The 288,358-nt window shown below is 42.1% G+C and overlaps 3 protein-coding genes across 25 annotated transcripts; 1 reads left to right on the top strand and 2 right to left on the bottom strand.

Annotated features, from left to right (window-relative positions):
* Positions 1–5,041: 5,041 nt before the first annotated feature.
* On the top strand, positions 5,042–222,706 carry EPB41 (erythrocyte membrane protein band 4.1). 18 transcript variants are annotated; one of them, XM_060205680.1, is made up of 21 exons: positions 5,042–5,188; positions 89,323–89,797; positions 94,191–94,403; positions 100,084–100,188; positions 106,528–106,570; positions 112,874–112,949; positions 117,061–117,279; positions 122,940–123,027; positions 130,004–130,156; positions 134,971–135,068; positions 144,837–145,009; positions 154,729–154,937; positions 161,110–161,151; positions 162,459–162,521; positions 166,224–166,400; positions 204,172–204,621; positions 206,460–206,588; positions 208,580–208,681; positions 210,259–210,339; positions 220,572–220,676; positions 221,361–222,706. In XM_060205680.1, the coding sequence occupies exons 2-20, from the start codon at positions 89,330–89,332 to the stop codon at positions 220,668–220,670; spliced, it is 2,988 nt and encodes a 995-aa protein (XP_060061663.1). In that variant the 5' UTR covers positions 5,042–5,188; positions 89,323–89,329; the 3' UTR covers positions 220,671–220,676; positions 221,361–222,706. The 18 variants fall into 18 exon arrangements, with proteins under 18 accessions (XP_060061663.1, XP_060061675.1, XP_060061669.1 ...); XM_060205676.1 differs by lacking the exon at positions 5,042–5,188 and adding an exon at positions 38,371–38,635; XM_060205681.1 differs by lacking the exons at positions 5,042–5,188; positions 204,172–204,621 and adding exons at positions 38,373–38,635; positions 169,785–169,835.
* A 1,227-nt stretch (positions 222,707–223,933) lies between these two features.
* On the bottom strand, positions 223,934–228,204 carry TMEM200B (transmembrane protein 200B). Of its 3 annotated transcripts, none has more exons than XM_016187839.2 (2): positions 228,067–228,204; positions 223,934–226,238 (listed from the first exon to the last, which is right to left on the bottom strand). In XM_016187839.2, the coding sequence occupies exon 2, from the start codon at positions 226,216–226,218 to the stop codon at positions 225,298–225,300; it is 921 nt and encodes a 306-aa protein (XP_016043325.1). In that variant the 5' UTR covers positions 226,219–226,238; positions 228,067–228,204; the 3' UTR covers positions 223,934–225,297. The 3 variants fall into 3 exon arrangements, with proteins under 3 accessions (XP_016043325.1, XP_060061693.1, XP_060061694.1); XM_060205710.1 differs by lacking the exon at positions 228,067–228,204 and adding an exon at positions 226,746–227,072; XM_060205711.1 differs by lacking the exon at positions 228,067–228,204 and adding an exon at positions 226,746–226,837 and having other exon boundaries at positions 223,934–226,648.
* A 29,651-nt stretch (positions 228,205–257,855) lies between these two features.
* SRSF4 (serine and arginine rich splicing factor 4) lies at positions 257,856–283,008 on the bottom strand. 4 transcript variants are annotated; one of them, XM_060205674.1, is made up of 8 exons: positions 282,673–283,008; positions 270,493–270,630; positions 269,668–269,843; positions 264,861–265,003; positions 263,862–263,974; positions 260,992–261,200; positions 259,541–259,630; positions 257,856–259,317 (listed from the first exon to the last, which is right to left on the bottom strand). In XM_060205674.1, exons 3-8 carry the CDS (start codon positions 269,781–269,783, stop codon positions 258,519–258,521), a joined length of 1,470 nt encoding a protein of 489 aa, XP_060061657.1. In that variant the 5' UTR covers positions 269,784–269,843; positions 270,493–270,630; positions 282,673–283,008; the 3' UTR covers positions 257,856–258,518. The 4 variants fall into 4 exon arrangements, with proteins under 4 accessions (XP_060061657.1, XP_016043341.1, XP_060061658.1 ...); XM_016187855.2 differs by having other exon boundaries at positions 270,493–270,676; XM_060205675.1 differs by lacking the exon at positions 270,493–270,630.
* Between the last annotated feature and the right edge of the window lie 5,350 nt (positions 283,009–288,358).

Raw genomic sequence — 288,358 nt, forward strand, 5'->3', positions numbered from 1 at the left:
TGCTGGAGTTAAGTTCAACACCATCCATCAATCTCCAGCTACAGTCCTTCTGGGGGCCTGCTTTTACAGTGTTTAGTGAACATTTCAGGTAACAAATTGCTCCCCTAAGTCTGGAGAGAGGTGGAGGCTGCAAAGGCAGTGAGGCAGGAGGCCTGAGGTCCAGGCAGTGATCCCCTCTACCTCCCCCCTACACACATACACACAGTGACCCAACAAGGCCACATGCATCTGCACAAGTGCACAAACCACCTGACGAAGACACATGCCCAGGCTGCCTGCCTGCGCCTGCAGGGGCCCAGGGTCACCCACAACCTGTTTGTACCACACAGAGACGATCACACACTCTGCAAACTCACCAGCCGGGGCACACCTCTCCCCCCTCTCCACCCTCCCCACAGAGATGGGAGACACACAGGAGCACGTTCACAAACACACTCTCACATGGCCTCCTGGAACAGACTCAGAACCCTCCCGGGCCACCCGCAGCCCAAACATGCCGGCAAACACAAGCACTTATCAGAGCTGGACAGACGTAGGCACTGCTGAGTCACTGCAGGGGACTGAGCCAAGCCAGGTGCCCACCCCCATGGGGGCTGGGTCTGTCGCACTCGTTCCAACAGCCAGGTCTGGGCTGCCTCCTGGGGATACTCCTCCCCCCAGCCCTTCAGTTGTGGATGAGAGGAAGGTCAGGAATCGGGGTGGGTATTGGGGGGAGAGTGAGGAGAGAAACCCTGGTTAGCAGAGACTAAATCAAGGCTTTCACTGCCTGTATCCTCCTGGGTGTGTGGAATACACGTGGGAGCATTTAAAAAACAATATCAGACCTATTATTGGGTATTTGCATATGTATTTTCACGTAATTTCATTTAATTTTTAAAATTCTCTATAACGTTGAGACTATTGTTTTACTCCAGAGGGAAAAGTGACTTGCCCAAAGGTAGAAAGCTTGCAAAAGGCAGATCCGGGACTTCACTGCCTCCAAATTCCAAGCTATTAACTAACACTGGACAGTGCCTCCAGGTGGGCAGGTGAATATGTGCATAAGTGAAAGGTATGAAATTATGCTTGGGACCCTGGGTGTATACATCAGGTTTCCCTGTGGGGTCTGTAGGACTAGGGACTGAAAGGATCTGAAGTGTCCCAACTTTTAGAGATATTAAAGTTCTGGGGTGGATCTGGCCTGCCTACCTATACATACTCCTTGTGGCAAGGAAGATAGCATAATGATTATGCAAAAGGTTTCTGTGCCTATGATAATGAGGCCCCAAATTCAATGCCCAACAATATGGTAGTCCACAGCTGAACAGTGCTTTGATGAAAGAAAGCATAGGCCTGGAGGGTGGGGGGGTGGGGGGGCATGACACTTGGTTTCTCTCTCTGCTTTTATTATTGTATAGAGACATTATTATTGTATTGAGAAAGGAGGGGGAGATAGAGGGAAAGAGATAAGCACCTGCAACCCTACTTTACCACTCATGAAACTTTCCCCCTGTAGGTGGGGACTAGGGGCCTGAATCTGGGTCTTTGCACACTGTCACGTATGCACTTAACCAGTGCGCCACTGTCTGGCCCCTCTCCCTCTTTCCTTTACCAAAGCACTGCTGAGCTCTGGCTTATGGTGGTGCTGCTGGGGATTGAACCTGGAGCCTCTGGGGCCTCTGGCATAAAAGCCTTTTTGCATATCTATTATGCTATCTCTTCTGCCCTTCTCCCTCTTCTTCTCTACCTCTTTCTAGTGTGAATAAATAAATAAGTAAATACCTGTGGGTGGCTTGCCCAGTAGAGCACATATGCAGATGACAGGTTTTAAGTGTCTTGCCACCAAGCAGGAGTGCCTGCAGTGGGGAAAGTTCACAGGCAGCAGAGTGGTTTTGTGATGTCTCCTTCGATGTCTCTCCCTCTCTCTGTCACTCACCCTCTATCTAGAGAGGAAAAAGGAAAACAAACAACATAGGCCACCGGAAGCAGTGGAGTCATGCAGGCACTGAACCCTGGTGATAACCCTGATGGAAATAATAAACAAACAAAATGTTTTTAAAAATGGCCACCGGGGAAATGTCTTAACTGGCTGAGGATTGAACTTTTGTGCCTGCGTTTTCCACTTTAATCCCTAGCACCACTTATACTGGGGTAGTGTTCTGGTTTCTCTTTTTCTCCTTCTCCCCGACTTATGTGAAAATCTCGCCCATATGTAATAAATAAAAATAAATATTTCAAAGAACTACAAAAAAAAAAAAAAAACAGACATTTCCCCCTCCTCCAGATCCAGGGACTCAGGCCCTTCTTAGTTACACTGAACTTCTAGGCTATATCTAGACCTTGAGCCCTAACACAGGACTTGACATGAATTCAGGGGTATATGTGTATTTATTTATTTAGAAGTGGAAGCTCACCCACAAGCGATTTCATTGTTCCAGGCCATTAATTAATTAATTATTCTTTTATTGCTCTTGGTTTATTGTTGTAGTTATTATTGTTGTTGTCGTCGTTGTTGGATAGGACAGAGAGAAATGGAGAGAGGAGGGGAAGACAGAGCAGGAGAGAACAAGACACCTGCAGACCTGCTTCACTGCCTGTGAAGCGACTCCCTTGCAGGTGGGGAGCCAGACGTTTAACAGGGATCCTTACTCCCGGTCCTTGAGCTTTGGGCCATGTGCGCTTAACCTTGCTGTAATTAACAGCTTTTCTATGATTATTAAGAGCATTAATTATAGTAAATACTAATATATTGAATCATTATCTTGAGACTACTTTTTCCTTTTTTTTTTTTTTGCCTCCAGGGTTATCACTGGGGCTCAGTGCCTGCAGCACCACGAATCCACTGCTCCTGGAGGCTTCCCCCCACTTTGTTACCCTTATTGTTTTATCATTGTTGTGGTTATTATTATTGTTGTTATTGATGTCATTGTTGTTGGATAGGACAGAGAGAAATGGAGAAAGGAGGGGAAGACAGAGAGGGAGAGAGAAAAATAGACACCTGCAGACCTGCTTCACCGCTTGTGAAGCAACCCCCCTGCAGGTGAGAAGCCGGGGGCTCAAACCGGGATCCTTCTGCCGGTCCTTGAGCTTTGCGCCATGTGTGCTTAACCCACTGCACTACCACCCAACCTCCCTTTTTCTTTCTTCTTCTTCTTCTTTTTTTTTTTAATTAGAGAGGACAGAGTGAAATTGAGAGAGTTGGAGAAGAGGAAGAGGAAGAGAAAGAGGGACACCTACAGGCTTGCTTCATTGCTAGCAAAGTTTCTCTCCTGTAAGTGGGGATGAAGGCTCAAACCCTGGGCCCTTATAAAAACAGGATAACTTGTACATTCATCTGAGTTGCACCACCACCTGGCCCTTGCACTATTCTTAATACCATACCTGGGTTATTTCATTAGTTTCTCACAATAACCCTGAGGAAAATTATTTTTATTAGCTTCATTTTACAGAAGAGGAAATTGGGTTGGAGGGGAGTAGTAGTTTTCCTAAAGGGAGACATAGCTGGTAAGTGGCAGTGTTGGGAATTGAGACGCAGGCATTCTGACTTCAGAATCTACTTAACTCTGAGCTCTCCATGGTTCTCCAACCTGAAATGTCCTGTGATCCTATGTTACATGGCAGTGGAAGAAGGATTCTAGTGGGAAAATTTGAGCTTAATCCCTAGGAATAACTTTTGAAGTCTTTTTTTTTTTTTTTAGAACTTTTGAAGTCTTAAGACAGTTTTTTTTTTTAATGTACTTATTTGCTTATTTATTTTAGAGAGAGTGGCTAGCAGAACATTGCTAGTCTGGTATATACAGGATTGAACATTCCACATGCAAGGAATCCGTTGTACCTCAGAATACACTATCACCCGATCATCCAGGACAAGCTTTTTAGTTTTTTTGTTTGTTTGTTTTGTCTTTTGCCTCAAGGGTTAATGCTGGGGGCTCAGTGCATGCACTACGAATCCACTACTCTTGGAGGCTATTTTTCCCATTTTGTTGCCCTTGTTGCGCTTATTGTATTGTTGTCATAGCTGTTGTTGGATAGGACAGAGAAATCGAGAGAGAAAGGGAAGACACAGAGGAGAGAGGGATAGACACCCGCTGACTTGCTTTACCGCTTGTGAAGCGACTCCCTGCAGGTGGGGAGCCTGGGGCTCTAACTGGGATCCTTATGCAGGTCCTTGCACTTGCGCTTTGCACCATGTGCGCTTAACCCGCTGCGCTACTGCCCAGCCCCCGCTTTTTAGTTTTAGTTTTTTTTGTTTTTTTTTTCCTAGAGCACTGTTCAACTCTGACTAATGGTGGTGATGGTGGTGGAGGGATTGAACCTAGGACTTCAGATTCTCAGGCATGAGAGTTCCTTTGCATAACCATTATGCTATCTACCCACCGCCCCTGCATATGCTTTTTAAATGACAAAAGCCAGCCTTTGAGGTGGTGAGCTTACAGTTACTGAAGGTATGTAATAAAATGATAGAATGTCTAAAATGAAATAAGGGACTAATAAGGATTGGGACCAGTGATCAGATAAGCCCTGTCCAGCGCTAATGAGATGGACCACCAAGAGGGGAAGTTACTGAGTGTGGAAAGAGATGAGAAGAACTAGAATCTATATTCACTGAATGTCGCCTAAGGTGTGCTGGATTTATACTTGGCACTTTACAAACATCATAAATTTTCAAGAAAACATTTTTTGGTTGGTAATTGAAACTCAAGACTCAGAGAAGTAACTTGCTCTTGAATGTGGACTGGGTCACTTCCCTGTTTCCTAAAATCAACTCCTTTCCTTATTCCCTTCAAGCCCCTGGGGGCAGCGCCGCGTGACATATTGCATCACACTTTTACCATATGACGTCAGAGGCCACACCAGCCAATACAGGAACTCCATACCCAACACTCCCCTGGCCCCCTAGGGTCATCCCGGGGGGGGGGGGGGTGCTGCCCAGAGCTAGCGGGGTCCCAGCAGACAGCACCTGCAGCCCCCGCCCCTTCCCGGTGCGACACTCTCACTCCTCCGCCCTGTCCTCCCGCCGCCCCGCTGATTGGCAGGTGCTTGCACCAATCAGAAGAGCTCCCGGTCAGGGGCGGGGCCTCACGCCAGAGTTGCCCTGTCAGTGCAGGTGGAGGCCCCCGGCGGGGCAAAGTGGCAGGAACCTCTTAAAGGGCGAGGGCGAGGGCAGTGAGGACGCAGCCAGGCCGGCCCCCCGCCCCGTCCAGCCCAGGTGAGCTTGGACCTCTCGGGGGGCGACTCCGGGCACCCGGGAAGGACGGGGCGAGGGACAGATGGCTTTACTCCCAAGGGCGCGGGCGGTCCCGGGAGGAGCGAGGACAGGCTCCAAGGGTCTGGGGAGAGGACTGCGGGACCAAGACTCCAAGGTCCAAACTAGGGATCCAGAGGGACCCAGGCGTCTCCAAGTTTGGGGTGCAGGAAGGGCATGGGCGGCAGGAGAGCGGGTCCAGAGTCCCGGTCCCGAGCTGGGCGCTGGCAGCTGTCGGTCCCATCCGGTATCGGGCCTGCAGGGCCAGTGGTCCCCGGTAGGTTCCGCGGGCGGGCGGGTCTGTGCGGAGGGTGCAGCCCGCGGGCCCGGCCCCGCCCTGACCCGCAGGCTCCGCCGCAGCGCAGCGCACCGCGGGCCGGAGGGCGCAGCGGGAGGGGGCGCCCGGGACCGGAGCCCCGCGCCCCGCTCGGGCCTTACGTAACTGACTTTGAGTTTCTGCACCCCGGGACCTGCGAGATGGGGGCGGCTCTGCCCTCGTCGCCGCCCTGTCCCCACACTCGCTCCAGGCACGGGGTAGGGGACTTCCCTGTCTGTGGTCTCCCGGATCTCTGTCGGGCTCAGGTTCCTGTGCCTGTCCTCCTACCAGTGTTTCATCCCTGGCCCCCGTGTTCTAGTCTCTCCCGGCCTCTGTCCTCTCTTTCCCCGAGAGTTTTCTCACCTTCACCCCCAGTTTCCGGAAGACCCCACCACCTCTTGGGGGTGGGTGGGCCGTAGGTGGACTTGCTTATACCCTCTAGCAAATTGGGGGTGGGAATTTTTCCAGACAGACCCTCGCCTAAACTGCCAAGGTGGCCCCAATGACCCCAAGGGCTTGGGGAAACTGATCCATAACCTTGGTCCACAGTTTTCAGTGGGGAGGAGTGGCCGAATGTGCCCCCCCCAAGTTCCCTGGACTAGGGTGGAAGGTGGCCCCTGCTCTATTTCTGGAGCTGGTTTCTCCTGGTGCTTAAGGTGGTTGGGAGTGTCTGACAAGTGCCTGGTGTCACATCAGGGTCACATCTGCCACAGAGAGAGTCCCAGAGTATTGGCACAGAGCCCCGAGCTTTCAGCAAACTCCCCACCTTCACCCCACTAACAGGCATGGAATCTGATCTTCCCAGGAAGGGAGGTGGGTGAGGAGATTACCCAGAAGAGGCCAGAGGATTTTTGCAAGGGGGAACGTGGAGGCAGCAGTAACAGTCAGGGCTAAGGAACATTTACTTACTGGGGTCACCTCCTGCCTCCAAGGCCATTTTGCATGTCAGAGAGACAGGCCCTCAGAAGTTAACTCCTGTGCTGTGCTGCTGCTGGTGGTGGGATGTGTGTGTGTGGTGGAGGAGGGGCTGTAAACAAGGTGTTAGAGCAGCCTGGAGGTGGGAATTGTTAATTATAAGAATGGGGGAAGAGAGGCTTGAGTAGAAGGAGCAGAAGGGATCCAGATCTAACAGGGAGCAGAGGAGAGAGAAGGGGACTTTTTGACTCCCTGTCGTGTTTGTCTGCAGAACTGGGTTTGAATCCTGGCCCTGCCACTTCCTTACTGTGTGACCTTGGATGAGTCAGTCACTTCATCTTCTGAGACCCAGGTTCCTCCTTAGTCAATAACCCAGGCCTGACAGGCATTAGCAGAAGTAAAGGAGGCAAATGGGTTCTTAGTGGCAGAATGGTAGCTGGTCTAGGAGCAGATCAATGGAGTGTCAGGGTGGGGAGTAGGGGTTGTTTTAAGACAGGAATGGAGTGGGGGAAGGCCTGCGGGTTTTCTCTATATACTGGAGCGGCAGGCAGGGCCTGTCAGGTCCTACCAGTGTGGGAGCGGGTGGAGTGCTTTGGGTGTGTGGATGATACTCAGAGGCAGAGGCCCCACACCCTGGCCTTCTTGTGATTAGCCCATTTCTGCACTGCCTAGACCAGGCTGGCTTTGCTTCTGTTGCCCCACATGCCAACAGGAGCTCCCAGGTTACCCCACCCCTGTTGTTAGTCGGGGCTAGGGCCCCTGGCAGGGCTGGGCTGCCTCCCCCTCTGCAGAGTGGACCCTGGCCAGGAGCCTGGCTGACAGTGCTGGGCAGGAATATCCCAGCCTGGCGTGGGAGATGCTGACACTGTTCAGGCTTCTGGAGGCCCATGTCTCTACTGGCTGGAGTTAGCCCCGTTGAGGGGACTTGGTGGAAGTTTGGAAAAGAACATGCAGAGACCCCTGGGAAGGAAGCCTGAGCAAAGGAACTTTATGTATTTATTCCCTGAACCTTCCACAAGCACCTACTATGCACCATGTTCAGGTTTTCCAGCCACAGAAGCTCTATAGCCATAAAAGGCTGACTCCAGAGATCAGGGTGGCTTAAGGGATTTGCAGAGTGGTTCTTTATGATATAGTATGGGAGTGGTGGTGGTGGTGGTGTACATTTAGGATTTCCCCAGGCCCAAAATTCTACTGTTAACTAAGGGGAGCAGGATTTCACTCACTTATAGGGGAGGTGAGCCTAGAGTCTGTAAGGGCCTTCCAACACCTGTTTTTTTGTTTAATTTAAATTTTTAAAATATATTTATTTATTATTTTCCCTTTTGTTGCCCTTGTTTTTTATTGTTGTTATAGTTATTATTGTTGTTATTGATTTTGTTGTTGTTGGATAGGACAGAGAGAAATGGAGAGAGGAGGGGAAGACAGAGGGAGAGAGAAAGACAGACACCTGCAGACCTGCTTCACTGCCTGTGAAGTGACTCCCCTGCAGGTGGGCTGGGGGCTCAAACTAAAATCCTTACGCCGGTCCTTGCGCTTTGTGTCAAGTGCGCTTCTTCTTCTTCTAGCGTTTGCCCTTCTTCCATAGCCAGTCAACAGCGTCAGGTTGAAAGCTGTCAGGAGCTGCTTGTTGCTAGCTTTGAAAGTGACTGGGATCCATGTGGATTCAGTAGGCTAGGAAGGATCGTCAGTTTCCCCAATGAATGGGTACTCACGGGATGCACCACGAGAAGGTCGATCCAATGCGCTTAACCCGCTACACTACCTCTGGACTCCCCCAACACCTGTTTTTTGTTGTTGTTGTTGTTGTTAAAGAACTAGAACAGTATTTATTTATTTATTTATTTATATTTGTGATTAATAGTGGGTTACCAGATTGTAAGATATTAGGATATAGTTCCACACTGCACCCACCACTAAAGTCCCAACATTTCTTACTATAGTCTCTAGGACCTGGTGTGGGATTTAGTCCACAGGGGGAGGAGAGGATAAAGTAAGGACAAGGCTGAGTGTGATGGGCTCCCAAGTCCTACTGAACTTATGTTCTTGGCTATTTGGCCTATATTCTCTTTCTCTCTTTTTAAAAATATTTTATTTTTTAAAATAAGTTTATTATCAGATAGAGATAGAAATTGAGAGGGGAGGGGGAAGTAAAGAGGGAAGAGAAACAGAGAGATACCTGTAGCCCTGCTTTACCACGCGTGAAGCTTTCTTTTTTTAAAAAAATTTTTATTTATTCCTTTTTGTTGCCCTTGTTGTTCAGTTGTTGTAATTATTGTTGTTGTTGATATTGTCATTGTTAGATAGGACAGAGAGAAATGGAGAGAGGAGAGGAAGACAGAGGGGGAGAGAAAGATAGTCACCTGCAGACCTGCTTCACAACTTGTGAAGCGACTCCCCTGCAGGTGGGAGCTGGCGGCTCAAACCGGTATCCTTACGCCACCCGTCCTCGCACTTTTGCCACCTGCGCTTAACCTGCTGTTCTACCGCCCGACTCCCACTCGTGAAGCTTTCTCCCTGCAGGTGGGGACTAGGGACTTGAACCCAGGTCCTTGCACATTGTAATTTGAGCACTTAACTAGATGTGCCACCGCCTGGACCTATTTATTTATTTATTCATGGAGAATGATAAGTGGAGGGTGGGGGTAGATAGCATAATGATTATGTGAAGAGACTCTCATCATCCCTGAGGTTCCACAGCCCCAAGTTCAATCCCCCACACTACCATAAGCCAGTACTGATCAGTGCTCTGGTATATATACATTAAAAAAAGAAATGATAGGTAGAGAGAGAGAAAGAACTAGACATCACTCTGGTACTTGTGCTGTTGGGGATTGAACTTGGAACCTCATGCTTGAGAGTTCAATACTTTATTCACTGTACCACCTCCTGGACCATGGCCTATATTCTCTAAAATTATTAGAGTTACCGCTTTATGATATAGCACTCTGTGCTAAGTTTTGAGTTTTTGTTTGTTGTTGGTTTTGTTTTTTAATCACGTTACTGCTTAACTCTGGTTTAAGGTAGTGCCTGGGAGTGAACCTGGAACCTTAGAGCCTCAGGCATGGAAATCCTTTTCATAACCATTATCCTATCTCCCTACTCTATGCTAATTCTTCCTTTTCTTTTCCTATTGTCCTGGGGTTTTACTGCTCTGGGCTGGTTTTGGCTCCCCCTTCCCCCCCAGTGAGAAAGACACACAAAGAAAGAGAGTATCATCACAGCTCTGAACCTTCCCCTTGTACACTGGGAGTTGGGCTTGAGCCTAGGTCTTGAATGGGACAAAGTAGACACCCTCCCTGATGAGTTACCTTTTTTGACATTTATTTATTTATTTATTTATTTATTTATTTATCTATCATCTGTGAGGCTTCATCTCTCCAGCTGACTTTATTTAGACAAAGAGCACAAGGAACAACACACGGTACCAAAACTGCTTTGGTACATTAGTATTTCCATGTAGGGCACCTGGGGCTTGAACCTGGGTTACAGGTGAGCTATTGTGTTGAGGCTTTAATATGTAGTGTGAACTAATATAATCATAGCAGCCTTATGAGGGAGAATGTATATCTTTGTTCCAAGGTCACACAGCTAGGAAATGGCAGGGCTGTGGTTAAAACCTAGACTTGCCCCACCAGTGTGTCCTGGAGCCCTGCTCCCCAGAGCCCCGCCCACTAGGGAAAGAGACAGGCTGGGATCCACCAGTCAACGCCCATGTTCAGCAGGGAAGCAATTACAGAAGCCAGACCTTCCACCCTCTGCAGCCCATAATGACCCTGGGTCCATGCTCCCAGAGGAATAAAGAATAGGAAAGCTATCAGGGGAGGGGATGGGATAGGGAGTCTGATGGTGGGAATTGTGTGGAGTTGTACCCCTCTTATCCTATGTTTTTGGTCACTGTTTCCTTTTTTTTTTTTAATATTTATTTATTTATTCCCTTTCGTTGCCCTTGTTGTTTTAGTGTTCCCTTTTTATAAATAATATTTAAAAAACAAACAAAAAAAACCTAGGTTTGACTTCCTAGTGCTGAGTGAAGAAGTGCCTCTGCCCCACTGCTGAGGCCCCCACACTGCCTGTTTCTTACCTATAAAGTCTGCCTGACTCATGCCGGGCAAGTGTGGAGTCCAGTCTTTTCTGGCTGGAGCCAGGGCATACTGGTGTCCATTGGGCTCAGTGTGGAGGAAAGTTGCAAAGGGAAAGGAACAACCGTCCCCACCCCCCAGGAGCAGCTACTCCATTTGAATCCAGGGCAGGTGCAAGAACTGGGTATTGAAACAATAGTGTGGGACAGGGGCAGATAACATAATGGTTATGCAAACAGACTCTCATGTCTGAGGCTACAAGATCCCAGGTTTTCTCTCTCTCTTAATATTTTTATTTATTTATTATTGGATAGAGACAGAGAAATTGAGATGGGAGGGGGAAATAGAGAGACACCTGCAGCCCTGCTTCACCACTCATGAGACTTTCCACCTGTAGGTGGGGACCAGGGGCTTGAACCTAGAACCTTGCTCACTGTAATATGCATGCTTAACCAGTTGTGTCACCACCTGGCCCCCAAGGCCCCAGGTTCAATCCCCTGCATGACCATAAGCCAGAGCTGAGCAGTGCTCTGGTAAAATAAAAAAGTAATTAAAAAAAAAAAAGGAAAGAAAAAAGCACTTTGAGTATGTGGCCAACTTGGGACCTCAATTTCTCTAATTATAAAACATGGATTTTGGTAGCTGAGTGGGTTAGTGGCTGAGGTCAATGATGGGGTGAAGGGTGTATGGAGAGCAGTGGGTGAGCCTAAGGATGAAGAATTGGAGTTGGAACAGCTTGAATCCTAGGTTGACTGACAGTTATTTCAGATGAAAGAGCTGAGGCTGAAGAGTTGCAAAGACTTGTCGAGAATATAAAGTTAGTATTGCAGAGATAGAGGGAGAAAGGTCAGGGAAGGACCAGGAGATAGCACAGCCGATAAATCCCACACTTTGCCATGCTCAAGGACCTGGGTTCAAGCTCCTGGCACCTTGTGTGAGCATCATGCATGGCACCAGGGTGAGCTCCATGAATGGTAGAATAGTGCTGTCTCTTTCCCTTTCTGCCTCTTCTCAGTCTCTCTTCATTTAGATAAAATAAAATAAAATAAATAAAAGGAGGGGGAGATCTAGAGAACAAAATCTAGGCAGACAATTGGAATCTTAACTAGACTTGGAGATGTAAAGAATACACAGGCAGAAGTCCCTTCAGTTCACTGTCCCCGTGCCTAGAATGGGAGTAATACTGATTCACCTTTGCCTACTTCCTGAGTTAGTATGAAGGTCAAAGAAGGCAAGGCATTTGTAAAATCAGGTGATAGTATGTTTGCCGATTATTTGTTTATTTATTTCAGTCTAAAGCTGCTATTCTGGGTGTATATTCAGAGAGGACCCTGAAGATTTTCTGTTGAGATGCTTCACTCTGGGTACATGCTGGAGATTAGTCCTAAAAATACAACCACACTTTATTGTATTCTTTTTATTTAGTTATTTATTTTATTTATTTATTAATGAGAAAGAAGGAGAGAGGGAAAGAACCAGACATCACTCTGGTACATGTGCTGCCAGGGACTGAACTCAGGACCTCATGCTTGAGAATCCAGTGTTTTATCCACTGCGCCACCTCCTGGACCACTGTATTTTTTTTTTTTTAACTTTATTCATTTTTTCCCCTTTTGTTGCCCTTGTTGTTTATCGTCACTGTTGTTATTGCTGTTGTTGTTGGATAGGACGGAGAGAAATTGAGAGAGGAGGGGAAGACAGAGAGAGGGAGGGAAAGATAGACACCTGCAGACCTGCTTCACCGCCTGTGAAATGACTCCCCTGCAAGTGGGGAGCCAGGGACTTGAACCGGGATCCTGATGCTGGTCCTTGCACTTTGCGCCATGTGCGCTTAACCCACCTTATTGTATTCTTGCCTTGCATCAGGCACTAGCCTCTGGTGATCTTATTTAATGCCTACATTGTCAGGTAGCTGCTGATGACTTAGACCACACTAGGTGGCTCTGCAACCCATGTTGATAGCTCCCTGTAATAAAAGTAACTAGCAACAGTTGCTGCATCTCTAGGAACAGTTCACTGCATGCCAAGCATTATTCAGTATGTTTTACATAGACTCACTGACTCAGTCTTCACAACAATTCTGGAGGTGGGTAGGAAAAAGACAAATTAAGAAACGGGCCCAGTATCGTAAAGCTAGCAATGTTAGAACCAGGGTTTGAATATGATTGCTAACAACACTGAAGACCTCACTGGGACAAGGATCAGTCGGTCTTCTTGACATTGTATTCCCCATACTTGGCACAATGTAGATGCCCAGTTAATGATGGTACTCAGGGATCCTGTTGCCTCCAGTGGGTCCTGTGGATCCTGTGGGCCCTGTGAGTCCTTACATGCACAGGGTGAATGATTTATCAGACTGCTGATTAATAGAGCGTTTGCCCCAAAGAGCCCTGGAAACAGAAGGAGGGCAGGGTTTCTTGCCTGGCTCAGACCTAGGCAGTGGAGAAGCCCTAATGAGTTGTGTGCCACAGTTTAGTTTATAAAATGTTTAACTCAAAGGGGCCATGTGGTGGTACACCTAGTTAAGTGCTCATATTACAGTGTGCAAAGACCCAGGTTCAAGCCCTTGGTCCCCACTTGCAGGTGGAAAGCTTCACGAGTGGTGAAGCAGGGCTACAGGCGACTCTGTCTTTCTTCCTTGCTATCTCCCCCTACCCTCTCAGTTTCTCTCTGTCTCTATCCAATAAATAAATAAATAAAAATATTTTTAAAATGTTTAAATTCATTCATAAATAGTTTTTTTTTTTTTTAAACACCAGAGCACTGCTCAGCTCTGGTTTATGGTAGTGCAGGGGATTGAGTCTGGGAACTCAGGAACATCAGGTATGAGAGTGTGTCTGCACAACTGTTATGCTGCCTCCCTTCTATAAATAAAAAAATATATATGTATTTTTAAAAAGAGTTGTTTGTTGGCTGTGTCTGTGTCTCACTGCTGTCTTTTGCTTCCATGTACTATGATGATGATGGCTCCATGACTTCTCCCTGACTGGCTGTGACCATGATACTACTTCTGGTGAGTACACTCGTTGGGCTAATGAGTGTCACAAGTCTTCAGGCTCAAGTCCAGTGCCTGTTCTGTGACTCTCAGGCCATTGGGAGGTGTAAAGGGAGGTTATGGAGTAGGGTGGGGTGCTTCTTGCAGCTGGGTGGCTCTTTGCTTCTCAGTTTCATATCTGAAAATGAAAATAATACCTACCTGATGTGAGTATGTTTGTTCTTTTACTCATGTACGCCTCATGAGGGCAGGGGGTTGTGCTCATCTTTTCACTACTGTATACCTAGCACCTAGAAGACAATGACATATATGTAGGTGCTTAATGGATTTTTCCAAGTGAATGAATATATTTACTCATTCAGCATCACTATTCACCCACCAGTGTGCTTTGTATTGGATCAAATGCTAAAAGATGGAACTTAAGAAGAAAGAACAGTAAGAGAGAACATTAGGTGGAACTTGGACTGAGTGTGGCATTTTGCATCAAGGCAAAGGACTCTGGGGAAGGAGGGAAAAAGGCAGGATGAAGAGACATTGAGATCCTGTTATATCTCATAGACACCAATCAAGGGGAGATGAGAGGTTGATCCTATATGTCAAAGACTACTGTAAAGGGCAACAAAAGAGAATAAGTAAATAAATAAATAAATAAAATGCTAAAGACTATACTGTAGGGGTCAGGCAATAGCACAGCGGGTTAAACACACATGGCACAAAGCGCAAAGACCAGCGCAAGGATCCCGGTGGGGGCTTTCAAGTCTAGTACATGATGGTGTACAGAAGAGGACCTGGCCTGGGGGTGATTGTGTTTTCTAGAAAACTGAGAAATTTTACATATATACCCATAATTATATTTACTGTAAGCCATCAACTTCCCCTATAATAATAATATAATCTATACTATAAACCATTAACCCCCTCCCCAATAAAATTTAAAAATAAATAAATGCTGGAGTCAGAGAGGTGGCACAGTGGATAAAGCATTGGACTCTCAGGCATGAGGTCCAATCCCCAGAAGCACATGTACCAGAGTGATGTCTGGTTCTTTCTCCTCCTATTCTTCTCATTAATAAATAAAATATTTAAAATAAATGAATAAATGCTAAAAGATACAAATTGTGGGGCTGGGTGGGTGGCACATCTGGTTGAGTACACACGTTACAGTGTGCAAGGACCAGGTTTGAACTCCCAGCCCCCACCTGCAGGAGGAAGCTTTGTGAGTGGTGAAGCAGTGCTGCAGGTGTCTCTCTCTCTCTCTCTCTCTCTCTCACACTTTTCCCTTTCAATTTCTGGCTGTCTCTATCCCATAAATAAATAAAGACAATTTTAAAAAGGTATAAATTGCCCAAGCATCACAGGGACTCAGTGGAAACGAAGCCCCTCTTTGCTCACAGGTAGTAAGATCCTTGGAGCAAGGCACTGTACGATGAGCTCTGGACCCTCTGAACTGCATGTGGGCTGGGTGACAACTGTGCATCAACCCGATGAGAGGGAGCTAGACAGTTAGACTCAGGGCCTCTGCTTACACCTCGGGAGGGAGGTGCAGAGCCTCTAGGTATCCTCAGAAGGTTGGGGCAGCCAGGGAAGGCTGAGGAACTCTACTCCCCAACTGTATGACCTTCTCTGAGTTCTGGAGGCCTCATCTGTGACATGCATACATGGTACTACTTTCCCCCACAAACATGCAGAGGATAAGAGGTCTCCAGCACAGGACCCTGCATGGTAACTGTCAGTCTCTTCCCAGCCCTGGGCTTGTTCTGGGAAGGAGTTATGTACAATGTTCCTTTTTTCTTTTTCCCATTCTGCGACCTCTTGTTTGCTCCCAGTGAGCAGTTATTCCCCCTTTTCACTTTAGAGAGACACAGAGTGGGAGAGAGACAGAGAGAAGAAAAGAGACGCCACAGTGCCACTTCTCCATTCATGGAACTTCCCCCGGTGCCTTGTGTGGTGCTCCTCTGTGGTGACAGGGATTCAAACCCAGGTCCTCACACATAGCAAAGTGTGTACACTACTGAGTAGGCGATCTCCCTGGTGGGTGTCCATCTTTTTTGACTCCTACTTTTCACTTCCTGCCTCGCTGGGACTAAAATCTTATTGACCTAGAGTCTCCAGCAGGCTGGCAAGGACTCTGTGATTAGGCCTGTGTGGATGTAGTTGAGTGAAGGTCTCAGCTCAGCTATTCTTTTAATGTGTGGCTTGGTTCAGTGACCTACCTTCTCTGGGTCTTTTTTGGTTACTTCCCCTGTAAAGCAGGGATAATAAAGGCTACATCCCTTGAAGAATATTCAGTATGTAAACGAGTGCATTGGTCATTCTCATCACTGTTATTCTTTGGCTCTAGGGGGAGCCCTGGAAAATTATATCTGATTTTGGTCTGAGGATCTTGAGAGAATCTATATGTGTCATATACATATTTCTGGAATTTATTGTATTTTTCTTATATGCTGTGTGGGTTGTTGTATGCTATTTTATTTACCTATTTAAAAATTATTAGTATTTTATTTATTATTTTTATTACCAGAGTATTGCCCAGCTCTGGCTTATGGTGATGTGGAGAATTGAACATAAGTCCTATGCTCTACTTACTGAGCCACCTCCCTGATAATGCATATGCTATTTTATTTATTGATTTTTTAGGAGAGACAGAGATGGACACTAGAGCACTGCCAGTTCTGGCTTACAGTGGTAGTGGTGATTGAGCAGGGCATGCAAGATGTCTGCTTTTGTGTTGAGCTAGCTCTCCAGCCCTGAATATGCTATTTTAGACACATTATCTTATCTAGTACTCCCTGTGACCTTCTGAGGTAGGCATTATGACCCCTGCTTTCTGGATGAGTGGTGCTGAGCTAGTTAAGTGTGTTAGTTGCTCAAAGTTGCATAGCAGTTTAGGGGTGGTGCTGGGGCACAACCCCTGGTCTGCTCATTGCAAGGCCCAGGTTGGTATGAGACTCTCTTCAGCTCTCCTGGGGAAGCAAAGACTACCTGAGTCTTCTCTGTCCATCTCTAATGCCCAACACAAGGCTGATATGAGCTAGCGAACTATTTGTTGAATGAGTGAGTTCACACACAAAGAGAGAAAGAGAGGGCTATGCTCCTAGGCCTGGTGCTACAAGAATTTTGAAGAGGAGGTGACAGAATGTAGAGAAAGACTAGACAGCATCATCACTGACAGCAGAGAAACCTGGCTTTGAATCCTATACTTTTCACTTATTACTTGTGTGATTTCAGGCGAGATACTTAACCTCTTGAAGCCTTAGTTTCTTTATATATAAAATGGAGATAATAGGGGCCAGGCGGTGGCACTGCTGGTTGAACACTCATGTTACAGTGCGCAAAGACGCAGGTTCAAGCCCCTGGTCCCCCACCTGCAGGGGGAAAGCTTCACAAATGGTGAATGCTGCAGATGTCTCTCTGTCTAGCTGTCTCTACATCTCCCCCTCCTCTTCTCTATTTTTCTCTATCTCTATCCAATAAAAAAATTTTAAAAAAGGAGATAATAAAAGAAACTACCTATCCGCTAGAGTTCTTATGAGGGTTAGATAATACATGAGGCACATGGTAAGTACTCCATGGCAGTAACAATAATAGTTTATTTATTCTTTATAATTTATAATTATTTATTATTATTGTTATTGTTGTAGTATAATTATTAATATAATTTTGGAATTACAAAGGCATCCTTGGGACAGTGGAGACCAGGTCTGGGAGGGCTCTGCTGGGCACCCGGTACCAGGCTAATCTGACAGGTCCTGAAAGGGTCAAGAGGGGGAGTATACCTCTTGGAAGTAAGAATGCACGTTCCTTCCATAGTCATCTGCTTTTACTCACACCTACTCTATACCAGGCCCTGTACTGGGCATGGGGTTCAGAGATGAATCTGTGTGGTCTCAGTGGCCTCAGTCCTACCCCCTGGGAACTACAGTATGCTTGGGGGAGGGCACAGGAACCACCAGCCCTACCTCTGACTGATGCCCTGCAGTGTGAAAACCAGAAGAAAGGCCATTCTTAGGGGAAGGAACTGCATGTGACAAGGCATACAGTGCTGATCTTCACTTGATACAATATGGTTGGAGACAGGCTCAGGACAGCTCAGGAGGACTTGGCCCACAGGCAACAGGGAGTCATCCTCTATGAAACGGGGAAAGCAGGGGAATAACACGGTCAGGCTTATGAATCGGGAGGATCACTTGGCGTGTTGGATGAACAGAGAGAAGGGGTTGGGGCAGGGACAACTTCAGGTGAGAGATGTTCTGATGTGGGGCCTGGGATGGAGCTACAGGATAGGGAGCAAAAGGTGGAGGTGAGGCCTGTTTGGGAGACAGAGTCAGAGGATGTGGCAGTGGACTGCAGTGGGCAGGCCAGAGAGAAAGAGCTCAAAAGGAAGTCTTAGGGACTGAGGGTGAGAGTGTGGCTGGCATCAATGGCTAAGAATCATATCAGGGGGCAGAGGGTAGATAGCAAGATAGCATAATGGTTTTGCAAACGGACTCTCATGATTGAGGCTACAAAGTCCTAGGTTCAATCCCCCACACCACCATAAGCCAGAGCTGAACAGTGCTCTAGTTAAAAAAAAAAAAAATCATATTAGGAAAAGAAGAGCTAAAACTGCCATTTTTCTGCTTCTGCCACTTTCTGCCTCAGCTTCCCCAGGTGGCAGCTATGTTTGATCTGGACACTGAAGCAAGACTTCAGGCTACCGTGGTTCATGCCATCACTCCTGCTTTGGTGCGTCCTTGTGGGGACCCTGGCTGGACTGGCAAGGATGAGAGCTCTTTGGGGAGGGTGCCAGGCAGGGCTGTGTAGTACAGACAAGCCCTGGGTTTTAAACCTACCAGGGTCACTGAATGTCAGTGTAATCTTTGGGAGTCACCCCCTATTCTTTAAAGATTTTATTTTCCTGGAGAGAGAGGGGGACCAGAGCACTGCTTAGCTCTGGTTTATGATGGTGATTGCCTCAGCTAGTCTGGTGCACTACCTCTGTGCATCACCCTGACTCCCATCCCCTCTCTCTCTTGCTCTTCTTTTCCTCTCCTTGAGAGAAAAGATTAAGAACATCTGTTTTGCCTTCCTTAAAGATTCAGTGATATACGGTGAAGACAACAAACATTGATTGTGTATTAGATTCAAGAGAGGGCATAAAGATCATGCACATTGGGGCGGTGGTGGTGCACTTGGTTGAGCACACGGTACAATGTGCAAGGACTTGGGTTTGAGTCGCCGGCCCCCACCTACAAGGGGAAAGCTTCACAAGTGATGAAACAGTGCTGTCAGTGTCTCTCTTTCTCTGTCTTCCCCCACCTCTTGACTTCTGGCTGTGTCTATCCAATAAATAAAGATAATAATAATAACAACAACAAAAGATGATTCACATTTGGGGTTCCTGTCCTCCAGGAAACATGGAGCACTTCAGGGTGAGCCTAGCCCAATGGGTAGCTAAACTGGGATTTGAAGAATGCATAAGGGCTCTGGAGGTGGGCAATAGGGGAACAACTTTCTAGGAACAGGGAAGCATGTGTGAGGGCTTGAACATACATGATGTGCCTAGTATGTATAAGAACTGTGGTTTGGTGGTCCAGGAGGTGGCTCAGTGGATAAAGCATTGGATCCTCAACCATGAGTTCGATCCCCGGAAGCACATGTACCAGAGTGATGTCATGATGTCTGGTTCTTTCTCTCCTCCTATCTTTCTCATGAATAAATAAATTCTTAAAAGAAAGAAAGAACTGTAGTTTGGTGTAGCTGGAGTGTAAGGGAGAGAGGTAGGTGGTGATGGGAGATGAGGCTAGACACGGAAGCAGGGCCCAGATCATGTAGGGCTTTAGCGATGGTTACTTTGGTGTCAAATGCAGCCCTCCCTTTCCTGCACCATTATAGCTAACTGCCCGTTCTCCTCACCAAGACTACGAGGTCCTTTTCCACCTTGCCCCACTCCTCTCCCATTCTCTTTACCCTGTCGCTGACTTTCTTGGAAGTCATCCTAGTCATTCTTTGCCAGCTCTACTACTTACAGGCTCTGTGGCTTTTAGTCACTTTCTTGACCTCTCTCTACCTTAGTTTCTACCTCAGTGGAATGGAGACAGCAGGCCTTCTCCACAGGGAAGAGTTACAATGGACTTGCATAGTACCTACAAGAAGTGAGAACCCATTACAAAGGAGCTTCAATTAAATCATTTATTTTGACTCCTCAGTCTCCTTGGTCCCACCCCCTGCATCCCCTGCCTCTCCTGGCAGCCCACTGTGGCTAACAAAGGAAGGAAAAGATTAGGGAACAAGGCCAAATCTCCAGAGGGGTCCTGGATCATGGCCAAGCTCCACCCCTCCTGCCCCTTGCCCCCCTTGGCCTCAAGCCCAAGGACACTTATTCTTGAAGTTCCAGTTCTGTAAAGGCCCCTACTTAGCTGGAGGCCAAAGCCAGCAGCAGTGGTCAAACTGGGACACATATTTTGAAAATATTTAGCTTTACTCTTCTCATGTGGAAGTAGGTAATCAAGCCTTTTTCTGGATGACTAGAGAGTAGTGTGAAGTCCTGTGTGTGTGTTGGTGGTGGTGGTGGTGGTGTGGTGATGGGGGGATGGTCTGGGCAGAGCTAGATCCCTGGATTTCACTGATAGAGGCTAGTGGCCAAGTCCATTTTGGTACAGATGTGGGAGACTCAAATCAGGGCAGGCCACAAAGTAGAAGCCCAGGTCTCCTACCCTTTCTGCATTATCCCACAATGGAATGCCATGAAGTGACCTTGGCTGTCACTGTACCTTTCTGAGCCTGGGTTTCCACTGTTGTAGAATAGGGCTGAGAAAGATAGACACCTGCAGACCTGCTTCACCACCTGTGAGACCACCCCTGCAGGTGAGCTGGTCTCACAGGTGGACAGGGGCTCAAACCAGGATCCTTATAGCTGTCCTTGTGCTTTGCGCCATGTGCGCTTAGCCCACTGAGCTATCGCCCGGCCTCCATGACTTGTTTTCTTATCTCCTTTCTGGTTGTTGTTAAATGTCACCTTCTCAGCAAGGTGACATTTCTTGGCAATCCTATTTAAAATTGGAGCACCCTGTTCCTTATCCTCCCTCTCAGCATATTTTTCACTGTAGCACTTTTTACTTTTTGACATACTATTATTATTCTTTTTAAAATTATATTTATTTATTTACTTATTGGATTGAGACAGCCAGAAATGGAGAGAGAGAGAGAAGGGGGAGGTAGAGAGGGAAACACAGAGATATCTGCAGCACTGCTTCATCACTTGTGAAGCTTTCTCCTGCAGATGGGGACCAGGGGCTTGAACCTGGGTGGGTCCTAGTACATTGTAACATGTGCACTTAATCAGTTGCAACACCATCCAGTCCCACTATCATTATTCTTATTGCTGCTAGTATTTGTCTCACTAGGGATTCACTGCTCTGGGTCAACTTTTTCAGTGACAGAAAGAAACTATAACACTGAAGCTTCCTTTGTGAAATATTTATTTATTAATGATAGGGAGAGAGAGGAGAGAGAGCCAGAGCATTATTCTGGCAGTGTGATACTAGGGGCTGAATTTAGGACCTCATGTTTGAGAGTCCAGTACTTTATCCACTACACCACCTCCTGAGCTACATTTTTTAAAAACTTTTTTAGATACAGTGACAGAGGTGTGAGATAGAGACAGAGAGACCACAATACCAAAGTACTCTCCTCTCTCTCTCTTTTTTTAAAAAATATTTTATTTATTTATTGATGAGAAAGATAGGAGGAGAGAAAGAACCAGACATCACTCTGGTACATGTACTGTGGGGGCTTGAATTCAGGACCTCACACTTGAGAGTCCAGCGCTTTATCCACTGCACCACCTCCCGGACCACTCCCTCTCTCTCTCTTTTTTAATATTTATTTATTTCCTTTTGTTGCCCTTGTTCTTTTATTGTTGTAGTTATTGATGTCGTCGTTGTTGAATAGGACAGAGAGAAATGGAGAGAGGAGGGGAAGACAGAGGGGGAGAGAAAGAGAGACGCCTGCAACCTGCTACAGGTGGGGAGCTGGGGGCTTGAACCGGGATCCTTATGCTGGTCCTTGCGCTTTGCGCTAACCTGCGTTTAACCCACTGCACTACAACCCGACTCTCTCTCTCTCTCTCTCTCTCTCACTCTCTCTCTTTTTAACCAGAGCATTGCTCAGCTCTGGTTTATGGGCTTGAACCTGAGACTTTGGCCCCTCAGGCATGAATGTCTCTTGCATAGCCATTATGCTATTTATCCCTGCCCCCGAAGCTCACTCTTTCTTTTTATTTTTTTAAGTTTTTTATTATTATTTATATTTATTCCCTTTAGTTGCCCTTTTTTTTTATTGTTGTAGTCATTGTTGTTGTTATTGATATCATCATTGTTGGATAGGACAGAGAAATGGAGAGAGGAGGGGAAGACAGGGGAGAGAAAGACAGACACCTACAGACCTGCTTTACCACCTGTGAAGTGACTCCCCTGCAGGTGGGGAGCCAGGGGCTTGAACCCGGGTCCTCACACCGGTCCTTGCGCTTAGCGCCACATGCGCTTAACCTGCTGCGCTACCGCCGGACTCCCTTTTTATTTATTAATGAGAAAGGAGGAGAGAAAGAACCAGACATCACTCTAGTATATGTGCTGCTAGGGATTGAATTCATGACCTCACATGCTTTATCCATTGTACCACCTCCTGGACCACCCAAAGCTCCTTGTAATGTGTACATGGTAAAGCAATGTACTATTCAAGTGAGCCATCAGTATTTCAGTATAATATATGATTAATGTATTTATTAATGAGATAGGAAGAGGAGAGAAAGAAAACCAGAGCATCACTCTGGCATATGTAGTGCTGGGGCTTGAACTTAGGACCCCATACTTGAGAGTCAAATGCTTTATCCACTGCACTACCTCCTAGGTCATGACATACTATATTTTATTGTTTCTTTGACATTTATTGAAATCTAAGTTTAGTGATTCTTGTCTGTCTTTTTCAGTGTTCTGCCCCTTGTATCTAGACTAGAACAGTGTGAGACTGAACACTGAGTAGTAAATTTTTATGCATACTAGGTAGTAAATTTATTTATTTAATTTTAGACAGAGACATAGAATGCAGAGAAGCAGAGGGAAAGTGAAAGAGGCCACAGCACCAAAGTTTTCTTTCTTTTCTTTTTTTTTTATGATCTTTATTTATTGGATAGAGACAGAAATTGAGAGGGAAGGGGTTGGTAGAGAGGGAGATAGAGAAACACCTGTAGCCCTGCTTCACCACTTGTGAAGCCCTCGCCCTGCAGGTGGGGAGCAGGACAACCTGGTTGCTTGCACACTGTAACAATTCCCCCTGCACCAAAATTTTCTTCAATACAGTGGGGGCTGGGTTTGAACCTGGGATTGCATATATAGCAAAGCAGCTATATATGCAAAGCACTACCCAAGTGAGCTATTTCACTGGCGCCTCAACATGTCTCTAGGTCTGTGCCGAGCACATTGTAGATTCTCAATAAATAATTGTTTGAGTGGTCATCATCTTTTCCACTTACCAGATAAACACTTTGGCTTTGTCAACCCTGAAGCCCTTTTGCCTCTGCCATTTTCTGCCAGGGAACTGGTTTCAGTTGGAGTGCCCAAATCTTTTGTTTCTGAGCCTGAGCTATGCAGAATTTCTAGTTGGGGCTGTTTGACTGTTGGGCCCACAATGGTTATTATATCATTATTGATAATTAGCACGTAGGTCCAGAGGTTTTTGTTTTTCAGCAGAAATCACAGCACAGAGTTGTGCTAGCCTGCAGGGACCCACGCCTGGAACAGCTTCCTCCATGTCCCCATTTCTAGCTACAGAACCACTAATTAGGGAGACCAATATGGAGATGTCCAACCGAGGACCCAGCTTAACTACTGTGGCCCCCCAGGCAGTGCCTTACAAAGTTTTGCCCCCATACTTTGGCTCTCCATGCTTGGTCTGGTATAGAGGGGGTGCTCCAGAGGAAGTTAAGTATAAGCTGTCCCAGTGTCCAGCAGACAAGGGTATTTTCTGATGTTCAGAATTCAGGTATGGGTGGATGAAGACCCCGGGTTTGACTCATGAGCCCATTTTCAACTGCCTGTACTTTATGTACATTCCTCGGTTTCTTTTCTCATCTATTCAACAGATAAAGGATGCCTGCTTTACCTCACAGGATAGTACAGCTGGCAAGGGAGAGGGTTCTGGCTTGAGAAAACACCTGGCCTCCCAATTATCACCTTCCTTGCTATGTGACACACAGCTAATCACTTCACTTCTCTGACTTACTTTCCCAAAGCTGTATAACGCAGGGTTAAAATAGTGTCCACTTCATGGGGTTGTGGCCTTAACCAAATGAGAGAATGCAGGTAAAGTACCTAGGTACACAGACAGTGCTCTATACATATTTTCTGGCACTATCATGATCATCATGGACGTGCAGGCAGTCTGTAAACTAAGAGTATTAGCAAGAAAGAAAGGCAGATGATGGCTTGAATTCTAACTGAACTTTGACTAGCTGGGTGATCTTGGATGTTTTCACTTTTTAACAGACTACTTCATTTGTACACATGGGAATTATATTCATGCCTTCTTTAAGGGCTTCATGTAAAGGTTCAACGGTATGTTACATATAAAGTAGTTGCTACAGTACCTATACTACCCCCATTTCTTAAAAGATTTACTTATTTATTTGTTTGTTTATTTACTGTGTGTGAGAGAAAGAACCAGAGTGTCAGTCTGGCACATACAGTGCTGGGGATTGACCGAATGCTGGAGAGAACCTACCACTTTATTCACTGCACCACCTCCCAGGCTGTTCACTATCTTCACTTCTACATAGGGAACAGAGAAATGACTTGCCTGGGCTCACATATCAACTCAGTTGTGGAGATTTGATTTGAATGCAGATGCACCTGCCTTAAAAGTATACTTTTTTAAAAAAAATATTTTTAAATTTTATTTATTTATTCCCTTTTGTTGCCCTTGTTGTTTTATTGTTGTAGTTATTATTGTTGTTGTCATCATTGTTGGATAGGACAGAGAGAAATGGAGAGAGGAGGGGAAGACAGAGAGGAGGAGAGAAAGACAGACACCTGCAGACCTGCTTCACCGCCTGTGAAGCGACTCCCCTGCAGGTGGGGAGCCGGGGTTCGAACCGGGATCCTTATGCCGGTCCCTGTGCTTTGCGCCACCTGCGCTTAACCCGCTGCGCTACAGCCCGACTCCCAAAAGTATACTTTTAAAAAAATTATTTATTTATTTATGAGAGAGATAGGAGGAGAGAAAGAACCAGACATCACTCTGGCACATGTGCTGCTAGGGATAGAACTCGAGACCTCATGGTTGAGAATCCAGTGTTTTATCCACTGCACTGCCTCCCGGACCACTAAAAGTATATATTGTCTTTTCTTTTTTGTGAATAAAGCTTTATATGAGAGAGACAGAGAGACAAACAGAGACTATAGCACAAAAGCTTGCTTCAGCGTGGTGGAGGCTGGTTGATGCACATGGCAAAGCCCAGATGTCCATGTTCTCTTATCTCTCCTTGCTATCACCCATGTGTGGGATGGTGATGCTGCTGCTGCTAACTGTCCTTAGTGCTTCTGAACTCATTCATTTGTTGACCCACACAAAGGAAATGCCCAGAAACTGTCTATTAAGTGAAGAGAAGGACCAGTGTGCCTGTGTCCTCACTTCTAGAGAGGTGTTTCCTTTAGGTTTGAGGTATTTATTTATTTTCTGCCTTTTTTTAAAAGAAGAATTTATTTATTTATTTATTTATTAATGAGAAAGATAGGAGAGAGAAAGAACCAGATATCACTCTGGTACATGTGCTGCTGGGGACTGAACTCGGGACATCAGGCTTGAGAATCCAATGCTTTACCACTGCGCCACCTCCCGGACCACTTTTTTGCTTTCTTGATAACAGTAAAAAGTGTAGACCTAGGCTTTGTAATCTGCAAAGCGTTTTTTCACCCTGCCCCCAGTATAATTGATCTTTTTGGCTACCTTGTAAAACACCTTGGAAAGGGTACTGCCACGTCCATTTGACTGGTGAAAAAACACAGAAGAGATAGCTTACCTTTTAGGGTGCCTGCCCTGCAACTGAACCCTACCACTGCATGGGAAGGGATACAGCATAGGAGGAAGCTCAGTGCTGTGGTATCTATCTGTTTCTCTGGATCAAAATGTATCCCCGAGCAGTGAAATCACATCTGTTTATGACCAGATCCACCAAGTGTATACTTACTTTCCTTCTTTCTTTCTTTCTTTCTTTCTTTCTTTCTTTCTTTCTTTCTTTCTTTCTCTCTCTCTCTCTCTCTTCTTTCTTTCTTTCTTCTCTTTTGTTGCCCTTGGTTTTTATTGTAGTAGTTATTATTATTGTTGTTGTCATCATTGTTGGATAGGACAGAGAGAAATGGAGAGAGGAGGGGAAGACAGAGAGGGGGAGAGAAAGACAGACACCTGCAGACCTGCTTCACCGCCTGTGAAGAGACTCCCCTGCAGGTGGGGAGCCAGGGCTCGAACCGGATGCTTACGCCGGTCCTTGCACTTAGCGCCACCTGCGCTTAACCCGCTGTACTACAGCCCAACTCCCTCTCTTTTAACTTAAGCAAAAAAGTCTTTATTGGTTTATGTAACTAAAAAGTCCAGGGGATATATTAGCTTCAGGCATGGTTGGCTCCAGGGGCACAGATTTTTCTCATCTAGAGTGAAATATCTCATTCATTTGGCTCTACTGTCCTCTGTCCATGGCAGGCTTAGTTGGTTTGAGATTTTCATTCTACAAATTTTAGCAATCTTGTGTGTGTGTGTGTGTGTGTGTGTGTGTGTGTGTGTAGGGGAAACCCTGTGCTTCACCTTGCCCAGTTTAGTAAAAATTTTTGGGCTGAGTATCACAGGATTATCTTGAATCACACAACTATTCCTGAACCAAGAATTACTATCAAGGAGATAGACTATGCTGAATCACATGTCCACCCAAGGAGAGGGAATGTTAGGAGCTGACTGTTTTATGTCCCCCCACTTATACATATGGTAACCTTAATCTACAACGTGGCAGTTATTTGGTGATGAAACCTTTGGGAGGCAATCAAGGTTAGATGAGCTCATGAGGGAGGGGCACTCGTGATGGGATTAACACCTTTATAAGAGGAGACACCAGAGAGCTCAGGATCTGTCTGCCAACTGAGATGCATCAAGAAGGTAGCTGACTGTTTTTTAAGCCAGGAAGAGTCCTCACCCTCGCAGGTTGTTGGGTACCCTGACTTTAGACTTCTAATCTGCAGAACAGTGAGAAAATAAATTTCTGTTATTTAGGTCATCAAGCATGTGGTGCTTTGTTATGGCAGCCTGGACTAAGGAGATAAGTGACATGCTCAGATTCTTTTTTTAAAAAATTTTATTATCTTTATTTACTGGATAGAGACAGCCAGAAATCAAGAGAGAAGGGGTAATAGAGAGGGAGAAGGGGCTGGATGGTGGAGCATCTGGTTGAGTGCACATGTGACAGTACTCAAGGACCCAGGTTCGAGCCCCCAGTCCCCACCTGCAGGGGGAATGCTTTGCAAGTGGTGAAGTAGTGTTGCAGGTGTCTCTCTGTCTCTCTCTCTCCATCACCCCCTTCCCTCTTGATTTCTGACTGTCTCTATCCCATAAATAAAATAAAGATATTAAAAAATTTTTTAAAAAGAGGGAGAGAGACAGAGAGACACCTGCAGCCCTGCTTCACCACTCATAAAGCTTTTCCCCTGCAGGTGGGGAGCGGGGCCCCGAACCCAGGTCCTTGAGCACTGTAATACATGCGCTTAATCAGGTGCGCCACCACCCGCCCCCATGCTCAGATTCTTATGTTGAATTTATTGAATTTATGGCAGAGCTAAAGGGGAGTTTATTTGTAGTCTTCCTCCCCCCCCCCCTTTCTTCTTCTACTAGACAGGCAGCTCGAGAATTGTCCTGCCACAACAGCTCTGGAGGATTTGGGGGCAAATCCAACATGGCTATTTTGGGGTGCTCTATATCCCATGCTTCCTTTAGGTAAGCCTCTGCCATCTCCCAGGTGGGATTTGGGCACTGCTGAATTAACAGTTTTAGAAGGGTTCAGCTATGTGCTGGCTGAGCCTGTCCCTGTGTTTCTTGGGAAATCCTCTAGGCCCAGGGAGTTCCCTACTTGAGGGAGAGAGAATTAGTGGGTTAAGCTTGAGTGGATCAGGGTCATTAGGCTCACTCCAGCTGGCAGGTGATGGGGGTGGAGAGGTCACTGGAGGCCAAGCCCTTGGGTGCCTCCTTAAATGTCCTAGGGATATAATCAGAAACAGTCACAATAGCCTTTTTCTGGGGTCTTGGGACAGATGTGCCTGCTTCTCATTCATATAATTTCCAAATGAAAGTACTGTGAAGTAAAGAACAGTGGCACAGACCTAGTTTGAGCTGTATGTATGTCATTGGACAGATCATCTAACATCTCTTTATTTTTTACATTTATTTATTTTATTATTTGTTATTATTAATATTTATTTATTTTAAAAGATTGTATTTATTTATTAATGAGAAAGATAGGAGGAGAGAGAAAAAAACAGATGTCACTCCGGTACATGTGCTGCCGGGGATTTAACGCAGGACCTCATGTTAATACAATGCTTTATCCACTGTACCACCTCCCAGGCCACCCCCTTTTTTTAAATTGTTGCTGTAGTTATTCTTGTTGTTGTTATTGATGTCGTCATTGTTAGATAGGAAAGAGAGAAATGGAGAGAGGAGGGGAAGACAGAGAGGGGGAAAGAAAGACACCTCCAGATCTGCTTTACCACCTGTGTCCACCATTGTCCCTGCAGGTGGATAGCCAGGGCTTGAAATGGGATCCTTTTTTAAAAAAAATATATTTATTTATTCCCTTTTGTTACTCTTTTTTTATTGTTGTAGTTATTGATGTCATTGCTGTTGGACAGGACAGAGAGAAATAGAGAGAGGAGGGAAAGACAAAGAAGGGGAGAGAAAGATAGACACCTGCAGACCTGCTTCACCGCCTGTGAAGCGACTCCCCTGCAGGTGGGGAGCCAGGGGCTCAAACCAGGATCCTTATGCCGGTCCTTGCGCTTTGTGCTACGTGGGCTTAACCCACTGCACTACTGCCTGACTCCCGAAATGGGATCCTTATGCTGGTCCTTGCACTTTGCACCATGTGCACTGATTTATTTTTCATCTAACATTTTTCAGACTATATAGTTTCTTCAACTGTCATTGAAGGCAATAATACTTTGCAAGAATAAAGGCTAAATGTAATAATGCATATTATGTTCTTAGTATCTGCTTGGCAAATAACAATACTTGCTAAATGTAGTTGTCATAAAAAAAACTTATTTGTTCTTTGAGAGGGGAAGTATCAGTGGTCTGGGAAGTGGCACAGTGGATAGAGCATAGGACTTTAAAGCATGAGGTCCTGAGTTCAATCCCTGGCATCACATGTACCAGAGTAATGTCTGATTCTTTCTCTTTCTCCTCCTATCTTTCTCATTAATAAATAAATAAAATATTAAAAGAGAGAGAGTATCAGAGCTTCACTCTGGTATATGCAATACCAGGGATTGAATCTGGGACTTCATGCATCTTTTTGTTACCTCTTAGGCTGAAGTTGTCATTATTTTTAATAAATTCTCTCTAAAGTTCCTTGTAATTCCTAGGTTTTATGGATGTAAAATATACTTTGACTTTTAGCTTTGGGAGAAAAATGTAGCTAGGCTTAGAAAGTGGCAGTGAGGGAGCTAGGCAATGGCGCTGCGGGTTAAGTGCACATGTCGCAAAGTGCAAGAACTGGTTTAAGGATGGGGTTTAAGCCCTCGGCTCTCCACATGCAGGGGGTTCGCTTCACGAGCGGTGAAGCAGGTCTGCAGGTCTTTCCCCCTCTGTCTTCCCCATCTCTCTCAATTTCTTTTTTCTTTCTTTTTTTTTTTAATATTTATTCCCTTTTGTTGCCCTTTTTTTCTATTGTAGTTCTTCTTGTTGTTATTGGTGTCATCGTTGTTAGATAGGACAGAGAGAAATGGAGAGAGGAGGGGAAGACAGAGAGGGGAAGAGAAATACACCTGCAGACCTGCTTCACCACTTGTGAAGCATCTACAGGCTCCCCTGTAGATGGGGAGCCGGGGGCTCGAAGCGGGATCCTTAAGCCGGTCCTTGCGCTTTGCACCACCCTGCGCTTAACCCGCTGTGCTACCGCCTGACTCCCCCCTCTTTTTAAAGATTTTGTTTATTTATTTATTTATTTGTTTATTTATTTATTTATGAGAAAGCTAGGAGGAGAGAGAGAAAGAACCAGAAATCTGAACCAGACTCTGGTACATGTGCTGGTGGGGATTGAACTCAGGACCTCATGCTTGCGAGTCTAATGCTTTATCCACTGCGCCACCTCCCGGACCACATCTCTCTCAATTTCTCTGTCCTAGCCAACAACAACGACAGCAATAACAATAACAACGACAATAAACAACAAGGGCAATAAAAGAGAAACTTTTTTTTTTTAAATAATAAAATTAGGAAGTCGGGCGGTAGCACAGTGGGTTAAGCGCATGTGGCACGAAGTCCAAGGACCCGCGTAAGAATCTCGGTTCAAGCCCCTGGCTCTCCACTTGCAGGGGAGTCGCTTAACAGGCGGTGAAGCAGGTCTGCAGGTGTCTTTCTCTCCCCCTCTCTGTCTTCCCCTCCTCTCTCCATTTCTCTTTGTCCTATCCAACAACGGCGACATCAATAACAACAATAATAACCACAACAATAAAACAAGGGCAACAAGAGGGAATAAATAAATATTTTAAAAGTGAATAAAAATAAAATTAAAAAAAAAAAGGAAAGTGGTAGTGAATGGAATCCAATAGTGAGAATTCCATTGGTACACCCCTCTGCCGAGTGACCTTTGGCAAGTCACTTCCAGTTTCTGAACCTATTTCCAGAAAGTTTTTTTTTTTTTTTTTGCCTCCAGGGTTATCACTGGGGTTCGGTGCCTACACTACGAATCCACTGCTTCTGGAGGCTATTTCTTCCCTTTTTGTTGCCTTGTTTACCATCGTTGTTGTTATTATTATTGTTCTTATTGCTGTCATTATTCTTGGATAGGACAAACAGAAATTGGGAGAGGAAGGGAAGACAGAGAGGGGGAGAGAAAGACACCTGCAGACCTGCAGCTTGGATTTGATAATCTTTAAGATCCTATCCAGTTCTAAGTAGATGTGAATCTAGAGGCCTACAGGTGTGATTAGCAATCTCCACCAGGTCCCTTAATAATTCAACCTCTTTTCTTCTGTCCTTTGTTTCCTGAAGTGTCTCTAAAGCAGAATGGATATAACCTGCTAATTTTGGTGTATGGACTTTAACCATATTTATTTTTTCTACCTTTACCACAAAAATCACTAGTACTTGCATACTGTAATTAAAAAATGTTATAGTGGGAGGTTATAAAAATGTTATAGCGCAGCAGGTTAAGTGTGTGTGGAGCAAAGCGCAAGGACCGGCATAAGGATCCCAGTTCGAGCCCCCAGCTCCCCACCTGCAGGGGAGTCGATCACAAGCGGTGAAGCAGGTCTGCAGATGTCTCTCTTTCTCTCCCCCTCTCTGTCTTCCCCTCCTTTCTCTATTTCTCTCTGTCCTATCTAACAATGAGGACATCAACAACAACAATAGTAACTACAACAACAATAAAAAACAAGGGCAACAAAAGGGAAAATAAATAAATATTTTTAAAAAATGTTAGTGCATCCTAAAAAATAATGGATATGTTCTAGATAAAAGGGTGTCACATATCAAATGAGAAAAAAATAGTGAATAACCAACAAGTTAAACATTTAGGTTTAAAGTATGGTCTATTCACCTGAGAGCATAGGCAAGAAAGTATTTATTTATTTATTTTTTTCTGATGCAAAAGTTACAATGCACTGTTAGGTAAAAAAAGAAAGCTGGTTCCAAATATGATCTAAATTTTTAAAAAAGCACTATATAGAACCATGTGAAATTGCTGACATTTGACCATTTGAAACCTGTAAAATCTTGCTGATATTTGACCATTTTAAACCTATAAAATCAGCAATTTTGTATAAGTGAGTGTGAGTATGTGGTGTGTGTGTGTGTGTATGTGTAGTATGAGAAAAGGTTCTCACCCCCATACCTATGGACATCTAATCTTTGACAAAGGGGCCCAGACTATTAAATGGGGAAAGCAGAGTCTCTTCAACAAATGGTGTTGGAAACAATGGGTTGAAACATGCAGAAGAATGAAACTGAACCACTGTATTTCACCAAATACAAAAGTAAATTCCAAGTAGATCAAGGACTTGGATGTTAGACTACAAACTATCAGATACTTAGAGGAAAATATTGGCAGAACTCTTTTCCACATAAATTTTAAAGACATCTTCAATGAAACGAATCCAATTACAAAGAAGACTAAGGCAAGTATAAACCTATGGGACTACATCAAATTAAAAAGCTTCTTCACAGAAAAGAAACCACTACCCAAACCAAGAGGCCCCTCACAGAATGGAAGAAGATCTTTACATGCCATATATCAGACAAGAGTTTAATAACCAACATATATAAAGAGCTTGCCAAACTCAACAACAAGACAACAAATAACCCCATCCAAAAATAGGGAGAGGACATGGACAGAATATTCACCACAAAAATGGGAAAGCTATCAGGGGAGGGGGTGGGATATGGAGATTGGGTGGTGGGAATTGTGTGGAGCTGTACCCCTCCTACCCTATGGTTTTGTTAATTAATCCTTTCTTAAAAAAAAAAAAAAGAATATTCACCACAGAAGAGACCCAAAAGGCCAAGAAACACATGAAAAAATGCTCCAAGTCTCTGATTGTCAGAGAAATGCAAATAAAGACAACAATGAGATACCACTCAACTCCTGTGAGAATGTCATACATCAGAAAAGGTAACAGCAGCAAATGCTGGAGAGGGTGTGGGGTCAAAGGAGCTCTCCTGCACTGCTGGTGGGAATGTCAATTGGTCCAACCTCTGTGGAGAACAGTCTGGAGAACTCTCAGAAGGCTAGAAATGGACCTACCCTATGATCCTGCAATTCCTCTCCTGGGGATATATCCTAAGGAACCCAACACATCCATCCAAAAAGATCTCTGTACATATATGTTCTTGGTAGCACAATTTGTAATAGCTGAAACCCGGAAGCAACCCAGGTGTCCAACAACAGATGAGTGGCTTAACAAGTTGTGGTATATATACACAATGGAATACTACTTAGCTGTGAAAAATGGTAACTTCACCATTTTTTAGCCGATCTTGGATGGACCTTGAAAAATTCATGTTAAGTGAAATAATTGAGAAGCAGAAGGATTAATATGGGATGATCTCACTCTCAGGCTGAAGTTGAAAAACAAGATCAGAAAAAAAAAACCACACAAGTAGAACCTGAACTGGAATTGGCGTATCACACCAAAGTAAAAGACTCTGGGGTAGGTGGGTGGGGAGAATACAGGTCCAAGAAGGATGACAGAGGACCTAGTGGGGTTGTATTGTCATATGGGAAACTGGGGAATGTTATGCATGTACAAACTATTGTACTTACTGTGGAATATGAAACATTAATTCCCCAATAAAGAAATTAAAAAAAAAAAAAGAAAAGGTGCTCAAAGGGAAGTCTCCCACCAGGTTATTGATAGTGGTTATTTTTGTGATTAATAGCTTTATGGTGATTTAAAATTTTCTTCTTATTTAACTGTATATCTGTGAACAATTCATGTACTACTACTAAAAAATAATCCCCTTGGAAGACATACCACTGTATAAATAGTAATTTTCCTGCCCCATTACAGTGCATTTGCTTTTCTTTAAAAGGTCTAAAATGACTGCAATTTTATTGCTATGAACAGGATGGAAAACTACTCTTTATATACTTTTGGTACCAGGATTGCTTTTTATTCAACAGAAACTCTTCAGAATATTTTTCTGGGAGGCCCACCTTTTCTCTTCTTTTTAATTTTTTAAAAAATTACTTACTTAATAAAGACTACTGATTAAACATTGATTTATACTACCATAAGGTTTTATGAATGTAGTTTCATTTATATAAGATTTTAGGAGTAACAGCCCTGGAGGTGGTACAGTGGATTAAGTGTTGGATTCTCAAACATAAAGTTCCAAATTCAATCCCTGGAATTGCATGTGCCAGAGTGATGCTCTAGTTCTCTCTCTCTAATAAATATTTCTTTAAAAATATTTTAGGAATAGGATATAGAGTTCTGGTGGCAGGAATTGTACCCTTCTTATCCTATGGTCTTGTCAGTGTTTCAATTTTATAAATAAAAACTAAAAAAAAAAAAAAATTGGAGTGTATTTATACAGCTCACTGCATCCACCACCAAAGTTTCTATGTCATTACACCAAAATGGTCCAGCTTTTTGAAGGCTTCTTCATTTCTTGTCACCCCACCCCATAGGCAAATGTTTCCTGTGAGCCTTATCATTGGGCTTCAGGCCAGCTGAGTCCTTCCCTAATCCTACCATGCCCCAGATTTGGGAGTGGTTTAGACTCCAACTGTTCTCCCACCATGTCCACACTTTGTTCCTATCTCATCTCTTCCAGGTCATTAGAAGCCCCCTCTATGTTCCTGGCCTTCCCTACTGGTCACCAATTCCACTGTCTAATTTCACCCTCTCTCATGCAGCTGGTGTTTGCTTTTGCTGGAGCTCAGTTTGTAATGGGGAAGGATTAGGACTCTTTCATGCTGCTTTTTCCCCTTTTTATGTGGTGACAAACCCCCTCCCCCCCCACGCCCTTGACCGCTTAGAGGCTGACAGGCAGCTAGACGGCCTGTATTCCCTAGGAAGAAACAGGGGGTGGAGAGGGTGAAGATACTGGTGGGCTCAGCTGGCAGGCGGGGTAGAGATGGTCCCTAGAGACCCCATCCTGGGGCTTGCAACAGCTCAGCCGCCACCCAGATGTGAACTTTGAGCAGCAGGGCAGGGGCTGGGTTTCTGCCTAGGAAATTAGCCTTAGAGATTGTGATTAAGGCCTTTACCACTGCTACCCAATGGCAGACTTTGCAGAAATTGGATGTTTGGTTTGGGAGGCCTCTTCTGAAAAGGGCAGATGGACACATGATGGAGGGGAGTTTCTCTTCCTTCAGATGGTACTACATGGTAGTCCCAGTTCCACTCAAGGATTGGGCACTTAGCCAAACAGGTGACAGTGTATAAATGAGTTAATAATGGTAACTCCTTAAGTGGAGTTTATAGAATCCTTTCATCCTTAGGCTAAGACTTGAAAATCGGGATAAGAGTTCAGGTCTTTCAGATTCTAAAGTGTATAACCAACAGTTTTTGTATGGCATTCTGAATTTAAGAGTGGTTTATACCTGCTTTGTATCTAGCATGACATTGTCTACTAGCCTGAGAGGCCTACTTTTTTCAGGGTGATCATAGTTAAATAGTACATGCTCCTGTATTCAGTCAACCCTCTTTAAATATGTACCATTGGCTAGCATTCCACAGCATAGAGAATATTATTAGTTTTTGTGAATTTGACTTTGCTGGATAACAAGGCTGTGATAGTGGTGAGCTCTATAGTGACTGATTTGAGGGATTTATCCTTCATAATACCAGATTTGTAGATCTAATAGGCCAAGGACTTCTCTGAAACGCTAAGGAGCACATACCTTGCATATATGTGACTCTAGGTTCAATTCCTAGCACTGTGTTAAAAAAAAAAGACAGAAACCAAAGGGAACATTGTAATTAACTGAGCAACAATCAGGTATCTCATAAAAACAAAACAAACAACAAAAACAGCTGAATCCGAGGAGCAGGGACAGTAGAATCTCTAAGAATAGCCAAGTTACCTGATTTGTCTAATGTTCAGTTTCTTTTCTTTTCTTTCTTCTTCCTCTTCTTCTTCTCCTTCTTCTTTTGGATAGGGCAGAGAGAAATTGAGAAGGGAGGGGAGGACTGAAAGGGAGAGTGAAAAGACACATGCAGACCTGCTTCACCACTTGTGAAGTGACCCACCCCTTCCAGGTGGGGAGAGCTGAGGGCTCGAACCTGGATCCTTGCACAGGTCCTTGTGCTTTGTATTATGTGCGTTTAACATTGTGTGCCACTGCCCAGCCCTCTCTTCTTTCATTTTTTTCTTTTCTTTTTTAAAAAATATTTATTTTTCTCTTTTGTTGCCCTTGTTGTAGTTATTATTGTTGTAGTTGATGTCATCGTTGTTGGATAGGACAGAGAGAAATGGAGAGAGGAGGGGAAGACAGAGGAGGGAGAGAAAAACAGACACCTGCAGACCTGCGTCACCACTTGTGAAGCGATGCCCCTGCAGGTGGGGAACTGGATGCTCTAACTGGGGGCTTGAACCAGGATCCTTATGCAGGTCCTTGCTTTGAACCACGTGCGCTTAACCCGCTGCGCTACCGCCTGACTCCCTTCTTTTATTTATTTATTTTTTAAATTTTATTTATTAACAAGAAGGATAGGAAGAGAGAGAAAGAACCAGACATCACTCTGGTATATGTACTACTGGGAATTGAACTCCTGCTTGAGAGTTCAATGCTTAACCCACGCACCACCTCCCAGACCACTTTTTTTTCTCTTTCTTTCTGTTTTGTTTTGTTTTTTATCAGAGCATGACTCAGCTCTGGCTTATGGTGGTGTGGGGTGTCTGGGATTTTTGAGCCTCAGGGATGAGTCTCTTTGCATAACCACTATGCTATCTACCCTAGCTCCTAGCCCCCAGTTTCCTTATATAAAATGGGGACACTTTGACCACTCATTGAACACATCTTTATTGTGTGAACTGTTCTGGGTGATGAATATGAGGCACAGAGTCCTTGCCCTCCTGGAGCTTGAGTCCAGTGTATGTTTGAGAGTGACAACAAATACATATTATAGCAAAAAGTCTGTAGAACATATAAATGCCATGAAGTAAAATAAAGTGTGCAACAGAGGCTGTTTCTTGATAGGGTAGTAATAACTATCATTTTTTAAAAGATTTTATTTATTTATTCATTAATGAGAAAGATAGGAGAGAGAGAGAGAGAAAGAACCAGACATCACTCTGGTACATGTGCTGTCGAGGATTGAACTCAGTTCCTCATGCTTGAGAGTCCAGTGCCTTACCACTGCACCACCTCCCGGACCACAGTAATAATTATCTTACTATGAGGGAATCGGGCGGTAGAGCAGCTGTTGAAGCGCAGGTGGCGCAAAGCGCAAGGACCGGCAGAAGGATGCCAGTTCAAGTTCCCGGCTCCCCACTTGCAGGGGAGTCGCTTCAAAGGTGGTGAAGCAGGTCTGCAGGTGTCTGTCTTTCTCTCCCCCTCTCTGTCTTCCCCTCCTCTCTCCATTTCTCTCTGTCCTATCCAACAACAACGGCATCAATAATAACTACAACAATAAAAAACAAGGGCAACAAAAGAGAATAAATAAATATTAAAAAATTATCTTACTATGAGCTAAGCACTTTTCTTTTTAAAATTTTTTTTTAATATTTATTTATTTTCCCTTTTGTTGCCCTTGTTATTTAACATTGTTGTAGTTATTGATGTCGTTGTTGTTGGATAGGACAGAGAGAAATGGAGAGAGGAGGGGAAGACAGAGAGGGGGAGAGAAAGAGAGACACCTGCAGACCTGCTTCACTGCCTGTGAAGCGACTCCCCTGCAGGTGGGGAGCCGGAGGCTCAAACCCGGATCCTTATGCCAGTCCTTGCGTTTTGCACCATGTGCGCTTAACCCGCTGCGCCACCGCCGGACTCCTGAGCTAAGCACTTTTCTAAGTTCTTTATTTTTATTTTACTTATTTATTTTTCCCTCCAGGGCTATTGCTGGGGCTCGGTGCTGGCACTATGAATCCATTGTTCCTAGTGGCCATTTCCCCCCCTTTTCTCTATATTTTATTAGATAGGACATAGAGAAATTGAGAGGGGAAGGGGAGATAGAGAGAGGGGAAAAAAGACACCTGCAGACATACTTCACTTCTTGTGAGGTGGACCTCTTCAGGTGGGGAGCAAGGTCTCAAACCCAGGTCCTTGCGCTTGGCTTAACCTGGTGCGCCACCGCTCCCCCCTGTCCTTTGTACATCTTAACTCATTTTTATAGTTCCAGTGCAGGAATTATGTATTATTATGCACCTTTATAGAATCTGAAACAAGCACAGAGTTAAGCAAATGGTGAGGGGAGGCTGGAGACTGAGCTGAGAAGTATGCTTGCTGGCTGTGATTAGGTGCCATAAGACAGTTTAGGTGGCTGACTCTGATATCAGATTACGATTTTCCAGGGTGTAATTAGGCGGTCCTTAGTGAAGTCTTGGCATAGCTGTTTCACTCAGCTTCCATTTCAGGCCTTGCACAGCTGCTAGGAAAGGTAAAGCCCCATCCAATGTTAAAGTTGCCAGGGTCCCTAGAGATGGTCAGGTTGGTAGGTGAAGAAAATAAAAGTCCAGAAAAGATAAATGACTTACCCACGGTCACTGCATGTGTGAGGAGGCAGTCAACCTCAGCTTTCTTTGAAGCTCCGAAATCGCGGTCTCTAATGTGGTCCTCTTTCCTAAGGAAAGAGCCTCACCTGGGCCCAGTAGTCCAGGGTACTGCTACTGCAGCCCCCACGTGGAAGCAGGGCTGAAACGCCGGGCTTGGAGACCCGGTTCGCTTTGCGCGTGCGTACACGGGGCCTACCCCTAGCCCCTTCCTCTTTTTCCTCCTCCTCCCCTCTCCTTAGCCCTAGGGGCGGAGGGAAAGCTGAAGAGCCAGAACTTGGCCCCAGCCAATGGGTTAGCGGGTCGCGGGCCCGGCCCCCTCCTTCCCTCCAGCAGCGTCCAATAGGAATTTACTACAATGTTGTGGCGAAGGCGAGGGGAGGGGCGCGCACGGGCGGGCTGACTGCGGGCCGGGCTGGCCTCTCCTCGCGGAGGGAAGGCGGGAGGGCGCGCGCTGAGCCGCCCGCTCGCTCCTTTGCTCGCTCGCTCCCTCCCTCCCTCCCTCCCTCCCTCCCTCCTCCTGTGGGCTAGTCAGTCCGCCGGCAGCCGGCGGGCCCGCGAGCCGCAGAGGACCCGCGCCTCGGACACCGCCAACCCTCCTGCCATTGTTCATCGGGTGGCTGCAGCGGCGGGCTCTGGAGCCCGGGCCCCGGGTGAGGCGAGACGGCGTCGCGGGAGCCGGCTGGGGTGGGGGCGCGGGGCTGTCCCCGAGGGGACGGTCCTGGCGGCCGCGGCGCGCCGCAGCCTCTTTGTCTGCAACCCCCCGCGGGCCCCGGGGCGCGGGCTCCGGCCTCCGCACGGCCGCCGGGGTGCGGAGGGGCCGGGCCCGGGACGCAGCCCGCCTGAAGAGGAAGAGGCTGGGGGTTGCGTGGGGGTGGGGAGCATTTAAAAGTTAGGCTCGGGGGATGCCTTTGACGAGGAGAGATCGGTACCGTCTGGGCTGCCGATCACTGCGCCGCGGACCGAGCCCTAGGAGGAAGCCCAAGCGGGGGGAGCGCCAGGTTTGGAGTGGTGAAGGTGTGGGTGCTGCGGCAGAGATTTCTCCGTGACGAGGTAGCAGGGTGGCCTGGAGAAGTCAGGCTCTTGGTGAGAGGTGGAGGGCGCCCTGGAAGGTCTTGAAGGCCTTCCCGCCATAGACCTTGCCGTCATTCAAAAAAAAAAAAAACAACGTATGTATGTATTTATGTGTCTCTATATATAATGTCAGCCTCCGGGGCTCCGATGCTCTACCTCCTTGATCTCCCCAGTTCCAAGTGACCAAAGGGTTAAATCTATTCTCTCAGCTTCGTGACCTCCTTTTTCAGTTCTCACATCTGTCGGCTTGGAAAGATTTGCTCCTGCCGGCTGGGCTGCTTTTACCTGTGGCGAGCCTGGATCTATCTGGCTAAGGCGCTTCACCTGGCTAGTATCCCTGGCGGTGGGCGGGCGGGCGATTTGCCAAAGCAAGTCTGTTCTTCCCAGGTACAGGCATTTTCTGGAGAAAGTAATTTCCCGTGAAATACAGTGCTGGCGGATTGGTTTCTAACCACATGATAGTGACTGTCATTCTGTTGTTTCTTTAACTACCCTACCATAAATGACTACTAGTCTGTGTTGACTTGTGTTTTTTTTTTTCTTTCTTTTTTGGAATACATGCATTGCTGATTAGGAGATAGTTTTCCTTTTTTCTTTTCTTTTCTTTCTTTCTTTTTTTTTCTTTTAGAATTTATTTATTCATGAGAAAGATAGGCGAGAGAAAGAACCAGACATCACTCTGGTACATGTGCTGCCGGGGATTGAACTTAGGACCTCATGGTTGAGAATCCAATGCTTTATCCCCTGTGCCACCTCCCGGACCACAGGAGATAGTCTTTCTTTCTTCCTTCCTTCCTTCCTTTTTTTTTTTTTTTTTAAGAGATGTTGAGCTGTTTTTAGTAGTCTGGGTGATTTTACAGCTGCTATTTTGTTCTTTCTGTTTTTAGGGAAATAGCAAGAAATGGTCATGTCTTGTGTCTTGGATATTATAGTGGCATTCTATGCTCTTGAGGAGCTTCTGTACTCAATGCTATTACTCATTACCATTTTCTGTATTCTCAGTACTGGCAAAAATTTCAATTGACTTAACTTTAATTTTTATTCTTATTAGTGTGCCATTGATCATCATTATTATTAATACTATGATCATTACTTTAGATGGAAATTTGATGTATGTTTACTTTTCTGTAAATTGGGGACATAATACATTCTATTTGTCAACTGTAGAATTTTTGGTTTTATAAAATTGTTTCCTGGGAGCAGTGGATTCATAGTGCAGGCACCGAGCCCCAGCAATAACCCTGGAGGCAAAAACAAAATAGTTCATAGGTTTTTTTAAATTTATTTTTATTAGCTACCAGGGTCATTGCTGAGGCTGGTGCCTGCAAAATTGATCCTCCATTTTTTCCTTCCCTTATTTGATAGGATAGAGAGAAATTGAGATGAAAGGGGCATAGAGAGGGACAGAGAGAAACACAGACAGACACACAGATACACTGATAGTACTTGCTTCACATCTTGTGAAGTTTCCCCCTGCAGACGGGGGAGCAGAGGCTGGACCATGGGTCCTTGCACATGGTAACTGGTGCTCCTTGCACATGGAAATGTGTGTTGTCTAACCAGGTGGTTCTCTGGCAACCAGGAGCATGTGAGGTCCTTGTAACTGAGTAAACCTTAGTGCTGTCCAAAATTATGTGGTTTCTGTATATGCTCTTGAAATTATCTGTTGGTAGTTTGGCTAAATGGGTGACTAAGAAATGTTTAATGACCATTTGTAATCTAATTTAGCCAAGTATATTTAAATCCTAAAGTCCTTTGCTATATACAGAAGTTATTATTTACTCTCATGTTTTTACCAATATATTTCATGTTCAGAGAAATTAGTGGAAGACTTGGACTCTAGGCTACAAGGTTATCATAAGACCAAGCTAGGTAAGAATTTTCAGTGTTCATAGAGAAGCTAGATTCATTAGATGGGCCAAAATGAACTAATAAAGCTGGTCCTAATTTTTATTCATTTCTTTGAATTGTTAAATATTTGCTTTATGTTTAAAATTTAATTAAAATGTAATTTTAATTCATGATCCTCATAAGAAATGCAGCAAAAATATACTTGAAAGACCAGAAGATACTCAGGATAACTTGAGAAAGTAGCTTTTACTTCAGAAAGAAACAAATACCCTTTTTTCAAGGATGTGTGTGCATATAGTCTTCTAATGTTGAACATGCTGGTATCTTGAACAACAAAGGAAATTGGTCAGATTCAGAAAAAGATAATTCTTGTTTAAAATAACGTGTTCATAACTCAACGTGTGTCTAACTCTATACGTGATACCTTTGGGGTTATTTTCTGTTTGAATGAAAGATACCCACAATAGTTGTGTTTGTATAGCTTACGCTTAAAAACAATGGAGTAATCAAATAATTTTTTAAAAAAATTGTTTCCTGGGGGTGCTTTTAATATAGTCCATGTAAATGCATAGAATATCTGACACACTGTCAGTACTCAGTAAATGACATTAAAAAGACTATGGTTATCAGATTGCCTTAGAATCAAGGTACTGATAATTTAGAGTACTTTCTCCAAAAAGGTTATAGTTAAGATGAAGATAAGCATTATTCATATCCCCATGGAAGTGAACGTAAGATATGTCTCACAGGTAGGCCCACATTCAGTGTGCTAACCGTCTGATTCCTCTTTCTTCTACTAAATTCTTTTAAAAAATATCTTTATTTTTTAAAGAAAACATTTTATTAATTTAATGAAAGACTTACAGAGAGGAAGACCAGAGCACTGTTCAGCTTTGGTTTATGGTGGTGGTGCTGGAGATTGAACCCGGGATCTTTGGGGCCTCAGCCATGAAAGTCATTTTGCATAACCATTATGTTGTCCCCCAGCCCTCAATATCTTTAATTTTTATTTTATTTTATTTTATTTATTAATAAATTAATGAGAGGAATAAGAAGAGATAAAAAGAACCAGATATCACTCTGGTACATGTGCTGCCAGGAATTGAACTTGAGACCTCATGCTTGAGAGTCCAGCACCTTATCTACTGTGCCACCTCCCAGACTACCTTTTTAAAAAAAAAAAAAATTAAGAAAAAATTTATTGGGCAACTAGAAATTGAGAGAGACAGAGAGAGAGAGGGAGGGAGAGAGGAAGGTAATAGAGAGGGAGAGAGAGAGATAACTGCAGTGCTTCACCAGTTGCAAAGCTTTCCTCCTGCAGGTGGGAACCTGGGACTCGAACCTGAGTCCTTGCCCATAGTAAGATGTGTGCTCAAGCAGGTGTGCACCACCCGGCCCCCATAGCGTTCTTTCTTTCTTTAATTTATTATTGGATAGAGGCAGAAAAAAATTGAGAGGGACAGGGGGAGATAGGGAGGGAGGGAGACAGGAGAGACACCTACAGCCCTGCTTCACCACTCATGAAGCTTTCTCCCTACAGTTGAGGACCAGAGGCTTGAACCTGTATCATTGCAGACTGTAAAGTGTGTGCTTAACCAGGTGCATCATCACCTGGCCCCTCTATAGTTACATTCTTATATAATTAAATTCAAGCTTAGAAAAAAAATTTTATATTTTAGAATTTTTTTTAAAGAAGTAAATGTTTTAAATCTATACAGCCTCACCAAAATTCTCCGAGTATTTTCACCTGTCTTCTTATTAGTTATAGTTTCCAACCCAAAATAACTTATCCTCCTCTCCCCACACCCCCATCTATACCTTACAGTACTAGCCAAGTTTGTCATATATTGTCAATAATTCCCTCTGATTGCTTTCAGTTCTCATGACTTAAATGTGTTACATATATTAGTAATTTGAAGTGTGTGTTTGTGGCGGGGGAGGAGCCCATTTGATAGAATTTTGAGTTTGATCTGTATGGCCAACTGAATGGTTTCGTTAGTTGGTGTTAAAATGATTTAGGTCCTACATGTCCCATCAATCACTTGATAGATTATGGCCAAATGATAGAATAAGAAAGCCTTTCATTCTATTTGGAGCTAGGAACAGCACAATTTGACAAGTTCAGTGCTTGGAACTGGCTATCAGCATATAGGCCAAGTTAATAGAGGAAAGCTTTATTTATTTATTTATTTCCTCCAGGGTTATTGCTGGGCTCGGTGCCTGCACCATGAATCCACCGCTCCTGGAGGCCATTTCCCCCCCTTTTGTTGCCCTTGTTGTTGTAGCCTCGTTGTGGTTATTATTATTGCCATTGTTGATGTTGTTCATTGTTGGATAGGACAGAGAGAAATGGAGAGAGGAGGGGAAGACAGAGAGGGGGAGAGAAAGATAGACACCTGCAGACCTGCTTCACTGCCTGTGAAGCGACTCCCCTGCAGGTGGGGAGCCAGGGTCTCGAACCAGGATCCTTACACCAGTCCTTGTGCTTTGTGCCACATGTGCTGTGCTACTGCCCGACTCCCCATCTGTACTTTTTAAAAAAAAAAATTAAATTATCTTTATTTATTTATTGGATAAAGACGGTCAGAAATTGAGAGGAAAGGGGGTGATAGAGAAGAGGGAGAGACAGAGAGACACCTGCACCACAGGGCTGAACTGGGAACCTCAGGTTTTGAGTCCTGTGCTCTACCAGTTGAGCTATCTCCCCAGCTCCAAAGGTGACTTTTTCAGATAGATACCACAGCACTGAAGCTAACTTCGGTGTTGTGGGTGCCAGGCTGGAACTTGGGTGGTGCACGTGACAGAGCAAGTGTACTTGCAGGCCACGTGATGTGATATTATTACTTTATAATTACTATCAGTGGTCATCGCAGACTGAACTTTGTTTTGAAATCAATAGAAGCTTATATCTGGACCATAGTTTGTTTTTAAGATTTTATTTATTTATTTATTTATTTATTTATTTATTTATATTTTTTTATTTAAGAAAGGATTAATTAACAAAACCATATGGTAGGAGGGGTACAACTCCACACAATTCCCACCACCCAATCTCCATATCCCACCCCCTCCCCCGATAGCTTTCCCATTCTCTAGCCCTCTGGGAGCATGGACCCAGGGTCATTGAGGGTTGCAGAGGGTGGAAGGTCTGGCTTCTGTAATTGCTTCCCCGCTGAACATGGGCGTTGACAGGTCGGTCCATACTCCCAGTCTGCCTCTCTCTTTCCCTAGTAGGGTGGGTCTCTGGGGAAGCTGAGCTGCAGGACACATTGGTGGGGTGATTTTATTTATTTATTAATGAGAAAGATAAGAGAAGGAACCAGACATCACTCTGGTACATGTGCTGCTGGGGATTGAATTTGGCATCTCATGCTTGAGAGTCCAATGCCTTATTTACTGCACCATCTCTTGGACCACACCATAAGTTGTTTTTTTAATTTCTTTATTGAGGGATTGTTTTACAGTGACAGTAAATACAATAGTTTGCACATGCATAACATTTCTCAGTTTTTCACATAACAATACAACCCCACTAGGTCCTCTCATCCTTTTCCAGGACCTGTACTCTCCCCCCCACCGGGACAGAGTCTTTTACTTTGGTGCAATACACCAACTCCAGTTCACATAAGTTTGTTTTTATGTCATGTAAGAAGCAGGTCAGTTCAAGTACTGCCAGTGTGTTTTCCCGAGTCTCATCAGAAACAGCGATCGATCACGTTCATTCAGATGCAGGTTCATCACTGCTTGTAAAGGACTTATTTTTTACACTACTACTGGAGCACGGGGCCACCTTCATTTGTTTATGAATTAAGCAACAATAATTCCAGCAATTTTCTTGTGAGCAACTTGGCTTTCCTCTCTGAAGTCTTCGAAGATGAAATTAAAAAAAAAAACAAAAAACTTCTGTTGTCAGATCACTTTGTTATGGAAATGTTGATTTACAAAACTTTTATTACAGGTGTAAAAACTTAAAAAAAAAAGTTCCTGGGGTATGATAGCATAATGGCTATGCAGAGACTCTCATGCTTGATGCTATTAAGTCCCAGGTTCAATTCTAGCACAGTGCTCTGGTAAAAAAAAAAAAAAGTTCCTGAATTGGCCAGTTACGTGCCTTACTACTTATGTAGACAGAATTATTGGGAGGTAATCAATTAGTTGCATCTATACAATAATATAATAGTTTTTACCTAGAGGAGAGCCAGATTCCAAATGTACATGTTAGTTTTTGTTGCTCATTTAAGCTTGGTGTATCGTTGGTGACTTATTCAGCTTTTTTTTTAAAAAAATTATTTATTCATTCCCTTTTTGGTGTCCTTGTTGTTTCATTGTTGTAGTTATTATTGCTGTTGTTATTGATGTCATTGTTGGATAGCATAGAGAGAAATGGAGAGAGGAGGGGAAGACAGAGAGGGGGAGAGAAAGATAGACACCTGCAGACCTGCTTCACTGTGAACTGGGATTCTTATGCTGGTCCTTGCACTTTGCGCCACGTGTGTTTAACCTGCTACGCTGCCGCCAGACCTCCCCACCCCCCCTTTCTGTGAGTGGGTTCATGGTGAGTTCAGTAGAATACAGTGTAGTTAATAGTTTGGTGTACACACTGGGTTAGATTAGTAGTTTCGTTTGCTCTGCTGCTATTTAATAAATACACAGCGAGGAGGATAAAGGAAAAGCTGTAGCAATGAACACTAGTCAGAAATGAAGGCGTTAGGCAAAGGAGAACTTTGGTAGTTTTTTTTTTTTTTTTGCCTCCAGGGTTATTGCTGGGGCTCGGTGCCTGCACTGTGAGTCCACTGCTCCTGGAGACCATTTTCTCCTTTTTTTTTTGTTTTGTTATTGTTGCTATATTGCTGTTGTGTGTTGTTGGATAGGACAGAGAGAAATGGAGAGAGGAGGGGAAGACAGAGAGGAGGAGAGAAAAATACCCGCAGACCTGCTTCACCGCCTGGGAAGAGACCTCCTTGCAGGTGAGGAGCTGGGAGCTCGAACCGGGATCCTTACTCTGGTTCTTGGGCTTCACACCATGTGCTCTTAACCCTGTGCGCTACTGCCGGGCCCCCTGGTAGTCTGTTTTAAGTGCTGGTCTTATTTAGGATGAACTTCTTCACTGAAACTACTTCAACTGTTGTTCTTAACCGCTTTATTGAAGAAATGTTTATTTATATGGTTATTGTCACAGCAACACAGCTTTCCATCTCCCCACGATGTTACCACACCTCAGCCTTTACCCACCCATCATCCTCCACTACTGGACACCAGATCCCTAACCCCTCGTAGGTCCCATTCCTGCCACTACCATCTGATACCATGTCTTTTTGAATTTTTAATTATTATTTTTTTTCCTTTGGGACTTGGTGGAGGTACACCCATAAAGCTCACGTTACATGCATGAGTGCATGGGCTCAGTCCCCACTTGCAGGGGGAAGCTTCACAAAGCAGGGAAGCAGTATTACAGGTATCTCTCCCTATGTCTCTTTGTCTTTATCAGAAAAAAGAAAGTAAAAGGGGAAAAACTGGTTGCTGGGAGTGGTGAAGTTGTCCTGCAGGCACTGAGCCCCAGCAGTAGCACAGATGGCAAAAAGAAAAAAGAAATAAACATGTAAAATAAATTTCCTTCCTTCCTTCCTTACCAAGGTTATTGTTGGGGCTTGGTGTCTGCCTAACTGTACCATTCCTGGTGGCTTTTTTTTTTTTTTTTTAAGAGAATGAGAGACAGAAATAATAGGGAGAGAGGAAAGGAGAGACACTACAGACGTTCCACTACTGTGGAGTTTCCCCACCTTCAGATGCTCTCATGTGGTTCAAGAACTTGGGACCCTGTGCATAGTAATGTGTTTGGTTTACTGCACTAGCCACCTCGTGGCCCTCTATTTTTTTTTCTTAAATGCTTAACTCACCATTGCATTGTTGGTTTTAGGGCAGTTTAGTGAGAGTATCTGATAGTGCTCAAAGTCATGTGTTTTTGCCAGTTGTTTTTATCTCACTGGTGTTGTACTCAGCTTGAAGTATTTGGAAATAAATTAGACTTTGAAGCAAAAGCATGATGTGGTCAGTACAACTCAAGGAGTGAGTTGAAGAGACCCCCTAATTTTCATCTCCTCCCCCACCTCCTTAATAATACTATTCCTAAAATCTTTTTTTTTTCACTTTTTTTAATCTTTATTTATTTATTTGGATAGAGACAGCCAGGAATTGAGAGGAAGGGAGTGATAGAGAGGGAGAGAGACAGAGAGACACCTGCAGCCCTGCTTCACCACTTGTGAAGCTTTCCCCCTGCAGGTGGGGGCCAGGGGTTTGAGCCCAGGTCCTTGCACACTATAACGTGCGCCACCAGGTGCACCACTCCAGTCCCCCTTTTTTATTATGTTTATTTATTTATTGGATTGAGACAGCCAGAAATCAAGAGGGAAGGGGGAGAGGGAGAGAGAGAGAGAGAGAGAGACAAAGACACCTGCAACACTGCTTTACTACTTGCAAAGCTTTCCTATTGTAGGTGGGGCTTAGGGGCTGGAAACCAGGTCCTTGGACACTGTAACATGTACGCTTAACCAGATGTGCCACTACCCCGCCCCTGTTCCTAAAATCTTTATATAGACATTCCAGAGCCATTCTGCCATCATGTTTATTAAGACCCACTCACATTTTACTGTTCTTTCTCTCTCTAAAGATATTTAACTATTTACTTTATGGGAAAAAATTGAGACCAGAGCACAGTTCTACCATATGTGGTTACAGAGATCAAACCCCAGACCTCATAAGTGCAAGTCCTGAGTTCTTCCCACTTCACCTTAGGAGCTAGGCTGCTTGCATTATTTCTTGATTATCTTCAAGATAAATCTGGTGATTGTTTATTGAGTTGTTATTCTCTTCCTTCCATGACTGAGGGCACTTTGAGTCCTTGCATGGGGTAGGCACATTTCTGACATTCTCTCCATACAGTCTCTCCATCTTTTCTGCCTGTTTGTAGATTTTCTTCATCCCTCCTCCACCTCCCCCTCCTCCTCCTTTTTTTTTTTTTTTCTCTTCTATGGGTTTGTCTGGGGATTAGCACCTGCAGGATTCCATTACTTCTGCTGGATTCTTTTTGTTTGTTTTTCCTAGATATAGAGGATGAGATAGAGGAGAGACACCACTTGTGGGGCTTCCCCTTTATGGGTGCTCCCTTGTGGTATCTGGAGACTCAAATCCAGATTCTTATTTTACAGGTGAGTTATCTCCTGGCTCCTATTTTTGCAGAGATTAAGGTGGTTTTAGAACTTGGGCAGTGTTAAAGTAGTCTTGGCAGAGTGGGTAGCAAGAGGCAAAAACTCATGGAATGGATAAGAGCCACGCCTAACTATATGTTGATAAATAAGATGGGAAGAAGCAGTAGCTGTTTCATTCATATTATCTAGTTATATTCTGTATCTAGTCAGCATATAAGTAAAACTATTCTATTATCTATTATCTTCACTATTCTGTATGTTTGCTACAGGGATTCTTCTTTTGAAAATAGGTGGAAATAGAGCAGGGAGACAGCAGAATGTTTATGCTGAAGACTTTCATGGTTGAGGCTCCAAGGTAGGTCACAGGTTCAGTGACTAACTAGTATGGAGAAACTATACTGTCCTAAGTGCATTTGGACATACAGTGAATATAGTGGAAATGTCTGCTTTATTGGCAATTTGTGAATATGTAGTGCTATGCCAAGCTTTAATGGTGGTTACTATTCAGATATTTCTTAATATTTACATAAATTAAGTAACACTATTAGAATCACTGTAATGCAAATGAAATCTTAGCAGTATCTTATATAAAGGAATGCTATTTTGGGCCCAGGAGGGGCAGTGGCTAGAGTGTTGGGCTTGGTAGCATGAATTCCTAAATTCAGTCCCTGGTATCTCATATGCCAGAATGATTTTCTGGTTCTCCTCTCTCATGTAAATAAATAAATATTTGGGGAAAAAAAAGAAGAAATGCTATTTCAGTTTATATGTCAAGCGCAGTTTTAATCTATCCATTTGAAGTTCCACATATATTCAAGTGAAAAGTATTTCACCTTGACAGAGCACTTAATACAGATTGTTGAAGTTCACCCCCCCAACCCCCCACAAACACACATTTGGACCATATGGACACAGCCAGAACTGTCAAGAGCTCCAAGGATTTAAGCCCTTAATTTTTACCTGCCAACCATTCCAGCATGTAGCAGGGACACATGGAAGGCAGCTGAAAGTAAAAGCAGTTTTTTCTTTCTACCACCCACTACTTGCTGTTCCTTGCCCTTTTATCCATTTTTAATGATCCAGAGACTCAACACTGTTGCTAACTCACTACTTGCAGAGCCCTGTTAACTTGATGGTGTTATGTAAGAACATAAACCTTTTTCATGGTGTCATATGATGTTGTATATATGTCCTCCCACACATGTGTCTTTGGAGTAATTTCTTCCCATCTGGTGTTGGAAATGAGCTTTCTGTGAAGTTATTTTTAAATCTTTAAGCTTTCTGGCATTCTTAGCACTTGAAATAACACAATTGCTTTGGAAGGGAAGAAAATCTACATAGTATATTTAGTGATTTTTCCAGTTAAAATGTAAATAGTATTTTATTTTTAAAATCATACTGTGTTCCAAAGAGAGAGAGAGAAAAAAAAAATCTCTTTTATGTTTAGTAGTCTCCAAACAGTTTTGTTAGGTAGGAGATAATCTCTCAGTTGTTGCCAGCCAGATAAAGCAAAGGAGAAGTTCAGAAGTAAAAGGAGGACAAGACTATGAAATCTGTTAGAGGAAAGAGGTTGCAAAGATAGCATATTCTCTGAAGGCTTATTGATGAACTCTTGCAACATTTATTTGTTCCACACTAGCTTTATCATGTCTTGCTTTCTACCACATATGAAACTGGCATTCACTACTGAGGTTCTGGAGGGCAGAGGGTCAGTCTCAGGTCTTCTGTTGTCCTCTCCACCCCCCCCCCCCCAAACAGACAAGCCAGGTATTAATGAATACAGTAGTTTGATATAGAACACAGGGGACACATTAGATATACAGAGATGCAGAGAGAATGTGAATCCAGGATAATTAAGATTTAGGGTTATCACAAGGGAGATGAGAGTCTAAACCATTACAGTCTTCCACTCCCCAGTAAAGTGAGTGTGTGTGTGTGGGGGGACGCTTGTGTTATAATTCAGAGCCTGCCTCTTACTGCCTCCCTCCATGTGCATATCATGTTTACTTGGAAAATAAATCACAAGAGACCATAACATTCCTAAAACACTTTAGGTTCAAGCCCCTGGTCCCTGCCTGCAGGGGGAAAGCTTCGCAAGTGAAGTAGGGCTGCAGGTGTCTGTCTCCTTCTCCCTCTCTAGCTCCCCAACTCGTCTCAATTTCTCTCTGTCTCTATCCAATAATAAATAAATAAATAAATAAATAAATAAATAAATAAATATTAAAAACAAACAAAAAAAGAAATCTTACAAAAAACCCACTTTAGATGCATCTCCTAAAAATGAAGATATAGTTCTATAGAACTGCAATATGTAACTTTTACCATATGTAATCACATTAATAATATTTTCATAATATTAATATCCAATCCATATTTTTAAAAAGATAGGTGCTCTCTACTTAGTAAGATTCATCAAATAATTCTTGTATCTTCATATGTTATTTCTGTTGGCTTTACCTTTCGCTAAGCTTTATTATGTCTAATGTGAATGTTAATGGACATTGGCTAACAAGAAGTGGCTGATCAGATTGAGAAGACTAGTGCTGGCATGAATGATTGCATATATGTTTTTTGGGGGGTATGGTAGTGGTGCCGGGGACTTGTACATTTGTAATTCACCTCTGCCAGGCTTATTTTTTTTTCTTTTTTTTTTCATTTCAGATATGTGGACAGGTAGGCAGGCAGGGGAGAAGAGAGGCAGAGAAGGAGGGAGAGCTACATCAACTCTGCTCCATCTATGAGTCCCATGTGTCATGATAGTCCTTTGTGGTATTCAGACTCAGAACCATAACTTTGAGAGTTGTAGGACCCATGCCCTACGGAATGAGCCATCTCCTGGTTTCTGACTGTAAATATTTAAATAAATACACTGAAAAATAGACGGTCATTATCATATCTTCTTTTTCTTCTCTTCCTCTTTTTTTCCTTCTTTCTTTTCTCTTCTTTATTTTTTGATACAGAAATTGAGAAGGGAGAGGGAGGTAGAGAGGGAGCTGGGGTGATAGCATAATGGTTATGCAAAAAAATGTTCATGCCTGAGGCTCCTAGGTCCTAAATTCAGTCCCCACCAGAAGCCAGAGCTAAGCAGTGCTCTGGTCTTTTTATCTGTGTCTTTCTCTCTGTATCTCTGTATTTCTGCATCTTTCTCATTAAAATAAATGAAAAGAGATACAGACTTCTGTTACACTGTTTCACTCTCATAAAGCTTCCTACTGTAGTTGGGAACTTGTGCATTGTAACCTGTGCTCAACCAGGTGAGCCCCACCCTGCCCTACTAAAGAATATGGTCAAGTCACATGGGCAAAGGACAAGATTCCCCCCCTTTTAGATTTTTATTGTCTGTTGTGATCTATAAGATGCTCCCTCCAGTGACCCCTGCCTGCTAATGTGGATGCCCTTTGTGTAAACCCCTCTCACTGAGTGTGACTTATTTCTTTAAACATAAAAAGATTTAATCTCTTGACCTATAGTGAGGATGCTTCACAAGCAGTGAATCAGATCTGCAGGTATCTCTCTTTCTTTCTCCCTATCTGTCTCTCCTCCCTTCCCCTCTCAATTTTTCTCTGTCCTATTGAATAAAAAATGGTAGGAAAAAAAAAAAGGTGACGGTGAAAATGGCCACCAGAAGCAGTGGATTCGTAGTGTTGGTACCAAATGATAACCCTGGGGGGAAAAAAAGATTTAATGTCACATAAACACACAGAGATGCTAGAGCTCCTGCATGTGTGATGCTATAGATTGAACCTGGGGCCTCATTCTGTGCTCTCTCTGCTGAGACAGCTCCTTGGCTGCAGGTGACTTCCTTCTAGTGAGCAGAATACAGCACAAGTGGTAGGATGTTATAAAAGATATTGGCTTCTGTCTTGATCATTCTTTTTTCCTCACTTTCTTATTCTGTCCCTGTCATTTCAACCACCAACTACCATAATCTTAAGAATTTTCAGGCAGCCTTTGCAGAAGCCCATGTAGCAAGAAACCAAAGCCTGTCAGTATTCACGTAAGTGAGCTTGAAAACAAATCTGAGGCCTGACAGCAACCATGTGAGTGAACTTGGTAGCAGGTTCTCCAGGACAGCTAAGTCTTGAGATGAAAGCAAACCTGGTTGATGGATTAACTACAATTTCACTAAAAGACCCTGAACCAGAGGAACACGGCTGAGCTAATGAGTACAGTCCTAATCCACAGACACTGAGATAAGAAGTGTTTACTGTTTAAGCACCAAGTTTTGGGGAGCATTTTGTTGTATAGATAATTAGCTACTATTAATTTATTATTTTAATAAATAAGTATTTATTTATTTATTTTAAAGGTTTTATTTATTTATAAGAAAGATAGGAGAGAGAAAGAACCAGACATCACTCTGGCACATGTGCTGCCAGGGATCGAACTCGGGACCTCATGCTTGAGAGTCCAAAGCTTTATCACTGCGCCACCTCCTGGACCACTTTAATAAATATTTATTATCTGCTCTTACTGGACAGTATCCTAAGAGCATTGGAGTATACAGTGACTAAAATAGAAGTGTTTGTTCTTGTGGAGATTTTATTTTTATAATTGTTAATCTAATTTTATTTATTTATTTATTTATTTTGCCTTCAGAGTTATCACTGGGGCTCGGTGCCTGCACTATGAACCCACTGCTCTTAGCGGCCATTTTTTTCCCTTTTTGTTGCCGTTGTTGTATCTTTTATTATTGTTGTTGTTGGATAGGACAGAGAGAAATGGAGAGAGGAGGGGAAGACAGGGAGAGAAAGACAGACACCTGCAGACTTGTGAAGTGACTCCCCTGCAGGTGGGGAGCTGGGGGCTCGAACTGGGATCCTTGAGCTGGTCCTTGTGCTTCACTCCATGTGTGCTTAACCCACTATGCTACCACCCAGCCCCCTAATTTTATTATTATTTTTTATGCAGCATCTTGGAATAAACTCGGAACCGTATGCATGTCCAATACCATGGAGTGGCCTCCAGAGCCCTTTTTTCTTTTCTTCAGTTTTTATTTAAAGACAGAGATAGGAAAGGGATAGAGAGGAGAGAGAATATAGCACTACTCTACCATTTGTGAAGTTCTTCTAGAGCCATCTGTGGTGCTCCTGTGTGGTATTGGGGCTTGAACTAGGGTTTTGAGCTTGACAAGGTGGTCCCTGTACTATTGGGTGAGTTATCTCTGGGCGCTGGGGCTTATATTTTAGAGAGGACAAATACAAAACAATATATGATCAGAGATAAAATAAAATATTTTAGTGAAGACCAGATAAGTAGAGATAGAGGAACCAATATTGAGAGAGGTTGCGGGGAGTAGGGGGATATTTAAGTTTAGTTATTGTTATTGGGTCTTTACTGGTCTGGGTTGACTTTTTTAGACCGCGAGAGAAATATAGAAAGACACTACGTACAGCACTGCCATGGTGTATGCCAGGCTTCAACCTTTTTAGGTGAGCTATTTTGTTGGCCTGCGGGTGGATATTTTAGACAGAGTAGTCAGAGACGGCCTCTCTGTTAAGATGACTTTGGACAGACTTCTAAATGGTATCTGGAATAGAGTATTCCAGGTAGAAGGACAGCATGCACAAAGGTTAAGCGTATTTGGTGTGTTTGAGAAATATCAGACAGATGGCAGGCTCAAAATGATCTAGGGGAAAGTGGCAGGAGTTACATTCAGAGAGGTTTTAAGAATGAGAAAGAGCATGTGAAAAACTGCACTTTATTCTGAGTTGGGGACTCTTGGAAGGAATTTGAACACAGGAGTGGCATGGTCATGTCACTTAATGCATATTAATTGTTTATCCACAATGAATAGGACCCTGTTGAGTATTTGTGATCAGGAAAATGAAGTAGAGGGGGCTGGGCTGTGGTGCATCCAATTAAATGCACATAGTACTGTGTGCAAGGGTCTGGGTTGAAGCCCCTGCTCCCCACCTGCAGTGGGGATACTTCATGAACAGTGAAGCAGGTCTGCAGGTATTTATCTTTCTTTCTCCCTCTCAATCTCCCTCTCCCCTTTCAATTTCTGTCTGTCCTATCGAATAAAATAGATGATAAAAACAAAGGGGGAGAACAAGCACAGCCCTGCCAGCAACCCCTGAGGACCTGAGCCTGCTGACTGTGAGCAATCCCTTGGCCAACTACAGGTGTTTGAAGCATGAATCGTTCACTTTTCCTGGATGCCCGTTGCTTGGGGATAACTTCAGCTGCTCCAAGATTCAATCACAGCTTAGACTCACAGTGGTTTCAATGGATAGCCAAATATAAGAAAGTATATGGCGAGAATGAAATGGCTCGGAGGAGAGAAGTGTGGGAGAGCAACATGAGAATGATTGAACAGCACAATCAGGAGTATCAACAAGGGAAACTCAGCTTCACATTGGGAATGAATTCCTTTGGTGACATGACTAAGGAAGAATTCAAGGAGGCAGTGATGGGCTTACTGAGCCAGAAGCGCAGCCAGACCAAGCCACCAGGTTCCAGATGTCATCAGGATGCCGGCCAGGCTTCCCTGGACTGAAGACCCTATCATTGCGTCCTGGAGCTCTGCTTCCCCAGAGACCCACCCTACTAGGGAAAGAGAGAGGCAGACTGGGAGTATGGACCGACCAGTCAACGCCCATGTTCAGCGGGGAAGCAATTACAGAAGCCAGACCTTCCACCTTCTGCAACCCACAACAACCCTGGGTCCATGCTCCCAGAGGGGTAGAGAATGGGAAAGCTATTAGGGAGGGGATGGGATATGGAGATTGGGTGGCGGGAATTGTGTGGAGTTGTACCCCCCATCCTATGATTTTGTTAATGTCTTTTTTCTTAAATAAATAAAATTTTTTTTAAGAAAGGGGGGGAAATGACCACTGCAGTGGTGGATTCATAGTGCCGTCACTGAGCCCCAGTGATAACCCTGGAGGCAAAAAAAAATGTAGATGTGACAAGAAGTTTACTAATATGGTATTAGTATAAATGACTGGACATGCACAAAAGCTTGGGAATAGAAGCATTGGGAAGACATGTAGTTATGAAGAAAGCACAGTGTAAAACCTGAGTTAAAGTTCTGACTCTTCTATATGGTCTAACATTTCAGCCACTATTAACTGGGTGCTTATTATATACTGATAAAATAATAATAGCATGGGGCCGAGTGATGGCGCACCTTGTTGAGCATACATGTTACAGTGCTCAAGGATCCGGGTTCAAGCCCCCGGTCCCCACCTGCAAGGGGAATGCTTTGCGAATGGTGAAGCAGGGCTGCAGGTGTCTCTGTCTCTCTGCCTTCCTATCACCCCCTTCCCTCTCAATTTCTGGCTGTCTCTTTCCAGTAAATAAATAAATATTAAAAAAATTTAAAAAATAATAATAGTATTTATTGATGACTCTTGAGTCAACATCTGTTTGTGTGCCTTATATATGTGACATAGGTGTGGGCCTCAAAACCTTTTATTTATTTAAAAATATTTATTTATCTATTTTGGGGCAGGATGGAACCATAGTGTCACTCTGCCATATGCAATGCTTAGGATTGAACTTAGGACCTGATGTTTCAGAGTCCAATACTTTATTCACTGTACCACCTGGTGCCTGATTTTAAATTATGCTTGTGTCATTCTTTAACTGGCAGCTTTCTGTATCTCAGTTTAGTCACCATATAATGCAAGGATGATAAAAATACTTATAGGCCTATTATGATGATTAAAGGAATCAATGAATGTGAAGTAAATATAATGGTGTCTGGCAACACATTAGACATTTTTGGTTAGGTATGTTTTTTTTTTTTTTTTTACTATTTTATCTAAACCTCAACACAATCCTATGGAGAATGTATGATTAATACCATTTTACATTTAAGTAACAGATTAAGAGTTAAGTAACTTGTTGAAAGTTACACAACTGACAATTGGAAACTGGCTTCAGAGTCACATTCTTGACTGCTGCATCTTTACTTATTGTGTCCATGACTAAGTAGGGAAGGGGGTAATTTACATGTAGGCCTTCTGACAAAGCTAATGATTCCTTAATGACCATAATCTTGTGGACATGCTCTTTGTGTCTCTGTTTACTGTTTTGTAAAATGAGGACAGTACTATCAAAATAATGCACAATTCAGAGTAGTCAGAAATAAAAATTTTCCTTTCACTGTGTGTCTCATATATACATACTCAATAAATGCCAATTTTCTTTTCCCTTAGATAAAATTTGACTTCATTGAGATGGAGGAGTAGTCCGGGAGGTGGCACAGTGGATAAAACACTGGATTCTCAACCATGAGGTCCTGAGTTCAGTCTCTGGCTACATATGTACCAGAGTGATGACTGGTTCTCTCTCTCTTCCTATCTTTCTCATTAATAAATAAAAATAAAATCTTTAAAAAGAAAGAAGAGAGATGGAGGAGGATAGCTTTTGATTCAGAAGAATAATTTTTAAAGACTTGTTTTATAAGAAAGAGACTAATTAGTGCACCACTTATTGTGTCCTATATGATACTGGCAATCAGACCTCAGACATTCCTGCTCTCTACCCCCTAGGTCACCTCCCCAGCCACAAAAAGTATAAATTTGCATCTTGATCCATATTGTTTTCTACTTAAATAGTATGTTTGAGTCTCTATCATTATAACTCTGCACACACACACACACACACACACACATACACACACACATACACACACTGTTCATACTTAAAATACTGTGACATTTGAAACCCTGTATGTGAGTATTTTAAAAACCCATTTCACAGTAACTCTGGCTTCATTTCCTGGTTTGTTGAGCATGGTCACATGGTTGATGTCCCCATTGTTGCTTTTATCTTTCATAGCAGATGTGAAAGTAAACACATAAGGTTGAAAAACAGGAAGAGGTTTGGCTGATGTTCGTTGTGAGGGTGTTTTTGCAGGGGAGTTGTACACAAAGCACCTGAAACCTGCAGGTGACTTGAATCGTTGTGACTTAGCAGATACAGAAAGATATCATACCTTACTGTAAAGCAAATAAAAACATAAGATTCTGCAACTTAACTCACAAGTTTGCATCTATTTTTGCATTTAGACATTTTGGAAAAGTGAGATAGTGTGTTCCTCATTTTGTTTGCAACAGAGAGAACTATGTACATAACATTATAGTCACACCAATTCTGGGTTCTTTTTACAGATAAAACCGGAGAAATGTGGAGTTTTCATTTTTGTTGCTGTATACTTGTTCTAAGATAATCATACTTGAACTTCTTCAAGACCCAAAACTTAACAGCACTTTTTTTTTTTTTGCTACCAGGGTTATTGCTACAGCTGGGTGTCTGCACTGCAAACCCACCTCTCCCAGCAGTCACTTTTTCCTTTTTTTTTTTTTCCCCCTCTTTTCTCGCCCTTTCTATTTTTGTCTGACAGGACAGAGAGAAATTGGGAGGGGCATGGGAGGTAGAGAAGGAGAGAGAAAGACACCTACAGCTCTGCGGCACTGCTCATGAAGTGTTCCCCTTACAGGTGGGGAGCAGGGACTCCAGTCTTGTGCGTGGTGATATCTGTGCTTAACTGGGTAGCCACCGCCCAGCTGGCTCCCCAGTACATGTTTTGTTTTTACTTGCCTGTACTGAGGCCTCATCACTTTAGATAGAAAGAAGAAAGAGAGAGACAGGAGAGAGTGAGAGAGACCACAGCACCTAGGTTTCCCCCAGTGTGGTGGGGGACAGGCTCTAACTGGGTCATGTACATGACAAAGCAGGCATCTCCCAGGCGAGCTCTTTCTGGCCTCTTGTCTTTATTCTTTTTGTTTCTTTGTTTCCTTCCAGTTTATGGCGGCTGGTGGGGGGGTGTTAGTGTGGTTTGCAGTACAGTTGTTGAAACATAAGTATAACCTCTCATCTCCCTATGATAGATGTCTGCCTGACTCTCCCAAGCTGGGTCCTTTTCTACCATCATACACCAGGGCCCCAGAGCCCCTCCATCTCATCCCTTTCCTTCTTTCCATAGAGTCCTTTACTTTGGTGCAGTATACCATCTTGTCTTTATCTATTGGATAGAGACAGTCAGAAATCGAGAGGAAGAGACAGAGAGGGAAAGAGACAGAGAGACACCTGCGACCTTGCTTCACCACTCGCAAAGCTTTCCCCCTGCAGGTGGGGACCGGGGGCTTGAACCTGGGTCCTTGAGAATTGCAACGTGTGTGCTCAACCAGGTGCACCACCACCTGGCCCCTTGTCTTTATTCTTAAGGTAGGGGATTAGCACATAAAATGCTAATTCTGTATCAGGTACTACCCATCTATGCTAATGGCACATATTAAATTTACATATTTCCACCTTTGACATTTGATCCACAATGTGATTTAATTGCTTTGGTGAAATACCTCCCTCTCTCCTTTCTACCTCCTTCCTTTTTCCTCATTTCCCTCCTCTTTCTCCACTTGAGTAATTCTCTCCCAAATTTTGCTCAGTAGTTTTCTATTAATAGTTTTTCTGAGGAAGTGTGATGTTGCAGTTGCTAAGGGTATGAATTTCAGAATGAGCTAGACACCTGGGTTTACAGTTAGGTTCTGGTTTTGATAGGGAGAAAGCTGCTTTCTGTCTTGATAAATAAAAGCCCAACTCCTCCATAGTTCACTTTAGAAGGAGATTCTGCACATGGAGTAGAATAACTGGAGCTCACAGCAAGCACTTTGTTCCCAAAGATGCATCTTTCCCTGGGGAATCCTTTGCTGACCTCAGGGACTGTTGCTTTCTCTTTAATTTTCTATCCTAGAGGTGAGTCTTCTCTTAATACTCCTGAAGCATACAGCTGAGACCTGGCTGGAACATATAGTACTTTACTAAAGGCTTGGGGATACAAAAGGGAAATAAGCACAGATCCTAGTATATTCGTATATAATCTCACCCACAAGATAAGCCTACTCTTTAATTGAGGTATTTGATTTGGAAGCCTTATTTATTTATTTATTTATTTATTTATTTATTTATTTAATTTTAGATGAGGTAGGTGCCAAGGAGTAAATTCTGAGTCTTGTGCCTGTGTGATACTGCTGAATTGCCTCTCTGGTCCACTTTTTACTTCTATATCTGGGGGTAAGGTAGGATAGAGGAGAGGATATCAAAGCTCTGTTTTGCTATCAGTTGAGTTTCTTTGGACCCATTCTTGCTCCCATGGTGGTGCGAGGGTCAAACCCAGGGCCTTACACACATAAGACTGAGGTTTTACCGACTGGACTATGGGAAACCTTTTTTTTTTTTTAATTTATTTACTATATCATATATATCTGTTCTGCCTTCCAGTACCAGAAGCCTGCTCTAACTCTTCTAGTAGGGAGTATCTCAGACATATCCACACTGCTTTAAACCCTTGCCTCCCCCCCAAAATGGAATTCTTTATCTTGCTTTTTGTGGTTATTGTCTGAGGGAGGGAGGACTCACTTGTTTTTGATCTGTACCATGTCTATACAACTATTAGGGGAGACCAGAGTTAGCCAGAGTATCTAATTGCCTTTCATAGAAGAGAAATACAAACAGCAGAGGAGCTTTGGGATAGAGGTTTATGTGTGTCTGTGTGTCTGTCTGCCTTTCAGCCATTCACCCAGACACTATCTGTGATCATAGTTTTAGTAAATTGCGCAAAATAACTCTCAGTAAATAGCCTTTTCACATTCTTTGATTGTTAACACTATTTGATAGCTAAGGAGATGCCCTTTTACTTGTAATTTTATCTGAATTTTACTTTAGGGGATTCTTAGTCCTTAAAAATCCAAAATTTGACTGAGAACAAAGTTATCTTTGTGTGGTCAAGACCTGACTTTACACACACACACATACACACACACACACACACTCAAGACCTGGCTTTACACACACACCCTGACCTTTACACACACACACACACACACACACACACACACACACACACACTGACCTTGGACTCTGTCCCAGCAGGCTGAGTTTAAATATTAATAGAGGTGTTCTTTCTGTAATTTTCCAAGGGGGGTATAGAATTAGGCTATGATACAAGGTTTCTGGGCTTGTGGGAAAAGTGTAATAGGGACCTTTGGATTTATAGACCTGGTATAGATTTCTTGCATTTGGGCAAATTCCTTATTCTCCTGTTTCTCACTTTCATCTGCTAAATATATGGAACATTTGGGTTGGAAGACAGCTTATCCAGTAGAACACACACTTTACCATGCTTTAGAACCTGGGTTCAAGTCTCTAGCTCTACAAGGCAATACCTGCATGACATGAGTTGTTGTGTTCCTCCTTATTGCTAGCCTTCAAAAAGAATCTGCCAGCAATAGCAAAATCATGTGAGTGTGAGGCCCTGAGAAGGAAGGAAATTAATTTTATGTAGTGCTTAACAACATACACTTAGCTTTTAGAGCTGTTGAGAAGATTAGAAATGACATGTAACATACTTAACATGTTCCTAGCCATGATGGAGTTTTTGATGAGTGGGAAGTGATTAAGCCTGGGACTTTGGAACCTCAGGCATGAGAGTTTCTTTGCATAACCATTATGCTATCTTCCTCTTCCATGACATTTACTTTAAAAGTCTAGCTTATATTACACACACACACACTTTTAATATAGTGACAGGGCTTCTTTTTTCTTTATATTTTAAAAAATTTTATTTATTTTCTCTTTTGTTGCCCTTGTTTTATTATTGTTGTTGTTATTGATGTCATCATTGTTGGATAAGACAAAGAGAAATGGAGGGAGGAGGAGAAGACAGAGAGGGGGAGAGAAAGATAGATACCTGCAGACCTGCTTCACCATTTGTGAAGCAACTGCCCTGTATATGGGGAGCTGGGGATCCTTCCGTGTTCCTTGTGCTTTGCGACACCTACAATTAACCCACTGCGCTAATGCCCGACTCCCTTGATCTTGACTTTAAAAAAAACTAATATTGTAGAGACAGACAGAAATGGAGAAAGAAAGGAAATAGACAGATCTACAGCACATCACTTCTTGAGAAGTTCCTTTCCCTGCAGGTAGGGACTAGGGGCTTAAACCCAGGTCCTTGTGTGTGGTAATTTGTCCACTTAACCTGGTGTGCCATCTCCTGGCCCTTGAACTTGACTTTTTAGCTGGTCTATTAAAATATATTTAACATACCATGCAATTTACCCATTTAAAGTGTATTTTCTGGTGCTGGGTGGTGGTTTACCTGGTTGAGTGCATATGTTACAGTGCACAAGGACTCAGGCCTGAGCCCCTGGTTCTCACCTGCAGGGGGAAAACTTTGCGAATGGTGAAACAGTGCTGCAGGTTTCTCTCTCTCTTCCGCCCCTCCCTTCCCCTTGATGTCTGACTGTCTCTATCCAACAAATAAATGAAGATAATTGAAAAAATTATAAAGGGAGCCAGGCAGTGGTATACCTGGTTAAGCACACACATCACAGTGTGCAAGGATCCAGGTTCAAGTCCCAGATCCCCACCTGCAGAGGGAAAGCTTCAAAAGTGGTAAAGTAGGGCTGCAGGTATCTCTCTGTCTCTCTCTCCCTCTCTATCTCCCCCTTCCCTCTCAATTTCTCTCTGTCTCTATTCAATAATAAATAAATAAATAATTAGAACCATAAAGTATTTTCTTTTTTTTTCATTTTTTTAAAATATTGATTTTATTTATTTATTCCCTTTTGTTGCCCTTGTTGTTTTATTGTAGTTATTGTTGTTGTTGTTGGATAGGACAGAGAGAAATAGAGAGAGGAGGGGAAGACAGAGAGGAGGAGAGAAAGATAGACATCTGCAGACCTGCTTCACCGCCTGTGAAGTGACTCCCCTGCAGGTGGGGAGCCGGGGTTCGAACCGGGATCCTTATGCCGGTCCTTGTGCTTTGCACCACTTGCGCTTAACCCGCTGCGCTACAGCCCGACTCCCCATAAAGTATTTTCTAATTCTCATAGTATTATGAATATCTTTTCTCAGTCTAAATTCAGCATGTGTTTGTCCCTCCAAGAAGAAAATTCATACCTATTATTAATCTATCTTTGCTTTCTACCCTGCAACTCCAACTCAGTTGACTTACCTATTCTGGACATAAATGAAATCGTATGGTACGTGGCCTTTGTGATTGGTTTTTCTATACTTAGTAGAGCATTTTCAGGCTTCCTTTATGTGGTGGATGTAACTGTGGTTGCAACAGCTCATTCCTTTTGCTGATGAATGAATGTTATACCACATTTTGTTTATTCTTTCATCCGCTGATGGGTATTTGGATGGCTTCCACTTTCTACTTTGAATCATGCTGTTGTGAACATTCATGCACACGTTTTTGTGTGAACATATGTTTTCATTTCTCCTGAGGTTTTACCTAAGAGTGGAATCTATGGCTCATATGATCATTTTGTTCAGATGTTTTGAGGAACCATTTTTTAAACCTTTTTTTTTTTTTTTTTTAAACCATTTTTACTTTTTGACTGCCTGGTCTCCTGTTAGTCATCATCATGTTGGTTATTAGTAACTTGTTAAACTTTTAAAATTAATGCTCTGTCTTTTAGCTATATCTTATCTTGATTCAGAAGGTAATGCTATTGTAGATAGATCTGTTTTTCTGTAGATGTACCACCTATCTATAAGATGTTCTTTTCATTTCATTACTCCCCCCCGTTATTTCTGACTGAATGTAGTTATTTTAATTTAATTTATTTATTTTGGATTGAGACAGAAATTGAGAGGGGGAAGGGAGGGATGAAAGAAGGACAGAGGGAGATAGAGGGGGAGAGACAGAGAGGGAAAGAGAGAGACCTGCAGCACTGCTTCACCGCTTGTGAAGCTTCCTCCCTTTTTCTGTCTTAAGTGTCTTTCACAGAGCAGAAAAACTTAATTCTAATAAAGATCAGCTTATTGGTTCTTTCATGAGATAGACTATATGTATTATTTGTGTGTGTGTGTGTTTTGTTATGAGAGCTTTGATGAGACTTTATATTTGCATGATTCCACCACTTGCAGTGGACTTCCCCCCTCCCCCCCATAGAGGGTGAAAGACAGGAGAGTGGAGGGAGAGAAGGAAAGACACCATTGCGTTGCTTTACTGCCCATGAAGCTTGACTTTTGTGTGATGCTCCTATGTGCTGTGTGGGGCTCAATCCTGGGTCTATATTCATGGCAAGGTGTGCATTCTACCAGGTGAGCTATAACATAGCCCCCCACTGTAAGTGCTTCTAAAATCAATTTTTTCCTATGTTTTAAATCAAAGCACCCTCACATCAGTTGTTATAGTTCTATTACCTCAAAACCTAGTAACTTAAACTAATAAGTATTTTATTCCTGATTCTGTATATTAGGATTTGGGGTAAGGCCGTGTGATGAAGCTTCTGCTTCATGTCCTATGGGCTAGGACAGCCTGTCTTCATGGGGGCTATGTTACAGGGCCCAGGCTGGAACTGCAGGCTATAAAGTAGCTTTACTTTCATGTCTGGTAGCTCAGCTGGCGCAGTTTGACCATCTGGGGCCTCACTAGGAAGACTGAGACTGGTTTTGTGGGTCAAATACTTGACTGGAAGAGTTACTGTACTACTTTTGTAGCTAAATTACCATTGCCCTTAGATGTAAAATTGACTGGGAAGCTTAGGTATTGAATTTAAATTGCTCTTTCCCGGTTTTGGGCATTTTCAGAATAATTATTGAACATAGTCTAATGAAAATTAGGAAGCTAGCGTTAAAATGCACCACCTAGAATTAGATAATAAATATTTTGAGGAACTATCAGAATAACCGGTTTTCATGTTATGTTTTATTGCCTCAAAAGTTATAATTTAAGACAAAATCAATCTTATGGAAATCATTATAGTTTTGCTGCAATTATGTTTAGTTTTGAGATGTGTTATCCTAGCCCTAAGAGTGGAAATAAAAATATCCAGAGATTGACTGTATGTTACATAATCAAAAGAAAATGTTTATAACTGTCTGGCTTATTATATGACAAGAAATATATATTGGATATTCACTGTGTTGCTTGGTAATAAATGAAATCATGACATTTACTTTACATACTGGGAACTTTTCATTTCTGAAGTTCTAAATTAATTAATTAACCTGAGGCATGGAAAGCACACAGAAAATCACTTAATCAAAGAATCCTGTCAAAAACTCTTAGAAATTATTAATCAGGTGGCAAGCTACAGAATTAATATACAAAAATCTGAGGTATTCCTCTAGGCAAGTAGTAAACTAGAAGAAGAAATGAAAAAGGCAATACTATTTATGGTAGCATCAAAAAGAATCAGATATCTAGGTATACATTTAATGAAAGAGACAAAAAACTTGTCCATGGAAAGCCATGAATCACTATGAAAGGAAATAAAAGAAGATAGAAGGAAACGGAAAACTATCCCATACTCAAGGGCTGGAAGAATGAACATCTACACAAAAGATTCATATTGAATCAATCTATTGATTGATTGATTCATTGTCTGTCAGGGCCTTGAGGCTGTGGATTCCACAGCTCCCAATAGACTTTTATTTTCCCTTTTAAAATTAAGATAGGGTGGTCCAGGAGATGGCCTAGTGGATAAAACATTGGACTCTCAAACATGAGGTCCTGAGTTCAATCCCTGGCAGCACATGTACCAGAGTGATGTCTGGTTCTTTCTCTCTCTCCTATCTTTCTCATGAATAAATAAAAAAAAATCTTAAAAAAAAATTAAGATAGAAAGATGGAAGGAGACAAAGAGAGGAGGAGAAACACCACAGCACTGCCTCAGCACCAGGTTTCCCCTGATGCTCTGTATGATTTCCCCATGTAGGTGCTAGGGCTTGAATTTGGCTTCTTACACAGGACAAAGTGTTTTTTGTTTTTGCCTCCAGGGTTATTATTGGGACTCCTTGCCTGCACTACTAATCTACTGCTCCTGTGGCCATTTTTCCAATATTTTTTGGATAGGACACAGAGAAGTTGAGAGGGGAGGGGAAGATAGAGGGATAGATACCTGCAGACCTGCTTCAATGCTTGTGAAGCGATCCACATGCAGGTGGGGAGCCAGGGTTTAAACCGGGATCCTTGCGCTTTGTACTATACGCACTTAACCTGATGCACCACTGCTGGGCCCCCACAAAGTGTTTTTTTTTTTTTTTTTTACCAGTTTAGCCATCTCTTGCCCCCTCCCCACTATTTTAAAAAGAATAAGTGTGAGGTTTAGAAATTTGGACAATGAAGGAATGTATAAGGAAAAAACTAAAATTATCAATAATCATATTAATCAACAGAAAGATTATAAACACTTTTATGGTGTTAACTGAAAAATAGACATCATATACTTAGATTTTTAGATGTGCTTTTTAAAGAATCAAACTGAGGGGTAGGGATAGATATCCTAATGGTTATGCAGAGAGACCCTCATGCTTTAGGCTCTAAGGTCCCAGGTTTAGTCCCCCACATCACCATGATCCAGAGCTGGGCTGTGCTCTGGTAAAACTAAAATAAAATCTCCAGGGACTCCAGTCACCGGATGGTCTGCAAATTATATATATATATTCAAATTGAGGACACAAGTTCAGGAGGGACTCAAATAAAATAATTTTTCTCATATTGCTTTGAGAGAACTAAAGATTAGGTTTTGGTGTAGAGATTTTATATACTTAGTGTACATGAAAGAAATTTATAATTAATGTCTGGAATTCTGTGACATAGTGCAGTTAGCATTATTCGTGACTGTTATCCCTGTGTTAACAAGCAAGGACTTGTTTTATTTTTTTCTTTCTACCCTATTAACCTGCCCTTCTGGGAACTGGGGGTTAGGCATCATGAAATGGCTGCTCTGTGTATTCTTGATGACTAATAAAGATTGTGTCTCAGTTCACTGTGACCCTGCTCTGTCACTGAGTAAAGAAGTTTGGGGTGTTGACAAAGTTGTTGGAAAAAAAAAGTTTGGGGTGTGGCCTCATCACAGAATCAGGCCAGCTGAATTCTGACTTCTGGCTCACATATCTGTCCAAGAAAGATGGTGGTAGTTTCAGGCTGATTTCTTTGCAAATTCAGTTTCTTTAACAGTGGTACTTATTTTTGACTCTTACTCACTTTATTAACTAATAGAGATGTGTGGATTTTTTTCACCTTAATCCACCCCTCTGATACCACTGTGAAATCTTGTTATGTTCTTTTATTTCTAATAAGAGCCAGGTTCAAGCCTCCAGTGCTACATGAGAACACCATGCATGGCTAGATGTGTTGTCCCTTCTCTGTGTATGTCTCTCTATATCCCTTTCTGTCTCTATCATAAATTAGAAGGAGGAAAAAAAAAAGCAGGGAGGGGCGCAATGGGAGCTTTGTTGAGCACATACATCATAGTGGATTTAGATTCCAGCCCCAGATCCCCACCTGCAAAGGTGAAGCTTCATGAGCAGTGAAGCAGTGCTGCAGATGTGTCTCTTTCTCTATCTCCCCCTTCCCTCTCAATATCTCTCTCATAGGAATAGGAATGTCAGCTTTGATTATTGGAGGGGGAAAAAGAGAGAGAGAGAAAAGTTCCTTCCCTCTTTACTTACTGAGAGGATAGGTTTTTGCAACCTGGGAAGTGGTCCTGCATTACACATTACGTGTGCCAGAGTGATGCTCTGCCCTCTCCCTCCTCCTTTTTTCTTATTAATACACACACACACACACACACACACACACACACACACACACACACACACACACACACACACACACTTTAAAAAGTATAGGTTAGACAAGTGAAATAGCTCACTTGGATAGGCTATTGCTTTGCCATATGCGCTACCCATATCCTAAGATCAAGCCCAGCCCCCACCATATTGAAGGGAGCTTCAGTGCTGGCCTCTTTCTCTCTGCCTCTCTCACTCTTGTCCTTATCTAAAAGAAAAAAAAAATCAAAACCGAGAAATTTCCTCATCTCACCTATCTCAAAACAATGGGATTGGAATTTGGCAAAATATGGACAATTTTATGATAATTTGACAATGTGGAAATTATGTACATTTGATATTTTTTGTTGATTGCTATCTATTGTTGAAATTTTGATATTTGTGCAATATGTAAATCATTGTAGCTTAAATAATGTGTAATTAGACTTTAAATTGCAATAGTAACCCTATTTTTCTTTTTTTTTTAAAAATATTCCCTTTTGTTGCCCTTGTTTTATTATTGTTGTTAATTGATGTTGTTGTTGTTGGATAGGACAGAGAGAAATGGAGATGGGAGGGGAAGACAGAGAGGGGGAGAGAAAGACAGACACCTGCAGACCTGCTTTACCACTTGTGAAGTGACTCTCCTGCAGGTGGGGAGCCAGGGGCTCAAACCGACATCCTTATGCTGGTCCTTAAGGGCGCTTTGGGCCGCCTGCACTTAACCCCCTGCGCTACCGCCTGACTCCCATAACCCTATTTTTCATGTCATTAAGGTAGCAACTGCAGGGGCCAGGTAGTGGGATCCTTGGTAGAGTACATGTTACTATGCACAAGGACCTGGTTTTAAGCCCCCAGCCCCAACCTGCAGTGGGGAAGCTTCATGAGTGGTGGAGCAAGTCTTAGTGTCTCTAACGACTTACTGTGGATTTCCTGCTTGTGAAACTCTAGGTGTATTTATTATTTTATTTTATTTTATATTTGATAGAAGAGAGAGATATTGAGAGGGAAGGGGGAGATAGAGAAAGAGACACATCTGCAGCACTGCTTCACTGCTCATGAAGCTTCACCTTTGCAGGTGGGGACCTGGGGCTGGAATCTAAGTCCACTATGATGTATGTGCTCAACAAAGCTCCCATTGTGCCCCTCCCTGCTTTTTTTTTTCCTCCTTCTAATTTATGATAGAGACAGAAAGGGATATAGAGAGACATACACAGAGAAGGGACAACACATCTAGCCATGCATGGTGTTCTCATGTAGCACTGGAGGCTTGAACCTGGCTCTTTGAGCATGGTAAAGTATGTGTTCTACTAAGTGGGACATTGCACTACCCAATATGTTACTTTGACCAGTAAAAATTTAGTAATGAAAATGGCTTGCTGGTTTAAATCTCAAAGCATTGTCCTAGGGCTCACAGGCCTAGTTCTTTTTGATTTACTGAAGACATTTATAAGGGCAGACTGCTAGTAAATATTTAAGACATTTTTTACTTTGGAATGAGGTGAGCCCATACAAAAGGAAAAAAAAATGGAGAAGTCTCCATCATGACAGAAAGGGAGGGTCCTATGCATGGAGAGTTTCTAGAGTGTGGTGGGAAAACAAAAAGTGAGACAAGGGAGGGTGTGTAATAATTCAAGAGTGAGAATGGAGCAGCTGTGAGCATGTACAAATGGGAAAGCCAAATTAATGGATAAGTGTAACTTTACATTCTTTGCTTAATTATGAATCTTAAATAGACCTCTTAATCCCTCAAGGATGAATGGCTTTCTCTTTGTTAGATGTAACTAGGGACTCTTCTATAGTTTGGAGACCATTAAAAATATGGTTAGTTTAGATATTCTGCAGACTAGGTTAGAATTTTAATGTTTAATTCTTGTTAACTAGCTAAGTGGTTTGTTATTTCAGTTCAGTGAGTACAGTACATTTTAATTTGAAACAGATCAGTTATTTAATGTTTCTACTTTAAGGATGTGTGTGTATATTAAGGAGGTATATAAACACAATTAATATATACATACATACTTATTTAATAATTTATTTAAAAATATACCATTTAGAAGACTGGAAGATAGTTCACCTGGTACAGACAGCATGCACCTTAGTTAGCGTGCTTTGAGGCCCTAGGTTTGAGCCCTGCATGCCAGCATATTGCACCAATGAAGCTCCATGGATGGCAGAGTTGTGCTGTGGTCTTTTCCTTTCCTTTCTGTCTGTCTGCTTGTCTCTCTTATCTCTTTCTTTTACTGAAATAAAAATAATGGAAAGGTTGGCCTGGGAGCAGTGGTATGTGTGTGAGGCCCCAGTGATGTAAAATAATTGTGTGTGTATACTGTTTATTACTTGCTTTTGAACTTTATATAAATGGTATATTTTGAATTCCATTTCATATTATTTCTAAGAAATTCATTTATATCCCTTCACTAGTTGTAGTTAATTCACTTTTTTTCTGGTATAATACTCCATTGTGTAACTATTTCATACTTACTTGCTTGTTTTCCCGGTGATAGACATTGCAATGCAGCAGTGAACGTTCATGTACATGTCTACTCATGTGTGTGTGATGGCTTTTTGTATGCATGTTTGCACTGGGTATGTAGATGTATCATAAGCACAGCTCAATTTCTCTAGGGTACATACTTAGAAGTAGAATTGCTGGATCACAAAGTATGTAATTTCACCCTTATAAGACAATACTATACATGGTACTAAGAATGAGCATTGGATAATCAGAACAATCCACAACAACATTTTAACTGTGACGTAAGAGATGTTATATGTTCATGAAGCCGTATAAATAGCAAGTAGCTGAGCAGATTCAGGCTCATGTTTGTCAGACTTTATTGTCATTTTAGTCATTCAGATTATTTTATTAAGAGAGAGAAAGAGAATCAGAGCACTGCTCTGTCATCTTATGTGGTGCTGGGGATTAAACCCAGGGCCTCACTTGTGGAAGTCTAGTGCTCTACCACTGCATCACCTTCCTGGCTTATATATATCTGACTTTAAAAGCCACACTCTTTATTAGTAAATAGTTTTTGCCTTTCTGTGGTAAGTGTATGTAACTAGAATTTAGATATCATGCAGCTGAGATACTTTTTAGTGTGAATGTTTAAGTCATAGATCTATTTGGTAGTGAAATCATTGTGAATATTAGACAAAAAAAAAAAGCTTTCTTGGTCCCATGAAAGTCTTGGTCCCAACTGGGGACCTAGTCTCCTAAATTTATGCTCTGCCGACTTTTAACAGACCTTCTGTTCTGAAGGTCATAAGATGGCTGCTCACACCCCATCAGCCATCTGTGTTTTAGATGAGAAGCAATAAGGGGAAGGGAAGAAGACCAGAGGTCAGTGACTTTCATTTACAACCTTCTATCTGAAGGGATTCCTGGGAAGTACAGCTTTTTAGTTAGGCATATTTTGCTCTCAACTACTGAAGGATTTTTAAAAAATAAAACAAAAAGGTACCTTGAATACAGTCAATTATCACTTTGTACATATACAGCACATGAATATCTAGGCCAAGTAAAAAAATACAACCATCTTCGAAGAATGGTTATAGTTGTTGGCTTTTAACTACTGAGAAAATGTGTTTACAAAAACCTACTTCTTTTTTTTTTTTTCCTGCAAAAACCTACTTCTCTATGAAATTAATGGTAAGATTTAATCTGGTAGCGGGTTGAACATTAGGTTGAAACATCTGTAATTTTAATTTGTTTTCAGTTTATCCTAGGGTATTAGTGCTTAGAAGCAGGGCAGGGATTGAACAAAAAGGATACTTATAGATGAAGTAATTTGATATGTTGTAGGAGTTGAAGCAAGAGAATGAGAAAAATATGAGCACATAGCTGGAGAAATGAGCACATAGCTGGAGAATTTACCCTTGGCTGAGAGAATTGTCTAGCAAAAAAGATACTACTTTATGTTGTACTTTAAATCAAGAGATTGAGAGGGTATTATACTTAAGTGACTAGAAACTAGAAAGTGTATTAGTAAAAAAAAAAAAAAAAAGAAAGTGTATTAGTGTTATCTACTCTTTTGAAGTGAATCAATGAAAGAAACATAGCTTTGTCTCATTTGTGGGAACTGAGAAAAAAAGTTTCATATTGGGAATGTGAGCAAAAATAGGTGTAGAAGAAAAACAAATTGAATTGTGCCGTGATTTATAATTTATTATGATAAAATAAAATTTTCTTTTGTCCCTGGAGTGAAGAGATACTCTGCACCCCTACTCCTCCCCCCTTATTAAATTATTACATGCTTATTATAAAAAGAAGGGAAAACATCACTTCAGAAGATCACCCCTGTTATCTTTGGTATACTTTTAAAAAATTTTTCTTTATTGGGGAATTAATGTTTTACATTCAACAGTAAATACAATAGTTTGTACATGCATAACATTTCCCAGTTTTCCATGTAACAATACAACCCCCACTAGGTCCTCTGTCATTCGGTATACTTTTTTAATAATATATTTTAAAATGTTTTCCCTGCATTGATGGTGTTTGATACTCAATTATGTTTATTACTACATTTTGGAAGATAAATATTTCCAGGTAAGGACTTCTGTTTAGATTTCCTCTTCTTTTGCACTGTCTTCTTTCTTATAGATTTCTTGTGTAAATTCTGTCGAAGATATGGATTTAATTTGTCTTTTTTGGTAACAATGGAATAAATTTCACTCAGGACCTCAGCTGTAGCTTCTCCATCATTCCATTTAGGAAGAGAAGTTGATAGAGTGGCTCAAGGGAAGAGTGAGCATATGTATACACACTAGAATCATTTAATGGTGCTTTGCACAGCTGAGGTCATCAACATAATTATCTGTATGACTGTAGACACCAGGGTGGTAAACTGCTGTCATATAGGTTTTTTGGTTTTTTTTTGCTTGTTTTTTTTTTTAAATTTTTTTATTGGGGAATTCATGTTTTACATTTAACAGTAAGTACAATAATATGTACATGCATAACATTCCCCAGTTTCCCATATAACAATACAACCCCCACTAGGTCCTCTGAATCCTTCTTGGACCTGGATTCTCCCCACCCACCCCCACCCCAGAGTCTTTTACTTGGGTGCGATATTTGGTGCCAATTCCATTTCAGGTTCTACTTCTGTTTTTTTTTTTTTTTTTTCTTTTACAGAATTAAGACTTAGGAGAGCTGAGCAGTTCTCAAAAATGTACTTTATCCATCTCTTTTGTTTAAGTTGTGTAGTGTTTAAATTGAAAGCTCTAAAAATTCTTAAAAGATTTTGAATCTCTTCTCAATTTCAGTGTTTCTGGGAATCATGGAGCAAAGATTATGACAGCTTTGCCAAGCTTCAATAACTAGCTAATTAAAAAAATGGAATCATAAAAAAATTGAATCGTTCAAAATAAGGACTAATTGACAATATACTGTAATGAACCACAGGTACACATCACCCAGTTTCAACAGTTATTAACTCTTTGCTGACTTTGTTTCACCTCTGTCATTTATCTATTATTCTTTTGTGTCATTTTAAAGCAAATGTAAGACACCAATTTGCATATAATAGCTTGCCATTTGTTCAAAGATTAGGTTATAAAATAACCTTAATGTCATTATTACATATAAGAAATTATCAGTAATTACCTAGTGTCAAATACCATCTAGTGTTCAAATTTTCAATTCTCTAAAATATACTTTTATAATTTATTTGAGGTAGAATCTATCGCAGTTTATTGATATTTCTCTAAGTTTTTTTCAATCTGTAGTTACTTTTCATTTCCTATTTTCTCATAATGTGTGCCTTTTAAGAAACAGTATTGGGGCCAGGCAGTGGCACACCTGGTAGGGTACACACATTGTAATGCACAAGGACCCAGGTTCAAGCCCCTGGTCCCCACCTGCAGGGGTTAAAGCTTCACGAGTGGTGGAACAGTGCTGCAGTTTTCTCTATCTCACCCTTCCCTTTCAACTTCTATCTCTATCCAAAGTAAATAGAAGTATAAAAAATAACACAAATAGTTATTTATTCTGTAGACTTTTTATTTTTTATTTAAGAAAGGATTAATTAACAAAACCATAGGGTAGGAGGGGTACAATTCCCACCACCCAATCTCCATATCCCATCCCCTCCCCTGATAGCTTTCCCATTCTCTAGCCCTCTGAGAGCATGGACCCAGGGTCATTGAGGGTTGCAGAAGGTAGAAGGTCTGGCTTCTGTAATTGCTTCCCCGCTGAACATGGGCGTTGACTGGTCGGTCCATACTCCCAGTCTGCCTCTCTCTTTCCCTAGTAGGGTGGGTCTCTGGGGAAGCGGAGCTCCAGGACACATTGGTGGGGTCTTCAGTCCAGGGAAGTCTGGCCAGCATCCTGATGACATCTGGAACCTGGTGACTGAAAAGAGAGTTAACATACGAAGCCAAACAAATGGTTGAGCAATCATGGACCCAAAGCTTGGAATAGTGGAGAGGAAGTGTTAGGGGGGATACTCACTGCAAACTCTAGTGTACTTCTGCTTTCAGGTATATATTTTGCAGTAGTTTACGGATATGTGTGAACATATGCTCTCTCTCACAGAAATTGGTGTATATCTAGGTTTTGGGACTTTGTTAGAAAGTGAACCACCTGAGATGGAATTAGAGTATACTAGGAAAGGAAAGGTCTCACCTGAGTGATGAAGCTGAAGGGTTGTCATTCCACACGTGAAGTCTCTGGACACAGTCTGAAGTGAAGCATGTTGAGGTGGCAATCGTTGTGCTGGTTCTGTAGACTTTCTACTCAGTCTAGATTTTTGCAAACCTTATTTTTCTGGCAGGGTTTAACAAGTTTCTTTATTCTTTATCTTCCCTATACTTGATAGTTGAATCTAGACACTTACTCTTTCTTCCTTCCTTCCTCTCTTTCCCTTTCTTTCTTTCTTTTCCTTTCCTTTCCCTTTCTTTCTTTCTTTCTTTCTTTCTTTCTTTCTTTCTTTCTTTCGTTTTTAAAAGATTTTATTTATTTATTCATGAGAAAGATAGGGGAGAGAGAGAAAGAACCAGACATCACTCTGGTACATGTGCTGCCAGGGATTGAACTCAGGACCTCATGCTTGAGAGTCCAGTGCCTTAGTCACTGCACCACCTCCTGGACCACTCCCTTTCTTTTTCTTTCTTTCTTTCTTTCTTTCTTTCTTTCTTTCTTTCTTTCTTTCTTTCTTTCTTTCTTTCTTTCTTTCTTTCCTTTTCTTTCTTTCTTTCCTTTCGAGATAGGAGGAGAGAGAGAAAGAACCTGATATCACTTTGGAACATGTACTGCCAGGGATGAAACTCAGGATCTCTTGAGGGGCCCATCCACAGCGCCACCTCCTGGACCACTAGACATTTATTCTTAAAATCAAGCAGTGAACAGGAGAGAGAGAACTGTAGCTGGGGGCCAGGTGGTGGCACACCTGGTTGAGCGCTCACATTACAGTGCGCAAGGGCCTGCACTGGAGCCCCAGATCCCCACCTGCAGGAGGAAAGCCTTGTGAGAGGTGAAAGAGGACTGCAGGTGTCTCCCTGCCTCTCTCCTGTTTCTCCCTTCCTCTTGACTTCTGGCTGACTGTATTCAATGTATAAAGATAATGAAAAATTTTAAAAAAGAGATTCACAGCTGTCATTTATTTATTTATTTTTAAATATTTTTATTTTTCACTACTTATGAAGCTTTCCCCCTACAGGTGGGGACCAGGAGCTTGAACCTGGGTCCTTGTACGCTATAATGTGTATATTTAACCAGGTGTGCCACTGTCTGGCCCCCCCCGCTGTAATTTTTTTTAGCTTTTTAAATTTTTTAATGTTTTATTTATTTATTATTGTATATAGACAGAGAGAAATTGAGAGGGGAGGATAGAGAGGGAGAGAGACAGAGAGACACCTGCAGTCCTGCTTCACCACTCGTGAAACTTTCCCCCTACAGGTGGGGACCAGGGGCTTGAACCTGGATCCTTGTGCACTGTAATGTGCACACTTAACTAAGTGCGCCACTGCCTGGCCCCTAATTGTTTATAATACATTTATGTGTGTGTGTGTGTGTGTGTGTGTGTGTGTGTGTGTGTGTATATATATATATATATTAACCAGGCACTGCTTAGCTTTGGTTTATGATGGTGCAGGGGATTGAACCTGGGACTTTGGAACCACCCCTGCCCCATTCATATTTTCTAAGAAACATTCATTTTCTAGCTTTCAAAGATTTATTTTATCTTTTTGCAAGTGTGAAAGAGTTCCTTACATGAGACAGAGACAAGTCAGAGTACCACCCCAGTACATGTGGTGCCAAGGACTGAACTGGGAATTTCTGGCATGTGTGATTCTCTATCAGTTGGGCTACTTCCTCAGTCTCCATTTCTGTTTTGAAATGGTGCAGACTCTTGATACTGTTACAAATGAGGTAAATGGTTAGGGAGAACTAATTGTTTTACACTGTACTATTTATTTATCAGTGTTGTGGAAGTCCAAGTAAAAAAGAAAGAAAGGTACTAAATAATAGTACCATTGACACTTGTTCTCAATAAATCAACACACTTGTACTTGCTACATGTCACAACTGCTATTTTACATTCTTTTTTTCTCTCTCTTCATGAGTGGTGAAGCAGGTCTGCAGGTACCTCACTCCCTCCCCCCTGCAGATGGATATATATCCATCTTAGTTTCTCTCTGTCCTGTCAAATAAAATAAAAATGGGAAAAATAGCCACCTGCAGCAGTAGATTTGTAGTGCTGGTACCAAGCCCCCTAGATATCCCTGGTTAAAATTTTAAAAAGAAAGAATCGGGTAGGGGTAGATAGCGGAATGGTTATGCAAACAGACTCTCATGCCTGAGGCTCTGTCAAGTCCCAGGTTCAATCCCCCACACCACCATAAGCCAGAACTGAGCATGCTCTGGTTTAAAAAAAAAAAACAAAAAACAGCTGGGCTATGAAGGCAATATAGAACAGGATTCTGAACCTGCATCTATATGCTGTTCACTTTTCCAGTGATCTAACTACCAGCTAATCTGACTGAAAACAATGACTTTACATAAAAATCACAGTAGACTGTTATGTAACAAACACCAGTTTGTAGACATTTGAGAAAAAATAATTCTTGGCAAATATGGTTGCCTTTAGGACCTGTATCCACAGTTCTACTTAGTATCAGCTAGATTATTTTCTTCTAGCAATTAAGGTTGTATACACAGTAAGAGAAGTGGATGACTTAATCTGTATTCAGTGTTGCCAGTCAGTTGCAGCTGCCATGTAAAGTGCTCTCATTCAGCTGTTGAAGGCTTGCATGTGTGAAATATTCCTAATTCGTTAAGAACATACATGGCTCTCTGTGTGTATACATGCCATTATGCTGTAGGCTGTTCTTTATTAGAAAAGTATAGATCCCTGTGGGGTACTAATTACAGCTTTGGCTAGCAAGCTGATGAGAAGTAAATAACAAAGGCAAGGGGAAATGTAAAGCAGAGAGCTCTGGGCTCTGTTATTTTACACCTCTAGCGTAAATTAGACATGGTGTGAGTAAACACAGCTGTATGCAAAAAATTAGTTTTTAAGAATTGAAAGTAAGTAACTGCAGGCTTATTCAGCAGATCTATAGTATAAGTCTCTAGGAATACTAACTCTTAAATTAGAGAATTATCAGATATTGAATTACTTGGGAATATATATGTAAAGTTTCTTGTGACGGGTTAATCTTGGTGTCGTCACCATCAATATTACTATTTTTCTTTATTCAATATATTTTTATAAACTAGGAATTCCATGATTATAGGCAATTATGTGTAACAGTCTAATATTGACTGTAAGATAGTTAGCAGTAGGAATCATCTAAGAGTGCTTATCGTGTACCTATTATGCAGTTTCTTTGAAAAGTACTGTGAGAAATATAGACATTTAAGATATAAACTTTGCCTTTGGTGAGTTTGCAGTCTAGTAAGAGAACAAAGTACAAGATAATACCAGAAATAAGAGAAATAACTATTTTTGAATGCTATTAACTTTAAAAAATTTTGGTTTTATTTATGCTACTGCTGGGGCTCAACGCTGGCACTAGGAATCCACTGCTCCTCATAGCCTTTTCCTTCCTTCCTTTCTCTCTCTCTCTCTCTTTCTCCTCCTCCTCCTCCTTTATCTCCTCCTACTTCTTCTTTCTCCTTTTTCCTATCAGAGCACTGCTCAGCTCTGACTTATGGTAATGCAGGGTACTGAACCTGGGACTTTGGAGCCTCAGACATGAGAGTCTGTTTGCATAACCTATCTATTTGCTATCTATTCTGCCTGCCTTTTTCTTCTTTCTGTTTTATGTGAAAGGACAGAGAGAAATTGGATGGAGTGGGATGGGTAGATTGGGAGAAAGATAGATATCTGCAGACCTGCTTCACTGTTCCTGAAGCGTCCGCCCACAAGTGGAGAGTGGGACTTGAACCCAAATCCTTGCACATGGTAATGTGTACACTCAGCCAGGTGTGCCACTCTTGTGCCCCCTCCATTTACTTCTATTTAACTTTCTCTCTATTAATAACACCAAAGTACTTTAAAACTGAACTTTTTATTTGACTTAATTGGTCAGTGAAAGGCAGATGGTATTTTGTATTCTCATTGAAAGAAAAGACTAATATTATGTAGCTGATAAATAATAAATTATATAACTAATCCTGAAAAATTAAGCCATACTGTCCTACTGGCCTGTCATCATTAAACTCCAAATATAAATAGTATACTATGTTTGTTAGCAACTAGAATTAATACTTTAAGCCCTACATTTTTAAAATTCTGGTATTAAATTGTTTTATTTTTCTCTCTACTTAATCTCTTAATGCTGGTCTATATTAAGTTGCATTGAATTATGAAGCAGTGTACTATATTCAATATTTAAAAAAAATTTATTTTATTTTATTTATTCCCTTTTGTTGTCCTTGTTGTTTTTGTAGTTATTATTGTTGTTGATGTTGTCGTTGGATAGGACAGAGAGAAATGGAGAGAGGAGGGAAAGACAGAGAGAGGGAGAGAAATAGACACCTGCAGACCTGCTTCACTGCCTGTGAAGCAATTCCCCTTCAGGTGGGGAGCCGGGGGCTCTAACTGGGATCCTTAGACCAGTCCTTGCGCTTTGCACCACATGTGCTTAACCCACTGCACTACCACCCAACTCCCTCTATATTCAATATTTAAAAATAATTTTTGAGGACCTAGTGGGGGTTGTACTGTTATGTGGAAAACTGAGAAATGTTATGCATACACAAACTATTGTATTTACTGTTGAATGTAAAACATTAATCTCCCAATAAAGAAATAAAAATAAAAAATAAACATTTTTATTTTAATGAGAGAGAAAAGAGAGAAAGATATATACACAGACCAGAGCACCGCTCAGCTCTGACTTATGGTGATGTGGGGGATTGAACTTGTGACTTCAGTGCCTCAGACATGAAATTCTTTTTTTTTTTTTAATTTATATTTATTGGATAGAGATAGCCAGAAATTGAGAGGAATGGGGAGATAGGGAGAGAGACAAAGAGACACCTGCAGCCCTGCTTCACCACTCATGAAGCTTTCCCTCTGCAGGTGGGGACTGGGGACTTAAACCCAGGACCTTGCACCTGTAATGTGTGCACTCAAGCAAGTGCGCCACCACCTGGCCCCAGGCATGAAATTCTTTTGCATAAACATTATGCTCTCTCCCTAGCCTTTTTTTAAAATCTTTATTTATTATTGGATAGAGACAGAGAGAAATTGAGAGAGAAGGGAGAGACTGAGTAGGAGAGAGACAGAGAGACACCTGCAGCCTTGCTTCACCATTCATGAAGCTTTCTCCCTGCAGGTGGAGACCAGGGGCTTGAGCCCAGGTCCTTGTGCACTGTAGTGTGTGTGCTTAACCAGGTGTGCCATAACCTGGCCCCTCCCTAGCCTTTTATTTGTTTGTTTTTAAAAATCTTATAAATCCTAAATAACCGAGGGAAACTTTTTATAATAACTCTGAAAGATTTTGTTATTTTTAAAAATATTTATTTATTCTCTTTTGTTGCCCTTGTTTTATTGTTGTAGTTATTACTGTTGTCATCGTTGTTGGATAGGACAGAGAGAAATAGAGAGAGGAGGGGAAGACAGAGGGAGAGAGAAAGAGAGACACCTGCAGACCTGCTTCACCACCTGTGAAGCGACTCCCCTGCAGGTAGGGAGTCAGGGGCTGGAACCAGGATCCTTACTCCGGTCCTTGCGCTTTGTGTCATCTGCACTTAACCCGCTGCACTACTGCCTGACTCCCTGAAAGAATTTTTAAAAGTTATTCCCTGAAAAAAAAAAAAAAAAGTTATTCCCTGATAGAGATAGTTCTAGGGCAGTATTACATGAGAGAATGGTTGTCAGTGTGGGGACAGTATGTCTTTTTGAAAGATAAATGAATCAGATGTAGATATAGAATGAGCTAATAGTTTTCTGGGTATCTGGTTTAGCTCATGTTCCTTTCAGCAGCTTGAAAACACAACCACTTTTTCAGAACACGGATGAATGAAGAATGACCTAGAGATTTGGTCAGAATGACTGGGGTTGCTTCTTTCTGAACTGGACTCCAGGGAACTGTCCTAGAACTGATATCCTTAGGGAATCTGAGGGCACTGATGTCCATCGCAGTCTATTTGAATGTTACCTTTGTTATAGACCATCGGAACTACGCAATAAAATATTTTAAGTAAATGAGAGCATTGTCAGTTTTTAAAAAATGTTATTAGTGATTTAATATCGATTTACAAAATTATGAGATAACAGGGGTATTCTACATCTGTCTATATTCATATATATATATGTATATATATATATATATATATATATTTGTTCATTTTTTCCTATGGTCCTGCCCTCTGTTCCTTTCTAAGTCACACCTACACCTATTACTATTTGCAAATATCCTTTGCTTTTTCCTCTTCTCTCTCTAGGTCCTGACAGAATTGGGATTTCAAAGCCTTCTCATCATCTTGCCTAACATTTCTCTGCCTCTGGGAGTATGGAGCAAATTTTAATTTATTTATTATATTTATTTATTTATTGTATAGAGACAGAGATTGAGAGGGAAGTGGTAGAGAGGAAGAGAGACAAAGAGACACCTGCAGCCCTACTTCAGCACTCGCAAGCTTTCCCCCTGCAGATGGGGACCAGGGGCTTGAACCTGGGTCTTTGTGCTTTGTAACATGTACACTCTGCCAGGTACACCACTACCCAGCCCCTGGAGCTAAATTCTTTATGGGGTACACAAGGTGGGAGGTCTGGCTTCTATAATTTCTTCCTTGCTGGACATGGTCGTTGGCGGGTGGATCCATAACTGCAGCCCATTTCTGTCTTTCCTTAGTGGGGTAGGGCTCTGGAGAGGTGAGATTCTACACACTGGTGAGGTCTTCTGTCCATGGAAGTCAGGATAGAATCATAGTAGCATTTGCAACTTAGTGTCTGAAAGGCAGTAAGTAAGCAACTTAGTGTCTGAAAGGACAAAATGTATAGGAGCATTTTCAAGGACTTGATTTACTAATTTCCTTTTGCTGCTAAGCAACTCAGTAATTTAGCCGACTGCTTTGTGCTTGAGTACCAAAGCATTTTTTTTTCTGTGGGTTGATGCTAAGTTAAAAACAAACAAACAACTTTAGAAGTGTTTGTATTTGGGAGTTGGGCGGTAGTGCAGCGGGCAGGTTAAGCGCAGGTGGCGCAAAGCGCAAAGACCCTCAGAAGGATCCTGGGTGGAGTCCCCAGTTCTCCACCTGCAGGGGAGTCGCTTCACAGGCGGTGAAGCAGGTCTGCAGGTGTCTGTCTTTCTCTCCCCCTCTGTCTTCCCCTCCTCTTTTCATTTCTCTCTGTCCTATCCAACAATGATGACATCAGTAACAATAATAATAACTACAACAACAATGAAAAACAAGGGCAACAAAAGAAAATAAATAAATATAAAATTTTTTTAAAAAGAAGTGTTTGTATTGACTACTATCCATTGTCAATTTATTTAAAAAGGAGTTAGAGTTTCATATCTGAAGTATCTGAATGCTTTGGCTATGTAAACAAGCCGTATTCTTCTTGAGGGGCTCTTGTACATCTTTTAAAAAATATTTATTTTCCCCTTTGTTGCCCTTGTTGTTTTATTGTTGTAGTTATTATTGTTGTTGTTATTGACGTCATTGTTGTTGGATAGGACAGAGACAAATGGAAAGAGTAGGGGAAGACAGAGAGGGGGAGAGAAAGATAGACACCTGCAGACTTCTGTCATCGCTTGTGAAGCGACTCCTCTACAGGTGGGGAGCCGGGGGCTTGAACCAGAATCCTTACGCCGGTCCTTGCTATTTGAGTTACTTGCGCTTAACCCACTGCGCTACTGCCCGCCCCCTTCTTGTACATCTTTTATCATAAGGAAAGTGGTTTTTAACTTGTAATGGTGTCAGGATCACTTTTTTGTCATATTAATTTATCCTTTTGACTGATGTTTGTAGCATTCTGTGTCGTAGGTGCAGCAGAAGGCAAATCATGTTCAGCTTTATGGAGTTGACAAGACAACAAACTAAGTAAAAACTACATGAGTTGTCATGAAAGAGTAATATGTGCTACAGAGAAAAATAAAGCAGAAAACAAAAAGAAAAATGTTTGTGTGTGTGTGTGTGTGTGTGTGTGTGTGTGTGTTGGGGGGTGTGACCATGGAGATTGTTCCACTGGCATACACAGGAGTTAATGTCTGAGGCACCCAGTTCGATTCTCCATTGTTGCATGTCCCATAGTGGTGCTCTGGCATCTCTCTCTCTCCACATATAAAATGAAATATTTTTTATTTTTAAAAGATATTTATTTTCTTTCTTTTTCTATGATAGAGGATGAGAGCAAGAAAGACACCCACAGTACTGTTTCAGCATTTGTGAAGTGTCTCTCTTGCTGGTGGGGACTGGGTCTTTGTAATGCTGAGGCTCATACCTGGGCTGCATGCATACCCAGTGAGTGATCTGTTTGATCCGAGAAAGAGATATTTAAGTGATGACTCAAGTGGAGCAAGCCTTATAACTACCTGGTAAATAGCTTTCTAGGGAACAACAGGTACAAAGATCAGATTCACAGTATACCTAACATAATTAGGAAACTCTGAGAATATAAACTGTTGTGACTGGAGCAGGGAAGGTGGTGGAAGACTTTGACTTTTATACTGAATAATATGAAATGTTGCTGGAGTATTTAAGGGGCAGTAAAATGATCCGACTTAAGGTTTTCGCAAAACATTAATAACAATTGATCGTTCAGGGGACTGGGAAATGGCTCACCCTGTAGAACGTTCACTTTACCATGCATAAGGACACAAGTTCTAGTCTGTCCCCACCTCTTTCAGCCACCACACGAGAGCACCTACACAGGAGAAGCTTTCCCAGCGCTGGAGCACTACTCTAGTGTCTCTTTTTCTCTCTGTCTCTCACCCTCTATTGATGGTTCAATTCTCAGTTCAGAATCAAGATTATAAAACTGGAGCTATGTCAGAACTTTTCTAATTTCAATCATGTAGGGAAAAGTGTTTGGTTCTATGTACTACACTGAAAGAAAGATACTGATGGGGACTGGGCAGTGCTGCATCTGGTTGAGTGCATGTGTTATGATGCACAAGGATCCAGGTTGTAGCCTCCAGTCCCCACATGCGATAAGGGGACTTCCCTAGTGGTGAAACTATGCTGTGAGTGTCTCCCTCTCTCCCTCTCCTTCCCATCTCAATTTCTCTCTTTATTAAAAAAAAACAGCTTAGAGAAAGGAATAAACTGATAGTTAGAGAATGACTAGGATAGGGAGGAATGAGCAGACCAAGAGGAACATTTGAAGGATTGGGAATATTTAGCTTTAGAAAGAGAAGACCAAAGAAGAGGAGGTACAGTATAAGGAGTGAAAAACACTACTAAATTGAACCATATGGAATGGCTCCCCCCCCCCCCATCTCTGGGGATTTACTGCTCTGGCTGACTTTTTCAGATAGAGAGACACAAGTGCAGGGGCCAGGTGGTGGTGCACCTGGTTAAGTGTGCATGTTACAGTGCACAAGAACCCAGGTTTGAGTCCCCGGTCCCCACCTGCAGAGGGAAAGCTTCACAAGTGGTGAAGCAGGGCTGCAGGTGTTTCTCTGTCTCTCTCCCTTTCTATCTCCCTCTTCCCTCTCAATTTCTGGCTGTCTCTATCCAATAAAAAAAATAAAGACAATAAAAAATTTAAAAAAGAAAAGGTTTCTTTAAAAAAGAGAGTCTTAAAAAGAGAGAGAGAAGTGCACGGAAACTTGGTCAGTGCTGTAGGGGTCAGACTTGAACCTGGGTTGTGTACATGGCAAAGCTGATGTGCTCCCAGGGGAGCTATTTTGCCCACTGTGAAATGGCTGTTTCTGTTTTTAGTCTTTTTATTTATTTATTTATTGGATAAATAAAGCCAGAAGTCAAGAGGGAAGCGGGTTATAGAGGAGAGAGAGAGACAGATACCTGCAACCCTACTTCACCACTTGCAAAGCTTTCCCCCTGCATGTGGGGTCTGGGGGCTCGAACCTGGGTCCTTGTGCACTGTAATGCGTGCACTTAACCAGGTGCGCCACCACCCAGCCCTGTTTCTAGTCTTTTAAGGTAAAGAATGGTTAAGTGCCAACAGTTTCATCTGGCTTAAACTAATACTACCTTCAAAGATTTAAAAAGCTTTTTTTAATCTTGCCTCCAGGGTTATTGCTGAGGCCCAGTGCCTGTACTACAAAATCTCTACTCCTGGTGGTCATTTTTTTCCATTATTGTTGTTGGATAGTTCAGAGAGAAATCGAGAAAGGACGGGAAGACAGAGGAGGAGAGAAAGATAGACACCTGCAGACCTGCTTCACTGCTTTTGAAGCGACCCTGCTGCAGGTGTAGGGGCTGGAGGCTGGGGGCTGGAACTGGGATCCTTGCACCAATCCTTGCACTTTGCATCACGTGCGCTTAGCCCTGTGCGCTAAGACCAGCCCCCAAAAGCTATTTTTATATCTTTATTTATGATTGGGTAGAGCCAGAGAAAAATTGAGGGAGGGATGTAGGGTGGGAGGGAGGGAAGGAGGCAGAAAGAGAAAGAGGGAGAGAGAGCCATATGCAGCCCTGCTTCATCACTCATGAAACTTTCCGCCCTGCTGGTAAAGGGGCTTGAACCTGCGTCCTTGTGCACTGCAGTGTGTGCACCACTAACTGGCCCCCAAAGCTATTTTTATAGGTGTAATAGTAGATTTATTTTTAATTCTAGGGGTTTGGATTCTAGAACGAGTGTGTGTAAATTAAAGAAAAGCAAAGTGGGCTCAGAGTGACGGATGACCTTTCTACAATGAGTTACCTAACAATGGGATGGTCTATTATTGTAAGGCTCTGTGCCATCAAAAGTGTTTAAATGGGGTAGATCATCCTCTGGCTAATAGTATGTCATAAACAATTTCTGCATTGAGTGAATAAACATGTTATCTACTAGTTATGAAAAAGATTGATATATATTAAAATCAAAGAAATTCTTATTTCCTCTTGAATAATGGAATCCTTTAGAGTAGTACCTCTTCTCCTTATGCCTCAGGTTACTATAAATCGAAGGTGTGATGAATATTTGACATAAAAGTTATTTAGCAGATGAGAAATTGTACCCATGTGTCAACAACTGTACTATAAAATAAACCGTTAAGCCCCAGTAAAGTGATTTTAAAGAAAAAATTAGTTGGGGGTTGGGCAGTAGCGTAGCAGGTTAAGTGCATGTGGCGCAAAGCGCAAGGACCGCTGTAAGGATCCGGGTTCGAGCCCCCTGCTCCCCACCTGCAGGGGAGTCACTTCACAGGCAGTGAAGCAGATCTATAGGTGTCTGTCTTTCTCTCCCCCTCTCTGTCTTCCCTTCCTCTCTCCATTTTTCTCTGTCCTATCCAACAATGAACAACATCAACAACAATGATAACCACAACAAGGCTACAACAACAAGGGCAACAAAAGGGGGGGGGGAAATTAGCTATTTTGTTAAAACTCCTTAAAGTGCTGTTCAGAGCTGTGCTTGTTAGGAAAAATTTTTACTTTAAGAATACAAATGATTTAGTTTCTATTTATAAACTCAAAAATGATTTAAACCTCATTTTTCTAGTATGTGATCTTCAGCTACATACTGAGCTTTTTCATGTGGTTAAGTTCCATTTATAGAGACGTTTACACTCTTTATTTTCAAGTATCTTTTTTCATGCCACATCATCCATTCTTTCCCACTAGTGTTATTTCTAAATTTGAAAACTGTTTTCTCACATTTTTAATAAAAATAGCTTTACAAATTATATTCACTTCTAATGTTGACTGTTTGCACTGGAATTTCATGTGGTGCCTAGAAAATAGTCTCTGAAGGAAGAATTATATGAGGATAGAGAGAAAAAAAGAATAAAACAATGTTTTTGCCCTCCTCTAAAAGAAACCATGTATTTTTAGACATGCTGAAGTGTAGTGGTCATATTTTATTTTCTTGCTATACTTCAGTGTGGAATTCAAGTTGACAGATCAACACTCTTAGAAATAAGCTTAGGTGACAGGTGGTGGCGCACCTGGTGAGCGCATATGTTATAGTGCGCAGGGACCTGGGTTGGAGTCCCCAGTCCTCACCTGCAGGGGGAAAGCTTTGTGAGTGGTGAAGTAGTGTTGAAGGTCTCTCTCTCTCCCTTTATATATTACTCCCTTCCCTCTTACTTGCTGACTGTCTCTATCCAAGAAATCAAGATAATAAAAAAAAAAATTAAAAGAAAGAAGCTTATCCAACAACAATGACAACAATAATAACTACAGTAATAAAACAAGGGCAACAAAAGGGAATAAATAAATTAAAAAGAAGAAAGAAGCTTAATAATTTTATCCTTTTGTAGGGACTCTGCCAGTCTACTCTCACTAGAAAATAAACAATTAGAAAATCATTATAGGGCTAGGGAGATAGTGTAATGCAAAAAGACTTTAATACCTGAGGCTCCAAGGCCCCAGATTCAGTCCCCAGCACCACCTTAAGCCAGAGCTGAACAATGCCTTGCTAATGGGGAGAAAAAAAAAAAAGAAAATTATAATTTTAGTATCTGTACTGCCAAAGCAAGCACAAACTTAATAATTTCATGTTTTTAAAATATTCCCATTTGTTGCCTTTGTTGTTTTATTGTTGTAGTTATTGTTGTTATTGATGTCATCGTCATTGGATAGGACAGAGAGAAATAGAGAGAAGGGGAAGACAGGAAGAGAAAGATAGACACCTGCAGACCTGCTTCACTGCTTGTGAAGTGACTCCCCTGCAGGTGGGGAGCCAGGGGCTCGAACCAGGATCCTTACACAGGTCCTTGCACTTTGCGCCACCTGCACTTAACCCACTGTGCAACTCCCAATAATGTCATTTTCACTCATATTCTATGACCTGCAAAACATAAATTTGTTATATATTTGTAGAACAAGAATTAAGTCATCTCTTCTTATTTGTGTGAATGAAATAGAAGAGTTCAGAGTGAGAAAATGTAATATAATGAATATAATATAATGAATACACTAGGGATAGAAGTGGAGACTATAACCATGTCAAATAAAACCCCTGCCGTGGGGGGTTTACGTCAAGTAATTGGAGTAGTTTTTTTTTTAAATTATTTATCTTTATTTACATTTTTATTTATTGATGTTTAGATAGAGACAGAAAAATTGAGAGGGAAGAGAGAGGTAGAGAGGGGAGAGACACCTGTAGCATTATTTCATCACTTGCTTATCTTCTCCGAACCTTAGTGACTTCGTACTTAAATAAACTAGACAGATTGTAATGAAGATATTTTTTTCAGTTGTACATTGATATGATTTTATTTTATTTTACTTAAAAAATTAAAAAAAAAAATTATTTATTTTCCTTTTTGTTGCCCTTGTTCTTTTTCATTGTTGTTGTTATTGATGTTGTCGTTGTTGTATAGGACAGGGAGAAATGTAGAGATAACACTGTTTTTGTAGAAAAATTGAAGCAAAGGGGACCAGATGGTGATGCACCAGGTTAAGCGCACATAGTACAAAGGCAAGGACTGGCTCAAAGATCCAGGTTCAAGTCCCCAGTTCTCCACGTGCCGGGGTGGGGGGCTGGCCACTTCACAAGCAGTGAAACAGGTCAGTAGGTCTCGATATCTCTCCTCTATCTCCCCCTACCCTCTCAGTTTCTATCATAGCCAATAAAATGGATAAAATGGCCATCAGGAACAGTGGATTCATAGTGCTGGCACTGAGCCCCAGTGATAACTCTGGAGACAAAATAAATTAATTAAATTTAAAAAATAATAAAGGGGGCCAAACAGTATTACAATGGGTTAAGCATACATGGTGTGAAGTACAAGGACCAGCAAAAGGATCCTGGTTCAAGCCCCCCAGCTCCCCACCTACAGGGTGGTTACTTCACAAGTGGTGAAGCAGGTCTACAGGTATCTTTCTCCCCCCCCCCTGTCTTCCCCTCCTCTCTTGATGTCTCTCTGTCCTATCCAACAACAACAACAGCAATGGCAACAATAACAACAACAACAAGGGCAACAAAATGGGAAAAATGGCCTCCAGGAGTAGTGGATTCATAGTGCAGGAACCAAGCCCCAGCGATAACCTTGGAGGTAAAAAATATATATATATAATATTATGTATAATATTATATGTAATAATAAAGAAAAATTGAAGCGAACAATTAAAATATGATGTGAAAAATATGAAAATACATGAACTACAGGAGGGATACATTATAAAAATGTCCTCAGTCCCAAACATAAACCTGCCTGGGTTAATGAGAAGCATGTTAATAAGGGCAAGTTACTAAAAAAGGGTAACTGTAGTTCTGAAACCTTGGATCCAAGACTTTTCAAGTTCCTCTGTCTAGTATTATTTTCAGCTTCTATAGGGAAGCTAAAAATTTTAAATATTCTATTTATTTATTAATGGGGGGGAACCAGACATCACACTGGTACATGTGCTGCGGGGGATAGAATTTAGGGCCTCATGCCTGAAAGTCCAGTGCTTTATCCACTGCATCACCTCCCAGACCACTCCTTCAGGGTTTATATTGTGCATTTATTCACTGATAACCTGAACCTACCCAAATCATTTTTAGAGTTTTTCTCTGAAGCTAACCTCCCCTCCTCTGCTGCCGTCTACTTTGTTTACCTACTTTCCTGTGTAGAAATATTCAGTGGTGGGGGCCGGGCCTTAGCGCAGCATGTTAAGCGCAATTCAGCAAAGCGGACGGGTATAAGGATCCCGGTTTATGCTCCTTGTTCCCCACCTGCAGGGTGGGAGGGTCGCCTCACTAGCGGTGAAGCAGGTATGCAAGTGTCTTTCTCTCCTCCTCTGTCTTCCCGTCCTCTCTCAATTTCTCTCTGTCCTATCCAACAATGACGACATCTATAACAACAGTAATAATAACTACAACAATAAAACAAGGGTAACAAAAAGGAAAAAATAGCCTCCAGGAGCAGTGGATTTGTAGTGCAGGCACTGAGCTACAGCAATAACCCTGGAGGCAAAAAAAAAAAAAAGATACTGATCATTTAGAATCATGTTTGTTAGAAGGAAAAAGGTCTTAAAGAATTTAAAACAAGTGGTCCGGGAGGTGGCTCAGTGGATAAAACATTGAATTCTCAAGCATGAGGTCCTGAGTTCAATCCCCAGCAGCACATGTACCAGAATGATGTCTGAGTCTTTCTCTCTTTTTCTTTTTTTAAAAATATATAGATATATATTTTAAATTATTTATGAGAAAGGGGAGAAAGAACCAGACATCACTCTGGTACATGTGCTGCTGAGGATCGAACTCGGGACCTCTTGGTTGAGAATCCAGTGCTTTATTCACTGCGCCACCTCCCGCACCACTATTTCTTATTTTTTTACTGGATAGAGACAGAGAAATTGAGAGGGGGAGATAGGAAAGAGACAGAGAGACACCTGCAGCCATGCTTCGCCACTTGTGAAGCTTTCCCCCTGCAAGTGGGGATCAGGGGCTTGAATCTGGGTCCTATTGCACTGTAATCTGTGTGCTTAACCAGGTGTGCCACTACCTGGCCCCTCTCGCTCCTGCTATCTTCATAAATAAATAAATAAATAAAACAAATTTTAAATGGGATACTTTTGAAAAGGGTCATGGATTGCTATTGAGACGTGAAAACCTAATGATTTAAAAACAAAACAAAACAAAACAAAACATACTTCCACTGCTATTGACAAGTCTATTAACAATTAGAATTCTGTTTTTACTATTCTTGATTGTGAAGTCTACATTCCAAGAAATAACAGTATCAAAGAGTTGGGGGATTGGTCATGTTCTGGGATGTAAAGAATTTTGCAGAGAATAATTCCTGTAGATTCTTTATACTGGTATGCTCAAAGGACAGTGTACAAATAGATTCTTTCTTAGGACAAAACTATATTTTCCATATACAATTTCAAGCATTAAATTTAAAATGTCATGTTTTACTAAATTGGCCTTGGTGGGTACCATTTTAAGCTGTTTTTCCCCCCATATGCATACCTTTAGTGGGCCAAAGCATTAATAATTTATTCAGGATGTATAGGTGAGGTATTTTTGTACTTTAATGCCAAGTCTTATGCTTAATGGACTTGAATATTGTCAATTTTTTATTAAATGCCTAAGCATATTAAACTTAGCACACTTGACCTGAGCTGGGTTTTGCCTACTATATGTTTTTCTCATTTTAATTTTTTTTAATAGCAACATCATGACAACAGAGAAGAGTTTAGTGACTGAAGCTGAAAATTCACCACACAAGCAACAGAAGGAGGAAGGTGAGGGAGCCACAAACCCAGGCCAACAAGAAACTCAGCTGGAAGAGGTGTCTCAAGTGGCAGCTGAGGGAGATAACCAGTGTGAGCAGAAGCTGAAGACATCTAATGGAGACACTCCTACACATGAAGACTTGATAAAAAACAAGGACCGGGCATCAGAAAGCAGGGGCCTATCACGGCTATTCTCCTCATTTCTCAAAAGACCTAAGTCCCAGGTCTCTGAGGAAGAAGGCAAAGAAATAGAGTTAGCTAAAGAGAAAGGAGAAGAAGGTCAGAAAGAGATTGAATTTGGAACCAGTCTTGATGAGATCATTTTAAAGGCCCCAATTGCAGCTCCTGAACCTGAACTCAAGACAGACCCATCCTTGGATCTTCACTCATTAAGTAGTGCAGAAACACAGGTAAGGATGCTTGAATGTGTGGGAAGTGGGTACAATGAAATACTGGGCTGGGGTGTCTTGGTGGGGTGTATGCAAAAGGCCCTGGGTTCATTTGCTAACACAGTATCAAAGACAGCAACAACAAAAACAAAGCGAACAAACCTTTGTTAACAAAGATTTATTTGTTTGGGACTAGGTGGTGGTGCACCTGGTTGAGCACATATATATCACAGTGTGCAAGGTCCCAGGTTCAAGCTCCTCCCTGGTCCCCACTGGTGGTGGTGCACCTGGTTGAGCACACGTTACAATGCACAAGGACCTGGGTTGGAGACCCCGGTCCCCACATGCAGGGGGGGAAAGCTTTGCAAGTGGTGAAGCATTGTTGCAGGTGTCTCTCTGTCTCTCTCCCTCTCTGTCTCCCACTTCCCTCTCAATTTATGACTGTCTCTATCCAATAAATAAATCAACATAATAAAAAATAAAGACCAGAAATAAAGATTGCAGAGGGAAAGCTTTGCAAGTGGTGAAGCAGTGTTGTGGGTGTCTCTGTCTTTTTCCCTCTTTTTTTTTTTTTTTAAGTATTTTATTTATTTTATTTTTGAGAGAAAGACACAGAGAGACATCAGAGCATTGCACAGCTCTGGCTTATTATGGTGCATGGGATTGAAGCTAGGATTTAGGAGCCTCAGGCATGAGAGTCTCTTTGCATAACCATTATGCTATCTACCCACCCTCCACTCACTCCCGTCTGTTACCCCTCCCTTCTCAATTTCTGACTGTCTTTATCCAATAAGTAAATAAAGATAAAATTAAAAAAAAAAAAACTAAAGATTTATTTGCTTAACCTTACTTCTGTATACATAGTAGAATTCTACTTGAGTAACCCTTTTCTACCCAGACTTTTTTTCATATATATATATATATATGGGAAATTTACTCAATATCATATGAGAGAGAGAGAGAGAAAACCAGTGCATTACTCTGGAGTATTTAATGCGAGAGATCATACTTGAATTTCATGCTTTTAAGTCCAATGCTGTAGCCACTATGCCACCTCCTAGGCTACAATCTAGGATTTTTGACAAATTTATATTATAGAATACACCAGTCTTAGGGTACTTTGAAATTATTTATTTAACAAATGCTTTTTTTGAAAATCTCTGTATACCAGTTCCTAAACACACACACACTCTCTCTTTCCATATATAGAGAGAGCAAAGAAGTTCACTTGGTATATAACTGATGAACTGTGTAAGCTAAGGCAAATTATTCTCAACCACTCTGATCTTCATTTTCTTTCTTTCTTTTTTTAAAAAAATATTTCATTTATTTTAATGAGAGAGATGAAAAAGAGAGAGTACTACTCGGCTCTGGTGGTGCTGGCTACTGAACCTGGCACCAGAGCTTCAGGCATGTAAGTCCTTTGCCATAACCATTATGCTTTCTCACCAGCCAGCTGGTCTTAGTGTTTTTTTAAATCTGTAAATGGGGATAATAATAGGGTTATTATGAGGACAAAATGAATTCATATAACTAGTCCAACTCATTGTAATTATTATATTAATGTTTGTTATGAATACAAAACAAGCATGAACCCTACTTTAAAAAAATATTTATTTTCCCTTTTTTTTTGTTGCCCTTGTTTTTCATTGTTATTGTAGTTATTATTATTGTCTCTGATGTTGTTGTTAGATAGGACAAAGAGAAATGGAGAGAGGAAGGGAAGATAGAGGGGAAGAAGAGAGATACCTGCAGACTTGCTTCACTTGTGAAGTGACTCCCCTGCAGGTGGGGAGCCGGGGGCTTTAACCCGGATCTTTACCACGGTCCTTGCACTTTGCGCCACCTGTGCTTAACCCGCCCGCTGCACTTCCGCCCGATTCCTTTTTTTTTGCCTCCAGGGTTAGTTATTTATTTTAATTTTTTATTATCTTTATTTATTGATTGGATAGAGACAGTCAGAAATCAGGAGTGAAGGGAGGGATAGGGTGAGAGACAGAGAGACACCTACAGAACTGCTTCACTGCTTGTGAAGCTTTCCCCCTACAGGTGAGGACTGGGGGCTCGAACCCAGGTCCTTGCACATTGTAACATGTGTGCTCAACCAGGTGCGCCACTACCCGGCCCCATGAACCCTACTTTTCAGAGCTATGAGCTGCACATGGGAGCATGACTGTCTTGCCATGTATGTGGCTGGTTTGAGCCTAGCCCTCACCACACTGGGGAAACCTTCAGTGGTATCCTGTCTTTCCCCTCTTCCATTTCTCACAGTTTCTATCTGAGAAAGTTGGCCTGAGGCCTCTAAGCCCTGGAAACAGCAAATATCACCACCAGCAGCAGCAGAGTCATGAGCCATAATTCAAGTGTTCTGAAGGGAACAGACAGTGTACATCAACACTAGAGTGGGGATGGAAAGGACAGCCCATGAAAAAGTCACATTTAAGGTGGTGACAGAGGATGGGAAAGGAACCTTGTAGACCAGATAATTAAATCCTCTAAAAAATGTTAACCAGGTATTGCTTTGAAAGAAAAGAATTTGTATTTAGTTGAGTCTTTCAGCAGTTTCATTATGTTGGAAATATTATGCAGAAACAGTGTCCCACTTGCATGTATGACTTTGGGTAACTTAATAATTGCCCTTGGAGATCCAGAGTTCAATCTCTCTCATTCTTTGAGTTTTATTTGCATGTAGTGTGATTGTTGTCTTGAAGAAAAGAATTAACGTATTTGAGGAGATAGCTTCGTGGTTATGCAGAAAGACTTTCCCACCTGAGGCACCAAATGTTCCAAGTTCAATCCCCAGTACCACCAGAAACCAGAGTTTAGCAGTGCTCTGTTAGAGAGGGAGAGAGGGAGAGAGAGAGAGAGAGAGAGAGAGAAAAGAAGGAGAAGGAGGAGGAGGAAGAGGAGGAGATGAAGAAGGGAAAAAAATAATGAAAGAATGAATGAAAATGAACTACTATTGGGAGTCGGGCTGTAGCGCAGCAGGTTAAGCGCAGGTGGCGCAAAGCACAAGGACCGGCATAAGGATCCTGGTTCGAACCCCGGCTCCCCACCTGCAGGGGAGTCGCTTCACAAGTGATGAAGCAGGTCTGCAGGTGTCTATCTTTCTCTCCTCCTCTCTGTCTTCCCCTCCTCTCTCCATTTCTCTGTGTCCTATCCAACAACGACAACAACAATAATAACTATAACAATAAAACAACAAGGGCAACAAAAGGGAATAAATAAATAAAATAAATATAAAAAAAATAAAAGAAAACCATTTAAAAAAAAAAGAAAATGAACTACTATTAAATTTATTTAGTATATATGTTGCCTTGTGTCCTAAAGTTGTTCCCAAGAACCCCCTGTGACAGTAACACCCTATTTGGGGATCTGTGAGGCTACTTTACTATAATTGAAGTCATGGGGGTAAAGATGTTAAGCTTTTCATAGCTTTTAGCAATATGTATAGGCATAGTTAGGAAGATTCTATACTGCTAAGAACAGGCTAATACCCAAAACTTAAAAAAAAATTTATATTTATTTATTTATTCCCTTTTGTTGCCTTGTTTTGTTGTTGTAATTATGATTGTTGTTATTGATGTCATTGTTGTTGGATAGGATAGAGAGAAATGGAGAGAGGAGGGGAAGACGGGGGGAGAAAGACAGACACCTGCAGACCTGCTTCACCGCCTATGAAGCGACTCCCCTGCAGGTGGGGAGCCAGGGGCTGGAACCGGGATCCTTATGCCATCCTTGAACTTTGCGCTACTTGCGCTTAACCCCTGCACTACCGCCAGACTCCCCTGAAACTTCTTTTAAAATTCTTTTTATATTTATTTATTTTCCCTTTTGTTGCCCTTGTTGTTTTTTCATTATTGTTATAGTTATCCTTATTGATCTCGTGGTTGGATAGGACAGAGAAAAATAGAGAGAGGAGGGGAAGACAGAGAGGAGGAGAAAAAGATAGACACCTGCAGACCTGTGAAGCGACTCCCCTACAGGTGGGGAGTCGGGGGCTTGAACCAGGATCCTTCAGCCCATCCTTGCACTTTGCGCCATGTGCGCTTAACCCGCTGCACTACAGCCTGACCCCTCCCCCCCCAACTTTTATTTACTGAATTGAAAGATGGGAATCCTACCTTTTTTGGTCACGTTCGGAGAATAGCAGATCATTTAGATTATAATTTTTTTTTTCCCCTCCTCCCCTCCGGCACTCTTCAGTTCTGGCTTTTGGTGGTGCTGGGGATTGAATTTGGGACCTTGGAGCCTCAGGCATGAAAGTCTTTTTGCGTAAACATAGCAATACTTGTTTTAAGTTTTTCTTCTTCAATCAATGCTTTTTATGGTATCTGTATTATAGGTAAATGTGTATACAGAATGTTTGATGAAGTGTCTTTATTACTGATGTGGTTATGCTGTATATATGTAGCCTGCTCAAGAAGAACACAGAGAAGATCCAGATTTTGAAACTAAGGAAGAAGGAGGACGTGAAGAGTGCTCCAAAATAGAAGTAAAAGAAGAAAACCTTGAATCAAAAGCAGAAAGAGAATCAAAAGCTTCCCAGAAACCAATCAGAAGACACAGAAACATGCATTGCAAGGTTTCTTTGTTGGATGACACAGTTTATGAATGTGTTGTGGAGGTAAGTACATTTTAATTCCCAGCAGTTAGAACTGTGATGAATGGCTTTATGTAGGGTTGGTTATGTGGGGCCTGAACCTGAGATAAGACCAAGTATAGTAACTATTTCTTTATTCCTCATAATCTTATTGAACTTTTATTCTAATTAATGATAGAAAATGACAACAGATATAACACACAAGTAAAACAAATAGTGTATTAGTTACCATGAATGATAGGAGAAAACAAATAGATAGAAGGTGTAAAGGATGCAGTGGGGTGGGGACAGTATAATTTGAAAAAACTTGGTGAGAGTGGACATCACTGAGAAGAGTTTTAAACACTTAAAGCAGATCAAAGTATAGAATGACTATTTCTTTTATTATTATTTATTTTCCCTTTTGTTGCCCTTGTTATTTTTTATTGTTGTAGTTATTGTTGTTGTTGTTGATATCGTCGTTGTTGGATAGGACAGAGGGAAATAGAGAGAGGAGGGGAAGACAGAGAGGAGGAGAGAAAGATAGACACCTGCAGGTGTGGAGCCAGGGCTTGAACCGGGACCTTATGTGGGCCCTTGCGCTTCGTGCTATGTGTGCTTAACCCATTGTACTACCGCCCGACCCCCTATAATGACTATTTCTTTTTTTTTTAATCTGTTTTTTTAAATATTTATTTTATTTATTTATTCCCTTTTGTTGCCCTTGTTGTTTTATTGTTGTAGTTATTATTGTTGTTGTCGTTGTTAGATAGGACAGAGAGAAATGGAGAGAGGAGGGGAAGACAGAGAGGGGGAGAGAAAGACAGATACCTGCAGACCTGCTTCACCGCCTGTGAAGCAACTCCCCTGCAGGTGGGGAGCTGGGGTTCGAACCGGGATCCTTATGCCGGTCCTTGTGCTTTGCGCCACCTGCGCTTAACCCGCTGCGCTACAGCCCGACTCCCTATAATGACTATTTCTTTTTTTTTTTTTTTCCAGTTTATTCTCAAGAGCTGTATGGTTTCTTTCTTTTTTTTTTTTTATTAAATAATTTAAACCCCCACTATGTCATTCATCATCTTTCATGGACCTGTATTCTCCCCACCCACCCACCCACCCCAGAGTCTTTTACTTTGGTGTAATACAACAATTTCATTTCAGGTTCGACTTGTGTTTTCTTTTCTAATCTTGTTTTTCAACTTCGGGCTGAGAGTGAGGTCATCCCATATTCATCCTTCTGTTTCTGACCTATTTCACTCAACATGATTTTTTCAAGGTCCATCCAAGATCGGCTGAAAACAGTGAAGTCACCATTTTTTACAGCTGAGTAGTATTCCATTGTGTATATATACCACAACTTGCTCAGCCACTCATCTGTTGTTGGACACCTGGGTTGCTTCCAGGTTTTGGCTATTACAAATTGTGCTGCTAAGAATATATGTGTACACAGATCTTTTTGGATGGATGTGTTGGGTTCCTTAGGATATATCCCCAGGAAAGGAATTGCAGGATCATAGGGTAGGTCCATTTCTAGCCTTCTGAGAGTTCTCCAGACTGTTCTCCACAGAGGTTGGACCAATTTACATTCACCAGCAGTGCAGGAGGGTTCCTTTGACCCCACACCCTTTCCAGCATTTGCTGCTGTTACTTTTCTGATGTATGACATTCTCACAGGAGTGAAGTGATATCTCATTCTTGTCTTTATTTGCATTTCTCTGACAATCAGAGACTTGGAGCATTTTTTCATGTATTTCTCGGCCTTTTGGATCTCTTCTGTGGTGAATATTTTGTCCAAGTCCTCCCCCCATTTTTGGATGGGGTTATTTGTTGTCTTGTTGTTGAGTCTGGCAAGCTCTTTATATATGTTGGTTATTAAACTCTTATCTGATGTATGGCATGTAAAGATCTTCTCCCATTCTGTGAGGGGTCTCTTGGTTTGGGTAGTGGTTTCTTTTGCTGTGAAGAAGCCTTTTAATTTGATGTAGTCCCATAGGTTTATACTTGCCTTAGTCTTCCTTGTAATTGGATTCGTTTCATTGAAAATGTCTTTAAAATTTATGTGGAAAAAAGTTCTGCCAATATGTTCCTCTAAGTATCTGATAGTTTCTGGTCTAACATCCAAGTCCTTGATCCACTTGGAATTTACTTTTGTATTTGGTGAAATACAGTGATTCAGTTTCATTCTTCTGCATGTTTCAACCCATTGTTTCCAACACCATTTGTTGAAGAGACTCTGCTTTACCCATGTAATAGTCTGGGCCCCTTTGTCAAAGATTAGATGTCCATAGGTATGGGGCCTCATTTCTGGGCTCTCAATTCTATTCCACTGGTCAGTGTGTCTGTTCATGTTCCAGTACCAAGCAGTTTTGATGACAATGGCCCTATAATACAGTTTGAAATCTGGGAGTGTGATGCCTCCGGTTCTGTTCTTTTTTCTCAAGATTGTTTTGGCAATTCTAGGTCTTTTCTGGTTCCAGATAAACATTTGTAGCATTTTTTCTATTCTCCTAAAAAATGTGCTTGGGATCTTGATGGGGATAGCATTAAATTTGTAGATGGATCTGGGTAATATATTCATTTTGATGATTTTGACTATTTCTATGGACTAAAATATGAATAGTGACTTTTTAAAAAAAATTATTTATTTTGTTGCCCTTGCTTTATTGTTGTGATGGTTATTATTATTGTTATTATTGATGTTGTTGGATAGGACAGAGAGAAATCAAGAGATAGGGAAGACAGAGGGGGAGAGAAGGATAGACACTGCAGACCTGCTTCACTGCTGTGAGGCAACCCCCCTACAGGTGGGGAGCTGGAGGCTTGAGCCAGGATCTTTATGTTGGTCCTTGTGCTTCGCGCCATGTGTGCTTAACCCTCTTCGCTACCACCCGACCCCCATGAATAGTGATGTACAGATGTGAAAGGATTAAAAGTGAGTTTTATTACTTTTTTTTTTTTCCTTACCAGAGCATTGCTCAGCTCTGGCTTATGGTGGTGCAGGGGATTGAACCAGGGACTTTAGAGCTTCAGGCCCGAGAGTCTGCTTGCATAACCATTATGCTATCTCCCCCACCCCTTATTTACTTTTTTTCTGTGTCTGTTTATTAATTGAACACAGCATGTTTTAATAACCAAGAGCAATTTTGTTTTAAAATTGATTTGTTATTTATAGAGTGGTCTTCCAGCACTAGATTTCCCAGGATATCCTCAATATTGAGACCTTTTATTCCTACAAAAGTATTTGTCCTAAAAATTACAATCTTTCCAGTTTTGCTTTCACCAATCTGGTTTATAAGCTTTCTCTCCTTTTCTTTTCACCTCTTTTCTTTTCTTTTCTTTTCTTTTCTTTTTTTACCAAAACATTACTCAACTGATGGTTGAGCAATTGGTGGTGCGAGGGATTGAACATAGGACTTTGGGGCCTCAGGCATGAGAGTCTCTTCACATAACCATTATGCTGTCTACCCTCCCCCCATACTTTTCCCAGCCTGTACCTTTATAAGCCTTAGTTCATTTAATGTATTTTCTTCCTACCTTTCTTCCTTCCCCTCTTTCTCTCTCTCTCTCTCTTTCTTACTTTCTTTCTTTCTTTCTTTCTTTCTTTCTTTCTTTCTTTCTTTCTTTCTTCCTTTCTTTCTTTGCCACCAGGGTTTTCACTGGGACTTGGTGCCTGCAAGACAACTGTACCATTCCTCTCCCCCTTTTTAAGAGAGAAAGAGAGAGAGATAGAGATACTAGTAACATTGCTTCACCATTCTTGAAACTTCCTGCTGCAGATAGGGACTGGGAACTTAAACTCTGGTCGTCATGAATGGCGATGTATGGGTTATAGCAGTGCACCACTGTTCAGCACCTAATGTATTTCTTTAACATATAAAAAGTTTCAAACTTATCAATCATTATTAAATCACTAGTAAAAAATGTTTAAAGTATGTAATGCCATTTCGCGAAATTCCTTATTGTTTTCTAACAAGTATTGGAAGCATGACTCAATGAAAATGTAAGAGTTACTCAATTATTATTTTGTTCCTTCTTTTTTTTAAATTTCTTTATTGGGGAATTAATGTTTTACATTCAACAGTAAATACAATAGTTTGTACGTGCATAACATTCCCCAGTTTCCCATTTTTTATTTTGTTCCTTCAAATTAAAATCTTTTTTATTTTGTTCCTTCAAGTTAAAGTCTTTCAGAAATCTATATATTTGTGAGAACAATAGCAAGAGGAGGGAGGGAGAACCAAAGTACTACTCAGACACATGTGATGCTAGAGATAAACCTCATGCCTGAATAAAAGTCTAATGTTCTTTTTAAAATTAAAAAAAAAATTTATTACCTTTTGTTGCCCTTGCTGTTTTATTGTTGTAGTTATCATTGTTGTTATTGATGTCATTGTTGTTGGATAGACAGAGAGAAATGGAAAGAGGAGGGGAAGACAGAGAGGGGAAGAGAAAGACAGACACCTGCAGACCTGCTTCACCGCTTGTGAAGTGACTCCCCTGCAGGTGGGGAGCTGGGGGCTTGAACCGGGATCCTTACTGGTCCTTGCACTTTGCGTCCCATGTGCTTAACCCGTTGTGCTACCGTCTGACTCCTTAAAGGTCCAATATTCTTATCACCTCCTGGGCTGGCAAATTAATATTTTATAAAAATTATATGAACTATTTTATTGATTACAACATGAATTGTCAATAATTATGTGCTTAATATAAAGCAATTATTGTGATTACTACTAATAATCTTTATTTACATACACAAATAATTCAGTTCAGAAATAAGTTATTATAAATGTGAACATACCAAGCACAAATAATGCCTAAAATATTTAACTGTATTTATTGATAGCTATTTCTTCAAATTTTGAAAAGGAAATAAAGAAAAATGTATGCTTTGAAAATAGCTGTTATTGGGAGTCGGGCAGTAGCGCAGCAGGTTAAGCATAGGTGGCGCAAAACGCAAGGACCAGAGTAAGGATCCCGATTCAAGCCCTTGGCTCCCCACCTGCAGGGGAGTCACTTCACAGGCAGTGAAGCAGCAGGTCTGCAGGTGTCTATCTTTCTCTCCCCGTCTGTCTTCCCTTCCCCTCTTTATTTCTCTCTGTCCTAACAATGACAACAACAATATAATAACTACAACAATAATATAATAACATATAAAATAGTAACTACAACAGTAAAAACAACAAGGGCAACAAAAGGAATAATTAATTAATTAATTAATATTTTGAAAACAGAAAGAAAATAGCTGTTATTTCTAGTAACCAGAACAGGCCTCTTTCTACTTCTTACCACACCTAGTAGGAAATCTTTCATATTTATTCTCCCCATTCAGAGTAATAACAGATAGCCACTTGATTCAGGTAATTCAAGTAGTCATAGTGACAGAAACCCAAAGAAAGCTTAAGGAAATATATTGCATCAAAAAAGAGAGAGCATGATGTTTAAGATGGTGGTGGGGAGGTGGTAGGTTGAGGCAGATAGAATTTTGCTTTGAACTGTAGCACAGTTTCCAAGCTATTTAAGTGTGTTGTATATTTAAACTGACCAACTAAGAAACAGAGTTTTTGTAACTCACATTGCTCTACTTACACTGTGTCACCTGAAAGTGTTAGTAACCAAAGACTGAATAGGAAATTGGAAAGACATTTTATTTGGTGAATGCAGGAATAAAAGGAAACGGGGTTTTTGTAACTCACATTGTTCTACTAAAGTATGTATACCTTTGCAGAAACATGCTAAGGGACAAGATTTGCTTAAACGAGTGTGTGAGCACCTTAATCTTTTGGAAGAAGACTACTTTGGTCTAGCCATTTGGGATAATGCAACCTCGAAGGTAAGGAGACAGTCTCTAATGTAAAACAAAACAAAACAAAAAAAAAAATTTAATGTCTTTTGTTACGAATGTATTTAATGGGATCTGGGCAGTGGCTCACTCAGTTGAACATGGTACAATATGTTAGGACCTGGGTTCAAGTTCCTGGAACATGCCTGCATTGGTTGAAGCTTTAGGAGTTGTGAAGAAGATCTGCAGGTACTTCTTTCTCTCTTCCTCTCTATCCCCCTTCACTCTCATTTTCTCTCTGCTTCTTTTTCTTCTCTTTCAAGTAGAGAAAGAGAGGCCAAGAGAAAAAGGAAAAGAAATCACAGCACTGAAACTCCCTTCAGTGCAGTGAGGCCCAGACTCAAACCTCTGTTGTACATGTGGTAAAGTAGTGTACACATGAGCTATTTTGCCAGCTAAGATTTTAATTATTTATTTGTTTATTTAAGAGAAGGGAAAATAGAATCACAGTATCACTCTGGTAGATTTAATGCCCATGCTCGAAAGTACAATCAGGGCTAGGAAGATAACATAATGGTAAAGCAGAAGGCTTTCATGCCTGAGTCTCTGTGGTCCCAGATTCAATTTTAGTACCACCATAAGCAGAGCTGAGCAGTGCTGTGGTTCAAAAGTAAGTAAGTAAATAAATTATACAAACAGATGTGGGTTTTTTGTTTTTGTTTTTAAGTGCAATCATTGTTCTAGCCACTGTGCTACCTCCCAGGCTGCTTCCTAACTGTTTCTTGTCCCCAGTGTATCTGGTGTATCTCCCTTCTATCATAGTAATGATGCTTATAGCACATGGAAGCATTTCTTATTATCTGTTAACTAATAAAATGCTATAAAGTGAAGTATAAAGGTACCTGTGCACATTGACTTTAATTACCTTGTACACTCTGTTTTTACTTTTGCTTTGTAAGCCTTCTACCTTGGAGTTCCAAGTGATAGACAGATTTATTCTTAATATAGCAAATGAATGGGAATTCTAGCCCCATAATCATAAATTTCTATAAGAAACTTAGTAAATTTATGTTACCTTGGGATATTTCTATAAAAAACAAAGTAATGAAAGGGACTGGGTGGTGGTACACCTGGTAGAGCACACACACTACCATGCATAAGGACACAGGTTCAAGACTCCAATTCCCAGCTGCAGGTGGGAAACTTTATGAGCCATGAGATGATGCTGCAGGTGCCACACTCCCTTTCTGTCCCCCTCCCTTTCCTTTTCTGTTTCTATAAAATAAAATAAAAAATAGTAGGGCATATGGAATGGTCTTACCATGGTAGCCCAAAGTGGTGGGAAGTGCTAACTCTGTTAAGTGTTCTGGGTTTCCAGATGTCCAACAACAAGTGAGTAGTGAAGGAAGTTGTGAGATTTGTGTGTGTGATGGGATACTCTGCAGCTGCAATACGAAAAAGATGAAATTTTCTCGTTATAATTTGGATGGAAAGTGAAGGAATCTTCCTAAGTGAAATAAGCCAGGAGGACAACTGCCACATAATCTTACACATAGGTGAGAACGACAGCTAGTGCAGTGCTGTAGGTGGCGTTCTTCCCCCCACCCTTTCATTCCTGCTTCTGCCCTCTCAGAAATGGGGGGAGTCAGGCGGTAGCACAGCAGGTTAAAGCGCAGTTGGCGCAAAGCACAAGGACCGGCTTAAGAATACCGGTTCGAGCCCCCGGCTCCCCACCTGCAGGGGAGTCGCTTCACAGGTGGTGAAGCAGGTCTGCAGGTGTCTGTCTTTCTCTCTCCCTCTCTGTCTTCCCCTCTTCTCTCCATTTCTCTGTCCTATCCAACAATGGTGACCTCACTAACAACAATAATATCTACAACAATAAAACAACAAGGGCAACAAAAGAGAGTAAATAAATATTTAAAAAAAAGAAAGAAAGAAAGAAATGAAATGGGAGTGGGGCGGTAGTGCAGCGGGTTAAGCGCATATGGCGCAAAGCGCGAGAACCGCCGTTAAGGATCCCAGTTCGAGCCCCTCTCTCCCCACCTGCAGAGGTGTCGCTTCACAGGCGGTGAAGCAGGTCTGCAGGTGTCTGTCTTTCTCCCCCCCACCATCTGCCTGCCTCTCCTCTCTCCATTTCTCACTGTCCTATCCAACAACAATGAAAGCAATAACAACAACAAGAACAAGGGCAACAAAAGAGAAAAAAATAGCCTCCAGTAGCAGTGGATTCTAGTGCAGGGACCCAGTCGCAGCAATAACCCTGGAGGCAAAAAAAAAAAAATAAAGGAAGGAAGGAAGAAAGAGGTTTCTCCTCTTTCTGATAGGTCTTAGGGTGTTTCTCTTTTTCTTTCTCCCCCATAAAAATGAGCATTTTAAGAATTTGGACATGTGGCCTATAAAATATGTTACTAGAGGGTTTTTTTTTTTTGAGCTAGAAGATTGCTCAGTTCTTCTGTAGAACAATTTTATAGTATGTGGTAACTGTAAGCATATATTCCTCAATCTCTGTTAATTATTGGGGCAGGGGAGGTCAAAGATAACTTGGTCTTCACTTTTGTGTTTGTTTATTGTGCTGACTATGTAACAGTTAAAAATATGTAATTAAATAGAAAATTGTAGCATTTGAACCCATTCCTTGGTTGGGCATCTGTATGTTGCCTTTTTTTTTTTTTTTTTGATAGAAGTTGAGTAGGGGGATACCTTATTCTTTTCTGAATATCATAAAAATCAGTTTTCAGCATATATATACCATTTACTGAGCATTTGCTGAGTCCTTTGCACTGAACTAAGCACTTTGACTTTGGGGGGAAAATCTTGCAGGGGTCCTGATTGAGTGAAGATGTTACCATGAGTAAGGACCTAAATTTAATCCCACCTGCAAGGGGAAAACTTCACAACCTGTAAAGCAGAGCTGCTGGTTAGTCTCTCCCTCTTATCTCTTCTTTCTTCTTTCTCTCTTTTTTCTCTCTCTTTTTCTCCCTGTTTCTATCTTCACCTTCCTTCCCCAACTTCTCTTTCTCTGTCCAGTAAGTTAATTAATAAATAAAATATGAAAAAAAAGAACCTCTGGACCAGCAAAATAGCTCACTTGGATAGTATGCTGCTTTGCCCTATGTGGACCTAGGTTCAAGTCTAACCCCCTCCCTGCCTTAAAGCTTCTGTGTTACAGTCTCTCTCTCTCTCTCTTCTCTCTTCCTTGGAAGAAGTAAAGAAAGAAATCTTCATCGCATTCCTGTGAGGTGGACGTACTTGCTGTCTATATTTCACAATGACTCTGAATTGTTAGGTATGATGTATTTAGTTTCTGGCTGTCCAGAACCATAGTTCCCTGGCTAGAGAGCAGGACTTATTTGCCTGTGTGTGTTGACTTGGAGGAAAGGAACACTATTTCCCTACCTACCATAATAGCCCAAGAATAAATACCCCCTCCTTAGCATCCTATCCTGGCAGTGGGTATGGACACATGGTCAATTTTTAAACAATTGGAAACTGACTACAGGTCTGGGTCCTGGACCCCTGAATGCTGGAGGCATTGGCCTGAGTGTCCTGACTAGGGGTGACTCTGTGCCTCTTACTGCCCTAGGTCTTCTTGGATACCTTCCTTTCTGATCCTTTCCCAAGACTGTCCCCTCAGTTTTCAGCCTTTTGAAGACAGGGGTGGGGAACAACCTTGGGAGAACACATGAGAGGAAATTGTGGGGTGTTGGTTATGTTATATGTTCCTTTGATAATTTATTGCTCTGTAAACTTATTATTTATATACATACATATATAGCATATCAGTAAAAACATTTTAAGACTTGGGGAGATAGCTCAACATGTTAGAGTTCCGGATTTTCATGCCTGTAACCCCAGGGGTCCTAAATTCGATCCTTGATACCACCATAAGATAGAATTGAGCAGTGCTGTGGTCTCTTTCTCTATCTCTCTCCCCCATAGAAATGAACATGTTAAACAATTTAGACGTTTCTGCCTTTAAATATTTCTCATGGGGCCTATAATAGATGTTAGTAGTGAGACTTTCTTTTCTGTTTAAACTTTTTAAACTTGTTCAGTTCTGGTTTATGATGGTGTTAGAGGTACCTGAATAAGCACAATGGTGCTATTTCCCCAGCCCAATTGTGAGACTCTTTTATTGCTATTATTTTATATGGTCCACCATGGCTTGAGGAGCCCTGCCCTAAAAATATATGGGGTCTATGTAAAATTGGAGAACAGTGGAGAGTGAAATTAATGTGGACAAGAGGGGCCAGGGAAAATAAAATAGCCATTCTTTCAGTAAACATTAAGTGAGTAAAATCACGTACCAGATGTTACACTGATGTAAAAAACTTGGACTAAACCAGAGGTCAGAGTTGGAGGGATGATAATGCCAGTTTGTCCTGATTATAGATCTCTGTTAGTCTTTATGGAATAATGAACTAGCAAATGTTCATTATTCCCCCCAACCCTGGCCAGGGTTCTCACTGGAACTCAGTGCCTGTACACCATTTCACTGTTCCTGGAGGCTGTTTCTCCTCCTCCTGTTCCTTCTCCTTCTTTATATCCTCCTGTTCCTTCTCCTTCTTTATAGAGGGTGCAAGGGATAAGGAGTGGGGGAGACTGGGATAAGATGAGACACCTGTAGCACTGCTCCATCACTTATGAAACTTCACCCCTGTAGATGAACACTGGAGGCTTGAACCCAGTTCCTCATACATGATAACTTGTATGCTTTTTTTAAAATTAATTAATTAATTAATTAATTAATTAATTTTGTTGCCCATGTTGTTTTTATTGTTGTAGTTATTATTGATGTCATTGTTGTTGATTAGGACAGAGAGAAATGGAGAGAGGAGGGGAAGACAGAGAGGGGGAGAGAAAGACAGACACCTGCAGACCTGCTTCACCGCCTGTGAAGCGACTCCCCTGCAGGTGGGGAGCCGGGGGCTCAAACTGGAATCCTTCCGCTGGTCCTTGTGCTTAGCGCCACCTGTGCTTAACCCGCTGCGCTACCGCCGGGCTCCCCACTTGTATGCTTTATTGTGTGAGCCACCATCCAGTCCCTTAGCATGTTTTTTAAAATATTTATTTATTTATTTATTTATTTATTTATTCCCTTTTGTTGCCCTTGTTGTTTTCTTGTTGTAGTTATTGATGTCATCATTGTTGGATATGCCAGAGAGAAATGGGGAAGGCAGAGAAGGGGAGAGAAAGACAGATACCTGCAGACCTGTTTCACACCCTGTGAAGCGACTCCCCTGCAGGTGGGGAGCCGGGGGCTCCAACCGGGATCCTTATGTGGGTCCTTGCACTTCGCGCCAAGTGCACTTACCCCACTGCGCTACCGCCCGACTCCCCTCTTAGCGTGTTTTTAAAGAGCTTTATTAAACTCATTTAACTTCAGATAATTCCTTGAGATAGGTACTACTACTACTGATAATTCTTTTATATATATATATATATTTAGTTATTTATTCCCTTTGTTGTCCTTGTTTTATTGTTGTAGTTATTATTGTTGTCGTCGTTGTTGGACAGGACAGAGAGAAATGAAGGAGAGGAGGGGAAGACAGAGAGGGGGAGAGAGAGACATCTGCAAACCTACTTTACCGCTTGTGAAGAGACTCCCCTGCAGGTGGGGAGCGGGGGCTCGAACCGGGGTCCTTACTTCTGTCCTTATACTTTGCACCACCTGCACTTAAGCTGCTGTGCTACTGCCCGACTCCCAATAATTTATTTTATACATAAGGAAACTGAGGGACAAAGATACTTAGTAAGACTGTAGTGGAACTAGAACTCAAGTTTTCTATGGATTTTTTATGGATTCTATTTCTCTGCTCACAGTTACTATGCTGTGAAATTAATACAAGGAATACCAGAAAGGGGGCTAGCAAAATAGCTCTCTTGGATAGTGTGTTGCTTTGCCATGCATAGAACCCAAGTTCAGCCTGCCCACTTCCCCCAGATTGGAAGAAGCTTTGGTGCTGTGGTTTCTTTCTTGCTCACTCTCTAGAAAAGTTATCCAGGAGCAGTGAAACCCCAGGGATGGCCAAAAATTACAGAATGAATGAATGAATAAATGAATGAAATCAGAAATGTTGGTTGACCTGGAGATGTGATTTGAAGGTGTTCAGGGGGCCGGGTTGTGGCTCACTTGGTTTAAGTGCACGTATTACCATGCACAAGGAACCAGTTTCAAGCCCCTGGTTCCTACCTGCAAGGGGAAAGCTTCACAAATGGTGAAGCATTGCTGCAGGTGTCTCTCTTCCCTCTCTCAATTTCTGTCTGTTGTATTAAGTAAAATAAATAAAGTTTTAAAAAATAGATGCTCAGTAATGAGTTTCTGATACTGTATGGTTTTTGTGCTTTGGAGCTCTGTATGAATGCTTTTTCCTCTCCTCCTTTTTACAGACATGGCTGGATTCTGCCAAAGAAATAAAAAAGCAGGTTCATGGTAAGTGAACATAGCCCTTTTTACAATTACTTCTTTAGTGGGTCAGAATTTCCAACCATTTTCTGGCTCTGAGTTACTTTAGAATCCTGACTATGACAAATGACTTTGAAATTGAGATAAAGCTTTCTCCTGGAAGGAGGAGATTCCAAAATAGAAAGATACTGATGAGTGAACACTGTTGAAATGTAGGGCAGATCTTGAATTTTTTTTTTTTCTTTACAACTAGGCAAAGTTAGGGGAAGTAGGAATGGTTGAGAGAAGACAGAAAAGGACTAAGATAAGCAGAGAAAAAGGATATGGGAGTCAGTTTTCAAAAGAGTGGTGATTGAAACTGGAGTAGCCCACAATTAAGTTTGCTTGTCTGATTCTGTTTCTTTTAGATTGTTCTGAACATTCTACTTTCTCTGTATTTACCCCTCTCTAGTTCTTTTTGTCCCTAAGCAATAGTTCTTTTCCACATGGAGAATGTTGAAAGAAAAAGCAAAACAAAGAATAGAAAAACAAGAATTACTTGCCCAATAGTGCTTCTGACACTGTGATTGTCTCTTAGCTCTAAGACCATAGCACATAATATCACTGCACATCCTGCTCAGACTGGTACTTTGGGATGACATTTCAAGGTGGGGAAAAGTGTAGATAAGTATTTTGTGGTCTCAAGTGCAATAGGCCAGCTAAGACATAGAGCCTTTTATTATGCAAGTTATATATATATATATTCAGAATGTTGGAAATGTAACAAGTAAAATAGCTCTAAGCCCTGTCTATGAAAATACTTTTAGCAGTCAGTTTATTCAGGAATAAATGATTATACAACAATATTCTTCTGGAAGAAATAGATCTTATGCGATTCGAGCCTCTGGCTCCCCACCCCAGGGGAGTTGCTTCACAGGTGGTGAAGCAGGTCTGCAGGTGTCTTTCTTTCTTTCTTTCTTTCTTTCTTTCTTTCTTTCTTTCTTTCTTTCTTTCTTTTTTTTAGTATTTATTTATTCACTTTTGTTGTTTTATTGTTGTAGTTATTATTCATGCTGTTGTTGGATAGGACAGAGAGAAATAGAGAGAGGAAGGGAAGACAGACAGGTGGAGAGAAAGATAGACAGCTGCAGACCTGCTTCACCGCTTGTGAAGTGACTCCCCTGCAGGTGGGGAGCCGGGGGCTCAAACTGGGATCCTTATGCCGGTCCTTGCACTTTGTGCCATGTGCACTTAACTCGCCATGCTACCGCCCGACTCCCTACGGTTGTCTTTCTTTCTCTCCCCCTCTCTGTCTTCCCCTCTTCTCTTCATTTCTTTCTGTCCTATCTAACAAAGACAACATCAATAATAACTACAACAATAAAACAACAAGGACAACAAGAGAGAAATAAATATTTTTAAAAATTAAAAAAAAAAGAAATAGATCTTATGATGAGTAGATAGTAACTAGTAGATTATCTTTCTGGATATATATATCATGCTAAGAAATGGGTCTGTAAGTATTTGTCATTTAGAAATAGTATACAGAAGCCAGGAGGTGATGCACCTGGTTGAGTGCACATGTTATAGTGCACCAAGGACACGAGTTCTAGCCCCTGGTCCCCACCTGCAGGGGGAAAACTTCACAAGTGGTGAAGCAGGGCTGCAGGTGTCTCTCTGTCTCTCTCCCTCTCTCCCTCCCCCTTCCGTCTCTATTTCTGGCTGTCTCTATTCAATAAATAAAGATTAAAAAAAATAGCAAGAGTTAATATGATACTGGTTAAACTTTCAGGTACTTCAAACACTTAAAAAATAGTATACAAAATAATACAACAGTCTAAGAAAGAAAATTTTCTCCCTAACACAAACCTTAAAAGGGAATTTCATTAAACTAAAGAAAAAAATTGACACCTTGACACCTGTTGCAAAGGGTGTTTTTTTTTTTCCCTAAAATGTTTTACATCACACAAGAAGTAGATACTTAATGTGAAAAATTTAAAATAAATCATGGTGAAAGGAAAAGGTCATACCTAAAGACTATCTACTTATTTAATGTGACTATTTTAATATAAACATGTATTTATTTGCATACTTATATGTTGTTCAATAAACATGCAACCTATTTTTTATTGCTTTATTGAGGAAAAGTTGATTCACAGTGGTGTTGTCACAGGGATACAGTTCCATATCTCCTTAAGATGAATGTTAGTGCACCTCCCCCGCCACCAGAGCATCACCCTTCTTCATCAGAGAACTTTAGTCCTCAGTCCCTTTTAAACCCTCCCTTAGTTTCCCCTCCCCACCCCAAGTCTTCTGATCTTCTGGGCGACAAATCACAGCCCATTAAGGTTTTCCTCTTATATTTTCCTTTCCTGAGAGTTTAGGTACTCTTCACATCAAATTATATGTAAATGCATTCCATTCACTTTTTTTTTAACTAACAAAATGAACGTACTTGGAAACAACAAAAAGACAATTTGGAAAGTGCAGTCTCATGGTGCAAGACACATACATACTTGCCCTGATCTACCTACTGTGCTATTAATTTTTTTAAAAATGAATGTGTATTTGTAGCATCAAATATATACGCATTTCTATTCAAATTTGGGGTTAATAGCAATAACTTGCAGTGAGCAATCTTGCAATTAACTTTTATATGTGTGTATGCACACATGCATATATTTGCATGTGTCTATAGATAAATTCCTAGAAATATGATAAGTGAATGCTCTAAATGAATATTTAAATTTTTAAACAAAAATTTATAACTTATTAGTAAATTACATACCGAAAAAGGTAAAGCAATGCTTTTAGGTATACATTCATTATAGATATTGATCTCAGCTGTTAAAAGTGAGGAAGTCAACTCCTTCACCTCATCTTAGATGGAGCTTGAAGGAATCATCTTAAGCTGGTCCTTGCTTGCTCTTCCTACCACCTGCACTTAACCCGCTGTGCTACCGCCCGACTCCCACAAGTTATGTTTTTAAAGATTTAAAGCCCAGACATGCCCCATCTTAATTTTGTCATCCCTTCTTTCCCTTGCAGACAATTCCATTGCTCAGAATTGAATGATGTTTTCATTGTATTTTTAAATGATTTTTAATGATTTTTGTGATTGTTATTACTTATGAATGTATAGCTAGATTTCTGTTTTACCATTTTGAATATCATGTAACTTATTAATAAATTTACTTATGCATGTCTAAAATTTTTAAATGCTGAATGCACATATTACCTATTTTAGAAATCTAATAGGAGAATCATGAATTAACAATAACTACATCAATGCAATTTTGTCATTTCATAAACAAACAACAAAAAGTGCTCTAATCTTAGTTTATGGTATACACTGTAAATACTGCCTCCTCAATCCCCCACCGTTTTGAGAAACAATTATGGAATGGTTTTTCTTTTTTTCTTTTCTCTTTTTTTTTGCCTCCAGGCTTATTGCTGGGGCTCAGTGCCTGCACTACGAATCCACTGCTACTGGAGGCCATTTGTCCCACTTTGTTGCCCTTGTTGTCGTTATTATGACTATTGTCATTGCTGTTGTTGTTGGATAGGGCAGAGAGAAATCGAGAGAGGAGAGGAAGACAGGGAGAGAGAAAGACAGACACCTGCAGACCTGCTTCACCGCCTGTTAAGGGACCCCCCCCTGCAGGTGGGGAGCCGGGGGCTCAAACCGGGATCCTCACGCTGGTCCTTGCAATTCATGCCATGTGGCTTAACCCGCTGTGCTACCACCCGATCCCCTGGAATGGTTTTTCTATTGCTTGATATTTATTTTTGCATTTTGGCTTTTGTACCTATGTGATTCCACCGATCTTAGAGATTTTTTTTTTCCTGTTAATTTCAGACAGAGGGGGAGGGAGGGAGAGAAGGGTGGGAGAAAGAGATACCACAACACTCTCCATCATTAATGAAGCTTCTGATGTAAATGTTCTCTGGTGCCAGGGTGTCAAACCTGAGACCTCATGCATGTGTATCCTTCCGGATGAGTTGTCTCCCTGTGTTGGAATTGTTTTTCTAAACCTAAATTTCATTTAAAATTTCTGGAATACAAAGCATTAGAAGTGGGTGGTAGTGCAGCTGGTTAAGTGCACATGGCGCGAAGCGCAAGGATCCGGGTTAGTGCCCCCGGCTCCCCACCTGCAGGCGGTGAAGCAGATCTGCTGGTGTGTATCTTTCTCTCCCCCTCTCTGTCTTCCCCTCCTCTCTCCATTTCTCTATCCTAACAACGACATAAATTACAACAACAATAAAAAACAACAAGGGCAACAAAAGGGAAAATAAAAAAATTTTTTTAATCTTAAAAAAATGAAGTGGGTGGCAATTGTTAGGATAAATTGGATATGACTAGATCTAACTTTGTTATATTGACTGGAATTTGCTTTTTTTAATGTTTAAGGGAAGTATCAACCATTTTCAAAGGAACTTTTAGACATTTTAGGTTACATACAACTCTATATTCATTAAGACAGTTAAGCTATTGCAAATTATAATTTGTCAATGGTCACCAGCAGTTAGTAGTAGTAAGAGTGATCTTTAGAGAAGTACTGTGGACATCAAACAGAATGATGTTTGAAATATAGGTGTTTGTTGTGGGGTAATAATAGAGTCCAGTAGTTAAAAACTCATGGTTTGAAATAAAAGAACCTTGGATTCATTAACTACATTCTGTTCTTAAGCATTTTTTTCATATATAAAAAGATTTTTTCTGGATTTTTATATTAATATATATATGCATCAAGTACTAAAATGGTAGCACTTATCATTATAGCATACATATTTCTTTTTTATTATTATTATTTTTTAAAATTTTATTATATTTATTTTCCCTTTTGTTGCCCTTGTTATTTTTGTTGTTGCTGCTGTTATTGATGTCTTCGTTGTTGGATAGGACAGAGAGAAATGGAGAGAGGAGGGGAAGCCAGAGAAGGGGAGAGAAAGACAAGACACCTGCAGACCTGCTTCATTGCCTGTGAAGTGACTCCCCTGCAGGTGGGGAGCTGGGGACTCGAACCCGGATCTTTACATCGGTCCTTGCGCTTTGCGCCACGTAAGCTTAACTGCTGCGCTACCGCCGGACTCCCCAGCATGCTTATTTCTAACTGAGATTCAGCTCTACTCTTTTTTGGAAGCAAGTAGTCAAGTTGGAAAAATCTTGAAGCATTTCAGTAGAAAAATTGATAATCAGTTTTATAACTTTTACTCACTAAACTCTTTAGTTTTTATATCTAAGATGTTATTGTTCAGCTATAGTTTCTAAGAGCCATTTCTTCCTTCTAAAATATTTCCCCAGCATCATCCATCCTAATATTAAGATGTATCACAAGTAAACAAAGTCCAAACCAAAAGAACATCTATAGATCACTTGAATGACCTTTAGAAACCCAGAGTAGTACATATTAAAATAGTTCACATTTTAATCATTGTTATAAACATGCCAGCCTGTAGCAGGAGTGGAGAACACCTAGCCTGTGGGCCATACGCGGTCTATGAAGTCATTTGGTCTGACCCTACCAAGGCAACTAGAGATTTCTTCATAGCAACATTAAATGATTATTTTATGTTGATAATTTTGCAGTATTTTATTTGTTGCATAGAGACAGAGAGAAATTGAGTGGGAAGGAGGAAGTAGAGATAGAGAAATAGAGCGGTCCAGGTGGTGGTGCACTGGATAAGGTATTGAACTCTAAAGCATGAGGTCCCTTCAGTCCTCAGCAGTAAATGTACCAGAGTGATAATTGGCTCTTTCTCTCTCTCCAGTCATTTCTGATGGATAAATAAATAAAATCTTTTGGGAGAGAGGGAGAGAGCGAGAGAGAGAGACCGGCAACACTGCTTCACCATTCAAGAAGCTTTCCCCCTGCAGGTGGGGACCAGGGGCTTGAACCTGTGTCCCTGCACTTTGTAACATGTCTGCTCTACTGAGTGCTTCACTGCATGCCACCTCAAGTTGATAATTTTTTATGGCCTGTGAATGATGTTATAAATATCCAAACAGTTCTTGCAGAAAAAGATTCCCATCCCCTGACCTATAGGATGGTTTCTTTGATGATGTTTTGCCTATATGCTATCTAGTTTTAATACTTGGTATTATGTCAGGTAATAGAGAAAGGGGGAGGGGAGAGAGACTGGATGATTTTCTAACTCTTAATAGTTAGATACCTCTTAATAGAAAGATACCATTTATCTAAACTTCTTTTTCTTTTTTAAATAAAAATAACATTTTACTAACAGTGCATGAACATATTAAAAGACTCCAGGGGAAAAAAAATTGAATATTTTTATGTACTTCTATCAGAAACTTAAAAACATAAAATTCATTTGTGTTTATTTTTATAGGTGTCCCTTGGAATTTTACATTTAATGTAAAGTTTTATCCACCTGACCCAGCCCAGTTAACAGAAGATATAACCAGGTAAATAAGTTATTGATAGTTAAATGTATAATACTTCTTATTACTATACACTCTGGGAATTTCTCTTCAAGGAAAAAGATGAACTATTGAACCTAACAGAAAATTTCTGGTCATGTCAAGACAGGTTGCAAATAAATGAACTTAGAAATTTCATATATGTAACTTACCTGGTGGATATTGGCAAGAGAATACCTTACCTATTACAGGTATTATGCTGAGCTGGGCGTCGACACCACACTCTGAAGGACATGACTTAAATATAATGATAAAACGACACACACAGCATATGCACACCTCTCTATACTCTGTATAATAGTGACCAAAAACACCAAAATATAAATGTTATTTCATCCTATTACCCTTTTAAAGTGTATAATTAGGTACATGATCTTCCTGGATTGAATCTTCCTTAGCTTGTAATTTTTAACCCCAATTAATTTGTGAAATAAATCTTATATTCTTTATTTTTATTATTATTTTTTTATATTTATTTTATTTATTTTTTTCCCTTTTGTTGCCCTTATTGTTTTTATTGTTGTAGTTATTGTTGTTGTTGTTGGATAGGACAGAGAGAAATGGAGAGAGGGAGGGGAAGACAGAGAGGAGGAGAGAAAGATAGACACCTGCAGACCTGCTTCACCGCCTGTGAAGCGACTCCCCTGCAGGTGGGGAGCTGGGGTTCGAACCGGGATCCTTATGCCGGTCTTTGTGCTTTGCGCCACCTGCGCTTAGCCCACTGTACTACAGCCCGACTCCCTATTTTTATTTTTTAAGAATTTGTTTTATTATATAAGGAGAGTTTCTCTTGAGACAGAACAAAGAAGCCTCTGATACATGTGGTACCAGGGGTGGAACTAGAAACCTCAGATATGCAAGTCCAATGCTCTTACCAGTTGAGTTGCCAACTTCTCAGCCACAAATTCTGTACTCTTTAAAAAACAGTTCAGGGAGTTGGGCGGTAGCACAGCGGGTTAAGCACAGGTGGCGCAAGGACCTGTGTAAGGATCCCGGTTCGAGCCCCCGGCTTCTCACCTGCAGGGGAGTTGGTCTGCAGGTGTTTATCTTTCTCTTGCCCTCTCTCTTCATTTCTCTGTGTCCTATCCAACAATGATGACGACATCAATAACTATAACAATAAAACAAGGGCAACAGAAGGGTATAAATAAATAAATTTTTTAAAAAAAAAATAGTGCATTGATTTTTTAAAATTTCTTGTTATTGACAGATAGCTCTTAGCATTATTATTTATTATTGGATAGAGTCAGAGAGAAATTGAGAGGGGGAGGAGAGGGAAAGACAGAGAGACACCTGCAGCCCTGCTTCACCACTAGTGAAGCTTCCCCCTGCAGGTTGGGACCAGGGGTCCTTGTGTACTGTAGTGTGTGCGCTCAACCAGGTGTGCCACCACCTGGCCCCTAGCTCTTAGTATTATAACCAAGCATATTTATACACCATTCCTAGCTTGCTTTTTTTCAGATAGGAAGACAAAACAGAGTGGGAGAGAGCAATACCACGAAACCAAAGCTTCCTCATTTGTGGTGAGGGTCAGACTCAGTCCTGGTCACATGCAAGACAAAGCAGATACTGTGTCCAGGTGAGCTATCTTCCTGACTAGCTTACTGGTCTTTGTTTTTTTTTTTTTTTTTTTTAAGACAGTGGCCATTATTTGATTCTATATAAATATCAACCAAAAAGAAAATGTAGCACAGTGGTTGGGGAGTTACTGAACTGGTAGAACCCTGGACTTTGATACCTCAGGCTTCTGGTTCAGTCCTTGACACCATGGGTGCCAGGGTGAGATTCTGCTTCACTCTCCCTGCCTGTCTCCCTCTCACCTCTCTGCCTCATGTGAAACTCTTTCTCAGATGTAATGAATAAATAAAGTCTTAGAAATATAATGCACATATTACATATATGAGTACTACACAGAAGAGTAAAATTACCATCTGACATTAAGCAAACCTAGCCTTCGAGGCTGTCTTCTCCGTCACACTCTGGCAGTGATAGTTTTCTCACAAGTAGTTTTGAGCATGTTAGGTGAGATAATTTATGTCTATATGCTCCTTAGTGTACTCAGAAAAGTCTTTTTTTTTTTTAACTTCTCCTTTTTTTTATTCTAAACTTTTGTCCGACCATGACAGCAACGGTTTTCAAAAGTATTTATTTGAGGGAGTCGGGCGGTAGTGCAGAGGGTTAAGCGCACGTGGTGCAAAGCACAAGGACCGGCTAAAGATCCCAGTTCAAGCCCCTGGCTCCCCACCTGCAGGGGGGTCACTTAAAGCCGTGAAGCGGGTCTGCAGGTGTCTATCTTTCTCTCCCCCTCTCTGTCTCCCCCTCCTCTCTCCAAATCTGTTTGTTCTATCCAACAACAACGACATCAGTAACTACAACAATAAAAAAGGGCAACAAGAAGGGAAAATGAATAAATAAATATTTTTTAAAAATATTTTTAAAGTATTTATTTGGGAGTCAGGTGGTAGCGCAGCGGGTTAAGTACATGTGGCGCAAAGTGCAAGGACCGCATTAAGAATCCTGGATTGATCCCCTGGCTCCCCACCTGCAGGAGAGTCGCTTAAGAAGCGGTGAAGCAGGTCTGAAGGTGTCTCTCTTATTCTCCCCCTCTCTGTCTTCCCCTCCTCTCTCCATTTCTCTCTGTCCTATCTAATAATGATAACATCAATAACAACAATAATAACTACAACAACAATTAAAAAAACAAGGGCAACAAAAAAGGGAAAATAAATAAATATTAAAAAGTATTTATTTATTTGAAAGAGAACCAGAGCACCCCCAAAACAACTTTGATTCATATTCCCAGCAGGAGAGAAGTGCTAGGATGAAGATAAGAGGGCACTAAACTCCAGCTCCATCAGCACCCAGTGAGAGAGAAGGAAAAGGAGAGGGACATATGGAGGTAGTAATGGTGTCATGAGTAGCTTGGAGGAGAAAAGAGGATTGGATCAGGGGAAAAAAAGGGGCAACTATGTATAAATGTGGACAGATAGTTGCAGAGATGATGGTTAGCCCATGTCTACAACTTTGGGGGAACTATGGTGGCTTACAGTGGGGACCTGAAGATTCAGAACTCTGGTGGTGGGAATGGTGTGGATTTAAGAGGAACATTGGGGAATGTTATGCATGTACAAACTATTGTATTTACTGTTGAATGTAAAACATTAATTCCCCAATAAAGAAATTTGAAAAAAAAAAAAACCACCTTGTTGACATGTAATTTTGTAAAATAAATAAATAAATGAATGAAAAGAGAGAGAACTTGAGTATCACTCTCATATGTGATGCCAGAGACTAAACACAGGACCTCACACTTGAGTTCAATGCCTTATTCTATTCACTATACTACCTGCTAGGCTGCCAGTTTTTATTTTATTTTTTAAACTATTTGTGTGTGTGTTTCCATGCTGAGGCCTAAAGCACATTTTTTCAGGCAGTGATTTCACTGCTCCTGGTAGATAGTTTTGTCTCTTAATTTTCAGAGAGTGGAGCTGCTATACCACAGTTCCAAGAGCTTCCCTGGTACTGTTCCATGAGGTCCTGGGAGCTCAAACTCAGGTCCTCACAAGTGACAAAGTGTACATTCTTTTTATTTATTAATTTATTTATTCCCCTTTGTTGCCCTTGTTGTTTTATTGTTGTCGTTATTGTTGTTGTTGATGTCATCATTATTGCATAGGACAGAGAAAAATAGAGAGAGGAGGGAAAGACAGAGCGGGAGAGAAAGACACTTGCAGACTTGCTTCATCGCTTGTAAAGTGACTCCCCTGCAGGTGGGGAGCCAGGGGCTTGAACCGGGATCCTCACACAGGTCCTTGCACTTGGCGTCACCTGCGCTTAACCCACTGTGCTACCGCCCGACTCCCTAAAGTATACATTCTACTGGATGAGCTATCTCCCAACCTTTAAACTTTTTACATGAAAGACTTTTATGCATAAAGAAAAAAATAATAGCACAATGATAGCCAAAGATTGACTGCCTAGATCGAACAATTGTCAACATTATATGTACTTGATTTCTCTTTTTCTCTCTCCTTTGATTCCTTTTTCTATTGCTGCTGCGATTGATTTGGCAATTTTTTTTTCTTTTTTCCTATAGATACTATTTATGTCTTCAACTTCGGCAGGACATAGTTACAGGCCGTCTGCCCTGTTCCTTTGCAACCTTAGCATTGTTGGGTTCTTATACCATCCAGTCTGAGCTGGGAGACTATGATCCAGAACTCCATGGTGCTGACTATGTCAGTGATTTTAAACTGGCCCCAAATCAGACCAAGGAACTTGAAGAGAAAGTCATGGAACTGCATAAGTCATACAGGTAAATAGATTTTCACAGTTCATTCTGTGGTGTGTGTGTTTGTGTGTGTGTGTGTGTGTGTGTGTGTGTGTGTGTGTTTTGGGGGTATGTATGGATTGTTTTTGTTTTTTGCAGTATGTTTAAATCCTGGATCCCACACTGATGCAGTGGCTCTTTTAGTGAGAAGGTGGTGCTGTAGAGAGAATTTAAGTAGATAGAGCCAACATGAGTTTATTTACATCCTGATCCTTTGAGTGAGTCATTTAAGCCCTGGTCTGGAGATGCAGATTTCTTTTCTTTTCTCCTTCTTCTTCTTCTTCTTCTTCTTCTTCTTCTTCTTCTTCTTCTTCTTCTTCTTCTTCTTCTTCTTCTTCTTCTTCTTCTTCTTTTTTTTTTTTTTCCAGAGCACTGCTCAGCTCTTATGGTGGTGCTGGGGATTGAACCTGGGACTTTAGAGCCTCAGGCATGAGAGTCTCTGTATATAACCATTATGCTATCTACCCCTGTCCTAAGCCCTCTCTGTGAACCTAAGTTTTCTCATTAAAGGGATTGTATTGTAGGATGAGACACTTGCAGCACTTTCCTACCACTAGTGAAGCTTCCGTCCCTTCCCCCAAAGGTGTGAACAAGGGGCTTGAATCCAGGTCCAAGCACAAGTAACATGCATTCAATCAGATACACAATCCTTTAAGATTATCATTATTATCGTATTCATTTATTTACTGGATAGAGGCAGTCAGAAATTGAGAGGGAAGGGAGACAGAGGAGAAGAGAGACACCTGCAGTACTCCTTCAACACTTGCAAAGCTTTCCTCTGCAGGTAGGACCAAGGTCTTGAACCCGGGTCCTTCTGCATTGTAACCTGTGCACTCAACCAGGTATGCCACCAGTTCGGCCCCTATTAAGTTTTTTGTTGTTGTTTCTTTTTTAGTTTTTAATGAAGCAGTAGAAGTATGAATTTTATTAAACTTTAAATACCTTTTAATTTAATATTCTGTGTCATATGCTCTCCATGATCTTGACAGGTTCTAAAACATGTTTGATGCTATAATCATGGTTTTAAAAAGTTCATTCTTATGCCAGATGGTGGCCCATCCACTTAAGCGCATATAGTATGAAGCACAAGGACCCATGCAAGATTAGGACTTGAGTTCCCGCCTCCCCACCTACAGAGGGGATGCTTCACAAGCTGCTGCAAAGCAGGCCTGCAGATGTCTATCTTTCTCTCTCCTTCTCTACTCCTCCATCTCTCTCAATTTCTCTCTGTCCTATCAAATAAAATGGAAAAAAAGTTTATTCAAAACTCAGGGTAAGTCCAATGAATTTTAATATAACCATACCAAATATTTTATTGATAAATTTTCAAATTTCACATTGAAAGTAAACTTTATAAACTGCACTTGTTGAATTTTGGTATGCTATGGTGAGTGTTTTTAATTTCACTCCTTTTTTATTTTTTATTTATTATTGTATAGAGATAGAGAGAAATTGAGAGGGGGAAAGGTAGAGGAGAGAGACACCCGCAGCTCTGCTTCACCACTCCTGAAGCTTTCCCCCTGCAGGTGGGGACCAGGGGCTTGAACCTGGGTCCATGCACACTGTGATGTGTGTACTTAACTAAGTGTGCCACCATTTGGCCCCTTTAATTTCACTCCTTTGCCAACTGTATACCTCTCTGAGATCAAGTTTCTTAATATACTATATTAAGTCAGCATATTGCAAGATAGGAATACAGAAGAAAGAGGATACTTGAGTTATCTTCTAAGCCAAGTATTAAAAAAATTATAAATATGGGGAGTTGGGCGATAGCTCAGTGAGTTAAGTGCACATGGTGCAAAGCGCAAGGACCGGTGTAAGGATCCTGGTTCAAGCCCCTGGCTCCCCACCTGCAGGGGGGTCGCTTCACAGGTGGTGAAGCAGGTCTGCAGGTGTCTTTTTCTCTACCCCTCTCTGTTGTCCCCTCCTCTTTCCATTTCTCTCTGTCCTATCCAACAATGATGACATCAGTAACAACAACAATAATAACTACAACAATAAAACAAGGGCAACAAAAGGGAATAAATATATAAATATTTTTTAAAATTATAAATACGTAAAACAAAATCACTTTTTAATATTTTCAGGAAAATAATATTTTTCACATGAAAGTCCACATTAAAATATCAGTTTATTATTGCTATTCCTTCAGTATTTACTAAGTAAAGTATTTCTTAGTTTCAGTTTCTAATATGAAAAGTATTAGCAAACATATAAGCAAAAGTTCTTTGGAGTCCTCAACAATTGTTAAGGAGAGTAAAGGAACCCTGAAGTAAAAATATTTAAAAATCACTGGTCATCATGAGCTCTGGAATCAGCTTGTCTTATTTTGAATTCAGATTCCATTCCTTTTTAGAGTCATGGCCCTTAGTAAATTATTTAACCTCTCTAAGCTTTTGTTTTCTCATCTGAGAGTGAGTGTGGTACTGTGAATCTGGTAGGACATTCTTGTGGAGTGCATAGCACAGTGACTAGCATAGAGTGAGAGTTCACATATTCACTGAGATAATAGTTTTTTGTTTTAATTATACTTTCTTTTTAATCTTATTATTTACATATTTACTTACTTATTTTGGATAGAGACAGAGAGAAATTGAGAGGGAAGGGGGATGTATATAGAGAGAAAGAGAGATACCTGCAGCACTACTCAACATATGAAGCTTCCGTCCTGCAACTGGGGACCAGGGGCTTGAGCCATGCAGGCTTTATTTATTAGATAGAGACAGCAAGAAATCGAGGGCGAAGGGGATGATAGAGAGGGAAAGAGATAGAGACACACCTGCAGCACTGCTTCACCACTTGTGAGGCTTTCCCCCTGCAGGTGGGGACCTGGGGCTCATACCTGGGTCCTTGTGCTTTGTGACATGCACTCAACCAGGTACGCAACCACCTTCTTTCTCCCTCTCTATCTCCCCTTCCCTCTTGATATCTGGCTGTCTCTATTCAATAACTAAATTTTTTCACTTTAATGGACAATAGTTATCTAATTCCCGAGCTACCAAGTTTGGTACTTTTGTAAACTGTACTAATTCCACAATTAAATTATTGGGTTGATACTTCTTAAATTCAAGATAGAACTTATAATGGTTTGAAATTATTTAGCCTCTTATTCTAATTAATTGTTTTTTTAAGTAAGTATTATAAGTGTTTTAGTAGGTAGTATAGTCGATAAAGTTTTGGACTCTCAAGTATGAGGTCCCGAGTTTGATCCCCAGCAGCGCATGTACCAAGTTGATGCTCTGATTTTCTCTCTCTCTTTTATCTCTCTCATTAATAGTCTTTTAAATAAAGAGTCTTGAAATTGGGGGAACCATAATCTTTAAAATGTTCAGTTGAAAGTAATTAAAGTTTAATTTGTGACAGTTAATTTGTATACTGTACATGTCCTGTTCACATACACAGATGCCTGGGTGGCCAGCTTTACAGGAGGCTTTCTCATGATGCTTCTCACTTGTATGATGGTTCCATGTGGTGTCTGGGAGCTCAAATCTAGGTCTTCATGTGTGGTAAAATGTGCGTTCTGTTGGGTGAGCAATCTCCCTACCCGCTAAAACAGTTTTGTTTTAAAGCAATCAAGTGGGATAGGGGAGGGTTGTCATCTTTACAGAAGGACAACCTGAGTACCGTTATTGAGGAAAAAATTCAGGAATTAGGGACCAATCTAGCATGAGGAGTCAGAGTTCAAACAGGATGAAAAGGATGGGGAAGTTATGTGAGACCAGACTGGTGGTTATCAAAGGCGAAGCAGAGTCAGAACTGCATAGGGTAGAGGACATTCACTTGGGGTGCTACCTAATGTGGGATGTTAAAGCCTGAGCAGGGTGAAGCTATTCCTGCTAGGCATGGCCTAGCAACCAGGAGTCAGGACTTGAGTTCAGTGAAAAGGACACCCATGTATGGGAAGCAGCAGCTCCATGGGGGATTCAGAGCTCAAGCAATGCTCATGTAAATAGTGGCAGCAGTAAGAGCTTAGCTGTAAACTTGGGAGTTGATCAGATTAGTCAATATATCAATATTAAGGGTAACAGGAGCCACAATTCTCACTATTAGTAAATGGAAAAACTGGGATGAATTCTGTGGTATTACATTAAAACATTCAGTCCAACTCAGGGATTCAAATGGATGTGTACACACACAGGTAGGTAGATGAATGGACAGACAAGGAGGTACACACACACACACACACATAGCCACATGCTATCATTCTACATTGTGCCAGAAGTAGCTGCTCAAAAAATGATGGGAAATGATCAGGACACAGAATTTGGTGTGAAAAAGTCTCCCACTGACCAAATTGGGGAGAATTAAAGCACTAAAATAAATTGAGAAAATAATCAATTGGGAAAATAAATTAAATAATTAATAAATTGAGAAAATAATCAATCAATTCAATACATCGAATAATCCATTAGCTCATACTTATGTCCAGAATTACATAAATTTAAAGTCTGATAAGTAATAGAGGCTAGATGGTGGAGTATCTGGTTAAGCACACATAGTACTAAGCACAAGGATCCTGGTTTGAGCCCCTGGCTCCCCACCTGCAGGGGGGGATCACTTCACAAGCAGTCACTTTCTCTCCCCCTCTCTATCTTCCTCTCTCCTCAATTTCTCTCTGTCCTATCCAATGCGGGGGGAAGTGGCCACCAGGAGCAGTGGGTCTGTAATGACAGCACCAAGCCCCAGGGATAACCCTGAAAGCAAAAAAAAAAAAAGGATTTACAGTATATTCCTACAAAATGTGTATTAGTAACAAAGAGGTAAAGAGGAATTTCACAGAAGCCTGACAGACATTAGTGATCACAGTGAACATCATGGATAAAGGGATACATTGAAATCTTGTACCACCCAATAAGATGCTCAGAAGACCACTTCTGTAATATTTCTGTAGAAGATGCGTAGCATGAGTCAACTCTTGAAGAAGGAGCAATGTCAGACAGGTCAAACTGAAGTACACTTATAGAATAACTGGTCTGTAATCTTTAAGGAGTCCAGACTCTGAAAGTCATGAAAGAGTAAGAAACCATACCAGATCATAGAAGTTTAAAGAGACAAACTTAAACTAAGCTCATGATGCTGAACTGAGTCCTGCTATACAGAATGAGGGCTGAGGATTTGTTAGTAGTGACAGATGAATTAATATTAGTTAATTTTCTGGTTTGAAGATTGTATTGAGTTTACATAGGAGAATGTCATTTGTAGGAATTTCACCCTGATGTAAACCAAGCCCTTAGAGTATTTAATTTAGTCACTTCCTTGGCAAGAAAAAGAGGGAGTAGTTTATGAGTATTGGAGGGGAGAAAAAACAACTGAGGAGCAGGAGGGATGAAACTGATGGTGAATGAGGCGACTATAAGGAAATTCCTTTATCTTTTTAAGGAAATTCTTTAGTAGGGTATCTTTTTACTTTCTGGTGACTTCTTGTTTCTCTAGGGTCTCCTTTTTTTAGATGACATATCCCAGTTATTTAGAGGCAGGCCGTGTCATAATAGTCTTTTTCCATAATCTACTTTCAAGACTATGAAACGTTTATGTAATGTTGATATATGTGCTCATAGGAAGTGTAGTTAATATGCATGTTGTTATTATTTTAAGTGTTAAAACTGTCACTGAGTCTTTAATTTTTTTTTTCCTTTATATCAAAGGTCCATGACTCCAGCTCAGGCTGACTTGGAATTTCTTGAGAATGCCAAAAAGTTGTCTATGTATGGTGTTGACCTTCATAAAGCAAAGGTAATAAGAACTTTGGCCTTTATAGCATCCATGTGTCACACCTGTGCCATCCTACCTCTTACCAGTTTTATCTGGGGTATTGCAAAATGTTTAAGAACGATAATAGTCTTTGTTAGAATCTTAAGCCTTTCAATTGAATATTTCAAGTGTAGCAAATGTATAAATTGAATTGGTCCTTTACATTTCTCCACAAGAATGAAGTGTCACATCCAAGCTGTTCTAAGTATCAGGAGATGCAGCACCCAGAGAGAAAGAACAGATACTTTACTAAATCACGGATATACTTGAAAATGTAGAGTAGCAGCAAGGCATGTTTCACACCTAACATCACTCTCTATCCGAATCAGTGTAGCATTTATACACAGCATCCTGAGCTCATGCTGGTTGAATTAATTTGGAGGAGAGGCTTTAGAAACTCCAGGGTTTGATGAATATGTGAAACGTTTCTTGTTTATGCTTTAATCTGAGTACTGTTGACCTAAAGTAGTGGTTCTCAGAGTGTAATCTCTAAACTGGCTTTGTTCCACATCACCTAGGAACTTGGTAGATATATACACTGCAGGCTCCATTCCAGAAGCCCATGGATGCTGGAGCCCAGCTATCTGTTTTTACAAATTCTCCAAGTAATTTTTTAAATAGTTATTTATTTTCCCTTTTGTTGCCCTTGTTGTTTTTTATTGTTGTTTTAGTTATTGTTGTTGTTATTGATGCCATCGTTAGTAGACAAGACAGAAATTGAGAGAGGAGGGCAAGACAGAAAAGGAGAGAAAGATAGATGACACCTGCAGACCCGCTTCACCACTCATGAAGCGACTCCCCTGCAGGTGGAGAGCCAGAGCCTCAAACCAGGATCTTTATAACGGTCCTTGCACTTCAGGCCACACGCGCTTAACCCGCTGTGCTACCGTCCAACTCCCTCTCCAAGTAATTTTAATGCACATGGAATGAATCACAGTGACTGATTTGAGAACTATTGGGTTAGAGAATTGAGCTTTAGTTCAGGTGGTGGCGCACCTTGTTGAGCACACATATTACAATGAGCAAAAAGACCCAGGTTCCAGCCCCTGGTCCCCACCTACAGGGAAAAAGCTTTGCAAGTGGTGAAGCAGTGCTGCAGGTATCGCTCTTTCTCTTTCTCTTTCTCCCCCTACCCTCTTGATTTCTCTATCCAATAAATAATTTTAAAAAGAGAGAATTGAGCTTTAATCTTAGTTCTGCCTAATACAATCTAAGAGCATGAATGCATAAGCTAGGAATTTATTTCAGTTCTCTCATTTTCTACTACTGTAATTGTTGAGATTGTGAAGGGATGATCTGAAGTTCATTTAGAGGAGATTGTTTAAAAAGAGAATGATGAAAGGGAATCCTAAATCATGTTCAATGAGAAACAAGTAAAAGAATAGGAATACGTAGCCCACAAAAGAAAAAATTTAGGGTAGTCGTATTATCTGTCTTCATATATTTAAAGGATCTGTGTATGAAGTAGAGGTTTTATTTTCTTCCTGTCTTCTCCTTCCTCTCCTCTTCTTCCTCTTCCTCCTTTCTCTCCCCCACACCTCTTTTTTTTCTTCTTCTTCATTTTTCCCCAGAGTACTGTTCAACTCTGCATTATAGTGGGCCTGAGGATTGAATCGGGGGCCTTTGGTGCCTCAGATGTGATAGTGGTTTTGTGTATAACCATTATCCTGTCTCCTTAGCCTGAAGTAGAGATTTTTACTGTGACTCCAACAGATGAAATTCCAAGACATAGAAGTAAATGAAAACTATAGGAGAATTAACTCACTTTGACAAATGTTCTAATAAAGCTATTCAAAGATGGTATAGATTATTCAAAATGTTTGTAACCTCTTGCTGAGGTATTCCAAGATGGGCAGAATAATCGTTTGGATCAAAATGGATGGGGCTAGATAGGATGTTCCACTCGTGTAGAATATAGATAACTAAAACAAACTTGCAAAAAAAATATATAGTAGTCTGTCTCTTAGACTATGAGAACTATGGTTATGAGGGGGAACCCACAGAATTTGGTGGTGGATTCCCTCTCACCAGGAATGCATTACACACCCGGAATGGGTGAAACCAAGCCGCTGAAATCTTACAATTCTGTAAAGCACTAATACTAAAAAAAGGGGGTAGGAGAAGGAGAGAAAAAAAAAAGAAAAGAAAAAGAAAAGAAATAAAGATAAGGATATTCAAACATCTGTTGAATGGTTATAAATGGCTTTTCAGGCTTCTTCTAACATTAATATCTGCTATCTGAAGTTTTTTCCCCCATATTCTATTCTAATAAATACCATTGCATGTTAATAGTTTAGCTTAGGATGTTACTTCAGATTGTTTTGAGCTAGATCTGTAACTTTTATAAATCTCTGAAATAACTAGATGGTATGGTGAATGGTAGTTACATCAGTTCAGGTATAGTTCCACAAATAAAATTAGTAGGTTTGCTTCTCATTTCCTGCTGTCAATTTAGTATGTATTAGAATGAATGAATCAACAAGTTGGTTCTTTTCCTGAAAGTTGTAGAGCAAACTGTGTTTCTAAAACATGCAGCTGAGAGAAAACACTGTACACAGACTTCAGGAAACTAGAAAACATCTTTCGGGAAATTCTTAATTACACAGTCATCACATTGGAGCTGTATATAATTTATTCTGAATTGCATTGTATTATCTGTAGGCACTACTATGTTTCTTTATGTTCATTTTGGGAAAAAAGCCTTTTAACTCTGGGTTTTGATTACTTATCTAAGTGAATAATCATCTACAGAGATCATCTCAGGTGAAGTTTATTTTCCTTGAGTAAAAGTACAACTGTTGACACATGGATACAGTTTCTCATATCTCTGTGACAGGTGTCTGTCTGCAAGACACTCTTTTTTTAAAATTAATTAATTAAATTTATTTATTCATTCCCTTTTGTTGCCCTTGTTGTTTTATTGTAGTTATTGTTGTTGTTGGATAGGACAGAGAGAAATGGAGAGAGGAGGGCAAGACAGAGAGGAGGAGAGAAAGATAGACACCTGCCGACCTGCTTCACCGCCTGTGAAGCGACTCACCTGCAGGTGGGGAGCCGGGGTTCGAACTGGGATCCTTATGCCGATCCTTGTGCTTTGCACCACCTGCGCTTAACCAGCTGCGCTACAGCCCGACTCCCTGCAAGACACTCTTACGCTCAACTTAAGTCTCTTTACACCATCATGCACCAGGACCTCAAAGCTCCTCCCACCAGTTCCTCTCCTTGGATTTAAAACATTTCTCTATGAAGAGGCATATAATTTAGCTTACTTTATCACACATGTATGTGTGCATATATTTTATTGCCCACACATATTTGTGATTAGAAGATGAGGTAATCCTAGAAATTAGCATATTGCTACTGTTCTAAGTTAAAGAATGTGGGAGGAGTGTATATACTTCCTTGGGCATAGGGCCCCACCATGTGTCTTAGCCCCACCTGCCCAAAGCCCTGTCCCACTAGGGAAAGAGACAGACTGGGAGTATAGTTCTACCTGCCAAAGCCCATGTTCAGAGGAGAAGCAGTTACGGAAGTTAGACCATCTACCTTCTATACCCCACAATGATCCTGAGCCCATACTAGGGGGGCAAAGAGTAGGGAAGCTATAAGGGAGAGGATTGGATATGGAGCTCTGGGGGTGGGCATTGTATGGAAATGTACCCCTCTTATCCTATGGTCTTGTCAATTCTATTTTATAAAGAAAAAAAGAAAAAAATGTATTAGTGATTTAATAATGATTTACAAGAGTGTAAGATAACAGTCCCTATGACTAGAGTTTTGTACCCCATCTCCTCCATTGGAAACTTCCCTATTCTTTTTTGTTTTGTTTTGTTTTTTTTAAATACTTACTCCCTTTTGTTGCCCTTTTTAAAAATTATTGTTGTAGTTATTGTTATTGATGTCATCATTGTTAGGACAGAGCGAAATTTAGAGAGGAGGGGAAGACAGAGGGGGGAGAGAAAGATAGACACCTGCTTCACTACCTGTGATGAGACTCCCCTGCAGGTGGGGAGCTGGGGGCTCGAATCGGGATCCTTAAGCCGGTCTGCGCTTTGTGCCTGCCACCTGTGCTTAACCGCTGTGCTACCACTCCATTCTCGGAAACTTCCCTATTTATCCCTCTGGGATTATGGGCCAAAATTCATTTTGGGGTAGAATTTTACTTTTATTTTACATCCTTCTATGTTGTATGAATTTTTAGATACTTGTATTAATTTTGTGATACTTAAATTTTAAAAATATAATAAAATAAGCCTGTACTACATTTTTAAATTTATAAAATTTAAATTTATAAAATTAAAAAATGTAGTACAGGCTTATTATCATTGAAAGTATAGAAAACTAAAATACATGAGGCGAAGTGCAAGAACAGACGTAAGGATCCCAATTGGAGTCCCCGTCCCCCACCTGCAGGGGGTTTGCTTCACAGGTAGTGAAGCAAGTCTGCAGGTGTCTATCTTTCCTCTCCTCCATCTGCCTTCCCCTCCTCTCTCGATTTCTCTTTGTCCTATCCAATAACAATAATAACACGGGCAACAAAAATGGGAAGAATGGCTTCCAGGAGCAGTGGATTCATAGTGGAGGCACTGAGCCCCAGCAATACCCTGGAGGCAAAAAAAAAATGCAGGAGTCAGACAATAGTACAGCGGGTTAACTGCATGTGGCAAAGCGCAAGGACCAGTATAAGGATCCCGGTTCCAGCTCTAGGCTCCCCATCTGCAGTGGAGTCGCTTCACAGGCAGTGGAGTTGCTTCACAGGCGGTAAAGCAGGTCTGCAGATGTCTATCTTTCTCTCCCCCTCTTCTCTCCATTTCTCTCTGTACTATCCAACAACAACGACATCAATAACAACAACAATAATAGTTACAACAATTAAACAACAAGGGCAACAAAATGGAAAATAAATATTTTTTTAAAAAATGCTTTAAACCACCTCTAGGATACCATTAACATTTCTGTAATATTCATTTTTCTTTCTTTTTTTAAATTTCTTTATTGGGGAATTAATGTTTTACATTCAACAGTAAATACAATAGTTTGTACATGCATAACATTTCCCAGTTTTCCATATAACAATAAAACCCCCACTAGGTCCTCTGTCATCCTTCTTGGATCTATATTCTCCCCACCCACCCACCCTAGAGTCTTTTACTTTGGTGCAATACACCAATTCCAGTTCAGGTTCTACTTGTGTGTTTTTTTTCTGATCTTGTTTTTCAACTTCTGCCTGAGAGTGAGATCATCCCATACTCATCCTTCTGTTTCTGACTTATTTCACTTAACATGAATTTTTCAAGGTCCATCCAAGATCGGCTGAAAATGGTGAAGTTACCATTTTTTATAGCTGAGTAGTTTTCCATTGTATATAAACCACAACTTGCTCAGCCACTCATCTGTTGTTGGACACCTGGGTTCCTTCCAGGTTTTGGCTATTACAAATTGTGCTGCCAAGAACATATGTGTACACAGATCTTTTTGGATGGGTGTGTTGGGTTCCTGAGGATATATCCCCAGGAGAGGAATTGCAGGATCATAGGGTAGGTCCATTTCTAGCCTTCTGAGAGTTTTCCAGACTGTTCTCCACAGAGGTTGGACCAATTGACATTCCCACCAGCAGTGCAGGAGAGCTCCTTTGACCCCACAGCCTTTCCAGCATTTGCTGCTGTTACCTTTTCTGATGTATGACATTCTCAACAGGAGTGAAGTGGTATCTCATTGTTGTCTTTATTTGCATTTCTGACAATCAGAGACTTGGAGAATTTTTTCATGTGTTTCTCGGCCTTTTGGATCTTTTCTCTAGTGAATATTCTGTCCATGTCTTCCCCCCATTTTTGGATGGGGTTATTTGTTGTCTTGTTTATTTTTCTCTTTTTAAAATTTTTTATTATCTAGTTATTTATTTATTTGAGAGACAGCCAGATATCGAGAGGGAAGGGAGAGCTAGAGAGGAAGAGAGACAGAGATACCTGCAGCACTGCTTCACCATTCGCAAAGCTTTCCCCCTGTAGGTGGGGTCCTGGAGCTCAAAACTTGGTCCTTGTGCATTGAACATGTGCACTCAACCAGTTGTACCACCCCCAGCCCCTCAATTTTCTATGTATGAATTTGTTAGGATCAAATTAAATGTTTAAGTTTATCCTGGTTTTATATTATAATACCTAGTATTACAAATAGTTCCTCACTTACCTAAAAAGTCTATGTAGCTATTTCAGTGACCCCACTGAATTTCACTTTGTGAATGAATAATTTAGCCCCAGCGCTTAGATACTCGGGTCCAATTTTTTTCTGTTATTTGAATTATTCCCTTAGAACTACTGAGTTTGGTTTAGATGTTTTCTAAGGCATTTGTGATCAGTAATTATAGTTTTTTTAATGTAAAGAATCATGGTTATGGGAGTCGGGTGGTAGCGCAGTGGGTTAAGTCCATGGCATTAAGTGCAAGGACCGGCGTGAAGATCCCGGTTCGAGTCCTTGGCTCCCCACCAGCAGGGGGATGAAGCAGGTCTGTAGGTGTCTGTCTTTCTCTCCCCCTCTCTGTCTTCCCCTCCTCTCTCCATTTCTCTGTCTCTAGCCAACAATGAGAACATCAATAACAACAACAGTAATAACCACAACAATAATAAAGCAGCAAGGGCAGCAACAGTAATAACTATGACAATAAAACAACAAGGGCAACAAAAGGAAATAAATAGATATTTTAAAAGGAGGAGGGACAATAAAAGGGAAAAAATGGCCTCCAGGAGTAGTGGATTCGTGGTGCAGGCATCAAGCCCCAGAGATAACCCTGGAGGCAAAAAAAAAAAAAAAAAAGAATCATGGTTATGATTTTAGATTTTTTTTTTTTTATTGGATGCTTTGTAACTGGTATTGATTGTTGTTATCTTCATGTTTTCTAATAACGGTCAACAGCATGTTGACTACTTTGCTCAAGACTGAAATGCTAATGCTTCTTTTTCAGGACTTGGAGGGAGTGGATATCATCCTAGGTGTCTGCTCTAGTGGCCTTCTGGTTTACAAAGATAAGCTGAGAATTAACCGTTTTCCTTGGCCCAAAGTACTAAAGATTTCTTATAAACGTAGCAGCTTTTTCATCAAGATTCGACCTGGAGAGGTAAAGCATTCATTTTTCTTCCTTCTCAAATCAAACATAGATCATGCCTAAAATATCTGCTTTTCCTGATTATGCCATCTTCTAGAAGGTTTCAATAGTTGACTCAGGAGCTAATGCTTTTTTGTTTGTTTGTTTTTTGTTTTACTAAATCAATCAGTCTTGTGAAGCTTCTTCTCTTTCTTACTATTGGTCTTTTTCTACTCATTTCTCTGTATGTTAGTAAATATACCATGGCCAAAAGTGAAGCTTAAATTGATAAATTTGTTTCTTGTTTACTCCAAGTAAAAACGAAATATATTAAGAGGCCAGGTGGTGGCACACCTAGTTAAGCACACATAGTTGTAAGCACAAGGATCCAGGTTCTAGCCTCTGGCTCCTCACCTGCAGGGGGGATGCATCTCAAGCGGCAAAGCAGGTTTATAGGTGTCGTTTTTTCTTCATCTCTCCCTCCACCAATCAATTTCTCTCTGTTCTTTGCAATAAAAATGGAAAACAAAGGTCTGCCAGGAGCGGTGGATTCGTAGTGCCAGCACTATGATCCCAAGAATGGGCTTAAAGTTACAGATTTTTTAATACGTTGACAGTTCAATTTAGTGTCAATTAAATCGTCAGTCGGTGGCCAAAATTCAGAATATACTAAATATTCAAAAGCTGTCATGTCAGGACAAGGGTGGGATGGAGGGTAGTTCTAACTCCTGCTACGTCATACAGTAAGGAAAAGGCTATAAATCTAAGACTTTGTCTTTCAAGGAGAATGATACCTCCTCTGTCAGAGTTAATTTGAAGATCAAAGGAGATGAGATCTGTAAAAGAGCTAAATGGAAAAGTGTAAAAAAAAAAAAAAAAAAAAGAGGCTGTGTATGTGTATATAACACCATCTACTGGTGAGAAATGGCTCAGTATTTCATCATGTAAATACTGAATATGTAGTCTTCAAAAACGCTGCATAAGGACTATCATTAAAGCACTGTTTAGCAATAATAGGCACCAGAAATACATATTCATTTAAGGGTCCAGGAGGTAATACTCCCAGCTTCATGGTAAAGCATGAGTGCATGCCTTACCATGAACATTACCTGCAGGGTGGGGAAGCTTTATGAGTGGTGAAGCAGTGTTTAGGTGTCTCTTTCTCTCTCCCCTTGTATCTCCCACCCCCCTTTCAATTTCTCTGTCCTATTAAATGAAAGAAAAGGGGGGATGACCTCTGGGAGTGATGGATTCAGCTTACAGGCACTGATCCTTTGAGATAACCCTGGTGGTAATAAAAATAATCAATCAATAAATGGCAAGAGATTATCTGGATGATGTTTTACCAATCAAGAGGAAAAAAGCATTTAATTTTTTAAAAGTTTCCTTTCAAAAAATTCTATTATCTTTATTTATTGGATAGGGACAACCAGAAATCGAGAGGGAAAGGGGTGATAGGGAAAGAGACAGAGAGACACCTGCAGCTCTGCTTCAATGCTCGCAATGCTTTTCCCCCTGCAGGTGGGGACTCAGGACTTGAACTGGGGTCCTTGCACATTGCACTCAACCAGGCGTGCCACTGCCCAGTCCTTTATTTTTACTTACTTATTTATTTTGCCTCCAAGGTTATCGCTGGGGCTCGGTGCCTACACTACGAATCCACTGCTTCTGGCAGCCATCTTTTTTTCCCATTTTTGCTGCTGCTGCTGCTGCTGTTACATAGGACAGAGAAATTGAGAAAGGCGGGGAAGGCAGAGAGGGGGAAAGAAAGATACTTGCAGACCTGCTTCACCACTTGTAAAGTGACCCCTCTGCAGATGGGGAGCCAGAGGCTGAAACCAGGATCCTTGTGCTTCGCAGTATGTGTGCTACCGCTGGCCCCCAATTTTTTTTTTTATTGCCACCAGGGTTGTTTCTGGGGTCCAGTGCCTACATGACGAATCCACTGCTCAGAAAGGAGAGAGAAAGACACTTGCAGTCCTGCTTTACAGATTGTGAAGCTTCTCCCCCTGCAGTTGGGGAGCAGGGACTCAAACCTGGGTCCTTGTACATGGTAACATGTGCGCTTAATCAGGTGTGCAACCACCCAGCCCCAACATTTAATAATTTAAGGATCTGGTTTGACAAAGTATTGCAATGAAATATTTGGACCTCCTCTGCTGTTTTTCCAACAAAAAACTGTCCCCAAAAAATCTGCGTGCGTGCTTGCATGTGTGTATGCATGCAGAGGTTTGTTTGTTTGTTTGTTTGTTTGTGATGAAGAAGAACAATGACCAGAGCATCACTCTGGCACAATGCAATGTTAATGATATAACTCTGGATTCCATGCTTGAGAATCCAGTGCTTTAGCCACCATGCCATCTCCTTTCTTCCCAAACCTCCTTAAGTGGTTTTTCTCCCTGCCTCCCACCTCTCCTACTAATTGAATTATACCTTTATATTATAATGTAAAATGCTACCAATAAAATCACTGTAATTCAAGGAAAAATCTGGGGACCAAGAGATAGCTCACCAGGTAGGCTGTGTACTTCACTATATGTACAACTCAGATCTGAACCCTGACGCCACATAGGTGTGTTATGCCACTGTGCGACGTTCCATTGCTGTGATGTCTCTCCCTCTCCTTGTCTCTCTACTACCTAAATGAAAGTCAGTCTGGGAGTGGTGAAATCATAAAGCCTATATGAGTCCTAGTTCTGAAAGAAAAAAAACGAGCCCAAATATTTAGTGGGTTTTTTTTTTTCTTCAATATTTATCCCCTTTTGTTGCCCTTGTTGTTTTACTGTAGTTATTCTTGTTGTCGTTGGTGGATAGGACAGAGAGAAATGGAGAGAGGAGGGGAAGACAGAGAGAGAGAGAGAGATGGACACCTGCAGACCTGTTTCACGGCTTGTAAAGCGACTCCCCTGCAGGTGGGGATCCAGGGGCTCAAACCAGGATCCTTACACTGGTCCTTGCACTTGGCGCCACGTGCGCTTAACCTGCTGCGCTGGACTCCCATATCTTTAGTTTCTATTACTAGAAATTGACCTGTAACGATGATTGATTAGTGAAATGATCTACTAACCCATTTCTTGATCTTTCAGTAGTCTGTATCACAAATGCAGACAGACTAAGAATGTGTGTAGGCAATCAAAGGTGACTTTAAGTACAGAAAAATTTAGTGCCTGACTGGGAGTGTGGATCGAACTTTCAACGCCCATGTTCAGAGGGGAAGCAATTACAGAAGCCAGACCTTCCACCTTCTTTATCCCACAATGACCTTGGATCCATACTCCCAGAAGGTTAAAGAATAGGAAAGCTATCAGGGGAGGGGATGGGATACGGAGTTCTGGTGGTGGGGATTGTGGGAAGTTGTACCCCTCTTATCCTATGGTTTTATCAGTGTTTCCTTTTTATAAATAAAAAATATATATAACATAAATTTAAAAATTAGCTCTTAATATTCCTATTAAAAACTCAAATATTAAAAAAAATGTAATGCCTGTATATGTATGGAGAGTTTCCTGGACAAAGTAAGATGAATAATATAAAATGTATTCCCTATATTTTATACAATAAAAGTATTCTGATTTTTTTATTCAGAAAGGTCTCTTTAGCACCACATTTTTGTTTTGTTTTTTAAATTTGGAGCTCTTATTTAAATTTCTTTTTTTTTTTTTTTGTATTATAAAAAGGAGGCATTGACAAAACCATAGGATAAGAGGGGTACAACTCCACACAATTCCCACCACCAGAACTTCCTATCCCATCCCCTCCCCTGATAGCTTTCCTATTCTTTATCCCTCTGGGAGTATGGCCCCAAGGTCACTGTGGGATAAAGAAGAAGGAAGGTCTGGCTTCTGTAATTGCTTCCCCACTGAACATGGGCATTGACAGGTCGATCCATACTCCCAGCCTGCCTTTCTCTTTCCCTAGTAGGGTGGGTCTCTGGGGAATGGAAGCGCCAGGACACATTGGTGGGGTCGTCTGTCCAGGGAAGTCTGGTCAGCATCATGCTAGCATCTGGAACCTGGTGGCTGAAAAGAGAGTTAACATACAAAACCAAACAAATTGTTGAACAATTAAGGACCTAAAGGCTGGAATAGTGCAGATGAAGAGTTGGGGGGGTACTCCATTTTGTAGATAGCTAATAGGCATATTTTAGTTCTATTCCAAAGGGCCTGTGGCTATACTAGTTTTTCTTTTTTCTTTTCTTTTTTTTTTTTTTTAAGTTGTTTTTGTTTTTTTTTCACTGAGCCTGAAATCTGATATGCGGGTGAATCCAAGTTATTGTCTGGGGAGATGATGTCATGGCTGGAAAAGGGACAGAAAGCTGGATTAGGGAAGAGAGTAGCTCCCTAATATGGGAAAGGATTATAATTATTATTGACTGTAAACCCCATCAATTTGATTTGGTCTGGGGCCCATATTCAGCTTAGGAGCCTATGTGACCTCTGTATCCCTATAGATCTGAGCTCACATTCTGTGGTCATGAGTAGGAACATTCCAAATATTAGGACCCATCTTCCTCAGGTGTAGCATAGAGTATGTTGTCCAGGAGGATGGGACATTCTCTACCATTGTTGATCCAAGTTGAGGGCAAGGTCCTATGGGGGGCCCACAAAGAGGTCTATTTTGTTGTTCCTTATAGAGATGACTCGTAACAATGGAGAGAGGGATTTATTTGAGGTCTAGCCCCATCATGCCTTTTTGGGAATCTCAGGACTCCCGAATAGAACCCCAGCTGATGGGGTAGCACTATATTTTTGTTACATTATTAGATATCATATTAAATTTGACATAGTCAAGATATATCACTCTAGTCAAATAAGACTTACATCCTATGCTTATTTGTGTTTTTATAGCAAGAACAATATGAAAGTACCATTGGATTCAAACTTCCCAGTTACCGAGCAGCTAAGAAGTTATGGAAAGTCTGTGTAGAGCATCACACATTTTTCAGGTATTGTTCACTTATTTTCAACAATATTACTTATGTATTTTCTCTTTTAAGCCTACTGTTGAAATTCCCTTCTTTGGTGTTTTTTAAAGCTCATGTAAGATATTTAATCATAACAGTGAAACTTTTAGGTTGTCGGAAAGTCCATGCCATTTTTTTCTAAATAAAAATATGTCATGCATTTTCTGATAGCCCACTAGTTCTCTTCCTTTTGCACTGAAAAATCTATTCAGTGTTCCCAAACAACATCTGTGTATATGGTAAAAGGAAGTGAGGAATAAAAACTTTCATTTACTAGATTGCTCTAAATAGAGCTAAAGCTGTGAGGAAGTTCTGTCCTAAATAACCTCCACAGGGAAGTTCTTGGGGGCCAGGTGGTAGTACACCTGGCTAAGTGTACACACTACAGTGCACAAAGACTCAGGTTCAAGTCCCTGGTCCCCACCTGCGGGGGGAGCTTTACATGTGGTGAAAAGGGCTGTAGGTATCTATCTTTCTCCCTGAATCCCCTTCCCCTCTCAATTTCTCTCTGTCTCTATCCAATAATAAATAATTAAAAAAAAAAAAAAAACATGGCAGAGGTAGATAGCATAATGGTTATGCAAAGAGACTCTCATTCCTGAGGTTCTGAAGTTCCAGGTTCAATCCCCTGCACCACCATAAGCCAGAGCTGAGCAGTGCTCTGGTAATAAAATAAAATAAAACTGGAAAGAAAAAAAAAAACAGCAACATTACCACAGGGGAGTTCTCCAAGCAGTGCTCAATTAAGTACTTTCTATGGAACTTTTATACTAGAAGGAATTGATCATTATCTTGGCTCTTATCAATCCTTGGAAAGGAACACAGAAATCATCTTTGAAGTGTAGTTGTATTAGATAATCAGAATGTTGAATTAAGTTTCATCCCTCTGCTTTTCATTTCCCAGTGTGTGTGTGTGTGTGTGTGTGTGTGTGTGTGTGTGTGTGAGAGAGAGAGAGAGAGAGCGCTTTCACATTGAAGAGTCACTGTACTAGGCATTAGGATTATACCACTAAATAAATCTAGTTTCTGTCCTTTTTTTTTTTTTTTTAAGAATTTATTTATTTATTCATTAGAAAGATAGGAGGAGAGAAAGAACCAGACATCACTCTGGTACATGTGCTGCCGGGGATCGAACTCGGGACCTCTTGGTTGAGAATCCAGTGTGCCACCTCCTGGACCAGTTTTAAGTTTTTTTGTTTTTTTTTAAATTTTTTTTATTATCTTTATTTATTGGATAGAGACAGCCAGAAATCGAGAGGGTAGGGGGTGCTAGGAAGAGAAACAGAGAGACACACCTGCAACACTGCTTTACCACTCGCAAAGCTTTCCCCCTGCATCTGGGGACCAGGGGCTCAAACATGGGTCCTTGCACATTTTCATATGTGCTGTCAACCAGGTGTACCACCAGCCAGCCCCAAATTTCTGTCATTATGGACATAGAGTCTAATAGAGAAAACAGAGCTTACGGAAGTAACTATATATTGAAGAGAGCTTTAACTACCTATTATTAGGATGCCTTTTATAAAAAAAGTTATTTTTAAAAACTGCAAACATAGTAGCAGCAATGAAGAGAGTAGTATAATGAATTTTCCTTTTACCTGTCATTCAGATCCAATTATTATCACCCCAAAGTCCATCTTACGTCATCTGTATTTCCAGCCACCCCTTCCCACTGTGTCTCAACTATCAATAATTTGAATCAAATACCTGACCTTATGTCGTATCATAAATAAACCAGATCTTTAGGCAGGGGTTAATAGCAAAGTAGTTGTGCAAAGAGATCCTCATGTTCAGGCTTCAAAGTCCCAGGTTCAGTCCCCCGCACTAACATAAACCAGAGCTGAGCAGTGTGTAACCAGTGTCTCACAAATAAGCCAGATCTTTTTTTTTTTTAATTTTATTTATTTTCCCTTTCATTACCCTTATTGTCTTGCCAGATCCTTATGAGTGGCTCCCAACATATCTTTTTATTCTATTTGTATTTTATGTCAGCACTGTAGCCCAGTGAATAGGATAAAGCAGGAAAAATAGCTGTTTTATTTTAAAATAAGTACAAAAGTTCAGTTTATACTTAATTTAAACATCTTAAGTATTGGCATTAAGATATTTCTTTGTGCTTTCAGCCAAGAAACCCAAGAAAATTGAGCTTTTAGGACCAGGCGGTGCTGCACCTGCAGGGGAAAGCTTCACGAGTGGTGAAGCAGGGTTGCAGGTATCTCTCTGTCTCTTTCCCTTTCTCTATCTCCTCCACCCTTCTCAGTTTCTCTCTATTCAGTAATAAAAATAAATATTTTTAAAAGCTTAAAATAATTTTAAAAAGAAAGAGAAAAAACTCTTTCCTCCCCCCCACCCTCAAGAAAAAAAACTCTTAAGAAAATTGCCTTTGTTTATTGATTATTTATTTATTTTAAAAAGGAGACATTAACAAAACCGTACAATAGGAGGGGTATAACTCCATACAGTTCCCACCACCAGATCTCTATATCCCATCCCCTCCCCTGACAGCTTTCCTATTCTCTATCCCTCTGGGAGCATGGGCCCAGGGTCATTGTGGGACAAAGAAGAAGGAAGGCCTGGCTTCTGTAATTACTTAGTCGCTGAACATGAGTGTTGCCTGGTTGGTCCATACTCCCAGTCTGCCTCTCTCTTTCCCTAGTAGGGTGGGTCTCTAGGGAAACGGAGCTCCAGAACACATTGGTGGGGTCGTCTGTCCAGGAAAGTCTGGTCGGCATCATGCTGGCATCTGGCACCTGGTGGCTGAAAAGAGAGTTAACATACAAAGCCTAACATATTGTTGAACAATCATGGACCTAAAGACTAGAATAGTGCAGATGAAGTGTTGGGAGGTACTCACTGCAGACTATTATGTACTTTTGCTTTCAGGTATATATTTTGCCCTAGTTTATGGATACATGTGAACATATGCTCTATCTCAGGGGACCTAGTCTATATCTAGGTTTGGGGACTTTGTTAGGAAATGAACCACCTGGAATGGAATTAGAGAATCCTATGAAAGGAAAGGTCTCGCCCGAGTGATGAAGCTGAAGAGTTGTCATTCCACACCTGAAGTCTCTGGACACAGTCTGAAGTGAAGCATGCTGAGGTGGCACTCGTTGTATTGATTAGGTTGTGATTGGTGGATGCAATATTATTTGATATGAATTGAGAGAAGCATGTAGGAAAGTGTGCCCCGCCCTAAGGTCCCAGGTCTGCGGGAAATATAGGCTGTATAGTGGAAATGTGAGGTTCCTGTTGTCTTAGGGTTCAAAAAGACAATGGATCGTTATTGTTATCATCACATTATTTGGTAACTGGGTTAACTTTGAAAAGTCCCTTTGTTAGGGTTTGCTGTATAGTACCCAGCATCTTGTATATAGCTGTGCCATTGGTGCTTCTGTTCTCCCTGATCTAGGCTTTTGAGAGAGTCAACATATCAAAGACTCAGCCTATGTATTAAAAAGACTCAGTCTGTGCTTTTAAAAGTTCAAGACATACAATCAATTTTTCCCCTCTCATATTAATTAAATAGTGATTTATATGACTACAATTTAATAGGAGTGTACATAAACATCATTCCCACCACCAAAAGACTGTGTCCCATCCCACCCACCCACCTCTGCCCCTGCCGCCCCCCCTCCCCCACCGCCCCGGGAAGCCGAGTGTCCACCCTCCCCCTCACCACAGGGTTTTTACTTTGGTGTCCTACTCAAGATTTAGTCTAATCCTGCTTTTAGTTTCCCTTTCTGATCTTCTTTCTCAACTTCTGTTGATGAGTGGGATTGTCCCATACTCATCTTTATCTTTCTGACTTAGCTCACTTAATATAATTCCTTCTAGCTCCGTCCAAGATGGGTCAGATAAGGTGGGTTCATTGTTCTTAACAGCTGCGTAGTATTCCATTGTGTATATATACCACAGCTTTCTCAGCCACTCATCTGTTGTTGGGCACCTGGGTTGCTTCCAGGTTTTAGCTATTATGAATTGTGCTGCTATGAACATAGTCGTACACATATCTTTTTGATTGGGCATTATGGAATCCTTGGGGTATATCCCCAGGAGAGGAATTACTGGGTCATATGGAAGGTCCATGTTTAGCCTTGTGAGAGTTCTCCAGACTGCTCTCCAGAGAGGTTGGACCAATTTACATTCCCACCAGCAGTGCAGAAGGGTTCCTCTGTCCCCACAGCCTCTCCAGCATTTGTTTTGCTGTCCTTTTTGATGTATGCCATTCTCACAGGAGTGAGGTGATATCTCAATGTTGTTTTTATTTGCATTTCTCTGACAGTCAGCAACCTGGAGCAATTTTTCATATGTTTGTTAGCCTTTTGGATCTCCTCTGAAGTGAATGTTTTGTTCATATCCTCTGCCCATTTTTGGATGGGGTCATTTGCTTTTTTTTGCGCTAAGTTTGCTGAGCTCTTTGTATATTTTGGTGATTAGTCTCTTGTCTGATGTATGGCATGTGAAGATATTCTCCCATTCTGTGAGGGGTCTCTTTGTGTGATAGTTTCTTTGGCTGTGCATATTTATTTATTTTTAACCATAGCAGTGATCAGCTTTGGTTTATGGTGGTGCAGGGGATAGAACCTGGTACTTCAGAGCCTCAGGCATGAAAGTCTGTATAACTATTATGCTATCCCCCCCACCCCTGTATTATTACTTTTGAATTTTTTAAATATTTATTCCCTTTTGTTGCCCTTGTTGTTTTATTGTTGTAATTATTATTGATGTCATTGTTGTTGGATAGGACAGAGAGAAATGGAGAGAGGAGGGGAAGACAGAGCGGGAGAGAAAGATATCTGCAGACCTGCTTCACCACCTGTGAAGCAACTCCCCTGCAGGTGGGGAGCCGGGGGCTTGAACCAGGATCCTTATGCCGATCCTTGCACATTGTGCCACCTGCACTTAACCCACTGCTCTACCGCCCAGCTCCCTTATTATTTTTTTAACCACTGCTTAGTATTGGGTTATGGTAGTATGGGGGTTGAGCCTGAAACTTTAGAGGCTCAAGCATAAGATTTTCTTTGTGGGAGTTGGGCGGTAGCACAGCGGGTTAAGCACAAGTGGTGCAAAGCATGAGGACCAGCATAAGGATCCTGGTTCGAGCCCCGGGCTTCCCACCTGCAGGGAAGTTGCTTCACAAGCAGTGAAGCAGGTCTGCAGGTGTCTATCTTTCTCTCCCTCTGTCTTCCCCTCCTCTCTCCATTTCTCTCTGTCCTATCCAACAACAATGACATCAATAATAACTACAACAATAAAACAACAAGGACAACAAAAGGAAATAAATAAATAAAAAGATTTTCTTTGCATAATCTTTATCACTTCAACCCTAAAGCATTGGACTTTCCACTATGAGAGTCCAGGTTGGACCTGGCATCCCAAGTGCCCGAGTGGCACTCTGGTTCTAACCAGAGCACTGATCAGCTCTGGTTTATAGTGGTATGGGGACTTGAACCTGGGACTTTGGAGCCTTAGGCATGAGAGAATCTTTTCATAATCCTTATGCTATCTACCCACACCATTCTTTCTCACTCTTTCCATCTCTCTCTTTGATAAATAAATCTTTCTTTTTAATAAAAAAAAAAAGAAAAGACAGAGCAGGGAGACAGCATAATGGTTACACAAAAGACTGTCATGCCAACACTGCAAAGCTCTGTGGAGATAAACTACACAGAGAACTTCAGTCTTATCTCTCAGGCATTTCTGATGATCCTGATCCTTTTTCTTTATCTTAAGAGAAAATTTCCCCATCCAGAGTCATCTTCCTCATTTGCAAAACAACAAACAAAAAGCAATTAAGAAAATGTTATGTATGTGCTACTTCCTTTCTAACAGTGTACCTGGGCACTGCTAATTTCTAAGCAAGCAGTAAATACTAGCTAGCTCTGGCCTCTCTACTCTTAAGTCTCTCAATTCCTTCCTGCCCATTGTTTCCCATCTGTTAGAAGCCTATTTTTCCTCTCTCCCAGCCTTTCAAGTGCTTTAGATCACTCCACTTAGATCTGCACTTAGGTATAAATGTGAACCATGAGGCTGGGGAGAATGCAAAAGACTTTCATGCCTGAGGCTCCAAGGTCCCAGGTTCAGTCCCCAGCACCACCATAAACCAGAGCTGAGCAGCGCTCTGGTTTCTTTCTCTCTCTCTCTCTCCATCTCCCTCTCTCTCTCTATCTTTCTCTGGTAAAAATTAATTTCATACATACATACATATATACATACATCAGAAAAATGGCCTTTTAAAAGAAGATTAGAGTAACAAAATTACTCTTTTTTTTTTATAAACCACAGCAAGCAATTTTTTTTTTTTTGGACTTCAGATTTTTTTTTTTAATTTTTATTCCCTTTTGTTGCCCTTGTTTTTATTGTTGTTGTTGTTGATGTCGTTGTTGTTGGATAGAACAGAGAGAAATGAAGAGAGGAGGGGGAGGCTGAGAGGGGGAGAGAAAGACAGACACCTGCACCACCTGTAAAGTGGCTGTCCTGCAGGTGGGGAGCCGGGGGCTTGAACCGGGATCCTTATGCCGGTCCTTGTGCTTAGCACCATGTGCGCTTAACCCGCTGCGCTACCGCCCAACTCCCACTCTTTCTTGTTTTTAAAAAACATTATTCTGAACATGTAGTGCATATGGTATAAATTTCACCAGCAACCAGTATATTTTATTTATTAGTGATTTAATAATGACTGACAAGATTGTGGGATAAGAGGGGTACAATTCCATACAATTCCCATCACCAGAGTTCTATATCCTAGCTTCTCCATTGGAAGCTTCCCTATTCTTTATCCCTCTGTGAGTATGGACCAAAAATCATTATGAGATGTAGAAGTTGGAAAGTCTGTCTTCTGTAACTGCTTCTTCACTGGACATGATTGTTGACAGGTTGATCCATGCCCCCAGTCTGTTTCTATCTTTCCCTAGTGGGGCAGGGCTCTAGAGAAGTGGGGCTCCAGGACACAGTGATGAGGTCGTCTGCCTAGGGAAGTCAGGTTGGCGTCATGGTAGCATCTGCAACTTGGTGGCTAAAAACCATTAAGCTATAAAGCAGAACAAATTGTTTAAGAATAAGGAGCCTAAAGGTAAAAATATAGCAGATGAAATGCGGGGTCTTCATGTTGGAGGAAGTTAGGAAGTCTACTTTAGGTATATTCCAAAGGGTCAATGACTTTAGTAACTTTTGCCTGAGCTCAACAGCTAACATGCCTGTGGACTAAGAGTATTGTCTGGAAAAATAGTGTCAGAGTTGAGAATAGGACTAGAAAGCTGAATCAGGGCAGAGAGAAGTTTCTAAATATAGGAAGAGTATATAAATACCATTAACGATACAAGGCCCTAGTCAGGGAATCTTCTGATTCCCACATAGATATGGTGGGTCTAGATCTCTAACAGATCCCTCTCTCCACCATCACTGATCATCTCCATCAGGAACAACATCATAAACCCTCTTGTGGGTCTCTATAGGACCTTGCCCTTAATGTAGAACACCAATGGTAGAAATTGCCCCACTCTCTGTAGGGAGGCTAGATCAACATACTCTGCCACTCAAGGAAGGCTGGTTCTGAAATGAGTGCAGCCTAGAATGTCCTAGCTGTGACCATGGACTTTGTGCTCCAACTGACAGGGAAGCCGAAGTTACAGGCTCCTGTGCTAAATATGAATAGACATGGGCCCTAGGTCAGATCAATGGGGTTTACATGCAATCAGTACATTTAAGAGGAGTGTAGCATATATAAATGTATGTAATCAAAATAAAAGGCTATATTAACATGTACTGTTTTGTTACATAGAAGAAATGTTTGCTGAATTAAAGGATCCCAAAGGAGAAAATACTATTTTTGTGAGCATTTGATGTAGCAATTTATGTATTTATTCATCAGACACTTATTGAGTGCCAAGTTCATGCCAGGCACCATGCCAGAAGTGAAAACACAAAGATGAATAATTCATAGTTTTTATCTTTAACCCTTAGAGAAGTCACAGTCACTTACGGAACACCAGGACATTGTTTTAATTCAGTGCAGTAATGCTATGACAAAAGAAAGCACGAGGTAATGTTTAGAAAGAAGACAGGATAATGGGCCAGGTGGTGGCACACCCCATTGAGTGCACATGATACTGTTAGGTTCAAGGACCCAAGTTTGGGCCCTGTTCCCCAGCTGCAGTGAGGAAGCTTTATGAGCTATGAAGCAGGTCTACAGGCACTCATTACAGTGGATTCGTAGCAGCAGCACTGAGCCCTAGCAATAACCCTGGTGGCAAGTTAAAAACAAAACAAACAAAAAAGATAAGATAGTAAACTGAATAAAAAATATTAACCTATAAACTGAGTTTGAAATAGTACATTTGACAAAATTATTTTCCTAACAGAGGAGATTAGCTCATTCTTTCAAAGTAACAACTTGCATGCTTGAAGCTCTAGAGGCTATACCACCTTATGCTAGGGCTGAGCAGTGTTCTGGGTGTCTGTCTGTCTGTCTCTCTCTCTCTCCCCCCTCCCTTCCTCCCTCCTTCCCTCTCTTTCCCTTCTCCCTCTTTCTCCCTCTCTTTCCCTTCCTTCTATTGTAATAAATAAACAAGTAAACAAATAAATCTTAATAGTTTCTAAAATTATTACTCTAGTAGAGTGGTAAAAATATCAGTAGAATTGAACTCTGTTACTACCCAACTTCTTTTTTCTTTTGCCTCCACGGTTATTGCTGGGGCTCAGTGCCTGCACTATGAAACCACTGCTCCTGGAGGCCATTTCCCCCCTTTTTTGTTGCCCTAGTTGTTATGTCATTGTTGGATAGGACAGAGAGAAATTGAGAGAGGAGGGGCAGACAGAAGGGGAGAGACACATACCTACAGACCTGCTTCACCGCTTGTGAATCAACCCCCCTGCAGGTGGGAAGCCAGGGGCTACCATCCAACTTCTTAATAGCTATGTGAACTTAAATAGGTGATTTCTTCTTGAGGTTTAATTTTCTTGACCTATAAAGTGATTGAAGCATTTCTGGCATATGATAAAAATTGTATAATGCGAGAATGGGGTGGTAGCACAGTGGGTTAAGTGCACGTGGCGCACATGGGTTAAGTGCACTTGGCGCAAAGTGCAAGCGCCCATGTAAGGGTCCCGGTTCAAGCCCTGGCTCCCCACTTGCCAGGGAATCACTTCACAGGCAGTGAAGCCCATCTGCAGGTGTCTATCCTCTCTGTCTTCCCCTCCTCTCTCCATTTCTCTCTGTCCTATCCAACAACAACAACATCAATAATAACTATAACAATAAAACAACAAGGGCAACAAAAAGGAATAAATAATTTTTAATAAATTGTACAATGCGTGGTCCAGGAGGTGGTACCAGTGGATAAAGCATTGATTCTCAGCCATGAGGTCCCGAGTTTGATCCCCGGCAGCAATCTGTACCAGAGTGATGGCTGGTTGTTTCTCTCCTCCTGTCTGTCAAATAAATAAATAAATAAATTCTTTTTAAAAATTGTACAATGCTATGAAATTTTTTTGGAAACCATCGACTCTTATCTGTAGAGATGTAAGACAAGATTTCTAGCATAGGCCGCAAGTAAGATATATATATTGCTTTAAGAAATGATAGAGAACTAAAATAATAATTGCTTGATTGGAAATCTGCCCAAGTATTTCAAGGAGACTATGAGAATTGTTAAACATTTAATTCTTGATATGGTCTTTAGTCTTATAATTTCACTAGAGTAAGACAATATATAATACATGATTTATGGTTTTTTTTTCCCCCTCCAGACTGACATCTACAGACACCATTCCTAAAAGCAAATTCCTTGCACTGGGATCAAAATTTCGATATAGTGGCCGGACTCAGGCTCAGACCAGGCAAGCTAGTGCTCTGATTGACAGGCCTGCTCCACATTTTGAGCGTACAGCAAGCAAACGGGCATCCCGGAGCCTTGATGGAGGTTAGTATTAAATGTTGAGGATGTGTTGTGATTCCTAACTCTTTTGGTGATAGATAAAGGAAACAACAGTTATTAGAGAACTAAATTTTTTAAATCTCTGTGGTAAAATACAATGGGCATAAATAATTTTCTTTTTTATTATTAGTGATTTAATAATGATCGACAAAATTATGGGATAAGAGATGTACAATTCCACACAATTCTTACCACCAGAGTTCCACATCCCATCCCCTCCATTGGAAGCTTCCCTATTCTTTATCCCTCTGGGAGTATGACATAACTAATTTTCTGACACATTGGGATCATGTTAAGAAAAAGAGGTTGTCGGAGAGATAGCATCATGGTTATGCAAAGAGATTCTCAAGGCAGAGGCTCTACAGTGCGCGAAGTTCAGTCGCTTGCACCACCAGAAGCAGAGCTAAGCAGTGCTCTGATCAAAAAGAAAAACAATTTTTAAAAAGTTTCATAAGTAAAGAGATGAAGGACAACTACCAGAGGGTTTCACTCATATGTGGAGTCTAGAGAACTGATGCACATGAACTTGAGGCGAGGGGAGGGCAACAAAAGCAAGAAAATTGTTTCTAAGATTTTATGAGAACTATAGTGGTTATCTTTGGGAGGTGGGAGGCTGTCCAAACAGAACTTCAGCTGTGTGGTGTGGAACCATATTTGTAGTCTTCCAGCCCTGTAACCTACTAATAATCACAAGTAAAAAAATGAAGAAGAAAAAGAGAATGGGGAGGGGAGACAATTAAATTTCAGAGAAAGTAGTGAGTTAAATCAAGTTTCCACTGCTAGGTAGTTCTTGATTAAAGAACTAGAATTAGAATTTAGAATTTCTAGTACAGAGTAAAGGCCTTAAATAGTATACTGAATTAAAACCCTGTTGAACATTTTTTTAATTTATTTTATTGGATAAGACACAGAGAAATTGAGAGAAGAGGGAGAGATAGAGATAAACAGAGGGGAGGAGAAAGATAAACACCTACAGACCTCTTTTGCTTCTTGTGAAGCGCTCACCCTGTAGGTGTGGAGTTAGGGGCTCAAACCCTAAATCTGATTTCTTTCTGTTTCTATCCAATAAATAAATGAATAAAATATTTATAAATAAAAGGAAAATAAGGATACTAATAGTCAATATTCATTGCGTATTTAGTATGTTCCAGTCACTGTCCTAAACATCATATGTATGTTATCTTGTAAGCATGTGAATTACATAAAAACAGTAAGACAAAAAAAGTTTGTTTATAGTTCTGTTTTTTAAAGTCACCTTTTTCTCTGAATCTTCTCTGTATTAGAACTGGGACTAAAGACCAGGGAGACAAGTCAGTGTATCTACTATTCCTTCTTTTCCTAACTTTCCCAAGTCTCCTTTGGTCCTTCTGCGCCTCCTCCTCCTCCTTTTTTTTTTTTTTTTGTTGTCATTCTTCACTTTGTTTTTATTTTTTACTTGGTGCTAGGGAACAAAACCAGGGCTTTGTACATGTGCTCTACCACTGGCCCAGCCCAGTTTTTCTATTGTAGATTTTACAAAAGTACCATCTTACCATCTATAGAGTTCCACCTGTCTCCAACTTTAGTATTCTCACGTGGTGTCAGTAGTCACATGCTCTATCCTCTGAGCCGCCTCGCCTCCTTCGCTCCTCCCCACCCCTACCCCGGAGCCCCACCCAGAGAGAGCACTGCTGAGCTCTGACTTATGATGGTGCAGATTGAGCCTTTGACTTCAGAGTCTTAGGCATGAAAATCGTTTGCACAACTATTATGCTGTCTACCCTGCTCTGTTTTTGTTTTTTAATTAATATGGACCTCTAAGCTAGAAGTGGTATATTAAGGAAATTATTACAAGTTTAATAGTACAAATAAACATTCCTTCTCTCTTCTGTTATATCTGGTATTCAGCTATAACATCTGCTTCCCCAGATGGAAAGCTAAAACTGATTCAGATCCCAATTTGTAAGATGGAGCAGTAAGTCACAAGGATAGTTAATAATGATGACAAGAATTTTCCAGCTTATATTTCAGTTGTACTTTCTTCTTTTCCAACTATTCCTGTATTTTTCTATTTAGTACCAAAAACCTGGTGAACAAGAAGCATACAGAAATTCTTGGGTGCCAGGCAGTGACACACCTGGTTATAAATGCACATTACAATGCGCAGAGATCTGGGTTTGAGCCTCCAGTCCCCACCTGCAGGGGGAAAGCTTTGCGAGTGGTAAAGCAGTGTTGCAGGTGTCCTTCTGGTATCTGTCTGTCTCTACCTCACCTACCCTCTCGATTTCTGGCTGTCTCTATCCAATAAATAAAGATTAAAAAAAAGAAGAAGAAATTCTTGTATTACTCATTAAAAACCTAGAAAACACACACACAAATTATTTAAATTTCTAGAGTCACACATTCAGGCAGTTTTTCATTTTATGATTGTGGGATTGTTACCTGGAATATACACCTGTATCATCTTTGGAGTTTTAAAACAAAAGAAATGCCAAAGCCTGCCTCTTAGATAACCTCCATTGTCTGTGGTGGACCTGAGCATCAGTTGGGCTTACATATATGTGTTTCAACACCCACTGATGTTGCATGTGAGCACTCTAATACTGGGAGCACTGACCCGATACATTACCTCTTTTCTCTGTACCAGGGAGCAGAAATGATGCTATTAGCTAACAGAACAAGGACTTAAGTCTGCCCTCACGGGGCCGGGCAGTAGCGTGGCAGGTTAAGCGCACATGGCACTAAGTGCAAGAACCGGCATAGAGATGCCGGTTTGAGACCCATGCTCCCCACATGCAGGGGGGTCGCTTTACAAGTGGTAAAGCAGGTCTGCAGGTGTCTGTCTTTCTCTCCCCCATCTCTCTTGATTTCTCTCTGTCCTGTCCAATAACAACAACAGCAATGGCAACAATAACAGTAACAACAAGGGCAACAAAATGGGAAAAAAGGTCACCAGGAACAGTGGATTCATAGTTTAGGCACCAAGCCCCAACGATAACCCTGGAGGCAACAACAGCAAAAAAGTCTGTCCTCACTATGATGACTTTGAGTTTTACTCTTTTACTACTCTAATATATAACTAATTTGCTGTTGTTGCAGACAACAGCAATAGAATCCTGAAGTTTATGGCTTCATAAGATCACCACCATTGGGCAGAGGAGGTAACATAATGGTTATAAAGAAAGAAAGAGGGGCCAGGTGGTGGCACACCTGCCTGAGTGCACACATTACAGTGCACAAGGACCCAGCTTCAAACCCCCAGTCCCCACCTGTAGGGGGAAGGCTTCACGTATGGTGAAGCAGGGCTACAGGTGTCTGTCTGTCTCCCCCTTCCTCTCTCAGTTTCTCTCTGCCTCTATCCAATAATAAAAAAATAAATAAAGTTAAATGAAAGGAAGAAAGAAAGAAAAGAAAAGAAGAGACTTGCATAAGAATCCAAGTTCGAGCAGGGACACTTCACAAGTGGTAAAGCAGGTCTGCAAGTGTCTATCTTTTCTCCTTTTCTTTCTCTTCCTCTCTCTTCTCTTCTCTCTCTCTCTCTCTCTCTCTCTCTCTCTTTTTCTTTTTACCAGAATGCTACTCAGCTCTGGTTTATGGTGGTGTGGGGGAATTGAATATGGGACTTCAGAGCCTCAGGCATTAGTCTTTTTACATAACCATTATGCTATCTACCCCCACCCTAGTTGTCTTATCTTTCTCTCTCCGTCTCTATCTCCCTCCTCTCTTAATTTCTCTGTGTCCTATCCAATAAAATGGAGGGAAAAAAGGCTACAAGGAGGGGCCAGGTGGTGGTGCACCTGGTTGAGCATACATGTTACAGTGCTCAAGGACCCAGGTTCAAGCCCCCGGTCCCCACCTGCAAGAGGAAAGCTTTGCCAGTGGTGAAGCAGGGCTGCAGGTGTCTCTCTCTTCCTATCACACCCTTCCCTCTCAATTTCTGGCTGTCTCTATCCAATAAATAAATAAAGATAAAAAAATTTAAAAAAAAAAAGAAAAGACAATCTTAAAAAAAAAAAAAAAAAGCTACCAGGAGTGGTGGATTTGTAGTGCAGGCACAATTATTTTTAAATGATTTTTTTTGCCCACCAGAAAAGAAAAATAATTGAAGTTTTAAAGGTGTTTCTATATATGCATCAAAAAAAAAATTTTTTTTTCCTTCCTCCAGGGTTATTGCTGGGCTCGGTGCCTGCACCATGAATCCACCGCTCCTGGAGGCCATTTTTCCCCCTTTTGTTGCCCTTGTTGTTGTAGCCTCGTTGTGGTTATTATTATTGCCCTTGTTGACGCTATTCGTTGTTGGATAGGACAGAGAGAAATGGAGAGAGGAGGGGAAGACAGAGTGGGGGAGAGAAAGACAGACACCTGCAGACCTGCTTCACCGCCTGTGAAGCAACTCCCCTGCAGGTGGGGATCCGGGGGCTCCAACTGGGATCCTTACGCCGGTCCCTGCGCTTTGCGCCACATGCGCTTAACCCACTGCGCCACCGCCCGACCCCCGCATCAAAATTTTTTAATATCCAACAAATAAATTCATAAAACTGAAGAGTCAAATATCTTTAAGAAGGAAACACCTGGCTGAGTGCACATGTTACAATATGTAAGGACTTAGGTTCAAGCAACTGAAGGGGGGGAAGCTTCATTTTTGGTAAAGCAGATCTGCAAGTTTCTCTCCCTCTCTAGCTCCCCCTTCCACTCGATTTCTAGCTGTCTCTGTCCAATAAGTAAATAAAGATAGTTAATAATAATAAAAAGATTTAAAAAGAAAAGTAATCACTGCCCCCAAACACTGAGTATATTTAAAGAGCAAACATTGAACATCCCTAGAGGTGGCACCAAAGTAGAAGTCTGGACTTGTACGGATGAGGTCCTGAGTTCAATCCCTAGCACCATAAAGTGCTCTCTTGGCCTCTCTCTCTCATAATATAAAATTAGTCCTTTTTAAAAAAAATGGAACTGGGCGGAAAGTGCAAGGGCCAGCATCAGGATCCTGGTTTGAGCTCCCAGCTCCCTACCTGCAGGGGGTTCACTTCACAGGCGGTGAAGCAGGTCTGCAGGTGTCTGTCTTCTCTACCCCTCTATCATCCCCTCCACTCTCGATTTCTCTCTGTCCTATCCAACAACAACGACAGCAATAACAACAACAATAACAGTGATGATAAACAAGGGCAACAAAAGGGGAAAAATTTTTAATAAAATTAATATATATATATATGTGTATATATAACTGGGGCTGAACATTGTTACCATGCTCAGGGACCCAGGTTCAAGTCCCTGGTCCCCACCTGCAAAGGGAAAGCTTAACAAGCAGTGGAGAAGGGCTGCAGGTCTCTCTCCTTCTGTTTCTCCCTATTACCTCTTAATTTCTCTCTGTCGACAAATAAGGAAAAAGAATGGAAGGAGGAGGGAGCCAGGCAGTATTGCAGTGGGTTAAACAGAGGTGGCGGGAAGCACAGGGACAGGCATAAGAATCTGGGTTCCAGCCCCTGGCTCCCCACCTGCAGGGGGCTCGAAAGGAAAAGAAAAAACAGAACTACAAGGGCTAGTAAGTTAGCTCACCTGGATAGTGTGTCTACTTTGCCTTGTGTGTGACCCAGGTTTAAACCTGGCCCCCACCCACTGGGGGAAGCTTCAGTGCCATGATGTATTTTTCTCCCTCTGCCTTTCTGTGTGTCTTTTTCTATCTTGAAAAGTCAGCCCAGAGCAGTGAAGCCTTAGTGACTACAAAAAGTAAATAAATGGGGGCCGGGCGGTGGTGCACCAGATTAAGCACACATAGTACAAAGCACAAGGATCCCAGCTCCCCACCTGCAAGGGTTTGCCTCACAAGTGTTGAAGCAGGTCTGCAGGTGTCTTTCTCTCACCCTGTCTTCCCCTCCCCTCTCAATTTCTCTCTGTCCTACCCAAAAGAAAATAAAAAATGACCACAGGAGCAGTGGATTCGAAGTACCGGCACCGAGCCCCACTGATAACCCTGGGGGGCTGGGGAGTAAAGAAATGAGGGGGTTGGGCAGTGTCCCACTGGGTTTTGCACATAGTACGAAGCATAAGAACCCCTGCAAGGATCCTATCTTTCTCCTTCCCTCTCTCCTCCTTCTCTCTCAATTTCTGTCTGTCTTATCTAATCAAATGGAAAAAATGGCTGCTAAGAGCAGCGTATTCGTAGTGCTGGCACCGAGTGCCAGCAATAACCCTGGTGGCAAAAAAATGAAAAATAAATGACCACCGTGAATCTCTGTTGTGATTCATAGTTTACAGTCTTGTTGAAAAAAGAAAAATTTTCTACTTTCCATATCTCCCAGGTGAGATTTCTCAGTTGAATTGCTTTATTAGTGTGTCATGTCTCTGGTATCTGATTACTGTAAAAAATGGCGACTAATCCCTAGCACTGCAAAAACGGTATCATCTGTTTTCCATCTACACCATACCTCGGCCTCGCGTGAGCTTAATGTGCAGCTTGATGATGCGAGAATCCAGCATGGAGCCCAGCCAGTCTATCTTGGCGTTACTCTCGATCGCACCCTGTCATTTCATGAACATCTCATAAAAACTGCAGCAAAGGTGGGCGCGAGGAATAACATCATTGCAAGACTGGCCAGCTCCTCATGGGGCATGAGCGCTTCCGCACTACGATCATCATCTCTGGCATTATGCTATTCCACTACAGAATACTGTGCCCCGGTATGGTTCCGTAGCCCCCATGTCCACTTGATCGATTCCAAATTATATTCCTCCATGAGGATAATTTCTGGAACCATCCGTTCCACCCCGGTTCCATGGCTGCCAGTTCTTAGCAACATCGCCCCGCCAGATATTCGTCGGGATGCAGCATCATCTAAGTTCATTTCCCACATATACGCTCGACCGGACATGCCAATATACGCGGATATCTTCGCCCACCCTGTCCAACGCTTGACGTCTCGTCAACCAATCTGGTCCCCTACGCCTACACTGAACTTCTCTGTTCCAGACTCTTGGAAACAGAGTTGGCAGTCAGCTGAGGTAAAGAATAAACACCTCATCACAGACCCCTGCAAGTGTCAACCCAGCTTTGACCTAGCACGTTATGATTGGGCCCTGCTCAATCGCTATCGATCAGGCCATGGCCGGTGCACCGCTATGTTCCATCGCTGGGGAGCCAGAGACGACCTGAACTGCCCCTGTGGCTACAGACAGACTATGACCCACATAGTCAACGACTGCCACCTCTCCAGATTCAAAGGAGGTCTTGAAACTTTACATCAGGCTCAACCTGACGCTGTTGTTGACTGGCTACGGAAGAAGGGCAAACGCTAGAAGAAGAAGAAGTGTGTAATAATTTTTGCCCAGCATATTCTTGAAATAGTGTTAACCTATAGCAAAAGAAATACAAGGACTAGATAGTATGTTAATGATTATTAACACCTCTAACTACCAATTTCCACACTTACACCTACTTTGCCACATGTAGCACAGACTGTCAAAGCTAGGAATGCTGAAGACAGATCATTTGGCTCTCATTATTAGTTTTGGATAAAAACCAAATACAAGTGGCAAAATAACACATGGTGAAAGCATGGGCTATGTTTCTTTGGTGCCAGGCAGAGTGGAATTAATTCTTTGAGAGGAGGTGTGAGTACACATGTATAATGATACTTTAACACAACTGTGAGCAAAATATTTTGTCACAATCCCTCTGCCATCTGCCATTCTTGGTTTGACTGGTTTAAAGCACTCATGAGTGGCAGGAACTTGCTGGAAACCATGGACTTTTCACGGAAGATAAAGTAGATTGCTGTGTTTTTGATGTTTTTCCTATGCATACCTTGTAAAATTATTTCATTCACTAGCATTTGTTATAGGCAACAAGTATTTCTTTCTTGAGGAATTATTTTAAATTAAATTTGAAATTTGTCTTCTCTCCTCATTCATGGAATTCCTTTCTTTAGCACACTCTTTATAGTTTATATGCCTGAATTTAGCAGAATAAATTAAGTCCACTATACTCAATTTAAGAAGGAAGGTAATTGTGTAATGAAATTGTAAAGATTTACATGCAAAATGATTTTAAAAATTGAAGTCTCAGTACATGGAAGAATGATGATCTGTTATCAAAAGTATTAAATTGTGTGGAAACAAAATCATTACTCCTAGACACTGCTAGATAACTCTGGTTTTATTAATACAAACCATATGCTTTATTTTAATCCCTGAAAGAATGAAGATGGAAATCATAAGAAGAGAAGAATTGCAGAACAGGGAGCTAGCCTGTGGTAGGGCACAGACATAGATGAGTGATTTCCTAGGTTTGATCTCCAATATCAGCAGTAGTTAGAGCCAAGCGGTGCTCTGGTAAAAAATTACCAACTATGTGAAAAGATTAGAGTTTTGTCATAAACCTATTTAGCATATTCTCTCTAAAACAATCTATATATAACCATTTTCCTAAAAGAAAATTTCTCAACCTCAACAACCTACCTGGACACACTAGATTCCAATATTCTCTTTTCACTTATCTTTCTAGTTACAACAGCCAACACTGCCTTGCACATTGCCAGAGGTTGTCTGTGAGTCAAAATCAGCCCTGGTTAAGAACTACTGCCCTAAATAGAGGATAAAAACTATGATAAAATTGATTTAGAAAATGTAGTAGGAGCAGGGGTAGATAGCACAACGGTTATGCAAACAGACTGTCATGCCTGAGGCTTCAAAGTCCCAGGTTCAATTCCCCTGCACCAGCATAAACCAGAGCTGATCAGTGCTCTGGTAAAAAAAGAAGAGAAGAGAAGAGAAGAGAAGAGAAGAGAAGAGAAGAGAAGAGAAGAGAAGAGAAGAGAAGAGAAGAGAAGAGAAGAGAAGAGAAGAGAGAAAAAAAATGTGGCAGCACTTAAGATGGCACTCAGGCTTTTTGAAGAGTAAAATCCAAAGCTTCTGAATATGTATCATTTTAATAAAATGAGTTATTACAAAGAAAATTACTAGGGTTAATTCACCTGGTGAGAAACTTGTCTTGCCATATGCCATTCCAGGACTGAGCCTTTGGTATAATACAGGGGATACTTTGGTGCTATGATGTCTCGCCTCTCTTTATCTCTGTTTGAAAAATCAACCCAGAACCACGAGATCACACATGTTGAAAGGCCCTAGTGAGTTAAAAAAAATTTTTTTTAAGTCTCTGGTTGAAAGATCTGCCCTTAAACAAGCATTCAAAAATATGCATCTCTTGTCAGAGGTTCTATTTATCAAGTTGCCTTGTTCCAAGGAGAGCCAACAGAAGAATTCAAATGTAATCCTTTTTATGACAGATTCCTAAGATCACCTGAAAATAAATGAATCTTTATTTCAAAATGGCTTCATAGAAAAAAAAATAGACTTACTTAACCTTTTTTTTTTTCTCAGTAGACTACATTTGCAAGTTCCTGAAATTTCTAGGTTAAGAAATCTTGTTAACTTTTTAATAAAATGGGTTTTCATTTCTTTTTATTTTGACATCTCCCTGACCTTCCCATTATGGAACATAATTGTCAGTACATTTTAGCTGTTCCACTGAGGGGACTACTTTTTAGCTTTCTTATTGCCATTAGTTACCTGGAAAAGTAATACTAATTTCTTTTTTAGTTCTTGATAATAGGACACTAGACATTGTAATACTTGTATATATCCTGGATTTATAATTGTTTAATATAATAACTTTAAAGTAGTATGACTCTTACCTTTACTTCTGCTTCCTTTTTTTCCTTTCTCACAAGCAGCAGCTGTCGAATCAACAGACCGAAGTCCTCGTCCCACCTCTGCCCCAGCCATTGCTCAGAGTCAGGTCACTGAAGGAGGTGTTCCAGGGGCACCTGTCAAAAAACCATTGACTTCTAAAACACAGAAGGAAACAGTGCAGGTTGAAGTGAAACAGGAAGAAGTACCACCTGAGCAAGCTGAACCAGAGCCCACAGAGTCATGGAAGGTATGTCATTAGTTCAGATATCGAGCTAATAACTTTCTTGATTTAGAGGTATTCAGTCTTTGACACAGGAAAAGTTTTCAAAGCAATTGCTTCTTGCTGAATCATAACAAATTGACTTCTTCCCCCTTCTTTGTCAGAGGAGCTATTTTCCCATGAACCTGTAAAACTGTTATGAAGAATGTAAGTTATACCAGAAGTTTTCAAGTGACCCACAACTTGACCTAACATATAGCTAAAGAAAGAAAGAAAGAAAGAAAGAAAGAAAGAAAGAAAGAAAGAAAGAAAGAAAGAAAGAAAGAAAGGGAAGTCGGGCGGTAGTACAGCGGGTTAAGCGTACGTGGCGCAAAGCACAAGGATCCGCGTAAGGATACCGGTTCGAGCCCCGGGCTCCCCATCTGCAGGGGAGTCGCTTCACAGGCGGTGAAACAGGTCTGCAGGTGTCTATCTTTCTCTTCCCCTCCTCTCTCCATTTCTTTGTCCTATCCAACAATGATGACATCAATAATAACTACAACAATAAAACAACAAGGACAACAAAAGGGAATAAATAAATAAATATTTTAAAAAATTAGAAAAAAAAAAGTGAGCCATTCGGGTTGGAGACCCAGCTCCCCACCTGTAGGGGAGTCACTTCACAGGTAGTGAAGCAGGTCTGCAGGTGTCTTTCTCTCCCCCTCTCTGTCTTCCCCTCCTCTCTCCATTTCTCTCTGTCCTATCCAACAACGAAGACATCTGTAACAACAACAGTAATAACTAAAACAAAGGCAACAAACGGGAAAATAAATAAATATAAAAATCTTTTTTTAAAAAGTCTTTAAATAAAAGTCCATAAAACACACCAGAAGGACTCTATACATTCCATTTTAAGAGTAATCTCTGGGCGAAGGGTAGATAGCATAATGTTTATGCAAGCAGACTCTCATGCCTGAGGCTCCTAAGTCCCAGGTTCAAGCCCCTCACCACCATATGGCAGAGCTGAACAGTGCTCTATTTAAGGAAAAAAAAAAAAAAAGTAAGCTCTGCTGGTATAATTAAAATGTAATTTGATTTTTGAAGATGGATAGCTAAAACCTATATTCAGGGAATACTTATGTGTTACATAAGACAGATATGATTGTTCAGATCTTAAGTAGCTCTACAAAAATGAGAAGATCCATTATATATTTTTTTAATAATTTATTTCCTTATTGGGGAATTAATGCTTTACATTCAACAGTAAATACAATAGTTTGTACATGCATAACATTCCCCAGATTCCCATTTAACAATACAACCCCCACTATTTCATTCATCATTTTTCATGGACCTGTATTCTCCCCACCCACCCACCCACCCCAGAGTCTTTTACTTTGGTGTTATGTTTTCTTTTTTTTAATATTTATTTATTCCCTTTTGTTGCCCTTGTTTTTTATTGTTGTAATTATTATTGTTGTTATTGATATCATTATTGTTGGATAGCACAGAGGGGGGAGAGAGAGATAGACACCTGCAGAACTGCTTCACTGCTTGTGAAGTGACTCCCTCATACTTGAGGGTCCAGTACTTTATCCTCTGAGCCACTTACCAGGTTGTAAGATTTAAATTTCTTTTTGTTGTTGTTTTGTTTTTAATTTTGTTTTATTTATTAATGAGAAAGATAAGAGAGAAAGAAATAACCTGATATCACTCTGGTAGATGTGCTGCCAGGGATTGAACTCAGGACCTTGTGCTTGAGAGTCCTTGTGCTTTATCCACTGTACCACCTCCTAGACCACAACATTTAAATTTCTTAACAGATATATCAAACAGTTAATGTAGGAAACACTAGATACTAAATTATTTTTAGGTGAAAACTCTGTCTTCTAACAAGTTCCTGCTACTCTTGAGTGCTCTAAACCAGTCAAACCAAGAATGGCAGATGGCAGACCAAATCTAACAACACAAGGGAATGTGATAAAAATATTTTTCTCACAGTAATGTTAAAGTTTGTTTATACATGTAAGACCTTAGTGAGTACTCTTACCTTGGCAGATGGATTAATTCTGTTCTTTTTGGAACCAGTTCAGTATCTACTTTATCTGTAGAGCTTTGCCATATCTGGCTCTGTTTTGATTGTATTAAAAGAAACCAATTCAGGGGAGTCGGGCGGTAGTGCAGCGGGTTAAGCGCACGTGGCAGGAAGCATAAGGACCGGTGTAAGGTTCCTGGTTCGAGCCCCTGGCTCCCCGCCTGCAGAGGAGTCACTTCGAAAGTGGTGAAACAGGTCTGCAGGTGTCTATCTTTCTCTCCCCCTCTCTGTCTTCTCCTCCTCTTTCCTTTTCTTTCTGTCCTACCTAACAACAATGGCAACAACAATAATAACTACAACAATAAAAACAACAAAGGCAACAAATGGGAATAAATAAATAAATATTAAAAAAGAAAAACCAATTCAAAATGACATGTAGTTTTTACTACCTTTTGAGACCAACTTAAATCGGGGATAGGGTAGGGGAAGAGTAATTGGTGGACATCTGTATTTGCATACTTAGTCCAATGTATATGGCATTGCCTGTCAGATTATGGTACCTTTTTATTTTAGAATACTTTTGTTTTGTGGCCCTGGAGGTGGTACAGTGGGTAAAGCAGCAGCATTGCATATGTCAGAGTGATGCTCTGGTTCTTTCTCTCATAAATTAATAAATCTTTTTTTAAAGAATACCTTATTTTTTAATTGTAGAATATTTAACCAATGTTATTAACTTGTAGAAACTGTCACTATTTCTCTATTGTTATAATAACTGGGGGGAAAAGTAGATTACTTGAGTTGGCAAGGGAGTCTTTTTGAGTTGCTAAGATTTATCTGGATTTCTTCCAATTTACTAGTTATTTTGCTTATGATGCAGACATAAATATCTTAAAGAATCAACTCCCATTGCTGTTGGGACCATGGTAGAGTGAAGCCTCCCTCCAGCCCCACTTAACTGCCAATGGGGGTGGGGGATATCATCAGCTAATTTTCTATAAATATGTTTTGAAACACAACCAGACATAAAGTCACCTCTTTGCTAAATGTTTTGATTTTTTTTTTATTGCTATAATACTGTCAACAGAATTAAAGGTGACTCTGAGCTTGTTTTTTATATAGCACTTCAAAAATGATTGTAGAATTTATATGAAGCTGTATTTGTTTTGTAAAAGAATAGTAAAGCAATCTCAGAACTGCAAAATTCACTATTTAACACAAATTTTATGTCAAATAGAGATAGCCCTTTGCCATCTGGAGTCACTGACAAGACCTACTTTGTAGGTATGGAGATAGGAGCTCTCCCGATGCATGTTTGCAGTAGAGGTGTTCAAAGCGACTGTTACTACTTGATCTCCATTCTTACACTGAAGTAGAGACTTAGTTTCTTGCTCTTGAATTTTTGACCATCCAAAGCAAAAAAGAAGTCATTACTTATTCAAATAAGAAATTTAAGCTTTATGAAATAATAAAAACTGCCATCTGCTAAGCACCCACAACACTGTGAAGATACAATCTCTATTTTATCACTTAAAAATGAATGCTTTAATTCAGAAAGGTAAAATAACTTGTTATAGGCCACACAGCAATTAGATTCAGAATAAAATTACCCAATCTATTAATTAACTCCTGGCAGTGAACCTTGCTATAGGAGTGTTTATGACTGAACAGTATCCTAAAGTGTGGTGTTATCTTGTGTTCTTTATGTTTAGTCCTATGGAAAATAGTCCAGTGGCATTGCACTTTGAGGTAATGCTGACAAGTATGATTAAAATAAATAGTCAAGACTGCAAATTATAGTACAACAATGAGCATAATGATACAAAATAATTGATTAGACCTCTAATAAAAATTTTTCCAATTTTGAAATATTTAATGTATTAGACATTGCTTCTTCTGTTGTACTTTTTTTCCCCCTTTTTACGAGGGTACTACCCAGCTCTGGCTTAGGGTGGTACAAGTGGCTGAACCTGAGACTTTGGAGTCTCAGGCAGTAGAATCTCTTTGCATGACCATTATGCTATCTACCCCTGCTCTGTTGTACTTTTTCTTAATAATCTGGGGCCAGGTGGTGGTGTACCTGCTTAAGTACACATATTACCATGTATAAGGACCTGGTTTCAAGCCCCTACTCCCCAGGGGAGGAGCTTCACAAGTGGTGAAGCAGGTCTACAGGTGTCTATCTTCCTCTTCTCCTATCTCCCACTCCCTTCTCAATTTCTCTCTGTCCTGTCCAGTAAAATAAGAAGGAAGGGAAGAGGGAGGGAAGGGAAAAGGGAAAATAAAAAGAAAGGGGAAAAAATGGGCCTGGGAGCATGGATTCATAGTGCTGGCACTGAGCACCAGCAATAACCTTGGTGACAATAAGAAAAGTAATAATTATCTGGATTTGTGTAATTTTACTGAATCCATTTTGGATATATAAAATAGCTATTACTAAAGGTATTCAGAAGCGGGCAAGGGCCCTTAAATATTCTCTTCCTACTTTTAACGTTGAATCTTGCTCATAGATGGGCTTCAAGTCCCTTGGAAAGTGAATACAGTGAATTGAGTATTGCAGCTGAACCCTATGTTTGCTTATTTATAAGTCATCCTTGAAGTAATTGCATGTATTGATAACAGTTTAGGTTGTGTTTATTTATTTTGGTATTTTGTTGTTTAATAAACTCTAGGATGACGCTACCTCTTTAAATATATTGAACAACTAACAAAAACATTTGTTTTACCTGCTTGGTGTTATGTGGTTTATTATATGTGTGCTAAACTATAAAGATTTCTTGGGAGGGGGCAGGCAGTGGCACACCTGGTTAAGCACACACATTACAGTGCACAAGGACTTAGGTTCAAGCCCCCCAGCCCCCCACCTGCAGGGATGAGTGGTGAAGCAGGGTTGCAGGTGTTTCTGTCTCTTTCCCTCTCTCTTTTTTGTTTTACTTTTTTTATTTTAAAAGTGTTGTTTAAATATTTATTTCCTTTTTGTTGCCCTTGTTGTTTTCTTATTGTTGTTGTAGTTATTATCGTCGTTGTTGTTGGATAGGACAGAAAGAAATGGAGAGAGGAGGGGACAGACACCTGCATATCTGCTTTACCACCTGTAAAGTGACTCTCCTGCAGGTGGGGAGCCCAGGGCTGGAACCAGGATCCTTATGCCAGTCCTTGAGCTTCGAGCCACGTGCACTTAACCCACTGCGCTACCGCCCGACTCCCTCTCTCTCTCTCTTTTTTATTTTTTTAAATTATCTTTTATTTATTGGATAGAGACAGCCAAAAATCGAGAGAATGGGGGGAGATACAGAGAGACACCTGCAGCCCTGCTTCACCACTTGCGAAGCTTTCTCCCTGGTGGGGGGTTAGGGGGCTTGAACCCAGGTCCTTGCACATTGTGACATGTGCACTCAACCAGGTGAACCACCACCTGGCCCCTCTCTTTCCCTCTCTCTCTCTCCTCTCTTTTCAGTTCCTTTCTGTCTCTATCCAATGATAAATAAATAAATAAATATAAAATAATTTTTAAATGTTTTTGTTTCTAACATCTATGTATGTCATACATTGATATATTCATTTGTAAATTTGTTTTTAAATGATAATGAGATACCTCTAGGTCATTGAAAAAGCAAAACAAAAACAGGATGTATTTAAGCCTAAATTATTTTTAATAGGTACTTTTTTATAAATAAGTATTATAATGTGTTTCATTTATAGAATAATTGCTTTAATTTTCTCTTTTAGTCATTTGACTATCCATGAGATCACTCAGCACTGAAAATGTGGTGAACAAACAGATTGTAGCTGAGAGTAAAGCCCCTTATTAGACTGCATCATAATGACTGCGTATTTCATTATTTCACAGCCAGTTTAAAGATGCAGCTTTATGGAAACAACACTGTTCATTGACACCTACTAATCTAAAATGTTTTTGCCACTTTATTCTTAAACGTAGGTGGAAAAAACCCACATCAAGGTCACAGTACCCACCTCAATTGGTGAACAAACACAGGTTTGTGCCAACAGACCACTTGTTTCTTTTCCCCTTCTCAATTTTTTTTTCTCCTCACTCCCTTCACCTTAAAAAAAGGTTGATTTTGTTGGGTTTGTTTTTTTTTTTTTTTGTAAAGATGAAGGTTCAATTTTCAATGAGTCAATATTTTACCATTTTTCTTTCTTTCTTTTTAAATAACGGCAAAACAGAAGCCTGCAGAAAAGTCTGAAGATCTGATAAGAATGAGGAAGGTTAGCTATTTTTCACTATCACAAAAATAACATTTCCATCACCCATGATGACTGTTGCAGTATGTTAAAAAGACAGTGATCCATTCTTTTCATTGATTTCTCTTAACCAAAAATTGTTTTTTAGTGCATGTATACATAATCATATATACTTAAATATATATAAAAGTATATATATGCATATACATATATATACTTTTGCTATATATTGAAATCTTTCATTGATGCAAACTTTCCAGTAGAAAAATTTCTTTATGTATGGATTTATATATTTATTTATGGTGCTGAAGATTGAACACAAGGCCTCACACAGTGAAGCATGTCCTCTGCCACTGAGCTACACTCCCAGTCCCTGAAATATATTTTCCCTGTTTGTTATTATTGTTAATTGAGAGCACTGCTCTGTCACTCTGTGCAGTACAGGGGCTGAACCCAGGACCTCACTTGGAGGGCAAGGGGTCTACTGCTGATCAACCTCACTGATGACCCCCACCCAAATATTTTTACATACAATAAAATAATGAGTGGAGTCCAAACCTGTCCTTTATATTTAAAACTTAAAGAAATCCACAATGGCATTATGTTCTTGAAGTCATTCCGTGATTTATATATAGTTATCCTGGCTAGAAATCATGCTAGTAGTAACTCCCAGTCTTGTTAGTGACTGTGGATTTGGCTGCTCTGTGTCTCCTTTCCAGCTATAGCATGTCATGAGTCAGTTCTTACTAGATCTGGTGTTGACTAACCTTAGGTCAAATACCTTGTAAAATATTTTTTAACTTTTTTTATTTATCTATAAAATGGAAATATTGACAAGACCATAGGATAAGAAGGGTACAGTTCCACACAATTCTCACTGCCAGAACTCTGTGTGTAAAAATATTTTATACTTTATAAAATGTGCCCCAAACCTAAATGATGTTACAAAGCATTTTTCTAATCCATGGAACATACAATTTCAAAGCTTCTTGAAGCCATGTATTAATTTAAGATAACGCCCCAAAAGCTCAATTTCAAAAATGAAAATAAAATAGCTTGTTATATAAGAAGCCAGTGAAGCCGGGAGCACTGTCTATTTAAATAACATCTTCCTTGTTCACTGTTCATGAGCAAGGTCATCCATTTTCTAGTTAGTAATCATGTTCTCTGTGTGTCTTTGTGGTTCTGTGATCATTTCATGTTGGCATATGCTGCGCTGTGGACATTTCATTTAAAATATTTTTTGGTTTGCCAGTTTGCTGGTATTTTCCTGCAAGATCAACATTTTAATTTTTTATGCTTTTCTGTTTTTCCCTTTTTCATTTTCACAGAAAAAGAGAGAAAGACTAGATGGTGAAAACATTTATATCAGACATAGCAATTTAATGTTGGAGGTTTGTATGAATTTGAAGTTTATTTCAGTTGATTGCCTGTAACCTGCATTCTTCGCTGATGCCCTTCTCTTCTTTCTATGCTGCATTTGGTTTTGCATGTCACTGCATGAGAGAACTTTAGAATTAAAATGCTTTGCATGACAGTAAATATGAATATATGCAACCATCTCTCCTTCTGACTCTTTTTAGTTTCATTTCTCATACTTATCTAAAAAATATATGATTGGGACTACCTTTATCTTACGGTTCCTTTGGATTATCCACTGCTAGACAGCTTTGCATCACTGTTCAAAGTTCCTTGAATTTTCCAAGAATGAAAATTCTTATATATCCCAACTTTCAAATTTGTATATATTTTTTCATTTTTATAACTAAGATAGTATTTTTAAAAAGAAAAAATAAATAAGATAATAATGAAAAATAAGAAAGAGGATCAAATTCAGAACTGACTTAAAATTGGGAAGATACTAGACAATGACAGGTCAGTCAGGATGGGGGTGGGGAGGGGGAGTAAGCTACAAGAAGGAAAGAAGGGAGCTGAACACTTAATGAATCATAATATGATTAAGCTATTTTAATAATGAAAACAGACCTGTGCACATGGAATTATTTTAAAGATGATAAAATTGACCTATTTTAATTAATTTTCCCATGGTCACAGAGCATATATAAAATGTAAATATTTTTAAACTGGAAGTTTGAATGAGGTTTTCAAGATAGAACTTTGTTTAATGACCTCTAGTCATTATTGAGCCTCATCTTATGCTTTGTCAATAAGTGTGTTTTAAGTGCCTGTTACAAACGTTGATCAAAGCTGTCAGAATTAAGACCAGCCAACATTATTATGTAGGACATATGCAGTATAAGGTTTTCCAACACTGGATCCTAGGATGTTTCAAATCTGGCAGCTAGATCTTACTGTTTTAATCCACAAGTAAAACTGAATCTCAGTACTTCTTCTTCTGAGATTTAGAAAGAATAGAGTTGTCAGTTGGTCTCTTTGTACTTAAGTATTGTAATATCTCACAGTTCCTTTCATGTCAAGAAATTGACAAGTCCATCTCTAGCACTTCCTCCTATGCTGAACCTGTAGTACCAATCATATATTTGTAATTTACTCCATGAGGTGTGTTATGGCTTCTGAGACTCACACAATTCCTGTGTGTGGTGTGTTTTTCCCCCAGCATTTCACTGACAACTATGACAGGGCATTTCTAAAGAAGTGTGTGTGGTTGAAAATTAAAATTACTAACTACCTTGTGAGAGCACTTTGTATTTAATGGAGTATTTGGTTTGGTCGCTGCTAAAGTTATGTCAGACATTAAAAAGTGTCTTAACTAGAAAACAACCAAAGTAACTGGTTAATCATTTTTCTATAGTTACTGTTAAAAGGTTGGGTCTGTCCCTCTCCCCCCACCCCAGCCCCCAATGCACATGGAATTTCTCTCAAGTTATCTGTCATTTTAGCAGGAGGGCTTTTTTTTTTTAAGCACCCCACCTCCCCCTACTCCTACCCCACCCTCACTAATGCTTTGTTCTGGCACAAATAAGGTCGAGTTCATTTTTAGATCTACCGCCTCCTCCTCTATCTCCCAGAGAGAACCTGTAGCAATGTCTGTGACAAATTCTATTTGGAACAGGTCCCTTTGAAATCTTGATTTTATTCAGTGCCCCCACAGATTTCTAACAGAGTCATCTAAGAAGGATGGAGAAAGTTCCTTCAGATACTAATTTTACTGAAACATTTATTTTCTCAGGTTCCAAGTCATTCAAAAGCTAGGTAATAAGAATAATAGATCATCATTTTTTTTTTCCCATTAAGACGCTACCCTAGGAAGTTAAGCTTTTATCACAGCATCCCTTGCCCTTTTTTTGTTTTCCTCTTGTCATACTTTGAACTCTTCCAAATATGTTAAATTTTTCTTCTTCCAAACAGATTCAATCTCCAGTAAAAAAAAAAAAAAAAAAAACTGAGTCACAGGGCCTTACATGCCTGATGGATCTCAGTTGCTCAGCCTAAACTGAGTCTTTGAGTTTGTTTATGCTTTCTTTTAGCTAGTAAACATGCTTTTCTGGCTTCCAACTAGAACAGAAGTGCAAACTGTTGCTTCCCCATGGTGAATCAACCCATATTCATGAGACATCCTCACATTCACCCCACCAGTGTTGTTATGGGGGAGCTACAGGATTGCCCTTTTTTGGGTTAGTTTTCTCTTTCATTGGTCTCAAGGCAAATATACATGGTTCAGTCTTGCAAAAATGAATTTTCTGAATGATAGCTCCAGAATCAAAATTGTGCCATATATTCTGCTGATTCTTTTTCCTATGCTGTTTTCCATTTGGCATCACTTTTGGGAAAAGAAAAAAAAAAAAGTTGGTTGAGGTCTGTATTGCTCCCAGAGGGGAAAAAAAAATTAAACAAAATTTTTATTTCAGTGAGTTTCTTTGTTTTTTAAAATGTGGCTATTTCCCATGGAGCCAGGGGAGGGGGAGGGACCTAATCCCAAAATTCGCACAGCATATTAGGAGATATATTTAGTATTATGCTTTTCTTGGATACAGAGCTGCCTTGATATATAATAAATACAGAATTTTTAGTAGTCATCGAGTGACAGGCTCCCACATATTTTTATCTCAGGCATAGATCTTTTGAGTTTTCTCAGAAAAGTATGTTGGACAAAGAACATTTGAATTTTTGTCTTTAAGTTTTACTTCCTGGATTATCAGGCCAAGTCTCCCTTTTGAAAGTCATTATATAAATGAGCATATTATTTCTAGTATTACTAACCGTATTTGTTTATCATCCCCCCGCCAGAGCTTGCCCCAGTTGTCCAGTATTTAACTATTTTGAAACAGTTGAATTATTCAAAATTGTCACGAAGTGGATTAAAAAAAAAAAAACTTGATGAGTTCTTGTTAAATTATTCCCAATCATTCCCGATCCATTGAAGCTACTAGAAGCTCCCTATTTTGAATTCTACTAAAAGCTGACATGAAGTTGTCAGAGCTAGAAAGCGTAAGACTTTTAGTTTGTATGAATTAGTATTGGTAAACCGAAAGAAGCCACTATGTCATTATATACCCTTGAGTGCTTTTTCAGAGGTAACAATTTGCTTTGGAGACTTGAGTCAGGAATTTCACTAATAAACTCTAAAAAATCAGCAACAGCCACTTAGTAAGAGTATTGCAAAACTGTCTCCAGAAAGAAAAAGAGAGACTCTTACAGTTGTGATTCACCAAGGCAAGGTAGCCAAAGGCGACAGCTGAATCTTTCATTATATCCTTCATTTAATAATTTCGCATCTATTCACATTTCCATCCTGTCTAAGCTGAGCCTAAACTGGTTCACATCAATTGAGGCTAATTGACCTTCTTAGGATGAGGAGTTAGAGATCTAGTTAGCAGTGTGTCATAGGGGAAGAAATGTAAAATTTTTAAATGAGCTCTTTATACGTTATTTAATTACTAGGCGCTGTGGGATTATGATGCTTCACTGCTTCCAAGAAAAGCAACTTGCTTGTTCTAAAACTAACAAATATACCATGTTGTATATTTACAATTTGATGCCATTTGGGGATCATGACCTCTAAGCTGGATGTGGTGTATTTTCTACCAGTACCCAAAGTCTTATGGGCTTCTTCTGGTGTGCTTCATGAATTCCTGGTTACTTACTGTTTTGCACCTTTGTCCTTTCAACTATAGGATTTAGACAAAAGTCAAGAAGAGATCAAAAAACACCATGCCAGCATAAGTGAGCTGAAAAAGAACTTCATGGAGTCTGTACCAGAACCACGGCCTAGTGAGTGGGATAAACGCTTATCCACTCACTCCCCCTTCAGAGCACTTAACATCAATGGGCAGGTCCCCACAGGAGAAGGAGTGAGTACTTTGTTCCTGTGACTATTTGTCAAAATAAGTGAAATAAATGCTCTTACATGTTAATGTTTTTTATTTGAAAGAAAGTTTAGAGCTGAAAGTTAGCTTTGGTACCTCACCAGTTCATTACAATTTAAAGCATTCATAATCAAACCCTTGTTTAAGTCATAAAGTTTTCCAGTCAAATAATAGGAGCAGTTCAGTGGTACCATAGATAATGGCTTTGATAATTCTCTCTGCAGCTGCATGCTTCTGACTAGTGTGTGTTTACAGTTGACCATATGCCAGTGGGACTTTATGTTCAAACTGCTGTCAAGGGCCAGAAATTTTACTAAATTTAGTAAGGTCAAAATTGGAAAGGGATAAATATTTTTTAAACTTTATTTGAACATTTACACAACTTAGAAATGTCTGGAATGGTTGACCGCAATTATACAATAAACCAAGAAGGCCTGTAAGTCAGAATACAGAACACCAGGTATTAATAGCTGTGTTTCAGTTTTAGAACTACTGATTAGCTTTCTTTGCATAACATCCAACTTTTTATATGCTGTTTTATAAGCTAGATACAATTAGAGAAAGTCTGCTAGCTAACCTTTCAGGGGCTATTCTCTTTGTATTACTGTTGTTATTACTAATTTTAGAAGTCCTACATTTATTTAAGTGAGTCTGTATAATGAGGCTATCTTAAAAGTTACTTTGAACACACAGTCAAAAATTGTTTACTTGTCTTTAACCTATGCAGTATATATATATATATATATATATGTATATATATTCACAATGACTTAATTAATGATAATGATTTTTAAATTATATGCTTGTTTTTCTCTCAAAAGTAATAGCAGTCATAGTTAAGAAAGGTAAAGTAGAGGTCTGGGAGTTGGCATAGTAGATAGAGTATTGAACTCACAGGCATGAGGTCCTGAGTTCAGTCCCCAGCATCACGTGTTCCAGAGTGATGTGCTGATGTTCTCTCTCTCTCTTTTTCTCTCTCACTTAACAAATAATTATTATTTTAAAAGTAATATCTTTGTGGTCCGGGAGGTAGCACAGTGGATAAGGCATTGTACTCTCAACCATGAGGTCCTAAGTTAAATTCCTGGCCTCACACGTACCAGAGTGATGTCTGGTTCTTTTTCTCTTTCCTATCTTTCTCATGAATAAATAAATAAATATTTTTTTAAAAAAGTGATATCTTTATGCTTTTTTTTTTTGAAGGTTTACTTTTTTTTTTGAAAGCCTTTTTTTTAAATAAATGTTTTATTTATTTATTTATTCCCTTTTGTTGCCCTTGCTGTTTTATTGTTGTAGTTATTGATGTCGTCGTTGTTGGATAGGACAAAAAGAAGTGGAGAGAAGAGGGGGAGAGAAAGATAGACACCTGCAGACCTGCTTCACTGCTTGTGAAGTGACTCCCCTGCAGGTGGGGAGCCGGGGGCTCGAACCGGGATCCTTATGCCGGTCCTTGTGCTTTGCACCACCTGCGCTTAGCCCACTGAGCTACAGCCCAGCTCCCGGTTTATTTATTTTCATAAAAGAAGCAGACCAGAACACGACTCATCTCTGGCATATGATAGTGCTGGGAATTGAACCTGTGACCTCCAGGCTTCAGTCATGAAAGTCTGGTACAATACTGCTGGTGCTATCTCCCTGACCCACTAATAATTTTTTAAAACTTGTTCTCATATTTAGAGTTTTTCAATGCTAGTATACAGTACAGTATAGTTTTTCAATGCTAGTATAGTACATAGTCCGTTCTCTAGAAGTGGAGAAGTTGGTAAAAATTGGTCCATATTTTTCAAAAAGTGATTGAAATTGACTGACTATTCTTCAAATAGATTTAAACCAGTTTTGCCAAATAAGAATGAAAAAAATTATGGAATGACTGACAACTAAATATAGTTAGTTACCAGGAATGATAATATCTTCCTGTTCACTGTCCTTTTAGCCTCCATCTCCTTTTACAAATGGACATTAGTTCTGTATTCTAAATATAGAGAATATTCTCTGGACTGAGACAGTGACTCTGCTTTCTACTAATATGTATCTCCATGCGATATGCCTTGTTGCTATTTCACCCAGTTAATCCTGTCTGCAAACCATGCTACATACCTTTTAGACATTTTTGGGTTGACTTTGCAGTTAATAAAAAATGCTCAACTTCAGGGAGTCAGGCGGTAACGTAGCGGTTAAGCGCAGGTGGCAAAAAGCACAAGGACCGGCAAGAGGATCCCGGTTCAAGCCCCCAGCTCCCCACCTGCAGGGGAGTCGCTTCACAAGCAGTGAAGTAGGTCTGCAGGTGTCTATCTTTCTCTCCCCCTCTCTGTCTCCCCCTCCTCTCTCCATTTCTCTCTGTCCTATCCAACAGTGAAGACATCATCATCAACAACAATAATAACTACAACAATAAAACAACAAGGGCAAAAACAAAGGGAAAAATGAATAAATAAGTATTTTTAAAAAATGCTCAACTTCTGGAGTCGGGCAGTAGCGCAGCAGGTTAAGCGCACATGGCACAAAGAGCAAGGACCAGAGAAAGGATCCCGGTTCGAGCCCCCGGCTCCCCACCTGCAGGGGAGTCACTTCACAAGCAGTGAAGCAGGTCTGCAGGTGTCTGTCATTCTCTCCCCCTTTTGTCTTCCCCTCTCTGCACTTCTCTCTGTCCTGTCTAACAACAACAACATCAAAAATAATAATAACTGTAACAACAGTGAAAAACAAGGGCAACAAAAGGGAAAATATATATATATATTTTTAGATTTTATTTATTTATTAGAAAGATTGGTAGGAGGAGAGAGAAAGAACCAGACATCACTCTGGTACATGTGCTGCTGGGGATTGAACTCAGGACCTCATGCTCGAGATTCCAATTCTTTATCCACTGTGCCACTTCCCAGATCACAGGGAAAATAAATTTAAAAAAATATTTTAATAATAAAAAAAAGATGTTCAACTTCTTTGACAAAGTAATGTAGTGTTTACTTTGATGAGACTTGGTATATCTGAATTGGTCTCCATTTCCAGAAAAGTTCTTCTATCATAGTAAAACCCTTCAGAAATCATCTCAGGGCTGATTTGGGGCATGGCTATTTCATTCTGTTGACTCTATAGGAATTACATTTTAGAAATTAGGCCTGTGGAGAATACTGGAATAACTTTAACTCTGTGCTTATGTATACTACCCCTCTAAATCAGTAATGGAATAAGTAAGAACTATGTTTTGATAACCTTTTATATAGGATGATTCCACTTTCCAGCATTTCGTACTTTTGCTCTAATAATTAGGACAATATTTCTGTTCTCTGGGGATACCTCTTCCACCTTTGACAGCAGTGTTGTTGCATTGCAAGGCAACTGAATCTTACATAATTTGTGTATGACCAGGTGAAGAAAACCTCTATCCTTCTCTCGGAAAGAAAGGTTGGTGGGCCAGAGGTAAAGCTGATGTTATGACTTGTGCTTCTCAATCAGAATTTGCTCTTGTCATGGCACCAAGCAGATAATCCACACATACCCCACCCCCCCACCCCCAGAACTGGACAGCAGCTGCTGAGTAATTTTTTTTTCTTTCTTTTGGCTATACTAGTAAAATCACACTCACAGCCTTTTGGCCTGACACATAACATTTCCACTGCTGCAACATTTGCAGCTTTTAATTTGCTTATTTCAGCGCATGGCTGGTTGAAAAGCTGCATGAAGATGTAAATGTATATTCAGAGAGAAAATGAATTTAATTGTACCCTATTCTTTTTATGTTGTCTTTCTTCTCCCCTTTTGTTTTTCTTTTAAAAAATCATTATGATTTTGCATCCTTTCTTTTCTTTTTATCCTTTTTTGCTGGCCAGTCCCCCAGCTACTTTCTCCCTGATACATACCACTTAGGGGTGTGCAAAGAACCAGTGTCAAACTTCCGGACAGATCAGAGGAGGCTGGCTCAACTAAGAGAACTTAGAGCCAAATTTTTCCTTTCATAGAGAATACCTATCTTGACAGGATGGCAGAGTACAGAAATTGTAAATGAAGAAAAAGTCAATTAGACAGCTAGGGGAAAAATGACATTTCCTTATGTATATTAAAAGTTTTTGCTTAATGTGATGTATAAACTTTCATAATGGTTGCTATTATTTTTTATCATAAATCTGAGCTTGGGGAATGAAGTTTTCAATTATTGAGATATGGGGTTTTATTTTTTATTTATTTTAATGGAGAAAGAGAGAGAGAGACCAGAGCACTGCTCAGCTGTGGCTTATGGTGGTACTGGGAATTGAACCTGGGACCTTATAGTCTCAGGCATGAGACTTTTGCATAGCCATTAGGCTGTTTCCCCAGCCCTTTTGCAATCTGTAGAATGTATAGGATTAAGATTTTTATTCCCTTCAACAAAAGTTAATTCCCCCTCAATTAACTATTGTAGTTTTTTAAGTCCATATGAAGAGATGTGAGGATAATTTTTTATATTCTGCCATTCTATTTATAATAAAAATGAGTTTGCTGATGACAATAAGCATACTTCATTTTTGACTTTGCCCAACTGACCTAGGAAAAATTGGCAGCATTAATGTAATGAAAAAATGACCCAAAACTTATATGTACATATCATCAAAGAAGGAATAAATGCTATAAGGAAGTCCAGTGATTCTTTGAAATTTTCAGGACTTCTAATATTCAGAAATTCTATCAACTGAGTAGTCTACTAACTTGTAGAAACGTTGCCAGGATAAACTGCCAGAGTGAAACAAAACAGTGTCCAGATCTTCCTTTGCACATCCCTAAGTATCATGTTGTTTTTTTTTTTTAGCATTTTCCATCTGTCATTTTGTTCATCTTTATCTGTCTCTCTTGATCTTCTACCGTGAAAGCAGACACAGGAACGTGCTCTATTAGTTCAGGATGAAGAGAAAATTAAAAGGCAAGCGAGACCTTCTGAAAGAGCCTTGCCCCAGCAAGAAAATGAAGAAATTCTTCCCAAGGTTTCTATTCCAATCCCTGAGGATCACAAGCCTCTCAAAATGTGCCACTTCTACTCTAATACTTTTCCATCTCCTCGTATCCCTTTCATGATGTCTTTTCTCGTGGTTCTTGCATTGGCTGTCTGGTGGTTGGTCTTTCTGTGATCAGAAAACAGGGTGCTCATCTGAACTGTCAAGACTAAAACCGTTGAATGTTTTTGTTGGTTCCTACTGTGTTATCTCTTGTATGATGTCCTCTAATCTTGATGGTTCACTGTCCCAGAGGAGCTCTCATGGTCATTTTTCTGTCAATAAAATGTACTCTTCATAGACTATATATCATGTGATACAAAGGAGTAGCAATGGATTGCCCAAGACAGCTCACCTCACTGAAATACAACAAGTTTAGACAAACCAGATGTAAAGCATAAGGCAGGTTGGTACATTCCCCCAAAGCTTTAACTCTTCAGACCTGCACGTTCTTAATTGTCTCTTGTTGTTATATCCATCTCTCTGATACTTCACACAAAGCAGGACACTCTGCAGAAACATGTGATATAGGACATTTTCCTAATCTTCTGTAGTCATTTGTGTAGCATGGGCTCTGTAATTTAAGAAACATCTCAACTTGCTAACCTTTCACAAGCCTTAAAGTATAATGTTTTATCTAAGAATCCATAACCACTCCTTTTTATGAGTTATCAAATCAGTACATGCAAAGGCCTTTTTGGAAAAGGGCTTTTGACTTCTGTGGCCTTCTTGTGTGTATCTCTGAGATTTGTAGGGACAAACAACTTTATCCAGCCTGGTTTATGAAAGAGACCTACAAAGGTTAAATGCCACCTTTTCATGAGTAAAAATTTTGATTTAAGAAAAATGGTGCTGGTGCCATTTTGCCTCTAACCAGGGCTGAACTTCCTAGAGATTAATACATCTTTAGAATTCCTGGCATACAGATTTATTCAAGATCTGTACATGAACATCCCCTTCTCCAAATTAAAATACTGTTAAATATTTCTGGCTATTATTTCCTAGAAGCAATATTTAGCCATTCTGAAAACTTAAATACATTATATATATGTATATTTTATTTCCTTGACAGATTTCAGACCTGTTTATTCTTATATTTGAGTTGAAATCAGTTGCCTTTAATTAATGATCTTGTGAGCTAAACTTCTGTTGTGACAAGTGTATGTGCTCTGTTTGCATGTTGCTTTTGCTGACGTCCCTGACATAAATGAGTGTGCTCTCTTCACAGCACAACTCAATTGCCTAACCTATTGTTGTCGTTTTCACTTCATACTAATGAAATTTTGCATGAACACTACTTTTTATGGCACTTGAATGTACCAGTATTGATGAATTGGTTAATTAATGTTGTCTCAAATATTTGTTTTGAAGTAATTTATGGAGTGATCAAACTGAGAATATTACATTTAGTATTCTTTTTCAGTAATGCTTTTAAGTTGATGACACTTCTAAATGAGACTTTGTTTTTTAAGAAGGTGTCTTCTTGGAGCAAAGGAAGAACAGTAAATCCAAGAAATCTTTTTGTCATTCAACATGCAACACCATTCTTCTATTGCCTCTGGAGACATATAGAAATAATGGCCTAATACTTCCCGAAAACTGCTACTCTATTATTAAAAACTTTCCCCCCAAAATGGGAAAAGAGGCAAGAAGTGGGTTAAATCCAAAATTCTGGTATGAGTATGCAACTTTCATGCCACAGACTGTGTCTGTTTATAACAAGTATTTTATAATTAAGCATATTGAGTCACTTATAAGAAAAGAGAAACCTCAAGTTGACCTGGGATATTACAAAGCCATTCTCTAATACAGAATGTGATTGTCATAAGTATTCTTCCCCTTTATCTGTGGAGTAGAAATATAAGAGTTTTCCTTATAACGTAATAAAAAAAACTATAGCATTGGTTAAATTCTTTTAAGTCTTTTTTCAAAGAATTATTAAGAAAATATTAATAATTTTATTGATACTTTTATAACTGTTTCAGATTATATTTCCACTTTTCATCTTTGTACACAATTTTTTATTAATTACTGTTGTAACCTTCACCTTGAACTTTGTTTTTCTTTGTATTAGGGTTATTCAAAATCCATAAAAGTCTAGTGTAAAGTCAACTATACTTTTCAGTTTTCCAAATTGCAACACGAGTCCTCAAAGAACTTGTAACTCCTGATCAAAGGAAAGGCCCTTTCTTCTATTAGCTGATTAAGAATAATCAAGAGAAGGGCCAAGCCTGTGTATTGGACCAAGCTGGAAATGCAGGCTCAAAAGATATGCCCATCACAATTATCAGGAGAAAGACGTTGAACATTATATTATAGCTTTGTATTACTTAAGCTTAATGCTACTGACATTTGTAACAGAAAGCTGTAAACATAGTTTTGTTTTCATTCTCAGATCTCATTTCGTTCTCAGTAGCAGAAACAGATTCAAATAACTGTGTATTCGTTTTAACCTGGTTTAGCTTCTAAATGGCAATTGATAAGAGTTTGGACTAAAGGTTATCAAGACGGACCAATAAAGTGTTGGGTTTTTGCCTCGGTTTTGTTACTAATCATTTCTAGAGTGTTACTAACTATTTCTAGAGTGGCTCTGATAAGTTCTTTGACTATGTGGGGCCAGATTTCCACCTAGAGACATAGAAACAGGGAGTCGGGTTAAGTGCATGTGGCACAAATCGCAAGGACTGGCATAAGAATCCCGGTTCGAGCCTCCGGCTCCCCACCTGCACGGGGAGTCGCTTCACAGGCAGTGAAGCAGGTCTGCAGGTGTCTTTCTCTTCCCCTCTCTGTCTTCCCCTCCTCTTTCCATTTCTCTCTGTCCTATGTAACAACAACGACATCAATAACAACAACAAAAAATTAAAAAAAAAAAAGAAAAGAAACATAGAGACAAACCTCCCTCATGAGAATGAATCTGTAACATGTTTCAGGAACCAGAAGGTCTGGTTGTTCAAATCTTAGTCTTTTGGGAACTGAGAAAGTGGAGAAAAGAAAACAAATAAACTCTCATTAACTTCCTGGAATTTTTATATAAAGTAAGTGATGAAATGTTGTGTTTATTTCCATCTATCATTTATGTATTTATCTGTTGGGATTTATTCACCACCTCACTGAAGCTTCCTTCAGTGCAGTTGGAACTGGGCGTGAACCTGGGTGGTGCCCCTGACAAAGCAAGCACACCGTCCAAGTGAGCTGGCCATCTGCCCCTTATTGATGGAGTCTTTATTTGGCCAGACATTTAGTAATACTAAACTTAAAAATTTCTTGTCGGGAGCCGGGCGGTGGTGCAGCAGGTTAGGCACAGATAGCACAAAATGCAAGGACCAGCATAAGGATCCCAGTTCGAGCCTCCGGCTCCCCACCTGCAAGGGGCTTGCTTCACAGGCGGTAAAGCAGGTCTACAGGTGTCTATCTTTCTCTCCCCCTCTCTGTCTTTCCCTCCTCTCTCCATTTCTCTCTGTCCTATCCAACAATGACAACATCAATAACAATAATAACGACAACAACAAAACAACAAGGGCAACAAAGGGGAATAAATAAATTTTTTAAAAATTTTTTTAAATTTCTTCTCAAATTTGTCATACTCTTCAGCAATCCATCTTATCTAAGTGGTATATTTGGAATATGCTATTCTTAAAAATATACTCAGCATGTTTATTTTGGGTTTTTTAGCTATTTTGTAGGCTAGCAGTTGGAATCAAATAGTTTCAGCCTACATGAATCAATTTTGCTACTTAGTGTCTTTTGTTTGTTTTGTTTTTAAAGATTTGTTTAGGAGCCGGACAGTGGCTCATTTAGTTAAGCACAAATGTTACTATGAGTATGAACCTGGGTTCAAGACCCTGATCCTCACCTGTAGGTGGGAAGCTTTTAGAGCAGTGAAGCAAGTACTTACTACAAGTGTCTCCCTTTCTATCTTACCTTCCCCTCTCAATTTCTCTTTGTCTTAGTCCTATCCCCCCAAAAAATAAAATAAAATAAAATAAAAGGTGGGGAAATTGGCCTGTAGGAACAATGGATTCATTGTACGACACCAAGGTGACCAAAAAAAATTTTTTTGTTCATTTTATTTTAATGAAAAAAGAAAGAGCCCAGAACACTACTAAGCTCTGACTTATAATGGTGCAAGGACTTGAACTTGAGACCTCCAGATCTTAGGCATAGAATTCTGGTGCACAACTACTATGATATCTTCCTAGTCCTCGATTTTACTACTTGATTAGATCTTCAGTGAAAAATTAAAGGCTGTCAACCTGGGGAGGTGGTACAGTAGATAAAGCCTTGGACTCTCAGGCATGAGATCCCAAGTTCAGTCCTCAGCATCATGTGTACTAGAGTGGTGCTTTGGTTCTTTCTTTTCTCTCTCTCTCTCTCATCAAAAAGTAATTTTTTTTAAAGATTTTATTTACTTATGAGAAAGATAGGAGGAGAGAGAAAGAACCAGACATCACTCTGGCACACGTGCTGCTGGGGATCAAACTCGGGACCTCATGCTTGAGAATTCAAAGCTTTACCACTGCGCCACCTCCCGGACCAATTTTTTTTTTTTTTTTTTTTTTTTTAGGTTTTAAAACCTAGCCCTGGCTCCCCACCTGCAGGGGAGTCACTTCACAGGCGGTGAAGCAGGTCTGCAGGTGTCTATCTTTCTCTCCCTGTCTCTGTCTTCCCCTTCCTCTCTCTATTTCTCTCTGTCCTATCCAACAACGACGACAACAATAATAACTACAACAATAAAACAATAAGGGCAACAAAAGGGAATAAATAAATCGCACACCTAGTTGAGTACATACATTACAGTGCTCAAGGACCCAGGTTCAAGCCCATAGTCCCCACCTATGTGGGGAAGATTCACAAGTATTAAAAACAGTGCTGCAAGTATATATCTACTCATTTGCTCTCAATTTCTTTTTTCTTCTTCAATTTTTTAATTACCTAGTTGAGTACATACATTACAGTGCTCAAGGACCCAGGTTCAAGCCCATAGTCCCCACCTATGTGGGGAAGATTCACAAGTATTAAAAACAGTGCTGCAAGTATATATCTACTCATTTGCTCTCAATTTCTTTTTTTTCCTTCAATTTTTTAATTACCTTTATTCACTTATTGGATAGAGACCATCAGAAATTGAGAGGGAAGGGAGGGATAGAGAGGATGAGAGACAGAGAGACACCTGCAGCACTGCTTCACCACTTGTGAAGCTTTCCCCCTGCAGGTGGGGGCTGGGGGCTTGTATCTGAGTCCTTGCGCATTGTAACATGTGCACTCAACCAGGTGCACCGCCACCCGGCCCCTCACTTTCTCTTTTTCTCTATAATAAATAGATGGGAAGAAAAGGAAATAAAATTTATTAAACATATATATATATATATATCTTTCACATACATTGGAAAGACCTGTAAAACAGAGTAAGTAGCTAGCTATGTGGTCTTAGATGCCATATTTTAAAATATATATATTTATTTATGTTATAACAGAGAATGAAAGATGGAGCAAAAGTCAAAGAACACTCCTATATAAACAATGTGGAGAATTCTACTTACAGGTCTTGCACTCTAACACTGAGCTGCTTCCTTAACTGCTTGACACCATCTTTTTCTATTTTTAATTGGAAGGCTTGTGGTTTATAGCAGTTATTGTCACATGAGTAAAATTTCTCATCTCACCACAGTTTGTGTCTTCAAAACTCTTTCACCCTCACCGTAGGTCCTTTTCCATTGTCCTCTACCAGGACCTCAAAGCTGCAGCCCCCTCCCTACCCTCCTTCCCAGAGTCCTTTGCTTTGGTGCAATAGACTCAGTCCAAGTTTTACTTTGTGTTTCCCCTTCTGTTCTTGTTTCTTAAGTTCTTCCTGTGAGTGTGATCATCCCTATTCATCCTTCTCTTTCTGATTTACCTCACTTACCATGACTCCTTCAAGCACCACACAAAATTAGGTGAAGTAGATGACTTCATGGGCATCAGGTGGTGGCACACCCGGTTAAGCGCACAGTCCTAAGTGAAAGGACCCCAGCAAAGATCGAAGTTCCAGCCCCTGTCTCCCCACCTGCAGGAGGGACACTTCACAAGCATCTGCAGGTATCTTTTTTTTTCCCTCTCTAGCTCCCCATCGTCTCTCAATTTCTCTCTATCCTATCCAATAACATGGAAAAAATGGTCACCAGGAGCAGTGGATTCATAGTGCCAACACTGAGCCCTAGCAATAAACTCCAGCCCTAACCTTGGAGGCAAAAAAAAAAAAGACTTCACCTTTCTTAATAGCTGAGTGGTATTCCATTGTGTATATATATCAAAACTTTCTTTTTCATTTTTTTATTATTGGGTAGAAACAGAGAAATTGAGTGGGGAGGAGGAGATGGGGGAGAGAGAGACAGACCTACAGCACTGCTTCAGTTCTGAAGCTTTCCCCCTGCAAGTGGAAACCGGAGGCCTGAACCTAGGTCCTTGAGCATAATAATACGTGCACTTAACCAGGTGCGCCACCACCTGACCCCAACCACAACTTTCATATCCATTCATCTGTTGTATAACAGCTAAGTTTCTTCCAAGTTTGGTCTAATAACAAATAAATAAATAAATATTTTTTAAAGAAAAAAGAAACTTGTTTGGGAGCAGATAATAGACAAAATCTAATGTTTTAAAGCTTAAAATGGGAGGTATAGATTCTCAGCTATCTCTCTGAGTCTTCCCAAATCAATAAAAATTATAATTTAGTCCTCACTTTCTCCTCTACTATTGTCTCTTTAAAGGGAAATCTTATGTGCAGAATCCTAACTCAACAGATCACAAAGAATAATAAGAGAAAAACATAGTCAGTGCATTCCATTCATTTTTAAATTGTCCACTAGCAAAAAGCAAGCTGCTGTGTATTACAGGGATACAAAGAGAGGCAACTTTACCGGAATTCTAGGATTGAACAGGTTCCTAATCCAACACTTTCCTCCATACTTTACTGTTCTCTGTAATACCATTTAGAGAGTTAGAGACCAACTGGTCTTCCAGCCTACAGTTTTCTCTGAAGTTATATAGCACATCACCTTTTTTTTAAAAATATAAATCATTGTTATGTTAAGTCAGAATCTCTTTCCTTTTAACTTGCAGTTCTTGTTCCTGTATGGAAACATTCTGGGGGGCCAGGCTGTGGTGCACCTGTGGTTGAGCGCACATGTTACAATGCACAAGGAGCCAGGTTCAAATCCCTGGTCCCCATCTGCAGGGGGAAAACTTCTTAAGCGGTAAAGCATGGCTGTAGTTCTCTCTCCCTTTCTCTTCCCTTCTCCCTCCCTCCTTTTCTATACCCCCCTCTCAATTTCTCTGTCCTACCAAATTAAATAAAGCTTAAAAAAAAAATTCTGAAGACTTCCTATCATCCACGTAATTTTTTCACATAGGGGGTTGGGCGGTAGCGCAGCGGGTTAAGCACATGGGGCGCGAAGCGCAAGGATAGGTGTAAGGATCCCGGTTCGAGCCCCCAGCTCCCCAGCTGCAGGTTGGTCACTTCAGGAGCGGTGAAGCAGGTCTGCAGGTGTCCATCTTTCTCTCTCCCTCTCTTGTCTTTCCCTCCTCTCTCGGTTTCTCTCTGTCCTATCCGAAAACAATGACAGCAAGGACAACAATAACGATAGACAACAAGGGCAACAAAAAGGGGAAAAAATAGCCTCCCGGAGCACTGAGCCTCAGCAATAACCCTGGAGACAAAAAAAAAAATTTTTTTTTCTTCACACAGTATAAAGTACTCTTATGCTGGACTTAGTCACAGTTCTTACCCTCAAATGAATTGCTGTCCAGATCTGTCCCAGTCTTCCTCCTAGCTTGTTACATTTTTCTCCCCACCGGTTTTACTGCACATGCCCCGTGTTCCACTGAGCCCAATGGCCATTTCCTCCATCTCATCCTCTTTCTCCCATCCCCCCCCTCTTTCTCCCCCCCCCCCCCCCCATCCTTCTTCTTTTCATTGATAGGGCAGATAGAAGTTGAGAGAGAAAAAGGGAGACCCCCTGTAAGCCCTACTTAGGAATTTGAAGCTGGGTCTTTACACATGATAGCAGGTGCGCTCAACTGGGTGTGCCACCACCTGGCCGTTAGCCTCTTTTTTCTTCCTTTATCTAGCTTTCACTGTTTTATCAGTTCTTTTTGGTTCTATTGTTTATGGCTGCTTCTCTGTGCTTTATTCAACTTTGTGTGCCTAAACTTGTCCTTTCTAAAAATAATAATAATAATAATTCCTAGAAATACTTTTTTCATGAATAACACAGTACTTCTTCTTCTAGCGTTTGCCCTTCTTCCGTAGCCAGTCAACAGGTCAGGTTGAAAGCTGTCAGGAGCTGCTTGTTGCTGGCTTTGAAAGTGACTGGGATCCATGTGGATTCAGTCAGCTAGGAAGGATCGTCAGTTTCCCCAATGAATGGGTACTCACAGGATGAACCACGAGAAGGTCGATCCAGTGTACTTTCGTGGCCCCAGAGAGTGCACCCAAGGCCTTATACATACTACCATTGAATGGCCTTCCTGGGCTTATTAATATGATGATTTTTCATTATTAATCTTAAAGAGAGGAGCAATACCTTAGAACTGCTCCACCATCCTTGTAATCTTACACACACACACACACACACACACACACACACACACACACACCCGTGGTGCTGGATCTCAGACTTGGGCGGTGTGCTAAGCAAGGCACATAACAGACTAGTTGAGCTGTTTTGTAGTTTTTATTTGTCGTTCCCCACCCCACCCCCCAAAAAAAGCCTGATTCAGACATTGTAGATTTGGAAACATCTTGTAGCCCAAAATCTGTCAACACAACAGTCTCACAATTATATTTTAAGGAAGCACACCCCCCCAAAAAAAAAATCTTTATTCTAAGTTTGCTTGCACTCTCCCATTTGGGATTTGTTATTATTGTTATTTGGGATTACTAGGATTATGGAGCAATTAGTCAAAAATAATTAGGAGAAAAAGCCGTCATATATAGTTCATTATATCCTTTTCTTTCTTTCTTTCTTTCTTTTCTTACCAGAGCACTGATCAGCTCTGGTTTACATTGGTGCAGGGGATTGAACCTGGGACTTTGAAGCCTCAGGCATGACAGTCTGTTTGCATAACCATTATGCTATCTACCCTAACCCTGCCCTGCACTGTATCCTTTTCTATTGCAGGAAGCCATCCACCACAGTATGCTAATATGCCAGTGGTTCCTGGTTCCTCTGGTATATAGTTTGCTGCAAATATTGCTCTGAAATGGCTAACTTTAGAATTACATTTTAAAAAGTAAATGATTGTTTTAAATCTATTTTGTAAAGATATAAAATACAGTAGAATTTCTGGAGTAAAGATTAAACTATTTGCACTAAAATAAATAAATAAATAAATAGATAGATAGATAAAATAAGAGCCAGGAGATGGCTCATCTTGTAGAGTCCACACCTTACCACACACAGCTACCTGGGTTCCAGCTCCTGGTCACCACATGGGAGTCCGGCACAAAGGAGAAGCTTCATGAGCTGTGGAGCAATGCTGTCGTGTCTTTCCTCCTTCACCTACTCCTCTTCTATCTCTCTTTCTGTATTTCACCCTCCATCTGAAAAACAAAAAATATATATTTAAGTCCACCAGGAGTGTGGAATCATGCATACATGAAACTCCAGCAAAACCCTTGTGGGGTGCAGGAGAGCAAGGGAAGGAAGGAGTCCCTTGAGGAAGGTTGGAATTGCTCAGATGAAAAACTCTTCATCTCTCATGGTCAAAAAAAAGAAAGAAAAGTGAAATTAGCATAAACAACACATAAGCAAGTGAACCTGACCTTATTATTTATTTATTTATTTTTCCAGAGTATTGCTCAGCTCTGGCTTATGCTGGTGTGGGGGACTGAACCTGGGACTTTGGAGTCTCAGGTATGAGCTGCTATCTACCCTTCACTGAACCTGACCTTCCAATCAAACTTTATGTATATTGAAATTTGAATTTCATGTTAGTTTTTTAGTTTCACAAAATTCTCTCCTGTGTTTCCCCAACCCTTAGATATTTTAAAGCTAGGCCAGGCCATGGTGTACCCTGTAGCATGCACATGCTACCAAATGCAAGAACTGAGGGGTTAAGCCCCTGGTCTCCACCTGTATGGGGAAGTTTAGCAAATGGTAAAGCAGTGCTACAGATGTCTTTCCCTCTCTACCCCCCCACTCTCACCTTCTGTCTCTTTAAAACAAACAGATAAGCATTAGCTATCAGGAGCTGTGGATTCCTTGTGCAGGCACTGAGTTCCAGAAGTAACCCTGGTGGCAATAAAAAAATTTTTTTTAACTATTCTTATATGCAAACATAAACAAGATAGCTGAATTTAGCCTCCTAGTTATAGATTGTACCCCCTAATATAGACCAGAGAACCAATTAATTATATATCTATCTTGTACTCTCTTAAGTACTTACAATTGCAGTCTTTGCATCTTCCTTCAAAATATTGAAGTATTTTTTTGTTTTATGTTAAAATTGGAAAACCAAAAGATAAGATACTCATTTATGCAAAGAGACTCTCATGCCTGAGGCTCCAAAGTCCCAGGTTCAATCACCCACACCACCATTAGCCAGACCTGAGCAGTGCTCAGGTTAAAAAAAAAATAAAACATTTCTGTGTATCTAGTAGTCTAACTATAACAACTAACTATAACTATAATCTGAAGTGCCTATAACCACCAAAGCACCCATTTTTATGTTAACCGCTTTTATAATACATTCTTGACGACTCTAAATAACCTCTTTGTTGATCTTTTAAATGCCCACCTTCAATCCCCCTAAGAAATAAAGAAACAATATCCAAATTCACTTTCTCCTCAAGCAAGTTTTAGAATTTTTAACAAACCTGGTAAAGAAAGTGAAGTGGTTTTCATGCTAGAGTTACCAGTGTTTCAGTTACAGATGAGTGTCCAAGGAAAACATTTTCCAAGGGCTCCTCTTTAATTACTGTGTCAAAATAAAGATATTTCTAAGTGTTGAATTCCCCAGTTCAGGACCTTTCTGCGCAGTTAATTAATAAGTTAGAATAAAAATAAGCTGCATTCTTTTGAAAGTGCCTTAGTTCTCAGAGGGGGCAGGGAAGTGGTGTACCCGGGTACACGCATATAGTACTAAGTATAAGGATCCCAGTTCATGCCCCTGGCTCCCCTGCAGGGGGGATGCTTCCCAAGTGGTGAAGCAGGTCTGCAGGTGTTGATCTTTCTCTCTCCCTCTATCTCCCCCTCCTCTCTCAGTTTCTCTCTGTCCTATCCAATAAAATGGAAAAAATGGCCGCCAGGAGCAATGGATTTGTAGTGCCAGCACTGAGCCCCCATGATAACTCTGGAGGGGGGAGGGGAAAGAGGGAAGGAAGAAGGAAGGAAGGAAGGAAGGAAGGAAGGAAGGAAGGAAGGAAGGAAGGAAGGAAGGAAGGGGAAAGAGCCTCTCTATCAATGGGCATGTGTTTGGAAGGATTCCTTGATCTAGCTCTAGGAGGGGCTTTCTAGTAAATTCGAGCCTATTTGATGCTACCCTAACCCAAGTTCTTTCTCACATCATTTGCTCTACTGATATGTGAATTTATCATGTCAAGTGGGTGGTGGCGCACTTGGTTGAGTGCACGTTACAGTGTACAAGTACCTGGTCCCCACCTGCAGGGGGAAAGCTTTGCAAGTGGTAAAGCAGGGCTGCAGGTGTCTCTGTCTCTCTTCCTCTCTATCATCCCCTTCTCTGGATTTCTGTCTGTCTCTATCCAATAAATAAAGACTTTTAAAAAATTTAATAAAAATAATTAAGTTTATCATGATTGAATCTTCTGGTTCTGGTTGATACTAGTTACTAAGGAGATAAGAGACAACAATGCTTTACACAGATTCACTACAAAAGGGGGGGGCAGGGAGTCGGGCAATAGCGCAGTGGGTTAAGCACACATGCGCAAAGCGCAAGGACCGGCGTGAGGATACTGGTTCGAGCCCCGGCTCCTCACCTGCAGGGGAGTCGCTTCACAGGCAGTGAAGCAGGTCTGCAGGTGTCTGTCTTTGTCTCCCCCTCTCTGTCTTCCCCTCCTCTCTCCATTTCTCTCATTCCTATCCAGCAACAATGGCATCAATAGCAACAATAATAACTACAATAATAAAAAACAAGGGCAACAAAAGGGAAAATAAATAAATATTTAAAATTTATAAAGGGGGGGCAAAAAGAAAGCCCTACTACAGTTGATCAGCAAGAGATATGATCAGCCAGAAAAATCCCCTTGTTTTTTTCACTCTGTTGAAATAAGCTAAAACAGAAATAAGCTATTATTAGCATGTGTACAGGTCTCAGAATATTAATAGTTTAAATCAGTTTGGAACTCATTTGGCTTATATACCAAGTATTAAAAATAACTTTTCTAATCAACATAATCAGTTGCCACAACATTTATAATTGTCACATCTGTTAGAAGCATTTTAATATGCTGAGTTTGTCTTTTGTTTTTCAAAAGCACTCTACAAATTAGTTGTTATTAACCATCCATTACTGCCACTCTTACCCTGTTGAAGAGTGAAGAATGGAGTGGGCAGGACTATGAGGGTGTGAAAAGAGTTTGTTCCTGTAATGTGGAATTAACAGAAAGTATGTCAGTTTGCCTGTTCTGTCACCTTGAGTAAATTTTATCTTATCAATCTTAACTCTCACACTTCTGAGTGCTTACTTAAAATTAACACTGCATTTGGAAGTATTTTCTTACTCTATGTGAGTGTCCTGCAGAGGCCTTTCATGAGAAAATGAGAGGGCACAGGGTAGATAGCATAATGGTTATGCAAACAGACTCTCATGCCTGAGGCTCCAAAGTCTCAGATTCAGTCCCCCACACCACCATAAACCAGAGCTGAGCAGTTCTTCTTCTTCTAGCATTTGCCCTTCTTCCGTAGCCAGTCAACAGCGTCAGGTTGAGCCTGATGTAAAGTTTCAAGACCTCCTTTGAATTTGGAGAGGTGGCAGTCGTTGACTATGTGGGTCATAGTCTGTCTGTAGCCGCAGGGGCAGTTCGGGTCGCCTCTGGCTCCCCAGCGATGGAACATAGCGGCGCACCGGCCATGGCCTGTTCGATAGCAATTGAGGAGGGCTGAGCAGTGCTCTGGTTAAATTAAAAAAGAAAAGGAAATGATGAAAAATTGTACAACAACTGTTCTATAAGCCATTAACTTCCCCAATAATATTGGTTTTTTTAAATTTTTATTTGTCATTAATAATTAAGTTACAAGATTGTTAGATTACAATATATACCATACCCACCACCAAAGTTCTGTATCTCACTCAATAATAATAATATATATTTAAATATTTTATTTATTCATGAGAAAAGTAGGAGAGCGAGAAGGAACCAGACATCACTCTAGTACATGTGCTGCCAGGGATTGAACTCAGAACCTCATACTTGAAAGTTCAGTACATTATCCACTGTACCACCTCCTGGGCTACTAATTTTTTTTTTTAAATATACATACTGGGGTTGGATGGTGCTGCACCTGGTTGCACGCACATTACAATGTTCAAGCACCTGTACTCAAGCCCCCAGACCCCACTGGCAGGGGAAAGTTTCACAAGTAGTGAAGCAGTGCTGCACCTCTCTCTCTGTCTCTCTCCCTCTCTTCTTCCCCTGTCCTCTAAATTTCTGGCTATCCTTATCTCATAAATAAAGATAATTTTTTAAAAATTAAAAGATGGGGCCAGGCAGTAGTGCAGCGGGTTAAGCGCACATGATGTGAAGCGCAGGGACCAGCATAAGGATCCCGGTTCAAACCCGGCTTCCCACCTGCACGGGAGTCGCCTCACAAGCAGTTAAGCAGGTCTGCAGGTGTCTATCTTTCTCTCTCTCTCTCTCTTCCAATCCTCTCTCCATTTCTCTCTGTCCTATCCAACAACGACGACAGCACTAACAACAACGATAAACAAGGGCAACAAAAGGGGGAAAAAAGAATATTTAAAAATTTAAATAAAAAATTAAAAAACAAAAAGAAAATTATCTACCTAATGGCCACATCTGAGCAATATGAACATTTTGCAGTATTTCTTGAAAGCCATGTTCCTTTTGGGAAATTGCTGAAAATGTTACCATTAAAAACTGTTTTAATTATTATAAGATTTTTCAGGATGAGAAGATACAGCAAGTTAGTATCTAATAATAATCTCCTGTTGTATTTAGTTCTATGAAATCAAAATGCACTTTCCCAGATTTCAAATTGGGACATAATGCTTTTTTCAAGTATTTATTGTGACTTTAGTCATTTTTGATATTGGGACTACTGAGAATTTGCACCAAATATATTTGTGTTCCATACTTGAGTCAGTTTTGTTTTTTTTACTGTCAACCCTTCCTTACTGTCTCCATCTTTTCACCTCAGTTCTTAATATAGTGAAATAAAATTGACCTACCAAAGGCATCTGTTCTCTTAGGCATATGAAATACAACCTTTAACATTTGCTCAATCACTTTGACTTGTATAGCACTGCTCAGGCTTGAGAACACTCATCATCTGTGGAGTCCTTGCTGGTGAGTGCAGTGTGAAAGCAAAATTTTCTATTATCTAATAGCTAAAATTTTGCATCAGGCACTGATATTTCAAAGCTGATTGTTTTGACATTCACCTTTTCTGGGGATAATCTATAACAGCAGAAATTTGGGAAATTATTTAAACTGTGGTGGTTTTTTTAAATTAATTTATTTATTTTAAAAAGGAGACATTAACAAAACCATAGGACAAGAGGGGTATAACTCCATACAGTTCCCGCCACCAGATCTCCGTATCCCATCCCCTCCCCTGATAGCTTTCCTATTCTTTATCCCTCTGGGAGTATAGACCCAGGGTCATTGTGGGATGCAGAAGGTGGAAGGTCTGGCTTCTGTAATTGCTTCCCCCCTGAACATGGGCGTTGACTTGTCGATCCATACTCCCAGCCTGCCTCTCTCTTTCCCTAGTAGTGTGGGACTCTGGGGAAGCGCAACCGGTTAGGTTAAGCACATGTGGCACAAAGAGCAGGTACCCACCCGCGTAAGGATCCCAGTTTGAGCCCCCAGCTCCCCACCTGCCAGGGAGTCGCTTCACAGATGTTAAAGCAGACCTGCAGGTGTCTATCTTTTTTTTTTTAATTTGTTTTTATATTAATTTATTTTCCCTTTTGTTGCCCTTCTTGTTTTTCATTGTTGTTGTAGTTATTGTTATTGATGTCATTGTTGTTAGATAGGACAGAGAGAAATGGAGAGAGGAGAGAAAGACACCTGTAGACCTGCTTTACCACCTGTGGAGTGACTCCCCTGCAGGGCTCGAATCAGGATCCTTAGGTCGGTCCTTGGGCTTCGCTCCATGTGTGCTTAACCCATTGCGCTACTGCCTTACTCCCAGGTGTCTTTCTCTCCCCCTCTCTGTCTTCCCCTCCCCTCTCTATTTCTCTCTGTTCTAACGACATCAATAACTACAACAACAATAAAAAAAACAACAAGGGCAACAAAAGGGAAAATAAATAAATAAGTTATTTATTTATTTATTTATTTAAAAAAGAATGTCACAGTAGGGGCCAGGTGGTGGTGCACCTGGTTAAGCACACACATTACAGTGCTCAAAGACCCAGGTTCAAGCCCCTGGTGCCCATCTGCAGGGGGAAAGCTTCACAAGTGGTGAAACAGGGCTACAGGTATCTCTTCTGTCTCTCTCCCTCTCTGTCTCCTCTTCCCTTCTCAGTTTCTCTTTGTCCCTATCCAATAATAAATAAATGAAAATGTTTAGAAAAAAGTAAAAGAATGTCATAGTAGAGGGAAAAGAAATATAAAATCATCTTTGCTTGTCGCACAGTTGCTCTGTTGTTAGTTTATCCCCATTTTGAGTGTTTGTAATTCTATTGTCATTTTTTATTTCTGTTTATTTATCTATTCCCTTTTGTTGCCCTTGTTTTATTGTTGTAGTTATTATTGTTGCTATTGATGTTGTCATTGTTGCATAGGACAGAGAGAAATGGAGAGAGGAGGGGAAGACAGAGAGGGGGAGAGAAAGACAGACACCTGCAGACCTGCTTCACCACCTGTGAAGCGACTCCCCTGCAGGTGGGGAGCCGGGGGCTCAAACTGGATTCTTACGCCGGCCCTTGCGCTTTGCGCCATGTGCGCTTAACCCGCTGCGCTGCCACCGCCCGACTCCCAATGTCTTTTTTTTTTTTTTTAATTTATTATTTATTTATTTATTCCCTTTTGTTGCCCTTGTTGTTTTATTGTTGTAGTTATTATTGTTGTTGTTGGATAGGACAGAGAGAAATGGAGATCCTTACTCCCGTCCTTGTGCTTTGCGCCACCTGCGCTTAACCCACTGCGCTACAGCCCGACTCCCTCCCAATGTCTTTTTTAAACTGCCAACAAGCCTGGGTTTTCTGCCAAAACTATTGTTAGTGCTTTGAGGGGTGAGGTGGCTGAGGGGAAGTTTTTGTTTTCGGTAATTTTTATTCATGTTTCCCTTTTTGGCTAAAAAATGGACTCCTGCTGCTTGACTTGTCATCTTTATGTGCTGTTTGTACATGGCTTTTACAAAGTAAGCCATGACCACATCTGATTTGACTTTTATTGCAAGTGTCCCTTTGGAAGCTTTTAGCTTAATTTTTTTTTAAATCACCATATTAATGTTCCTCCTGATTATTATTTTTTAAAGATTTTTTAATATTTCCTTTTTGTTGCCCTTGTTTTATTGTTGTAGTTATTGATGTCATTGTTGTTGGATAAGACAGAAAGAAACCGAGAGAGGAGGGGAAGACAGAGAGGGGGAGAGAAAGATAGACACCTGCAGACCTACTTAACCGCTTGTGAAGTGACGCCCCTGCAGATGGGGAGCCGTAGGCTCAAACCGAGATCCTTAAGCTGCTCCTTGTGCTTCGCGCCATGTGTGCTTAACCCATTCCGCTACGCCCAACTCCTGATAGGGCAGGTTTGTTTTTTTTTCCCTCCTCCAGGGTTATTGCTGGGCTCGGTGCCTGCACCATGAATCCACCGCTCCTGGAGGCCATTTTTTTCCCCTCTTTTGTTGCCCTTGTTGTAGCTTCGTTGTGGTTATTATTATTGCCCTTGTTGACGCAATTCGTTGTTGGATAGGACAGAGAGAAATGGAGAGAGGAGGGGAAGACAGAGAGGGGGAGAGAAAGACAGACACCTGCAGACCTGCTTCACCGCCTGTGAAGCGACTCCCCTGCAGGTGGGAAGCCGGGGGCTCGAACCGGGATCCTTACTCCGGTTCCTGCGCTTTGCGCCACATGCGCTTATACCCACTGCGCCACCTCCCGACCCCCAGGGCAGGTTTTTAAACTAAATACTAGATGTAAAAAAGCACTGAGTCACTTTTCTTGATATGTAGTAACATTGATACAAATTTAAAGTTTTAACTTTCCCTGAGGTGTTTGCATTTCAGTAGTCAGCAGGTTTATTACAAAGTTAGTGGTGACATTACAGACTTAATCATATCATTAAACATCTACATGCAAAACCAGTTCTAAGTCTCATTTAACTTGGTAGAATAACAAAATACGATGAAGAGAATGTAAATATCAAAGGTGGTTTGATAATATAGTTGATTTAGTGTTCCGTTGTGTAAAGAGACTATAGAAATAGCATACTCTCACTCTTTTTAAAAAATTTTTGATATCTTTATTTATTTTATAGAGACAGCCAGAAATTGAGAGGAAGAGGAAGATAGAGAGCAACAGACATCCGTAGCCCTGCTTCACCACTTGTGTTTTTTTTTAAGATTTTTTAAATATTTATTTATTCCCTTTTGTTGCCCTTGTCTTATTGTTGTAGTTATTATTGTTGTTGCTATTGATGTTGTCATTGTTGGATAGGACAGAGAGAAATGGAGAGAGGAGGGGAAGACAGAGGGGGAGAGAAAGACAGACACCTGCAGACTTGCTTCACTGTCTGTGAAGAGACTCCCCTGCAGGTGGGGAGCCTGTGGCTCAAACTGGGATCCTCACACTGCTGGTCCTCTCATGCTTCACCACTTGTATATGAGGACTGGGGCCTCGAACCCGGGTCCTTGCACATTGTAACATGTGCACTCAACCAGGTGCACCACCACCCACTCCCTTGGACTCTTTTTTTATGGGAAATTTATTAATTTCAGAAAGCAAAAATTATGGTTAATAATATAGAAAGCTCAGCAGAGACGGTAGTTGCACATGTGTTGCCCAGAATTTGATCCCTTTCACCACATATGCTACAGTGGAACTCTTGTTCTCTCTCATAAGATAATTTTTTAAATTTAAATATGGGAGATTAGAAGACAGCTCACCCAGTAGGTTGTGTACCTTACCGTGTGTGAGCCCTTGGATTCAAGCTGTGGCTGCACAGGAGGCGCCGTAGATGGCATCAGTGGCACTGATGGGTGGTGATTTGGTTTCTCTCCTTTATCACTATAAAAATATTTGTTCTGGGGCCGGGTGGTGGTGCAACTGGTTAAATGACATGTTACAATGTGCAAGGACCCAGGTTCAAGTCCTTGGTCCCCACCTGCAGGGGAAAAGCTTCATGAGCAGTGAAGCAGTGCTGCAGGTGACTCTCTGTCTCTTTCCCTCTCTACCTCCCATTCCTCTCGATTTCTAGCTGTCTCTATCCAATAAATAAATAAAGATAAAAAAAATAATTGTTCTTCCTGATAATGTTCTGAGTAAGCTGAAAACTTGTTAAAATGAACAGAAAAGGGGTCTGGGCAGTGGCACGGCAAGGACACATGCAAGGATCCCAGTTCAAGTCCCCAGCTCCCCACCTGCAGGGAGGTCACCTCACAAGCAGTGAAGCAGGTCTGCAGGTGTCTTTCTCTCCCCCTCTCTGTCTTCCCCTCCTCTCTCCATTTCTCTCTGTCCTATCCGGCAACAACAATAATAAGAAGGGCAACAAAAGGGAAAAAATGGCCTCCAGGAGCAGTGGATTCATAATGCAGGCACCAAGTTCCATTGATAACCCTGGAGGCAAAAAAAAAAAAATGAAAGGAAGATAGGGGCTAGGTGGTGGGTGCACCTGGTAAAGCACACAAAATACAGTGTGCAAGGACCAGGGTTCAAGCTCTTCATCCACACCTGCAGTGGGAGAAAGCTTCATAAGCAATGAAGCAGTACTGCTGGTGTCTCTTTTTCTTTCCCTCTTTCCGTCTTCCTTCACTATCAATTTCTGTGTCTGTATTCAATATAGATAAAACATTTTTAAAATAAATTAAAAGGAAAATTTAATGGGAAAAAAAAATCAACCTTTGTGAGATCCATAAGCTTAGCCCTCTTGAGATATTCAAGAAGTACTACCACTTCCATATTCACACTAAGTGTCTTTATTGGTTTGGTTCATGTTTCTTTGCAAAAAGTGATATTTTAAGAAATATAAATCATTCTGATGTGAAATATGACAGTCACTCTATATTGTTGCATATAGTAGAATCTCACTAAGTTACTGTTCAGATAAAGTTCAATGATACTTTTATGTCTGAAATTTTATGTTCTCCACTGCTGTCATAACTTTGGCAAGACAGTGGTCATTTCCTTTGAATAGTTTCATTATTTGAGAGAAGCAGATATTTTTTTTAAAAATTTCGGAAGAATTGGATCACAAATACAGCCATAATTTTGTTACTATTCCAGAAACTGTCCCTGCCAGCTTTGAATTGGAAAACATAAAAAATATGACAACGGGGGAATCGGGTGGTAGAACAGCAGGTTAAGCAGTGGGTTAAGCGCACGTGGCGCAAAGCGCAAGGATATGAGGATCCTGGTTCGATCCCCTGGCTCCCCACTTGCAGGGGAGTTGCTTCACAAGTGGTGGAGCAGGTCTATAGGTGTCTTTCTCCCCCTCTGTCTTCCTCTCCTCTCTCCATTTCTCTCTGTCCTATCCAACAACGACGACATCAATAATAACTACAACAATAAAAAAAAAAAGCAAGGGCAACAAAAGGGAATGAATAAATAAATATTTTAAAAATTGGAAAAAAACATGACAAAGGATTGGGAAGGTGACTTAGTAGGTTGGCACATGCCTTTCATACACAGTGCTCTGGCTCAGTTTTGGCACTGCATGGGAGCATCCAGGATAGATAGAGACAAGTCAAGCTCCCTGGACGGTGGAGCACTGCCTTAGTATCTCCTCCCGAACTCTAATGAAAATACAGAGTAAAAAATTGGGATGGGAGGGGGCCAGGTGGTGGCGCACCTGGTTGAGCACACATTACAGTGCATAATGACCCAGGTTCAAGCCCCTGGTCCCCACCTGCAGGGGGAAAGCTTCACGAGTGGTGAGGCAGGGCTGCAGGTGTCTCTGTGTCTCTTTCCCTCTCTGTCACCCCCTTCCCTCTCAATTTCTGGCAGTTTCTATCCAATAAATAAATAAATATAATAAAAAAATTTAAAAGAAAAATTGGGATGGGAGTTGACAGCATAATGGTTATGCAGACTCTCATGCCTGAGGCTCCAAAGCCCCAAATTCAACCCCCCTGTACAACCACAAGCCAGAGCTGAGCAGCAGTCTGGTAAAGATTAATTAATTAGTTCATTAATTAAATAAAAATTGGGTTGGGAGTCGGGCAGTAGCACGGCGGTTAAATGCACGTGACGCAAAGCGCAAGGACTGGCTTAAGGCTCCCAGTTCCAGCCCCCAGCTCCTCACCTGCAGGGGAGTCGCTTCAGAGGACGTAAAACAGGTCTGCAGGTGTCAAAAAAAAAAAAAATTGGGTCAAGGAGGTGGCTTACTGGCAGATCTCACATACAAAGTCTGGATTTGTTCCATGGAGTGCATTTAAAATAATGTTAACAGGGGGTCGGGCGGTGGCACAGCGGGGTAAGACCTACTGGATTAGGATGCACAGGAAAGGGAATGAACAGCAGGGAGAGAAGGTTGTGAAAAAACAGCCAGGCCCAAGCAACCTGGCTGGTCCCTCCCCCCACTCCATCACCCTCCTACTCCCCCCCCCCCATGCCTGGACTTCATTAAGAATCATGGACAGAAGCTAGGTGGTGATGCACCTAGTTAAGCATACATATTACAGTGTGCAAGGACCCAGGTTCAAGCCCTCAGTCCCCACCTCCAGGGGGAAAGCTTCAGGAGTAAAAAAGCAGGGCTGCAGGTGTCTCTCTGTCTCTCTCCCTCTCGACCCCCTCTCCCCCTCTCAATTTCTCCGTTTCCATCCAATAATAAGTAAATAAATAAAAAATAACTTTTAAATGGGGGTCAGGTGGTAGCACAGCAGGTTAAGCACACATGGTGCAAAGCGTACATGGTACAAAGCACAAGGACCGGCATAAGGACCCCAGTTCGATCCCCTGGCTCCCCACCTGCAGGGGAGTAGCTTCACAGGTGGTGAAGCAGGTCTGCAGGTGTCTGTCTTTCTCTCCCCCTCTCTGTCTTGCCCTCCTCTCCATTTCTCTCTGTTCTATCCAACAACGAACGACATCAACAACAAAAATAATAACCACAACAAGGCTATAACAACAAGGGCAATAAAAGGGGAAATAAAATGGCCTCCAGGAGCAGTGGATTCATGGTGCAGGCACTGAGCCCCAGCAATAACCCTGGAGGCAATAATAATAATATCATCATCATCATCATCATGTATGCTGAAGCTACACCTTAGAGTTACTTCTTTTCTGCCCAGGTTTATTATGCCCACAATTACTGACCTTGGCTTTCAAAAACCAAATCACTAAATTACCAAATCTTTATATTTTGTTAAGTTTAATTCTGGAAGTTTAACTGACTTTGTTATTTTGAAGTACTATGGCTTACAACATGTAATTTTAGGTGTGCAGTCCTATGAACCAACATCTGTATATATGATGTAATGTTCTCTACCAGAAGTCTAGTTCTTGTGCTTTTTTTAAAATCTTTTTTAAATTATCTTTATTTATTGGATAGAGATAGCCAGAAATCAAGAGAGAGGGAGCTGGTAGAGAGGGTGAGAGACAGAGAGACACCTGCAACCCTGCTTCACTACTCATAAAGCTTTCCCCCTGCAGGTGAGAACTGGGGGCTCAAACCTGGGTCCTTGCACATTGTAATACGTGTGCTCAACCAGGTGCGCCACCACCTGGCCCTGTTCTTGTACTTTTAACTGCTTTGTCTATTTGTTATTTTATTCTGTATTGTATTATTTTTTTGTGATTTAATATTGATTTATTTACATTTTAACTGCTTTTTTAAAAAATTTTTTTTTATTAAAGAAAGGATTAATTAACAAAACCATAGGGTAGGAGGGGTACAACTCCACACAATTCCCACCGCCCAATCTCCATATCCCACCCCCTCCCCTGATAGCTTTCCCATTCTCTATCCCTCTGGGAGCATGGACCCAGGGTCATTGAGGGTTGCAGAAGGTAGAAGGTCTGGCTTCTGTAATTGCTTCCTCGCTGAACATGGGCGTTGACTGGTCGGTCCATACTCCCAGTCTGCCTCTCTCTTTCCCTAGTAGGGTGGGTCTCTGGGGAAGCTGAGCTCCAGGACACATTGGTGGTGTCTTCAATCCAGGGAAGTCTGGCCGGCATCCTGATGACACCTGGAACCTGGTGACTGAAAAGAGAGTTAACATACAAAGCCAAACAAATTGTTGAGCAATCATGGACCCAAAGCTTGGAAAAGTGGAGAGGAAGTATTAGGGAGGTACTCACTGCAAACTCTAGTATACTTCTGCTTTCTTACTTTGGTGCCATACTCCAAACTCAGTCAATTTCTGCTTTGCGTTTCTACTTCTTTTTTTTTTTTTTTTACATGCATAACATTCCCCAGATTCCCATTTAGCAATACAACCCCCACTATTTCACTCATCATTTTTCATGGACCTATATTCTCCCCACCCACCCACCCACCCCAGGGTCTTTTACTTTGGTGTAATACTCCAATTTAAAGGTTTGGAGAACACTATGGATTTGTCACTTCATAAATTATTTGTCATACCCTTCAGGATTTACAAATTATTTCATTGCAACCCAGATAGAACATTTAAAACATTTTTATTACAAAAGTAATTCATGTTCATTTTAGGAAGTTTAATAAAAACAAAATTAATTATTTGCAGTCCCGTCAGTATTAATATTTAATTTATTTTTTTAATCTTTTATTTATTTGTTTATTATTGGATAGAGACAGAGAAATTGGGGGGGTAGAAGGCAAGAGACAGAGACACACCTGCCACCCTGCTTCATCACTCATGCAGGTGAGGACCAGAGGCTTGAACCTGGTTTTTTGTGCACTGTAATGCATATGCTTAGCCAGGTGTACCACCTCCTGGCCCCCTAATATTCTTGTATACATTAAATTTTTTTGTGTGTATATGATTATACATGGGAGTTTCAGGAAATACATCTGTTCTTTTTTTTTTTTTAAGATAGATTTTTTATGCAAGGTAGAGATGAAAGCAAAAGAAAGACCAGAACACTGTTCAGTTTAGGTATATAGTGGTGCCAAGGATTAAGCCTGGGAAATTTGGGGCTTCAGGCATGCAAGTCCTGTACTCTAAGGATGAACTATCTGCTTGGCCAAAAAAATGTCATTTTAAAATGGGTAATAGGGGCCAGGTGATAGCATGCTTGAGCACACAGATTATAGTGCACAAGGATCCAGGTTTGAACCCCTGGTCCCCACCTGCAGGGGAAAAGCTTCACGAGTGGTGAGGCAGGGCTATAGGTGTCTTTCTGTCTCTCTCCCTCTCCTCTTCCCTCTTGATTTCTTACTGTCTCTTACTGTCTCTATCCAATAAATAAAGATAAATTTTTTAAAAATGGGTAATAAGTAAAACATAGGATCATCAAGAGGAGAGTTTGGTCTGTAGTGTTAGCATTTTTGCCTTCTTCCCTCTTTTCAACATCTGTTCATGTTCCTGAGCTGAAAGTGCTTTCTTGAAATCATATACGGGGAAAGGTGTCATCGATATTCTTCACCTTCATACTTATGCCTACCCCTAAATTTAAAGGAATTGTTTTTCTCTCTGCTCAGTTCATATGGTAGTGCCAGAGATTGATCCTGAGCCTCTGGCATGAAAATATGTTGCATGACTTCTATGCTATCTCTCCAGCACAAATTGTTTTTCTAGTGCCACCCCAAAGTAAAAATTAGTCTTTACTGAGTAGGGAACAAATAATCAAATACATGTAAAAAAAAAAAAAAAAGTACTGCATAGTCCCTCGGGGGGGCGGAGGGACTTACACAGCACTTGATTATAGAGCAAATTCTTAGATTTTTCAGCATTTATTTTCATTGTGATGCTTATAAATTATGATAGTCTTATGGGCATAAGTCTAGTTCTTTAGTTACTCTCCTCAAATATATAAATTGCTTTTTTCAAAAAATAACCTAAAGAATCAGAAGATGATGCACACGGTAGAGTACACGTTACCATGCACTGGGACCTGGGTTCAAGTCCCCAGTCCCCACCAACAAAGGGGAAGTGTCACAAGTGGTGGAGCAGTGCTGCAGATGCCCTTCTCTCTGTCTCTTTTCCCCTGTCTACCTCTCACCATCTGGCTCGATCAATCAATCTATTATTATGGATGGTTCAGGCACCTATAAATTAATTCAGATCCCTGAGAAGTTTCCTTTAAAATGTAAAATATCCAACAACAATAAAAAAACAACAAAGGGCAACAAAAGGTAAAATAGATAAATAAAAACTATATATATATGTGTGTGTGTGTGTGTGTGTGTATTTTAATATCCAGGCCACATTGTTACATGCAATTGCCCAGACTCTCATCTAATTCAGTGGTCTTTGCTGATGGTCACAACACAAGGCACAGCACTGTCAGTTCAGATTCCTCATTGATGTTATATGCCAAATTCTGGGCATCTTGTATCATAGGATATTTTTCATCTTCTTTTTACCTCAGTCTTTCTGGCTTTTTAGCCTTCTTTTTATATGTAAAAGTATAGTGCCAGCCAGTTTAAAATCAGAATCTTAGAATCTTTTAAACATAGTACATGTCCTTTGGTCTTGTAATGCTCTCTGTTGCCATGAAAGGAAGTGAGCTTTAAAACTAGAGAGAGAGGGCAACAAAAGGGAATAAATAAGTAAATAAATAAATATTTTTAAAAAATAAAACTAGAGAGAGCTTGAGTTTAAGCACCACTCATCACTTACTAGCTTTGAGTTTCTTTTTTTTTTTTAATATTTATTTATCTATTTTCCCTTTTCTTGCCCTTGTTGTTTTTCATTGTTGTTGTAGCTATTGTTGTTGTTATTGATGTCATCGTTGTTAGATAGGACAGAGAGAAATGGAGAGAGGAGGGGAAGACAGAGAAGGGGAGAGAAAGATAGACACCTGCAGACCTGCTCCACCGCCTGTGAAGCGACTCCCCTACAGGTGGGAGCTTTGAATTTCTTAACCTCTGCTTCTTCATCTATAATATAGAAATGATAACTTTATGTGGTTGGAGAGGTGGCGCAGTGGTAAGGCTTTGGACTCTCAAGCATGATTTCCTGAGTTCGAACCCTGGTAGTACAAGTGCCAGAGTGGTGTTTGGTTCTTTCTCTCTCCTATCTTTCTCATAAATAAATAAAATCTTTAAAAATGTATAAAAAAAAATAAAAGAAATGATAACCTTATAATGAGGTTGTGAAAACTGAAAAAATATGTTAATATAACTAGCACAGTACCTGGTACACAGTAAAGATAACAAAATGTTAGTTTTTGTCTTACTTACTATGTAGGAGAAGAAAAACAAACTATCAGGTCATCTGAGTTAATATAGTAAACTTTCTATCCAGCTTATGATGGATCGGAGGATTATACCTGGAAATTTGGAGCTTCAGGCATGCAAGTCTTTTTGTATAAATACTATGCTATCTCTCCTGCCCAAAGACATGTTTTGTTTATTTATTTTTAGTGAAAGAGAGACAGACCAGAGCACTGCTCAGCTCTGGTTTATGGTAGTGCTAGGGGTTGAACCTGGGACTTTAGAGTCTCATGAAGGAAAGTCTTTTTGCATAACCATTATGCTGTCTCCCAGTCCTATATAGTAAGCTTGCAACAAATTTTTACTGAATATTCATTAGTTGACAAAAACTGACTAAGAGAAACACAGATCTAAATGGCATAGACTTTATCTTTCAAAGGGCTCAGTCTAAATGGAAAAGACAGATGACTGAACCAATCTATAATGACTGAGTTCAGTCACAAGGCATTGTATCTGAAACATACTTAAGTAGCCAGGAAAAAAACTTGTAAAACCGGGAGTTGGGCAGCAGCAGGTTAAATGCACGTGGCGCAAAGTGCAAGGACCTGCATAAGGATCCCGGTTGGAGGCCCCGTCTCCTTGCCTGCAGGGGAGTTGCTTCAAAAGCGGTGAAGCAGGTCTGCAGGTATCTGTCTTTCTCTCCACCTCTATCTTGCCCGCCTCTCTCCATTTCTCTCTGTTCTATCCAAAACAATGACATCAATAACTACAACAATAAAACAACAAGAGCGTCAAAAGGAAATAAATAAATATGTTTTTTTAAAAAAACTTGTAGAACCAACACTTGAACTGAGGAAGGACTTTGGGCAGAAGGAACCATATGACACTATTTACAAAGACATGGAGGCAAGAGAAAAATAAGCTTTATTCTGTGAGCTGCAAATAGTTTTGAATTATTAGAGAGAAGGATGTGTTTGGTGGTGCAGCAGGATGAAGCTGAAGAAACGTAACTAAGGAGTTATGTTTTAAAGTATCTTTTTGTTATATAATAATTTTTTTAAAGAATTTATTTATTTATGAGAAAGATAGGCAGAGAGTGAAAGAACCAGACATCACTCTGGTACATTTGCTACCGGGGATTGAACTCAGGACTTCATGGTTGAGAATCCAGTGCCTTATCCACTGAGCCACCTCCTGGACCACTTTATTTGTTTTTTGAGGTAACCTTGGCTTACACCTAAAAGTGGTTTAGAAAAAGTGATTTTTTGCCTCCTCAAAATGTGTTTAGCACAGCACTACCCGCCCCCTAAGCACCAGTATCCCCTCACCAAAGTCCATTGGACCACCTACTCCCCACCATCCCACATAACCCATTCTTAACCTTAGCTCTGCGGTCTAGGTCCATAGTCATCATTGGGTTTCACTTGTTTTCCTCCTGTCAGAGAGGTCGTCTTATATTTCCTTTTCCTCTATGAATCCCTTGTAGGTCTTATTTCATGGTAATGAACTCCTTCAGCTGTTGCTTGTCTGAAAACTCTTGTGCCCCCTTCAAACCCAGCTTCTTCAGTGGAAGTCTTTTCCACTTAGTACTTTGAATATATTCTGCCATTTCTTTCATATGGAAAAATCAGCTGGTAGTCTTATGGAATTTCCTTTCCAAGTGACTCTTTACTCTTGCAGACTTCAAAATAACCTTTGTCTTAGATGTTTGCAAAGTTAGCTGTTATTTCCTTTGTCAACATAGGTTTAAAGACATTTTTCTTGGAACTTGTGGGGCCTCCTGGATCTGGGGCTATATCTCCTTCTTTAATTTGGGGGGAAATTCTCAGCCAAAATTTCTTCATATATGAATTCTGTACCTTTCTCACTCTCCTCTTTCTTATACCCCTGTAACGTGAGTGTCATTGCTTTTGATACTGCCCCCTAACTCCTGCATTATCTTTGTTTTTTTTTCTTTTTTTAATATACATATAATTTTTATTTATAAAATGGAAACACCAACATGACCATAGGATAAGAGGGGTACAGTTCCACACTGGACCACCAGAACTTCGTATCCCATCCCCTCCCCTGATAGCTTCCTTATTCTTTATCCCTCTGGGATCATGGACCCAGCATCATTATGGGGTGCAGAAGGTGGAAGGTCTGTCTTCTGTAATTGCTTCCCTGCTGAACATGGGCATTGGCAGGTCAACCCATACTCCCAGCCTGTCTCTCTCTTTCCGTAGTGGGACAGGGCTTTGGGGGGATGTCTGCCCAGGGTTATTATTTATTTTTTTCTTTTTCTGTGTGCTTTCTTATTTGGGTGACTTCTTCTACCTTAAATCTTGTTCTCCACTTTAATCTTTAGTGTCTGTTTTCTGCAAGTGTTCTCTGCTGTGTTTTCACTTCGTTTTTTTCTTAATATTTTATTTATTAGATAGAGATAAATTGAGAGGGGAGGGAGGAGACAGAAAGGAAAAAAGACAGATAGACACCTGCAGATCTGCTTCACCACTCATGAAGCTTTCCCCCTGCTGGTGGGGACAAGAGGCTTCAACCTGGGCGCTTGCGCACTATAAAGTAAGCGCTTAAACAGCCTGGCCCCTCACTTCGCTCTTCATTTCTCCAATCACAGTTATGAATTTATCTATAAAGTTCTTCATTATTTTTCTGAATTGACTGCAGTACTCCTCATAATTCTTCTCAATTTAGTGACCATCTCTAGGATGTCTGTCTTTCTCTCTCCCTCTCTGTCTTCCCCTCCTCTCTCCATTTCTCTCTGTTCTAATAATGACAACATCAATAATAACAGCAATAATAACTACAACAACAATAAAAAACAAGGGCAACAAAAGGGAAAATAAATAAATATATTTTTTTAAATCCACATGTAGACTTTAAAAAAAAGATTTTATTTATTAATGAGAAAGCTAGGCAGAGTAAGAGAAAGAACTAGACATCATTCTGGTACATGTGCTGCCGGGGATTGAACTTGGGACCTCATGCTTGAAAGTCCAATGCTTTATCCACTGTACCACCTCCTGGGCCACTACATATAGACCTTTTATTTCAGCATTGATCTCAGTTTTCTGGTGTTTTTTTTTTTTTTTCTTGCCTCCACAGTTATTGCTGGGGCTCGGTGCCTGCACTATGAATGAATCCACTGCTACTGGAGGCCATTTTTCCCATTTTGTTGCTATTATTGTTGTCATTGCTGCTGTTGGATAGGGCAGAGAGGGGGAGAGAAAGATAGACACCTGCAGACCTGCTTCACCATCCGTGAAGTGACCCCCCTGTAGGTGGGGAGCCAGGGCTCAAACTAGGCTTCTTATACTGGTCCTTGTGCTTTGCACCATGTGTGCTTAACCCACTGCACTACCACCCGAGCCCCAAGCTCAGCATTTTTAAGCAGTAAAAACTCAGCACTTTTTATAGGCCACTGATCCTGCATCCAGCCCCACTGTTTGACCTGAGCATATCTACCACTGCCGCCATGGTAGTGGCATGGTTCACATGGCTTCTGTGGAGGAATAGCCCTCAGCTTGTAGCTACACATGCCGTTGATGACCTGGGCGTTATCATGAGTGTTCTTAAAGTGAACCTGAGGAACTACAACAATAAAACAAGGGCAACAAAAGGAAATAAATAAATTTTTTTTTTTAAATGAACATGAGGATTTGAACTCCTTGTTCTGCATGATTTGTAGGGCTTTCTGGGTCAAGTAAATAACAAACCATTTTCAGAGATCATCTAAACTTGTTTATGGGAAGAAAGCCAGTAAGTAAGTTGTTGACTGTTGTTCCTGAGCTCTGGATAACAAAGCCAACTGGAGAAGTTGATTTGACCATATGTGAGGCTGCTGTCAGTGCAAGTCCCATGTAGCTGTTACCAGTTTTCCTTTTATTTCTAACAGCTAGCACCTATTAGGTGATAAGTAAATATTTGTTAAATTGGTACTACTGTGGCTACAGCTTTTATTTTGACCTCCTCTCTGCATACTTTGAGGAGAAACAATTGATCTATCTAATCATATTCAGCTAGCAACCACTTTGGGCCAGGTGGTGCTGGGCTAAGCAAAGTTTAATTCACAAATGACTGTCACTTACCACTTGATCAAACTGGTGCAAGGTTGACTTTCACTTGATTATCTTGGGTATTTTCCCAATAATTAATCAGTTTTCTTAGTTGTGACAGAAGTATTTATAGAAACCATGAATTTATTTCTCTTTCTTTTTCTTTTCTTTTTCTTTCTTTTTCACCTCCAGGGTTATTGCTGGGCTCTGGGTGCCTGCACTACGAATCCACTGCTTCTGGAGGGTATTTTTTTCACTTTTGTTGCCCTTGTCATTTATCGTTGTTGTTATTATTGTTGTTAGTGCTGTTTTATTATTACTATTTTTTATTGGGGAATTCATGTTTTACATTCAACAGTAAATACAATAATTTGTATATGCATAACATTTCCCAGTTTTCCATATAACAATACAACCCCCACTAGGTCCTCTGTCATCCTTTTTGGACCTGTATTCTGCCCCCCACCCACCCCAGAATCTTTTTCTGTGGTGCAATACACCAAAGTGCTATTGTTGTTGTTGGATAGGACAGAGAGAAATCGAGAGAGGATGGGAAAACAGAGAGGAGAGAGAAAGATAGACACCTGCAGACCTGCTTCACTGCTTGTGAAGTGAGCCCCCTGCAGGTGGAGAGCCAGGGACTCGAACCAGGATACTTACAGTTGGTCTTTGCACTTTGCGCCATGTGTGCTTAACCTGCTGCGCTACCACTGCCCCCCCCCCCCGTGAACTTATTTCTTATGTTAATAGATTTGTACATGCTGTTCACAGTGCTAGTGCTAGAACTAGCATATAGCAACTTGAGAAAGTGCATTTGTTTATTAACAGGCAAGTTATTTTTGGACAATTCTGTAACAGTTTGATTCAAAAGAAATGGTGAAATGAGTGCTTTAGAAAATAGTGTAGTGGGTTAATGACATAACATATTTATCCTGGTATACTCTAACATGTTATAGGTACCGGATGTTGGTTGAATTAAATAATTCTGTATGGCATTTTAGAATTCATAAAGTGCTTTCATATATATTGTTATATCAGAACCATATGATTCAAACCAAATATTGGTCTCATTTTAAATTTGGGGAACATTCGTAGACCCTTGGAAAGAGCATTGTATGTGTTCTGATACAGAATGCAGACAGCCAGTTTCCATTGATCATCATTCAATTCCAGTTTTTATATCCTGAGTAATAGTCATAATCAGTCAATGAAAGGCTTGCCTAATCTCAATTCAACTCGTGCCATTTTGAGATGCTGTTGAGTTAAATGTTTCAAGATTACTTAAAAGTTGACCTGAAGTTCATGAGTGTGGTACATCTGGTCTTGCTTTAATAGAGTACTAGTTTTTATTCATCACAATGTAGACTGGCTTGCAAGTTAAGGAGAAGTAGTGATTTAAAAAAAAAATTTTTTTTTTTTGCTTATTTTTATGAGAGAGAGACCAAAGCACTGCTCAGCTCTGGCATATGGTGATTACCATAAAAGATATCACTCTGGACTGTACCTGAGATTTCTAGGGCCTCAGGCATATATAACCTGTGCAGTTGTCTCCCTGGTGATATTTAAACTTATATAATACATTAAACATAACTTGAGTACTAAAATCTGTAAGCAAGTATTTGACTTTTTAAAATTTTATTTAATTTACTAGAACAGAGAGAAATTGAGATGGAGGGGGAGAGGTAAGGAGAAGAGACACAGAGAGACACCTGCAGCACTGTTTCACCATTTGTGAAGCTTCCCCCCTGCAGGTGGGGACCAGGGGCTTGAACCTGGGCCCTTGTGCATTATAATATGTGCATTTAACCAGGTACACCACCATCCAGCCCTAGCATTTGTCATTTACTCTAGGAAAACCTTATTTTATTGGATCGAAATAAAAAGACATTGGGGTGGGAGAGACAAAGAGATACCTGCAGCACTGATTCATGAAACTTCCCCACTGTGGATAGGAGCTGGGGACTTGAACTTAGATCCTTGCACATGGTGCATGTGTTCTACTGGGTGCACCATTGCCTGGCCCTGAAAAAAACTTCTCAGAGTCTTTTTGTTATTAGGTTTCTTGCAGGATAATATAGTAAACGTTCTTACTTAAATTTCAGGCCTAAGTGGCTTATTTACAACTTTCTGGTCAGCTCATGTAGTTGTTACTTTTACTGACATTGGCTTTTATTAGACTATTCATTTCATTTTTTTCCCCATTTTGTTGTCCTTGTATTTATTGTTATGTTGTCATTGCTGTCATTGTTGGATAGAACAGAGAGAAATGGAGAGAGAAGGGGAAGACAGAGGGGGGAGAGAAAGATAGACATCTGCAGACCTGCTTTACCACTTGTGAAGCGACTCCCCTGCAGGTGGGAAGCTGGGGCTTGAACCGGGGTCCTTACACTGGTCCTTGTGCTTCGTGCCATGTGCTCTTAACCCGCTGCACTACCTCCCGGTTCCAACTACTCATTTCTCAAATGACTCGAATATGTGTGTGTGGTGTGTGTGTGTGTGTGTGTGTGTGTGTGTTATATTTGGTGCCAGAACAGTGATAGAAGTAAGTCTGTGTCGAATATATACAATCCTATATCCCTTTCAATAAAAATCTTAACTTTTAGCTTCTCTGCTAAAGGCTAAAATGATGATACATACCACTTGGAGATATGAAATAATTTTCAGTCTGACCAATTTCTTCCAGATTATATTTTCATTAATACATAAATTATATTCCACTCAGGTTTTTCTTCTTTTTTTTTTAATTTGTTAGTTTTGTACCCAGGGATGAGTTAGGTATTTAGAAATGGAAAAGTAATGCTTAAGTATGAGGAGTGTTATACAGAGGAGACTATACTTACTACTGTGTGAGTCACATCACAATTATTTCTCAGTTTAACAATGCTATAGAAATATGACCAAAATGAGGTTGGCTGCTTAAGTTGATGTTTAATGAACATCCTTCTTCTTGACCACCCCCAGGACTAAGATTCTTAGGTTATGTTAGTGTTGATATTTGTGAAACCTCTTAAAAGTCATTACTGATTCTCAGAATTTACTACTTTCCCCACTGACTCCTAATCTTCTTGATTTTACATGTGTTCGTTCATTTGTAGAATATAAATGGCATTCGCACAGAGGAGGCGGCTGCCTTGACAAAGGGACCATCTACCAGCTCTGAGTCTGAATGGGAGGGCCCCAAGCATTCAGTGATCCCTAGTAAGAGCCAAATGACCGCCCCGTCGGGACCTCCACAAAGCTTTGATTTTGGTTCCTTCTCCATAAGCGGCAAGGAGACAGAAGAGAAGGAGCAGGGGGCAGCCGGCTCTGTTGATACTAAGGAAATGCTAAGCAGCCCCAGTGGGGAATGCGTAGGAGTGGAGGAACAGGCCAGAGCCTTAAAGTGCTGGGTAACACCAGCTTCCTCTCAGCTGCAACTTGGTGAGAAAAAGTCAGAGAATAGTGGAGAACATGTTACACCAGGAGAGCCACTTGGAAAGCAAAACGGATCATTTCTTGACTCTCATGTGGGGGACCCATTCCCCACCCTCATTCGAAGTTTCCAGGTAGTAACTACTTCAATGATGCAGGGCTAATGGCTCACTTGGGAAAGGGTCAGAATCTGTTCTGTAGAGAAGGTGCTGGTGCTAGTGGTGGCGGTGGTAGTGGTGAGGGTAGAAACCTCTCTGAATTGTCTTTTCCAAAATCACAATAAAATCGAAGCCCTTGAGGTGGGGGAGATAGCATAATAGTTATACAAACAGATTCTCATGTCTGAGCCTCCCGGGTCCCAGGTTCAATCCCCTGCACCACCATAAGCCAGAGCTGAGCAATATACTAGTTAAAAAAATAATAATAAGAGGAAGAAAAGAAAAAAATTGAAGCCCTTAGTTACTACCAAGAAATTTATTCAGAGGAATTGACTCCATAGCTAAAAATACTTTCTCCTCTGATGAATTAGCAAAACTCTTGGGAGAAAATTCCATCTGTCTGTCTTTATGAAGCTGGTATAAGTGTCTTTCTCCTGCTCAAGCAAGGGCTGTGTGAAGAGCTGAATTTGTGAAACCTCTGTGATGAGCCTTCAGTATTCTGAGACTATGCTCAAAAAAATTAAAATATTATTTTTATTAAAAAGCTCTTAATTAGTGGTCCGGGAGGTGGCGCAGTGATAAAGCTTTGGACTCCCAAGCATGAGGTCCCGAGTTCGATCCCTGGCAGCACATGTGCCAGAGTGGTGTCTGGTTCTCTCTCTCCTCCTATCTTTCTCATAAATAAATAAAATCTTTAGGGAGTTGGGCCATAGCGCAGTGGGTTAAGCGCATGTGGGGCGAATGCTACGTAAGGATCCCGGTTCCAGCCCCCGGCTCCCCCACCTGCACAGGAGTCACTTCACAGGCGGTGAAGCAGGTCTGCAGGTGTCTATCTTTTTCTCCCCCTCTCTGTCTTCCCCTCCTCTCTCCATTTCTCTCTGTCCTATCAAACAACGATGACAATAATAGTAACTACAACAATAAAACAACAAGGGCAACAAAAAGGAATAAATAAATATTTTTTAAAAATAATAACAATAAAATATATTTTTTAAAAAGCTCTTAATTAAAGGGGTAACTGATTTTTAAGTAAGATTTCAGGCCCCAAGCAATTATTTTATTTGTTGCAGCCACATAGTACACCCACCACTCCCACTGACCCCACTCACAAGAGCTTCCATGACCACAGGCACTATCTCCTATGCCAACGTGGATGGCCACTTGACTTTATCACAATCAAAGAGTAGTTTTAAGGTGATTTATCATCTTGGGGAAGGTGATCTGATGGATAAGAAACCTTTGATAACCCACTGGTATTCATTCTTCTGAAATTCTAAGATTAATCACCAGGTGGTGGTAGAACTGATTGTTTTCTTTCCAATAAATCTCAATAAATCCAAACTGAACGTCTGACATTGATTTGAAAGAAGTTAATGAATTCCACAACAATGTATTCCAAAATCATACCAGATTCATACACCATTTGTACTTAGTGGAGGAAATGTGACTGATCTTCTTAATTTTAATGGTACAGTTACAAGGGCAGACAAAAGTGACTGCTACTTGGCAAATTGTTTTATGTTCAAATTCTGAAGGTCGGTCTAAAGTGGCGTATATCACAAATCACCACTGTCTGATCTTCTAGCCTTCCATTAAGCATATGAAAATGATTACAGTAATGCTGTTCTTCACAATTCCTCATGATCCGACACTTGCCAGGGCTGCTTTGGAATAGTGTCCAAGCCTTGGGCAGAGTTTGAGCTAATCTCTTTTGCTTAATTAGAGCTCTATCACTTTGCTCAAATCAATGTCAGATGATTATTTCTCTGCAGACTTCAGAAAACTCCAGTAACTGTTTCTTCACTGCTTCACAGCCTCCTCTGGTGAAGACTCAGACTGTCACCATTTCAGATACTGCCAATGCTGCAAAAAGTGAAATCCCAACCAAAGACGTCCCCATTGTCCACACTGAGACCAAGACCATCACCTATGAGGCTGCCCAGGTAGGACATAGTTTGATGCTTCAATACCAAAGACTCGAATAAACGTAATAAATAACTTTCAGTTCAAAAGAAGGCCTAGTTCAAAGAACATTGACTTTGGGTCAAACAACTTGGTTCCTTCATTTATTAACTTAAGGAAGTAATTGACTATCCCAGGGCTTTAATTTCACCTTCTTCCCACTAGACTCCCTCCCCATTAATGATGTTAGTATCTACTTTATGGTTTTGTTGTGAAAATTAAATAAAATCCAGTACTGTATGGAGTCAACTTAAGCACTATAGCTTAAATTATAATAAACCACTGTGATATTTATAATTAACTTAATACAATTAAACTTAAAATCACAAGAAATGCTTAAATGTTTGTTTACTTCCCACTTTTTGTAAAATAGCTCCTTCATTGTTTGTAGTTTGAATGAAATAGGACTACTTTGTATGAAAGGAGTTGTTTATTCTTCTTTGAAATTCACAAAAACCAAAAGTAAGAAAAATCTTCTTTAAACAGAACTGTTAATTCATTTCTGTAACAAAAATTTGTGAGTAAGGGAGGTAGCATAAGGTTATGCAAAGAGTCTTTCATGCTTGAGGCCACAATGTCCCAGATTCAATCACCTACACCATCATAAACCAGAGCTGAGCAGTACTCTAGAAGGGAGAGAGGAACGGAGGGAAATACAGTGACAATATAGTTTGGCTTTGCAATAATTTTGTTGAGCATTTTTACACATTAGGACAAGGCATCGTACAAGGTATACATAGGTCCTCTCCTGTGGAATGTATTATATACTCTAGTAAGGAGAGACAGAGAATAAAATGCATAAATATATACATTTCAAACAGTGATTAAGTGCTATGAAGATACAAGTTGGGGGGGGGGTTGGGAGGTAGCAGAATGAATGATGCATTACACACAATCTCAAGTTCTGACCCTACCATCATGTGTACTAGAGGGTTGCTCTAGTTCTCTCCTTCCCCCCCTTATGTTACTTTCATTAATAAATAAAACTAGCAGGTGCCAGGCAGTGGCACACCTAGTTAAGCGCACACATTACAGTGCACAAGAATAGAGGTTCAAGTCCTTGCTCCCCACCTGCAGGAGGAAAGCTTCACAAGTGGTGAAGCAGTACTGCAGGTGTCTCTCATCTCTCTCTATCTCCCCCCATTTATCTCTGTCTCTATTCAACAATAAATAAATAAAAATAAAACCTCAGTTTAGAATGGGGAAGATAGCATAATGGTTATGCAAACAGACCCTTATGCCTAAAGCTCCGAGGCCCCTGGTTCTGTCCCCTATAACCGTACCACCATAAGCCAGAGCTGAACAGTACTCTGGTAAAAATAAATAAACTAACTAACTAAAATGGAGAATGGATATCTCACCACATAGAGCGTCTGCCTTGCTATGCATGCAGCCCAGGCTTAAGCCCTTAGGAACAGGATGGCAGAGGACCTAGTGGGGGTTGTATTGTTGTGTGGGAAAATGATAAATGTTATGCATGTATAAACTATTGTATTTACTGTTGACTGTAAAATATTAATCCCTCAATAAAGAAAGAAAAAAAAAGTAATGGGAGAAGTTCTCGTGCTGTTATGTCTCTTCTCTGTGTATCTCCCTGTGTGAATGAAAAAGTTGGTTCAGCATAATGAGACTGCATATGTTCAAAGTCCCTGCAGTGCCAAGAAAGAGAGTGAAAGGAAAGAGAGAGAGAAGGAAGAAAGTAACTAAAATAGGATATAGAATTAGTATGAGATTATATAAAAGTTATAGTTTGGGATTTGAGTCTGGTAAACAATGAGAGGTTGCTTAAAATTTTTTTGTAGTGGTGACAAAATGGCATAATTAAAGCAACGATTTTAAAAGATGATTCCTAAAGCTGTATGCTGAAAACATTAAAGAAAGGGATTGTCTGGATACAGGAAGGTCTGGGAAGATGCTTGTAAAGAACTGAAATGTAGCCTAAATATGAGACGAATTCTGGTTCTTTCTGCAGACTGATGACAGCAGTGGGGACTTGGACCCTGGAGTCTTGCTGACAGCTCAAACCATCACATCTGAAACCACAAGCAGCACCACTACAACTCAGATTACCAAGGTAACAAACCAGCTCAAACTTGCAGAGTCCAGTGAAATGCAGAGCTTGCTGCCTCTCTGTAAAAAAGACTAGTCCAGAAGCTAGGGTTTTCAGCTCCTTCCCTACTAAGACAAGTGATTCCAGGGGTCACAGATGGAAAGACTGCTACATCCCACAGCAATGATCCCAGTGACCTGAGAGTTTCCCTATTAACAGGCTCATTAAGCTGCATACAGGTATTCTCTTCACCCATCTGACTCTTTGGCCAGTGAATCTGATATCTGGCTGTGGATAAAAATTTTAAAAACTGAAAGGTAGATAGATACTGTTGATGTTATTGTGCAGCCATATTTCCCAAGCCAAAGATCAGAACTCAGGGTCTAACAGTGTTTATGTCATGGTGAAGATCAAGGCCATAAGAACTGTAGTTTGGATGCTGAATTATTACAATTATTAGAATATTTTTTGTGGGAGCAAGAGGTGAAAATCTTTAAAATGTGAGCTACTCCCAAACTATCTATGTTTGGTACAGCAGTAAAAGAATTCAATTGCCTTATAAGCAAAAAATCTGACCCAGCTCTACCATCAACACACTGATGACTGGAAGCTAATTACTGTGTCTAGTTGTTGATTTAACTTTTTTTTTTTGTCGAGTCTAGAACCTGCCCACCCTGAAGACACTCTTTTGACATAGTTTTTAATTTTTTAAATAAAAAGCTTAAATTTAAGGCCAACAAAATAGCTCATTTTTGGTCCAGGTTTGAGCCCTTCACTGAAGGAAGCTTAAGTGTTGTGCTATCTCTCCCTCTCTCTGCCTCTACTTGGGGGGTGAGAGAAGGCCTAACTTTAAGATGCATGACATATTTGCTTATAGTCTTCTGAACATTTTCTTTGTGACAATAATTAATGAGGGAGCCAGGCAGTGGCACACCAGTTGAGTGTTTAATTACCATGTGCAAGGACCCAGGTCTGAGCCCCCCACTTCCCACCTGCGACGGGAACTTTTCTCTCTGCCCTTTTAAATAAACTAGAAAAGAAACAAAAAGGAGAAATGGCCACTGAATGGTAGATTCCTAGTACCAGCACTGAGCCCCAGCGATAACCCTAGTCGCAATTAAAATAAAGAAAAAGAAGACAATCATGTGAAATGTACAGGGAAGAAAAACAGAAATATCAACTTGTTTACACACTGGACTATTATTTTACCAGACTACTGCACAACTCTGATTTATGGGGTTAAAAGGTTAAACCTGGGACTTCAGACCCTCGGACATGAAAGTCTTTTGCATGACCATTATGCTGGCTCCCCCTCCCTACTCACTGAATTTCTGTAGCATCTGGGAGGAAGAAAAAGGGGCAAAAAAATAGAGAGAGAATTACAACTGTCTTTTTAGCTTCTTAGAGAAATTAGGAATCCAAGGATTTAGAAGCATGATCATTTTAGCAGGTCCGACCAAGATTTTGGACAGTGGGTGAGAAAGCCATCCTATGTAGTACCCAGTAGCACAGTCAGATCTGTAGTGGAATTGACAGAAAATTTCTTACTCTTTTGGATTTCCTTCTCTCTTTCTTATATAACCACTTCCCTTTTGTTTCAGACTGTAAAGGGGGGGATTTCAGAGACCCGGATTGAAAAGAGAATCGTGATCACAGGAGATGCTGATGTCGACCACGATCAGGTAGGACCCTGAGGCGGTGCCGGGCATGGCAGGGTCCTGGGCATGAAGCTGGTAGATGCAGGAACTGGCTTACAGAAGACACCTCTGCCTGTTTCATCTCCAGAGAGCCCCTGAACAACTCCACTCCATAATTGAGAAGGACAGAGGGAATTAGACCACAGAGGTCTGTGGAGTATGGCTCCCACATTGGGAGAGCAAGGTGTTATGGAAAGGAAAATGGGCTTTGAACATAGGGGCTTGAGTTCAAATTCGAACTCTCTGGTCTGGGAGGTGACTGAGCAGATAGAATGCAGGGCTTGCATGCCCACGTTCCATTCTTGGCACCATGTGAGATGAATGTTATAATGTCTTTCAGGAGATATGGTATATAAAGTATGTATCATATGATAGACTCCAAATAAATGAATATGTTGCTAATTAAGGACTTTTGTAGACCTAAAGTGCTAGAGACAGCACATGATATCAGAGCTACAGTATGATCTCTATCCTTGCAACCTGATTTCTGTCCTAGATCTACTCCTGACTTGCTGTGTGACCTTGGGCGAATCACTTAGCCTCTGATTTCCTTTTCCTCTCCTAAAAGAGAGTAGGTTGATCTAGATAATTTCTGAGCCCTTCCTTCTAAGTGATAAAATTCTGTTTTGATGTTAATTGGGTACTAATTGTATGCTACAAGCAATTAGCAAATAATAAGGTCAGAATTAATGTTCCCAGTTCTCTGCTGGCTGAGGTTAGCACAGTAAAGCTGCAGAGAAGAGGGGGTGTAAGAGACTTTCTGCAAGTGCTTCTGGAATCCTTGACAGGAATACTGGAGCAATAATTCTGTGGCCTTTATACTGAGTTCCTTAAAAAGAAGTAGAACTGAGCTGCCATGCTCGCACTTCTGTTGGTAGCAAGGTTCAGACTTAGAGCTGAGCAAACCAGTCTCCCAGCGAGACTGCAAAGCTCAAGTGGGAGGCCTGGAGGCTTGTTTGCCCCTGCTCAGTGGATCCTGCTGCATAACCAGCCTGCACCCACCTACTCGGTCTGTGTGATTTGAGCCCCTGCTCTGTGCTAGACAGCACAAGCAGTGAGATGAGAAGGTGTTTGGGCTTTGGAGTGAGACAGACCTAACTTTGCATCTTACTGGCTGTGTGCCCTTAAGCAAGTTATTTTGCGCCTCTGAGCTGTAGTTTCACTATCTGTAAAATAAAGATAATCCCAAGTCTTTTTGGAGTTATTGTGACAAAAGAACAAACACATTTGACAGCTCAGGGAAATGCTCTAGTATCCTTCAGCTCTCCTAGGTACTGAGGGCTCATGGATGGGACCACATACAATGCACTCAGAGCGGAGAGAAAGGTACTTTCAGAAGAACTGCTCAGGAAAAATAATGTGGTGCAGGCTTTACAGAGAGATGGATGTAGTGGTCTGGAAGCTGGTGCAGTGGCTGGAACATTGACTCTCAAGCTTCAGGTCCCGAGTTCAATCCCTGGCAGTGATGTCTGGTTCTTTCTCTCTCTCCTGTCTTTCTCATGAATAAATAAAATCTTTTTAAAAAGAGAGAGAGGACTGGGGAGACAGCATAATGGTTCTGCAAACGCCTATCATGCCTGAGGCTCTGAGGTCTCAGGTTTAATCCCCAGCACCACCATAAACCAGAATTGAGCAGTGTTCTGGTCTCTTTCTCTCAGTATCTTTCCCTCTGTATCTACTGTTTCTCAATAAGATAAAATAAATATTTAAAGAGAGAGAGAGATGTAAACCAGAAGACAAAAAGAAGGTTTGTGTTGGGCCTTTTAGCATAAGCTACAGAGAGAGGTTGTTCAAACAAGGAAGAGTGAATAGAAACCTATAGGGGAGGCAACTCATACAATCACAAGATGAAGAGAGGTATTACTGTTCTTCACTACCCTTCTTAGAGACCATTTTTAAAAGTCAGGGTTAACAACTGTTTACAACTGGTGAAATAGCTCACCTGGACTGTGTGCTGTTTTGTCATGTGTGCAATCCAGGTTTGAGCCTGGCCCCTGCCACATTGAAGGAAGTTGTGAGGCCATGGTGTTTCCCTCCTCCTCCCCTCCTTCCTTCTCCCCCTCCTCCTCTTACTCATCCTCTTCCTCCACCTCTCCCTCCCTCTTTCCTCCTATTCCTCTTCTTCCTTCATCTTTACTCAGTGTAAAAAACAGAGTTCATTCAAATGTAAATAGTTCTTTTTTTTAATTTATAAAAAGGAAACATTGACAATACCATAGGATAAGAGGGGTACAACTCCACACAATTCCCACCACCAGATCTCCATATCCCATCCCCTCCCCTGATAGCTTTCCTATTCTTTATCCCTCTGGGAGTATGGACCCAAGGTCATTGTGGGAGGCAGAAGGTGGAAGGTCTGGCTTCTGTAATTGCTTCCCCACTGAACATGGGTGTTGACAGGTTGATCCATACTCCCAGCCTGCCTCTCCCTTTCCCTGGTAAGTTGGGGGCTCTGGGGAAGCGGAGCTCCAAGACACATTGGAGTTGTCTGTCCAGGGAATTCTGGTCAACATCATACTAGCATCCGGAACCTGGTGGCTGAAAAGATAGTTAACATACAAAGCCAAACAAATTGTTGACCAATCATGGACCTAAAGGCTGGAATAGTGCAGATGAAGAGTTGGGGGGTACTCCATTTTGTAGACAGCTAATAGGCATATTTTAGTTCATTTTTTATTTTATTCCAAAGGGCTTGTGAGTATACTAGTTTTTTGTTTGTTTTGCTTTGGTTTTTTTTGTTTGTTTGTTTATTTTTCCCCTGAGCTTAAAATCTGATATGCAGGTGGATCCAAGTTATTGCCTGGAGAGGTGATGTCATTGCTGGAAAAGGAACAGAAAGCTGGGTCAGGAAAGCGTAGCTCCCTAATATGGGGAGGGAGTATAAATATTGCTGACTATAAACCCCATTTATTTGATGTGGTCTGGGGCCCATATTCAGTGTAGGAGCCTATGTGACCTCTGCATCTCTGTAGATCTGAGCTCACATTCTGTGGTCATAAGTAGGAACATTCCAAGCTGCCCCAATATCAGGACCCATCTTCCTCAGGTGTAGCATAGAGTATGTTGTCCATCCTCCTCCCTTCAGAGGATGGAACATTCTCTACCATTGTTGATCCAAGTTGAGGGCAAGGTCCTATGGGGGTCCATTTTGTTGTTCCTGATAGAGATGACTGGTAACAATGGAGAGAGGGATTTATTTGAGGTCTACACCCATCATGTCTGCTTGGGAATCTCAGGGCTCCCCGACTAGGGCCCCAGCTGAAGGGGTGGCCTAATAGTGACTAAAGTGTCATCATTAAAGTATGCAGTCTCTTGCCCTTATTCAGCTTTTGCAGTCCTTGCTTTGATGAGGTTAGCTTTGGAGTGAGTGAGAGAACTGTAAGAGGAAGTAGGTGAGGATAAATAGTTATTTTTTTTAACAGGTGATCTATCTCTGAGAATCCCCATACCACACCTCCACCCCCGAAGGCTCTTCTACCTTCCCCTCAGAGACTTTGAATCCAAGGAGAGTAGTAGTGTCATTACTCTTCCTTTTTTTCTTTCTATTCTTTATGGATTTTCTTTCTATTTTTTTTTTTTTAAGATTCATTTTGTGTACTACATATGATTGAGAGTTTCACATGAGACAGAGAGAAAGCAAGATAAACCAGCCGGAACAGCACTGTTGTACATGTAGCAACTGGGATTGAACCAGAACCTCATACATACAAGTCCAGTGTTCCACCAGTTAGAGTGATTGCTCCCTGATGCCGCCTTTAGCTTTTCTTTCTTTCTTTTTTATATTTGTAAATTACAGAATGACATGTCGACAGGGGTTTGAATCCACACCATTCCCACCACCAGAGTTCTGAATCTTCACTCTCTCCACTACAATCCACCAGTTTCCCTAAGGTTGTAGACATGGGCCAACCGTCTTCTCTACAACTCTCTGTCCACATTTATACATAGTTGCCCCTTCTTTTTCTGATTCAATCCTCTCTTTCCCTCTAAGCCACTCATGACATCAAAGCTACCTCCATATGTCCCTCTCCTTTTCTTTCTCTCTCTCTCTCTCTTTTTCGCTCTCTCTCTCTCTCTGGGTGCTGATGGAGCTGAAGTACAGTGTCCCCTTATCTTCATCCTATCACTTCATCCCACTGGGAGTATGGATCAAGGTTATTTATGGGAAGCAGAAGGTAGGAGTTCTGGCTTCTGTAGCTGCTTCTTCACTAAGCATGGTCGGTGACAGGTTGATCCATACCCCCAGCCTGTTTCTGTCTTTCCCTAGTGGACGAGCACTGGAGATTCAAGGGTCCAGGACACATTGGTGAGATCATCTGCCCAGAGAAGTTGGGGCAGAGCCATGGTAGCATCTGCAGCCTGGTACCTGGAAAGCGGCATGACCTAAGTTGAGAGAAGATGGTTAATGAGTAGGAACCAGAAAGCAGGATCGCAGCAGATGAGATTAGGACTTTCAGGGTAGAAGAAAGCTAGGGAAACCATTTTAGGCATGTTCCTAGGGGCATACAAGTATAATAGTTTTGCTTGAGTTTGGTAACTAACCTGAGGTTGGATGATAATGTTGTCTGAGAGAATGGTGTTAGAATGGAGCACCAGATTTGAAGAGTTGCAAGGTTGACTTCTCAGGCTGGTATCTCAGGTTACATCCACAGTAGGATTTCATTATTATTATTATATGAGAAAGAGAGGAAGAGAGAGAAAGAACCAGACATCACTCTGGTACATGTGCTGCCAGGGATTGAATTCAGGACCTCATGCTTGAGAGTCCAACACTTTATCCATTGTGCCACCTCCTGGACCACCACAGTAGGATTTCACACAGTAGCAGCATAATGATGAGGGGTGGCAGCACCAGTAGTGATTTGGTTAAAGTTGACAGGGTTGGTATGTCAGTAAGGAGTCATAGAAAAGGAATTTCAAGAAGTATGGGCATATCCTAGAGGTACCAAGACTAGGAGAAATGCAGATCTTAAAGAGGATGCCAGAGGTTTCTTATAGTCTTAGAGAAAGTTAAAATATCACTAATCAATTATTATAGCAAGGTTAGTTGGAGACTAAGTATCTGTGTTATTATACTTAACTTTATTATGATCTGAACGCTTCTAGTGGTATCTGAACCTCCTTGTATTTTAAATACAAGGTCAAAAGATTTTGACCTGTCTGGCCTAAAGCTGTAATTGACTTAGATGTTTGCAAAGTTTTGTTTTTCTATACATTTTTGGAGATCCATAAACAATTAATCCCTTATCAGAGTATGATCATTTTGCAAATCTAAGATAAATATTAGCAAGAGCTAGTATTTGTGCTTAGGGCTATAGTCTAGGCAATTGGGGAACTTGAGATATTAAATCTATCCAACCCTCCACCATGTCATATTGCTATCGATAGGACTAAATAGTGATAAGACTAGAGTTTCACATCTTCCCCGCCACCGAAAGTCTGTGCCCTCCCCCCTCCCCCCTAGGTAACCACAATAGTTTTCCCATTTTAAATATGGGTTCTGTTGTGTCTGGTTGTTCATGTGTGTTCAGTTCTCTAAATTTCACATATGAGTGAGACCATCCTATAGTTTTCCTTTACCCCCTAGCTTATTTCACTAAGCATAATGTTCTCAAGTTTCATCCATTTTATCCCAAAGAATGTAAAATCATCTTTTCTATTGCTGAATATTCCATTGGGTATATGTCGTATAACTTTTTTTTAATATTTATTCCCTTTTGTTGTTTTATTGTTGTTACTGATGTTGTTGGATAGGACAGAGAGAAATGGAGAGAGGAGGGGAAGGCAGAGAGGGGAAGAGAAAGATAGACACCTGCAGACCTGCTTCACTATCTATGAAGTGACTCCCCTGCAGGCGGGGAGCCGGGGGCTCGAACCAGGATCCTTACGCGGGTCCTCATGCTTTGCGCCACATGCGCTTAACCCTCTGCGCTACCGCCGGACTCCCATTGCATAACTTTTTTAACCAGTCTTCTGTGGAGGAACATTTTGGTTGCTTCCAGATTTTTACTATTGTAGATAATGCAGCTATGAACATGGGGGTGCATATATCCCTTTGAATTAATGATATTATCTCTTTTGGATAAATGCCTAGGAGTGGGATTGCTGCATCGTAAGGTATTTCCAGCTGTATTTGCTTGAGGATTCTCCATACTGTTCACCATAATGGTTGTACCATTTTGCATTCCCACCAGCAGTGTATTAGAGTTCCTTTCTCTCCACATCCTTTCCAACATTTATCTTCTCCTGTTTTATTTTATTTATTTATTTATTGTTTTTTTTCTCCTGTTTTATTGATAAAGGCCATTCTTACAGGTGTGAGGTGGTATCTCAGTGTGGTTTTAATTTGTATTTCTCTGGTGATGAGTGAATTAGAGCATTTCTGCATATGTCTGTGGGCCATACATATTTCATCCCTTTTTTTTAATATTTATTTTTCCCTTTTGTTGCCCTTGTTTTATTATTGTAGTTATTATTGTTTTTATTGATGTCGCAGTTGTTGGATAGGATAGAGAGAAATAGAGAGAGGAGGGGAAGACAGAGGGAGGAGAGAAAGACACCTGCAGACCTGCGTCACTGCCTGTGAAGTGACTCCCCTGCCGGTGGGGAGCTGAAGGCTCAAACCAGGATCCTTATGCCAGTCCTTGCGCTTTGCACCATGTGCACTTAACCCGGCTCCCCATGCATATCTTTTCTTTGAAGAACTGTCTATGCATGTCCTCTGCCTACTTTTTCTTTTTGTTGAGCCAAATGAGTTCTATATAGATATTTGATATTAAGTGTCTGTCTGAAGTATGATGTGTGAATATGTTCTCCCATTTGCTGGGTTTCCTGTTTATCTTTTGGAATTTGCTTTTGATGTATGGAAGCTTTTTAATTTGATATAGTCCCACTTGTTCAATCTTGCTTTTGTTTCCTTTGCCCATGGGGTGAAGTCTACAAATATGTCTTTAATGTTAATGTCATGAAATGTTTCACCGATACATACTTCTATGTATTTTATACTTTCAGGTCTGATATCCAGATTTTTTATCCATTTTGAGTTAGTTTTGGTGTATGGTGTTAATTGGTGGTCTAGTTTCATTTTTCTACATGTGGCTGTCCAGTTCTGCCAACACCAACATTTTTTTTTATAATTTTTTAAAATTTATTTTATTTATCTTTTCCCTTTTGTTGCCCTTGTTGTTTTATTGTTGTAGTTATTATTGTTGTTGTTGTTGTTGTTGTTGGATAGGACAGAGAGAAATGGAGAGAGGGAGGGGAAGACAGAGAGGAGGAGAGAAAGATAGACACCTGCAGACCTGCTTCACCGCCTGTGAAGCGACTCCCCTGCAGGTGGGGAGCCGGGCTTCGAACCTGGATCCTTATGCCGGTCTTTGTGCTTTGCGCCACCTGCGCTTAGCCCGCTGTAGAACACCAACATTTAACATTTGTTATAGAGACTTTCTTTTCGCCAATGGGCAGATTTGGCCCCTTTGTCATATATAAAGTATCTGTATATGTATGGATTGAGTTCTGGGCTCTCTATCCTATTCCATATGACCATTTTTGTCCCAGTATCACACCGTTTGGATTACTACTGCTTTGTAGTATAATGTAAGTCAGGTATTGTGGTGCCTCCATTTTTCTTCTTTTTCCTTAGTGTTTTTGCTATTCATGGTTTTTTAAGAGTTCCACACAAATTTTTGAATAATCTGTTCAATTTCCCTGAAATTTATCATTGGAATTTTAATGAGGATTGCAGTGAATCTATAGATTGCTTTTGACAAAATTGCCATTTTAATGATATTTATTATTCCAATCCATGAACAGGGGATGTTCTTCCATTTCTTTGTGTTATCCTCTATTTCTTTTAACAGTGTCTTATAGTTTTCCTTGAAAAGGTCCTTTACATCCTTTGTTAGATTTATTCCTGGATATTTAATCTTCTTGGGTTCAGTTGTGAATGGTATTGCTTCCTTCAGTTTCATTTCTTCTGACCTATCTTTTGCATAAAGACATGCCATGGATTTATGGGTATTGATTTTGTAGCCTGCTACTTTACTGAATTTATTGATGATTTCCACTAGTTTCTTGGAAGAGTTTCTGGGGTCTTCTAGGTATATCAACATATCATCTGCAAATAATAAGAGTTTAACTTCATCCTTTCCAATTTGTATTCCTTTGATATCTCTTTCTTGTCTGATTGCTATGGTAAGGATTTCTAAGACTATATAGAATAAAAATGGTGAGAGTGGGCACCCTTGTCTAATTCCTGATTTTAGGGGAAAGCTTTTAATTTTTCCCCATTGACTAAGATGTTAGCCATGGGTTTATTATGTTAAGGAATTTTCCTTCCACTACCAGTTTCTCAAGGGCCTTTATCATAAATGGATGTTGTACCTTGTCGAATGCTTTTAGAATCATGTGATTTTTATCTTTCCTTTTGTTGATATAGTGTATTATGTTTATTGACTTAGGGATTATCCCTGTTTCCCAGGAATGAATCTTGATCTTGGTGGATTATTCTCTTAATATATTGTTGTATTCGATTAGCCAAAATTTTGTTGAGGATCTCTGCATCGATATTCATCAGGGATATAGGTCTATAATTTTCTTTTTTGGTGGGGTCCTTTCCTGCTTTGGGGATCAGGGTGATATTAGCCTCATAGAATGTATTTGGGAGTGTTCCCTGTTTATTTTCTGGAGGAGTTTGAGGAGGATGGGTGTTAGTTCTTCTTTGAATGTTTTGTAAAATTCATTAGTATAGTTCTTGGATAGGCTTTTGATTACTGTTTCAATTTCTTTACTAGTGATTGGCCTGTTAAGTTTATCTACTTCCTCTTGTGTCAAGGTTGGTAGTGGGTATGACTCTAGGAATGTGTCCATTTCTTCTAAGTTGTCAAATTTGGTTCCATACAGGTATCCATGTTCTTGCATAATCGTTTGAATCTCTACTTCACCTGTTGTTGTATCTCCTCTTTCATTTTTGAGTGATTTTACCATAGCATTCTTTCTTTTTCTCTTGGTGAGTGTAGCTAGTGGCTTATCTATTTAATTTATCCTTTCAAAGAACCAACTCTTGGTTTCATTAATCTTCCTAATGGTCTTCTTGTTTTCTATTTCATTGATTTCTGCTCTGATTTTGACTATTTCCTGTCTCCTGCTGACTGTTGGTTCTTTTTGTTGCTCCACTGCTAGTTGACTGAGGTGGGTTGTTAGATGGTTTACTAGTAACTTCTCGTTTTTATTAATGTGGGCCTGCATTGCTATGAACTCCCCTCTCAGCACTGCTTTTGCTGCATTCCATAGGGTCTGGTAACTGGTTTCTTCATTTACATTGGTATCAAGATAATACTTAATTTCTTTTTTGATCTCTTCAATGGCTCATTTATTTTTCAGCAGCATACTGTTTAGTCTCCAGGCTTTCGGGAAATTTGTTTTCCTTTTTTGGTTGATTTCTAGTTTCATGCCTTCATGGTCTGAGAGGATGCATTTTATAATTTTAATATTTACAGATTTGTTTAGACTGTATTTGTGGCCCAGAATATGGTCATTCCTTGTAAATGTAAATGTTCCATGTGTACTTGAGAAGAATGTGTTTCATTACTTTTGAGATGGAAAGTTCTGTATATATCTTCTAGGTCCATTTCATTTATGGTTTCATTTAAGTTCACTATTTATTGATTTTTTTGTCCAGATGTTCTGTCTTTTGCTGTGAGTGGTGTGTTGAAATCTCCTACTATTATTGTGCTGCTATCAGTGTCTCCCTTGAATTCAGTAAGTGGAGACAGCATAATGGTTACGCAAATACTCTCATGCCTGAGGCTCCTAAGTCCTAGGTTCAATCCCCTACACCACCATAAGCCAGAGCTGAGCAGTGCTCTGGTGTTTCTCTATGTGTGTGTGTCTCTCTGCATCTCTCTCAAAAATAAAATTAATAAAAAAATTTAAAAAAAAAAGAAATGATATCCTGGGTAGAGGTAGATAGCATAATAGTTATATAGATTCTCATATGCCTAAGGCTCCAAAGTCCCAGGTTCAAACGCCCCCCACACACACACACACACACACACCACCACCACAAGCCAGAGTTGAGCAGTACTCTGGTGAAGGAAGGAAGGGAGGGAGAAAGAAAGAGAGGAAGGGAAAAGAGAGAAGAAGAGTGATGTTCTGTGACCCCGTCTTCCCTGATCCCAGACTACTTTCTGTCTGACAAACATTATTTGTCTTCTCAGGTCCTTGTACAGGCCATCAAGGAAGCAAAAGAACAACATCCAGACATGTCAGTGACCAAGGTGGTCGTCCATCAGGAGACTGAAATCTCTGAGGAATGAGCTCAGGTACGTGCTATTCTTGCTGCGGCTGTGCGTGCTCTCTGTCCTAGCCTCTGAGAGCACTGGGCAGGAACCGTGGCCACTGCAGGAGTCGTCTCCCTAGAGATGTCCACACTCTGACTTGATAAAGTGAATGCAGACAAGAGGTCAGTGAGGGAATGATGGGAAGTTCCTCAGAATTTGGCTCCAACTATAGCAGCTAGAGCTCTTTTGAGTCCTCCTGCCCTCAACAGTGCCAGCAGTGTTGGGAGAGGTGTCCCGAACTTATCTGTAAGCCCCCAGCCACTTCCTGAAGCAGGTGTCCTGCTTCTCTTCCTCCCTTCTCTCACAGGTATCTGTGAGCCTTGTCAGAGAATGAGAACACAACTCAGACAAGCAGGACCACACTGTCTAGAAATGGGGACAACGTGAGAGGAAAGCCGTGGTCCTGAAAGGCTAAAAGGTCTAGGGTGGGACTAGAGAGCTGGAAGTAGGGTGGCAGCTTTGGGAGGGTTAGTGACCCAAATAATTTCAGGCCTTAAAAATGTTGCTAAGCTGACCTGAGGAAGTCAGGTCTCTTAGCAGGTAGGACTGGAGCCTAGAACTACTCAGACCCAGGCTGTCACTTGTAGCCACAGGTTTTGGGTAACAGGAGTTGGTAGCTGTCTCTTTTTCAATATTCTAAAGAGTTTGCTTCTTCCTTTTCTCTAGGAAACTGCCCCACTCCAGACTCCCTGCTTGCCTCCCATTCAAGGAAAAAACCAGCAGAATGATAAAGAAGCCGACCTGCTTCAGTAGGACTTTAGACTTTCGAGATTATTCTAAACCACCAGGAAATTCATTTCACTTTCTATTTGGAATTTATAACGAGAATCTTCTAGCTATCACTGATAAACCTTTTAAGTACTTTTTTCTACATTGTGATACCAGAATTTGTTCAATTTTTCAATCTATATGGACTGTTTTGAAGAGCTTTTTTTTTTTTTTTAAATAGGGTGGTTTGTAACCCTTTCGGTTGCGTGTCTCCTCATTTGTTTTCAACCCAGATACTGCAGAGTCCACAGAATTACTTGGAAAATATTTCAAAAACTCTGTTGGGAGCCAAAACTAGCTTACAGAGCTTCCCTGCTCCTCCCTCATTTTATACTCTTTGAATGATAGCAGGAACTTTATGAACCAGCCTTTTCTCAGGGCCAATGATGTGGCTTTACCAGCAATCAGCCAGGGCGGCTACCCTAATCCACAGACCCCAGAGAAATGTCCCTTTCCTTTTGTTGAGGGTGGTTTTGGTAAGACAGAGACCTCTACTGAGAATGTAGTTTCTTCTTCCTGTCCTTTCTTTTCTGAGCTTCTTTCGATCTAAGACATAAGGAGTTGCTTCAAATATATCTGATACTGTGAATGTTTGAACATATCTGTGGCCTTTACCTTCCTGTCCTCCCTCTTCAACTGCCCCGTTACCTCATCAGAAGCAGCAGCTCTGCTAAGTGCTCCCCCACCTCCCATCTCAGGAGACCAAAACTCACAGGAAAAAAAAAGGGGGGGACACTTTTGGCTAAAAGCTCTACTGGCACATTTTCAGTGATTGTTTGGGCAAGGAAATTTAATGACATTTTCTTTTGTTTTCTTAAGGTTTTCTAGTTCTGGAAATACGCACTTCACACAGGGAAATGGTGAACTTTACCTCAATCAGACACTGCTAAAAAGTATTTCCAAGAGACCATCTTTGGGGCTCTTTCTTTATGCCTGGGATGATAGAATGTGACTCAGAAAGGAGGTTGTACTCCTGGGCCTGTCCTTTCCCAGCCAGCACCTGCCTGCAGACACTCTTCTGCATCTCTTAGGGGCCATGCTCCCCTCAGACCACTTGTGACATGGGTTACACCAGCTACGCTCACTCCCATTCACCATCTGAGGTCTGTCAGGTTTTGTAAGCTTGATTTCGTGGTGGGTTTTGGTTTGTCTGTTTTGGTTTGGTTTTTTTTTGGTTTGGTTTTGAAAATGAGGACTAATATCCCCATTCCACAATTCTACAATAAAGATGTAGGATGTTTTTATTCCACTGGGCATCTCTAATCTTCCAGCCTTTTCCCCCACAAACAGATCTGCCTAAAGTGCTTAGAATTGTTATCCTAGTACAGAAGCGAACTTTATGAGGTAGACAATGGATCACAGTCTGCAACCACTGGGGACTCAAGGGCAGTAAGCAAAAGACTGAAGCTTCAGGGTGAGGATAAATAGCATAATGGTTATGCAAAGAGACTCATGCCCGAGGCTCCAAAGTCCCAGGTTCAATTCCCCCCCACCACCACCACCACCACTGTAAGCCACAGCTGGGCAGTGCTCTGGTGTTTCTCTCTCTATCTCTCTCTCTGCAACTCTCTCAGAAATAAAATAAATTAAAAAAAAAAAAAAAGACTGAAGCTTCTGTTCCAACTGTGGGCCCACAAGATGTGTCCAGAGTCTTTACTGAGTTTTATTTAAACAAACACAAGTTGGTTTGAACTTATTTCAGGTGTGTGCATTTACCTTGTGAGACTATTACTAACCAACAGGCAGCTCTCACTGGGAAAAGGCAGGTAGACCTCAGGCGGGAGATGTGACTGACTTGAGGAAAAGAGATTGTTCTGTCCCAAGCATCTTAAGTCTGAGCTTGAGGTACAGTGGGGCTTAGTGGGTGATGTCAGAAGCTGAGATGTTACAGGGTTAGAAGCCTCACATCAAAAAGGCAGATAATGCAGGCTTAAGTCTCCTCAAGAGCTGTCCTGTTAGAAAAAAATTATACAGCTCACAAAGCTGAAGCCTGTGCGATGAATGAGGGGAGCGGGGGAAAGGAAGAGGACACAACGCGTGCAATAGATCCGGCACGTGGACTATTCTGTGCTATCAAGATCAGTGTGGCAGCTTTCATGGAACAGGATCGTGGGTTGGGAGCCTAACTGTTCCTTATTGTCACCGATTTACTGTACTTCTCTCTGCTTCCTTGTCTATAAATTTGACCCAAAGATCCGTAATTATCTGCCAGCTTCTTCCCATTTCCTCCTTCTCTGGTAACACATCTTGGCATTTGGTGAGTGTCTGAACTTTTTCTTCTTTCGTGTGTCTGTGTATGTCTGTGTGTGTGTGTGTGTGTGTGTGTGTGTGTGTGTGTGTGTGTGTGTGTGTGTAAAAGCAGACCCTGTCTAGGTGGAAATGTGAGGTTGGGGGGGGAAGAGTCTCATTTCTAGGATCTGAGACTTGGCAGTAATTTTCCTAAAGTGACTCAGACACACCACAGTAACAACTCTTGCTGCAATTTTATTTTTATTCCACATGAGAAATAAAGATTTCCTCCAAGCCACATGAGGTCTCTGCCACCCAGCCACCCACCCACCTACAAAGCAGAACCTGAATTTCTAAGCTGAGGGTCCACAGAGCCTGGCTTCAAGGACCTCTGCCCTCCACTCCAGGTCTGGCCATGTGTTCTGCAGGGGGCAGAGGGGGAGGGGACAGCCCACTAGGGAAAGAGCAAGAGTCATCGCCTGACCGACACCAAGAATCTCTCATGGGAATTCTCTGCCAGAGACTCAGATCCTGGCTGGCTTTTACAAGTCTCTCTGAAGTGTATTATTTTGGTGACAAAAATGAAGGAGCTTTGTAAATTTTTTAAAACTATGATCATATCAAGTAGTTGTTTACATTTCCTGACAAAATAGGAACTATGGCAGCAGAATCAAACTGGCAAAATTCTTAGATTAAATGGGCAATAATTTTAGGTCTGCCTTTCTGACCTTTTGTAGTAAAAGTGGTTTTAGTGTTTAGTTATGTATTTGGTCTTGCTTCTTGTATTGCATTTTTCAATAAACTTTAAAAAAATGGCTCTGTGAGGATTCATCTTTTAAAGTTGTCTTCTACCAGCAACTTAGGAAAGTTTTTCCATGGATAGGGGAGATACAAACTCAAGCCATCTTCTGAAGTAAGCTACCCATATAAAAGAATTTCTGGGAACTGACAAATACATTTTGCCAACTGGAGGGAGATTCTGCAGCATAGGCCACAACAAAGGAGAGAAGGAGACTTCTCAGACCTGTTCTGGGAATGGCCAGGCCCTCAGTATGAAGGCATTGGCAGTAGTGTAGCCCTAATGGGATGTACCCTGCATGGCTGAGGGAAGAAAGGGGTTGGAGTAGTGGGGTTAAAGGCTCAGTCCCCATCCCAGATGGCAGTGGAGTTATCTCAGCTCTGCCCATCTTCCCAGATGCCCAGATCCCATCACTAGTACACCTTAAAGGGAGTTTATCCCAGCCTGCAATATCCCAACCAACTTTCCTAATTGGGTTCTTGCCCACCTTTTTGGATTTGCCAAGATGCCAGGTGCACCTCCCCATCACCACAGCCTAGACTTCCAATCCCATCAGGTACCTGTCCAGGGCTAAGGCCACTTTCGGAAGCTGACGGAATTCCTGAAGCCGAGTCCTGCTGGCCTCCAGACTCCACACTAACACACTCTTCAACTTATTGAACCTTTGTGCAGTTGGCGTTTCTCTGCCGACATGCAAGTCAAGGCACCTTAGCAGCTGCCTGGGCCAGAGCATCCATCCCCAGTCTTGGATGTGATGAAGCTTCAACTGGGACTCCTGGTCCTGTTACCAGTGGTCGATGCTGCCCCTCAGACCCGGGCCCCCAGGTCCCCTCCTCCCAATTTGGCATAACCCCCCAGGCTGAGGCGGTCCAGTCGTGGCCAGCTTCGGTGAGCACAGTCTTGTGTTGCCGGGGCCCCAAGCAGGAGCTCCCCGAGTCCCAGGTCCAGAGACTTGGAGTGTTCGATGCAGGAACCAGAGGGCTGCACAGTGATGATTACATGGCCGGTCTGAGTCTGAGGGCCCCAGGGTGGAGGCAGCCCCGGCCCCTTGAGCGGGTAACTGTTGAGCAGGGCAGGTAACCCCAAGCGAGGATTCGCAGGCTCGGAGCGCAGACTCCGCACTGACGGGACGGGCGAGGTTCCCCGGTGTGGGGACAGATCCCAGATTTCAGGCTCTGCGCAGCCTAAGGCGCGCGGGGTCCTGGGGCCGGGGCTGGGGAGCAGAGCGCAGTCCCAGCCCGGGCCGTCGGGGGGGCGAAGCGCCTGGGCCCGCAGCACCCCCTGGCGAAGCCGTCGAGTCTCCAAGTCCCGGTTCTCATAAAGCAGCGTGTTGGCGCAGATGAAGACGAACAGGCCGACGCCCATGACCACGGGCCCCAGGAGCCGAAGTCGCTCGTGCGGACCGTGAGCCCGTCCAGCCCCGCGACCCTCTCGCCGGAGCTCGCTTGCGGGAGGCGCGCTGGAGTTGGCGGCCCGGGGCCCCAGAGCCCCCACACGGTGCGGCCAGTATCCGGCCACCGCGATGCCCATGCCCACCAGCACCACGAGCGCCCCCAGCGCCGCGAACGCGCCCGACGGCGAGCGCAGCCGCAGCCGCGCCCGCACCCGCAGAGGCTCCGGCGGGGAACGGGGGCGCCGGCGCCGGCCCAAGCGGCGGCCCAGGCGGGAGACCCGGCCCTCGGGGCTCCTCCGCACCTCCCCGCAGTCTCCAGGACTCCCGGCCGTCATCTCGGCGTCCTCTGGGCGCTCTGTGGAGAGAAGGCGGGAGGGAGACTGAACCGACGGGCCGAGGGGCCGAGCGCCGGGTAGGGGCCCAGCCCCGGAGGGCGGCCCGGGCGGCCTAACCCGGAGCGCTTGGAGATCCCTGGCGGCCGCCCCCGGAGCTTCCCGGGCTGCGAGGCGGGGAGCTGCCTCTGCTTGGCTTTTCCGCAGCGGAGCTCGGAGCCAGGAACACGCGGCAGAAGCGCGAGCTGGCCCGGCCCGCGGGCGGGGAGGAGGGAGGGCGGGGGCGCGCGGCTCCCCGGTGCATCGCCGGCTGCGGGGCTCGGGCCTTTGCACCCGGGTTCCAGCTCGCGGAGCCCGCGCCTCGGGAGCTGTACGGCCTGGGCAGCAGCGTCTCCGGAGTAAGTCCCGCCCGGATCGCCTCACCCGCACGTGGCTGCACCGTAGTAAAAAAAAAAAAAAAAAAAAGTGGGGGGACGCTGACTGCCCGGGGCCGCCGGCCGGGCCCCCCTCCCCCAGTGCGCCGAACATACCGCAGCGTCGGAAGGAGGGGTGTCGCCAGCTCCAGCCTTCCGCAGCCAGCCCCCTCCTTCGGACCTCCCCAGTCAGTGCCGGAGCCGCAGCAAGAGAGACCCGAGCTCGACTCGGGGGGACCGCTCCAACCCGACCGCGCTGACTTCGCCCAGGATTTCTTTCCCCTCCGCGTACCGGCGGCCTCCCCTTCCCCCAGCGGCCAGGGGCCGGGGCTGCGGGGCGCGCAGGCCAGGCCGGACCGGCTCCCCTCCCGCCCGCCGGGGTAAGGCTGTTCCAGGGTTGCGGCGTTTCCAATTCGGGCTCCTCAGGATGAATCATCCCCCCTTTCCCGCCGCCTGGCCTCCTTTCCTGCTCCTCCACCCGAAGCCTCGGTGGCCAGCGCCCGGGCCAAAGCAGCACTGCCCTGCGCCTCGGGCCGCTCCAGGGTCGGGGCTGAGGGACCCGGCCCCTCCCGACCTGCGGCCTGAGAATTGGCCCCTGGCCCGGGCAGAAGCAGCCAGGCTGCGTGCGTGTGGTGTGGGGCGCCCACGGAAGCAAGTGTGTGGGAGGAAACGGGGCTCCAGCCCAGGCACCCCAAGTCAGGAGGGCGCGGGGCTCGCTGTCCAGTGGTGCGTCCTCAGGCGCTGAGCCCGCAGCCGAGGCTCCAGGGAGGAGGCTGCGGCCCCCTCCGCACCCACGAAGCCCGGAGTGGGACAGCCCGTCCCCGCCGCCCACAGGAGCGCAGAAGGCCCGGGGCCTAGCACGGAGAGCGGCCGCCACTGCGTGCCCAGGCGGATCTACACGCACAGAAGCCGCAGCCCGAAGAGGCACAGCATGCCGGCGCGGGGCCCCCTGCGACCCGACGCCAGGCCTCCAGATCCTGCCCCGCGCCGCGCAGGGCTCTTCTCTTCTCTTCTCTTCTCTTTAGCGCGCCCCGGAGCAGCGAGGCCAGATGCCCCGGCCTCGGCTGGGGCCCCTCTCGCCCGCTCGACACCGGAAGTGTCCACCTCGGGTCGCAGTGGGCGTCCCTGCTCCAGTCCAGACGGGTCACCCGGAGCCCCCAGAGTCCCTGCGCCACGGGCGGCAGAGACGGAGCACGCCGAGACCCCGGGTCTCCTAGGGAAGCGGCGGCCGCAACGTGGAGACACCGTCCCATCGCCCCCGGCGGCGGGATGCTACTCCCGGACAGGCCCCCCGCGTTCAGCGGCCCCCTGCGCTCACGTCCACACCCGGCCCGGGAGGGAAAGTTGCGACCGGGTCCTGGTCCGCAAGGGCCTTGCAGGAGGGAGGAGTCAAAAAGTTCTGGAAAGTAGGGGGGGCGGGAACCCCAGTTCTGCTCACCTGGCCGCGCTGCGCCCCAGCGGGTCCGGGTAGGTGTCCGCACTCGGCGGGATTCCGGCCTCGCCCTCGGGGACCCCCGGACGCCCCCCGCGGGGAGACGGCAGTCAGGTCCGGGGTCTGCGGGTCAGCGCGCCGCGGGCACCTAAAGATTCGAGGACGCGGGGCGAGGCGTCCGCAAAGACCCCGCAGGCACCCAGTTCCCACCTGGGGAGACCCAGACGCCCTGCCTGGGTCCTGCGCCGGAGCGTGCGCGCAGGACCCCGAAGCCGCACGGCCTCCTTCTCCGAGCCCCTGGTTCCAGGCTCCCCAGAGTAGGGGAGGACTCGCGGGGGTGTCCGAGTGCCCACGGGTGGCCAGTGCCGTCCGGGGAGCTTCCCGGAGGAGGCGTCCCCTGCTGTCTCCCACGACCCTTGTTCTCTGCACCCCGCTTCCTGCACCTGTAAAATGGGCAGAACGGCGTCTGCTTGCAGAGGGGAGACGACCGCCCCGAGCTGTGTGCGAGACGCACGAACCGGGACGCGCTTCGGGGCCCCGCGAGCCTAGACGAGGAGGGCGCAGGGGAGGGGGCTGGAGTCCCCGCCTCGCGGAGCTCAGGGAGTCAGGCAGTGGGGGGCCCGGCCTCTCCCTAGGACGTGCGCCCCTTCTGGAGCGGGGAGGCGGCGCTCGCCCCGAAGGAGGAGGAACAGGGCCCCCAGAGAGAAGAATGCGGGGCGGGGCGGAGGGGGTCGGCCGGTGGCCCAGTTTCCATGATGCGGGGGGCGGGCCCGCGGAGGGGTGGTGGGGCGCGGGGCCCCTCGGGAGGAATTTCCGGCCTGGGATTGATTATCACCCCTCCCCCCTTTCCCGCTGCAGAGACCCCCCGGCTCGCGGCCCGGCTGGGGGAAGGGCCTAATAGGAGCCGGCTGTGCGCGCGGGGGCGGGGGTGAGGGACCCGCAGCGTCTCAGCCTTGCCAGGCCTCCAGCCCGGGCCGGGGAGGCAGGGTGGCGTCGGTGCCCCCTGTCCCAGCCCCAGGGGCCGCGCGACGTTGGATGCGTCGGCGGAGCTTCCTGCCATGGACTTGAGCGTGAGGGAACCCGCCGCCCAGAGGAGGCCCCGCGGGGCCCAAGGCTCTTGCTTCTTCCTGCGTCCACGGAGGCAGCAACCTACCCTCTGCGCCTCTTTTGCTTGAGAAGCCCCAGTGAGCCTGCATTCCACCCACCCTCTCACTGCACCCCGCTCAGCCCCCACCTCTGCCCTCAAAGCATTCCCTCTTTCCTTATCAAGCCCCAGCCCACATCATGTCCCCAACTCTAGAAGGGGGAGCGCAGAGGGAAGTCTCTGTCTCCGCCTTCACCACTTGCTCCTCCTGCCTGCCCCCTCCTCTTCCCTCGCCCATCGATGCTTCCCAGGTGCTGGGGCTTCTCCAACCTGGACCCAGATATAAGCCCTCGTTCCTGTCCTTGTGTCCTAGCTCACTGCCCACCCTAAGGCCAACTGCACCTTGGGGTAGGGGTGCCTAAGGCTCCTTCCTTTTCACTCTCCATCCGGTCCACCAGGTCTGCTGGTGTGGATGGAAGAGCCCTGAGCAGTTCTCCCAGCTGTTTTGCAGAGGCTCCCAAACATCTCCCACCGCTTACACCCGCCTAAAACCTTCAAGGGAGCCGCAGACGTAGCTCACGTGGTGGTGTGCGAGCCTGGTCATTGGTACAGCCCATTCCAGTCCTGCCACCAGGTGGAGTGCACTGGGGGAAGCTCTGGTGAGGAGAGGTGTCTATTTTTCTGTCTCTATCTGAATAGAAAAGTCGATCTGGGAGCTTTGAATTGCATATGTGAGGCCCCTGGGCTAGGGGAAACAAAGAAAGCCACAATGTCATCTAAGTGGGATTTTAAAATTCCCATCAGTGGGGCCTTGTCCCTCTTACACTCCTCCCTCCAGGAACTTGTGGCCATCTCCAGATCCTCTGTGCTTAGCTCCTACCTTCTCTAGGCTCCCGGGCACCCTTCAGATTCTCAGAGCAAATACCCCTGTCCCCAGGGTTCCTCATCATAACATACATGTGTGAATTGAAACCAGACTTTGGAAACTGATGTTTCCTCTCTGTGTCCCCAGGGGCTGTGTGTGTGTGTGTGTGTGTGTGTGTGTGTGTGTGTGTGATGAGGGGTGTGTAGGGGGGTGGGCTGATCTGCCTGGCTCCTCCCACAGTGCCTGCAGGAACTGGTCTGTGTCTCCCTGACCCTGGCTCCTTAACACCTCCACCCTGAGGCCCAAGTTCAGGGGTAGGGAAGCAGGGAAATTCAGCTTTCTGAGCCTCAGCGTCCTTGTGTTGTTCTGAAGATTAAATAAGAGGACACGAGAGTGGGGCGGTAGCACAGCGGGTTAAGCAAAGGTAGGGTAAAGCAAGGACCGGCTTAAGGATCCAGGTTCGAGCCTTCAACTCCCCACCTGCGGGGGAGTCGCTTCACAGGTGGTGAAGCAGGTCTGCAGGTGTCTGTCTTTCTCTCCCCCTCTCTGTCTTCCCCACCTCTCTCCATTTCTCTCTGTCCTGTCCAACAACAACGACATCAATAATAACTACAACAATAAAACGACAAGGGCAACAAAAGGGAATATATAAGTATTAAAAAAAAATAAGAGGACACATGTTCAGCATCTGGCACAAAGTGGAAGCTCACTGAACAGCACCCCTCGTCTGACCATGGACTATAAGCCTAGGCAGCAGGGTTTCAGGGCTGTGGAGCTGCCGGGGTCATTTGTATTAGGAGGAGAGAAGGGTCTCTTTTTCACTTCTTCTCTCTCAATAGTTATTTATATCTTTATTTATTTATTGAATAGAGACAGCCAGAAATTGAGAGGGGAGGGGGTGATAGGGAGAAATACAGGGAGATACCTGCAGCCCTGCTTCATGAAGCAGGGCTTCATGAAGCTTTCCCCCAGCAGGTGGGGAGCAGGGGCTCAACCCTGGGTCCTTGCTCACTGTAACACATACACGCTCAACCAGGTGTGCCAACACCCAACCCCTATTTATTTATTTAATGAAAGAGCGATACAGAGAGAGATACCAGAGCACTATTCAACTTTGACTTATGGTGGTGCTGGGAATCACACACACACACTTCCTTTTCTGCTACTGAGAACCTGATTCATTCTCTTGAGAGCTCTGGAAGGTCAGTGTGATGATGGTCTATTTACACATGAAGAAACAGGCTGAGAGAGGCCTAGAAACGTACAGCCCCCCCCACCCCCCCTGCAGAGCTTGCTTCCACCCTTTGGCCATGCAGATGTGTGGGCCTCCAGACCCTTAGTCTAGAGACACCCATTCCCTCCTGAGCCTGCCCTCCCTCCATCCTTCACTTCTGAGCCAGGAAGGGCCCGAATCCAGGTCTCCTAGAGACCAGGCTAGTCAACATTTCTCCCCCAAGCTTCCCTGGCCACAAAACACAGAGCCTTAAAATTCATCTCCTCCTTAGCAAGCAGGCTGCCCTCCCCACATCCTGCCCACTGGGTTTCCTGGCCTGCAGCTCAAGGCTGACCCAGAACAGATGTACTGCTGTGGAAGCTTATTTGGTGGCCAAGAGAAAAAGAAATGATATATTTTCCCTTTACCAGAGCACTGCTCAGCTCTCACTAATGGTGATGCTGGAGGACTGAACCTGGATCTCAGAGCCTCAGGCATGAGAGTCTTTTACCACTGTCCTATCTCCCCGACCCTAGATATTGGGTTGTCAGAAAAACTAGGGCACATTTTTGCACAGAAAAACATAGAAACCTACATCATGACTTTTCCTTGAGAGCTCTTTTGGAGGTGTTAGTTAGCAGGGGAGCACAGGTACTCGTACACCCCCAACCATCTCTCTATAGGGAAGGCCGTCCTCTTTGAAGGAGCTTGCAGCTTTGGGAGGGACACACATGGAGCGGTGAGGGAGGAAGGGGACACGCACCTAGCCAGCCAGATCAGCTGAGTCAACCCTGGCGATCAGTGGGGTGAGAAATGTTGCAGCCAGATTGCTCTCACATCCCATCATGACTCCCAACAACCCAATATATACTTTTTTTCCCATTTTATTTTATTTTTTTTGATAGAGGAACTGAGAGAAGCGGGAGATAGAGTGAGAAAGAAAGAGAGACACTTATAGTACTACTTCACTATGTATGAAAATTCTCCCATACCGGTGGGGACCAGGGGCTTGAACCTGCATCCTTGTGCATGGTAACATGTACACCCTACCAGGTATGCCACCAGCTGGACCTTGTACATAATTAAAAAAAAATTTTTTTTAATTTAGTTATTTTCGGGAGTCGGTTTATAGCACAGTGGATTAAGCGCAGGTGGCGCAAAGCAAAGGACCGGCGTAAGGATCCCGGTTCAAGCCCCATCTCCCCACCTGCAGGGGAGTCGCTTCACAAGCGGTGAAGCAGGTGTGCAGGTGTCTATCTTTCTCTCCCTCTCTCTGTCCTCCCCTCCTCTCTCCATTTCTCTCTGTCCTATCCAACAACGATGAGAACAACAACAACAATAATAACTACAACAATAAAACAAGGGCAACAAAAGGGAATAAATAAATAAATAAATTTTTTAAAAAAGAAAGTAAAAATTTAGTTATTTTCCCTTTTGTTGCCATTGTTGTTTTATTGTTGTAGTTATTATTGTTGTTGTTGTTGTTGGATAGGACAGAGAGAAATGGAGAGAGGAGGGGAAGACAGAGAGAGGGAGAGAAAGATAGACACCTGCAGACCTGCTTCACCGCCTGTGAAGTGACTCCCCTGCAGGTGGGGAGATGGGGGCTCGAACCAAGATCCTTATGCAGGTCCTTGCACTTCACACCACATGTTCTTAACCAGCTGCACTACTGCCTGACTCCCTATATAAAATTTTTTAAAAATATTTTATTATTTATTCCCTTTTGTTGCCCTTGTTGTTTTATTTTTATAGTTATTGTTGTTATTGATGTCATTGTTGTTGGATAGGACAGAGAGAAATGGAGAGAGGAGGGGAAGACAGTGAAGGGGAGATGTTGGGTTGTGCGTTGCGGGGGAGAGAGAAAAGACCAGGAACTCTTGACAGAGCGGGAACGCAAATCTTTATTTATGAGGACGCCCCAGAATTGGGTGTGAGCACAACGGTGTAGGCCATGTGGAGCTAGCAAAATGGCTGCCTCCCACTATGCCCACCAGCCCTTCTCCAGGTCGGGTAGCAGAAGAGAAAAGAGCAAAGAGAACGAAAGGAGAAACAGGAGAGGCTTTTATGGGAGAATTCCAGAAGTGGCATGTCGGGACGGGATTGGCTAGGAAAGGGGGTGGAGAGAGGCAAAAGGCATGTTGAGAAGGTGGAAGCGTCCTTAGCAACTGTTGCAATGGTTTTTAACTGAACTAGCAATACCCTGAGGGGATAAGGTGGTGGACCTCTGTAAATAATACTTGCATGGAAATATAGTGGTTTGTGGGCCCTGCCAATGTTCGACCACATCTGCACAATTTCCCAACAGGGAGAGAAAGACAGACACCTGTAGACCTTCACCACTTGTGAAGCGACTCCCCTGCAGGTGGCGAGCTGGGGCTCGAACCAGGATCCTTATGCTGGTCCTTGTGCTTTGTGCCACCTGCACTTATAACCCGCTGCATTACTGCCCGACTCCCCCTATATAAAATTTTTGGACAGGCGTAAGGATCCCGGTTTGAGCCCCCAGCTTCCCACTTGCAGGGGAGTCGCTTCACGGCCGGTGAAGCAGGTCTGCAGGTGTCTATCTTTCTCTCCCCTCTCTCTCTGTCTTCCCCTCCTCTCTCCATTTCTCTCTGTCCTATCCAACAACAAAGCAACGTCAACAATGGCAATAATAACCGCAACGAGGCTGCAACAACTAGGGCAACAAAAAGGGGGAAAAATGGCCTCCAGGAGCGGTGGATTCATGGTGCAGGCACCAAGCCCAGAAATAACCCTGGAGGAAAAAAAAAATTTTTTTTAACATGACCCTGAGAAATGAATCCAGGGTCTCAGGAATGTATAGTCCTGCATCGATCACCAAAGTTCAGTTCCCCCAACCCTCACCAATGAACCACCATAGTTTTCAAAAAGTCTTAGAGACAGTTTCTAGTTAGGCTACATTTTTTTTTTTCTGTAAGTTCAAAAACTTTGTAATTTTTTTTTTTTGTAAGAACAAGGCTATCTGGTAGTTGTATTTCCCTTCCTTACATCACTAAACATAATCACCTTCAATTCCATCCATTTTGTCATGAAAACACATTATCATTTTTAACAGCAGAATAGTATTCCACCGAATATATGTCTCATAACTTCTTTAGCCAGTCATCTGTTGATGAGCTTCTAGGCTGTTTCCACTCCTTGGTTATAGTAAATAACGCAGCTATGAACTTTGGAGTACATAGGTTCCTTCAAGTTAGTGATTTTATATTCTTTTTTAAATTTTATCAAAATTTACTTACTTATTGTATAGAGACAGCCAGAAATCAAAGGTTAGGGGGTGATAAAGAGAGAGAGAAGCTGACTGGGTGGTGTCACACCTGGTTGAGCGCACATGTTACAATTCACAAGGACGTAGGTTCAAGCCCCCAGCTCCCACCTGCAGGGGGAAAGCTTCACAAGTGGGGAAGCTGTGCTGCAGGTGTCTCTCTGTCTCTGTTCCTCTCTATCTCTCCCCTCTTCTCAATTTCTGTTTATCTCTATCCAATACATAAAAATATAGGGAGCCAGGCATTAGTGCAAGCACTTAGATAGGTGTAAGGATCCCAGTTCAAGCCCCCGGCTCCCCACCTGCAGGGGGGTGACTTCACAAGTGGTGAAGCAGGTCAACAGGTGTCTATCTTTCTCTCCCCATCTCTATCTTCCCCTCCTCTCTGAATTTCTCTGTGTCCTATCCAACAACGATAGCAATAACAAGAACAACAATAAACAACGAGGGCAACAAAAGAGGAAAAAATGGTCTTCAGGAGCAGTGGATTTGTAGTGCAGGCACTGAGCCCCAGCAATAACCTTGGAGACAAAAAAAAAACAAACTAAAAAATTTAAAAAGGGAGGTGGGAGAGTAGATAGCATAATTGTTATGAAAAGAGACTCATTCCTGAGGCTCCGAAGTCCTAGGTTCAATTCCCTGCACCACCATAAGCCAGAGCTGAGCAGTGCTCTGATAAAAAAAAAAAAAAAAAAGAAAAAGAAAAAAAGGAGGGGGTCTGGGCGGTAGCGCAGTGAGTTAAGCACACATGGCGCGAAGAGCAAGGACTGGCCTAAGGATCCAGGTTTGAGCCCCCAGATCCCCACTTGTAGGAGAGTCGCTTCACAGGCGGTGAAGCAAGTCTGAAGGTGTCTTTCTCTCCTCTCTGTCTTCCCCTCCTCTTGATTTCTCTCTGTCCTGTCCAACAACAACAAGTATTACAACAATAACAACCACAACAAGAGCAACAAAACTGGAAAAAATGGCCTCCAGGAGCAGTGGGTTTGTAGTGTACCTAGCTCCAGCAATAACCCGGGAGGCAAAAAAAAAAAAGGTCGAGAGAGACATCTGCAACAGTGCTTCACCACTCACTAAGCTTTCCCCTACAGGTGAGGACTGGGGCTTCTAACCTGTGTCCTTGCACACTGTAACATGCACTCAGCCAGGTGTGCCACCACCTGGCCCTCATTGTTTTATATTCTTTTTTTTTTTAAGATTTTATTTATTCATGAGAAAGATAAGAGAGAGAGAAAGAACCAAACATCACTCTGGTACAAGTGATGCTAAGGATCGAACTCAGGACCTCATGCTTGAGAGTCCAATGCTTTAGTCACTGCACCACCTCCTGGACCACCATTGTCTTATATATTCTTTGGGCATATACCTAGGCGTTACATTGCTGGATCATAAGGTATTTCCATTTTTATTTGTTTGAGTACTTTTAAAAAATATTTATTTATTTATTTTTCCCTTTTGTTGCCCTTGTTTAACATTGTTATGGTTATTGATATCATTGTTGTTGGATAGAACAGAGAGAAATGGAGAGAGGAGGGGAAGACAGAGGGGGGGAGAGAAACACAGACACCAGCAGACCTGCTTCACCGCCTGTGGAGCGATTCCCCTGCAGGCGGGGAGCCGGGGCTCTAACCAGGATCCTTATGCGGGTCCTTGCGCTTTGCGCCACGTGTGCTTAACCCGCTGCGCTACAGCCCGACTCCCTATTTGAGTACTTTTTAAAATATTTTAATTTATTATTGGGTAGAGAAAGAGAAATTGAGAGAGGGAAAGAGACAGAGACACCTGCAGCCCTGCTTCACCACTTGTGAAGCTTCCACCCTGCGGGTGGGGAGCAGGGGCTTGAGCCTAGATCCTTGAACAATGTAATGCATGCACTTAACCAGGTGGCCTCTGCCCGGCCCCTGTTAAGTACTCTCTATACTGTTTTCCATAGGGACTACACCAGCTTGTAGCCCACCAGCAAGGTACTAGAGTTCCTTTTTCTCTATACCCTTTCCACTTGTCATCTCTGGATTTATTGATGCGAGCCATTCTTACAAGTGTGAGGTGATATCTCATTATGGGTTTACTTTGCTTTTTTTTTTTTTTTTTTGCCTCCAGGGTTATTGCTGGGGCTCAGTGCCTGCACTACAAATCCACTGCTCCTGGAGGCCATTTTTTCCCCTTTGTTGCCCTTGTTGTTGTAGCCTCCTTGTGGTTATTACTGTTACTATTGATTTCGTTCGTTGTTGGATAGGACAGAGAGAAATGGAGAGAGGAGGGGAAGACAGAGAGGGGAGAGAAACATAGACACCTGCAGACCTGCTTCACCGCCTGTGAAGCGACTCCCCCGCAGGTAGGGTACCGGGGGCTCCAACTGGGATCCTTTCGCCGGTCCTTGCGCTTTGCGCCACGTGTGCTTAACCTGTTGCACTACCACCCAACCCCTTGCATTTCTTTTTTTTCTTGAAAATAATTTTATTATCTTTATTTATTGGATAGAGGTAGTCAGAAATTGAGTGGGAAGGAGGAGATAGAGAGGGAGAGAGACAGAGGGACACCGGTAGCCTGGTTTCACCACTTGTAAAGCTTTCCCCCTGCAGGTGGAAACTGTGGACTGGAACTCTGCATATTGTAACATGTGTGCTCAACCAAGTACATGAGCGATAACCCTGGCCCTGAGCGTTTCTTCATATGTCTGTAGGCTATTATGTACACCTTTTTTATTTTTGGGGTTATTTTTTCCCTCCAGTTATCGCTGGGGCTCAGTCTATACAATACGAATCCACTGCTCCCAGAGGCCATTTTTTCCCTTTTGTTGCCCTTGTTGTTTATCATTGTTTTATTATTGTTGTCATTGCCGCTGTTGTTGGATAGGACAGAGAGAAATGGAGAGAGGAGGGGAAGACAGAGGGGGGAGAGAAAGACAGACACCTGCAGACCTGCTTCACCGCCTGTGAAGTGACCCCCTGCAGGTGGGGAGCCAGGATCCTTATGCTGGACCTGTCCTTGTGCTTTGTGCCATGTGCACTTAACCCGCTTCACTACTGCCTGGTCCCCTATGTACACCTTCTTTAGAAAACAATCTATCAAGTTATTTTGCCCACTTTTAAAATTTCATTCATTCAGCTTTTTTTTTTATTTAAGAAAAGAGACATTAACAAAACCATAGCATAAGAGGGGTACAATTCTGCACAATTCCCATAACCCGATTTCCATATCCCACCCCCTCCCCTGATAGCTTTCCCATTCTCTGTCTCTCTGGGAGCATGGATCCAGGGTCGTTGTGGGTTTCAGAGGGTGGAAGGTTTGGCTTCTGTAATTGCTTCCCTGCTGAACATGGGCGTTGACTGGTTGATCCATACTCCCAGTCTGTCTCTCTCTTTCCCTAGTAGAGTGTGGCAATGAGGAAGCGGAGCTCCAGTTCACATTGATGGGGTCGTCTGTCCAGGGAAGCCTGGTTAGCATCTTGCTGGCATCCGGAACCTGGTGGCTGAAAAGAGAGTTAACATACAAAGCCAAACAAATTGTTGAACAATCATGGACCTAAAGACTGGAATAGTGCAGATGAAGTGTTGGGGGTATTCCCTGCATGCTCTTGTGTACTTCTGCTTTCAGGTATATATTTTCCCCCTAGTTTATGGGCACATGTGAACCTATGCTCTGTCTCAGGGGACCTGGACTATATCTAGGTTTGGGGACTTTATTGGGGAGTGAAACACCTGGAATGGAATTAGAGAATACTATGAAAGGAAAGGTCTAACCCGAGTGATGAAGCTGAAGGGTTGTCATTCCACACCTGAAGTCTCTGGTCACAGTCCTGAAGTGAAGCATGCTGGGGTGGCACTCTTTGTGTTGATTAGGTTGCGATCTGCGGATCGAATATTATTTGATTTGAATTGAGAGCAGCATGCAGAAAAGTGGGCCCCACCCTAAGATTCATGGACTGGGGGAAATATAGGCTCTATAGTGGAAATGTGAGGTTCCTGTTGTCTTAGGGTTCAAGAAGACAATGGATAGTTATTGTTATCGTCACATTATTTGGTGATAGGGTTAACTTTGGAAAGTCCCTTTGTTAGGGTTTGGGGTATAGTACCCAGCATCTTGTATATAGCTGTGCTACCGGTTGCTTCTGTTCTCCCTGGTCTAGGCTTTTGGGAGATATCAAAGACAGCCTATGTATTAAAAAGACTCAGTCTGTGTTTTAAGAAGTTCTAGACATATCATCAGTTTTTCGCCTCTCATATTAATTAAATAGTGGTTTATATGTTACACTTTAATAGGATTGTACATAAACACCACTCCCACCACCAAAAGACTGTGTCCCATCCCCACCACCCACCCCATTCGTTCAATTTTTTGAGGGGGTTTCATAGAAGATAAATACCAGGCGGGGTGGTGGCGCACCTGACTGAGCTCACATGTTACACTGCACAAGGACCAGGTTTGAGTCCCCAGCCCCTACATGCTGGGTGGAAGCTTTGCAAGTGATGAAGCAGGGCTACAGGTGTCTCTGTCTCTCTCCCTCTCTATCTCCCCCTTCCCTCTCAATTTCTGGCTGTTGCTATCCAATAAAGAAAAATAAATAGGGTGGGAGTAGATAGCATAATGGTTATGCAAAGAGACTCTCATGCCTGAGGCTCTGAAATTCCAGGTTCAATCCCCAGCACCATCATAAGCCTGAGCTGAGCAGTGCTATGGAAGAAGAGAGAGGGAGAGAAATAAATAAATGATAAATACCACAATACCATTCTGCCATCTCTGGAGTTCCTTCACCTACCCATTAACTCAACCCAGGTTTTTATTTAAATTTTCTATGAGAGAGAGAGGGAGAGAACCATCTATAGAGTCCCACTGGTTGTTGCTTCCACTCAGTGCCATGGATCGAACCAAGGGTCTCACATATGGAAGGCACACACTCTATTGCTAAGCCACCCCCCTAGCCCTTTAATCTCACTGGTTTTGTTTGCATCCAGGTTGATAGTGGTGTTGGGGATTGAACCTCAGAACCTCAGGCATGAGAGTCCTTTACATAATGACTTCTGGCCCCAAATCACAGTTCTTTGGTTCTGCTCTGTCAATATCTGCCAGATCTACTGTCCTGTGACTGGACTAAATCACAACTAGCTGCTGTTCAGTAAGCGCTGCCTGCAGACCAGGTGCACTAATCTGTCGGTGTGTTGCTGGCCTCTGGCCCAGGCTGCAGTGGCTGGGGACTCTGGTCTCCGTGGTGTCTGTGCTGCTGGAGGCGGGCTCCACACGCTGATGCAGCCTCTGCACTCTGGTGCTAACAGGATTTCTGGTGGAGGGGGAGGCACAAAGACAACATTTGGTGAGGTTTCCTTGCCCCGGGGCTCCTGCCTGGCTTGTGTTGGGAGCATTCACAAAGCAGTGAGTGGAAGATAGTCCTCGAAGGTTACTCAGGCCGAAGCTGAGGCCCTGGGTGCCCCACTCTGGCCAACAGCTCTACTCTTTGGTAGGAGGTCACCAGCTTGCAAGGCCCAGCTCTCACTCCCCAGACCAGGGGTCACTGGCAGGGAGCTGCCCCCCTCCCTCCTTTCCTGGACTTAAAAATTTTTTTATTATTATCTTTATTTACTGATTGGATAGAGACCGTCAGAAATCAAGAGGGAAGGGGGTGAGAGAGAGATAGAGAGAGATTTGCAGCCCTGCTTCACTTGCTGCCGGGGACTGCACTCGGAACCTCATGCTTGAGAGTCCAATGCTTTATCCACTGCGCCACCTCCCGGAGCACGGCATTTATGGCTCTTCATGACTTGGTTCCAAACTCTGTTCTGGTCTGTCCCCTTCACTCTGCTGACCTCCCTCCAGACTCCTCAGATCATCCCTCCCTTCCACTTTCCTATGCTTTTCTGCCTGATATTCTCTCCATGCCCCCTCTTCAGGACGCCTTCACTATCTCCCCTCTCCCACCTGGGTCCCGAGACCTAGTGCACAGCACTGAGACCTGTGGGGCTCTGTGTGTGGCCCTCTCCTGGGTAGACTGACTGCTCTAAGGGCAGGACGAGCTTCAGGTAGGCACCCAGCACTCTGCTGAGTCCTCTCCTGCGCGGCCCATTCTATGCTTCCAGCACCCTGGGAAGGCTTCTCACATCATGTCTCCCTCTCCCTCTCATAGTGGGTTTGAAAGAAAGGCTCAGAGGCGATTGAGCCACACAGCCAGCAAAACCCGGTCACCGCTCATTCACGTCTGCCTGCCTTCCTAATTCCTGATGCTTAACCAAATCATTTCCTTTTCTGTCTACATTTCTCAAAGAGGAGATGAGGAGCCCCCAGAGGACAAAAGCAGGGGGACAGCAAAGGAAGGGGAGGAGTGAGGCCAAGGCGTGACTAGAGGAGCTAGTTTCAGGGACAGGACCATACAACCTGGGGAGGGGTGGTAGTGAACTGCTGAAGGTCATTAGTGAACATCTGAAGGTCATTTCCCTTGGGCCAGGAGATTGCTCAGCCTGTCAGCCCTTCTATTATGGAACACTGGGTTTGAGCCCCAGTCAGTAGCAGATGGGAAGTCCTGGGTTTCTGCCTTGGTATTGCGTTAAAAAAAAGGGGGGGTGGGGTGGGGGCAGGTGGTGACACACCTTGTTAAGCAGTGCATATATTACAGTGCACAAGGATACAGGTTCAAGCCCCTTGTCACCCCTGCATGGGGAAAGCTTCATGAGTGGTGAAGTGGAGCTGCAGGTGTCTCTCTGTCTCCCTCCCCTCTAAATTTCTCTTTCTCCACCCAATAATAAACAAATAAAATAATAATAAGATAGCATAATCATAGGGAGTCGGGCAGTAGCACAGTGGGTTAAGCACACATGGTCCGAAGCGCAAGGACCTGCATAAGGATCCCGGTTGGAGCCCCCGGCTCCCCACCTGCAGGGGAGTCACTTCACAGGCGGTGAAGCAGGTCTGCAGGTGTCTTTCTCTCCCCCTCTCTGTCTTCCCCTCCTCTCTCCATTTCTCTCTGTCCTATCCAACAACAATGACATCAATTACAACAACAATAATAAAAAAACAACAAGGACAATAAAAGGGAAAAAAAAGCATAATCATAAACAAATGCTAGTTTTTTTTTTGTGTGTGTGTGTGTCTTTTTGCCACCAGGTCTTCATGCTTGAACATTTCCACCTTTATTTTATTATTATTATTATTTATTTTACTTTATTTTTTTGTGAATGAGGTAATTTATTAACACAGCATAATTTGTTCTAATGCTTCTTGTTGGCAGCTGCCACCTGTCTTGTGACTCTGTCCACATCTCTGTGTCCCTGAGGTGCCAGTTTGCGGCCCTCATCTTGGTCCTTTCCCACCATTTCAGCACTTCTAGGGCTTGGAGGACTCCGAGGACCCCACTCTTGGAACCTCTGCTGAAGTGGCCAGGCATGACAGTGTTTCTCTGATGTCCTCCATAAATGTTGGTCATGGAGGCAACCCCAGCACCACCCCGGAGGTACAGGTGCCATGCTGTGGAAGCAGCTCGTGTTCTACGCCTGTTCGAGAGAGCTCTTGATGTTTGGTCTCTGCCTCTAGAGAAGTTCAAACTCAAAATATGATAACCAAACATGAACAAGCTCTTTCTCAAGCCCTTGCCTCCCGTTCCTCCAACCTTGATCTCTCGTCATGGCCTGATTATCTTCAGTATGCTGTCTATCTTATTGATCAGTCCCCTGCTCTCCCAAATGCCTCAAACTGCTTCCTGTGTGCTTCTCTTGACAGACCCCTTCTCGCAGCCACACCAGTAAACAATACCCCAGCCAACCGCATTAGCCTGCCTAACTCCTCCCTCTCTGCTGACTTACCACCCCTTACCTCAATTCCTCTTTATACAGAAGCTATTAGCTCTGACTTTATCCTTACATGTCTGTTAACCTCCTCCCTTTCTCCCAATGTTCCCCGATGTTCAAAAAACCTCACTTTGTCTTCTAACGTGTATGCCCCTCCTCTGTTTGTGTTCTGGTACAATTCCACCCTATATTTTTGTGTCAACTCTTCTCTACCCGGTCCTTGCCTCCTAGTCTCCCTTGTTCCACAGCCAACCCTCTATGGAGAAGGAGAATTCCACTGGCTGACATCCCACCCAAGGACCAGACGTGCAGTGTTTCTTCCCCTGGTCGTTGGCACTGGACTGACTGCCTCCACTGGACTTGCTGGCAGAGCTTTGGGACATTCTCTCTATATGGCTGGACTCATTGAGGACCGTCTTCAACAGTCCATCGACTTCACCTCTGACAGCTTGGAGTCTCTCCAGAAACAGATAAACTCTCTCACCAAGGTGACACTCCAGAACCACAGAGCTCTTGACTTGATTCTGGCAGAACATGGGGGGACATGTGTGGCACTGCAAGAAGAATGCTGCCTTTTCATAAATGAATCTGGACTGGTAGAACAAAATGTCGATACTTTGCATAAACTCAGCCATGACCTTAAGAACTCCTATTCCTCTTTCAGTACTAACTCTTGGTTTTCTTCCCCTCTAACTTCTTGGCTTTTACCTTTTCTAGCCCCCTTGATGGCTATTGCAGTTCTGTTACTGCTTGCTCTTTGCCTTATTAGGTTCCTCAAAAAGTGCATACACGACATTATAAGCGTTACAGTTCAGAAAGTTTCCATTCATCCCTACACGGCTGTCCCTATGACAGACATGACATCCATTGCTGATATAGACCCATAAACACTGCTCATTAATGAAAAAGAAAAGGAGGAATTGTGGGATTATGTGAAAGCCTGGTAGAGCACAGGGGAACGGGGATCCCCCACCCTTGACATGGAGGTCTGAAAAGACACCCCACCTGTCAATCTCTCCCTTTTGGGGATAGAGCTTGGAGGGAAACGCTTTCCTGACTCAGTTCCCCCTTGTCAGTCTCCCAGGCTTCACAGAGGCCTGCAACCTCTAACACTTAACTCGTTCCCCTGCTACAAACCAAATGGTTGCCTGCTTGAAAGTTCACTATAAGTTCACCATCTTTGATCATATACAAACTACACTTCATCATCCTGCTTTGCCAGTAACTTAACAATGAGACCCCCACACACTTGTTTCTCCGTTCTTTGATCACCACGCCTTACATCAATGCCCTGCCCTTCTCTGCTTTATCTCACTCTCCTGATTTAACCACCATGCTTTTCTTAATACCTTTAGATAATTAACATCTCGTGCTTCATGGTAACTAATTGCCTTGACCATTTGGTATCTCATCAATTCTCGTCATCCCTTAGCCCTCCCCACCATAGGGGTACTGACCTTTTGGAAACCTATGATTACTGACATATGTGAAAAATATTTTGTTCCACTTTGCTACGTAAGCCTTGTCTTTTTCTGAATAAAATTGGAAGTTCATACCTGAGTTTCTCCTGGCACTCCCTTCTGCATCACACGCAGCTCTTGAATTGGTGACGGGGAAGCCAGTGGCTGATCTCTGTTTCGAGGCCGCCCATGTGAGCACCAGCAGGCTGCCAGAGCTCGGGATGAGCTCCTGCTGGTTCCTGTCTTTGATAGTTACTTCAGGCATCGTGCAGCCTCCGCACTGCCAGCCAGGGGAAAGCTATTATTATTGCTGTTGTTATTATTATTATTTTACCAGAGCACTGATCAGCTCTGACTTATGGTGGTGCAGGAGATTGAACCTAGGACCTTGGAGCCTCAGGCATGGGAGTCTCTTTGCATGACCATTATACCATCTACTCCCACTGCATTTCCACCTTTCTTCATACCAGTCCTTGCGCATTGCACCACATGTGCTTAACCCGCTCTGCTACCGCGACTCCTTCCACCTTTCCTAGTAGACGCTTCCAAACACCCCCTCCCCAGACAGAGGGTGAAAGAGACAGTGAGATAAAGAGATATCACAGCACCCTAGCCGTTAATGAGGTTTCCCTGTGTATGGCACTCCATTGGCATCAGCGGCCTGAACACAGCTTCTTGCATGTAGTGAAGTGTGCACTCTTACCAGGTGAGCTATCTCCTGACCCCAACCATAGCGACTTTAAACATGACAGAAATGCATTTATTCTTTCTTCTTCTTTTTTTCCCTCCTTCCTTAACCAAAGCACTGCTCAGCTCTGGCTTATGGTGGTGCTGGGGATTTAACCTGGGACCTCAGAGCCTCAGGCATGAGAATCCTTTGCCTAACCTTTATGCTGTCTCCCCAGCCCTAATTATTATTTTTTAATTGAGGGGGTTAATGCTTTATAGTGCAGTCATTGACATATGCATACAATTTTATTATGTACCAGGCCCTGAAAGTTTTCTTTCTCCCTTCCCCCTCCTGTATTTATTCTTTTAAAAATATTTTATTATTATTTATTGGATAGAGACAAAGAAACAGAGGGAAGGGAGAGATAGAGAAGGGAGGAGAAAGACTTGTAACATTGCTTCCCCAATGCTTACCCTGTGCAGGTGGGGACCAGATGTTTTAACCTGGGTCCTTGCAGACAGTGACATGTTTTTTCTCTCTCTCTCTTTTCCTTTAGGGTTATCACTGGGGCTCAGTGCCAGCACTACAAATCCACTGCACCTGGCAGCCGTTGTATTGGATAGAACAGAGAGATATTGAGAGGAGAGGGGAGATAGAGAGGGAGAAAGATAAACACCTGCAGACCTGCTTGTGAAGAGTCCTCCATACAGGTGGGGAGCTGGGGACTCGAACGAGGATTCTTGCCTGGGTCCTTGTGCTTCGTGCTATGTGCATTTACCCAGGTGTGGCACCACCCACCCCATAACATGTGCCCTCAACTAGGTGCACCACCACCTGGTCCCCAGAAATGTATTTACTCTTCACATCACAGATGGAGTGTTTGATCTGCAGAATGGACAAGCAAGTCTCAGAATTCAGGTCCCAGGCTCCTGTCTTGTTGCCTGCAGTCCTCAGTGTGTGCCAGCCACTTTGTCTTTGGAGCTGAAGATACTCACATTCTCCCTCACCTGAGTCTAGGGACCAACCAAGGAGTGGGGAAGAGAAACACCCTCTTTAAAGGCAAGACATCTTGTGGTCTATCTTGGAGGTGGCACAGTGAACAAAGTGTTGGACTCTCAAGCATGAGGTCTTGAGTTCAGTCCCTGCCAGAGTACCAGAGTAATGCTCAGGTTCTTTCTCTCCACCCCCACTTCTTTCTCATAAATAGTTAAAGTAAATAAAATAAGGGCATGACACTTCATCTACATACCCAGAATGCTCCTTTCTCACATATCAGAACCAGGCACACCAGGCTCCCAGGGATACTGGGAAATGGATATTGGGAGACAGTAGCAGTCCTGGCTGCAGGCAGCACAGGGATAAGGTTCCTCCCTTTGGTATCAATCATACTTCCAACAGTGAGATCAATGTGTGGTGTGGGGGGGGGGGCGAGGAGGTGAGGAGAAAGAGGTTGACACTTTTGGAGCCTGAGACTCGAGATGAGAACCGGCCTACGCAGCCCTGGAGCTGACAGCCTTTCTGGCTAGCCAAGAGGGCCTCTCAGCCCATCCATCCATTAGTCACCAGGCCCTGCACAGAGCAATGCTCAGATTCTCAGATCATATGATCCAATTTCTCCTGCCCTTGCACTGCAACCCTGTGCTGTCTTACAGCATGGAGCCAAGATGCCCACTCCCAGAGATTTTTTTTCCCCTCTCCCAGAAATTTTGAACAAGGAACTTTGTAAACTGTAAAGAGGTCCAGAGAGGGTGATATGCCCAAGGGCACAATATGATGGACCAAGTAGCCCCACTTCACCCTGCCAACTCCATTTATAGGAACCAACCCCTCTGTCTACAAGCTCTATCAAAGGCTCAGAATCTCAGTCCCTGCCATGGATAGCTGGAGGCCACGTTGTTCGGGAAGCTTGGAAACGGCAAGCGGTGCAGCCTTCAGAGCCGGACTTGGCGCCACCTGGCGGCGAAGGCGCACACCTGCACCCGCTCGCTCCCACCGGAGTTGAGACCCGGGCTTCCCAAGCACCGCCGCTTTGCCGGCAGAAGGATGCAGTCCAGCTGCGCCGCCGGCCCCACACGCGGTCGCTCCAGGCGTCTACGTGTCTCTTCTGGGCCTCACCCGCAGCTTGGGGGTCTTGATTTTATGCTCATGGCTGGGCTCCCTCGCAAAATGCAGCTTTCCGCAGGGCCAGGTGACTGCTGAGCGGGTGCCCACACGGACCGGCCGGCGAGGGCGTAGGGGCGGTGCAGTCGGCTTTTTCCCGCGCGGGATGGCGAGGCGCTGCAACAAGGGCTCTGCGATCCTCTCGATAGCCACACGAGGGCAGCACTGTCCCGGCCTGAACCCCGCACACGGGTGCAGAATAGATGGCGGGAGCTGGAGAAGCCCGGGCAGCCTGGTCTGAACCCACACTCCGCTCATGCTCTCCACTGCGCCTCTCCCGGCGTCAGGACACTTCTACGGACTGATCCCTTTTTAAAGGCTTCTTGGTGTCTCTACCGCTTGTGAAACATTACCCCGCGTGGGGATGGGGGGCTTGAACCTGTGTCCTCAAGTATGGTGTCGTGTGCCACCACCTTGCCCTCAGCAGACAGATCATCCAGAGGCGAGGCTACAGAGGATGTGGCAGGTTGCGGAGGGCTTCCCCACTACGGCGCCTCCCTCCCTGTTGTTAAAATTCGGAGGCTCCAGCTGGCCGGGCTAGCTTCACGGGCGAGTAACAGAGACGCGGAGACAACGGCTGGGCAGGGAAGCTGTATTTCTTTATTCAGGAACAATGATTCATAAACTAAACCAAACAAATCACCAAACAGAACTCTGCTGTCTCTTTGCAGCAGCGCAAGCACTCTTTCTTACTCTTGAACTCAGGAACTCTTGAACTCTGGCGGGGTTCCTAGGGGCGGGGCCAAGCGGCCACCAAACTAGTAACTAGACTGATCCAATTCTCTTGGCAGCGAGAATTAGAACAACCCAATGTAAAGCATACAACAATTCCCCCTTTTCTTTTTAACTAAATGACTACAGTATCAAGGGTGTGGGGTGAACAGAAACATATATCGTACAGGCATTTTTTAAAAAGAAACTGGCACAAACATGGAGAAACATGTAAGCAAGTAACAAGAACCAGTGTGCTGCCAAGGAAAGGCCTGAGGAGGCTATTTCTGCCTCTGTGGGCTAAACTTTATCAGCTTAAAAAAAAAACATTTCTTGCCTCTGGGGGGCTACTTGCCTCAATGGGCATTTGCATAGGGGCGGGGAACGGCCTAGAGTCCCAAAGGCAGCTGGCTGCAATTTATTTACTATGAAACAAAACTTGTTATTAGCATATTTCTAATAGAGAAGGAATTTGAGACTTTTACATATCAACAACGTCTTTTAACCTTTTGTTACACCCATTCAAGATGGAGTTGTGCGCAGGAAAGGAAACCTCAGGCATGAGAATAATTAGCATAGCCATTGTGCGATCTACCATTTCTAATAGAGAAGGTAATGGAGAGTTTTACATATCAACAAGTCTATTTAACCTTTTGTTTAGACCAACTTAGTTGAAATATATATTGATTGTTAACTAATTTTTACCTCAGACTTTAAATGTAAGTTAATTTTATCTTTATGAGAATTACATTGAAAACCTTTTTCATTTAACTTTGACTAGTAAGAATTTAGCCTTAAAGTTACTGTTTTTAACCTTAAAGTTATTGTTTACCAAACTTTAAACATACACATAAACATGGTCATTAATACATAAGGAGAGAAACCTTTGTTACGAAGACATGTCATTTTAAACACGAATTTAAATCTGTACTGTCTTAGTTGTTGGGGGGGGGGGTTCACCATCCGGAGGTGGCTTCCCGCGCAGCTTCACTTCTAGGAATTGCAGGTTGCGATCTCTGCACAAATCTCTGCGTACTCCAGCTTGTCTGCCTTCAGACTGGACCGGCAGCTGGAGATCTCATGTGCCCAGTTTCGGCAGGGAGCCCGGGGGTCCGGGATCATTCCAGAATTCATAGCAAGAGGGCAGGCGGGCCAGTTTTGTAAAAGGCGTGGGCCTAGGTGCCCAGGGGTGGCGGCCATGATAGGCCGCCGCGGCCCTGCCCCATGGCCCTGCCATGTCTGCTGCCCTACTTGCAGTGGCCGAGCAGCGTGGAGGGATCACACGTCCAGTGCCCTGCGCCACGCGGTGGAGAGCTGGCTCCTGTGGGCTGGCCTGCATGCTGGCATTGGGCTCCTGCGTGGTGGCATCGGGCTCCTGCGTGCTGGCATCGGGCTCCTACGTGGTGGCATCGGGCTCCTGCGTGCTGGCGTCAGCCTCCTGCGGGCTGCGGGGCTGCGGTGCGCGGGGTTGTCTGGGCGCAGCCGGCTGGCTGGCTGTTTAACCAGGTGGAAACAGCAGCTCCGCGCCTCGCCTCCCGCCCGCTGGCTATTCCTGCTGGCTGTTCTGAGTTTGCCCGAGCGAGTGGAAACCACAGAGTGGTCCAGAGATAAATGTTCCAGAAACGGCAAAACAGTCTCGTGAAGAAAGAGCAGAGGCCTTTGGAGATCTCTTCACAAGCAGAAGAGAAGGCCATAGTGCATAGGTAGCCAAATTGTCTTTGCTTATCTGAGAGATGCGCAGGTCAGGTCCATGTGGGCGCCATTTGTTGAATAAAGAAATACAGCTTCCCTGCCCAGCCGTTGTCTCCATGTCTCTGTTACCCACCCGTGAAGCTAGCCCAGCCAGTAGGAGCCATCCGAATTTTAACAACAAATGGCGCCCACGTGGACCTGACCTGCGCATCTCTCAGATAAGTAAAGACAATTTGGCTACCTATGCACTATGACCTTCTCTTCTGCTTGTGAAGAGATCTCCATCTAGTTAAAAAGAAAAGGGGGAATTGTTGTATGCTTTACATTGGGTTGTTCTAGAACTCCCCCGCCAAGAGAATTGGATCAGTCCAGTTAGTTTCGCGGGCCCGCTTGGCCCCGCCCCAAGGAATCCCGAGGGAGGGTTCCTGAGTTCCAGAGTTGAAGAGTTGCAGAGCCAGAGTTCCAGAGTAAGAGAGAGTGCTTGGCGCGCCGCGGGAAAGAGGCAGCACAGTTCTGTTTGGTGATTAGTTTGGTTTAGTTTATGAATCGTTGTTCCTGAATAAAGAAATACAGCTTCCCTGCCCAGCCGTATGTCTCTGGTCGTCTCTGTTACCCGCCCGTGAAGCTAGCCCGGCCAGCAAGAGCCTAGAGAATTTTTAACAACACCTCCCAAGTGTGAAGGCTCCAGGCAGGGAGGCAGCTCCGGTGGAGGTGCTTGCTGTAGTCTGGGAAGGCACTCGGGGTGGACAGAAACCCTCACCAACACCTACTGTCCGCCGGGTCCCACAGTCACTGACCTCATCACCTGCCTGGGAAGCAAGAGATTGAGCTAGTTCCTGATTCCTCTTAAGTCATGGAGAGACCCAGGCAGGACTCCAGACTAAGTATGTCCGACCCAAGTCTTCTCACACAGAACTGGAAACGAAGCAAAAGTAATGATCATTTCCATTACGTTTATTATTATTACTCCTACTATTATTGTTCTGTGCAGTAAGATTTTTTATTTTATAATTGAGTTTTGAAAAACCATCACAAAAATACACATGGGGGTATTTTTAAAAAATATTTTACCTTTTTAATAAGAGATACAGGGAGAAAGACACAAATTCTAGAACACTGCTCAGCTCGGGTTTATGGGGGTGCTGGGCATTGAACCTGAAACCTCAGAGCCTCAGGCATGAAAGTCTTTTTGCATAAGTGCCACGTCCCTATCAAACCAGAAACGAAGGGTCTGACAAAGTCAACACCCAGGAACCACATCTTCAAGGAAGAGTGATTCTGGGAATGGGACATGACATGCTGATCAAATTTAGATTACAATTCCTTATTCTTATGATCACAATGAGTCTTATGTTTGGCAGGAACAGGTGGGGCTAAGCTCCCCTGGTCTATAGATTAATAACAAATGAGCAGGATACTCAGTCATTAATTCCTGGAGGCCCAGCCCAGGATACAGTCCCTGATGACTCACATTTCCAAGAAATAGAAACTGAAGAAAAACCCAGAGTTCAGCAAGTTAGAAAACCAGACAGAGGGTCCTAGCACAGACCAGCACCTACAGTTATGACCAAATGGGGACCAGCTTACCCCATGGGTGGACTGTGGTTTCCTCCCTATCTTTACCGCAGATATTCACCTAAGCCCACTGACTGCCCTTTGCACTATACCGGTGCCTACACGCAGGGTGACAGAAAAGTTAGTATTAATGGCACTCATGTATCCTGATATAGTTTGCCCTTTTTAGAAAGATTAGCAAGAAGCAGACCTCCTTGGTGTTTGCTTCCTCTCAACACGTTATAAATTTATACCCAATTGACACATTTGTGGTGCACCAGGTACAGAGACTGCAGTAGATCTAGAGTCCCTAATGTATATAAATTAAAATTAGTAAATATATTAAAAAGTAATGAGCCAAAAGAGGTATCAAGAATAAAAGACATACATACACTTTTAAGATTTCTCAATCATATGTTGCCCCCCTTAGAAGCCAAAGCCTTAGCTTATGCTGCCCCCGCCCCCCATGATTAAGGAGGGAGTTAGAGTTTCACAATAGGGAGAAAGTTAAATTTTTACAGAGCTCCTACTCCTGAATGCATTGCAGGTTACTCCCTCAGGGCTTGACACTCCCTTGAAATAACCTCAATTATCAGAAATGCTTTACTTTCTGTTCCAGATTCCTGCTTTCAAAATATCATGTAAATGCTAAAAAAAAGTATATAAACACTTGCCTGTCTAATAAACACTGAGTTCAGATTCATCCTCCAATAGAGTGTGGTGTCTTATCTGTTCTCCCTCGTGCACCCGGGGCTCTCTTCAGCTGACCCTGACAACTCCTGCTGCTCCCCCGCCTGAGCGGTCCGTGGCACATAAGCATTATGCTGTCTCCCCAGCCAGGAGGGCATACTTACAACTCACATCATGGACAAAAGACTCCTTTCCCTGAGATGAGTCAACTATAAACAGCCCAATGGGGAAATGTGGTGAGGACAGAGCGCCCCTGAAGACCCTTCAGGAGCTACCAGGCATGATCTCTTCCTAGAGACCCCTGAAAACCTCACTCGGATCTTTTTTACTTTCTGGCTTACATTTACTGTTACTTGCATTTAATTTGGGTAACACTGGTTTACAGGACTGTTTTAGTTAGTGCCATACCCCCTACAGAATGCAGGCCAAGTGGTGGGGTGGCAGAGCACCTGGTTGAGTCCACGTTACAACGTGCAAGGACTAGGGTTTGAGCCTCCAGTCTCCACCTACAGTGGGAAAAGCTTTGCAAGTGGTGATGCAGTGCTGCAGGTATCTCTACCTATTACTACCCTCCCTTTCAATTTCTGGCTGTTTCTGTCCAAATAAAGATTTAAAAAAAATTAATAAACAGGGAGTCAGGCAGTAGCACAGCGGGTCAAGTGCACGTGGCGCAAAGTGCAAGGACTGGTGTGAGGATCCCGGTTCGAGCCCCCGGCTCCCCACCTGCAGGGGAGTCGCTTCACAGACGGTGAAGCAGGTCTGCAGGCGCCTGTCTTCCCCTCCTCTCTCCATTTCTCTCTGCCCTAACAAAGACTACATCAGTAACAGCAACTACAAGAAGGGCAACAAAAGGGAAAACGAGTATCAAAAAAATCTAAAAATATATTTAAAAAATAAAACAAAATGCAGGCCACTACATAATGCCCACCAGCCTTGTCTGTGGTTTATCAACTAGGAGCTACACCATCCTGACACATTGGCATGTTTTCTCCTCCATGGAGATCACAGAGGGTTGGGGGAAACCAAGGAACAAACCTGTTCTTGTCCTTCTTGACTCGGGCTGCGCAGTGTGTCTTCCTGTGGTGAGACTGGAGCTGACTTGTCATGAGGAAGTTCTAGTTGCTCACTTAATATGAATTCACTTACTTCACTGGCCTCATGTGGGTGGCCTAGAACAGAGCTTAGTAGTGCTTCCCGCAGCAGTGACCCCCCCAACTTTACTCAAATGGCCACACCTCACTAAGGCAGGATGCTGCAGAGTGGAGGAGCTTTAAGGGTGGGGGACACAGTGGGGTGGGGGTCAGGAGTCTCTGAAAGCAGGTGAGGTGAGGTAAGGCAGTCGCAGGAAAGTGGTTGTGTCACTGCCCTGAGGTGCCAGGTTAAGCAGCCCCAGGCTCCAGCTGCTGGTTTCTCCTGGAGCTCTAAGCTGGCTTGGACCCTGTGCCACGGGCCTGAGGCTTTAGCTATGTCCGCAGCCGCGGTAGGCCCTTTGGAAGATGGCCTGGGCTTGCCTGTAGACCGACAGACCAGGTTTCCAGACCAATTCAGAGGGTTTTGGGTGGTGAAGGGTGCCTCTGGCTCTGGGGTCTTAGGCCCTTGTGCCTATGCAGAGCTGTGTTGCGGGGCCCCACCTCCTCCAGGGTCTGGGTGCCAGCCTTCACCTTCCAGAACTTGCAGGGCTGTCTGGGGCTTCGCAGGTGGAGACATGCAACAGCGACCCTAATGCCTTGGCACCCATGGCATAACAAGCCTTGGATGGTGCCAGCCAGCGCTGGTGGAGCAGAAGCAGAGCCCTCCTTCCTGCCCAGACTCCCAACTCCTCCACAGTCACCATTTCCTTTCTGTGCTCTGGTCTGCAGCTCTTAGTATTTTTGATCGACACCAGTGCTATAGCTATGACTTGCCTGCATGATCAATCTACTGCTCCTACTGCCCCCCCCCCTTAAATCCTCTCCTCCATTTCACAGGACAGAAAGAAATTGAGAGGGTCAAGAGAGGGAGAAACAAAGACACTCAAGTATTCATTCCCCCCCCCCCTCAAGTTTCCCTGCAAGTGGGGTAATTATTCTATAGACAAGAAAACAATGGCTAAGAGCTTAAGTGCCATGTCCAAGTTCACACCGTAAGAGATAGTGGGAAGCCTGAGAGCCTTCCTTCCCCTCCACAAAAATATCAACTACTAAACCTTACCAGATGGTGTGAGAACTGAAAACTTGGCATGTGTGCACCACCCTGGCCTGCTCTACTTAGATGTTTCACTTGGTCTCTCCTACTGTTAGTTTTCAGGAAGCTCATGTCCTTAATCATTCCTGTAAGACAGCTGAGGTGGCTCACCTGGTAGATGTTACCATATGCAAGGGCCCGGGTTCAAGCCACTTCACCTGCAGGAGGGAAGCTTCATAACTGGTAGAGCAGTACTGCAGGTGTCTTTCTCTATCCAAAACAGTAATAATAATAATGTCACTGGGAATGTACAGTCACCAAGACCCCAGTGATGACCTTGGTTGAAAGAAAAAAAACAAAAACAGATAACCAGAACAATGAGGAAAAAGATCTGCCCAGTGTTAAGCCCTAGTGGCTTCTGCACAGGACACTGGCCTCCACTCACTAATCTGAAATACTTTGGCTGTTGTTGTTATTGATGTGGTTGTTATTGGATAGGACAGAGAGAAATGGAGAGAGGAGGGGAAGACAGATGGGGGAGAGAAAGATAGACACCTGCAGACCTGCTTCACCGCCTGTGAAGCGACTCCCCTGCAGGTGGGGAGCCGGGGGCTGGAACCTGGATCCTTACGCCGGTCCTTGCGCTTTGCGTCACCTGCGCTTAACCCACTGCGCTACCGCCCGACTCCCCAACCAAGGGAGTTTAAAAGTTTATATATTTTATTTATATCCCTTTTGTTGCCCTTATAGTTTTGTTGTTGTAGTTATTATTGTTGTTGTTTTTGATGTTGCTGTTGTTGGATAGGACAGAGAAATGGGAGAGAGGAGGGAAGACAGAGAGGGGGAAAGACACCTGCAGACCTGCTTCACTGCTTGTGAAGGATCCCGGTTCGAGCCCCCAGCTCCCCTGCAGGTAGGGAGCTGAGGGCTCGAACTAGGATCCTTACGCCGGTCCTTGTGCTTTGCGCCATGTGTGCTTAACCCACTGCGCTACCGCCTGACTCCCGGGACTTTTTTTTTAATTAATTTAAAAAAAAAATATTTTATTCATTTATGAGATAGGAGGAAGGAGCCAAAGAACCAGACATCATTCTAGCACATGTGCTGCCAAGGATCGAACTCACGACATCATGCTTGAGAGTCCAAAGCTTTATCACTGCACCACCTCCCAGACCACTTTTTTAAATTGCTTCCAGGGTTATCACTGGAGCTTGGTGCTGGCACTATGAATCCATTGCTCCCAGAGCCTTCCCCCCCTATTTGATAGGACAGAGAGAAACTGAGGGTTTGCAATGGAACGACTTGGGATATAGAACTTTGGTGGTGGGAAAGGTGTGGAATTATATTCCTGTTGTATATATTGTTTGTAAATCAACATTGAATCACTAATAAAAAATTAGAAAGAAAAAGAAAGAGAGGGGTGAGGACGGACTAAAGCCAGGTCCTGGCACACAGTATCACGTGTGCTTGCCGGGGCGTACCCAGCCCAGCCCCTCTCCTTTCTCACCAGAGCTCTGCTAAGGACGGGAGCCGGGATCTTGGAGCCACAGGCATGGACTCTGGCACAAACCACAGTGCTATTTGCCCAGCCTTCCAGGAAATTTCTCAAATCTCTTTACAAGAGATTCTGGAAGAGGACAAGGACACCGTATAATGGCTATGCAAAAGACTTTCATGACTTTTCCAACAACCCAGTACTCATGTCCCTCCTTGTCTCTGATGATTTCCTTAAAGTTTGTCTGAGACGATTGCAACTTTCATTTGATGAGTTACCAGGATAAAGCTTTCTGTCTTCACATTTCTTTGTATGGAGTCTGAGTCCTGTACATGTGTGATTTCACTGCTCCTATTTTCTTCATTTAGAGAAGGAAAGATGCTCCATGTTTATGTGGTGCCAGAGTTCAAACCCTGGGCTGTGCACCTGATCACCTGGTGATCACACTGGTCCCATATTTAAAACAACTTCTCTTTTTTTCTGATCCTAATGTCTGAAGTGACACCACCATACTGGTTGCTGTTTCCCATGTTACCTTTGTAACTTGTTCTATTCTCTTTGGCAGGAAGTGTAAATAGGCAAAGAAAGGTTGTGGATTTTAAGCACTCAGGTGATCTGTATCTCTTTGGCTATGGCTGATTGTGTGCAAATGATTATGCAAAAGAGACACTCAAGCCTGAGGCCCTGAAGTTCCAGGTTCAATCCCCCACACCACCATAAACCAGAGTCGGGCAGTGCTCTGATAAAAAGGAAAAAAAACAAAAAAATTAAATCAGCTATTCCCTTTTTCATTTGTTGGCATCGAGGATGTGGGCTGTCACATGACTTGGTCAAGCAGACACTCTCAGGATGGCCTTTTATTTTACAATAGTAAACCTATGTATCTCAGTAACTAATTGCATCTCCCCCCCCCCCGCTACTGGTGTCCCAGTGTGCAGTATATCAACCTACTGTCAGATTTATCTTCCAGCAACAAAACTCTACAACTACATTCCTGTCCCAGCATTTTATTCTCAGTGTTCCCCAATTTCACAATACAAAGACCAAATTATTTTTTTAATTACTTTAAAAAATATTTATTCCCTTTTGTTGCCCTTGTTTTATTGTTGTAATTATTATTGTTGTTATTGATGTCATTGTTAGAGAGAGAGAAATGGAGAGGAGGGGAAGACAGGGGGAGAGAAAGACACCTACAGACCTGCTTCACCGCTTGTGAAGTGACTCTGCTGCAGGTGAGGAGCCATGGGCTTGAATCGGGATCCTTAACGCTGGTCCTTGCGCTTTGCGCCACATACGCTTAACCCGCTGCGCTACCACCCGACTCCCTTACAAAGGCCAAATTCTAATGGTGAAGGTTCTTTGACTCAACCCATCTTGCTAAATGTTACTTTTCAAGAGTGAAACTAATATTCCATGGGCACACTATCCTGTTTTTCCAACTCCCTGGCTTTTATCACAGGTGTCTCCTTTAACAGGCACCTCCCAGCGTCACCTCTCCAAAGGTTCAGCCCAAGTATTGTCTCCGAGATGTCTTTGGACTCAGATGAAGTAACGAATTCCTTCACTGACTGCCCACATTACCCTACTGGTGCCTATCATTTATAACCAGACTACAAAGTCTAAGACGAAAAGAAATACTCGATTGTCTTCCAAGTATGTTCTACAGGGTGTGGTTTACAGTTGAAAAGGCAGTATTTCAAATCTAGGAACAATCCCTAAAAATGCTCATAGAAAGAAGTTTGGAAAGTGACTTTCTCCCCAAGATTGCTGAACCGTCCTCAGGTTTCCTTCTTGTAATGATGCCTATGGTGCCTATCCACATTCCCTCAAGAGTGCAGAACAGGCTATAGTCATTATCTTTTGGTTCGTTCTATACCAGACAAGTAATGTAGGGAATGATTGCAAGTACTAATTCAGCAGTTTCTCTTTGAGGGTTTCAGCCTAAATTCTATGGTGATGAGTAAGTAGTATTGCAGATACATACACTACAGGAAGTTCAAATTTCACAGAAAAAAATTTCCCCCAATCTTCATGAAAAACTCATCATAGGGGCTAGGTAGTGGCACATCTAGTTGAGTGAACATGTTTCAGTGCGCAAGGACCTGGGTTCGAGCTCCTGGCCCCAACCTGCATGGGGAAAACTTCACAAGTGGTGAAGCAGTGCTGCAGGTGTCTTTCTGTCTCTTTCCCTATCTCCCCATCCTCTCAATTTCTGGTTGTCTCTATCCAATAAGCAAATAAAGACAATAAATTTTTTTTTAAAGTTCTATAAAAAAAAATCATCAGGTGGCACAGTGGATAAAACATTGGACTCTCAAGCATAAGGTCCTGAGTTCAATCCCTATCAGCACATGTGATGCTCTGGCTCTCTCTCTCTCTCTCTCCCCATCTATCTCCCTCCCCCCATTATCTTTTTCATGAATATATAAATAAAATCTTCAAAAAAACAAACAAAACCATAATAGGTTATTCTCTGAGTTGCCAAACTGAAAAAAATATTTTTTCCTCATCAACTTGGCCAAAATTTCTTATGAGAAGGATTTTAAGTTCTTTAGGATTTGCCTTCATTCAGGGTAATGTCTGGCTCTCTACCCATGGGTGATCCCAAGGAATCACACTGACTTTTAAAAAAAATATATTTATTTATCACCTTTTGTTGCCCCTGTTGATGTATTGTTCTGGTTATTGATGTCGTCGTTGTTGGACAGAACAGAGAGAAATGGAGAGAGGAGGGGAAGACAGAGAGGGGGAGAGAAAGATAGACACCCGCAGACCTCCTTCACTGCCTGTGAAGTGACTCCCCTGCAGATGAGGAGCCGGGGGCTCGAACCGGGATCCTTATGCTGGTCCTTGCGCTATGCGCCATCCTGCGCTTATCCCGCTGTGCTACTGCCCAACTCCCCACACAGACATTTTTAGGTTAAGAAAAGGTAATCATGATACATCAGGAAAGGCAACTTTGACTCAAGCACCACTGAAATTTTGTCAAGCAAAAATAGTCTTTATTCAAATTTAATGGAAACAGGGGTCACTATACTTTGCAAGACGGGGAAAAATAAAATTAAAAAAAATCTTTTCTTTTCCTTTTTAATATAAAACAATATAATCACAATACCAGAATATGGAACTCTACAGTTTATTTCCTATGGGTTACTGCAGGTATCAATTTTCCTTGACTGTGCTATTCACAACTTTGTTAAGTCCCAAAATATGAAACCAAAGTGGTAGGAAACTTACAACTTAGCACTTTCACTAAATGGCATACATCAAAGGGCATCAATTCAAGGGCAAAAATGGTTGAACTCACCATACCTACCTATGTCATCATTCCAGCCTTAAAGTCATCCAGGAACTGAATTCCCTGTAGCAAAGGGCAGGTCTGGAAGCCAAGGCATTTTGGATATTCTACTGTGGGCCATGAGGGGACGACGTTGAGAGAGAAGACGGTTTTCAGTTGAGCAGGAAGGCCTGGTGCCAGGAGGCTTTACGGAGAGGAAGCACTTAGATTTAACAACTGTAGACACACCATCAGGGGGTTAAAAATGTACAGCAGTGACATTTGTTCTACTTCAATCACTTGTGCTACGGCTACCAAACATGTACAAAAGACTTCTTGGGTAGTTCCAGCTGTGGCCATAACCAGTTAGGACCTTGAGTTGGATCTGGATCTAGACCGCGAAGGTGATCTGGATGCCGACCGAGATCTAGACTTGGACCGAGACCGGGTTTTTGAAGCAGACTTTGATCTGGAACGTGATTCTGATGGAAGATTTGGATTTGATTTGGAATTGGACCTGGACCTGGACCGGTTCTCCTGTTTGGTGCCAGCACCCTCATTCTCCCCTCGGCCTTCCCTCTGGCCAGACTCAGACTTGGGACGTTCCCTCTCCTTTGACACTGAGCGGGAGCCTGATCTGGACTGGGAGCGGTCAGTGTCTTCCTTCTTCTTCTTCTTGCTGCTGCCTGACTTGCTGTCTCGTTTGCTGCTTCGCTTTCTGCTCCTCTCGCTCTTGCTGCGGCTGCGGCTGCGGCTGCGGCTCTCCTCCCTGCTTCTCTTCCTCCCCTTCCTCTTGTCCCTGCTTTTGCTGCGACTCCTGCTCCTGCTCCTGTGGAGGTTCTTCTCCTGACTCCTGCTCTTCTCCTTGCTCCTGCTCCTGCTCACACTCCTCCGCTTCTCTGCCTCCACTCTCCTCTCTTGACTCCTGCTTCTGCTTTTACTTTTGCTTTTATGCCTACTGGGACTTCGGCTCTTGGATTTCCTGGTGTTGTCACTGTTCTGGATCTTCTCCTCTGCCTTGTCTTTACTTTTGCTGCGGCACTTGTCCAAACTGCGGCTGCGGCTGCGGCTCTTGTCTTTGCTGACACTTCTGCTTTTCTCCTTCTTGCTCCGGCTGCGGCTCTGGCTCCTACTGCGGCTCTTGCTCCGGGAATGGGAGCCTGACCTGGGGAGGCACAGGTACTTTGGAGTCATGTGTAACTTAAGACCACACCTGAGACCACTGCAGAATATGCCGTACTCCCTAACATAACGGACAAAGGTTGCTGTTTGAAGCCCCATGATCCCAGTCCAGAGCTAGAAAAACTGGGGTGAAGGATGATCAAACTAAAAATGGGAAATGGCACAGGGATATCCTGCTGATCTGCATTTATACCAAGAAGGCTCACCTGGATCGAGATCTACTCTTAGAATGGCTGCTCTTGCTGCTGCCACTTCGGCTTCTGCTCTTACGGGAATGTCTGCTTCGAGAGCGAGACCTATCAGGAGAGAAAAAAATTTTTTTCCTTTGGTAATACTTGACAGAAAGTGAGCCAAGACATTTTTTCAGTCAAAAGTATGTATGGCACTAGCTATGTCCAAGATCAAAGCTGAAAGAACTTCCTCCTGTGCTAATAAACCCAGTTATTTATAAACACCCCACCTGGATGACTCACTACAAGCCCTTACTTAGCATTTTAGACCTTAAGTTTCTCTCTTTCCTAAAGACCCATTCTTTTAGGTGACTTCCTTCTTTATTTCCACCGAGGCCATTATAATTTACCCAATTTCTCATTCCAGAAGCCAGAGCCATCCTTGATAACTGACCCTCATGCTCTTATGTTCTACCTCTTCATCTTCTTGGTCTACTTACCTAGACGGCTGTATACCTAAACAATGGTCTCTCCCATGGCACAAAAGTCTACTAAACTAGCCTTCCTCTACAGTTTGCTCTCTATTTACCTGTTTATTTCACTGTGACTGATTTTTTTTTTTTTTTTTTTTTTTAGCCAGGCACTGCTCAGCTCTGGCTTATGGTCATGTGGGGGACTGAACCTGGGACTTAAGAGCCTCAGGCATGAAAGTCTCTTTGCATAACCATTATGCTATACACCCCCCACCCTTCACTGTGACTATATTTATTTATTTATTTATTTATTTATTTTTAACTAGAGCACTGTGCAGCTCATGTTTATGGTAGTGACTGAACTCTGTGGAGCCCCAGGCATGAAAATATTTGTGCCTAACCACTGTAATACCTTCCCTGCCCAATGAGAGTTATTTCTTATATGGCACATTCTAAGCTTTAACATATATTTAGAAGGGGCCAGACAACGAATGCATAGGTAGCCATGTGTGAGGACCTGGGTTCAAGCCCCTAGTGTACACGATAAGCTTCAATGGGCAGTGGAGCAGTGCTACAGGTGTGTCCCTTTCTCTCTCTCGTTCTCTATCAAAAGGGGGAAAAGCAAACAAACAAACAAAAAAAACCTACTGGTGGAATCACACAGGCACCAAGCCCCAGTGACAATCCTGACTGGGAGGGAAAAACAAGTGGAGCCATCTTCACTGCTGAGCAGCTGGAGCACATGCCAAAGTAACTAAGAGTTGGTGACCATGCCTGACGCCCCAGTAAGTGTATGACTTAGGGAATACAAGAATTGTGAATGTCACAAGCTGCCTCAGAGAAAACATTTTACCTCTACTTGTACTCATGAAATTAAAAGTCCAAGAGTTTTACAAATTAACATTCAAGTTCTAAGTTACTGAATCAGAGAACAGCAAAGAAGAAAAATATGTTATTTATGAACTCATTATTGAACTTCTAGTGAGCTATAACACATAAAGACAAAAATAGTACCTTGAATGACTCCTGGAGTAGGATCTGCGTCGTCTAGAACCAGGCTTGTCTTCAACTAGTCTGATTTTTCTGCCATTGACTTCAGTTCCATCTAACTTTTCCAAAGCTCTTTTCATATCAGAATAAGATACAAATTCAATTACACCTTCATTTTTGCGTCCTTTGTGAGCATCTGCATAGGTCACTTCTCCTGCCTGACGCATATAATCCTAGAAAAAAACCCACAAATAAGACAACTTTTGCTAAAATATATAGTCATCACAATAGAAACTTCTTTCTTTTTTAAACAAACTAGTTTTCCTCAGTATGAAATTTATTCTTAAAGATTTCCAATTAGGGAGCCGGGGGTGGTGCACCCTGTTAAGTGCACCAACTACCGTGTGTGAGGACCCAGGTTCAAGCCCCTGGTTCCAACCTGTCTCTCACCCTCGTACCTCCTCCCCACTCTCAATTTCTCTGTCTCTATCCAATAATAAAGAAATAAATAAAATAAAATATATTAAAAGGTTATTTATCAATTAAAGAGAAGAGAATGCCAGAAAAATCACTCTAGCACATGCAATGCTGGGAATCAAACTAAGCACCTCATGCCTGAGAGTTCAATGCCAATGCTTAACAGTTATGCCAAGGCAGACAAGTTAAGATAAATGTTAACTCTGGTAAAACCCTCGATGTGAAGGATGGTATTACATTTGTTTTATTCTGCCTTATTTTATTATTTTTTTTTAATTATCTTCATTTATTGGCTAAAGACAGCCAGAAATCGAGAGGGGAGGAAGAGATAAGAGAGGGAGAGAGACACCTGCAGCCCTGCTTCACCACTTGTAAAGCTTTCCCCACTGCAGGTGAAGACTGGGGGCTTGAACTCAGGTCCATGTGCACTCAACCAGTTGCGCCACCACCTGGCCCCTATTCTGTCATATTTCTCAATTAAAAATAACGATTGAATGTTTGTTATATGATGGGTATGACTTAACTCATTTAGCCCAGATTGCCAGTTATATATTACCTTCATTTTATAGAAGAGAGAAGCGAGATGTTAAGGTGAGTTGTTCAAGGTCACTCAGGCACTAAGTGAATGAACTGTGTGAGGGATGAACATAAGCGACTAGACTTCATAATATGAATTATTAATACTGCCTCACATACCATGATTGAAATTACCAATCTTTAATGCCAAAAGATGTATTTTAAGGGAGTTGGGCTGTAGCGCAGCGGGTTAAGCACACGTGATGGAAAGCGCAAGGACCTGCGTAAGGATCCTGGTTTGAGCCCCTGGCTCTCCACCTGCAGGGGAGTTGCTACACAGGCGGTGAAGCAGGTTTGCAGGTGTCTGTCTTTCTCTCCCTATCTCTGTCTTCCCCTCCTCTCTCCATTTCTCTTTGTCCTATCCAACAACGATGACAACAATGAACAACAAGGGCAACAAAAGGGAATAATAAAATAAATATTTTTAAAAAAGGGGTATTTTAAAACTTTTAAAAAACTTTAAAAAATATTTATTTCCTTTTGTTGGCCTGGTTGTTTTATTGTTGTAGTTATTATTGTTTTTGTTAGGGTTAGGGACAGAGAAATGGAGAGAGGAGGGGAAGACAGAGAGGGGGGAGAGAAAGATAGACACCTGCAACCTGCTTCATCACCTGTGAAGCGACTCCCCTGCAGGCGGGGAGCCCAGGCTCTAACCAGGATCCTTATGCAGGTCCTTGCGCTTTGCGCCATGTGCACTTAACCTGCTGTGCTACCGCCTGACTCCCTTTATAAAACTTTTTATCCTATTGTCGCCATCACTAGGTATTATGAAGTTACTTTTAAAAAATATTTATTTATTCCTTTTTGTTGCCCTTGTTATTTTATTGTTGTAGTTATTGTTGGATAGGACAGAGAGTCGGGCTACCACCCGACTCCCAAAGTTACTCATTTTGAAAGCTAACAATAGCAGCTGGGGAGATGGCTCAGGGAACATAGGTGACGGTTAACTGCAGGGAAATTGTGCAGATGCAGTCACAGCCGCCATGTTGTCCCCTCAGCTTATTGCCAGTTCCCACCAGAGTTAATACGATATTCTCGGAGTGCCTTTCCCAACCAATCCTGTCACTCCTGGTTTTTGCCCTATAAAGCCCTCCGGCTTCTGCCTCTCTCTCTCTTGCCCGCTTTTCACCTCGGTGAATGGACGCAGGGAAGGGTACTGGGCGTAGCGGAAGTGCTAGCTCCACATGGCCCAAACTGCTGCGCTCTCACTCAACTCTGAGGTGCCCTCGCGAATAAAGAATTGTGTTCCCTCTCCGCTCCGGATCTCCTCTCTCTCTCTCTCTCTCTCTCCTCCGCGTCGCAGCCTGGCAGTTAACTTTTTCTTTTATTATGAGAAATTATGGGGCTGGGTGGTGGCACACCTGGTTGAGCGCACATGTTACAATGCACAACGACCCAGGTTCAAGCCCCCAGTCCCCACCTGCAGGGGGAAAGCTTCACAAGTGGTGAAGCAGTGTTGCAGGCATACTCTCTCCCTTTCTCTTTTTAAAAAATATATTTATTTATTAATGAGAAGGATAGGAGAGAGAAAGAACCAGACATCAGTACATGTGCCGGCAGGGATTGAATTCAGGTCCTCATGCTTTAGTTTCATGCTTTATCCACTGCACCACCCCCCGGGCCACCTCTCTTCCTAGCACCTTCTTTCCTCTTGATTTCTGGCTGTCTCTATCCAACAAATAAAGATAATCACCATCATAAGCCAGAGCTGAGCAGTGCTCTCGTAACAACTAAATAAAAAATAAATTAAAAAGTAATGACCCTATATGTACAGAAGTAGTAATCTCCCCAACCTTAACCACTGTCCAACTTTATTCCAGAAGGTTAAATAGAACCCAAACCTTTAAGTCTTGCCAGCTGCACCGACTCGACAAATTCTCCACAATAAGTCTGTATTCTGTCCGAGTAGGAGGGCCGTATTTATCTCGGCCACTTCGTCTATAGCCGTATCCACCTTTGGAAGGTTCAAAGAGATAAGACACTTCAGTGGAGGAAAATGAAAGAAGGATACAGCACACATTCCCCTTAAAGATACAATTACTCCCACCCAAACAGTACCTCATATATTTTAAATTCTATTCCCACCCTCAATTCTATACTAGATTAAAAAATAAAAAGCAATCAGCAAAACATGAAAATTTAATTTATAAAGTTGTTAAGTGGATATATATTAATATTTACATTTAAAATCAACATGCATAAAATAAAAATATTAAGTTATAAATAAGTAACCAAACTATTAAGTCAGTTACTGATATTACTCACAGTGATTAAAGTTTTTGTGAATATTATATATATAGATAGATAGATATACATATATATTAAAAAAAAAAGATTTTCAGGCACCTATTTCAGTTTAATCTCATCTGTGTCTAACCCTTGGGATCCTCACCACCCAGGTCTAATGGGGAAAGGTTGCGGTCGTCACATGGCTTCCTGTTTTTGGTCAGCCAAGGGCCACAATGGTTCAAAGAGCCACGCATGGAAAGGTAACCCAAGGTCAGCAAATGGAACAGGCAGTCATCTTAGCCTCAAAGGATTCTTTTAATTAAAACATTGAGGTCTTTGTTAAATCTATGTTAAACAATTGCATTACAGAGAAAAAAACAACACAAACATACATCATTAAACATATTTATAAAGTATTAAAACAAGAAATTCATGACATTAATTAAAATTAAACATTATCAGATGTTTATTCATAATTTTACATTTAAAAAGATACATAATAAAACAAATGGTTTAAATATCAATACATTTCAATGTGACAATTAATAATTAAAAATCAACACTTAATAACAAAAGCATGTCACTGATACAAGTGTCTCTTAAATGCTTACTGCGTCCAGAACCGTAACTGCCGTCTCGACGTGGGCCTCGGGCATGCTCAACAATTACTCGTTCACCACAAAGGTCTTTGCCATTCAGTTCATAAACAGCATCATCTGCATCACGCAGATCATCAAACTCCACAAAACCATATCTAGAAGAAAGCAAATAAAATTCTGGTTGGTACCATCTTGATATTCAGCTTCACTAAACATTCAAGTGAAAGCAATGAGGTTCATGCTTAGCAAAGGTTAGGTATGTTTTGCAAACTAAGGATCAGCTTTCTCTTCCCTTTTTGTTGAAACCACTTAGCTTTGTGTGAACAGGCAACTGCAAGAGGATAGGGAGACTTTTCAAGGTAGACTCCTGTCTTTCTAGTAGGAGGCTGGCAAAATATACAGACCACTAACTTTGTTCCCAAGTAGTTGGTGGCAACTGCAAAGATCTCTACAGGGATGCTTGGTATAAGGTATCAATAAATAGTACAAGATTGGTCTTTCAAATCACATACAAACTCATCTTTTAGCTTTAACCTGGAAGTGATGTCTCAGAAAAAACTGTCTATATTCAGTTACTGTGTTCAACACAGTTTTAGAACAATGCTTTAGGTGAAAACAAAACAAAAAAATCTCCCAATACTCTAAATCTCTATGAAAGAGAAAAAAGAAAAAAAAAAGTTCTTGTTCTTCTATCTTAACAAATCAGTCACAAGTGAGCTAACTGCTCCTCAAATAATCAGTGAAGCAAACTGAAGCTATTTATTTCCCTTTGATATTCCAAATTTGTTTGAGGTTTTAGCCATACTAGGGTCCTCTAAAATCTACATCTAATTGTACAAACTTTACATAGCACTGCTAGGGATTTCCCAGCAAAGATGTCTGGTGGTTTAACACATACCTGAAAGCCTACCCACCCACCCCCCATCCAGTCCTACTAATCCCTGGCTAAAAAGTATAATTAATAAAACTATAAAGCACAAATTTTGTAAGACTTTTTATAAGCAAGAGTAAACCAGTACTCTATAAACTACATTATCAGAAAGGTTTAAAACTTAAGTCTAATTCAGCTGTGGAAAATCTAGCTTTGTGACCACTATGTATAAAAACAAAAACCATCTTAATGGCCACCCTAACACAAAGTCACAGGCAATGTCTTTAGTGTACATAGACAAACTGAAACTAGTGTCCTGTGTGTAAACACACTATAACTAAGAATAGGTATAAAACATGCCAAATGTTTGTGTAGTCTTAGAAAAAATTATTCAAAAGCATGACAAGTAATACTTGTAGTTTCGAAATTCCTTTACTAAATCATTCCTTTCAAATGAGTGTTTCAGTGTGACAAATGTACAACTCAGGAGGGCTCTTTACACTAAAATGTCTGAGTGGCATGCAAACATTGTCAGTGCATCTAAACTCCATTAAAAACACAGACACACCCAACTGTTTAATGGCAAATACTTTGTAATAAATTCAGAAGCCATCTGGCTCAATGTATGGACTATGAAGTCTTTATATTGTAGTTACTTTTGCCTTTCCTATGTAGAGTGAGTGATCAGGAAAGCTATATTGTCATTTTTAGAGATAAAATCAAATCCAACTCCTTTCAACTTTATTTCTAAATAGGTAACTTCTCCCACCTCTTCCAAAAAATACCTTCCTAAATTTAGTTATCAAAACTGGCCATAGGTCTTCTTTTGCCCACAACATTATTTCTCTTAGCACCATGTGATAGCCTGGTAATAAGCACAGTGATGAGAAAAAACATTCCACAATGGGTTTGATGAAAAGGCCTTCAGGCCCTTCTGAAAGTTACACACTGGCTCAGCACCATTCAGTGACCCTAACTCTACTGAAGTGGTGTCAGAAGGGTAACACTAACTCTTAAAGATAAAGCAAGTCACAGGAACATCCCAACACTTTTCTCCAGAATGATTAGGGTTTACAGTTACTGATGCATCAGAGAATGCAAGACCCAGTGGTCTGCAAGTCATCTGGGATAGAAAGCCAAACTTTCACTGATGATAAGTGATGCTTATGTCAGTTTTATGTAATGCATTTTCTCAGACTCAGAGGTCAAGCATGTTCACCTGGTTTCAAGACATAATTCACTCTGATCTCTAATCTCTAGATAAAGTAATGATAATATATTAGGTGGAGGCATAATTATTAAAGTCCCAACAAACAAGTCACCCTGTAGCTACATCTGTGGAATACTCAAGCCTTTTACTAAAATAGCTAAACTGACAGCAAATTTATTTCACACAAAAATTTTGGCTATTAACTGTGACAGTTACAAACTCAATTGGGAACATTTTAATGTCAAAGTCCAGCCCCAGGATTAAAATAAGTACCTGATGCTTCTTTTTAGTCACTGACATGTGGGATCAGCTTGGAAGATTGAACCAATAATCTTTTCTGCACAACAAACCACCCTGACGGGGAGTCCTATTCTGAAAGCAAGACCAGATCAGTGTGTCTGCTTCTATCAGATTACTGTTTATCCAATTTGTTTACTGAAAGATTTTTATTTTATTCAAGTAGATGAATGCATTCACCAAGTAAACAGGAAAACTAGATAGTAATAAAATGTTACTTGGCATTTCTTAAATTATCTCTATACTATACAATGTTACCTCACTTAATATTCATAATACCCAAGGGTGGGGGTACTAATATACCTGTTCTACAAATGAAGAAATTGAGGAACCTAGCTTCTATCACACAGCAGTCTGTGCGCAGCCTGAGTGGTGGAACCATGGATAAGGCATCAGACTCTCAAGTATGAGGTCCTGATTTCAATCCTTAGCATCACATGTGCCAGACTGGTTCTACCATTTCCCCCCACCCTCCTTTCTCATAAATAAACCTTTAAAGGAAAAAAAATATATATGTGTAATAGAAGCCTGAGGTAACGTCACAGTTCGAACTTGTAATTACTGAAACTGGCCCAGATTCTAGTTCTGATTCTCCTATAGGCCGACTTGGAAAAGCACACCACATTTATTTCTCTTAATTTGGCTTAAAGATGGGATCATTCAAATCACCATGGTAATAACAGAGTATATACAACAGTGACAGATATGCAGTAGATTATCATCTACTGTATGGGTCCCAATTTATGTCATCTCAACATTTTAGTTATCTGAATTAAATTTTTGTGCTTTGAACAAAATTAAGTTCTTTCTGGTAACTAACACCAGAGATTCTTTCTTGTTCTTGGCATCTCTGTGTCTTGAAGCAAATGCCATGAAGCTAAATTCTTCTACCTGACATTACTTTCCTTTTGAATTCTGTCGAAGAGTATATGAAATAAGCAGAAGCATGTATACACACTTGGTATGTGTATTTTATCTCTGGTGCAACTTATGAATAAGTCTCTCAAATATTACCTAATAGATACATTTCTTCTTTTAAAAATATATTTATTATTGGATAGAGAGCAATTGAGAGGGGAGGGGAAGATAGTGAGGGAGACAGACATCTGTAGCCCTGCTTCACATTCATGAAGCTTTCCATCTGCGGGTGGGGACCAGGAGCTTGAACCTGCATCCCTGTGCATTAACCAGATGAGCCACACCTGGCCCCTAAAACAGATACATTTTTAAATTATACTTGTAGGCAACCTTCCTCTTCCGTCCTATTAAAAACAAAGAGCATCTTCCATTAATTCTAGTATAAGAATGAAAAAGGTAAAAAAGAATTCAGGAGAATAAATCCAAGATAAATTAAAAAAAAAAAATCCCTCTAGCATGCCTCTTCTTGAGTCTAGATTTCATATTTTTCAATCTCTCTTGTGCTTACATGAATGAACAAAAAGGATGGTCTTAACTATTAAATGTACAATATTTCTCAACTGAAAGATAAATCTTTGAACAAAAGCCACATTGAATTATGTGGGCTCTTAAAATTTTTTATTCCATGTAGTCCAGGAGGTGGTTCAGTGAACAATTGGACTCTCAAGCAGGAGGTTTTGAGTTCAACCTGGCACATGAACCAGAGTGATATCTGGTTCTTTCTCTCTGCCTATCTTCTACATGAATAAATAAAAACAAACAAAAACCAAAATAAAAAACCTTACTCCATCTCTATACCACTGCCAGTGTTCTACTGGGTTGTTGAAAAAGTAATGACATAAAAAAAAAGTAATGTCGTATTTTTGCACAGAAAAACATAAAGAAAAATATGTCATGACTTTTCCGACGGCCCAATAGTTTTCTTCCTTTTTTTTCTTTTGCTTCCAGGAAGCCCAATAGTTTTCTTCACAATGGCTGATACTGATACGCTGCTCAGACTATCAGTCAAAATCTGGAAAGCTATTTTTCAAACTAGGGTATTCCAAGGCTTATTAAAAACATTAATTACTTTTTCACTTAACAAGAGTTATCATCTGAGCTTGTACTGTTGTTAAATAGGTTTTTCCTGCCCCTAATAACCTATCAATGGCCCAAATGCTACTCTGTGTTCTGCTTTTGAAGAGGATGTGGCTTTTATATTACTCCTTTCAGAGTGGCTTAGAGTCAGTTCTGTCTTCCAAGCATCTTAACTGAACAAGAAAACTGGAAAATAAAATCCTGTCTGAAAAATGAGGAGCATGACTTGCTTTGCTGATATGCAGATCAACAGCTAACTGGACAAGAGGGTGCTCTGTTGCATACCAGCTAGCTGATGGAAGTGGATGTGAAGAGCAAGGGAAAAGCAAGCCTCCATGCGTGTGCCTGAGGTCAGGAGCCCACCAATGCTGCTTACCGAGGGGCATGCCTTGGATGTTCCTTCTATAAGAAAGAATTGCCCCTTTCCACAGTGGATCTCTGCTCACCTTTGTCCTAAAACTGTGCCACATGCTTTTTCTCTGTATGTGGACATGACAGTCCTCAGCCAACCATCAGCAGGATGTGAGTTTTGTTTTCCCAATGTGGTGAGCCACTCCCACATTCACTCATTTTCCTTGTAAGAACCGAACCTCTCCATGGCTGGTCAGGATTAGGGATGTTGCTGTAGCCAAGGAAAAATTTTCATCTGTTGAAGTTAACCCATGGGGTGGATTGAACCCTTAAGCTAGGGTCAGTGGCATGGTACTTTAGGGCAGAGCCCTTAAATCTACCCTGAAAGAAATGGCATTCAGTGAACAGGAATCAAACAGCTTTCTTTCAAATCACTGAGTGTTGGTCCTACACTTCATCCAGCTTGGTGTTATGAGGTGAAAAAAGTCATGACACACTGACAAGCCAGTAATAAAAAACTACGCAATAGTGCTTGAAGAACTGCAGAAAGGCATTTCTGCAACCAACTCTAGTGCTCAGGTGAGGGCAACTCAGAGAAAGGCTTGTGAATGAGAGAACCAGTGGAACTGCCGGGTTCTACAGGTCTGCAACATTCCAGGGAAGCAGTGGCTAGGTTCTCAAAGTAGAATTAACCACCGTCACACCCACTGCTGTGGGTCACTGATCATGGCTGTATTTTGACTTTTCCTGTAAGGGTTGTATATAGCCCCCAAATGAGGAGCTTCTACCACGTGAAGTAGGTTCCTGAGACTCCTTCCTATGCTGAGACAGGAAGGAGGCTGCTCTGGGCATTCTGGCCTTCCTATAGCCTCAGAGGAGGGAGGGCCATCAAGGCCACCCGGAGGAGGTGGATGACTTACCCGTGCTCACTGAGTGGCAGAGCTGGGGTGCGACTTCAGGGCTCACCAGTACCCAGTCTGGGGCTCTTTTCACGTCGGCAAACTGGCAGTTCCCGCACACCAAGAGCTCTCTGATTTGAGCTAGTGTGGATTCCTGGTCTGCAAACGGTGGCCACAGCTCAGTCTGCACTTGATCTTTCCCCACCTTCAAAGAAGAAAACCTACCTCATGATTTCTCTCTTTCAGATCCCCTATCTAATTCACTACCAATAATCTTATAACTGCTGACTGCCTAATCCTGTATGCCCATTTAGTCCACTGTCTAGTTCTATACTTTTCCCCCCATCCTACTGAGCTCTCAGAACTCTCTTCCTGTCTGTTCAACTAAGTTAATTTCAGGATATGGCTATTTTTACTTAATCAACTTATCTCTTTTCTTGGAGCAGGGAAAGCCAGTCACTGTATTATCCCTTTGTAGCAGTCTATAACGACTCCTAACTGTTTAAATCATTCTCTAAACTTGGAATGCCTTGATTATACAAGGTGAAGCTTATCAGTCTTCTTTTTCAAAATACCTGAGAATTATCTTTCATGAAGTCTCAGAAACTTGCCCGACTCCAATAATTTTAGCACTTCCCTTATATTTAGCACTATTTAAAAATGTTTTACATGACAATGGTCTTGGCTAATATTTAGCATGGTGCCTGGCACAATGTAAATGATTCATAATATTTCATTCTTCATATCACGTGAAGACTGTATTGCTGCTGCTGCTGCTACTACTACTACTACTACTACTACTACTACTACTACTACTATTCCCATTTTACAAATGAGAACACTGAGGCTTGGAAAGGTTACACAGCTTGCTCATTATCAAGAAATTCTTAAAGATAGTACCCGGATTTGAATCAAGTTGCACTTGATATCCAAACCCAAGCTCTTAACCACGAGGTACACTGCCTTTTGTAAAGGCAGATATATCCTTTCTCCCACATTCCTGAGTACAACTCTTCATTCAACACAAGCTGCTGGTTCACTTGACAATCTACCACCAGATTAAGTCAGGTTGTATTAAGGTTTCTTGCTGCAGTAGGGTAAAGTCTCTAGAGAAAAAGAAATTGATCTTGGGGTAACATAAAGCACCTCTAAACTTGGGGTATGTGACAACCACGTTACTTTCACTCGTCTTTTGGTTCCCATTAGCCAGTGTCAGCCATCTGGTCCTTCCGAAAACATGTGTGGGTTCAGAACATAACAGACTAGAAGAATAGAGGAAAAATAAGATTATTCTGTGCAATCCCCATTCTGGAGGCCCCATATCAACCCCTAGAAACTGTCTGTTTTTAAGCCTTAGCAAAAATTAGACCAGCATAGTGATAGTAAAGAAGTGGGTCTACAACATGTTGCAATGTGCAAGGACCCAGGTTCGAGCCCCCGGCCCCCACCTGCAGGGGGAAAGCTTTGCGAGTGGTGAAGCAGGGCTGCAGGTGTCTTTCTGTCTCTTTCCCTCTCTGTCTCCCCCTTCCTCTTGATTTCTGAGGGTCTCTATCCAATAAATAAAGATAATAAAAAATAATAAAAAAAGAAGTGGTCCTAGATGTGAATGGCATCGAAAATACTATGCTTTTAGGACTGTATTTTATTAGTTTTGTAAGGAGTGGTGACTGGGGCCAAAAAAAAAAAAATATATATATATATGCATGGATAGTGGATTAGATGGACTAAAATCAAACACGATAAAGTTTACAAGCTAGTATGTTGTCAATAGGTTCTCTAAGATCTGATTCAATCACAAACTACTACAAACATGAGTACTCTAGCCGTCTCCAAACCCTTTTGTGATAATTTTCACAACTCTGAGGTTTACTGTTGTCAGACAGAGAAATGAAAGCTCAGAGCAAGTTAAGTAACTTATGAAGGCAACTCAACATCTGTGATTCTTCAACCCCATGTTTTTAATATAAAATAAACAACTCTTATCACTATGTTTTACTATTTCTTATAAAATAGTGGAAAAATGTTGTCCATGAGTGCAAACACAGCTTGAGCAGCATAAACTCTAGAATCACACAACACCAGTTTCATCAAATTATGTACTGTGGAAGACAATGTCCATATGACTATAAGCATCTTCGTAGATGTTAAATGGAAAGAAATATGTGCATTTGACATGTATGAAGCCATGAAGTGGAACCAAACCTACAAATCATCAAAATGTAATACTAGTCTAGGAAAACAGCAAAACAAGAAAATACTAGCCAACCTATAAAGGAATATTCACATACTGTGATAAAGAAAACAGAAAACAATCATCCAGGCAATAAGACAAAGTCCAGGCAAATACGACAAAATTCCTCTATGGTGGTAAGATGAATCAAAGTTGAGTCTTACTTAGTAACTATTCCGTGGAAGTTATCTCCCAATTTATTTTAACTTCCAAAACTCTTTTAAAAAGTGAATCAACAGTGCTAGGCAACTGTCACTTTTACCACCTTGTTTCTGCCCGCTGAAATGTAAACTGGCAGAATGCAAAACATTTGTAGGTAACTTGTGGATCAAATCACTAGAACCTGCCCCCATCACAACTAAATGCTTAATTTTTACATTTAAAGCCTAACATGGCAGTTTTCCTTAAAAGGGAGGATGGGGAAGCAATCACACCTGAGTTCATGTCAACTTCCTGATACTTATCAATGATAAAGGCAAATAACATTTAGATGATCAAGAGGGGAGAGGGGGACAGATTTCCATGCATTCCCTGGTAACATACTAAGCTCACAAAGACTTAATCATAAACTAAAAGCAAACAAACACACCACCTTGGGTGAAAGTCATATTACTAATTTAGAATAAAACTCTTGGGCCGTAAGATAAAATTACTGATGGCTTGAGAAGTGATGCAGAGGATAAAGTGTTGGACTCTCAAACATGAGGCGATGAATTCAACACTCAGAATCACAAGTGCCAGAGAGATGCTCTGGAGGTTTCCTGTCTCCCAACCTCCCTTTCATGTAGAAATAAATCTTAAGGGTGGTGCATAATAGTGGTTATGCAAAGAAGTTCTCGAGTTCCAGGCTCAAGTTCCTGTACTACTTTAAGAGTTAAGCAGTGCTCAGGTAAAACCAAACTTAAAACTACCATACACAGGTGGGTGAATTAGCATCGTAGTTATGCAAAAAAAAAAAAAAAAAAAAAAAAAAAGACTCTCACACCTAAGGCTCCCAGGTTCAATCCCCACACCCCTAACCGTAAGCCAGAGCTGAACAGTGAGTACTCTGGTAAAACAAAGACAAATCATAACCAAAAAAAAAAAAGCCTACTACACAGTCCTTGTGGTGTACTTTCTACTTAAAAGATGTGTCTCATGGGGTTGGGTGGTGGTACACTCAGTTGAATGCATGTGTTATATTGTGCGAGGACCTGGGTTCAAGTCCCTGGTGCCCACCTGTAGTGGGGAAGCTTCACAAGTGGTGAAGCAGTGCTGTAAGTATCTGTCTGTCTGTCTATCTCCCTCTTTATCCCCCTCCCCTCTAAATTTCTGTGTCCTATCAAATAAAATAAAGCTTAAAAAGTAAACAAGACTTTGGTAAAGTAAATAAGTAAATATTGAACAAGTCAAATAGCCGATTTAAAGGAAAGGCACACAAGAAAAACATATAAATCTTTTTTAAAATTATTTATCCATTTATTGGATAGAGACAGAAACTGAAATGAAAGGGGGAGCAGGAAGGAAGAAAGAGACACTGGGAAAATAGCTCAACTGGAAGAGTGAAGGACTCTTGTGGCTGAAGCTACTGGTTCAAGACCCAGTGTGACATGTATTGAAGTGGTGCTCAAGCCTCTATCTCAACGTAAAACTCTAATATATGAAGTAATTAAAATAAATCTTAAAAAAAAAAAAAAAAACAACCTTCAGCTTCCCCCTTCCCTCTTGAAGGTCTCTGTTCATGAAGGTCATCTACTCTGGCATCCAGGCCTAAAGACAAGACTAATATAATGAACCTGGCAGAGTTAAGAAGCAAGTGTCCTTCAAGTGCTTTGTCAGGTATTATTGGAAGTTCAGAGATCTTCATCTCAAAACTAAAGGCATGTCCTCAAAAGATGGGCATGCCAATTCAGAGTACAAATACCATCTGCCTCACTTTTGACAGTGCTTGGCTTGTCGGGATTCTCTGCAGAGACCAAAGATCGCAGACTGTGGAACCCAATCTCTCTTCTAACCCTTAAGGGTAAGTCACCAAAAGAAAGGACTGAACTATGTGGAAGCCTTGAATGACACTGTGATGTATTGAAAAAGACTTGGTTCCCAGAGAAATAAGTCAATAACTCATTTTGTAACCTTGGGTCAATCTCTTAATCTTCCCAGAACCTCATGAATGCAAGGCTCTACTTACTGAGCTACCTCCCTATCCCCTCTATGAAAAAAGAAAAAAAAAAAAGTTTTAAATGTAGGGCCAGGATGTAGCACATCTGATTAAGTGCACACATTACAATGCACAAGGACCAGGGTTCAAGCCCCCATCGCCATCTGCAGGGGAAAAGCTTCATGAGCGGTGAAGCAAGTCTGCAGGTGTCTCTCTGTCCCCCACTCCATGGTTATCGCTGGGGCTCAGTGCCTGCACCACGAATCCACTACTCCTAGAGGCTATCCCCCCCCCCTTTTGTTGCCCTTGTTTTATCGTTGTTGTGGTTATTATTACTGTTGTTACTGATGTCATTGTTGGATAGGAGAGAGAAATGGAGAGAGGAGGGGAAGACAGAGAGGGGGAGAGAAAGACAGACACCTGCAGACCTGCTTCACTGCCTGTGAAGCGACTCCCCTGCAGGTGAGGAGCTGGGGGCTCGAACTGGGATCCTTATGCCGGTCCTTGCGCTTTGTGCCACGTGCACTTAACCTGCTGCGCTACCGCACGACTCCCAGAAAGGTATTTTCAAGACAGAGGAGGGAAAAATCAGCCAGCACTAATTCTCCCTTTCTGGATACGCTCGATTCCCGTCCTGGTGCTGAGCGGCACTGAGTGACATCCCCAGAATCCATCCCAGCCAATGACACGCTGGGAGCAGAAACTCCCCAATAGCCCCCCACAGCTAGGAGCCGCTGAGCCTGACCAAAACCCACAAACACCTAAACATCTCTCTTCCATTTGGAGATGCCAAGATATGAAGAGATTGCTGGAGGCAAGTTGTCTTTCTCCTTCACCATTTATCTGGGGGAAAGTAAGCAAGCATCTGCCAGAAGTGATGGCAAAGAGTCCACTGACATACTGGAGAATTAAAATAGAAACAAAAACCCAACTTGTCTGAGGGTACTTCCTTAGAGCACAGGACATGCTTGAGGTCCTAGATATAAAGCCAGTGGCAGGCACCACCTCATCCTAGAGCTGAGCACTGCTCTGTTTGCCCTCATAAACAAATGGGGGGGGGGGTTATTTATGAGACAGAGAAGAGACAGAGCCAGATCATAACTCTGGCACACGCAATGCCATGACTCAAACTCAGGACCTCATGCTTTAGAATCTACTTCTATCTACTGAGCCACCTCCCAGGCTGAAATAAACAAATCTTTGAATAAAAAAAAAAAAGCCAATTATCCAGAAACCTAGGACAGTATACTAAATGTATTTCATTTATTATCCCTTCCTAAGAACAAACACAAATAGAACAAGTACTTGATTCACTGAGGTTTTTCTTTTTAAAATCATTTATTTTAATGAGAGAAGTCTTTTTGCATAACCATTATGCTATCTCCCTAGCTTTTCACTGAGTCTTAACATTGCAACATTAACTATGCAGAAGTACATAGGCTCCTGTGTGGAATATGGGCCCCAGATCAAAGTGATGGGGTTTACAGTTAAGTTTTTATATACTTTTCCCATATCTGGGAGCTACTCTCTTCTCTGATACAGATTTCTGGTCCTTTTTCCAAGTATGACATCATCTCCCCAGACAATAACTTGAGTTCATCTCCATGTTAGCTGTCAGCCTCAAACAAAAACTAGTAAAGTCATGGGCCCCTTGGAATATACCTAAAATAGACCTACTAGTTTTTTTTTTTTAAGTATTTATTTATTTTCCCCTTTTTTTTAAAAAAAATATTTATCCCCTTTTGTTGCCCTTGTTTTATTGTTGTAGTTATTATTGTTATTAATGTCATGTTATTGTTATTAATGTTGTTGGATAGGACAGAGAGAAATGGAGAAGAGGAAGACGGGGGAAGAGAAGGATAGACACCTGCAGACCTGCTTCACCGCCTGTGAAGCGACTCCCCTGCAGGTAGGGAGCTGGGGGCTCCAACCAGGATCCTTATGCGGTCCTTGCGCTTTGCACCACGTGTGTTTAACCCAGTAGCCCTTGTTTTTTATTGTTGTAGTTATTGATGTCATCACTGTTAGATAGGACAGAAAGAAATGGAGAGAGGAGGGAAGACAGAAAGGGGGAGAAAAAGATAAGACATCTGCAGACCTGCTTCACCACCTGTGAAGCGACACCCCTGCAGGTGGGGAGGCAGGGCTCTAACCAGGATCCTTATGCCAGTCCTTGTGCTTCGTGCCATGTACGCTTAACCCACTTGCGCTGCCTGACTCCCGACCTTTTTCTAAAACAGAGACCCCCAGTCTTCATCTACAATATTCTTACCTTTAGGTTCATTAGCCAACAATTTGTTCTGCTTTAAAGACTTTTTCATGATGCCAACCTGACTTCCTTGAGCAGATGACCCCCACCAATGTATCCTAGAGTCCTGCCACCCCAGGAAAAGAGAGAGGCAGACTGGGAGTATGGATCAACATGTCAACACCCACGTTCAGGGGGGAAACAATTACAGAAGCCAGACTTTCCACCTTCTGCACTCCATAATGATTCTGGGTCCATGTTCCCAGAGGATTAATAAATAGGAAGGCTTTCAAGGGATGGAATGGGATACGAAATTCCGGTGGTGGGAATTGTGTGGAACTATACTGTCAATATTTCCATTTTATAAATAAAAATAAAACCAAAAACATTAACTATCGTATTTTTTCTTTTTATTTGAAGGTATTCCCCCCCCCCCAGAAGATATGAAAACAAAACTTCCTGGTAATAGATATCATGGAAACTCAATTAAACAAACCAAGATGTGTCTTCAAAATTCTTATGTGTTTATTCCCCCTTGTTGCCCTTGATTTTTTTATTATTGTTGTTGTTACTGATGTCGTTGTTGTTGGACAGACTTCCCTGCAGGTGGGGCTCGAACCGGGATCCTTATGCTGGTCCTTGCACTTTGTGCCACTTGCGCTTAACCCATTGTGCTACCTACTGCCCGACTTCTTTTTCTTTTTTAAGTTTTTCTTATTTCTTCCCTTTTGTTGCCCTTGCTGTTTTACGTTGTAGTTATTATTGTCGTTGGGGAAGACAGAGAGGGAAAAAGATAGACACCTGCAGACCTGCTTCACCACTTGTGAAGCGACTCCCCTGCAGGTGGGGAGCCGAGGGCTCGAACCGGGATTCTTACGCTGGTCCTTGCGCTTTGCGCCACTTGTGCTTATCCCACTGCGCTACCGCGCCCGACTCTCATTTTTTAATTTTTTTTTATATTTATTTATTTACCCTTTTGTTGCACTTGTTGTTTTTTATTGTTGTTGTTATGATGTCATCATTGTTAGGACAGAGAAAAATGAAGAGAAGAGGGAAAGACAGAGGGGGAGAGAAAGACATCTGCCGACCTGCTTCACTTGTGAGGCAACTCCCCTGCAGGTGGGGAACCAGGTGTTTGAACCGAGATCCTTACGCAGGTCCTTGCGCTTCACGCCACATGCTCTTAACCCGCTGTGCTACCGCCCGATTTCCTCTTTTTCTTTTTTAAAGACTTTATTTTTACTTTTTTTTTGCCTCCAGGGTTAATGCTGGGGCTCGTTGCCTGCACTACTAATCCACTGCTCCTGCAGGCCATTTTCCCCATTTTGTTGCCCTTGTAGTTTGTTTGATAGGACATAGGGAAATCGAGAGAGGAGTGGAAGACAGAGAGGGGAAGAGAGACACCTGCAGACCTGCTTCACTGTTTGTGAAACGTCTCCCTTGCAGGTGGGCCGTGGCTCTTAACTGGGATCCTCAAGCTGGTCTTTGTACTCTGAGCCACGTGCACTTAACCCGCTGTGCTACAGCCTGGCCCCCTTATTTATTTAATGAAAAACATAGAAGAGAGAAAGGAGACATCATTCTGGCACATGTGCTGCCGGGGAATCAAACTCAAGACCTCATGCTTAAGAATCCAATGCTTTCTCCATTGTGCCACCTCCTGTACCACTGCCTTCAAAATTCTCGTTTTGCGTGATTTCACTGTACTATAAAACAGGGGCCTGAAATTTATTCATTTATTTTGCTGCCATGGTTATAGCTAAGGCCTTGTACTTGCATGGCTACATCATTTTATTTATTTATTTATTCCCATTTGTTGCCCTTGTCTTATTGTTGTAGTTATTATTGTTGTTATTAATGCTGTTGCTGTTGGATAAGAGAGGAATGGAAAGATAGAAAAGACAGAGGGGGGAGAGAAAGACAGACACCTGCAGACCTGCTTTACCACCTGTGAAGCGACTCCCCTGCAGGTGGCGAACCAAGATCCTTATGCTGGTCCTTGCGCTTCGTGCCACGCTTAACCCGCTGCGCTACCGCCCAACTCCTGGCTACATCATTCTTGGTAGCTATTTTCCCACTTTTCTTTCTTTCTGATAAGAGGTTGAGGGACGAGTCACAAAGACTGAGAAAGAGACAGTGGAGAAATACCTGCAATACTGCTACATTGCTTGTTAAGCCTTGCCCCTTGGGGGGACATGGGACTTGAACCAGGGTTTTCTTGCATGGTAATATGTGACTTCTAATGGGTTTGTCACTACCCAACACCAAGTTTTGGTGTTTTTTTTTAACCAGAGCACTGTTCAACTCTGGCTTATGGTGGTTCTGGGGATTGAACCTAGGACTCTGGAGTCTCAAGCATGAGAGTCTGCTTGCATAACCATTATGGTATCTACCCTCTGCCCCAAGGCTTGGAAATTTATAGCCAAAATTTCCTGGAAAGTTTAAATTTATGTGTGTGTGTTGCTGGGGATTGAACATGGGACCCCAGAGTTTCAGACATGAAAATTTTTTTGCATAATCATTATGCTATCTCCCTAGCTCACAAGTTCACTTTTTAAAAAAATCTTTTTTAGGGGACTCATGCTTTACAGTCGACAGTTAACACAGTAGTTTGTACATGCATAATATTTCCCAGTTTTCCACATAACAATACAACCCCTACTAGGTCCTCTGCCATCATAGCTTTAACCAAGTTGGAGAAAAAAAGAAAACCACCACCTCAATGAACTAAGGATTTACTTGTCCTGATACTAGGCAAGTTAAAATAATCTTAGAATGTGATAAGTGAAAAAAAAAAAGTTCTAAGTTCAGTCATTAGCTAAATATAAAGATCTATGATCCAAACCACAAGATTCGTAAAAAGAGACAAGCGTATTTTAAATAACTTCTATAACTTTATATGAAAAAAGGTGACTAATAAAAAAGAAAGTCCATAAAATCTACAAGTAATCAAAGACCAAAAAAACTGTCATAAACTGGAAAACTATAAACAGATATTGCCAGTACTATTGTTTCCCTGATCCTAGAGGCTCCCTCTTTTCATATCTCGAGGGTTCATACATAAAATCTTCAACTGGACACTAGATCTCCTTTGCAGAGCTAGTCTACTTGTCAAATGTTCTACTGGGTCATATACAATACTGAGCTCCAGCGCAACATATCTAATTTATCTCACTTCAATAAATGTGAACTTGTCAACAATCCTTCAACATCCTATGCATCCAAAATACGCTTTAAGTTTCCATTCCTCATGATCAAAATCTATTACATTAAGCAGTGTTTCACTATTCTTAAGTTTCCAGAACTGGAAGCTTATATGTATTGCTAAAAGACAATATATTCTCCTTATGCTTTCCCTATGTAATCTTTTGGAACTCTCTCCTGTACTTCTGTCATTTAGTCCGGTCAAATCTTGCAAGAAATACAGCTCTATCGCTGTTTCTTTTCCCAGAAGTCATTTTCCTCTGTAATGATTCCTGAAGGCTACCGGGAGATGTACCTCTCGATAACTGCTGCACCTACCTTCACACGCCTAAAATGACTTCCCACCCCTCATTCGAACCTTGACCCTCAATCACAAATGCCATAGCTTGGCAGCAGACCTGTAAATCTGTATTATATCCCCCCCCCCCCCCCCCCCGAGAACCAGGTATTTAGGGCCCTAGAAAGATCTGTCTTTCCTCACCTCACTACTTCCTGTGGTCCTTCAAGACTTTGAATTCTTATCTAAGACTTTGTGTTTCTGATTTATGATGCTAAATTTCCAGATCTTACAAGAACTCAAAATGGCTCCTTATTGTACCACCACTAGTTATGGTATACACTATTCCCGAGCACATTTGTTCAAAGCCCAAACAACTCTTTTTAAACAAACCATTCCAAATTTTTACTTGGAGAGTGAGTATTTAACTAAAAGTGTACATGTCATAACAACACTCAAACTTAGGGAAGAGCAGAGCTTTTCTTGTCTCCTCTCCAATTCCTATCAGTTACCTTGGTGGGTTTATCACATTTGTTCAAATAACCAGTTTTCCCATCAACACTCATTTTATACTATCAGTAATCCTAGAAAGATCTCATCAAATATGTTTCCCACTATTAAATACAATCTAACATGTCTAGCAATCACAGTCAAATTCCTTTGATTATAGTTTACTCTATGAGCCAGTATCTATCATTTACTCTATGAGCCAGTATCTCTAACCTTCCTCTTCCTTGTGGAAGAAGACACTGAGGGTCACAGCACTTGACCACAGACAGCAAGTGGTGAAGGCAGAATGTGGTTCAGGTGTGTCCAACTTCAAAACCCATGTTTTCCCCACAAAATTTATTGTCACCTTCATTGTGGGTCTGAAGGAAACTGCGTGTTGAACTTGATTTTTGATAGATGGTACATATCACAGTGAGAACGAAACCCTACTACACCACTTACTCTAGTGCATTTCTCAAGAACTGAAAAAAAAATAGTACTCTCCTGAGGCTTTAATTCTACAAGACACTTACATGGAATGTTCTTTCTAAAAGTCAATTCGGGATGGCTTCTAAACCCAAACTTTTTTCTTCTTCTTCTTCTTCTTTTCCTCTCAACTGTTTAACTTATACTTTGGCATCTTTCGGTAAATTATTAGTTTTATACTGGAGAGTCAAACTGTGGCCATATCAGACAGGCCTGTTGCAAAGTAGTTCTTTTTTTTTTTTTTTTTTTTTCCCCCTCTGGCATTTCCTGGTTCTCAGTCGCAGAAACTAGTCGCCCCCTGCTTTCCCAAACCAGATTAGGAACACGAGTAACAAACCAGGCTCGAGGTTCGGCCATTTGTCTCCTGTCTCCGCGAAGGCTCAACGAGACACTGCTCGGGGTGCTCACTACTAGCTAACAAATTCTCCAACGAAGCAATTTTTGGCAAACTGGAGGATGGAAACCACAGCATGGAAACTCAGCACGAAGTCTTAAGAGATAAGGAGTGAAAGACTTGAATTTACCCTTGCAGAGGGGACGGTGAAGGCTTTCAGCGCGGCAAGACGATACTTTGGAAACTGTCACTAGACGACTCACAACTGAGTCTCCCGCCCAAAATAGTGTGGCACACGGCAAGTCTAAAAAGGGCCTCCCTCCAGAGCTCTGTCCCCGGGAAAGCTGTGTGGTGACCGTCTGCTCCATCAGACTGGGAAAGAGGTGAAAAGGGGGGCAGGAAATGCCGTTGATGTCAGGCAGCCCTCCGAGCGGGAAAGGTCGGCCTCCACCCGGGGATGGGGCAGGCCCCGCTCCCGGGCCTCGCAAGGAAAATCCCCAGCCCCCCCCCCCCGCGTCCCGGGGCTGTGCCCTCCCGCCCGCGGCCCCGGGCCCACTCGGGCTCGCCTGCTGCCGGCCCCTCTCACCACCGCTCCCATTATCCCGCTCCCACCCCCACGCGCAGGCGCAGTGGGAGCCGGGGCCTACCCGCGCCCCCGAGGCGCCGCGACTATGGCGGAGCCGGAGCAGGCCCGCAGCTGCTTCGCGCGGGCAGGTGCCTGCTCCCGACCCCGCGGCCTCCCCGCCTCCTCCGAGACCCCGTCTCCACCCCGCGGGCCCCTCTTCGCCCTCCTCACCCGTTCTTCAGATCCACCTCCAGGATCTTTCCGTAGCCCTTAAAGAAACGCTCCACATCGCGCTCCCGGGCTTGGTAGCTCAGACGACCGATGTACACGCGCGGCATTCCGGCGACAGCAGCAGCAGCTAGGCCCGGCACGGCCCCTTAGGCGGCGGCCCGCAAAGCTAGAGCGCGGCGGCGGCGGCGGCAACGGGCGGGCGGTGGGACCGACGCAGGCGAACCCGGGCGACGTACGCGAGCACGTAGCTCGTGAGCGCGCGCCTCCCACTCCCCCCTCCCTCTCCGCAGGCGGAGGGTAACGGGAGGAAACTCACGGCCGCTTCCCGCCTGGGCAGGGTGGGGGCGGGGCTCGCAGAGGGCGCGCCGGCGCGGGGCGGGGCCGGCTGATGGACAGGCGGCGTAGGTCGCTCCTCTGGCTCTCTCTTCCTCGGGTCCTCGGCTTATCTTCTCGCGAGCTTGCGGTGTCGGCGCCTGCGCAGTGCAGCCTCATCGCGGCCTGCGGGTCTGCACCTTCTTGACTGCTGTCTTTTGTCCTTTGGCTTCGGAGTTGAATGGAGTTTTGGGATTCAGCCTGGATTCTCACAGCTCGTTGCGCGCCACCTCTCTCAGTCTCATTTGTCTTCTCTGTAAACTGGGGTATTAATCCCAACCTTCCAGAGCTGCCTTTAGAGTCATATAGTAGACACATAAAATGTCTAGTATCTAGTATCGTGGCCAGCACATCCCAATAAATGACACCAATGTTGTTATTCTTTTTTTCTTTTCCCCCAGAGCACTGCTCAGCTCTGGTTTATGGTGGTGCTAGGGACTGAACCTGGAATTTAAACGACTCAGGCGTGAGTCTCTTTGCATAACCATTATGTTACGTACCCGCGCCCCACGGATGTTGATTTTTTAAAAATAGGACACTTGGCATAAATAGAAGCAGTATGAAACGAGGAAGGCAGTATTTAAAGAGCTAGACTAAGGTTGAAAACAGACTCTACTTTTTTCCCCTCTGCTATTTTTCTTAAAATTTTATATTTGTTTATTTTCCCTTTTGTTGCCCTTGTTTTTATTATTGTCGTCCTTAGGACAGAGAAATGGAGAGAGGAGGGGGAAGACAGAGGGGGGAGAAAAAGACACCTGCAGACATCTTTCACCGCCTGTGAAGCGACTCCCCTGTAGGTGGGGAGCCGAGGGCTCGAACCAGGATCTTTACACGCGTCCTTGCGCTTTGCACCACGTGAGCTTAACCCTCTGAGCTGCCACCCAACTCCCGCTATTTTATATATATTAAAATTTTAAATGTTTTCACTGGTTCAAATGGCATATAGTGAAAAGTCTTCTCATCTGTCTGTTTTTTTCTTTTTTCTGCCTCCAGGGTTATCCCTGGGATTCGTGCCTGCACTGCTCCTGGAGGCTATTTTTTCCCCCTTTTTGTTGCCCTTGTTGTTTATGGCCCTTGTTGCCACTGTTGTTGTTGGATAGGACAGAGAGAAATGGAGAGAGGAGGGGAAGACAGAGAGGAGAGGGGGAGGGAAAGACAGACACCTGCAGACCTGCTTCACGCTTGTGAAGCAACCCCCCTGCAGGTGGGGGGGGGAGCCAGGGGCTCAAACAGGGATCCTTATGCCGGTCCTTGGGCTTCATGCCATGTGTGCTTAACCTGCTGCACCATCGCCGAATCCCCTCTTTTTTTATTTTTTCTTACCAGAGCACTAATCAGCTCTGGCTTATGGTGGTGTGGGGGTTTGAACCTAGGACTTTGGAGCCTCAGGCATGAGAGTTTCTTTGCATAACCATTATGCTATCAACTCCCACTCTGTCTTTTTTTCTTAAGGTATACTTTATTGATTACATATTAGAGAGGGAGAGTTTCATATGAGTCAGAAAAAGAAAGGGCATTACTCTGGCATGTGCACTGTGAGAGACTGATGCTCACTGGTGCTGCCATTTCTCCAGCTCATCTTTTTTTAAAAGATCTTATTTATTAATGAGAAAGAGAAAGGCAGAGAGAGAGAGAAAGAGAAAACAGACATCATTCTTGTACATGTGCTGCAGGGGATTGAATTCAGGACCTCATGCTTGAGAATCCAATTCTTTATCCACTGTGCCACCTCCCAGACCACCAGTTCATCTTTGTTCTTCTGGCCATTAACATCCCTCCCAGAGGCAGACTATATGGTCAGTTTCTTAAACATCCTTTCCAAGGTATTTTACACAAATAAAAACATAGACATAAATTGTGCACCTAATATATTTGGAAACTCATCCCTTAAGAGTACAAAAGGAGAACAGGAGTGATAGCATAATGGTTATGTAAAGAGACTCATGCCTGAGGCTCCAAAGTCCCAGGTTCAATGTCGTGTACCACCAGAAGCCAGAGCTGTGCAGTACTCTAGTTTAAAAAAAAAAAAAAAAAAAGTACAAAAGGAGGGGAGCTTTGTGTGTTATGTGGAAAACAGAAATGTGACACATGTACCTAATACTGCATTTTATTATCAACTGTAAACCATTAATTCTTCCAGTAAAGGAAAAAATAATTTAAAAAAGAGTACAAACTGAGCTCCTCTGGACTGTTTTTTCCTCCTTGGGACTATTTGAATGGCTCAATATACCATTTTATACATGATAATATGTTTACTCATTGAGCCATCTCCTGTGTCATTCTTTGTAGTTTCCCACTCCCCAGTCTAACCAGTGCTATAGTGAAGAATGTTAAGACATATTTAAATCTTGTTATAACTCTTACAGCATGTAATTTTATAGATAATTGTATGTAGGATCTATTCCTAGAAGCAGGATAGTTGGGTCGAAAGGTGTTGGCTTGTGTGTTTTTGAACAAATATTGCTCAATTGTCCTCTGTAAGTAATGGTTTCCCCATCTCCTTGTCAACATTAGTCAAGCTTTGTGATCTTTATCAGTCTTATAGATGAAATAGGGCATCTGAGGATAGTATAATTATCTTAAGTGTAGTTATCTTGAATGTAGTGAGGCATATTTTCTATGGTTGAGAAACATGTTTTTCTGGGTCTTTATTTCTTTTGTCCATTTTTCTTTTAAAGATTTAGGTGTAACAAGGACCCGCATAAGGATCCTGGTTCAAGCCCTGGCTCCCCACCTGCAGGTGTGTCGCTTCACAAGCGGTGAAGCAGGTCTGCAGGTGTCTATCTTTCTCTCCCTCTCTCTGTCTTCCCCCTCCCCTCTCCATTTCTCTCTGTCCTATCCAACAATGACAACAATAATAACTACAACAATAAAACAACAAGGGCAACAAAAGGGAATAAATAAATAAATATTTTAAAAAATTAAAAAAAAAGATTTAGGTGTAGGAGAGAGAACTAGAACATCCCTCTAGCACATGAGATGCTGAGGCTCAAACTCAGGAGGATCTTATACTTGAAAAGTCCAGTGCCACCTTCCAGACCACTCTTTTTTAAAAAATATTTATTTATTCCCTTTTGTTGCCCTAGTTGTTTTATTTTTGTAGTTATTATTGTTGTTGATGTCGTCGATGTTGGATAGGACAGAGAAAAATGGAGAGAGGAGGGGAAGACAGAGAAGGGGGATAAAGATAGACACCTGCAGACCTGCTTCACCACCTGTGAAGCGACTCCCCTGCAGGTGGGGAGCCAGGGGCTCGAACTGGGATTCTTTTGCACTTTCGCCACCTGCGCTTAACCCGCTGCGCTACCTCCTGACTCCCCAGACCACTCTTTTGTTGTTGTTTTTTTTTCTTCCAGGCTTATTGCTGGGCCTCGGTGCCTGCACTACGAATCCACTGCTCCTGGAGGCCATTTTTTCCCTTTTGTTGCCCTTGTTGTTTATCGTTGTTGTTGTTACTATTATTGTTGTTGTTGCTGCTGCTGTCGTTGTTGGATAGGACAAAGAGAAATCAAGAGAGGAGGGGGAACAGAGAGGGGGAGAGAAAGATAGACACCTGCAGACCTTCTTCACCTTTGTGAAGCAACCCCCCTGCAGGTGGGGAGCCGGGGTTTCAAACCGGGATCCTTATACCAGTTCTTGCTCTTTGCGCCATGTGTGCTTAATGCGCTACCGCCCGCACTCCCAGACCACTCTGAAAGGTTTTCATAGAAGCTCACTATATATCAAGGAAATCATCGTTCTGTAAACTTAGTTGCAAATATTTTCTCCCAGTTTCCTGACTTTGTCTTTCTTCCTTCCTTCCTTCCTTCCTTCCTTGCTTGTTTCTTCCTTTTTTCTTTCTCTTTTTAACATACCAAAGCAATAGATGCTTATGAAATCAACTTCCCCCACTTTATTAATTTAAACAACAGTTGTTGACACAGTACAACCTCTTTTTAAAATTTTAAAATTTATTTTCCCTTTTGTTGCCCTTGTTTTATTGTTGTAGTTATTGTTGTTGTTGTTATTGATGTTGTCGTTAAGTACAACCTCTTATCTCCCCATATGGAATAAAATTTATCCATACTTTTTTTTTTTGGATTTAGATTCTGTTTTGTAGCTTTAAAGCTGTTCCTCACTCTGAAGTTTGTTTCATCATCATTATTATTATTATTTTATTTATTTATTGGGGAATTCATGTTTTACATTCAACAGTAAACACAATAGTTTGTACATGCATAACATTTCCCAGTTTTCCATATTCATTATTATTTTTTTAATTTTAAAAATCTCATATTTGTAGCCCAGGACGTGGTATAATGTCTAGAGCACTAGACCTAAGAGTATGATGTCCTGCTTTTGATTCCTGGTATTGAATGTACTACACTTATGCTCTGGTTCTCTCTTTTACTAAAAAATAAAGGGCAGGGGTAGATAGCATAATGGTTATGCAAAGAGACTCTCCTTCCTAAGGATCCAAAGTCCCAGGGTCAATCCTCTGTACCACCATAAGCCAGAGCTGAGCAGTGCTCTGGTTATAGATAAATTAATTAATTAATTAAGTAAGTTTGTGGCTTGGGAGATGGTTTAATGGATAAGGCTTTGAACTTTTCAAGTGTAGGGTACTGAGTTTGATCTCTGGCATCACAGCTGCCAGAGCGATGCTCTGGTCCCTTCCTTGTAAATAAATAAATATTTAAATTTTTAAAAAAATATTTATTTTTCCTTTTGTTGCCCTGGTTGTTTTTTTAATTATTGTTGTAGTTATTATTGTTGTTGTAATTGATGTCGTCATTGTTAGATAAGACAGAGAGAAATGGAGAGAGGAGGGGAAGACAGAGAGGGGGAGAGAAAAATAGACACCTGCAGACCTGCTTCATCGCCTGTGAAGCAACTCCTCTACAGGTGGAGAGCCCGGGGCTCTAACCGGAATCCTTACAGGGTCCTTGCGCTTTAATTTTTTTTTCTTTTTTGCCTCCAGGGTTATCACTGGGGCTCGGTGCCTATACTGTGAATCCACTGCTTCTGGTGGCCATCACACCCCCCCCCCATTGTTATTGTTGTTGTTGTTGGATAGGACAGAGAGAAATAGAGAGGAGGGGAAGACATTCAGCAAATGACCTCTCCCTATTATACGATCCCAAACAGCCAGGCTCTTTTCACAGTGCTAGATGGAATAAAGACTCGTCACCCGACCTGTGCTGGATTAGCACAGTCAACGGCCAAGCCTTTCCCGCTACAAGACAAGTTCTCAAGATCTTCCCAAACAGTCATCACCGCCCAGCTATCATCCACATTGGTCTCCAGCTCCCACTGATTCTGTGCTCGGAGAAAC

Source organism: Erinaceus europaeus, chromosome 13 (assembly GCF_950295315.1).
Source record: "Erinaceus europaeus chromosome 13, mEriEur2.1, whole genome shotgun sequence".
Classification (NCBI taxonomy): domain Eukaryota; kingdom Metazoa; phylum Chordata; class Mammalia; order Eulipotyphla; family Erinaceidae; genus Erinaceus; species Erinaceus europaeus.

What these genes read in the sequence shown, in the direction of transcription:
- EPB41 (XM_060205680.1), top strand. Translation starts at nt 89,330, where the DNA reads ATGACAACAGAGAAGAGTTTAGTGACTGAAGCTGAAAATTCACCACAC. An exon ending in AGGTCCCCACAGGAGAAGGA is followed by an intron (nt 166,401 to 204,171) that starts GTGAGTACTTTG and finishes GTTCATTTGTAG; the next exon opens with AATATAAATGGCATTCGCAC. An exon ending in CTACAACTCAGATTACCAAG is followed by an intron (nt 208,682 to 210,258) that starts GTAACAAACCAG and finishes CTTTTGTTTCAG; the next exon opens with ACTGTAAAGGGGGGGATTTC.
- TMEM200B (XM_060205710.1), bottom strand. Translation starts at nt 227,064, where the DNA reads ATGATTCATCCTGAGGAGCCCGAATTGGAAACGCCGCAACCCTGGAAC. An exon ending in CCCCTCCTTCCGACGCTGCG is followed by an intron (nt 226,239 to 226,745) that starts GTATGTTCGGCG and finishes TTCTCTCCACAG; the next exon opens with AGCGCCCAGAGGACGCCGAG.
- SRSF4 (XM_060205675.1), bottom strand. Translation starts at nt 269,783, where the DNA reads ATGTGGGAGTGGCTCACCACATTGGGAAAACAAAACTCACATCCTGCT. An exon ending in TACTCCAGGAGTCATTCAAG is followed by an intron (nt 259,631 to 260,991) that starts GTACTATTTTTG and finishes CTCTCCTGATAG; the next exon opens with GTCTCGCTCTCGAAGCAGAC. An exon ending in AAGAGTAGATCTCGATCCAG is followed by an intron (nt 259,318 to 259,540) that starts GTGAGCCTTCTT and finishes GTGCCTCCCCAG; the next exon opens with GTCAGGCTCCCATTCCCGGA.